The sequence below is a fragment of the Muscardinus avellanarius genome (assembly GCF_963383645.1).
Source record: "Muscardinus avellanarius genome assembly, chromosome: 20".
Lineage (NCBI taxonomy): Eukaryota > Metazoa > Chordata > Mammalia > Rodentia > Gliridae > Muscardinus > Muscardinus avellanarius.
Window position 1 is genome coordinate 11,169,996 of NC_137806.1, and position 208,079 is coordinate 11,378,074.

At 46.6% G+C, this 208,079-nt stretch overlaps 1 protein-coding gene across 1 annotated transcript; it reads right to left on the reverse strand.

The window, feature by feature from the left end:
* Positions 1-16,586: 16,586 nt before the first annotated feature.
* On the reverse strand, positions 16,587-170,050 carry NRP1 (neuropilin 1; the record flags this gene model as incomplete). Its single annotated transcript, XM_080717195.1, has 18 exons — positions 16,587-16,879; positions 19,199-19,249; positions 22,022-22,118; positions 22,599-22,870; positions 29,095-29,232; positions 34,450-34,509; positions 40,850-40,954; positions 46,311-46,455; positions 51,705-52,036; positions 57,317-57,461; positions 61,247-61,402; positions 89,989-90,155; positions 92,967-93,122; positions 100,702-100,929; positions 103,511-103,689; positions 166,214-166,388; positions 169,705-169,785; positions 169,990-170,050. The coding sequence occupies 18 exons, from the start codon at positions 170,048-170,050 to the stop codon at positions 16,587-16,589; spliced, it is 2,841 nt and encodes a 946-aa protein (XP_080573321.1).
* Positions 170,051-208,079: the final 38,029 nt, after the last annotated feature.

The following is a 208,079-nucleotide window of genomic DNA, read 5'->3' on the forward strand; positions in this document are numbered from 1 at the left end:
TTGCCATCAATATTTAACTAGAGGATTAATGTTCAGAGGAGGCGCTTCGGAGAATACAAAGGTGACCGGAGAGGCAGAAATGGCTCAATTATATCACTGGCACGCAAGAGCGGGAGGGAAGGGTGGCTTGCACTGCTGGGCCTCGGATCACGAACACAGTGACTAAACAAGAAGACGATGATGAGCGTTAGCTTCAGACTCATTAGCACAGAAAGTGTGGAGAGCAAGGGGCAGGGGCAGCTGGAAATTCTGGTCCAGAAATTTGCCCAAGATTTCTTTACATCTGAATCCCCCTAATCAACATTGCTGTAAGGCTTTTTTTTTCCCCAGATCTGGGGATGAAACCCAGGGGCATTCTACCTCCGAGCTACACCCCTTGCTCTATTTTCTTATTCTTTATTTTGAAACAGGGTCTCACTAAGTTGCGGAGGGCCTCACTAAGTAGCCGAGGCTGTCCGCGAACCACAATCCTTCAGTCTCAGCCTCCCGAATGCTGGGATTACAAGTGTGGGCCACCACGCCCAGCTTGGCCTTGAACTTCTGATCCTCCTGTCTCAGCCTCCCTACTAGGATCCCAGGCCTGTGCCACCACGCCTGGCTCCTCTCCAACACTTTGCCTGCTCTTCCTTCAAGTTCAGAAGGAGTTGGCCAGCAGCTGGTTTTCTGAGACTCTTTGTACTTGGAAGATAAAAAGACCTTATAGCATCGTCTAGAGAGTGGACTCTCCCACATGCTGGGGGACTCTACAAGATTGGCTAACACCGTGAGCCCTACAATGTATGTACTTACATGCATACAAACACACATATATACATGTACCCATATATATGTGGTGTTTGTGACTGTGTGCGTGTGTAAGAGAGAAGCTAGATGATAGATAGATAGATAGATAGATAGATAGATAGATAATAGGGGATAGATAATGGGGTCTGAACCTAGGAGCACTCTATCTCTGAGTTACACCTTCAGCTCTTTTTATTTTTTTATTCTGAAACAGAATCTTGCCAAGTTCCTGAGGGCCTCACTGAATTGCTAAGGCTGACCTTGAACCTGTGACTCCCCCATCTCAGCCTCCAACTCCTGGGATTACAGGCAGGTGCCGCCAGCCTTGGCGTGATTCCGGGAACTTCGAGGACCACTTCTCTGTGAGTTCATAGTGCAAGATTCCTGGGCCCCCACAGAAATGCTGTTCTCTGTCGTGTGATTCTGTGTCACCAACAACTCCTCCTGGACTTGTACAGAAAGGGATGATTAGTCTTTAAGACAGAGTTCAGTGCAACAGCCGATCTCACAATGGAAGTAAATTCAGGGCCAGGTTTTCTGGAAGGTGATACTATTCTTCCTCTGCGGTCTCTTTTTGGGGTGCGTGGACTTGGTAATGCAGTGACCACCTTCAGCTTTATTTATTCCAAAAGGAATCATAGCACCTAAACAATACTGTTATAAAATGAGTTTAAAGCCGGGCGTGGTGGTGCACGCTTGTAATCCTAGTACTTGGGAGGCCGAGACAGGAGGATTGCGGGTTTGCGGCCAGCCTTAGCTATTTAGTGAGGCCCTCTGCAACTTAGTGAGACCTGTTTCAAAATAAAGAATAAAAAACATAGGGCTGGGGGTGTAGCTCAGAGTTAGAATATCCCTGGGTTTTATCCCTGCTACCTCAAAAAAAAAAAAAAAAAAAAGAAAGAAAGAAAGAAAGGAAGAAAGGGGAAAAAAATGAGGTGTTTATTTCTTTTGTTTTGTTTTGGTGGTACTGGGGTTCCTGGAAGCCCTTCTACCTCTGGGCTACACTCCCAGACCTGTTTTATATTTTATTTGGAAACAGGGTCTCTTAAGCCAGTGTGGCTGGCTTTGAACCTGCGCGATCCTCCTATCTCCGCCTCCCAAGTGCGGGGATTACAAGCGTGCGCCACCACGCCCGGCATGAAAAAATGAGTTTGAAGAGTAAGCAAAAGCCACACACACACACACACACACACACACACACACACACACACACACACACAGGCGAGCCATACAGCCGTGAAAACGTTCACAGGCATGAATAGGGTTTACACTTTCTAATTTCAAGGTTAGTACATCAATCCCTTCTCTGACGGTGGGAGACGCGTCTGGGAGAAATCTCTCAGAGTAAGCTGCAGGGACGGCATGCTTTCAGGGGGAATTAGAGGATGGCCTCTCTAGGGTGGCTTGTTTACATTCACCTGGAAGTGAGCGCAGTCTGCTGTGGTTAAGAGTGGAGCGGCCGCTCTGCCCGCCACACGTTCCCTGGGTCTTGGTAGCTGCCTCCTGGACCTGGCTTTAAAGCAGAGGCTGGGAGCCTTAGAAGGAGGCTGTCCTGTGAGAGAGAGCAGGAGGCCGGTACAGACAATTCCTGCAGGGGAGAGAAAGTGAGGCCGACGAAGGGGCCACGGCAGCCAATAATTTGCCCACAACAAGCATCAGGCCAGAACACGGCAGAGCTGGTCACAGCTCTGAAAAAGAGCAGGAAGTTTTCGTTTGGGGCCTGGGAAGTCAGGAAGAGAGGGCATGAGGGTCCCCGGTAGGACCCCAGACTACATCCTGCCTCCGTCTGCGCTGGGCTGAACATCTGCCACCTTCATTTCGTTCCTTGTGCCTCTGGTTCACACTTTCCAAGTAGTGACGAGGACAAAACCCAACTCGCAGGCTCGTGGCGAGGATCAGGCAGCGCCTACACCGGACGCTTAGAAGAGCAGCGAGCACGTGGAGGTCCTTAAGTGCCAGTGGCGTCAGTAACACTAAATAAATACCAACTCTTAGCTGGGCGTGGGGAAAGGTTTATTAGGCTTATGGTTTCAGAAGTGCAGTCCATAGTCGGCTCACTCCAAGGCAGACATGGCACAGCATGGCAGAGGAAAACGGAACAACTTATGGAGTCCAGGAGGGGAGGGAGGGAGAGAAGAGAGGAGAGGGTGGGGGGAGAGAGAGAGGGGGGGTGGGGAGAGAGCAGGAGAGAAAGAAGAGAAGAGAAGAGAAGAGAAGAGAAGAGAAGAGAAGAGAAGAGAAGAGAAGAGGAGGGGGGGAAGAAGGAGGAGGAGGAGGAAGGAAAGGAAGAAGGGAGGAGGAGAAAGGGGGGCAGGAGGAAGAGGAACAGGAGGAAGAGGAGGAAGAGGAGGAGGAGGAGGAGGAGGAGGAGGAGGAGGAGGAGGAGGAGGAGGAGAGAGAAGTGGCCAGGAACAGATATCTCCAGTGAGCTTCCTTCTCCTCTAACCACACCTGACTGGCCTACATCACTGCCCAGCAGGCCCATGCAAATCTCCAGTCCTAGCAGATATACTTGTGTTTTCTCCTAAACCTACATGCGTCCCTATCAAACTACTAGCAAAGTTATCTTTCTAATCAACCCAAGTAATTCTTCTGCCAACCTGAGTAATTTCAAGTGCATCTCCTCTGGAAGAGATGAAAGCATCCTTTGGGAGTGGCTCAAGATCGGCTCCTTGGATTCTGTTTTTACATCAAGGGAGATTTTGGTACCAGAGGGGACCCCATGGCCTGCCCAGCATCATGCATGTAATAGAATCAGAATTTGTGCTGACCTCTTCTGACTTCAAGTTAGAATTTTTTAAGAAAAGAAAGTATTGTGAAATTTTTGAGTGTTTTAGGCATCGTGTCAGTTTAATTTTTACAACCAGTCTTTGATTCATATAGTATTATCTTCATTTTTTACAGATGAGTTAGCTGAGGGTCAGCAAAGTTAAGAGATGTGAACAAGATTACACAGTGAGTAAGCAATTATATTTGCATTTATCTCTGGGGTTGCTACGTTTTGAATCTTCCTCTTGTCACTCATATTTCCCAAACAAATCTACATTTCCTTGAAGGCGCCACCCAGATCTTACATACCTCTTTTTCTTTTTTTTCAGTACTGAGGACGGAACCCAGGGGCATTCTATCTCCGAGCTATACTCCCAGCCCTATTTTTTATTCTTTATTTTTAAACAGGGTCTTACTAACTTGCAAAGAGCCTCACTAAGTAGCTGAAGCTGACCGCAAACCTGTGATCCTCCTGTCTCAGCCTCCCAAGTACTAGGATTACAAGTGTGCACCACCACACCCAACTTTTACATATCTCTCGGTACAATATAAAACCTTGTGCAGTGAGCTGCTTAATGAATAAACACAAAAAGAAGGAAGGAAGAAGGGACAAAGGGAGGGAAAGGAGAAATTAATTATTTAGGTCTCCCGAGGCCAAGTCTTTGTCTTTTCCACCGACACCCAACAGCATCTTGAGTATTATTGATCAGAACAAATGCAAATTCCAGGCCTCCACTGAATTATCCTGATGCGTTTCTGGTTTCTGGCCTTCTTTTGTATGAAGAGATCCGGACATATTGATTTTAAATGATCTGTGTTGATGTGCAGGTTAGCATGGATTCGGAAGAGTTAATGCAAAGTCTAATGAAAAAAATAAAACTTACCTCCCCGGCTCAGAGAAAAGTGAGAAAATTTAGAAAAAGGATGTGTGCAGGGCACGCGCGGGATGCCAACGGCCAGCCGGGCCAGTCCGGGTCGGGGTAAACACGAGAAATTTCACATCATCTTATTTCACTTATTTTGTTTATTTCAAAGCTGAACTTGAATATCTCTAAGAGCTACAACACTCTGTTTAAACAACAGATCGTTGGGTTTGTAGCTTTTTTCCCTTATGGCTTCTGCCCAGCTTACTGCTCAGAAAGGGCCTGCGAGGCTGGAGGGCAGGTCTGACCCTGCTTGGCAGAGTGTGACCCTGGAGCTCAGCGGACGGGGCCTCAGGTGCCTGCGACCCGGCCGGGCAAATGGGCTCCTCTGCGTGTGGAGGGCATTTGCCCTGCAAGTCCACAGCAGAACCACCTTGTCCTCATGGAGGGACATCCTGGGTAGACGCTGGCTCCATCTCCCTGACTCCTGGGACTCGCCCTGGCTCCCAAGGTAACCAGGCGATTTCCCTGTCGGCGTGGCCCTGTGTTGGAGCTACTCCACAGACAGCTTCTGCTCACTTCAACGGGAATTCAGAGCGCGATGGGAGTGTGGATTTAATAATATTTATATTGAGCCAGTCATGGTGATACCTGTCTGTAAGCCCAGAACTTGGGAGGCTGAGACAGGAGGATCAAAGGTTTGTGGACAGACTTGGCAACATAGTGAGACCCTGTTTCAAAATAAAGAATAAAAAAAACAGGGCTGAGGGTATAGCTCATAGGTAAAATGCTTCTGGGTTCAAGTTCTGCCAAAACTTGAAATTGAATATATATATGAGCCAGGCATGGTGGTGCACTTTTGTAATTCCAGTACCTAGGAGGCTGAGACAGGAGAACAGGAGGATCATAGGTTTGAGACCAGTTTCAGCAACTTAATGAGACCCTATTTCAAAAAATAAATAATGAATAAAACAGCTCAGAGGTAGAATGCCTCCAGGGTCAATTCCCAGTACCAAAAATAGTATTTGTACTTATTACTTAATAATAATAATATTTCCTTTCCAAAGGTCACGAGGCCCTTGACTGCACGGCGCTTTGCAGTCAGATCCACTGGGACTGAACTCAGGGCAATTCTACCTTTGACCTACACCCCACTATTCTATTCTTTATTTTGAAACAGCGCCTCACTCAGGCTGACTTTGAACCTGTGATCCTCCTGTCTCAGCCTCTCAAGTACTGGAATTACAAGTGTGTGCCACCATGCCTGGCTGCCGCAGCCTCCTCCTCCTCCTCCTCCTCCTCCTCCTCTTCCTCCTCTTCCTCCTCCTCTTCTTCTTTTTCTTGTTTTAGTACTGAGCATCGAACCTGGGGGCATTGTTCCTCTGATCTACACACTGAGCCCCTATTTCATTTTGAAACAGGGTCTTGCTGAGTTGCTGCGGGCTTGCATATTGCCAAGGCGGGCCTCGAGCCTGCCATCCCCCTGTCTCATCCTCCCCAGCTCTGGGATCGCGGGCGGCAGCACAGCGCCTGGCTCTGTGGGGCCTGTTTCAGAAATGAGGATACAGGCGATTGGGTTTTGATGGCCACGCACCCTCCGGTTTGCAAGGTCTCTTCGTTCTCTTGGTGCTCTCTTCTGGGGTCTAAATTCTCTTACGCCAGCATGTTCCTGGCCTCCCCCTCTGCAAAATTCCTTATGGACCAAAGTTCCGCTGTCTAAGAGCCACACCACGCTTTTGTGGCAACGAGTGGAACCTGGATCGCGCCAGGACCCAGTGGCCGCCAGCGTTCTGATTGGCCGTGCGATTCTGCTTAGGAATGCAAGTGCCAGGAAGAGCTGACACGTACATTTAAATTCCTAAAAAGGCTTTTAGTTACTTTAAACACAGAGTCGACTTATTTAGGAAGTAATACACCTTCATTTCATTTTTAAAAATATCCTTTTAATTTTTCCATCCTCGGGGCATGAGCAAGTTTAGGCAGGTGGGACCAGGAGCTCTTAATCTTTCTTAGGTCCTGCTGCTCGGGTACCCAGAACCCAGAGGCGTTTTCTGGGGAGGAGAGGGGAGATTAAACCCAATGCAGCCCTCTTCATTTGGAAGCAAGGTCTCTCCAAGGTGATGACGGTCTTGCTAAGTAGCTGAGGCTAGCCTCACGCTGTGATCCTTCTCTCTCAGCCTCACAAGTACTGGGATTACAGCTGTGCACCGGCATGCCGGCCAGAGACCTGTCTTCCATTTTCAGTCTGAGAGAACTTCAATCCTGTCGTTCTCTGAGTCTTTTTCCTTTTCCCACCCATCGTGAGGCACTTAACATTGATTTTTCAATGGATTGATGTTCTTAGGGAGTTGACTTCAGCGGCTTGTCGTCTAGCAAAATTGCCGGAGGATTGCAGAGATGGCAGCCTGCTTAGCTAGAGGGAAAGTGTAGGATGAGACAGATGCCCACACTGTTCTATCCGTGTGATATCAGTTCCTTTCTTGAATTACTATACATTTTTAAAAGTACAAAAATACGATTAAAAAACCATCAATGCTCCTGTTATTAAAGCAGTCAAAAAATAACATAGGTTAATTGACTGATAGGGGAATACGTTATTTGTATAAATGAGATTACATTATATATGCGATTTGAATGAAAAAGCGTTTACTCGATGATAATAGGGAATAAGCTAAAGGGAAGGAAATGTTGGACTTTAAAAATGTTTCTTTACACTTAGCAGTATTAGTTACTAAAAGATCACTATGTATAATAAGGAAGATTAGGAAACATTTTCATTTTGTCTTCAAAATTTTATTTTTTTGTGGTACTGGGGATGGAACCCTTCTACCTTCGGCCTACACTCCCAGATCTATTTTTATATTTTTTATTTGGAAACAGGGTCTCTTAAGCCAGCGCGGCTGGCTTCGAACCTGCGCGATCCTCCTGTCTCCGCCTTCCAAGCGTGGGGATTACAAGCGTGCGCCACCACGCCCGGCTTGTCTTCAAAATTTTAAAGAGTAAAGGTCATTGGTGGCACATGCCTGTAATCTCAATATTTTGGAGACTGAGACAGGAGAACAGCAAGTTCAAGGCCAGCCTCAGCAACTTGGCCGGCTCACAGCCACTTAGCAGAATATGTTTAAAAATAAAAAAAAAATTAAGAAGGGCTGGGGATGTAGCTTGGAGGTGTAATGCTCCTGGGTTCAATCCTCGGGGTGGAGGGAAAAAGAAGAAATGGGTGTTCTAACAAAAAGCAACATAGACTGAGTCCTTGTTCTGCAAAAAAGAGCATTTCAAAGGAGAGGACATTAGCCATCCCATCTCTAACCTCATTCTCCCCAAATCCTGAGTGTGCACACACACGCACACGTGCGCACACACACACGCGCACACACACGTGCACACGCGCGCGCACACACACGTGCACACACACGTGCACATGCACACATGTACACACACGTGCGCACACATGTGTGCACACGTGCACACGCACACACGTGCGCACACATGCACACGCACACACATGCACACACACTATTATTTTTACATTATGCGTATTTATCACGTTCATATTCTGCAATGCAAATTGGATTTTCTGTAGGTTAGGATTTCTCCTCTTACCATCTCCTCTTCCCCATTCTTGGCTTCCTAATTTTCCAGGCATCTCCGAGTTGTCTACACTTGATTGTCTGGTAGTTCTTTCAGTAGCAGCTCATGAATACTGTAGCCCTTGACTTTCCTTCTGTTTCTGTTTTTTACTAATGTCTGCCTGATTCCTGTGTTTTTGAATGGCATCCTACATCGGCAGGTTTTCCTGGTCTTACACTTTCTTTCCCTTGACTGTATAGACTCCATTCCACTTGGATGGAGTGATTCTCAGAGAGACGGAGGCTCGGCTGACTTTTCTTTCCGTCTTTATTAGTAACTTTCCTTTAATGGTCGGCCGTCTGAAACATTCTGTTAGTTCAACAGCTTAGGTAGCGAATCCAGCTCAGTGCTGAACAATCCTCTGAAGCACAGGCCTCTTCAGTCTGAAGACTCAGTCTCATACTCAACAAGATTTTCTTGTATTACATCTTTCCAATACCTTCCTTCCTTGGGTAAGTTCTTTAATCCAGAGACACAAGCAGAACACCTTCATCTTGATTTGCTTCTTTCTTTCATCGACGTGAATGCCAATAAAAATTCCCTCTTACACTCCTTCTCTCCATTGTCTTCTGTTATCAGAATTATCTCAAACCTTTCCTCTCATGTCGGCAATTCTAATTTCAGCACTCTTTTGCTTGTCTTTAAGTTGTTTATCAAACTGCAGTAATGTTATTCTGTTTCTAAAGTTTGTCTATCCTGTTATTTTATGTCTAATTTTAAGATTTTGTTTGTTCTATTCATGTTCTATAAATAACACCATGGAATTGTGAGTCGGCCCCATTTGTTTCTTGATTTATGTTTTCTTCTTGACCGTGTTGTTTTTTATCTGATGTCTTCTTTTTGCTGTTATGTCTGCTTGGGGCCAAGATACTTTTTTTTTAAATCTTGTTTATGCTTGGACCGCTCTGCCTGGATGCAGAAGAGGTTATTCTCTACTCTCTTCCTGCCGGGTCTGACTTATGGTGTAAGAAAATTAGAAAGGGCAGAAGTATGGTCATCTTGTTCGGCGTGCGGTCTCTGTTAGGCGATCTAAGCTCAGTTCCGCTTCTCAGATTGTGTTGAATGTTAAATATCCAATCAGCTGTTAGATGTGGCACTGGCGTAGCTACGAGGGACGGAAGAGTAGTGAGTTAAGTGACTTAGAGGATCATATTTTCCACGTTAGCAACTGTTTGAGCACCAGCTGTTTGAAGCAGCCTGGGTTAGCAGCTTCCTGGTGTCAGGGAGCTTGAATTCCTCTATCTGGTTGATTGTCAACCTTTCTACGAAACATCCCAGTGTTACCACAGTGCCGGGCTCCTCTTGACACACCCATGACAGCCTGTGAAAAGGGACAAGAAAGGAAAGGGGAGAGCTTTCATTTATTTCCTTTTTTGGTTCTGGGGATGGAACCAACTTTCTCTAGTTGGGGGGGGGATGGGCTGCTGTGGGATTGTGGCGATTTCGCGCTTGATCAATTCTGGTGGTGAGGACGTTGCTAGGCAACAGGGAGGCAAGTGCTCCACAGGGCTACATCCCCTGCCTGAGGTTGTTTTCTAAAGACACGAACCTGAGCGTCAGGCACCACTTCTCCTATGTGGCTGGCTGGGACACAGTCACAGCTCTCTATCAGCAGCTGGGGGGGTCGGGATACGTCGTCGTTCCCCTGGCAGGTCATGTGTGCAGGTGAAACTTGGGGATTATTAAAGGAAGAATTGGAAATTATTAACGGATTAAACCAGAGAGCCAGGTGGCTGTAACCTCACCGGCTTTCTCCTCCCCTCCTGGAGAGCTGTCGTTCTTACTCAGAGCGGGAGAACCCTTGAGCTCAAGTTGGGCTCCCCCAATGGGAGAGTTTCATGGTTTCCTCTTCTCCATCACCAGTTTTTCCAGTAATTTTTTGCTCCTCTCTGGACTGAAGAGGAGAAAGAGGAGGAGGAGGATGTGCTATGAGTTAGTGTAACTCAAGCTGCAGTGCAGTGACAAGGATGCTTGGGGTTCCTTTGACTCCCCTGTGTGTCCCTGTAAGGAGCCAGATCAGGTGACACAGCAGGGTGGCCTCAATCCATCTTTGTAGATCAGAAGCAGGGTCGAAGCTAATTGTTTGGAGACCTTTCCATACTCCTCAGACAGTACCCCTCAGGGAGATGTCTGCTACCCCCACCCCTGCCCTGGGGGGAGCTCAGTGGTGTCCCCAAGTCTGTCCCTAGCATCGGCATGGCACAGTGCCAGCCTCATATGCCATTTCCTACAAGGTACCAGAAAGCTCGTCTTCCCATTGCTGCTGGGAGATGGACACCATGAGACCATGCGGGGTCACACTTAGTGAATCCCGTGTGCTGAGGATGCCTCTATGCTAAGGGATAAGAAAAGGAGAAATGTAGGCAGGAGGCAGCGGGGCTGTGGAGGGGCTGAGTGTTGGCAGAGGTGTGATCCCCTTAGAGAGAAATTCCAGAGCCAGCGAGGTGTGAAAGAAACTTTTTAAAGAGCAAACCCCCAACAATTTAACCCTCTAAGTCCTTGCTCCAGACAAAGGACCTCCGGTAGGTTAAACCTGCCCCCAAGACTTTGTCTCCTGAGTTCTCGTTTCTGCCTAGTCTGCCTGGCTGTTCACCACTGCACCTTATTCAGTAAATAGTCGTCACTTCCTATGTGCCAGGGACTCTGTTCCACAGGCTCCTCCTGCCTTGGGTACTGCCACAGGCTAACTGGACGAACATTGCTGTCTTCTTGGAGTGTGCGTTCTATTGCAAATTACGAAGAGTAAATAGTTCTTTTACTATTACGGGTAGTAAAAGAATCAAGTAAAGTATAGAACATACTAAAGGATGATGCATTCTTTGGAAAGAAATAAAATCGGGAGTAGCGATGGGAAGTGATGTGGTCAGGGCCAGGGCCCTGGATATCGCTCGAGTTCTTAGGCTTTGGCCAATCCGTGGCCAGACATATTTCCTGTCTCCCATTTAGAGAGCTGAGATGCACAGGGGTTTTAAAAAGTGTACTAAGTACTGCTAAAATCACCAAATACTAAGTGATTAATATTATGGGAAATTAAAGTGGAAGTACATAAGCCTGTAGGAGAAGCGTAAACGTTCACTCCTGAGACCCAACGCCTGCCCTATTGCACATGTGACGGCTCAGATTCCTTCTCTGAACCCGATGTTCTGTAATAACGCCGCAGGCTCTGGGCCCAGGCGCCTCGATTCCAGCTTCCCGACTTAGCTCCATGTGGAAACAACATTTAGGAAACGGAGGAGTCCTCCAGCTCTCCCTGGCATAGAGGCCAAAAGCCCCACGATGGGGTAAGAGCAACAGGAGGTACCTGGCTGGTTTCTTGCACCATTTCTTGGACTAGTACTGGCCCGCAGAGGTTTCGGGACTCACAGTAGAATTTGTTTGCACCTTTGATTTGCACTTTTGTCGAGAGTCTGGGTGGGTTTGTCTCCTGCTCTGCTCAGGACAGCAATAATAAAGAAAAAAGCAACAAACAAACAAACAACAACAACAACAAAAAACAAACAAACAAGCCGAGGATGTGGTGCATGACTGTAATTCCTGCACTTGGGATATTGAGACCCAGGATGACTGCTGGTTTAAGGTCAGCCTCAACAACTTAGGGAGACTCTCTTTCAAAATAAAAAATCAAAGGGTTTGGGATGTAGGTCGGTGGTAGAACACCCCTAGTTCAGTCCCCAGTAAACACACACACACACACACACACACACACACACACACACACACACACACAAAGGATGCCGAGAAAAAGAAGATCTTATATACCTTATAAATTAGTTCAGCACTATGGAAATTAGTATGGAGATTCCTCAAAACACCAAAGATGAAACTACCATATGATCCAGGTATTTAACCAAATAACTGAAGTCAGGACGCTATAGCGTTATATGCATTCCTGTGTTGATAGTAGCAAATGGACAAGTTATGGTGCCAAACTAGGTGTTTATCAATAAATGACTGGTTTCAGAAAATGTATACACAGAGCCGGGCGTGGTGGCACACACTTGTAATCCCCACGCTTGGGCGGCAGAGAAAGGAGGACTGCACAGATTCCTCAGCTACTGAGTGAGGCTCTCAGCAACTTAATGAGACCCTGTTTCCAAATAAAGTATAAATTAGGTCTGGGAGTGTCGCCCGGAGGTAGAAAGCCCCTGGGTTCCATCCCCAGTACCACACACACACAAAAAAAATGTGTACACATACACAATGAGATTGCACTGGCCATAAAGAATAAAGTAATCTCATTTTCAGAAAAAGAGATACGAGTGTAGAGTACTGCTTTCAGCAAAATAAGCCAGATGCAGAAAGACAAGTGTCAGAAGTTTTCTCTGATATGTGAAATCTAGAAGAAAAAGGCTGAAAACAGAAAGTAAACTGTTGTGGCAGAGGAAGAGAATGGGGGAGAGAGGAGGGAAGACAAGAGGAGGCGCTGGAGAGTAAAACTGATCAATTGCATTCTATGCATCTGGAAATATGCCACGGTGAAACCCACTACTCTGCATAATTCACGGGCACCCATAGGGACTACACCTTCATGGGTTGATCCACTAACTTTCATTCGGGAGTATCTTTGTTATCACAGCACATCCCCGCTTAACCTAACTAATATCAGGCCAGCTCGTGAGTGGGCTCATGGCACCACACATTCCCAAGCATTTCTACCGAGGGCACTTGGCAAGTTCATTTCCCCGGCTGTCGAGACCCAGTGGAGGAGCTGCGAGAATGGTCAACGTTGCAGCGGGCAGATCTGGGTTCAGATCTTAGGAATGGCCCTTGCTGGCGAGCTGTGCGATGTTAGTTACAGTTCTTGGCTTCTCAGAGTCTCAGTTTTTGTTTCCCCAAATCATAAAGTAACTTAAAGGATTAATTGAAGTATATAGTAAAATCAGATACATAGTAAACTTCAGAAAATTATAATAGTCGTGACGCTGAGGAGTCTAGAGACGTATGCAAGTCTCTGGACATTTTTACCCTAAGCCAGAGGTGATGTTGGTCGATGGTCCTCAGCATCACTCAGAAGGCACAGCTGGATTAGTTCTGGTAGACTATGTTTTCTGGAAACATCTTTGAATGGGAGTAGAGTGTTCAGGAGAGTGATTATCTGATTTTATCTCTAGCACTGACTCTTCTCTGAGCAGAGAGACCTACCTAAAATTTTTCTTATCAAGGGACATTTTCTATACTCCATTAAATCCTGAGGGATGCCCAAAGTGTCCAGAGAAAAGTGGAAAGCAGAGACAACACTAATTCATTGTGAAGCGCCGTCTGGAGCAGCCCACTTCTCAGAGTCCCTGGGTTTTTTTGGGAGAGGGTTTATTCTACAGCTAGAGGAGGAGGTGTTGGTCTGTGGGTAGTGGGGACTGGGCTGGGACCAGCTTTCTGTAATAAGCCTTCTAAAGGGCCCTCCCCAGCATGCTTTAGCCCGACGTTTCTTTATTATTATTAATTTTGGTCCCAGATGGAATAGATATTTTCCCAAGAATCACCAAATAGCCCATCCTAATGCCATGTTCAATTTTCCTCTTGATCTAAATTTAGCATGGGTAGATGTGTAATCAGTCATGTTTATTACCTTTTTTTCTGTGATACCAATACTTAACCAACAACTGCTTGTGACTATCACAAAGCCAACTTTGCCAAGTAACATACAGAACACCGGCCACACAATTTGGGACGGGAACATTTCCGCTTATAAGGTGGAATTCTCTATTCTTTATCCTGACAGCATCCACTTTGGTTTCGTATTCTATTTTCAGGAAATGTCTCCTTAATCTTCACTTACTATTAGGATAATTTTAAAAGAGAACATCAAAGAATCTTAGAGTTCCTGGACGGTAGGATAACACCAACTTCTTTAATGAGAGCAGAGCTAATAGAATAAAAGCCATCAGGTTTGGGATATTTTATGAAAATGTTTAATTCAACTGTTTCTTTGGAATGTAGTAGTCATAGTTTGGAATTTACGTTACAGTTCAGTTTTATGTGGTTTTTATGCTACTCAGAGTCTGAGAATACAAATGTCATTTAAAGTTAAGGCTTCGCTGTTCATTTCGAAACAATTTACAAGTGTCATATTGTCATAGAAAATAAAAATTTCTGTAAAAAAAATTTGCACAAAATTTCATGATGGTACAAAACATGAAGCGATAATATACCAGTAAAATGAAAGCATTTTACTACAGAAAGTTTTATAGATCTCAATAAAGAAAAAAATATGTTACTTTACACCTTTAAAAATTACGAAACAATCTAAAACAATATAAACTGAACATTTTGTAACACTGCCTTTACAAATTAATAACTTTATAAACATATAATTTTTAAATATATTTATCAGTGCAAGATACTTTAAAATTTAAAGTTGCAGTATCATTTTTCCTTGGCTGAGGACAACTTTTAAAAGTCTGTTGCCTTAAGAACAAAAGCAAGTCTCACTGAATGCCCCCCTTCTGGTATGGTTATAACAACGGGACAAATGCCTCCAGGGACAAAAAAAACTGTTCTTCATTCTCTGTGATCAATACTTTCCTGGAACCAAGAGCGATTCTCAATCCCATTAAACCAAGATGAATGGACCGGCCAGTCCAAGATGCAAATGTGTCTCCCAAGGAAGCCGTGCGCGCGAGGCCCACAGCATCGCAGGAAGGACACGGCGCTGGGGATTCGCACCCTCAGCAGCGGGGCGTGGGGAAACACACCACTGTGGATTAACTGAGATATTTACTTCCCTGTGCTGTGTGGATCTTAGGGCTTGCCAGATCCAGGCAAAGTTCTTCTTCAGGACTTTTGGATGTTTCTAGAAGCATTCATTCAGGTCCAGGTTTTCAGGGTTGCTGTGGATTGAATTTTTATCATATATCTGTTTTGTGTGTTTTGACTTTATGTTCCCCCCATCCTTTTATCTTAAAAATACTTCCCCCCCAGATGCCAGGATTTACAGTTTCTTTCTTAAATTAGCTGTTTTTCTTTCTGCTTCCTTTGACTGACTCAGCGTCAAAACACGAAGACAAGAAGGTTTTCAGTTGTTATTTTTGCATGCTGGCATGTAAAAGTTTTTTTTTATTTTATTTTATTTTTTTTTTAGATGTTTGGAAGACTCTATTTGGTCTTTTCTTTGGGTCTCACTTGAAAACCAATTACTATTTCTTCCTCCCAAGTATTAGTGTTTCCATTGGGCCCAGACGTTTCTCTAGAACACCGTTCTGATCAGAACAGCCAGGATAAAATGGCTGAAGGAAAAAAGATACTGTCACTTTCACCAGTTAACGAGAAAACCAAAGTTAGACTTTGGAGGGCAAAGTTAGGAATTTCCCTTATTGATTTACTTTCAAACGCAAAGTCTAGTGAAACAGTTTGCCATCCCCAGCAGGTTAAAGCTGCAAGTTTCTCATCTGGACAACGGCAAATGCTTAAATTCTAAGAAGAAGAAGGAAAAAAAAGCAAAAGGCTGAGAGAAAGAGGAGAGAAAGCGCCAAGAGTTTACATTTGAAAATACATTCCATATGAAAGGACTTATGATAAGAGCATATTGTGGCTTTATACAAAAGGGTCAAGAGACACGGACTTGGGCCACAGAAGAAGCAGAATGATTAAGCCACGCGGCCAATTCGTGCAGAGCCCCGCCCTTCCCGGGGGCTGACGTCTCACACGCTAAAATATACTTTCTTCTTGGTCAGTAGGTCACCAGGTTGGATCCAGGAGCAGGGCTTTCACCAGTGACACACGGAGGGGTCGTTAATGGAACACAAGAAACCGGTACAAACAAAAAGGCACTTGGGAGGAGCTGGAGTAGCCGGTGCAAGGAGCCCGGGTCGGCGGCGGAACGCCCCGGAGTCAGCAGAGCTCGGCCACGGCACGGTCTTCCTGTCCGGAGTTCACAAGCACGAGATTGAATACAACACTGGAAACATCAAGAAAATTTGACGGTATTGCTTCGTAAACAGAGCTGACTCACTATATTGGTACTGAGGCTACAGTCCTTGTAAAAGAAAACATCCTAATCCTTTTTTTCTTTCTTTTTTTTTCTTTTTTTTTTTTTTTGCCTATGCACGACTCGGGCATTTACATACAACAGCTTGAGGAGTCCGCCGAAACACGGCCCCGCTGATAAATTCTGGGCACTGGGTGTGTCCGTGGAAAAGGGCCTTACTTACTGGTTACACTTGGCGCCAGTGTCTTGGATTTACAGTTTCCAAAAAGAATCCATTGAAGGAAGAGAGAGAGAGAAAGAGAGAGAGAGAGAGAGAGAGAGAGAGAGAGAGAGAGAGAATGGGAGAAGGGGGTGTGGGAACGAATCAAGTCCATCACACTTGGTATCAACACCAGCATCTGATTATTCAAACTGAACCGACAGGGGTGGCCAGCCGTCCACACTTCCGAGGGTGAACAGAGCGCCGGCTCCTGTCTGTTGGCCACACTCGTCGAAGCTCCTGAGAAAAAAGCTTGGCTCGGGTCAGCGAGGGCACTCCCGAGCCCGTTACAGCGAAAGACAGTTCCCCAAACCGGTTCCCCAGTCAGTCCTCCGGCTCCACCTCGGCCCGCCGCCCCTCACGCCTCCGAGGAGTACGGATTCTGTGTGCTCAGCTTGTCCTTTTTCAACTTCACGCCGTCCACCAGTTCGAAGTTGTAGTTCTCCAGGGCTGACAAGTTCCTCTCCGACATGGCGTTATGCCAGCAGGCGCAGTAGAGCACCACCCCGCACACGGCGCCCAGCAGCACCCCCAGCGCGCTCATGGCGATGATGGTGATGAGGATGGGGTCCAGGGTCTTCAGCACGTTGCCGGGCTTCTTGGAGATGTTCTTGTCGCCTTCTCCCTCGCCTTCGTAGCCTGGTGTGCTCCCTAAGGATGGAGACCAAAGCGGCTGAGTGAGCCGTGGGGCTGGACCAGAAACAGACAAGGTCACGGGCTGCGGTACTGGCTGCCACTGACATCTGGGGGCTGGGGGTGCCGAGGCAGCCGGGGAGCTCCATGTTGGGAAGGGACCCATTTGGCACCCACCAGGAGGGAGGCTGGTGTTCTGCTAATCTAATTCACAAAGCCCGAGGCCTCCGGCGGCGCTAGATGGATCTGTGCTCAGAGCCCTCGGCCAGACTTACACTTGGCAAATTACTCAGTTCCACAATTTTGGGGGGGTGTTGGGCGGGCGGGGGAGAACTAAAGATTCCCTGCGCATGTGCCTGATCCCCAAAACAGGCACAGGAAAAATTTCGTTCCACATTTCTACACCATGGTGGCAGGCCTAGCACCCCGCTCAATTTATACACATAGCAAGTCGTCAGACTGAATGAGTTGCCGGGCGTAGTGGTGCACGCTTGTAACCCCAGCATTTGGGAGGCTGAGATGGGAGGATGACGGTTCACGGACAGCCTCAGCTACATAGTGAGGCCCTTTGCAACCCAGTGCGACCCTGTTTCGAAAAAAAGAGTAAAAAATAAGGCTAGGGGTGTAGCTTGGAGTTAGAATGCCCCTGGGTCCAATCCCCAGTACTACAAAAAAAAATAATAATAATAGTAATAAAGTAAAATCAAACAAGTTGCCCCAGGTCGGCAGTGGTTCCCTGAAGAGGGGGAGATCTTTCAGGACAGGGGAGCGCTTGCGCCTGGCGTGCAGAAAGGGTCTTGTGGCTTGAGTCAAGACGCCATATCTGAGGTTGAGTAAGAGCCTCTGCAACCCTGCCAGCTTTGCTGGAGACCGTCCTGGCTGAGTCCCGGGGGACGGGTTTTCTTTAGAGTGGAACAGGAGAAACGATTAGCACGAGAGCTCTGAGCCTAACTACCTGCGCCCAGAATGGGGCTCGGCGTTCCCACGCCACACGTGTGGTGTCCACTTAATGACGCTCTGATCAGCAAAGACGCCAATCAGCGGAAACTAAAAATACGAGACCCAAGTCCCTAAACAGGGCCGCGAGCCTTAGGGGCTTATTCATGTTCTCTCCCGTGATGAACTGTTGTTTTGAAACGACTTCTGATAAAGCTGACGTCTCTGTGTGGACTGGTAGTGTGTTCCAGTTTCCAAGAGCAGAGCGCCATGTTTGTCGGCAGGCTCCTGTCTGGCTGTCGAGGACCACGTTTCTAAGGGGGACGGAGGGTGAACGCTGAGCATCTGGGTGCAGGGCTGCCCACAGCGACTGTGTTACTGGGGTGTGTGTCCAGCCACCCCCCATGGCGGATGCGGGAGGGACAGAAACGCCAGGGAGTAAGATGACAGCCCGCCGAGCTTAACTCTGACCAAAGGTCTTGCATCTGCCCACAAAGCAGTGATGAAGGAGAAGCCTGTTTCGGAGTTAACCAGTCTGAGTCCTGACCAGCTGTATCACTTAAGGTTCAGTTTCACTCTGTAAAATGCTAATAAAAGCTGGGCGTGGTGGCGCGCACTTGTCATCCCAGCCTTTGTGAGGCTGAGACCGAAGGATTGTGGTTCGCGGACAGCCTCAGCTACTTAGTGAGGCCCTTTGGAACTCAGTGAAACCCTGTTTCAAAAAAATAAAAAAGAGACTAAAAAATAGGGCGGGGGTATAGCTCAGAGGTACAATGCCCCTGGGTTCCATCCCCAGTACCTCAAAAAATGGCAATAAATAGGCCCCACCGAGCTACTGGGGGGTCTGAAAGGGACAGTGCATGTCAGGTGCTTGGAGCACAGTACCTCCTCAGTAAATACTCCTCAACATTGTCCTCATGAAACCAGGCTTCCAGTCGGGGCAGTGGGGTGACTGACTGACAGAGAAATCGGGCTCGGGTCTCCTGAAGATCCTACCTGGACATCAGCTGGGCATAAGAAATTGGGCTGGTTTTCAGGTACTTTATGAAAAGTCTCACTAGTTACCCATTTTCGTAAATATAAAAGGAGCGTGCCACCCTTTATTATCCGCAGCAGCAGAGCCGTGGCAGGGCAGGTCCTGGGGAGCCGGGGCCCCAGGCTGCACCACCTGCAAGGCTACCCCATGGCGGAGGCTCCCGGGGTCCACCGGCCGCTCAGGAGGGCCTGTGACAGGGCTGACCCACAGCATGGCCCCGGGGCCCCAGGGCTCCAGGCACGGGTGTTTCTATCTTTTCACAGTGCTTTGATACACCAGTGGACTAGAGAAAAAGTTTTCTTCAAAAACACAATGAAATCCGTAAGAAAAATACACGAGAAAATTAGTCTGGAAAACACGTTTACCTGTTTCATCGATTTTAATTTCTGTGTTCTTTTTATCCAGGTCTTCCGGTTCTGCAAGTCAAACAAAATTGGAAAGATATTTGAACTGTCGACAAAAAACAATGTATGCAAACCAAATAGACCAGATGTTCAGACACGCACGCGTGCACACACACGGGCTGCACACACATGCATGCTCCTGTGGGCCTTCCTTTGGAGTTTCTAGTGCAATTGAAACCCACTAATGGGCCTCTGGGCAGCAGGGGGCCCGGATGAGATGACCGGGGATTTGGTGATAGGAAGGTGCAATTCCTTTGAGGGGTGTCGCCTGGAAACCCCCAGCAGCACAGCTGTTAGCAGACTATGTTGTTTCAGAAGAGAAGGAAGACAGAAAGAGGTGGTGTTGGCATCTGGAACGTGGGGGAGCTCTGCTGATTGGGAACAGAAGTAGGGTGTATCTACGGCTACCAGGCAGTGATTCGTAGACGTCTCTTTCCTAAGTTTGGTGTGTGCTAAATGGGCTTTCCAAATAGCGTGACAGCTCGTTGAGGCAAGAGACGGTATCCTGCACATTCAAAAAGTAAGCAGAGTGTGATGGTGTACACCTGTAAACTTGGGAGGCTGAGATAGGAGGACTGCAGGTTCAAGGCCAGCGTCAGCAACTTAGTGAGACCATTAGCAACTTAGACGCTGTTTAAAAATTAAAACTTAATAAGGGCTAGAGTTGAAGCTTGAGGGTAGAATGCTCCTGGGTTTCAATCTTCAGTACCAAAAATAAAATAAAATAAGTAAATAACATTCTATGGGGGAAGTTCATCCCCAAGATCTTTTATGATGTCCAGTGCTGGAAGGGGGCGTTTCAAGCTGCTCTACCTCAGGACTTGGAATAATGCCCAGCACACAGTAGGTGCTCTTAGCAGCCTTTGTTGCGCAGATGAATGAGTAGTAAGTAGTTGATACTCTTAGCGCACCCATGGCTAGATGTTCAGGAATGCATATTTGTTTTGTTTTGTTTTGTTTTGTTTTTTTGTGGTACTGGGGGTGGAACCTAGAGGCTTTCTATCTCCGGGTTATACTCCGAAACCCATTTTATATTTTATTTGAAAACAGTGTCTCACTAAGTTGCTGAGAGCCTCACTAAGTAGCTGAGGCTGGCTTCGAACCTGTGTGAGCCTCCTGTCTCAAGCGCGGGGATTACAAGCGTGCGCTACCACGCCCGGCTTCAGGAATGCATATCTGATGAATAATTATATTTGTCAACAGTTTTGTGTGTGTGTGGTGCTGGGGATTGAATCCAGGGGCATTCTACCTCTAAGCTACACCCCCAGCTCTATTTTATATTCTTTATTTTGAAACAGGGTCTCACTAAGTTGCAGAGAGCTTCATTAAGTAGCTGAGGCTGGCCTCAAACCCAGATCCTCCTTTTTCAGCCTCTCAAGTACTGGGATTACAAGTGTGAGCCACCACGCCCGGCTATTTGTCAACTTTCTACTGGTGCGGCGACAGCAATAAAGTGTTACAATGGAGGTCCAGCTGTGGCCTTCTGAGGACCATGCCTGCCCACACCAACAGCTGAGTGGGAGGATCCCAGGGAAGAAGGCTCACAGAGTCAAGCTATGTTCACTGGTAGCACTGGCCAGGCTGCTTTCCATATAGTACATGCTCATTTAAAGCCCGTGACCCGAATTGTATTTCGCTCTTTCAGCTTGTGGAGTTCCCTTCGCCATCCCCCCAAATCCCGACCACTGCTTTCCTCTTGGAGTGGGGCAGCCATGGTATCGCTTCCACTGCTAATCTACACGAAATGCACATTTTTTTGCAGGATAGACTTGGGCACACGTCATCTGTAAAGTAGCTACATCTGAAAGAGGAAGCTGTAGCGTTTTTGTGAAGATCGGCTAAGGAGTGTGACATTTAAGAGATTTTTCCCCATAGAATGAAAAATATACTTTTATTCACTGTTCTTTTTTTCCACCCAATTTCTTCAATTGACCCTATCAAATTATTGCCACTTTCGGGATTATGCATATTCAATATATTGTATAATAAAAGCTTTGTAAGTTGCAGAAATGACCAAAACCCCATTACAGCCAACAGGCCTCCTTTGTCTTAAATTTGCCCAATAGGCTGATTCCATTTCATTATAATTAACATCCTGTTATATAATGATATATAACAAAAGTTTAAGTGTAGCAAATGGAGCTTAAGACTAATTACTGTGCCATTATATTGCCATTAGCAATGCTATTTGTAATTATATATCAAGAACTAGGGAATATGAATTGGTTTTCCATGTCAGATTTTATCCATATAGTCCCAGGCCCATCAAGACCGACTCTGAGCTAGGAGGCAGAGTGTCTGAATCCCAGCCCTCCTTTAAGTCGCTTTGGCCCTCTTTAGAGTCAGAAACATCTACTTATTTGCAATAAAGCAAAGGATGTTGGTTTCTGTGATTCATCAACAATGAGATCTTAATTAAATTCGCTGTGATCAGAATTTGCGAAGGCCTGCTGTTTTGCTTATGCACTCAGATATTTGGAATTATCCAGATGTCTAAGCTTTTCACTTTGGTCAAAATGTTTTGGTATGCCATATATAGCTTGCAAGCTGAGCCTTTCTGTTTTGCGACGATGTTTGGATTCCACATTATTTATGAAGTTTTGAAGCTACCCGTTAGTAAGAGGGTAGCTTAAGATAAAATGGCCGGATATTATGCCTACGGCCCAGGGTGTGCGTCTCATTCAATGTGCCTTGAGCTCACAGCGAAATGTAGGGTCTACATGAGCAAGAAAAACACCACCATGGCGCGTTCCCCATTGGCCCCTGTGCCAAGCTCATACGTACTTGAACAGTCCTCTTGTGAGATGTGGTTATTGATGCTAATATCGTCCACAGCAATCCCTCCGAGGTTCCCTCTGCCCATCTCGCCTTCAAAAATCACCTAGCAAAATGAGATCATTTCCACAGTAGTTAGATGCTCTTGGCGCAGAGCAGTGTTTACGAGTGCTCTTCCAGCCGAAGCCGAGGCACATAAATTAAATTCGTGAGACGTCGCATAACCCACACTCAGCTCATCACTCCCTATCACCTGCCTGCGGAGGCAGAGAACTTGTCCTCCTACTCTATTTCCACGATACAAACTTTAAGGTGGGGGGAAAAAAGCAGCAAATAAAAGGAACAGTGTCTTGGGACAGCTCAGAAAGAGGAGACAAAGAAGCGCGCTCTTTTTAGCAAACTCGTTCTATCCCTATAATCTTGAAGGTCGTGAAAGTAGCTACGGAGATGGTGGCCACAGCAGAGAGAGCTCAGATCTGGGTAAGACTCGAAAAGACTCTTGGGAGAATCCCTGCCTCTCCTTTGCATCCCTTTCCTAAGAGTGCGCCGGAAGCCAGGGCCTTTTCCAGCCTAGAAGGCGCCTTACCTGATAAAGTTTCAGAGACTTGTGGAGCAAGACACGGCCTTCCTTCCAGCTGTCTCCTTGGTGCCCGATGGCCATCCAGACCAGCTGGTCATACTCTTCGGGCTTCTGGTAGCGCAGCTTGACCCTCAGCGTGCCCACGTGGGAGCCGGACATGTGGTACCAGAAGGTCATGCAGTGCGCGGAGCTCTGGGAATAGACCACGGGGCTCACCAGGCGGGCCACTTTGCCCTTCTGACTTTCGTCAGCTTGGGAATAGATGAAGTTTCCATCTCCTGCTGTGACAAAGCACTGTGTTAGGGAGAGTGCCACGGACGGGGCCCCCTGGTCTCTTTGAAGTGCCACCAGTCAAAAGTTCTCTCCAGAGCTGAGCCTCAAGTAGGAGAAAGAAAACGCCCAAGAAAGCTTCAGGGCTATAGGCACCCCAGGTTCTCCTGCGAGCCTCTGGCCTCTAGTCAGCTCCTGCCTCTCTGGGACCCAAATACCTGACAAGAACTTAGAGAAGAAAAGGTTTATTCTTTTTTTGTGTATTGCACCGGGGCATTCTACCTCCGAGATACACCCCAGCCCTATTTTTTATTCTTTATTTTGAAACAGGGTCTCACTGAGTTGCAAGGGCCTCACTAGGTAGCTGAGGCTGTCCTCAAATTGTGATCCTCCTGTCTCAGCCTCCTGAATGCTGGGATTACAAGCGTGCAAAAGGTTTATTCTTAGCTCAAGGATTTCGAAGTTCAGTTCGTGGTTGGCCAGCTCCAAGGCAGAAACATCATGGCGGGAGGGTGTGGCGAAGGGAAAATGCTCAGGGAAGCCAGAATGTGAGGGGGAAGGGAGCAGGGACAGCTAGCGGGCCAAGCCACGCCCCCAGTGACCCGCCTCCCCGGCCACGCCCCCTGCCTACCATGCAAATGATTAATCCATCCAGGGCTCCTCTACCAGGGAGACTGGAGCCCTGACTGAGCATTGCTGCGTGGCCAACCCACGAGCTTTCTCATCTTGGAACCCCGTCCCTCTGTGGGTCGACATCTGATGGAGGAGGCTGCAAAGCAGCCGCCAGGTGGGATCCTGGCCGTGGGGAATGAGCTGTCATCTAGACACTGGCCCGGACTCGAGGTGGCCTTGGTACCACTGCGGGCAGGTTGGAGGCACAGTCTCTACCCAGACTTCTTAGTGTGTGACTCTAAGAAAATCTAGCTTGCTGCCGCTTTAAGAGGGCTTGGGCGACACCCATGTGGACACTGACATTGAACTGCCTAGTTTAATGCTCCTGGTCATCCTCTGAGCAGGATTTCTGGTTGTTTAATGAACCTTTGGTCACTACAGTTGACAATTATAAAGCTGCAAATTTCCCAAATATTCTATACTTTTTTTTGGTACTGTGGATTGAAACTAGGGGTAGTCTACCATGAAGTCACACCCTCAGTCCTTTTTTAGTTAAAAAAAAAAAAAAGTTTTTTTTTTTTTTTTGGCAGTACTGGGGATAGAACCCAGGGACATTCCACCTCTGAGCTACACCCCGGCCCTATTTTTTATTCTTTATTTTGAAATAGGGTCTCACTGAGTTGCAAAGGGTCTCACTAAGTAGCTGAGGCTGTCTGTGAACCATGATCCTCCGGTCTCAGCCTCCTGAATGCTGGAATTACAAGCGTGCACCACCATGCCCTGCTAGTTTTAAATTTTGAAACAAGCTTGTGCTAAGTTGTTGAGGGTCTGAGTAAGTTGCCGAGGCTTACTCAAACTTTCGATCCTCCTGTCTCTGCCTCCCAAGTGCGGGGATCACAGGCGGGCACCACCACCCAGTAGGAGTCTTTATTTTTTTCTCTTAGACTTCAATGTATTTGTCCTCAGTCTGCAGCAATGGCCTATGACTTCCTTAAACACACCGAAAGCCTCAACTGCCTGTCCAGCTTCTATCTGATGTGCATCGAATCCAAAGAGGAGCAAGGTTGCGTTTTTGAGGCTCATTAGAATGTGCGCCTCTGGCAACGTCAAGGCTCACAGAGTCTCGGGGCTTGGCTCTTGGCTTGGCTTTTAATTACCCCCCTGGGAACATTTTCTCCTGCCACCGCCTGGTCAAAACACACGACTCAGGGCTCACCGTTTGCTCTGCAAATAGAAGGCCGCGGTCTCAAGCCTCGTCTGATGTAAGAGTGCCTGGTGCTTGGGCCTCTTGGGCAGCGGGATCTCTTGTCTGCCCAGGAAGCTATATGCACCTGCAGGGTGCTCCCTACTGTGCGCAGCAGTCGCCTGTTTTGAGGGTGTCCGGGGGGAGTGGACACCTTGCAATAGCCTGTTTTGAGGGTGTCTGGGGGGAAGTGGACGTTAGCTGGCCACTTTCTTCCCTTGCCTGGCTGCCTCCATGCACTCCTCCCAGAACCCTCTTCTTAAGACCGATGGGGGTATGAGAAAAGCTAGTGCCAAGCTCCAGCAGTACGTATGCCAGGGGAGGACGTCCCTCTAATTCTCTGCCCTGTGGAGTGTCCCCTGGGTCCCAGCGGACTCAGTCACTCCTGAGGTTTCCTTTGTTGAGCTATTTTACCAAGCCGTGGCCACCTGCCTGTGGGACTGTGTAGTGAGACAAGGGGCGGGTCACTCCACCTGGATGGGTGGGAAGAACACACCTGCCCGTCTCAGCACCCCCCGTCCTCAGTCCTATAGAAATCACTAAGGTTGGCAAAGTTGCAGAGGAAACACGTTTGTGGAGCCTACTTATGAGTCTATTTGTTAATATTTGCTTAGGCCGGCCAGGGAACAGGTGGCAGAGGAAGGAAAGAACAGATACAATTAGAAAACGAAGGACCAAGAAGCGCCTCCTCTCTGCTCTGCTCCATCGAAATAAAATTCCATTTTATTTACTCATAGTACTGAAGACGGGACTCAGGGGCATTCTACCTCTGAGCCACATCCCTGCCCTATTAAGTTTTTATTTTGAAGCAGGGTCTCGCTAAGTTGCTAAGGCTGGCCTTGAACCTGGGATCCTGGTCTCGGCCTCCCAAGTGGTGGGATTGCGGGCGTGCACGGCGCCCGCTCTCTGTGGTCCTTTAACAACAATCTGATGTCACTCCCCTGCTGGAAGCCCTTCAGCGGCCTTCTGCTGCCTTCCGCCCATCCCAACTTCTCACCAGCACCGATGCCCAGGCAGCTTCAGTCCAAACCTCCTTGTGCACACCTGCTTTGCCTTGCCAACCTCCAAGGCAGGACCTCTTTGATTTCCTTTTCTGGTTCTGGGGCTTGAACCCGGGGCGTTCTACCTCTGAGCTACACCCCAGCCTTTTGTTTCACTTTTTTATTTTGACACGGGGTCTAGCTAAGTTACTGTGCATTGGCCTTGGACCTGTAATTCTCCTGCCTCGGCCCCAAGTCCTGGGGTGACAGGCTGAGATGGTACCTCCTTCTCTGACCCCTCTTGGGGCTTTCTGCCTTCGCTGCTCCCCTTCCGTGGGCAGGGGGAAGGTGAGTCATTAGGGATGAATTCACGCATGGACTCCCACTTCTTAGACACCACACCCCAGACGGGAGTGAAGCTGAAGGACCCGGAAAGGTGGTAGTAGCATTGGGTGCAATGTGGGGGCATCGAATAAAAATAAGGGCCCAGTGGAAGTGTCCAGAAGGGTGCTGAGTAAGATTTTTTGAAAAGAGCTGACAAGCCAATTAATTTGGAGACCATGGTCGGACACGGGGTGATATGGTAGGCTGCATGTCGTACTTTTCCATTTTATAGAGGGACTTGAACGTCGGTAGATTTGGACATCTGTGGGTCCTAGGATCACTGCCCCGTGAGTTCAGGGGGACCCATGACCGAATCTGCATAGAGCCAGTACACGGGCCCACTCCCCGTCTGCCACGTGAGAAAGCCACGCAGGTAACTCTTGTGTAATGAACCAGGGGATCAGGCTCACTTTGGGAACTCTTCTGTAAGGAAGTACCTGGTTTTGTTTTTAGAGGTCAAATACAGAAAACCAGGTGGAAATCCTTTAAGTTCAGCACTGGGCGTTTTACCTACCTAAGTAGTAAAAATTAAAAGCAAAACAAAAACAAAAACAGAAACAAAAACCGAGCCAGGTGTGGTGGCACACATGTGGCTTGTAATCCCAGCCTTCGGGAGGCTGAGACAGGAGGATCGCGGTACGTGGCCAGCCTCAGCTACTTAGTGAGGTCCTTTGCAACCCAGTGGGACCCTGTTTCAAAATAAAGAATAAAAAATCGGGCTGGGGGCCTAGCTCGGAGGTAGAATGCCCCTGGGTTCCATCCCCAGCACTGCAAAAACAAACAAAACAACCCCCCCCCAAAACCCCAAAAAACTCACAATGTCTAATTTGCAAAGTTCCAAGCAATATTATTTAAGAAGCCACTTGTCATTCTGTGTCCACCGCGTGGGAGCGAGCTGTCTGTACGGCTCTTTTTATCTAGATTCTTTCCCTTCCCTTAACAAGTCCCGCCTTTCAGACACCAGGCTGGCCGTTCGCTCTCAGATGACTGCATGTCTCGGGCTGCAGGAGCCTCTTCTCCTCAGAGCAGACCCAGCAAGTAAGTGCGGGTGGCCAGAGCACAGAGGCACCGAGGCCTCAGGACTCCCAGCTGCCGGCCGAGGCCAGCCCTCCTCCCATCCATCCGACCCATCCGCCAGCCTGGAGCGCACTGGTGTTTCCCTTTCGGGGGTTTTATCACAGTGCTGGGCCAGGAACCCTGTCTTCATTTCTTCAATTAGCACGTCCCTTCTGCCAGCCTTTTAGCTTCTCGTCTCTGGCTACCGCAGCTTTTAACCTCCTCTGCATGTCAGATCCTGCCGAGCGATTTCCCTTCACTTTGCATCAATTTGCCCGCCATTACTGCCTTCGTTTCGGCTAATTGCATTTAGTTAATTTCATGCCATTTACATGTACAGTGCCACTGACAGTCAAAGTATTTTAAGTTTTCTAAAGCTGCTTGTCTTGAGGCTCAATGGAAAGTGTCTCTGCATTGAAGGAGCCCAAGTTCATCCAATTTCCCTGTCATTCCCACAAGCTGGCCCTGGTGCAAGGAGGCCTGTCCAACCTGTCACTGCACAAATAAAATGTGAGCTGAGCAGAGAAACTGAACAGGCGTGGAGGAGCGCCCTCTGCTCGGCCGTGGCCACGGCACAGAGCGCTCAGCACTGTCCACGGCCCACGGGTACCCTCGGGGAGCCAAAGCTGAGTGTGCAGCCTTCTGCATCACGGAGTCCAGCAAGGGTGTGGGGCTGGGTGTGCATGTGCATGCATGTATGTGTGCATGTCGGTGTGCTTGTGTGCGCACATATGCACGCACGCGTGTGCATGTGTGTACTTGTGCATGTGTGTACACGTGTGTGCGTTGTGTACTTGTATGTGCAAGTGTCTCGTGTGTGCATGTGTGTGCTTGTATATGTGCATGCATGTGTGCTTGTGTGTGCATGTGTGTGCTTATGTATGCACGTGTATGCATACGTGTGCATGTGTATGTGTGTGTGTGCTTATGTATGTGTGTGCTTGTATGTGCATGCGTATGCATACATGTGCTTACGTATGTGTTTGCCTGTGTGTATGTATGTGCATGCGTGTGCTTGTGTATGTGTGTGCACATGTGTGTGCTTGTGCATGTTTGCGTGCTTGTGTGTGCTCTTGTGTCTGCATGTGTGTGCCCTTGTGTATGTGCATGTGTGTGTGTGGACACGTGGCTTTCTGCAGACACTGCTGGTTCTTTAGAGGGGACCCCAAGGGCAGTGATGAAATGGCTGGAAGAGAGACAGGCCGTGAGTGGGTAACGGAGGTCGCGGGTGCTGGGCTCCCTCTGCCCCACTCCTTCTTCCCTGGCCAGTTCATCTTAGGAGAGAGAGTAGGCAGGAGGTGGGGTGGGGCTGGGGGCGCTTCCCCCTACTTTGTTCTACCTTGACTTCAGGGGCACAGAGAGCAAGCGTTAGGCCTTTTGTTTCTTTGGCCATAGTATCAAAGCAGTGACGCAGTGCACGCCTCGGTGTGAATTAATGGAGCCAGAGAGAAGGTTCCTAGGATGTGGTCTCACTGTTGAGCAGGACTGTGGACCTGTGCTCTTCATTACTGTTTCTTTTGCTACATTGTGTATGTTTAAAATTGTCCTTAATAAAAGAGCTGGGCATGATGGTATATGTCTGTCCTCCCAGTACTTGGGAGGTTGAGACAGGAGGGCCGCAGGTTCAAGGCCAGCCTCAGCAACCCAGCCAGACTCCGCAGCAACCTAATGTGACCTTGTTAAAAAAAAACAAACCCTCAACAACAACAACAACAACCAACAACAACAACAACAACCAACAACAGAGCTGGGGTAAAGCTCAGATGTACAACGGCCCTAGGTTCAATCCCCAATACAAAAAAAAGTATGAAATGGGAATAAGTCTCCAACGTGGACTTGGGCCAGCTTGCTCTTCTTCTGGGAGGCTGACAGGTGGCCAAAGCCAGCTTCTCTCCAGACAATGAAAGCATGAAGAAATGTGGCGAGCATCCTCCGCCGCCGCCCCGTGGCCCCTCACCTGTGTGGTCCTGGATGGGTCCTGTCTTGCTGGTGAGGACTCTCCATCTGAGCTGCACCTGACTGTCGTGCTCCCAGTGACAGAAGGTCTTGTGAAAGCCCCAGCCAAACTCGCAGTTGAAACCGTAGGTGGGAAACTCTTCAGGGGTGGGAGGGACAACAGAGACAGAGGAAGAAGGCGATTTTAATCACATGGGGTCACAAAGGCCTTTCATAACGTGCATGAACGGCATGATTTTTGTAACTTCAAGTCTGTTGGGAAATTCTGGAAAAGCAGCAAGATCCGGGATGATCAACAAACCACTTGGTGCATGGAGACGTCGAAGTGTTTGCGAAATCACATTTGGTATTATTATGATTTTTTAATCTAGCTTTAAAAAGATTATGGACTGCCTGTCAGATTGGGCTTACATAAAATTCCCAGGAAGGCAGCTTTCCGAGGCACATATATTACATCTGCAGCATTTCTGTTATTTCCAGGATATTTAATGTGAAAGCGACTCTGTTTCTGGGGATGAGTCATTTGTACTGATAGCCATCACTGAAGAGAATCTTATTAGAGGTTGACCTGTGAACCTCAACAGTTTAGAGACGGGGTTCAGCCCGGGGGCCTCTTGATTCTCGCCAGGGCTGATGCATGGGAGGTCTTGGGTCAGGGTAGAAATCTCTTAAGCATTTTTTCTAGACTTTTTCCTCCTGCTTTCCAACAGGTCAATTAACTTAAGAATAAGTTTCTGCTTTTTTTAAGTGAATTTCTACATTTGCATATAAATTGTTCGCTCCACTTTAAACCCCAATGCAAGGTCATGTAAGCCAAAGCACATTAAAATAGCCACCTATTTTAATATATTTTTTGAAAGCTTTAAAAGGTTCCGTTAGAAGCTAAAAAAAAAAAAAAAGCGTGAAGAGAATTGCAGAATGAAGTGGTCTTTGTGTCCTGGGGCCTCTGAGGGAGGGGCTCGCTAGCTATGGGTGGGTGTTAAGACTTACGGCCTTATTTTTTTTTCAATCCCCCTTTTGAAAGGCAGTTGACTTTTTTTTTTTTTTTTGGTACTGAGGATGGAACCCAGGGGCATTCAACCTCCAAGTTACACCCCCAGCTCTATTTTTTATTCTATATTTTGAAACAGGGTTTCACTGAGTTGCAGAGGGCCTCATTAAGTAGCTGAGGCTGTCCCCGAACCACAATCCTCCTGTTTCAGCCTCCCGAATGCTGGGATTACAAGTGTGGCCACCATGCCGGGCTAGGAGGTTGAAAAAAAAATGAAATCATTGATACCCATAATTTGTTTTTGATAAAAGTAAGTTTAACAATACTATAAATTATATATATACACACACACACACACACACACACACACACACACACATATGTACATATGTATAAATGGGGGTTCATGGAGAGTATGTTCTACCTTGGAGCTACACTCCAGCCCTTTTGATTTTGCAACAAGGTCTCACTAAGTTGCTGAGGCTGCCCTTGAACCCCTGATCCTGTCTCAGCCTCGTAAATACTGGGATCACAGGTGCGCACCACTGCACCCGGCAGCAGTAAAAATAATCCTAGAGATGAAATTCTCCTGTTTCTTCGGTCTCACTCCTCCCCACAAATACAGCGGAGCACCGGGCGTTGATCCTCTCAGGTAGGAGGGCCTTTGCTTCTCTTGGGTTTAGGCATTCCACAAGATGGCAGTATTGAAACAGACAGAGGTAAGGGGCCTGATCAACTGAACTTAAGCCTCAAAAAAATGGCTATGTACAATAAAGGAAGCCTGCTATTATGTGCGGCCTTGGGGTCAGGCTGAGACCAGATCTCCCTTTGAGCGCGTCTTTAACTTGCCTGAGTGGTTAACACAAAATACCTCACTTTCTCCTCGGAGCCTGGTTTCCCAGCCCCTTGCCTGGCTTTAACAATGGCTCGGGGAATTTTTTTTTTTTTCTGTAGTACTGGGGATTGAATCTAGGGGTGTTCTACCTCCAATCTGCACCCCTAGCTCTAGTTTTTATTCTTTTTATTTTGAAACAGGGTCTCACTAAGTTGCGGAGGGCCTCACTCAGTAGACGAGGCTGGCCACAGACCTGCGATCCTCCTGTCTCAGCCTCCCGAGTGCTGGGATTACGTGTGCGCCCCCGCGCCCGGCTGGCTGGGGGAGATTTAATGTAACAATGTATTGGATAGATAAGGAGGATTTACTCAGCATCTGGGTTTCCAGCGAACTCTTCCAGGCGCTAGTCCACCTTTGGAAGGAAACTACCCTATGACTAGTCAAATCTGAGCCAGGTAGAGCTTCCTAATAACCATACAGCCTCCTAATGTGTAGACAAGCCGTGTGAAAAAGCAAAGCGGTGGATTTCCCAAGAGCGTGCTGGTTTAGTAGCAATGAGGCTGTGTTGAATACCGTAGTCATTGGAGAGGTGTCTTTCATGTTAGTTTATCGTGACCATGAGCCAGGTCTTGGCACGGCACGAGAGCTCTCTCCAATAAACCTCCATGGTGGGGCGGGTAGCATTATGGAGAAGAAACATCAGTGCAAAGGGCCTGAATGTTTGGGCTCAGATGTCGCCGTCCATACCCAGGAAGGCACTCTCGCACAATCTCGTGCTAGAAATTGCCAAGACCAGAAAATGATACTGTGTGACGTTTTGATTTTTCTCCTGAGAGGTACTTTAAGGAGGCCAGTACCTGCAGGAGGGTAGGGAACCAACATGGCGCACAGATTTCTCGTTCTGTCTGCCTTGACAATACATAAAACTTCCTCTGTAGCACAGAGAAACCATATCATCTGCTGTTTTCAGAACCACTATTCTGATGGTATGAAGAATCTGAACATGGCTATTTTTTTGTAATGATCTAAGCCAGGGGTTGGCTTTACCCGAAAAGATGGTCCTGGGGATTTTGCTCCCCGCGGAGCGTCTTGAGCGGCCTGGCCCATCTTGTGAATCTACCTAGCAGAATGGCTATAACTTTTGGTATCTATTGCTTCTTTACCTACTTGCCTCAGTCCTGTATCGCTCAGCCATCTCGAAATGTCCTCAAGTCAATGAGTTTGGTGGGCGAGGGTCACGGAGCGCTGTGCTCGCAATTCAAGCCCGGGTAGGAAGACAATTCAACGCACCCAACGCTCATGAACATTTATAGAAAGAAAAAAGAAATCCAGAGAAGGAGAAAGAGAAAAGGCCAGAAGGAGAGGAGAGAATGTGGGGGGAAGAAAGAAACCAAAAGGCAAAAAGACGCGGGAAATAAACACAGGGACTGTTGACCTCTACGTTTTCAAAATATTACCCGGGCCCCGTAGCTGCACACGGCCCTCATTAAATCCAATGGGAATAATCTGGTCAAATCCCTTCTCGACTCTTAAAAATAGCAGGAAACACTATTCTGGACTTAAAATAAATTTACAGCCTCTGAGAGCGACTGCCAGCCGCGCAGGCTGAGCCCGCCTCTCGCCGCTGATCCTGAGCGCCGTGTGTCTACGCACGAGGACTGAATTTCTAGACCTGGGACGCACACCTCCTGGGCACACTCACTGCTGACTGCTGGCCGGGCCTTCTGGTCCCCCTGCGCGGAGGCTTGTGCGCAGGAGTTGGCACAGAGTACGCCATCCTATGTGGGCAGCCGGCGTCATGCACCTGCCGACAATCCGGTGGGGTTGTACTGAGGATAGAACCTAGGGGCTTTTCTACCTCTGGGTTATACTCTCAAACCTATTTTGCACTTTATTTGGAAACAGGGTCTCATTAAGTTGCTGAAAGCCTCACTAAGTAGCTGAGGCTGGCTTTGAACCCTGTCTCAGCCTCCCAAGCGCGGGGATTACAAGTGTGTGCCACCACGCCCGGCAAGCAGAGCCACTTCAGAGTGGCTTTAATGTCCGCTCTGGCAAGAAAAGAAACTAGACTAGCAGTTAATGTGCGTGACATGCCAGGGCTCTGTTCAGTCGCCTGTCTCTCTTTCTGGTCCCAGAAGCCATCGAAAGCCCACTGAATCACCATCCTCCCAGCCAGGCATGGTGGCGCACACTTGTAATCTTAGTACTTGGGAGGCTGAGATGGGAGGATCGTGTTTCTCAGACAGCTTTGGCTACTCACTGAGGCCCTTTGCAACTCAGTGAGACCCTGTTTCCAAATAAAGAATAAAAAATAGTGTCGCTCGGAGGTCGAATGTCCTTCCTGGGTTCTATCCCCAGTACCGCAAAAAAGAAAAGAAAAGAAAAAAAATTAAAATTACCATTCTTTCTCCCCAGCAAAGTATGCCTGGGGTAGAGAAGCTTCTGCAAAGGCAGGAAGCCAGCGGCAGGCAGGGCTGCCCTTCTGAGATCTCTCCGGCTGCCCAGCCATCCCCGAAGGCCGCATTTCCTAACTTGAAATGATTCTCTGCTCAGCCTCCCAGGACTTCTGCAGGAATTTTGTCACCCTGAGCTCACCCCAGGAAGCTGGGGGTTAAGCCCAACGGGAAGAGAAGCTTCTTTGCTGTTTAATCAGGCCAAGAGTGCCAACGTCTTTTAAGGAAGCATACTAATTAGAACGCTCCTTTCTCCTTTCTGCCTGGCTGGGGGGTGTCAGACTGTTGAGGAACATTGATACACACCACACGCCCCATTAATAAATGACTATGCAGGCCAAGGCTGCCTGCGTCTCAATAAAGGAAACGCAGAAAGCTGGCGAGCTGACCTGTTCACCTCGCTCTAATGATTAACTTTAAAGTATTTAAAACCTCTGATTGCTTATACAGACCATTTCCCCCATGTGTGCCTGTGGGGGAGGAATGTCCCAGAATACTAAAACAAAACAAAGGGCTCCAGGAAGATCCCTGTGGAAAGAAACAGGCTGGTCTTGGACAAAGAGCTGCCGCTAGCGCTTGAGGAGCCTTAGACTGCTCTAGAACACGCTCTGACAAAGCCTGGTCGCCTGGACCAGGGCACACCCCTGGGATTTTTTTCTTTTTATAAACTCTGATCCTCAGAACTGACAAACTACAAACTTTGCCCGCCTCCAGTTTGCAGGATTGCGATGTAGAGAAATAGTCGGGTTGCTGGCGGAGAGATTTCCTTCTCCTGTGAGTTTGCAAACACGGCTCAAGTCCTAGCTGAGCTGGGTTTAAACAGAGTATGTTGCTCGGGGCTTCGGCTCAGAGCTGGGAGTGTCACCATTTGGCAATTAGTGATGGAGCGGAAACCCTCACGTGAATGAAAGGACACGGCATCTACAGCTCAGGCCCGGAGCCCAGGTGCCCCGTGGCACCTGTTTCTAGGACTTGCGGGGAAACCAAAGACAGAGGGCACAGCCATCCCATCGGCTATTTGGGAGCCCACAGGGAGGGGCGGATGGAAGCCACTATGTTTTATCTCTCGTTCGATACCTGATTGTATGGTGCTGTCTATGATGGTTGGCTTCTCCGTGGTCAGCACGGTGGTACCGCCTAAAAAACAAAAGCAGTAAAGCACAAACTGAAGAAAATGGAGGAGTTTGAAGTCCTGTTGCATGCTTATATACATCTATTAAAGGCAAACATTTTCCAGAGGAAAGCCTTCCTCTAATGCCAGCTTAACAAGGATTCAAATAACATTACTTTTCACTCAACACATTTGTGTTTCAAAAATATTTCACTGAGATGGGCGTGGCGGGGGCACACTTGTAATCTTAGTACTTGGGAGGCTGAGAAAGGAGGATCGAAGGTCTGAGGACAGCCTCAAGAAGAAGTGAGACTCTCATCAACCAAGTGAGACCCTGTTTTAAAATAAAAATAAAACAGACCCGGGGGTGTAACTTGGAGGTAGAATGCCTCTGAGATCAATCCTCAGTACCAAAAAAAAAAGTTTATTTATTTATTTACTTGTTCAGTTACTTGGCCAGATCCTCAGCAACTTAGCAAGACTCTGTCTCAAAATTAAAAATAAAAAGGGTTACGGGTGTAGATTAGTGGTAGAACATCCTTGGGTTCAATTCCCAGTATCATAAAAAATTTTGCTAAATCAACAAATTAACATTGTATACATTGTTATAGCTACAAATCAACATTGTACGGCTATACATTATGTTTACAGTGTATAACATGATGTTTTGATATACACACATATTTCTATATACCTTGTGGAATGGCTAACTCAGGCTAATTAACATAGGTATTACCACACATACCTATCATTCTTCTGTGGTGAAACATAAATTCTACTATCCTAGCAATTTCCAAGTATGTAACATATACTAACACACTTTTTTTGGCGCTATGGATCGGACCCAGGGGTATTCATTCGACCTCTGAGTTTCACCCTGAGGCCTTGTTTTTTATTGTGAATTTTGAAACAGGGCCTCTCTACGTTGCTGAGGCCCGCTCCGACCCGTGATCCTCCCGTCTCAGCCCCCAGGTCCTGGGATGCCAGGCGTGGACACTGCCCGGACGCCCGCACTTCTTTTTAAGGTACAAGAAACCAGGGTACCTTAAAAAGTACCTTAAAAAGAAGGCACAAGAGCCTCACGCTGAGACTGTGTTCCTGCGGCGTTCACTGACTCCAGGACTGAGCCGGGCACACGCCGCAGCCGGGAGACCTGAGGGCCTCGGGACGTCCTCCGAGGCTGGCCATTACACTTGCCCTAACCTTGCAAGCGTGACACAGTTCCCAGTTCCCAAGCTTCCAGACGCCCAAGGCCGGTCCCCTCAACCCAATCAGAAACCAGAGGTTTCAAGTGGCCAGCGGTGGCTCCCCTTTTCCCCTCCGTCCTTTTCTGCGGCTACAGCTGTTTATTTTTCCCAAGGACAAATATTCTACCCAGTGTGTGGTTTGGCGCCATGATAGGAGGCGGTGGGGAAGGAAGACAGGGGATGGGTAAACCTTTCTTCCCAGGCCCAGGGAACCAGAGACTTGAGCAAATCCTGCCCTGAGCGTCTGTGCCCCTGCAGACAGTTTGGGGCAGTTCTGGAATGCCTGACCAGGGGACGGGACGCTGACTCACGAGATCTAACTTTATTTAAGTTCTCTCATAATCATGGTACTTCTGGGTGTGTGTGTGTGTGTGTGTGTGTGTGTGTGTGTGTGTGTGTACTTTTTGGTAGCTCCAGGGGGGTTCTACCTCTGAGCTACCTCCCTAGCCCTTTTTTATTTATTTTTAAATTGTTATTTATTTATTTTGGGTACTGGGACTTGAACCCATGCGGCATGCTGCCACTGAGCACACTCCCATCCCTATTTTATTTCTTTATTTTGAGACAGGCTTTTGCTAAGTTTCAGAAGGGCTCGCTAAGTTGCTGAGGATGGCCACAAACCTTCGATCCTCTGGTCTCAGCCTCCCAAATACTGGGATTACAGGCATGCATCACTGTGCCTGATTAAAACATGTTTGTTTTGTGGTACTGGGAATGAAACCCAGGGGCACTACACCTCTGAGCTACATCCTCAACCCTATTTTTTATTCTTTAGTTTGAAACAGAATCTTGCTAGGCTGATGAGAGTCTTATATCTAGCTGAGGCTGTCCTAGAACCTGCGATCCTCCCATCTCAGCCTAAGTACTGAGATTACAAGCGTGTACCATCACGCCTGGTTCTTGGAAGTAGTGCTCTTCAACTTGGCCAACCATAAGAGTGACCTGGATTGCTTGTTTAAATTGCAGTTTCTGAGCCAGTAGTGGTGGCGCATGCTTGTAATCCCAACATTCAGGAGGCTGAGAAAGGAGGATTCGGGTTCGCGGACAGTCTCAGCTACTTAGTGAGGCCCTTTGCAACTCAGTGAGACCCTGTTTTAAAATAAAGAATAAAAAATAGAAAAATAGGGTAGGGGTATAGCTTGGAGGTAGAATGCCTCTAGGTTCCATCTCCAGTACTGCAAATAAATAAATAAATTTCAGTCTCTTCTCCGTTCACCACCCACCTTCCCCACAACAGACTGTCTAGGAGAAACACTTGAAATCTGTCTTTTTCAGAGCTTCCTAGATTTGTCTTATCGGCCATTAAATTTGGGAAAAGAGTGGTTTGCTTTTTTATTGCTGAGATGCTTAAGGAAGCTGTTGTTTTTAAGTGTAAAAGCCAAGCAGATTGTAGCAGAAGTAACCCGTCTTTTATCTCCATACACTAATGCAGGGTAAGGGCTAGACGGGCCCAAGACTCATCAGGAGTTGTGGAGATAACTAAGATACCATAATTGCGCACCCTGCAAGAGTAACATTCAGTGAAGACTTGGAATGATCTTTACTCTGGCCAGGACTATCCTGGGGCATCCACGGATCAGAATTCACGTTATATACTGATATCATGGATCAGAGAGCCCTCAACCGTGCTCCCGGAGTGCGCTGGGGATCTCTGAGCTAATCAACCGCAGCACCCAGCCAGAGCAGCGCAGCTCTCCGGGTAAGAACGAGGCACAGGCGGTCACACACGTGTGTGGCCTCGACAAGCCAGCCACTAAGAAGGGATTATATATATTATGGGTTAAGAAGGTGAATCTGTAATGGCAGTCTTGGAGGAAGGCCAGAACACATTAGCATTCCGTTCCCAGCGGTCTTGGAGGACAAAGATTCAAGGTGAGAATTCACTTTTTATATCTGATATGCATTATCAGTTTTGTTAGAGTTTGGGAGCCAAATTCCACTGTTGGGTACACAAGGGGCTCCGATGTGGCCTAGTGTGTTATCTAATGACTTCAAAGGCATTTGCAAATGAGTAACTCACCTTGGCCAGCCAGGCAGGCAGGGAGAGCAAAAGCTCAGTCCTGTACACCAGGCTCAGCTCACCCCGAATTCAGCGCTGCTCAGAAGGAACCTACAATTTGTTCTCCCCCGATATGCAAAGAGGTCATCCCAAGAGAGGAAATTGAACAGATACCACTGTGCCCAGGACCTGCACACCATCAGAGACTACCGACCCGCTTCCTGGATCCCACCCATTCGGCTAAAGCAGGGCTGCTCTTGGTCTGGTTTTATTACACGAAACATCCCACATCTCCAGCCCTGGCAGCAATGCCTGTGACCATGAGTTTCAAGGACACAGCGGGGTGTGTGAGCAGAGGAGGCGCATCTTTAAGATGTAAAGAGGGACTTGGGTTAGGTGAGGTTTCGCTCCTTAAGAACAACTGCATATGAGCACAGCTTTTTCCAGAAAAGAATAATGCGCAATTTTTTTTATGGTGGAACTGGGGTTCCTGGAAACCCTTCTACCTCGGGGCTACACTCCCAGGCCTATTTTATACTTTTTATTTGGAAACAGGGTCTCTTAAGCCTGCGTGACTGGCTTTGAAACTGCGCAATCCTCCTGTCTCCGCCTCCCAAGCGTGGGGATTACAAGCGCGCCACCACGCCTGGCTATAATGCGTAATTCCATCGAGCAAAATATGTTGTTAGAAATGAAAAAACTGACCTTAATGTGTTAATGAACACGAATCATAAGAATATCTCTTAAAATCACGTGTGTGTGTGTGTGGTATTAGGGATGAACCTAGAAGCATTCTCTCTCTGAGCCATATCCCAAGCCCTATTTTATTTTTTTAAATTTTTAATCATGGTATTACTAAATTGATGAATGTCTCACTAAATTGCTGAGGTTGTCCTTGACCCTGCACCCTCCTGTCTCCGCCTCTCACGTACTGGGATTGCAGGTGTGTACCAACATGCCTGCCACACTCATCTCATCTTGGTAGGGTGTGGGGTGGGCATGATCAACATCCTCAGAGGTTCTTAATGTTTTTGTGTTATTTATAGAACTGTTGAGGCAGATGTACTGGCCTGAGAAAATAACTTCTTTCTTTTTAAGTGGGAACATGTTAAAATTTAGGAATTTTTTTCTCTCTCTACTCGAAAAGCAGTTCTAAACACTGTAGGTAAGGCAAAACCCTATATTTGTAAAAGGGCTGGCAGTGTTCCCACTCTAAATGACCCATTTTCTGCGGTTTGTGTCTACGCCATACATGATTAGCTCCAGGCTAACGTACTTGCCCTATTTCATTCAAAGGCTTCGGTTTCAAATGATTCAGTCATGAACTAATGAGAGAGAGAGAGAGAGAGAGAGAGAGAGAGAGAGAGAGAGAGAGAGAGAGGTTTGTTCTGGTATGAATACTAAATCGGAGGCTTTTTTCTAATCAATATTAACTAAGTACTTTAGGGTTTATAAAGAAAGGAACCCGTTCCACAGAATGGCAATTGGGAAGGGTAGACTGTGGGGCTGCAATCACTCGTCTTTATGAAAAATTTCACTCTGTATGTGTGATGGGGTCACAAAATCCTGCCGCCTGAGGCCGAGCTTGTGGTAGGCAGCCCCGGGAAGGTTCAGTAGGACCTGGTTCTGCTTTTTTTTTTTTTTTTTTTTTTTCAGCTGTAGGGTTTTCAACTTCAACTAGGCATCTTACATAGAAAATGCCTTTGCGTTAACTACTTTTGGTGGCCCGTGGTTACTTCTATGTAAGATTTTCATTCAAAAACCCATATGTAATGCTTATTGGTTACATGAATGTAAGCGATGATCTTGGCCATTTGGAGGGCACAGTTTCAGGAGGTGGGATTAAGACGTCATGGGTTCATAGCATACTAAATTTCTAGGTTAGGCTTTTTTTTTAACCCTTTATTCCATCCCAGTGTGGAACTCTCACTCCTTCACAGGAGAGCTTTGGAAGTCACGGAAATGAACTGTGGGCCATTTCCTGCTAGATTTTGCACAAACACATTAGCCAATCACGTGGCTCCGGTAGGAGTCACAGGGTGACTAGCACCTGCAGTCTCGCCCACGGCAATTCATTATGTGGGCGCTCGGAGTCCCTTTGGGTGAAATGCGGGCTTGCATCCCCGGGCTCATGTTTAATCTAAAATGAGAGTCAGATGCTCTGTGAAACTGTATTTTGACCCACGGACCAGCAAAGGTCCCAGGACACCTTTGGCATCAGTAGGGTGAAAATCCCCGCACGCTGACGAGTTTCCAGATGCTACAGCCCCACGTCCTCCTTGCTGGTATTTCCTTTGCCATTCCAAGTGGAGGAGAAGGTCACTCTCTTATTTGTAGGGTCCTAGGTGATTTGGGAGCAATCCTAGATTAATTAACGAGGCACTAGCCACATCATCTCAGATCTACTTGCTAGTGAGTGAGTGGTGATGTAATTAGGAGTCTTGGCGCACGCCACCTCGGATCTGGTTGCTAGTCCCTGGTTCCCTGGAGCACCAACAACTATTTGTGCCTTCATGGATTTTAATAAAAATTTAACTTACAAAATCCTGACTTAAAAAAGTCACATTTCAAATATAAGCCTAATGAAATCAATTCAGCAGATAAAGTCTCCACTCAAAAACTTGTGGCCTCCTGCGGGAAGACAAATGGTGTTGGCTACGAAGGGGTGGAGGCTGTTGTGCTGAGAGGTAGCAGGATGGAACTCAAGGGCATTCTACCTCCGAGCTCCACCCCAGTCCTAAGTTTTATTCTTTATTTTGAAACAGGGTTTCACTGATTGCAAAGGGCCTCACTAAGTAGCTGAGGCTGTCCATGAACAGCGATCCTCCTGTCTCAGCCTCCCAAATGCTGGGATTACAAGTGTGCATCACTACGCCTCATGAGAAATTATTCAATTAAGAGAATCCTGAACTTTGGCCCGAAGAAGGGCTCAGACTTTGCCCCCATGGCCCTGGCTGCTAGGAACAAGTTGTGAGTTGGATGGCAGGAGGAAAGGGAGATGCGGGTGGTGCTGCAGCCTCTAGGCCCCTGCCCTCCCCCGCCCGCCCCAGGAGGCGCTGTAGTCAGCTGCAGACAGGACTGGCTGAATGGCAGAGCGATGGGATGAGGATGGTTCTGCACCTGTGAGCTGGAGGTCATCACCTGTTCCGCTGTGGCAGTTGGCTTGGTCGTCGTCACACTCATCCACTGGGTTCCCCTGGGGGGTGGTCGGTCCAGCTGTGGGCTCTGCAATGAGACCCAAAGGTTACACCTCACTCCGCACAACCTAGTCTCCAGGTCTGGCGCCGAGTGGGCGCAGCCTCTGCAGAAGGCTCCAAGCTGCTGCAAGACACGCCAGGTGGCCCGGGCCTCTTTCAAGGGGCCCAACATACTGGGATTTTGCAGAACACAGGCGAGACTGGGTCGCTTTGGTACTGGTGCATATCTGCTGAGCAGAGCTGGCGCCTTAGCGCTTTTTTTTCTTTTCTTTTTTTTTTTTTTGCGGGTCTGGGGATGGAACCCAGGGGCATTCCACCTCCGAGCCACACCCCCTGCCCTATTTTTTATTCTTTATTTTGAAACCAGGTCTCACTGTGCTGCAGAGGGCCTTACTAAATAGCTGAGGCTGGCCGCGAACCGTGATCCTCCGGTCTCAGCCTCCCGAATGCTGGGATGACAAGCGTGCGCCCCATGCCCGGCTGCCTTAGCGCTTTTGACACACTGTTCTCTCCACAAACTCCCCCTCCCCAGAAAAGCTGGCTGCTAATTCACGGACCCCGGAGTAGAGAACTTTTGGTGGTAGAGATTTTGCTGGAACTGTTTTTCACTTCATTTACATGGCGCTGGGGAATTCACGCACCATGAATTCTTTTGTGTTCTGAGTATTGGCTGAGTTTGCTCAGTTTATATTATAATTTTTCTCCAAAAGAGACCATCAGTAGGACCATATTGACTTTTCTTTCTTTTGGTCCTGAACCCAGGAGGCATTTTACCTCTGAGCTACACCCCTAGCTCTATTTATTCAATTTTTTGGTATTGGTGATTGAACCCAGGGGTACTCTACCTCAGAGCTACACCTCTAGCCTTTTAAATTAATTAACTTATCCATTTATTTTTTGGTACTGGGGGTTGAACTCATGGGCACTGTACCTACAAGGTATAACCCCAGCCATATATATAACATATATAATATATATGTATATGTTTACATACATATATACACATTTTACACATATATAAATACACATAAACATATATAAATATATAATATATACATATATTAGTGCTGGGGATTGAACCCAGGGGCATTCTATCTATGAGTTATATCTCCAGCCCTATTTATTTATTTACTTATTTATTTCGTGGTACTGAGGATGGAACCCAGGGGCCTTCTACCTCTAAGCTACATTCCCAGACCTATGTTTATATTTTATTTGGAAACAGGGTCTCACTAAGTTGCTGAGAGCCTCACTAAGTAGCTGAGGCTGGCTTCGAACCTGCGCGATCCTCCTGTCTCAGCCTCCTGATTACTGAAATTGCGATAGTGTGAGAGTATGTCGCCATGCTGGGCTCCCCTTCCTTCCTTCCTTCTTTCCTTCCTTCCTTCCTTCCTTCCTTCCTTCCTTCCTTCCTTCCTTTCTTTCTTTCTTTCTTTCTTTCTTTCTTTCTTTCTTTCTTTCTTTTTTCGCAATACTGGGGATGGAACCCAGGGGCATCCTACCTTCAAGCTACACCCCCAGCCCCATTTTTTATTCTTTGCTTTGAAACAGGGTCTCACTGAGTAGCTGAGACTGGCCGTGATCTGTGACCTCCTGTCTCAGCCTCCCAAATGCTGGGATTACAAGCGTGCCACACCACGCCGGCTCACGTACTTTTGTTAGAGCGATTCCGATTCCGTTCCATCTAAGCAGCCTATGGCCCTGGGAGGCCTTGCCAGCACAGGTGTGTGAGTGGCGCTGTCTCAGATATCCCCAGGTCACAGTACCTGTGCTCCCGGGGGGTTGCATTCCGCTCTTGGTAGGTATTCCCTGTATCTTTGAATTCACAGTGGAAAGGGAGCCAACATTAATCAAGGAGGGCTTTTGAAGTCCTTTCAATTTAGCTCAGGTTACTTTTTCTTCCAGCCTGCTACTCATTTTGGCAACCTGCTTAGTGTTCTACAGTGTGGGGCATGGCGCGTCCCTAAGGAGGCCTGAGATAAGGGACAGTCCTCTGGAGGTCTGAGAACCTCAGGAGAAGCTGGGAGCCGGGCCTCGGCGCCGCCAGCTGCTGGCCCTTAGGAAGATGCCCGGAATGGCTGCTTCTCAGGAAAGGCCTGACGCTGCTTGTTTCTGCACTTCTGGACCCAGCAGAGTTATGGCCGGTGCAGAAGCATCGCCAAGTGTCAACTTCCTCAACTGACCCAGGACACACCAATAATAACCGAGAAATCACCACCTACGGGTAACGCGCCATCGAGGCCTGTAGCCCGGCCTTTGTAAGGTGCTCCCACGTGTGCCCCAGGCCCTACTGATGGCCGTCCCTGATCAGCAGACCATCCGGCAAGCCGCATCCCGTCTTTCCTGACCTGTCCTCGATGGTGTGATACTTCTAATATCCTAAGCTCCTTCCTTTCGCTCACTTTTCTGCCTTTCTAGGGATGTTTATAAAGGAGAAGTTCCAGCTGGGTGGGATGGTACATGCCTGCAATCCCAATGCTTGGGAGGCTGAGACAGGAGGATCACAGGTGAGAGGCCAGCCTCAGCAACTGAATGAGATCCTGTTTCAAAATAACAAATGAAGCCAGGTGTGGTGGCGCACACTTGTAATCCCCGTGCTTGGGAAGCAGAGACAGGAGGATTGTGCAGGTTCGAAGCCAGTCACGCTGGCTTAAAAGACCCTATTTCCAAATAAAAATAAGTATAAAATAGGTCTGGGAGTGTAGCCTGGAGGTAGAAGGGTTTCCAGGAACCCCAGTACCACCAAAAAAAAAAAAAAGCCAACAACAACAAACCCCCTCCCTCCAAAAAAAGGGCTAGAGGTGTAGCTTGGAGGTAGAAGGCCACTGGGTTCAATCCCCAGCACCAAAATAAACAAATAAATAAATAGTTCCATATTGGCGGTTGTCCAGGTAACACCTAGATTAAACTGCAAAAAGTAGGAAGTAGATGATTTTGTGCCCCAATGTCCCTGTTTTAAAATACTTTCTCTTCTACAAGGTCTCCATTTCCTCAAAGCCAAGTGCTAGATCAAAACAGGAAGGAGGCTGCTGGAAAGCTGACTTGGGACCTCAAAACCTCTCTGCACATGCCTTTAGACGTCCCCCATAGAGCAAGACACGTCGTGACTAGTCAGTGAGGCCTGCTACTGGGTTTAAGTACTCCCTCCCACCCACCAGGGCTAAACAGCTTTGCTGTGACCGCCCAGCTTCCTTACTCTTGTAAGCGGTTGGAAAAGTCTACAGGCAAATCTGTCCACCGCGATGTCCACTACGCTCCCCCGAGCTGACACTGGCGAACCAGCACAGCTCAGAGTACTCAGCACCCACCTACCATGCCTCCCGAATCAGGCCCGCTTCTGACTCGGCCAGAGACCCACCTCGCAGCACCACCTCTGGCTTTCGGGTGACCGCGGTTCTCGGAGCCTGGAGTGAGTGTCTGCGGTTGGTTCAACCCACCCAGACCTTCCTTTTCTTGATATCTTTGCCAAAGCCCTGGTACATGGTCGTTCTTGGTCTGTCTACACAGTGGGTGGATTATTCAAGGTCTGGGGCCTGGCTACAGATAAAGACACCCACCCCATCTGGAATGTGAGGCCCTGGCCTACTGTTAAGTAAACACATGGGACGTGGCAGTGGGTTTTTCAGTAGCATAGTGACCGCACTTAAGACTCTGCAGTGCAGAAGGCAAGTTTTATGTATTTAATGTGCTCAGGTACATAATTATGTTTGGAAGCTCAAAACACATATCATTTTGAAAACCCAAGAAGGCGATATTAAAAGGTGTTCTTGGAAACCACCGCAAGCATACGCTCGATTGATTAACATCTGGGTACCAACAATGGCCATTCTTTGAGCTAACTGGAGAGAAACCTCCACGGAGACAGGAAGGCTGGTGTTAGGTTACTCATTATGCCCAAATCTAAGGCAGATGGGGATTCCAGTGCACAAAAGCAGTAAATAGTACAGTAACCAGCTTCAAACATCCGTCTCCTTCCTTACATAGGAGGAGGGCGCAGGTCCGAGGTCAGCCTGTGCGCCGAATCTGTCCTTGGCGTGACCTTCACGCGGTAAGGTTAGCTTAGGCAGTGACACTCTGGAACAGGGCCCACCACGCCGTCACGCGCATTCTCTTGAGCAAATCTTTGTCTCCTTGTGGCGGCCTAGGCAATTCATCCCAGATTTGCCTTGATGTGATTTTTTCAAATGCTGCTTTCTGGCAACATGTGGCAGTAGTCACTGAACACAGAGACTTGGCTCTGTCACAGACCTCTTAAATGAACACTATTTTAAAAGTCAAAGGAAGCTGGGTGCAGTGGTGTGCACCCGGAATCCCAGTACTTAGGAGGCTGGGACGGGAGGATTGAAAGTTTGGGGCCAGCCTGGGCAATGTAGTGAGGCCCCATCTCAAAATGATCAATAAAAGGGGTGAGGGTGTAGCTCAGAGGTAGAGGGCCCTGAGCTCAATTCCAGGTCCACCAAATATAAAAATAAGAATAATTAAAAACTCAAAGGAATTGGTGGGTGCCAGGGATCGGGAGAGAAACTGTAATGGGTAGCGGGTTTTACTTTGTAGTTACAGAAGTATTTTGAAACTTGAATGGTGTGGAGGGTGTATGAGAAAATTACCAAGGTGCCAAATGCCACCGAGTCGGCCACTTTAATTAACAAATTAATTAATTCACTCATTCATTTATTTTGTTGTTCTAGGAATTGAACCTAGGGGCGTTTTACCTCGGAGCTACATCCTTGGCCCTATTTTATTTTAAAACAGGGTTTCACTAAGTTGCTGAGCCTGACCACAAACCTGCAATCCTCCTGTCTCAACCTCCCAAGTACTGGGATTCCCAGAGGACATCCCACATCCAGCTCAGTTCTTCACTTTAAAATACCGAACGCTGTGTTATGAGAATTTCACCTCTAAAATTCTTTGAAAAAGTCAAGCCACGCACACAATCCTACGGAATCTGAGAAGAGTTATGGGGATGGTAAGATAAAAGTAGAATTGTCAGTGGCGTACAGCTGTAACCCCAGTACCTGGGGGGCGGAGACACGAGTAGCCCAGGTTCAAGGATTCTAAGTATGGGCTACGGGCTACTTCATCGGACCCTGACTCAGAATAAAAAATAAAAACGGCTGGGGATGTAGCTCTAAGCAGAGCAGCCCTGGGTTCAACCTCCAGGCCCATCAAGAAAAGAAAGAAAAAAAAAATGCAGGAGAGTAGGATTCCGAACGCGCCCCCTGGTATGTCTAGGATTCTGAGCGGCCCTGACTGGCGGCCACAGAGACGCGGGGTCCCTTGGGGGCAACGGTGGAGACTTGAAAGAAAGAGCGCCATCGGAGGCAGAAACGGCCCAAAGGGCAATGTACAAAGGAGGAACCGGAAGGGACTCTGCATCGACTCACCTTCCATTTCGCAGCCCAGCAGCTCCATTCTGAGCCCCAGCCCGCCGTGCGTGGCTCTCTCCGGGTAGATCCTGATGAAGCGCGTGGTCAGAGGCGGGAAGGTGCGCAGCTCGGGCGTATCGTAGTTGTTGTTGCCCTCGAAAGACTGCGGAGCATAACCACCGGTCAGTAAGGGAGGAGTGAGGCCTCCTTCCGCTCTCTCCCCTCTGCAAGGACCGTAAGACTGTCCCTCTGGCTGCATAGGGTTCCGTTATGGGGTCTGGGAAATGAACGGGCAGTAGCTGGGTTTCAGGGGAAGAGGCGTATCGATTTAGGACAGGCACGGAGGTAAATGTAAGGAAAGCATCTACAGCCGGGCGTGGCGGTGCACACCTATGATTCCAGGACTTGAGAGGCTGAGGCAGGAGGATCTCAGGTTCCTGGCTAGCCTAATTAATTAGCAAAGTTAAAGAAAGGGCTGGGGATGTAGCTTGGAGGTAGAATGTCCTTGGGTTCAATCCCCAGTTCAAACAAAATCAAACGAGACAAACCACAAGTATCCGAATGCCCGTGAGATCTAGATGGTTATATATCCTCTTAGGGGCACGGGTGGGAGAGTGACTTAGAAGATGGCAAAGCACTTGGGGGCGCCAACGGCTTCTGGGCGGAGCCAGGGACCCCACATGTGGCCTCCTTCTGGGTGGGGTGCTGACCTCCCGCCTCCTCTTCTGTGACGCCACCTTCTCTTCCCTGGCTGATGGAGTTCCTTCAGGCTCATGTCACCTGAAGTCTTTGGAAGGATGTCTCTTTGGACAGACAAGGGATTCCGAGAAAAGCCCTGCTTGCATTTTCTGCACCCCAAGTCCCCCGAGTCTAAAATCCACAGCGGCGTATTTGGGGGGCGTGTCCTTCCTTGAGATTCTTAACAGGTCAGAGAAATAGGCTTTGTTCCACTTCTTGGTAAATGGCGGGCATTTCTTTCATAAAGGGGAAAGGCAAGAAGAAATTTCCGTGGAGTGACAGATGTCACCTCTCAGCGCCCTGGCGGTACACAGCCACGCGCAGAGCTTTTAATGAGACATGCCTTTTCAGCGCCGTGCTGACAAGCCTGGGAGAAGTGACACTTTCATCACTTTCTCGAGGTGGTGGAAGAACATTCAGGAAGAGAACCTGCCATTTTTCAGAGCCGATAATAGATACGACACTTCCAGTAAATATTACAGTTGCATTGGCTTAAGTGAGAAAGCCGGAGTTGTGCTGAAATGGGGTTCTTGGGGGACAGGAGGAATTAAATTCCTGAAGTAGGAGACAGCACATTTTCAAAAATTTTTAAATTTAGTTTTATTTTTGCAGCGCTGGGGATGAAACTCAGGTCTTGGTGCCTGCCGGACACGTGCTCTACCACTGAGCTACATGCCCCCGGGCGCAGAGATAATCAGACCAACAGAGGGCCAAGGCTCTTTATTCAAGAACTTGCGTAATTCTAACCCACTGAAATTCCCAGGAAGTATTTAGGAAGAAACGCCAGTCGGAGTCATTCACAGATGAAAAATCTCAACTCAGGAAATGTACCCGGTCCTGACTTTGGGAACGTTCTGACTCCTGGCTGTCTTACAGTGTGCGTTGACACCTCCTTGGAAGCCTAAACGTCTCTAACTCAAAGCCACGGTGACCCTTTCCAGACTCAGGACCACTCTTGGCCAGTGTCACTGCGGGATTATTTTATTTTGTTGGTTACACTGACCGGAAGGTCAGGACCCTCAGGGTGAATGGTACGAAAGGGAAGCGGTGATGGGACCTGTTCTCCTTGTCAAGAAGGAGATGAACGTCCTGATTGACTCTTCTCCCAACATCGCTCCTAATTCCACTGGGAATGGGAGGAGGGAGGGGAGCCTAGAAAAATAAAACTATCTTAGCATTGGGAATGGCCCTTTATACATCAAACAGTGTCTGAAGCTTTCAGTATAAGGTACTGTTCCAAGTGCTTAAATACACTAACTCGCTGGGCGTAGGGGCACACACCTGTAATCCCAGTTCTTGAGAGGCTATGCAGGAGGATCGGAGGTTCGAGGCCAGCCTCAGCAACTTAGCAAGACCCTGTTTCAAAACAAACAAAAACAAAAAACCAAGCCAGGCCGGTGGCGCACACTTGTAGTCCCAGCACTTCACGTATTATGGAAGCAATCAGTGGCCAACTGAGAAGAATATTCGCCATCGAAATCCGTATGAACCGGGGCTCGTTTTGATAGCAGAGACCTGTGCATGAGCCTCCATTGCGATCTTTGAGAATCGTGTGTGCGAAGGTGGCGGCTTCGTTTCGTCTTCCTGTTCCTGAGAAGTCCAGTTCTTTCAACGGCTCAGGGTAGCTTACCTGTCGTGTTCCGTTTGCGGGCAGGCGTGGAGAGAGGTCGTGGAGGGTTTCAGGCCCACCAAAACCCTCTTCACTTCACGGAACAGTACTAACTCACTTTTATGTAAAAGGTACTTGGGATCTTAGGTAGGAAACCGCCATTGGTACAACTGAATGAAGTGTGTTTTAAATATCTTTCTTTAAAACATTTGCTCCTCTGAAATTGACCCAAATCCTTTTTTCTTTCTTTCCTTCCTTCTTTTCTCTCACTTTCTTTTTTGGTACGGGGGATTGAGCCTAAGAGCATTCTACCTCCGAGCTACATCTCCAGCCCTATTTTCTATTTTTATTTTGAAACAGGGTCTTGCTAAGTTGCAAAGGCTGGCCTCGAACCCCTGCTCCTCCTGTCTCAGCCTCCCAAGCACTGGGATTACAAGCCTGTGCCGCCATGGCCGGCTTACCAGTTTCCTGTCTCGGGGATTTGCTTTGGAAGGAGCCACAGGTTAGGAACCACAGATTAGGTTCCACATGAGCCACTGACAATCTCTCATGGTTTCCGGTTTCTTAAGAAGACAAATCAGGACAGCTACTTTATGACGACAACCCAGTGCGGTCAAGCAATCTGTGTCATTTTGCTGGAGTAGAAACCCGCGCGCTGGCTCGCTGGGGCCTCTCTGCTCCTGAAGCTCCACGGCTGGTCGCTTTCGGCTGACCCGCAGCCGCGCGGGGCAGATAACACGCAGGGAGTGCGTGATGCCGCCTATCAAAAGCACATGGCGGTCTTTCCCCTGCCTCGCCAGACTCTAGTGATGAAGAGCCTGCCACACGGCGCCCTGCGCGCTGACAGCAGCCGGGGAAGCTGCCCATCCTCCCCACATCCGCGCTCCTGCTCAAGCCGCAGCGCACCCGCTCTGCGGAGAGGATCCGCTTAGACGGGCCAGGGCCGACAGGTGGGCAGAACCGGGACAGAGAAATGGACATGAGGAAGCGGGTAGCTTCACGTGGGTAAACAGAATGCTGGGAAACCACCAGCTAGCTGGGTGTGTAATCCTAGCGTTTGAGAGGTGGAGACTGGACGACAGCCTCAGCTACTTAGTGAGGCCCTTGCAACTCAGTGACACCCATGTTTAAAAATAAATAATCCTAAACCGGGCGTGGTGACGCACGCTAGTAATCCAAGCCTTTGGGAGGCTGAGACAGGAGGATTGCGGTTCACGGACAGCCTCTGCTACTTTGTGAGGCCCTTTGCAACTCAGTGAGACCCTGTTAAAAAAAATAAAAAGACTAAAAAATAGGGTTGGGGTGTAGTCCAGAGGTACAATGCCCCCGGGTTCCAACCCCAGTATCACAAACAAACAAACAAAACCATAGGCTAACAGGACGGGGCGAGGTTCTTAGGATTCTGTGGGCCTGGATTCTGCTGGTGCCCAGCAGCTTGGGGCTGACCTGCAGCCTGGGGGACAGGGGCTCCTAGGGCTCCATCTGGAGGGAGTGAACCGGGGCTCCCCGGGTTCTGTTTCCTGCCAGTGATGCCCATGGCCGAGTTACTAAACTCAGCCACGCTCCCACACTCACAGAGTTGGAGCTGGGGGAGTATTCCCTCCAGAGAGGGAACGTCTTCTTTGCCAGGAGGAGGAGGCCCTGGCCAGGCAGCCTGGAGAGGCTGAGGCCAAAGGCCAGCTGTGTTGGTGTGAGAAGCACCCTCAGCCCCCAGGACTCTGGGTTGAACAGGAAGCTCAGCCCTGGCTCTCTGGGGGCTGACCCTTATTTTAATCCTCAACTCGCTTCCGGGCCACCCAGCAGGTTGCTGGGGATCCTTTCCAAGTTGGGGTGGTGTGCTCAGGAAACACAAACACATGTGACCATTAGCCTAAGAGAACTGAATTACCAAAGCACGTCTGCTCCCTTAGGAAATTATACCGTGTGTGTTTCATGAGTGTTGGAAAATTTTTGTGTTGAGATTCTCATCTGTTTTCACTGGATTATCTAGAGTCAGCTGTGTTATAAAAGGCTCCAAATGCGTTAATAAACATGCATAGGCATCATTCACAATCGCTAGAAGATGGAAGCAATCCGAGTGTCTGTCGGTGGATGAATGGGTAAACCAAAGGTGGTGTGCACATACAGTGGAGTATTATTTAGCCATCAAAAGGAATGGGCTTCTGACACACAGTCTGATGTGGATGAACCTTGAGGACATTATGCTTGGTGAAACGCACTTGCCACAGAGACAAGTACCTCATGGTTCATTGTTATGAGGCTCCCAGAGTGGCCAAATTCAGAGAAATAGAAACTAGAATAGTGGTTGCTGGGGACCAGGGAAAGGGGAAAGCGGGGTGTTGTCATTTAGTGGGTACAGGGCCTCTGCTTTGCAATATGACAAAGTTCTAGAATCTGGCTGCACAACGATACCAGGATACTGGGGGACACTGAACTGCCCACTTAAAAAGGTTAAGATGGTAAATTTCATATTCCGTGTGTTTTATCACAATTAAAAAGCTATGGGAAAGCCGGGCGTGGTGGCGCACGCTTGTAACCCCAGCATTCTGGAGGCTGAGACAGGAGAACTGAGGCTCATAAACAGCCTCACATACTCAGCTGCAACGCAGTGAGACCCTGTTTCAAAATAAAGAATAAAAAAATAGGGCTGGGGGTGTAGCTCGGAGGTAGAACATCTCTGAGTTCTATCCCCAGGACCACAAAAAATAAAAATAAAAATAAAAAAACGTTTTAGGAAGGGGGCTGTGAGTGTAGCTCAGTGGTGGAATGCTTGCCCAGCATGCGTGGGGCCCTGCGTTCAATCCCCGGCACCGCACAAATATTAAGTAAAGGACTAATTAATTGAAAACAAAATCCTTAGGCCCGGGGTAGACGGGAGAAGAGGGAGCGAGGTTTACATGGCAGAGCCCAGAGCCCGGGGCTCTTGTTAATCTAGGTTCCCTAACCCCAGGACCCCATCTCCTGTCGGGGCGTCCAGCTGTCTCCTCCAGGGCAGGGAAGAGACCTCACGCTTCTCCCCACATCCACCTCAGAGCCCTCCTCCGTCCTCCCCGGCCGGGCCTCACCTTGGGCTTGCGCTTGGCCTCGTCCATCAGCATCCGCCAGTCTGAGCCGTTGCTGCTGTGCCCGACCTTGAACTTCCTCATGAACACCTTGTTGTCCCGGTGCTTGCCGCCCTGGATCACGAGCCCCCGCACCACCTTCTCGGCGCCCAGGTCCACCTGCAGCCACTCGTTGACGTAGGGGTGGGGCGCGGGCGGCAGCGCCCAGCCCGAGCGGCTGGTCACCAGGCGGGCGTTCTCGGGCATCCAGTTTCTGTCTCCCTGGTTGGAGGCTGTGATCTGAGAGTCGGAAATAAGGCCGGACACCATGCCCAGCATTCCAGAGCACGGGTAATCTAGGAGGCAGGATGAAGAGAGCACAGTCATTTTCTGGGCGATTTCACGCCTAGACAGAATACAAAACCTACTCAGTAAAGGCAGTGTCCTGTACCCCTGCTGTAACATTTTCTTTCTTTTTTTTTTTTAAATCGTTCTGGGACTGGGGATTGAACCCAGGGGTGTTCTACTTCCAGGCTGCACTCCCCGCCTTTTATTTTATTTTTTATTTTTTATTTTTTGCAGTACTGGGGATGGAACCCAGGGGCGTTCTACCTCCGAGCTACACCTTCGGTCCTATATTTTAGTCTTTTTATATTTTGAAACAGGGTCTCACTGAGTTGTGAAGGGCCTCGCTAAGTAGCTGAACCATGATCCTCCAGTTTCTGCCTCCCGAATGCCAGGATTACAAGCGTGCGCCACCACATCCTTTTTGACATTGAAACAGGGTCCTACCAAATTGCTGAGGCTGGCCTCTAACTGGGGATCTTCCTGTCTCAGCCTCTCAAGTACTGGGGTTAGAGGCGTGTGCCACTATGCCTGACTTTTGTATAATATTTTTAACCTCTCTTTTGTTTTACATTCAACTAGAACCTCTACCCCCTAAACCTTTCTCTTCTCTCTTGCCGTTTTCCCTCTCCACATTTACATCCTGGTGAAGGCAATCTTTAATAAGAACACACCTGTCTTTTTTTCTTTCTTTCTTTCTTTTTTCTTTCTTTCTTTCTCTAAGTTAGATGTTAAACTACTGAGGGTCCAGTCTCTTTAGTATTCAGCAGCTATTCCCTAACAGTGGAGAAGCGCTCCCCTAAAAGAAACCCACAGTTCATGATGAATTGGAGGCATGTAAAAAAGTACCCAATGGCAAGAAAGTTGCTAAATCAGAGGTAAAAAGACGATAGCGCGGATGCCCAGGTAGAGAAAGAGCTGGATGTGCGGAGTGAGGAGGGAGCAGGCGGGAGGCGGTGTTCGGCTGGAGTGTCCTTCGGGTACACCAGGGATGTGCATGCGGGCTCCCTCGCTCAGCCCCCTGCGCCCTGTGCAGAGGAGCCCATCCTCTCCTCGTGACGCTGCAGTCCAACTTGGGGGCAGCCAGCAGTCAGTGGGTACAGGGAGGCAGCAAGCAGTTAGTGGATACAGGGATGTAGCCAGCAGTTAATGGGTATAGGGAAGCAGCCAGCAGTCAGTGGGTATAGGGAGGCAGCCAGCAGTTAGTGAGTACAGGGGGGCAGCAAGCAGTTAGTTGGTATAGGGTGGCAGTCAGCAGTTAGTGGGTACAAGGGGGGCTCTGCAGTTAGTGGGTATAGAGATTCAGTTCTGGGTGGTCAGAAGTTCCAGAAAGGACAGGTAATGGTTATACAACCCTTGTACTCATGCATAACCATGACTATACTTAACACAATGAATTGTACACTTAAAAATGGTTAAAGTGAGCCAGGTATGGTAGGTATGCCTGTCATTCCAGTTCCTGAGAGGCTGAGACAGGAGGATGGCAGTTTTGAGACCAGCCTCATCACCTTAGCAAGCCCCTCAGCAACTTTCAAACTCTGTTTGAAAATTTAAAAATAACATAAAAGGGGTGGGGGGTATAGCTTGAAATTAGAGTGCCTGTGTGTTCAACCTCCAGTACAAAAAAATATGGTTAAAGTAGCAAATTTTATACTTATATTCTATTTTACCACAATAATAAAAAAGAGATCTTTAAAAACATTAACCATGGCTCACCATTGCTTCTAGGAAAACATTAAAAGTCCCTATCAGAGTTTGAAGACCCGCATTTTGGTTTGCCCTTTCGTATCTGATTTTACCTAATTACTGACCATATATCCCAATTGATTCTTTTCTTATATACTACAGATAGGAGCTCCTCCATTCCCTTTCCTTCTGTTGACAGTGGTGTATTCTGCCCAAACTTTATATTCCAGCTTAAGACTCATCGTGAACAATCTCATCTTTATTCCGAGGCGCCCTTCTCTGAAATCTGACGGCAGGTACAGTCCTCAGCCCAGATCAGCAGGAAAACACTCTGCGATGCCTTTAGACTGATATCTGCAGCCAGAGTAGAAGATTCTGGAACCGCATGGCAGACCTCGGGTCTCCCGCATCGACCCAAGCGACTTCTGAGTACAGAGGATCCATCATTGATTAATCGGCTGGTGACCAACACTTGAGTTCTCCTCCTTTTAAAATCACACATCCCAGCCAGGCATGGCAGCACTCGCCTGTAATCCCAGTACTTGGGAGGCTGAGACAGGAGGAGCACAGGTTTAAGGCCAGCCTCAACAACTTAGCAAGACTCTAAGTCAAAGCTGGGTATGGTACAACTGTTCTTTTATTTAATCCTCATTACAGCTACTTCAAGGTTAACCTTACTGACCAGGATTTGGAGACTGAAAAGACAAGGTGTCTTGCTCAGGGCCAGAAGGTCACTACGCTGACAGTCCTGAGCTGGCCCGGATACGAGTGCACCATTCTGTCCTTGTGACCAGCAGTAGCGCATGTGGACCTCTCTGATGACCCGCCCAGACCACTTCCCTTGAGATTAGAGCTACTTTACTAGAAAGAAAATAGTTAATTTATACTAGAGGTCATGATAATAGATTAGTGCTATGAGCCTAAAACCGATACCTTATTAAAAAAAAAATAACGTAGCTATTTAAAATAATTTGCCAAGCATGGTGGTGCCTGCTTGTAATCCCAGCACTGGGGAGGCGGAGACCAGAGGATCAGCCTCCGCTATTTAAAGAAGCCCTTCGTAACTCAGTGAGACCCTGTTTCAAAAATAAAAGGAATAAAAAATAGGGCTGGGGGTGTAGCTCGGAGGTAGAATGCCGTTGGGTTCCATCCCCAGTACCGCAAAAAAAAAAAAAAATAATAATAATAAATGCAAAATGTGAATATATCAGAATACTGTAGACCTCTATGTTTAAATAACGAGGTCCCTTAATTATTTGCTTTACTCCAATAAATTATTTGTCTTCTTTGCTCACATTCTTAAAATTACCTCTTGGGAAACCCTTGTAAAAATTAAAAAGGACAATTTGAGTTCAAATAAATATTTTATTTAACTAAAACGATGTGCATAAATCTTTAAGAGCCCGGGAATTCGGGGTTCAGAGTTCAGCTTGACATATTTGAAGTCTTTATGTGGTTTACTTCATTTTTTTTTTTTTAAATATAATGAGAAGAGATAAGGTTCTGGAGAACTAGGCCAGAAATTTCCACCCAAACCTCGAGTTCCCTTGTTCCTGAAAATTTATGGGGAGTCTCTTGAATGTCTGATGCTCTGCCAGGATCTAGAACTTTCTGTCTTTTAGGTCCTAAGACAACAAACAAGGCTGTCCTGACGTGAGAAGTAAACCTCGGCTGTGAAATCCTTGCTTGGTTTTTCTTTTTTCAAAATGCACACCACCGGGAATGAGCGCAGCGCTCCCCAGCCTGCCCTCAGGCTGCTTGGAATCTCATGCTCCATGTTAGAGTGAGTTTTCCCCCTCCAAAGTCAGTATTTTCCTTCTTTAATCACGTGAGCCGGCTGTGGTGGCGCAGGCTTGAAATCCCAGCATTCGGGAGGCTGAGACCGGAGGATGGCGGTTTGCGGACAGCCTCAGCTACTTAGTGAGGCCCTCTGCAACTCAGTGAGCCCCTGTTTCAAAATAAAGAATAAAAAATAGGGCTGGGGGTGTCGCTCGGAGGTAGGATGTCCGTGGGTTCCATCCCCAATAACGCAAAAAAAAAAAAATTATGTGATGAAAATCAACAGAAAAACGGCTTGGCAAGGCCGTGCCTTCCCGACGTCCGCTCACAGCGGTGGAGGCCGCGGCCGGGGCAGCTTGGCTTTGAACTGCTTGCGGTGGTGCCGTCTGCGACTCTGCTCAGCTTTGAGGCTCACGGTGAGGGTTTCGATTGGTCGTGGTTTGGAGGTTGCTGCTAGTTTTTTTTTAACGAACACTTTGTGATGTATTTACTTAAGCAGATAGGAGTTTGAATGTGACTGCTCCATGCACCAGGAGAGAAGAACAGGAAATATAATAAATGCCGGGCAGCTCCTAGGGCTCCCCCTGCGCCCCGGAGCGGCGGACCACGCTGGCACTCGCAGCTGTCCCGACCTGGCCTACTTCTTCAGCTCTCTGCCATCCGGGGCTGCACGCCAGGACTCTGCCATCCAGGACAGCTCTCAAATGGGAGCAACCCATCAGCTTGTTTCACGTTTAATAGGGACTTTTTTTTTTTTTTTTGGTGGTACCGTGGGTGGAACCCAGGGGCTTTTTACCTCCGGGCTATACTCCCAGACCTATTTTATACTTTATTTGGAAACAGGGTCTCACTAAGTTGCCGAGAGCCTCACTAAGTAGCTGAGGCTGGCTTCGAACCTGCATGATCCTCCTGTCTCAGCCTCCCAAGCGCGGGGATTACAAGCGTGCGTCACCACCCGGCTGCTAACAGGGACTTTTAAAGTCGTGTTGAAGTTTGAAGAAGCAAAGTGAAAAACTAGAAACATTTCCGAGTGGACCTCTGATTTTAGTCTATTCTTTAAATAGCCGCAACAACAAACATCAGAGAAAGCCTGAGAGAGGGTGGTCTGCATGTTACTGAGAAAAGGGGGAATTCTCCTAAGTTGAACTCCTTAACTGCAGCTATAAAGTTACCTGTGGGTTTCAAAAAGAGATGCGGGGTGTGGTGGCACACGCCTGTAATCCCAGAAGGTGGGAGGATGGGTCTAAGCAACCTAAGGAGACTCTCGGCAACTTAGTAAGACCCTGTTTCAAAACGAAAAAGAAAATAAGTAAAAAGGACTGGAGGTGTAGCTCCAACGTAGAATGTCCCTGTTTTCAATTCCCAGTGCAAATAATAAATAAAATAAAATAGAAATCCAGCGGTGTGCATTTCATGGATTAGTCATCCACAGTAAACCTACTAAGGACCGTCCAGGTCCAGGGTACTGCGCCCCTAGCAACCAGACATGGAGGCAAAGTCCTGTCTTCACGGAGCTTCTCTTCCCACGGAAAAGGTAAACAGATTTGTACCACCTGCCAGGCTGTGCCGAACACTTCTGTCCACTCTTCTACTTAGCATCATAAGTGGCCCGTGGGGTATACAGCACTAAGACAACTTTTCAGCTAAGCCTTTGGCATTAAGCATATTGTCCAAAGAAAATAGGCTCGCGAGCAGTAAGGTAGGATTGAATTCAGATTTGTACAAATGCAAAGTGCACGCGCTTAGCGGCCTAGCGGGAAGGGCTGCTCCATCGCCTCCCGCCTCCCCGGTCTGCGTCGGTCAGCCCGGCGCCCAGCCCCGCGCACCTGTTATCCTGCAGCCGTACACTTCAAACCTCATGGAGATGCCGGTTTCCCAGGACACGGGTTTGATCCGGACGAATCGCGTTATCAGCGGTTTGGGGAAAATTCCAAACACAACATCAGTGGGGTTGGTGTTTCCCTGAAAGATCTAAACAAGAAGGGCAGGGGTGTTTTTTTTTTTTTTATCACAGACATTTTCTATTCAAAATGAATCTGGCCAAAGTTACTTAGGATTTCAGCCTTCTCTATTAAAGCTGAAACAGCGTTGATAACTTGTCTGGTTGTTTTTTTCAGGTGGTGGTAATCAGAAAGAATCATGTGCAATACAGAAATGTCGCATCTATTCAATTTTCTGAGAGGCTACAGCCTCTAAAAGTACTTACGAGGAGGACATTTATTAAAGGACATATGTTATTATCTTAAAAAGTAGGATGTTATTAACTTTATCAGAGAACCGGCAGGACCCTGCAGACAGTTCCTGGGAACTCTGACTATTTTATTGTCCCAGGGGCCCCTAAAAAAAAAAAAAAAAGATTTTTGAGTTCAGCACAGGGTCTGGCTATTTGAAATTCTAGGGAATGTCCCCAGCTCCAACATGAAGTCAGGTGGCGCCCTCTCTCCCAACTGTCCCTTGATGAGAGATCTTATCCCAGCCATGAATTAATGACTTTAATCCTCTTGGGTTATTGGCAAAATTATGTTTTAGTGGTCAAAGTCAAAGCTGAGTTATAAGTGATTTTTAACGAAAAATCAGCTTTCCCCAAGCTTCTCTTTCTAGTTCTCAAGACAAGTCATTTTACTCTAAGAAAGAGGAGGTGTACGACTGCAAACATAAAGGATTCGGTTTCTCTGGAGTCTGCGTCGGGGTGGCTGCTTCTGGGCGAGGAGCTATGTATGGCAGGGTGGTCGAGATCTCTGAGGGATGGAGACTGCAGTCATGGAACATTCTGGCAAAATCACCTTTGGGTGTAAACAAAAGTCTCCGCTGCCTTATATAATTACTTGGTGGTGAGGGGCTGAGACCAGGGGTGTTCACCTCTGAACTTCACCCGCAGCTCCTTTCTGTTTTGAAACAGGGTCTTGCTTAGTTGCTGAGGGGCCCTCTAAGTGGCTGAGGCTGGTCTCGAACCTGTGACCTTCCTGTCTCTGCCTGGCTTCTGCTTCTTTACGTTGTCGTCAGTGCCGTGCTTGGGAGGCCAGTGCCATTTCTGAGATTTGTGCGTGGAACACTGTGTTTTCTAGGCACCCTCTGGGTGACAGAGCTGGAGTGCCATGGACCGCCCAGGCCAGCAGCCGCCTTCTAGGTACATCCAGGGAGAAGAACGCGGGTCCCGAGTTTGCTCCTCTCCTTGGGAAAGGCCTTGGGAAAGGCAGGCTGCTGTTGTTGCTTCATGTAAGTGGGCGCCCGACTAGAAGGGGGGAACGTCTCACGGGGTTGGTTCCTAGCCTGGTCCCGCTCTGGAGACAATTTAATATCAGAAATTATCCTAGCCCGTGATGGTCTTCAGATGTCTATCTTACTCAGCATCCCTTGCTGGGACACAATCTGTGTGTGAGCAGTTTTTTACATATCTATTTTCTATTTTTAAAAAAATACACATTGTAGCCAGGCGTGGTGGCACACACTTGTAATCCCTGCACTTGGGAGGTGGAGACAGGAGGATGGCGCAGGTCCGAAGCCAGCTGTGCTGGCTTGAGAGACTCTGTTTCCAAATAAAAAATATATAAAAATAGGTCTGTGAGTGTAATCTGGAAGTAGAAGGGTTTCCAGGAACCCCAGTACCACACACACACACACACACACACACACACACACACACACACAAATACACATTGTAGGCTGGGCACGGTGGCGCAGGCCAGGAGGGGCGTGGGAAGCGATCGTGGACTCTGGCTGGAGGGTTTCATGTCTTGAAGCTCGGGGAAGCCCTGGGCCAGGCAGCAAGCCTCCATCTCTGCGGAGCCCTGCCGTATTCTTCCTCCAGCCTGAAGGCCCTTCTGTGTGCCAAGGGGCTCCTAGTGCAAGCGTGCACATTTGGGGACCCTCTCCCAAGATCCGCTCACACTGGCAGCCCCTTCTGGGCCGTGCAAATGGTCTGCATGCAGCGGTGAGGAGGCTGGCCGGCGAGGCCGAGGCCGGAGGGCCGCGGTCACTGTGGCCCTCTTCTCTCTTTGCTTTGTGAACACCTCCCTAGCCTTCTTGGGTTTTTGTTTATTTACAACTAAAGCAGGCCTTCGCAAGTTCGACTCTAAAATCAGAAGGTGAAACGTGGGGCTGCCAGGTGTGCGGGTGCACTCTGTCGCCCCACCACTTGGGAGGCTGAGACGGAAGGATCACAGGTTCCAGGCCAGACTTGGCAGTTCAGAGAGACCCTTGGCAACCCAGAGAGATAAGAAAAAAGGAAAAGGGCTGCAGGTACAGCTCAGAGGGAGGATGTGTGACCCCGGGACAAGCTCCCGTCCCTGTGGGAGATTTAAAGCTCCAGTATAAGAGAAAGAAGAAAAGACAGACAGGAAGAAGAAAAGACAGACAGAAAGAAGCAAAAAAAGAAAGAAAAGTGGAAGGAAAAAGGAAAGAAAGAAAGAAAGAAAATGGAAGGAAGGAAGAAAGAAAGGAAAAGGAACCTGGGGTAAAAAATGGATTCACTTAATTTGCATATGAGAGGGCTTTCTCCACCAGAGGGAGGAGGTCCCACCAGGGGTGGGCGTGGACAGGCCCTGAACTGCCCACAGCATCCGCCTCTGCAGAGCCGCTGTCCGCTCTGTTTCCATCCTGCTCCGTCAAGTGACACAGGAGCCTTTGGCCACCAATCCCTAATCGCTCACCCAAGGGATTGATGGTTTTCCTCTCACTTTGCGCGGAAAGGCATCTCTCAGCGCCACACCCAGAAGGAGGCCTCGGCAAGCGTGGCAACTGCCTCTTTCCCACAAACCCAAGTTACTCGGATCCTTGCTCCGATCCCTGGAGCAATTGATCCCTATCAATTCCCTGGGTTTTCTTTGGCCTCCAGGATAAGTGTTTTAATTTTGGAGAAACGGGACTTTCAAAAATCTCTTTATTAGTAAATCAGAGCACGTGGGACTTCAAATAAACAGAAAGACTCAGAAAAGCACTCTAGTTCTGAAAGAAGGAGGACAGATTGCCTGGGATGCGGCGTGGTCTGAGTGTGGGGCTGACAGCTTAAGAAGGAGGCCTGCGACCTGATAAGCTCAGGGAATGCACGGAAATGCCTTTAGTTCTATCAGTTCCTAATAAAGCAGCCGAAGGCACCTGTAAATTAGGTTGAGAGCCACTGTGGGTAACAGGAGAGGTGTTTGCTAAAACCGGCCCGTTCACCAGGCATGGCTGTGCACGCGTGTAATCCCAGCATTCGGGAGGCTGAGACAGGAGGATCGCGGTTTGCGGACAGCCTCAGCTACTTAGTGAGGCTCTTTGCAATTCAGTGAGACCCTGTTTCAAAATAAAGAATAAAAAATTAGGGCTGGGGTTGGAACTTGGAGGTAGAATACCCCTGGGTTCCATCCCTAGTACCGAAAAAAAAAAAAAAAAAAAAAAAAACCATTAGAAAGAGAGAACAAGGAGAAGTCGCTAAGTCACTACCTCACAAAACTCCCGAGGTTCCAGAGGACAGACAGAGCCTCTGCTGGGCAGCGTCTCCCGTCCCTGTGGGAGATTTAAAGTGACTCTAAAGTCTGTTGTTTAATTTGCCTGGTATCGACTTTTCTTGGAAACATCTGTATAATTTCCTCTTGGCTTCTGGATCTGAGAACATGAGACCCCTCGGTCAGATTTAAACCTCTAATTGCACTTTTCATTTTAAATCAATTCAAACATAAACCAGGCCGGACAGAAAGTTTCCAAACAAACAAGTAAAAACCGATCATCCATTTAAGAGACAGAATTGCTCACGGGGCGCGGGCGGCCAAACTCACCACAGGTTTATTTCCCTCTTTTATGGTGATCCAGTCTTCCCCGTTGGAGCTGATGTCTATTCTGTAAGTCTTGACGTAGTATTTCTTCTTGGTTTCCTTTGAAATGGCACCTTGTGTCCCAACGGCGGTGACAAAGCGCAGGAGACCCAGGTCCACCTACAAGAGAATTGCGAAGTGTGGTCATCTGGCGCACCCTCACGCTGCGGCCGCACGTCGTGGCTCTCAGCCAGCAGGACCCTCCAGGGCCTAATCCATCATCTCCCAACCCAAGCCTCCTCCAGAGAGCCCGAGGCAGCCACTGGCCCAGGAGAAAACAGAGACCTTTCTTCCTGCTACAACCCAGATCCCTCGATCCCTGGTGCAGAGGAGAAAACCGGGTCCAATATCTGACATTATATTTTATTTCTGAGGCTGGGCTCAAACCTGTGGTCCTCTTGTCTCAGACTCTCAAATGCTGGGAGTATAGGTGAACACCATGCCCAGGTCCATGCTATTATACCTTGTATGACATTACGCATACTTTCCAAAGAGCACATCATTTTACAAACATAAATCAAGACAAACAAAATAAATAAATACACCCGTCGGTTACTGGAGGGGTCAGCAGGATGCGGTTTCCTGGCTGCCTTCAGTAATAAAATGCAGATCATAGCAAGACAGCCTGGAAACCCAAGGGTGCTTTGGTGTGGAGACGGGCTGTAGGTGTGGGATCTGGAGGGATGGAGCGGAGGAGAATGCAATGGAGCGTCGTGTTTAACTTTAAATTCCTTCCTTCCCTGGGTCTTCCCATGGCCTGGCTCCAGAGGCTCGGCTTGGGAGGCGGGGGGGATTCCTGAACATCCTCACGCTTGCTCAGGTGTGCTGTCTCTATTCAGCACCTGCCCGGGCTCCCGAGCTCCTGCTGGCGGGCTTCCAAGGGAGGCCTTCAACTCTACAGCCTTATCTTACCGCCCTGAAGGGCGGGCCGCATGGATGCAAGAGTAGGGCCAATTGTTTCTTGGCCATGGCTCCCCTCCATTGACCCGGGGCCTCTCTTCAGGCCCCCAAGAGACTGGCCAATCAGTGAGCATCGACTGCAACGTCTGAAGCTATGAGCCAATCAAACCTTCTTCTCCATAAGGTGATTGTCTCTGGTATTTGTTATAGTAACAGGAAGCTGGCTGACACAAATTGGATGAGCTTTTCAAATCTGGCTGACTTTAATTTCTTTTTCTTTTTTTCCTTTTTTTTTTTTTGCGGGTCTGGGGATGGAACCCAAGGGCATTTGACCTCTGAGCTGCACCCCCTGCCCTAATTTTTATTCTTTATTTTGAAACAGGGTCTCACTGAGTTGCGAAGGGCCTCGCTAAGTAGCTGAGGCTGTCCGCGAACCGCGATTCTCCGGTCTCAGCCTCCCAAATGCTGGGATCTCAAGTGCGCACCACCACGCCCAGCTTAATTTCTTTTTCATATGCCTAACAGAGGTTTCCAGTAGAGTCAAAGTTTTTTTTCTTTAACTTTTCTTACTTTGATCCTTAATAATTAAATGTAAGCACCTCAAAATAATTGACCTTATTTTCACCATTAACTACAACCTTAAAATAACTAATCTTATTTTCATAATTAATAGCTAAATAGAATCTAAAATAAAACTCATAATAAAATTATCGGTTTCTCTATACTAGAAATACTTTCAAATTATTATTAATACACTTACTTATTCCTATAACATTGTTTCCCTCTATTATTATGGGTAGAATTTTATCAAAAGAAACAAAATGTGTTTAAAGACACAAGATACAAATACATGGTAAATATTTTTAAGGAACACAGAAAGTAATCACACAATACAACCAGTTAGCAGGATAGAACACCTCGAGAGGAAATTTATCATTAAGAGGCAACAGAAAGCCATTTCCCCGAACACATTAACAGCAGCAAAGTAAAACCTCCACCCACCCAACTTCCGAATCTTGCTTTCCAGTTGCTACTTGACAACCCAATGTTCAGAAAACAGTATTTCAATTAACCCTCCCGTGCCTACAGGCAATGAACACCTAAGGGACTTCCATGTCTTGCACGCCCTGCCTCATGAACAACAGCTAGTGTTCTTCACGAATTGCTTTTTTTTCTGCAGCACCTCTGAGTAGTTAAGTGAAGAAGTTGCCAGTTTGTTTCAGAACTGAATCAGAGCTACAGGCGGGAAAAACAGCACATGGGAGCCAGTGTGAAGCCCCACGATTCTCCAGTGGTACAGTTCCTCTGGAAAGGATGGGGTACCATCCAATGCACAGCAGTCTATTTCCTTTCCCTGATTTTAAAGATGTGAAGTTATGCTTCTATCAGTTTTAAGAGAAAAAGAAACTTGCTTTTAGTCAGCATGAATATTTTATGCTAGTCATGGTGGATATTTTAAATTTAATTTAACAAACATTTACCCAACGCATTTTTTTTAAATCTGGGGCTTATATTTGTGAACTAAAATTTTTATTTTTTTCCCCAAAATGAACCATGGTACTTTGCATGGATATTTTAAACGTTCCATCCCCGTTTTGTATACATTTTAAAAAGAGGAGGTGGCCGATGGTTGTTGGATGTATTAAGTAAAAATATAAGACAGATGGTTAAATTCAAATTTCATTTAGAACAAACTCCAAACCATTTTAACTTAATTATGTCCCATGCTATATTTGAGGCGCACGTACACTAACAGCCAATGTATTGCTTACTTCATATTCAACGTTGACCAGGTGTTCTGAATGTCATCTGACCATCTAAATCTCACTAGATTCCAGGCAAGTCCAAGATTTTAAGTTGCCCCAGAAGCTCTGATTTCCTGATGTCGCAATCTGAGAGTTGGCGGCACCTGGCCCTCAGCTAGGGTGAAACCCAGCAGTTTCCAGCTCTCCAAATGCTCTCAGAACAGAGTCCCCTGCAGGCTGTCCACTGAGCCGTGCCCAGCGCCACATTCACTGTTAAGCTCAAGAGTCCTTCAAGTTCTGAAGACCAAGAGAGCATGAAGCAGAGCTGTGTAAATAAACCCTTCCTGTCACACTTACGGATGGCCCTTCACTTTGGAATGATTAAATCCCCAGGAGCACACAATTGTGCTTGAGTTCATTTGGAATGACTCTAGAACTTTATCCTCCCCTGCCCCCCGCTGTCCTTTCTCCATTTGTATAATTTCTTAGTATAATTTTGTCACAGAGTTTAGTTACTAGTTACGAAATAAGTTAACTGGTGACCAACTAGAAGAATCCCAGGCATAAGAAATGGCTAATTTTGTTTTGCTTTTTTGGTACTAGGAGTTGAACCCAGTGGCGTTCTACCTCTGAGCTATACACACAGCCCAATTTTTTTTTTTTTTTTTAATTTTGAAACAGGTTCTTGCTAAGTTGCTGAGGGTCTACCTAAGTGGCCAAGGCTGGCCTTGAACCTGCGATCCTCCTGTCTCAGCCTCTAAAGTACTGGGATTACAGATGTGGACTTCTGTGCCCACCTAGGAAACAGCTAGTTTAGAATAGCACAATGGACAGAAATTAGGTACTACTCAACACAGGAAAATGTCCAAGACCCCCAGATACAAAGGCCCATAAAAACATATGCATGAATAACTTGTAAAAAAAAAAGAAAGAAAGAAAGAAAGAAAGGGAAGATATTTTCTTTTCTCAACAGCAGTGAAACGCATAGCTACCTCCCCTGTAATTGCACTGAATTTCCTGTGGGGCTTTAAAACTCTGCAGATGCTTTTATTCGCCACACTGGGACACTTGGAATTTCTTTTCATTTTTCTTCCCAACATTACTGCCGCTGGGGTTAGTAAAGATGGATGGTCGACCCCACAAAACGATTAGGGCTGGGGCCTAAACCAGCCCCAATAAAAATGGGCCGGTGTCCAGAGCTCTGAGGAGGCAAGGCTTTCCCAGCACTGTGTTTTCTCTGGCCAACACCTGCCCAGCTCTTCCCAGAGCAGAGGCCTCTGGCACCCTTAGGTGCCTGTGGAAGTGGGGAGGAGGGAGACGGTCCTGTCTCATGAGCACCACCGCCGGCACCGAGGCCCCGTCCAGAGCCAGTGGCTGGGCGTTTGCATTTGATGAGTTCCAGAAAAAGACCTCTCCTTTGCCACTTTGGTGTAAAGACTGTTTTGAGCTGTAGGCAACTGAGAATTAACAAGTGTGAGAGTCGTTCCTGGCCCTCCCTCTTCTGCCTAAAGCAGGGCATGTGTTTCCATCCTGGACCAGGAGGAGAGTGACCCTCATCCTTACAGACAGATGATTAGCATGATCAAACCTTACTAAAATGACTCTCTCTCCCTGTTAGCTAGTTCCCTTGTTATACAAACTAGCCACTTTCCCATGATTTACAGACAGAATCAGAAGCCAAGCACCCTTTCTTTGGTCAAGTTACCACTCCGCGGTTTACTGCCCTTTGTTAAAGCAGTATATCGGCCCCCCAGCCCCACTGCTTCTTGGGGCTTTTACTCCTTTGCTATGAAACCCCAGTGGCACAAAATAACAAATTATGCTTTTTCTCTTGTTTATCTATCTTTCTTCAGTTTAATTTGCATGCCCAGGTTCTTACTCTAAATGGATACGGGGACAGCATTTTAATTTCCTTGCAAACTTCTCTCACAGGGATAGCTTCCTCTGCTAATCAAGACAGAGGCCTCAGTCTCACTTTTTAAAACCTCTCTAGCCACATTTACCCTCTTCCAACTGTATTATTTGGTTACATTAAAATGTCCGTAACTCCTAGCCGGGCGTGGTGGCGCACACTTGTAATCTCAGCGTTTGGGAGGCTGAGACAGGAGGATCGCGGTTCGTAGACAGCTTCTGGTACTTAGTGAGGCCCTTTGCATCTCAGTGAGACTGTGTTTCAAAATAAAGAATAAAAATTAGAGCTGGGGGTGTCACTTAGAGGTAGAATGGCCCTGGGTTCCATTCTCAGTACTGAAAAAAAAATATATATATATATATATATATATGTATTTCCTAACAGATTAGCCTTTTCTATCTGTGTGTCTTGATGTTCTTTTGATGTAAAAAAAACTTTCACTCTTTTTGACTACAAATGACTTTTTCCTCTTTGGGGCCAGTTAGGCTATACGTCCCTTTCCCAGGCTGGTTAGTGCCTGGCTCCCATCTTTATTACCAAGTTCATTAAATAGAATATTCCTGCTCTATCTCCTTCTACATACCTCTGATTTCTCTCACAAAGGTGTGTTTTTCTACGTAGTAAAGTATAGATTATGGAAGAAAATAAACCTCCCGAGACCACCACTGAGATATACCCCCTGTCGATCGTCTCCCAGAGTCTTTCCCGATTCAGCATCTATGCATACTGGTACATTTTGCTATTAGAGAAACAAGGCCGTGTAACCTCTGCGCTCCACAACCTGCTCTTGTCTTTAGCTTTCTGGATATGTTCTGTACCAACAATATTTTTCTACCTCTTCACTGTTATCAGGGTCATGGCATTTCACCCTGCAGCTGGCCCGGCGGGATCTGTTTAGCCAGTCTGCTGACTTGGTGTCAACCATGTTGACTTTTTTTTTTTTTTTTTGGTGGTACTGGGGTTCCTGGAAGCCCTTCTACCTCCGGGCTACACTCCCAGACCTATTTTTACATTTTTATTTGGAAACAGGGTCTCTTAAGCCAGCATGCGCGGCTGGCTTCAAACCTGTGCGATCCTCCTGTCTCTGCCTCCCAAGCGTGGGGATTACAAGCGTGCGCCAACACGCCCGGTTAACCATGTTGACATTTGATCAGTGGACGGTATTGCTCATCTGCCAAGTTCTGAGTTCGGTAGTTAGGACTCACAGAGCAGAAAAAGTGTGAGAAGCACCACACACAGCTGCAGTAAAGGGTGGTACACACGAAGACTTGTGTGGCCCAGGGAAGAGCTGAGCCATCTACCAGAGAATCAGAGGAAGGAGCCTGGAGATGTTTCACAGCTGATTGTTGTGGTTTTTTTTTTTTTTTTTTTTTGCGGGTCTGGGGATGGAACCAAAAACATTCGACCTCCAAGCTATACCCCCTGCCCTATTTTTTATTCTTTATTTTGAAACAGGGTCTCACTGAGTTGCGGAGGGCCTCACTAAGTAGTATCTGAGGCTGTCCACGAACCGCGATCCTTCGGTTTCAGCCTCCCGAATGCTGGGATGAAAAGCGTGCACCACCACGCCTGGCTGATTTTTAAAACTAAAATGTGTACCAAAGGACGCAGAGTAAGAGCTTGTAAGTGGACATAAAGGGAGAGAATGTTCCAGAAAGGAGGAGCAGGAGAGCAGAGGTGAGCAGGAAGAAAGGAAAGCGTGAATCAAAAGATGCCCAACAGCCCTCCAGGTTTTCCTCACTGCTGTGGGCTTTATTTGTCAAGAAATGTGCTGGTCCATGCGCTCTGCTCCTCCTGAAGCTGAAGTGATCAGAAGTCAAGAAAACCATTCAGAACCCACCCCCGGCCAAGACAAATGGCTGGAGACACAGATTCAGCCCCAGCGCAGTATCGCACGATGCCGGCCCTCCGTGTTCTAGAATGTTTGTGGTACCAAGCAATACCTCCTTTCTTCCCATAAGAACCCAGACCACAGCCATCGCCATAATTAAGTATTCTGCTTCCTCTAAACCCAAATTGGCTCTGCCTCACTTACCATTTTTGGATTTTGAAAGAATATCATTGCTTCTTGGCTGTCTTATTTTTCATTAGAAGATTGATGGGATTTCACACCTGAGCTGGAGGACGCCTGTCTAACATGGGTGATGGGTGGGGGACCCCAAGGGGTGTGGAAATGGGGGTGGTCCCCGTGTGACTGAGCACCAAATGCAGTCACCCCAGTTCTTGGCTGTGTCCCTCTGGGTGTGCGACCCACAGCAACATCCGGTGTAGGGAGGTCACCTTACAGAAGTTGGTCAAACTCCTGCATCCAAGTGAGCTCTTCCTGGGTTTGATTACATGGTGCCATCAGGAGAAGTGACACCCTGTTTCCAATACTGAAATAAAAATTGGAACAAAGTGGAATGTCCACTCACATCTTACTTCCCTGCATCCCCCACACAAGGAGAAGGCATTGTTATCAGACACAGAGGAGAAAGCTTTTCATTGTGGGTGGGGAGAAGAGGACCTCGGTAGAAGGAAGCAGTTATCCTCGTCTGATTCGGGGGAGGGGGGTAGGACGTGGAGATGTAGCGGGTCCCGCGTGGCGAGGACCTTCCATGGCTCCAGCTCCTGACCGATGCCCCTGACGCGCTCTTTTTTCATGAGATGTCTCTGGGAACAATCCGCACGCTCTTTATGGCTGTGGCATTGTCTTAGAAATGGCAGGAAACACATTCCCCACACAGACAAGCGAGGAGCAGCCTGCGTTTTTTACTGGGAATCACTTGGGGTAAAGGAGCACGTTTTGCAATAAATCTCTGCAAACTGCTGGTTCAACAGCAGCATGCAGCCTTTGAGCCATGAAACAAATATCATCGCGTCCTATAATAATATATAAGCAGCTACTGGTAATGTCATAATGCAGAAAGCCTCATTTCTGAAATGAAAATCTGTCTTGCTCAATAAAACACTGCCCACAGTGCGAGCATTAGCAGAGAACGGTTTGCCAGCCCCAACACTCCCGGGACGGTTTAGCAGAGGGCCCTGAAAAAATAAAGGACAAAGGACCAAGGTCTGATTAAAAACAGGAAAATATTTTTTTGGTGGGGGGGCATGCCAGGGTTTCCTCAGAGCATCTTTGATGATTCCAGGAGCTGTTTAATTCATCTCTTGACACTAAAAGCTAAAGAAAATATTTTTAAGCAGTTGTCTCATTTCCTTAGATAAAACATGTTTTTTTTTTCTTTTTTTTTTTTTTGACAGAACCTGAGTACCAGTGCTACTCCAGGATGTGTGGGCTGAACTCGGGCACCTAGCCTTTGTGTTCTGAAAATCAAGATCTTGGACCTACAGTGACTAATCAGAATAGAACCCAGGATGGTTCCTGTCAATCAGAACCCCATCACAATGTATAATTACATGCACCAATTCAAGTATATTTTAAGCCGGGCGTGGTGGCACAGGATTGTAACCCCCGCACTAGGGAGGCTGAGACAGGAGGATCGCGCAGGTTCGAAGCCAGCCAGCTGGCTTAAGAGACCGTTTCCAAATAAAAATATAAAAAACAGGTGTCTGGGAGTGTAGCCCAGAGGCAGAAGAGTTTCCAGGAACCCCAGTACCACCAAAAAACAAAGCCCAACGTGGTGGTACACGTCTATAATCCCAGTATTTGGGAGGCTGAGACAGGAGGATCGCACAAGTTCAAAGCCAGCCTCAGCTACTTAGTGAGGCTCTCAGCAACTTAGTGAGACCCTGTTTCCAAATAAAATATAAAAAAGGTCTGGGAGTATAGCCTGGAGGTAGAAAGCCTCTGGGTTCCACCCCCAGTACCACACAAAAAAAGTATATTTTATTTTATTTTATTTTTTGTTTTTTTTTTTTTGTTTTTTGGGGTTTTTTTTGCAGGTCTGGGGATGGAACCCTGGGGCATTCGACCTCCGAGCTACACCCCCTGTCCTATTTTTTATTCTTTATTTTGAAACTGGGTCTCACTGAGTTGCAGAGGGCCTCACTAAGTAGCTGAGGCTGTCTGCGAACCGCGATCCTCCAGGTCTCAGCCTCCCGAATGCTGGGATTACAAGCGTGCGCCACCACAGCTGGCAAAAAAGTATATTTTATACTTTTTGCAACCAGCATAGAGTTAGTAACATAATTCTCTTTCTTTCTATGTATTTTGGAATTATTAGCATGTTATATAAAAATACTGATAACCAAGTTTACTTTTACTGATATAAAATTCTCAGGATAACCTTGATGTGGTAGGTGTTTTATTAAGAGCTAAATTTATAGACATTAGTTGTTTGATTTCCACACTAATCATATGAGGACAGTTTTATGAGCAAATAAACGGAGGAACACAGCGATACGGGTGGCTTGTCCAGGGCCACGTGATACACCAGTGGTTCACCCAGGAGTCATGTCCCAGCTCAGAGCACGCATGCGCGGCTACCTCCAGGCTGCCCCCAATTTATATTTTCAAAACCATAGTTATTGAAAAAGTAGTTGAGAATTTTTTAGTCAATAATAATTAAGTTCATTAGCTCGTCTTTTTAAAAATTAAATATTTTGTACAGTTTTGGGAGCATGAAACCATTTCTGACTACTTTGTTTTTCAGTGTAAAATTTATACTGGCTACTGGAAGGTACAACTTTGCAAATGATTATAGTCTTGAAAAAAAAAAAAAACCAGTGTTTATGGATCGTTTTTAGCAAAAGATAATGAAGAAACATTTAAAAATCCTTGTAAGGAATGAAAATACCCAAACCCAAGAAAAGTGTAAGTGTGAGAGGCTCTCATTAATTTTCTTTTCTGATCTTAATTGCCTGAATTAATCCTCTTTCTCCACAGTTAAATGAAATAAAAGCATTTTTCCTGGTAGAAACATGTGACTGGCTGCCACAAAAACTTTGCTGATAGTAAAACAATTTGAAGTGAATGGATAGATGAATTTTCCTACCAGAAAACTTGAGCCGGCCAGTTAGAATAATATTAGATAAGGCTGTTAGGACTCAGAGCCTGGGGGGTGAGGAATGGTTTTCCCCATTCCACGGGGATTAGAGCAGAAGAACAGCCAGAGCCCGCCCTAGCAACTTAGCGAGGCCTTCATAACTTAGACCCCATTTAAAAATAAAAAGTCAAAAGGGCCAGGGTGGTAGAATACACTTGAGTTCAGTGCCCAGTACCAATGAAAGAAAGAAAAAAGATGGGGGTGGGGAGGAGGGAAGGAAAGAAAAAAGGAAAAGAGAAGAATATAAAAAGAAAAGCGTGTCCTCCAACGAAGGCAGGCCTTTGCTCTTCTTGGCAGATAAAAAGAGACAATGGTCCTGTGGGTTCCGGGGCATCTGGAAATAAGGCACATTTTCCCTTTCTCGTGGTAATTTCTTTTGCATAAATCAGAAGCAACAAATTAAAAAGGAAATATTTAATTTTGACATGTTCTCTGGAGTTCCATCAGGTTCTGTTTCAACAGTGAAATCTGCCGTCGTCATTAATACTGACTGGAAACAAGGGAGCTCCAGGTTAGTACTCTGGCTTCTCATCTGGACATGTTTCTAGAATCCAGCTACTCCCATCACACCAAGATGGAGCGTACCAAGATCAAGGTCAGAGGAGAAAACAGCTGCCCCAGGACGGAGGCTCGGCTGTGGGCCGCGTGGCCTCGGTGTGATGGACACGGGGCCAGGCTTTGAATGGCTTCTGGTTGAGAACAGGGCACAGGACCACAACAGCCAATCAGAAAAGCCAATTTCCTGAAAAACCTTTAACATAAATATGGAAAGGAAGTTTTTGTGTATTCTTTCTTTTCTTTCTTCTTTGTGGTACTGGGGATGAACCCAGGGGCTTACTCTACCATTAAGCTACACTCCCAGGCCTTTTTACCTAGTTACTTGTTATCTGGAAGCAGGGTCTCTCTAAGTTGCTCTCTAAGAGGCTGGCCTTGAACTTGTTACCATCCCATCTCAGCCTCCCATGATTGGGATTATAGGCCGGCGCCAGTGCACCGGCCTTCACATATAACAATCGACACCTAAGGGTTTGTGTTTCCTTTGTATTTTCTAGAACAGACAGAACTATTGTGCTGGAGGGTGGTTATATGTAACAATAATGTACTGTGTATTTTAAAAAACCAGAAGAAAGGATTTTGAATGTTTTCACCACAAAGAAGTAATGTTCAAGGAACTAGATTATGATAACCCCGATCTAAACAGCACACACTGTGCGTACCAGAGCACTACGCAGTACCCCGTTAATATTAATATATGCCATCTTTACATTTTTCTTCTTCTTCTTTTTTTTTTTTTTTGGTGGTACTGGGGTTCCTGGAAGCCCTTCTACCTCCGGGCTACACTCCCAGACCTATTTTTACATTTTTATTTGGAAACAGGGTCACCTAAGCCAGCGCGCTCGGCTGGCTTCAAACCTGCGCGATCCTCCTGTCTCTGCCTCCCAAGTGCGGGGATTACAAGCGTGTTCCACCACGCCTGGCCCATCTTTATGTTTTTCTATGTCAGTTAAACATAGGTTTAAATTTTAAGCAGTGCCCAAGTGATTTCTCTCTCTCTCTCTCTCTCCCTCTCTCTTTTTCTCTCTCTCTTTATTTCTTTTTGGTCCCAGGGGCAGAACCCAGGGGCATTCTACCTCTGAGCTACACCCCCAGCCCAAGTTTATTCCTTATTTTTGAAACCAGGTCTCACTGAGTTGCAAAGGGCCTCACTAAGTAGCTGAGGCTGTCTGCAAACTGTGATCCTCCTGTCTCAGCCTCCAGAATGCTGGAATTACAAGTGTGCGTCATCACGCCTGGCTCCAAGTGAAACTTCTTGATGGAGGAAAGGGAGTCTGAAAACTGTCCCAGCTGGACGCACGTGCTCACTGAGCACGGAGGTCACAGGCTGCTGAGTCCTGCCCTGCTCTAACTCCATCCCATCTTACTGTATACATGTGGTGCCCCAACTAAGAAAGGGCTGGGAGCTACACCGAGGGGTCCAGTGCTGCTGGCATACCAGACCCCAGAGAGGCACCGCATCCCAAGCTCCAGCACCACGCTCCCGCCCGGCTGTGCTCCCGCCAAGGCCCAAAGGCGCATTATGGCGCATGGGTCCGGCTGGCCTTCTGACAGCCGCTCTCTAACCCCGAAGTGGAATTCATTCTGTCTGCAGACCCCACTCTGTGGCTACGATACTGATCATCATCATTGCTGTTGTGATTATTAGGAAAAGGACAGGTGTGGATTAAAACATTTAGCCCATTAAATTCAACGCAGGTTCATGCACACCGTGAACAGGCCTGTACGGCGGTAATGATGTGATCACACCCCGGCGCCGCTCTGCAGAGCCAGGAGGCGCTATGGGGCGCGGGGAAAGGGGTTACTCCTGGGAAAAGAGAGAGGGGGCTTTCCAGGGAAAAGGCCGTTTGCCCCATTCACACTGGACCTCGGAGGATGGGTCAGACTTGGCTGAGGGCGTAGCCAGATGGAGGAGCTACAGGCAGAAGGGATGAGGGACGGCCCACCCAAGTGCCTGCCGCCCCAGGTATTTGACACCGGGAATATTTTCCTTCTATCTCATGCCTCTTGGCAAAGTTCTTTGGCAGAGTGAGGGTGAGTGCCCTTCTCCCCCCCACCCCCACCTTACATGTGCGTGAATTCACACACACACACACACACACACACACACACACACACACACACACCTTCCTGTAACCCATGGGGTGCTAGGCTGGCAACATGAGACAAGGGCGTCTTTGTCATGATCCCACTGCGCGATCAGGCCGGTCGCACGCCTTCTGGGGCCGCTCCTGGCAATCTCCTTTCCTAGGAACGAGCTGCCTGGGTCCAGGGATTTCTGTCTTGGGCCTTGGGCAGCGCCGCAGCTCTGTGTTACACCCACACTGGGAGCAAGCCACTGCCAGAGGTGGCCTGAGAGCCCTGCGGGGCTTCTGCAGAGCCTCCTGCCACCGTTGAGATCACACCATTGGGCAGGCACTCATAAATCCTGTTGGTAAAACTGGAACTTAGCACAAACACTACAGAGAGCAGGACAAAAGTTCCTTCAAAGACTGGAAATGGGACCTCCTCATGCCCTGGCGATTCCACTCGCTGGCATCTTTCCAAAGGAACTTAAGTGAGAAAACTACAGCGATACACGGGTGCCCGTGTCATAGCAGCACAGTTCACGGCAGCCAAATTATGGACGAACCTAGGTATCCGTCAGCAGGTGAATGGAACCAAGAAAATGCGGTAGATACACACGATACAGTTTACTCGGACATAAAGAACGAAATCACGTCATTTGCAGGAAAATGAATGGAATTAGAGGATATTGTGCTTAGTGAGAGCGGCCCGTCTCAGAAAGTCAAGGGGCCTGTGTTTTCTCTCATATGAGGACACTACAGAGAAAACGGAGCACAAAGGAGACTTTTTAGATGAGTGAGAAAGAAACCAGTAGAATGAGCCGGGCGCGGTGGGCACGCTCGTCATCCCCGCGCTCGGGAGGCGGGGCCAGGAGGATCGCGCAGGTTCGAAGCCAGCCTCCCTGGCTTAAGAGACTCTGTTTCCAAATAAAAATATAAAAAATAGCTCTGGGAGTGTAGCCCAGAGGTAGAAAGGTTTCCAGGAAAGAGGACTGAGGAAGGGAGCCCGTTCAAATAGTGCGGGTGCGAATATGGAGGCATGACTAGCAACCTCACTAACGCGTACGGGAGGGAAGCCAAGCGCCGTGCTCACGGGTCTCTTATCACTGAACGGCGCTTAGTGTATAACTGCAATGTACCAGGGCACGTATGAAACATCGCACGATGGGCATCGCTGACATTTAAGGAGAGGGCGGTGGTGGCAGGTGGCAAGCGTGAGTTTGGAACGGTGGGTATTTGTGTTTATAAATTCACCCATGGCAGAGGCGGCAGTGACCAGTAACTATTCTTTTCTAGTCATTTACCACACATCGGCAGGCGTAAGGGAGGGAGCGTGACAACATTCTGGACCTTGAGTCAGGGAGGGAAAAATCAAATAAAGGCTAACTTCCACAGGGCGTGGTAACGTTCACCTCTAATCTCAGTACTTGAGAGGCCAAGACAGGAGGATCACAGGTTCCAGGCCAGCCTTAGCAACTTAGCCGGATCCTGTTTTGAAATAAAAATAAAAGTTGGGGCTGTATCTCAGAGGTATCATGCCTCTGGGTTCAATCCCCAGGACCAATAAATAAACCAATAAATAAATAAATTTTAATGTACAGTAAGTAGAGTGCATTAACTGTGCTCAGCACATTCAGGTACTATAGGGAGACCCTATGGGGAGGCAGACAGCTCCTGATGGCCACACAGCACAGGCCCCAGAAGCAGCTCTGCAGCCCTGAGTGATGCGGAGGGTGTCAAGTTAGCTAGCTAGCCGCTCCAAGGGTTAGTTTCCGCTTCCCACCAATGCAAAGCCAAGGCTTAGCCCCCCAAGTTACTTCTATGGTTGCCACGAGGGTCACAGGATGCCTCTGAGCACACCCTAACCACACACTGCAACTGAGTATTTTCTTCCTTTTAGATATTCGGGAAATTGCAACGTGCGGTACCTAGATTACAATTCCCCTGAAGGAGGGACGAGGTTTTCCGCGTCACACTTTCAATCCACCCAGCTCACATACCCTAACCCTCCACAGACGCTCCGTGAATGTTTGCTGGGTTTAAATTCAATGCTGTGTGAAGTCCAGAACCGCTGGCAAGATCGGTGACTCCCTCTCCCAAACAAAAGCCAACCGCCTGCCATTAAAGTCCTCATTAAGGTGTCTGGGCAGCTCCCCGGCACCCTTAAGCCAGGAATGTGATTATTCTTATCCTGGTATTTCTTACTGCAAATATTATAACTCGTCATAAACGTTCCAGTTCTTTTGAAAAGGCCACCACTTAAAAGTAGTCCAGGTCCACCCTGTGTGAAGTACTCCTTTTTATTTATTTTTAAAATGAACTCCCGTTAACTTAGTAAGCGGCTCCCTCCTGGAAGTTCCCCCAAAGCCAGCAGGCATTAAATATATATTTTTTACTCTATCCTAGTCCAAAAGACCTCACTCCAAGGTCTTCTCCACCTTCCTGTTTTAGAGCTAAGCTACTTACTTCCAAGCATGACGTCTATAGGATGTTTACGGACTAGATGTTTGTGTAGCTGGGATCTTAGACTTCTTCCATAGTCTTCCTGTATCTTTATTTATTTATGTATTTATTTGTTTTGGGTACTGGGGATTGAACCCAGGGGTGTTCTACTTCTAAGCTATGCCCTCAGCCCTATTTTATGATTTCATTTTGAAATAGGTTCTCGCTAAGTTGCTGAGGCCGACCTCAAACCTGCAATCCTCCTGTCTCAGCCTCTCAAGTGCTGGGGTTACAGGCGTGCGCCACCGTGCCCGGCCCCCTTCCTATAATTTAAAAGTAGTGACAACATCAAATCTCACTGTGTCACAATCAGTGATTTCACATGATTCACAGGTGATGTTTATGAAGTGTTGGAATTATAATTTCCTGTGGCCAGAAACTTTGTGACCCTTGGAGGGCTTTGCATTTCTCTGTCTCTTGGTGTCAGAGAAAGAGCCCCAGTCTTCAGCCTTCTGGGAGAGGCACTGGGGTGACTCTGCCATCAGCCAAAGAGCCATGATACCTTTCCAAGGTGCAGTGATGGACAGATAAACATCCTTCCCGTCTCTTGGCAGTTTCAAGAGATTTTCACACCTAAAATACAAAGAATTAAACCGCGTGCAGTAGGAAGGTATCTTTCTCTTTCAAACTTTTCCTCCTTTACTCACCAAGCTTTGTGCACACTGTTGGGACGATTCCTAATGACTCAGGAGAACACACGTTAGTGCTCAGCGTCTCTTCCAGCCCAAATAAATGACTTGTTGATTAGTTGTTTTCGGTAAGTCATGCCTTTAAATTTTTTTCCTCCTCCTAAAAATCTGGTTTGAAAAATAAACACCAGGGCGAATTTCTGGAAGCTAAAGACTTGCAGATGGGGGTGATGGTCTAAATCAGTCATTTGGCCGTAAACGCTGACAGCCCCTGGTCCACGGCTTGCTGTACGCTGCTGGGGAAGCTAGGTGGGCCTCCCTTGGTAATGAGAGTTTCAGGTGTTGATGTCAAACATGGAAATGCACGCGTCCAAACCCTCCTCTGCGTGGCTTCGAAACCCTGCAAGGGGCTGATGGGATTACTGAGATGAAAGGCAGCCACTGCCCAGGGTACCACGAATGTTACCCTGGAGGCGAGAGAGAAGACAGAGCAGGCTGCTGGCTGCACATGGTTGTCAGGTACACCGTTAAGTCTCTGAAGGGATGCCAGTCATTCCTGAGAACGCATGAAATGGGCTTCTGCAGTTTCATATTTGGTCAACCGCGTTTTCCCGGATGGAACTTCAGCATGCGTCTGGGAACTGCATACGGATTCACTTTCGTTGTTGTTGTTTGAAAACCATTTAAAAAGAGGGTGGGTGGGGGGGAATGCATTCTCCAATATTACTCTCTGAAAGAATCATCTGTAATTAGAATGCAAAATTGATGATCTATTGTTTTGAACCAGGCAAAGGACAGTGTTGGGAAGGTGAAAGACGAAAATCCGGCTAGGAATTCCACGGATGGAGATGTGGAACGAAAACAAGGAGTGTCCCTCAGTAAAGAAGGAAGAGACAGCGCAGGGCAGCGGTGTGTCCTCTAAAGACCGCGTGTCGCCTCTGCCAGGCCAGTTATCAGCCAGTATACAGAAGTGCAAATGTCTTCATGTTTGCGGGGGGAGGGGGGAGCCCCCGTACTAATTTCGTGCATTTCAGCCTGGGTCCCACAGCGGGAGGAAAGTGTCCCCATGCCGGCCTTCTGAGCACGGGGCGCAGGCACACGCCACACTGCACGCAGCTCGCCATTCCCCGGAGCGCGGCCTGAAGTCCTTCACAGATCGGAAGCTGCGTCTCTCAGTGACCTGCTGGAGCGACTCTTATCACAGGGCTGGACGCATCGGTTTCAACCACAGGCTGGGCGGTGACGGGGGAGACGGCTGTTGGGGAGGGGGCTACGCGGCTGCAGGTGTGTGGGGGCTTCTTGGTAGAAGGGAGCTGAGGCTTCCGTCAGAAAATGCGAGAAAAGGCCTTCTTTCTGCGTAGCTTGCGGGTTTGGGCAGCAATGGCCATCCTCACTTGGGGATGCAAAGTCGAGGATTAAAGACATCGCTGGGCCTCGTTTGGATACTACTGCCCGGATTTAGAAGGGAATGGAAAAAAAGTCGTTCTTAATCTGTTTGGATTCCTTTTGATAAAAAGATTTTAATTAAGATGACTCCTGTAGGAAATCATACCAACTTGAAATCTAGAGATTTTAAAGAAAGATAAGTAGATAAACAGATGTTGATATAAACTCTCTGGAAAGCAGCAACGTACCCCACTATCGGAAATGGATTATCATGCCGCTGCAGTCGGCAACTGGAGCTGAATTTCCACAGCCCCAGGTGTAAGCCCAGGTGTCCTTCTCCTTGTCCCGCTCCCTGGAAGACTCAGGGTGTGTCCAGAGAGAGGACATGAAAGGTGTTTTCTATGTTTTTCTGAATAACCCAGACTCGTGTTTATTAGGGTTTCATTTTAGATATTTTTGGATCCTTTTTACAAAAGTATTGGCTGATTCTTCTTTCTATGGAAAATACTTCTTAGACAAAGTCTTTCATCTTGGTATTGGAGCCTTCTAAATAAATAATGGCATCCTTCTAAAAGCATGAACTTTTGGGAAACATCTGTTACAACGAAAGAAATGATATAATGTACGTGCTACAAAATGTTGCTGACGGAGAATAGCAATGACTAGTTTGGACTTTTGAACGGCAGAAATATCTGCTAAAATCTGGCATACTACATCATCATTTTGTTAAGATTGGGAACTTCAAGAAAGTCAGCTTCTGAGCAGGCTGTGGTGGCACGCGCCTAGTAGTAGTCGGGAGGCTGAGATAGGAGGGTCATAGGTTTGAGACCAGCCTCAGCAACTTAGCAAGACCTAGTTTCAAAATAAAAGAGTTGGCATGTTGCTCAGAGTGTAGAACACCTGGGTTCAATCTCCAGGAATAAAAGGAAAATGAAGTTATTTTTATTCTCCCCATAAGTTAGTTCTGTGTGCCTCCTAAAATATTAAAAGTCATGGATATTTCTCATTTCAAATGACTTTCCGATTTCTCTTTTATTATCGTCTGCATTTCTCACTGGATATCTGAGGTCTCATCTCTAGATACTCAGACTGAGGCCTTATCAGATTTCTGTCTCCTGTAGCCCATGGCCTATGCACCTGCCTGGGTCTCAGTCTTCTCTCTCTTCTGAGACGGGCTCTAAGGTAACCGGGTTAAGCCCAGGGAAACCCATCAAACCTAGCAGCATAAGTCAACTGTAATGCTTTTCTCCAGAAACTGGGTCTCAGGTGCTGTCTTCCTCCTTCATTTTTCTGGGTAGTATTATGCTTTATTAAATGCTCAGAGTTGAAGGTGTTATTTGTCTTTTAGAGACAGGAAAAAAAAAAAGACTGGCTATTGGCAGGACTTTAAGTTGTGGGCAGTCTGTCATGGCGGGTAAGTCCCTGCCTTCCAGATATTTCCTTCCAAGATTGGAGAGCCATGAAAGATGAACTGTCTGGGCTTTTTCTTATCTCCCCCCGTGGGCTGCAGTTCCAAGCACACCAGCACAAAAGAAGCAAGGCGAACAGGTCCCACTGAGTGAGGTTTCAATGGGAAATCCTCAGATAAGCTTCCTGGTGAAGCCAACCCAAACAATTACTTGATCTAAGAGGAAAGAAAACCTTCTTAATGGAAAAAAATGTGCCTTGTACTGTCTTACATGATTATCAATAGTATTTCAAATGAATCCCAGCTACGCTCCATATATTTGTATTTTTATCTTAGGCAAGCTCAGGGCGCTGGCTTGATAGAGTGCATTTATTTTTAATAGAATCATGGAATCTTAAATGCTTGAAAGGGCCCGAGAAGCTGTCTCATCCAATCACCCACCCCTGAAGAACTCCCTCAACCGTTCTCTCAAGCTTGCTACAAGAAGAAAGGAGCTTTGTTGTTGCTGTTGTTAAATCCATAGAGTGTAGTCGAAAGTTTAAAACATTAGACTTGCAAGAAAAAGAAGCCTTGGGTAGAATTAAGACCTCATCCTCCTGCAGGAAGGCAATTAAGACACAAGCCTAGTTGCATTTTTAACCCCTCGAAGCCAAGAGACCTGAGAAACCATTCACAAGGTGCCCCACAAGGACACATGTGATTCCTCTGAGTCCTAACAAGTACAGTTAGTCTCAAACGCTTACTCTGTCCAATAGCTGAAATGTCAACGCTTTCTACACTCCATTGCTATTGGGACCGATAGAACATTTTACAATTTAAGTCACCTTCCTCTTCTTATTTGAACCTAGAATCCAATGAGATTAGGTGACCAAGGGAGAGAGAGAGAAGGGCAGAGAAATAAAAGTATGTGTGCGTGCATGTGTGCGCGCACACTAACGTGTGTGCATGTGTGTGTATATGTGGCGTACCCATGTGTGTGTGCACGAGTGCCCGGGTGGGTGTCTGCCTCATTTCAGGTCAGCATCCTAAATGTTCCTTCGATGTGGGTCACAACTGCGTTTGGCTGCGGCGCCTTCAAGGGTCCATTAAACGACACCTCTCTGAGGACACCGCGCCCTCGCTCGCCCAGGGGCCCTGGAATGCCCAGGCACACAGCTCTCTCGCCAACCAGAAAAGGTGGCTGCGGCTCATCTAGAAATTCCAAACTACGCCTTCTGCCAATCCTGAAGAACACACTTCTATACACGTTTTGACTTCGGGGTTTTCAAACTACAATATGAAAGTTATCGAAAGCTTAGGGTGGGTATGTTACGTTACATGCTGTGTGAATGTGGCCACCGGTCCTAAATGTGAACATTAATGCACTCTGTAAAAGACACAATTATTACCACTGGGACAGAAATCAACAAGCCCTACCAAAGGAATTTCTTAAACTGCTATCATAAAATCTGCTCATGTTATGGATTTCATTAACATTTTACTCCCCAAGGAATCCCAATTGTATAATAACAGAAGTTCTTTAAATTTTAAATACCACAGACAGGAACAGACTTTCACCTAAAACAGATGTAAAGCCGTTAGCCCTGCCTTCTGATTGGCCCACGGTTATGAAACTGCCTGGTAATTGATAGCTCTTAAAGTGTTGTTGTTTAGGTTACAGCAATGGAAACGATATTATTTTTCCCATGAAAAGATAAGTTAATAAGCAATAGACAGGCTTTTCAACCACAGTTCCTTGCTTTGACTACGTTTGAAGTTAAGAAAAAACAACAGCAATAAATCTTTTTTTAAACTTTTTATTTTTTTATATTTTGGTACTGGGGATTGAACCCTGGGCCATTTTACCTCTGGGCTACACTCCCTATTTTTATTTTATTTTTTTGTTTTTGTTTCTGAAATAGGGTCATACTAGATTGCTCAGAGTCTCCCTATGAGGCTGAGGCTGTCCTCAAACCTGTGATCCTCTCATCTCAGCCTCCCAAGTACTGGGGTTACAGGAATGCACCACCACACCTGGTTAACCACAAACCTTTGCTCTGTATAGCGCATGAAAATTAAAATCGGGTATACAAGGGCGAGCGGCACAAACCGTGCCTCCGGGGCAGAGCTGGCTTCAGTCTTATTTTGCATCAGTCTTGTCAATGATGACTTGCAACCTTATCCTTGTGTTTCTTTTTCTTATACCCACCCTTATCTCTGTGCATGATTGTGCAGTTGTCTAAAATAACATCTGTATTTATTTAGCTAAAAACAGTTCGCAGCTAAAAGCTAAGAATAGCTAAGCTTAAGATAAATAAGCAGGGAGGTTCATCAGCAATTTTCCTGCATAAGGTAAACAAATACATCTGTATTTTTGGAAAACAAAAGAACTATGGTTCTGTTCAAATAACAGCCACAAAGTGTCTGTAAGAAAAAATTAAAAAAAAATTTAGCCAAGCACCATGTTGCTTCTTCATTCAAAAGGCTGACCAGTCTGAGTATTTCAAACAAGACTTGACAGGACTTGAACACTATCCCAGTAGTGGTTTCCAATAGAAGCTGACTCCCCCTACCAGTAGAGGACATCACAAATACAAATGTAGGGGGCTGGAGCATTCCTGGTGGTTCTAATGAGTCGGTATTTGTGTGGCTGGGCACACACGAGCTCTTGGTTTCTATTGGGCGGAGGCCAGGATTCTGCCATACATTCTACAATACATAGGACAGTCCCTACAACTGAAAACTACTCAGCCGCAGTTGTGAGCACTGTCCAGACCACGCAGCTACTCCAGGCGGTCTGAGCGTTTGTTAAAATTGCAGTGGTTGCTCAACTTCACAGACATCACCCACCAATCAGCAAGGAAGCAGCGGGAGGCTGGGATGCAAGCCTGTTCGCTGGCCTTCAGGAAGCCCCCTCAAAACGGACCTCAATACACTTCCTGCATCTTGCTAACAATTTAACAAGAGCAAGGGCCTTAGGACCCCAGTCCCAGTTCTGTCATATATTTGCAATGTGGTCTTGCAAATCATGTACTTTCTGAACCTATGCAAGCTGAGGGACTCAGACAATACAATATCTCACCCATGTGTGGTCATACACTAAAAAGTTGAGATACCCTAGGAAGAAAAGAGATTTCCTTTATAATAAAACTATGAATGTCAGTTCCAAATAGATACCATAGGAGAAACCGACCCCCACAAATCTCTGCCAGAATCTAACTAGGGATGTCCATTCCAAATAGTCAAGGGTATAATAATAAAGTAGAACTGTAAGCCAAGGACATGGTCATGCTACACAGATCATTTGTTTTCCAGTGCGATTCCATCTAAACAGTTGTAGTTCTCACAATACTGTCTTCAAGTGTTCTACATTTCCTTTAGGGCATGTTGACATGAAATACTAAATGGTAAACTTAGTTGACTGGCCTTTAAAACTGAATTAAGTGGTAAGCTTGACCAAATAATTAAAATCATCTTGGCGATGTCTACACAATAAAACAAGTGTTTAAATAATCCAAATAATTATTTTGTCAAGGGCTTCTGTTTTCCCCAAATCACGTCCTCCTTAAAAATACCCAAGAGAGAAGCTGAGACAGGAGGATCATCGCAAGTTTGAGTCCATTCTCAGTAAGCTAGTGAGACTTTCAGTAACTTAGCGAGATCTTATTTCAAAATAAAAATAACAGGGGCGGGGGGTATAGCTCAGAGGTAGAATTCCCTAGGTCCAATCTCTAGCACAAAACAAAAATTACGCCAAAACTCTGAAATTAATCCATTCCTGTATTTTCTTTCGAATAGCTTTCTGTCCTGCGAAAAGCCAGTGTCCCCCAGGAGAGCATGTGAGGAGCAGGAGATGGAAGTTTCAGGAACTTTGACTCCTGAGTGGACACACGGGTATCAGAGCTGTCGTGTGCTAAGGAGTCAAGGAGGAAGTAGGAATCAATGCAGAATCCAGATAAGAAAACCAAAGACTGACCTTGGAAAAAAATTTAAGGCAAATTATGTACCTTCCAAGTGAACATCTTATCTGAAACAGCATGTCAGCATGCTGATATTTATTGCAATAAACACACACACACACACACACACACACACACACACACACACCCCACCTGGAAATACACATTCAATCTAACAGCTGTATTTTCCCTAAATTTGCCAACACTATATATTACTTGCATCTTTTCACATTTGGGTAATCCAGTGAGCTATTTCTGTCAGTTCTCCAGTTACAGATTTATAAAGTATCATTTTATTGTAATTTCAGCAATTTACTAATGATCTGAATGAGTTAATGCACCCCCTAAGTGTCTGGTTTATAAACACAGAGTGTTTACAATCAGGGTAACCTGACTTTATATACATTCCCGATTAGTCAATTTAGCAGATGGAACTGATTTTGAATACAGTATTGGCGATTATAAACCTGCTGGAAACTGGCAATTTTGTGAAAAATTGAAAGCTGTTTTGCAGGAGATACCTGCACCACACCAAACATCAGAGAACAAAAGATTTGTGAAGAAAATATAGAAGGAAAGGAAACAGCAGATGAAACTCTTTAAAATAAATGACATTGTATAGCCTTAACACAAATTATTTCATTTTCTACTTTCAATTTGGGGAAACTCTAAAGATTGAAAACGAGGTTTTCAGGTAAAAGACTCTTCTCATTTACTCAACTTTCCCCACCTAAACGATGATTTATAAAGCAAAACCAAACGTTAACAATGGTGTTTGGCAGAGGAAAGAATTCCAAAGATTTCTGAGTGATTTCATTCCGTGGGGCTCTGGCTCCTTCTTATCTCAGGACAGCAGGTCCGGCCTAGGAACTATCTTTGACCTTCAGTCTCCCCGAGTCGTACCTGACAAGTGAGATTTGGGGTCACGACAGAACCACTTTAGAAGTTGCTGGTAGCAACAACCCCCAACTGTGGATGGGGGTTTTGGGGGGAGTCTATGGGTACTTAAGCTTGAAGGGACCCCAGGGCCATACGTAGGACCCTGAGGATCAGGCCAGAATCCTGTTTGAGTTCAGAATCTGGAATCCCTGAGGCTGATAGAACTTGCTAGGCTTTGTCATCTTTCTGAGTGGCTGGCACTTTCTCTGGGTGTCATCAGACCTCCATCTTAAGAGCTCGCGGTGAGAAGTCCAAGCAGAACGTGCAAGGCGTTTAGGCAAGAGGTGAGCTCCTCCCCAGGGGCTGGGTCAGCCCCGGCCGCGAGTGGTTGACCAGCTGTCAGCGTCTGGAGTTCTCATTCAGAGCCTCCCGACTGATTGCACAAGCATCCGGAAGGAAGTGCACGTCAATTGTGTGAGCCTGAGATTTCGCACTAGTTCTCTCTCTTCCTGATGTCGGAGCTCCGGTGAACCGTTGTAACCTCTGCGGCCTCGGTGGGCTCACACGAAGGTGGGGAGAAGGGTGGTCTCAGGTCTCGCTTTCCAAGGCTGAAAGTGGATGGTGCTTTTGAAAAGCTGCTTTTATACAAGAGAGCGCTGTACAAAACCAATCTAGAACATGTCTCATGATGAGTTCTACGATCCACACAGGACCCCGAAGTCGACTTTGATTTGGCCAGCTTCATGTCCTGAATATACAAGGAGCACACTCACTTGACACTACTGCGCCGGGGTGTGAACACAACTGTGCGTGTGTCACACATGTGTGTTTTGATTCCCTTCAGCCTCTCTCCCTACCCACTAGGGGCTTTTGCCACTGGTGTCTGCTTTCAAAGGTCCTCTGCGGAGAAAACTTGGGAGGTTTTGGTGTCGTCTGAGAAAAACACGGCAAGCCACAGAAAAAACGTGCAAGGAAGCTTCCTCCGTGGCTCCTCGCTCTTGGAACCCCCCTTCTCCTCACCTCAGAATGCACGTCTGTTCTAGAAAACTTCGATGGAAAGAAAAGTGCTTCTGCCTTGGGGTCTTGCTGCTGTGCCCTTTACAACCACAGACTGGAGTTCTCTGTCTTCCAGCAGATAATCCGTAACCGAATTAATGGACCAACCCAAACAGGATGTGCCTAAGAAATCAACTGCTCTCTGCTCCCCCGAAAGAAGTGGAGGCATAAATAATCCCCAACAACAACAACAAAATTTACCCGGCAGAAGACAATGGCCCTGGATTCAGAGAAGAGTAGGGTTTCTGTTTCAGATTTGCTTTGCCAGAAAATTCCATTTCTCAAGTCACTGAAGAGTTGGGTGTGGTGATCGATTCGTCCCTCGTGCCATTTTTATTTCGCTGGATCAACAAAGTTCACATCCCACCCAGGCATCTCGTGTCTCTGGTCGCATGCGTGTGTGTGTGTGTGTGTGTGTGTGTGTGTGTGTGTGTGTCTTGGCATTTTAATCAGGAAAAAGTCACAGTTGTTTGTAGGAAAGCCTCCCAAGAGCTTTAATTAAAGCTGGAAGGATAAATCTGTTTACAGTGTGGTGAACACTATCATTAATAAAACACTGGAATAATTAACGAATTGGATTCTGCTTTGTCTGTGAAGGGCTTCATTTAGGGCTATGAGAACACGTCTCCTGAACATAGAGGATGCCGTGAGCTTAGAGGTCAGAGAAGAGAGCAGCAGAGCGCCTCTACTTCTTTCTGAGATTCACAGTATCTCAGACTGCCAGGACTTGGATGGAGTAAAGACTACATCATCTTTAATCTTACAGGAAAAGAAACTCAGTTTCAGGGAGTGTAAAGGCACAGGCTGAAATGTCGTGCTTGAAATGTAGGAATTTTTATTGCACCATTTCTTTGCTCTGGATCCTTAATTACTAAGTTAAGCAGCTCTTGGACAGACAATGCAGAAAGGGATCGTCTGTGTGTGGGGGACGGGGTGGGGGCAATTTTCACAGCTGATTAGTTCTGTCCATTGACAAGTAGGAGTTTTTGAGCTGCTGGGGATGTGTCCTGGCCTTTTGGGCAGGATGTGGCCATTTGCAAACCTTCAGATTGGGACTTCCCTTCAAGTCCCCTTGCTAGCTGCTGGCTTCTGGGCTTGTTTTGAAGCTCCCTGGCAGCCAGCGGCTCTCACAGGAAGCAGCGGCGTGGACGTCCACATCCATGGCTGAGGATGCACTGTTATTTTATGTCACTCAGTAATTTCCTCAAGAAGACAATGGGAGCCAAGACTGTTCCTGTCTTAAAGGAAACTCAGCTTCCAACGTTGCCTTATTAATTTAACACATGCAAATATTTGCCCTGGCTGTTGCTACAGCAACGTGTTTTGTGGGGGCATACTCCATGCAACCTGAGAAAGGGCTGAGAAAGAAAACAAATGTCATTTACATACTTATGTGCATAAAAATAGAAATGTAGTGTGCTTGGCGCTCCTGTGATTAGAGGAACCTGCCTCTTGCCCTCCATCTGAATTACGCCATACTTGTTGGTTAATTTATAAAACCTTCACCCAAGGAAAACAACCAGCCAACTACTTCCAAGGAGCTTCAGAAAAACTGGAAACACACGAAATTATTCATAATTAGTGATCGGTGCGTGATAACGGCCTCCCACCATGTACAGAGACACAATGAGCATACAAATGGAGCCACTGAGCTCAGAAGGAGGAAAGAATGTCATCACAAGGTGAACTGGAGCTGGGCTTCTGTGACAGTCCCCTCGCTAAGCCCCGAGGAGCCGGGTCCCTGCAGTCTGGATTTATTTTTTAAATTCTTAAATTTTTAAAAAATTTTTATGTGGATCATATTGACAATGGGACATATTCAGACTGTGCTTGGCACCCTCTCTCCCCTGCAGCCCCTTCGCTCTCCCAACAGTGAGTGTCCAGGCTGACCATGCTGTATTCCTACTTTTACACATATTCGGATGTAGCTCCTCCATTAATCAACCTCAGCCTTCTTCCTCTCCTCTCCTTCCATTCTGGCTTTGCTGAGGCTTCTGCTCCATTGTCTGGAGTCCCTCTGGTGTCCCTAATACTCCCTAGTTTGGGCATATTAGAGACAACATATGTCCCTTCTCTTTCTGTGCTTGGCTGGTCTCATTAACATAATGCTCTCCAGGTCTTTCCATCTTCTTGTGAATGGCATGATTTTGTTCTTCTTTACAGCTGAGTAGAATTCCACTGTGTGTGTTTCCCATAATTTTGCCATCCATTCCTCTGTTGATGGAGACCTGGGCTGGTTCCATATTTTGGCTGTGGAACCAATCTAGGTCTCCTGGACTTAGAAACAGCACCCAGCTGATCTTGGCATGAGCCTTCGCGGCTCTGGGAAAAGTATGGAGGGAGGGACTGAAAGTTCATGAGCTACCCTTGAGTTTCAAGAGTAGAAATGAAGCCAAGTGTAGTGGTATATATCTGTGATTCTGGTACTTGGGAGGCTGAGACAGGAGGATTGCAGGTTCAAGACCAGCCTCAGCAACTTATCGAGATTTTCAGCAGCAACCTAGAGAGAACCAATTTCTTTCTTTCTTTCTTTCTTTCTTTCTTTCTTTCTTTCTTTCTTTCTTTCTTTCTTTCTTCTTCTTCCTCCTTCCTTCCTTTTTTCCCTTCCTTCTTTTTCTTCCTTCCTTCCTTTTTTTTTTTTTTTTTGCAGTACTGGGGGTGGAACCCAGTGGCATTCTGCCTCTGAGCTACACCTCCGGCCCTATTTATTCTTTATTTTGAAACAGGGCCCCACTGAGTTGCAAGAGGCTGGGGGTGTAGCTCAGAGGTCCACGAACCGTGATCCTCTTGTCTCAGCCTCCCAAATGCTGGGATTACAAGCGTACAGCACTACACCCGGCTGAGCGGCCCTCTTTCAAAACAAACAAATAAACAAAAACTTACAAAAGGGTTGGGGGTGTAGCTCAAAGGTAGGATGCCCCTGGTTCGATTCCCCAGGACTACAAAACAACAACAACAACAACAACAACAACAAAATAGGCAAAGGAGCTGGCTTGTGTAGGCTGTCTTCTCTGTGGGTCTCAGTGACAGCCACAGTTCAGAGACTGGGGCTCCCCAGCCTGGCTCCTGGTGTTAGAACATGGGGAGCCTTCGGCTGGCCCAGGAATGGAGCTACATGAGCTCTTAAGAAGTAAGTCTTCAGTCTTGGGGCTGGGTCGCCTCACTTCTCCTGAGCACTCTCTCTACCTGGCAGAGGTTGAAAGATTCAAGACGTTCTCTCTGCAGCCATCTGAAATTGTGCCCAGCTCCGAAGCCTGCTGTAAAGTCCGGCCCGTCCACACATGCTTTCTGAAAGTGCATTACTGCCCACGTTTCTACAGACAGAGAAGTGCCTCACACGCAGGAATTGCTGGAGTTGCAGATTCGGGACTCTTGCGAGACCACCGGCCCCACATTATTGAGCGTTCTCTGCATTACCAAGAATAGGACTACATTACTATGCAAACATGCTGAGCCCTGCAAAATCGAAGCTGTCCTCTGGAGCCACATCTGTCAGTCACCGGGACGGCTCGTCGGTGTGGGCCTAGAGGAACAAGTTACCCAGAGCTGTTCAGACAGAGGCAAATTTGTTTCTTCCTCTGGCTCAATCTACAGTGAGATTCAGCAATCCTGGGTAGAGCCTCATCTTTTCTCGTCCTCTCCCACTTCTCAGTGTTACTCAGAGGTTAGCGTGAGTTCAGTCCTTCGTAATAGGCCCTTTCACTTTAAGTATATGTTAAACTAATATTGACCTTTCCAAAGTAAAACAAAATCTGGTATTTGTGCTCAGATGACTGAAACAGCAAGAGAGGTGGAAAGGAGGAGATAAATCATCTTGGGTTTTTCCTTGCTTAGAAACTCTCTCTGGGAATTAGTCATTTTTATATATCTGGCAATGAATATAAGACGGCTTTGGCTATTCTCCTGGATAGGAAACCTGGATCCTTCAGCAAACACCCTTTTGCATAATTTGCCCACAGTTTAACCCAAAGACCCAGATATGGATGTTTCTGTCAACGGGGGAAGAATTCAAGAACGTGGGCATCAGGCCTTGGGTTGGGCAAGAGCGGCATGGGGCTTGGCGACGGGATTATGTTGAATGAGACTGCTGGAAAGAGAGCCTGGGGGAGGCAAGGATGAGAGGGACCTTGGCATGCAGAGTATGGCGGGGAAGGGAACGCCGCAGCGAAGTCAGAAAAACAGAGGCCGCGTCGCCAATGAAGACACACAGGCGCACACTTCACGCACACGCACGGACGCACAGTCAACAGCGACCAGAGCCCTCGGGCAGCCGCCCTCACGGCCTGCGCCACACAGAACTCGGTGACAAACACACCCGGCCTTCCAGAGCCTTCTTCTGCTCTGCACATACGCAAGACTGGACGCTTAGAAACAGTGCTCGCGGAGATACACAGTCCATAAGGAGGATTCCTGTATTTCTTCAAGGAAATCAGAATATGTCAAAGTAGAAAGCCTGTGTGTAGTCACTAGGAAAAATCCGATCTTTATCAAAGCGAGCCATCTGTACTCAAGTGCTGGGAAGGCAGTGCACGAGGACCCGGGAAGAGGCGTGGGATTCAGGGGGTTGTCTGAGCCTCTCCCCACGATGGTGTGGTGCCTGATCATCCCAAGGGGTTACAGGTGCCCGGGCCCCCGTCCCTCCTCATCTGAGGCCATCATGAGGCACTGCTTCCATCCAACAACCTTTGTAGATGACCCAGACCTTCTCGAACCCAGGCCGGGCCAGCTCTCACGCCACATACCTGTACCCACTCTCGGTAGGAATCTTCCCCGGGGGTCCACCCATTCTCTGGGTAGTTCAGGCGGGAGCGCTCTGCAGACCAGTTGGTGCTGTACTGGGAAGAAGCCGTGATTTGGTCGGAATGGATCTCTCCTGACTCCATGCCCAGAGCTTCCATACATTTGAAATCTGGAGGAGAAAATGGGACCCAACGTTACCAAACAGAGGTAACCCAAAGGCATATTTTTCTTTGCAATCTGGTAAACTAACGAGTTCGTTTGCACAACATCTCACAAAAGATGGCAGCCAGGGGCTCACCGGATATAGCACGGGTACTTGTGGTTTCATGGCGTTATTTATTTATTTATTTATTTATTTATTTATTTATTTTGGTGGTACTGGGGTTCCTGGAAGCCCTTCTACCCCTCCAGCTATGCTCCCAGACCTATTTTATACTTTTTTAAAATTTGGAAACAGGGTCTCTTAAGACAGTGTGCTGGCTTCGAACCTGCGCGATCCTCCTGTCTCCGCCTCCCAAGCGTGGGGATTACAAGCGTGCGCCACCACACCGGCTTCATGGTGTGATTTAAAAATTAGGCTATAGGGGTGGGGATGTAGCTCAGCGGTAGAGTGTTTGCCTAACATGCACAAAACCCTGGGTTAAATCCCTAGCACTACATAAAAATAAAAAGAATAAAAAGAAGGATACAGACATCATCACAGCAATCAATAGTTTTCCCAAGTAGGCCTAGGGTAACAAATATTTGAGATTCATTAGGAAATGGTGGAAATGCCAATGAATTTTCAAAGTTAAATAGTGTGTCTACCTGTCATATGAGTATACACCAAAAATTGTATTAAAATAATATAATAAACAATTATATATCTATTATCATCCCAGAGAGATGGAAATGATTAAATTAAAATTTTAAGATATGGGAAATAATAAAAAATAAATAGCAGGACCCCAGAGTGGTGGTGCACGCTTATACTATCCCAGCATTTGGGAGGCTGAGACAGGAGGATCGCGGTTTGTGGCGGACAGCCTCAGTTACTTAGGCCCTTTGTAACTCAGTGTGACCTATTTCAAAATAAATCATAAAAAATAGGGCTGGGGGTGTAGCTGGGAGGTAGAATGCCCCAGGTTTCAATCCCTAACACCACAAAAAAGTATTATTTCCTCTAATATCTAATAAGACTAAACCCAGACTGTTTATTTACAGCCCATACTCAGTGGATAACAGATCTTGACTTTCACATTCCCTGTAATTGATACTCAGGCTACCTCTCCCTGACCTCCTCTGTCCTCAGGTCCCCCAATCCTGGATTGGTTGTGATTAGGAGTACCCTTAGTTTATTTGGCTAAAACCAAAAGTATGCACTAGGACTAAACCGCAGAACCACACAGCCCAAAGAGCAGCACGGTTTTATACGATGCTCATAGCAATGGCTGTGAATCATCAGAACTTGCCTCCCATTAGGCCTAGCATATTTGATGATATTGGGGTGAGGAATATGTTTTAGGAAAATATTAATCCCAAAGTGAAAAGACAAGGGGAAAAAAAAAAAAACTTGCCTTGAGGATTAAATGGAAGCTTCTCAGCCATTAAGCAAACCTCATTTTTGTCATCTGGACCTTAAGTGTCCCCCAAAGGTTCATATATTACAAGCTTGGTCCCAGGGTGGTGCTTTTGTGAGGTGGTGGAGCCTTTAAGAGGTACGGCCTATGGGGAGGTCTTTAGGTCACTTGGGGTGTGGCCTCGAGGGGGATTATGGGATTGCCGCCTGCCTCTTCATTCCCCTCTCTTCCTCTCCCACCATGATGTGTTGCGGTACCACAGGTTCAGAAGAACCAGGCTAACTGATCATGCACTGAAATCTCCAACTGTGAGCCAAAATCAATCAATCTGTCTCTCTGTCTCTGTCTCTGTCGCTCTTTCTCTCTTGGTACTGAGGTTTGAACCCAGGAACATTCTACCTCAGAGCCACCCACTTTTTCTTTATATGTTGATTATCTCTGGCATTTGTTACAGTAAAGAAAGCACTCAACTTTCCAAAGTTCCACATTTTCTGATTTTCCTATCCTGACAGATGAGGTTTTAGAACATAAAAGTGTTAACAAAAATTAAGATGTGCTTCTTAGCTGGGCAAGATGGTGCACACCTATAATCCCAGTACTTGGGAAGATGGGACAGGAGGATCGCATGTTCAAGGCCAACCTCAGCAACTTAGGCCCTCAGCAACCTAGGGAGCTTCTACTTCAAGATAAAAAATTAAGCCGGGCGTGGTGGCGCATGCTTGTAATCCCCACGCTTGGGAGGCAGAGACAGGAGGATCGTGCAGGTTCGAAGCTAGCTCTGCACGCTGGCTTAGGAGACCCTGTTTCCAAATAAAAATGCAAAAATAGGTCTGGGAGTGTAGCCCGGAGGAAGAAGGGCTTCCAGGAACCCCAGTACCACCAAAAAAAAAAAAAAAAAAAAAAAAAAAAAAAAAAAAGGGCTGGGGGTGTAGCTTGGAAGTAGAATGCCCCTGGGTTCAATCATAGGTATTAAACCAAACCAAACCAAGCAAAACCAAACCAAACATGCTTCTTTTATATAAATATTGCTGGGTGAACCAGGTAAAAATGAAAATACACTGCCTTTCTCAGCATCCCCCACACCCAAACCACGGTGCCTTCTCTGCTCTGGGTACCGGCTCTGCAATCAGCTGAGTCTCAGCGTGTTATACAGCCAGGGGCCGAGGGGAGGGTTCTGGTCATATTTTATTGTTTGGGGCATTATTTTATTATTTCCCACTTCCTCCCATAATTTCAGAGGCCCATTCACAATTGTATGGAGAAAGCACACCAGCTAGATTTATCCTATGGATATTCATAAGAGAATAGCAAACACTTAGCACCCACAAAACGTTTCCTCAAGAGTTTCACGTGGCCGCAGGTGCACGAGGAGGAATATGAGATGTTTGCCACCAGGCTTTGTACGATGAATAAATACTGACCTTCTGCAGTGCTGCTCTGCAAGACGCTGTAGTTTGCTGAGAACCCTTCCTTTGCGATTGCACTGTCAGTATAAAACACCATGGACAAGATGCCCGATGAGGAACGGATCCGACCTGGGGTTTTCTGTCCACAGTAACGCCCGATGTGAGGACCAACTGAGAGGCAGAAAGAGAGAAACATCAGAGCATCTTTTCTTCTCCCATAGATGCAAAATAACCATTTGCAAACATGTGTCCCAGCAGAACCCAGAAGCCTATTCTAACCCAATGCCAGTCCTCACTAGTTAATTGGTTTGCAGTGAACATATTGGATCTGGTTTGCGGAGAGGATTTTAAAGTATACTCAGAAGGGCAGTAACCGGCAGAACCGCATTCCCCAGCGAGCCAGATTGTTTTCGGGAACAGAATCGAAACGCTTGCTTCAGTTGCAAAGAACGAGCTTTGGGCTGTTGCGTGGCACGTGGGCATTTTCTCCGCAGCCCCTGCCAAAGGACTCCAGCCAGGCCGGGCTCACTGAGTCATCTCAGCACTACCTGTCCTAATTTCTCCTGTCCTCGGACGCCATCCTGGGGAAGCAGAGTGGGGTCTGGAAAGGGCTGGCGAACCCCAACTTTCTTCCTTCATGCCCTTTTTGGCCCTGGATTCCACATCGTGAACTGGACAAAGGGGAAGGGTGCTGACCTTCTACTCAGTCTGAAAACTAATATGTGACTATAAGTACTTTAAAAATGAGGGAGGACCGATGCCAGCAGGGTATAGGTACTAGCAAGTTACCGTCCAAATGAATGGAAATTAGTTTATCTGACTCCTGTCTTAATTCTTTATCTTCCAAGTCAAAGAGAAGTGATTGGATTGCTTTGTGTCTGGTGGCCAAGAAATGGCCCGAGGCAGCCACTGATTACAAACGGAAAATAAATAAATAAATAAATAAATAAATAACTAGCTAGCATACTGGGGCCAGCAAACAGCGAGAATGCTGTGTTCAAGTCAAATAGTTGGCCGCCCCTTTGCTGAAATGCTTCAGCTGAGCCTTAGTAATGAGCAGTCATCAGTTGTTTTATGGCTAATAAATAATGCAGAAGGCCCATGCACTTGAGGAATCTTTCCATATCTGTGTCCTGATAAACTGCAAGACCAAAAAAAAAAAAAAAATTAAAAGAGTCCCTTTCTCTGTAATTTTTTTATTGCACATATGGTAAAAATGCACCAGATGGTTTGGACTTAGAAGGACAATCTGGTATGGACTGTTTTCCCCTCCCCGAAACCCATGGTTCTGTGCATTTCAACCAAGAATTATTGCTTCATTTCATTTAAGGAAGGACCTTCCCCAAGGGAACACGCCTTCAAGGGGACGTGGTTCTGAGGCCTGTGAATGTGACTGGGGTGCAGAAGGCAGCTGATATGAGCTCGGAGATGTTTCACGAGGGACCGCAAAAGCAAAGCCCGTAAGAACTGATGTCCCTGGGGCCCCGGCTCCAGCTGGGTCTCAGTAGGCAGCTGATCTGAGCACCTTGCTTTGCAGAATGCAGAGATCCTCGGCTAATAAGTTTTCAGCTTGGGAATCCCTCAAAACAAACAAAAAAATTACGACAGCACACTGAAGCCGTCCGTATGTCTGAGTTTATGAAAAATGGGTTCCTTTGAATACCTGAGAATGCCTCTTTGTGTTCAGAATCATTGATTTGACTGAATTCTGAGATTTTTCTATTTCATCCCCCCCCTCCCCCCCGGTAGCCAATGCCTTCTGTGGGTGCAAACTGCCTCGTCATGAAGAAAACCAGACGGCTGACCCAGCAAGCAGACAGATGCAGAGGCCCTAAGGGCATCACAGGGTCACGGCCAAGCGCTTTGCATGGTGGGAAATCAGGCTTCCTGGTTGGCAGGAGAGAGCGTCTCAGAAGACCAAACTCTTAGCGGCTTTGGCTTCTTTTTAGCTTCATCTCAGCCTTGAATTCTCCCACAGATGCCAGTTCTTTGACGGGTTTTCTTATTCCGTTTTGTGTATATGTATATACTTTAGTTGGTGCGTTGCAATGGTAAGTCATAGTGAGATTCCAAGCGACGCCTTCAGACATGGGCCCAGCACTTGCTGTATTTCCCTGCAGGTCCCACCCTCCGCTCCTCTTGAGCCGTGTTAACGCCTCTGGCAGTGACTTCTCACAGGGCATAGCGCTATCGGAACCGGTTCTTTCATCAAGTTTCTTTTTCCTTTGCCCTCCCCCCAATGCCTCCCGCTATTCTCCGGGTCTCTCTCCTCGTGAGTCCAAAGGAGAATCTAAGAGCCTTGGCTTCCCGAGACTTTCCGATCTCACTTGGCATTGTCATCTCTAGCAGCATCTGTCTTCCTGCAAATGGCATAGCTTTGGTCTTCTTCATGGTCGAGTCAAATTCCATTGTGCGTCTACACTGCATTTCCGACATCCGTTCATCTGATGATGGACACCTGGGTTGGTTCCGTAACTTGGCTCTTGTGAACCGTGCTGCTGTGAACACGGGGATGCGTGCATCACCACGGTATTCTAACTGTAATCTTCCTTCTGGACTCGGCCCCCTTTCCCTTCCCCGCAGAACTCCATGTTGCTCATATCGTTTGCAGAAAAGTATCCTGCCACAGCCAAAAGCTCAGGTCTCTCCTTCCTCAGACAGCATCTCATTTCTGGCTGTCATTATAAATGGGAGGCTTAGACATTGGTCCTCCTTCACATCTTTACCTCATTGAAATTCCATTCCTGTACGTTCATGATCTTTGCCTTCAGTTTGTGGGCAAAGTCTTCCAGCCCTAATCCTTGGGGTCATTGTCTGACCACCGCACCACTGACCTTCTCAAGAATACTGCAGGGGGAATTCTGGCGGCTGATCCTCCCCCTCCAGGATCACCCAGTTCTTTCGGGGAGGGGAGAAGGGGAGTCTCTTTGAAAGAGGAAACAGAAGAGATCTTGTCTGATGCAGGCTCATAATTTAGAAAGTCTCCATGACTCACTGGTTTATAATGTTTAAGACATGCTGGGTGAGTCTGCCTCTGTGTCCTTTAGAATGTTGCCCCCGGACAGCAGCATGCTTCTGTCTTTCGGAGCCCTCAAGATAAGAGAGTGAAAGGCTTTTGCCACGATAATACAAAGAGGTATTGAATTTTCCTGAACGGCGGAGACCTCAGCCTCGCCAGTTAATGCAATATTGATCTGAACCGGCGTGGGTGAAGTTCTCTCGGGGCTCACGCCTTGTCCATCTGCGTTTATGTGAACACAGCTCTTGGGTTTCCTCTTTCTGTTACTGAAGTCCCAAAGGCCGAGGAGATGAGGGGGAGGATGTCACAAAAACCCACAGGGTAACTAAAAAGAGAATTATTAGGGAATCGGGGCACGCGAGATGGGCCACCCTATCACTTGGGGGGAGAAGAGGCTGTCTGTCATTATCGTATCTTGCCAGGTGTAAACGTAATGTATTTTTGATGTTTAAAAGATATCCCGTGGTGGACAATGGTGAGGGCACTTTTAAAAAAAATTTTTCTCATTTGGTTTTGAAAAAAATTGCAGTCCTCCTTCAGCACCAAGAGAGTTTGGCTGTCTAGTTCCTTTTATGTGAAAAACGAAAAAAGAAATGGCTGAGTGTAAAGAGGTCCTCTTAAAATCTAGTATCTGCCAGGCGTGGTGGTGCACGCTTGTAATTCCAGCATTTGGGAGGCCCGAGACAGGAGGATCGCAGTTCGAGGCCAGCCTCAGCTACTTAATGAGGCCTTCTGCAACTCAGGGAGAACTTGTTTCAAAATAAAAAATTTAAAAAAAATAGGGCTGGGGTGTAGCTCAGAGGTAGAATGTCCCTGGGTTCCATCCCCAGTACCGCAAAAAAAAAAAAAAAAAAAAAAAAAATAGAGATGCAGCATCTTAGCCAGACACGGTGGCATACGCCTCTAATTCTGGCACTCAGGAGGCTAAGGCAGGAGGTTCGCAGACTCAAGGCCAGCCTCAGCAACTTAATGATATTCTGTTTCTAAATAAAAACTGGAAAGACCAGGGTGTAGCCTGAAGTAGAATGGCCCGGGGTCCAATCCCAGTACCAAAAGAAAAAAAAAATGCGTGGCGTCTTAAGTTAATAAAAAATGGAGCTGGGCATGGTGGTGGCGCATGCCTATAATCCCCAGTTCTTGGGAGGCTGAGGGAGGAGGATCACGAGTACAAGGACAGCCTCCGCAATGTAGTAAGACTCTCAGCGATCTAGAGACGCTGCTTCAAAACAAAAAAATTAAAGGGACTGGAGGTATAGCGCCGAGGTACAATTTCTCCGGGTTCAGCCATTTCAAAGGTACAACACAGGCCCTCCATACTTGACTTAAATTAATAGTTCTTTTGGTAAAAAAGTACTAAAGTACTTTAAGTCCTTCTAGAGTACTAAAATTAAACCTTGTAACTTATCCTGCAGTGTAACGTGTCTGGTATTTATATCTATCCCTGTGGTATTTATTTATTTATTTGTTGTTTTGGTGGTACTGGGGTTCCTGGAAGCCCTTCTACCTCCGGGCTACACTCCCAGACCTATTTTATACTTTTTATTTGGGAACAGGGTCTCCTAAGCCAGCGAGGCTGGCTTCGAACCTGCTCTATCCTCCTGGCTCCGCCTCCCAAACGCGGGGATGACAAGCGTGCCCACCACGCCCGGCCCTATCCCTGTGGTCTTAGATAGTTCACTCAAATATAAAAGTAAATGGCAAAATACAACAACACTCGTTCCAGCTTATACACGACTCCTGCATCAGGTGGTTGATGCTTTCTGGAATACAGGGGACAGGGCCGCTCCAGCCCCTTCTCCCAGGGTGGGAGGGGGCTGGCTTCCTCTGCTCCCACGTGGTGTGAGCTAAGAATCCGCCTCTAGCTTCCTCCTCCTGGGAAAGCGCTGTAACAGGGCAGGGCGCTTGGCTCGCCTCTCCGGCCACTTGTAAACCCCACCAGAGCTTCTGCAGCTGCTCTGGAGAATCCACAGAGCTTCAAAGAGCCTGACAAATGGAGACACACAGTTCTCCAGAATCGCGAGTACCGGAGTCATCTTGCTCAAAGTCAATTTGAATCAATGATGGCTTTCAATTACTTAGTCATTTACTTCAATGTTTATGATAAAATGCAACATAAAATCACTTGGTGCTTAAAAGCCTTCAGCGCCTTCTGGTTGTTGTGTTTGGAAAAAGATATCAAGGACCCAAAGCAGTGCTGTTGGCGGAGGAAGTGCGTGAGTTGAACTATGGCAAGAATATTTCCAGCGCCGTGGACCGTGAAATGCAGGAAGACACACAACTCTCTTTTCGCCTAAAACAGAGGGAGCTGTCAGCTGGCGTGGACTGGACAAGGCCAGGTAAACACTCACAGATACGCACGCACTTCCACGTCCGTTTTATCTGGAAGCCAGTCAGACATCCCATAGTTCAGCACATGGCGAATCTCAAGGCTGATCATTCTTATGATTAAATGTTTCCCGCTTCAACTCAGTGATTTTCTAGAGCCAGAAAATGACTACTTTGAAAAACCCTTGACACTAATAACAATGGGCTTCTTTCTGAAAGTGTTCTAAATAAGTTGGTTGATTGGACCTCCTCTTCAGATGCTAATTTAAGGGAGAGTTCTAGGAGGGAGGGCTGTAAGTTGGGGTCATGAACAAATAAACCCATTATTAAATGTTCCAACCAGTGTTACAATATCATTATAATATTTTTCCCTAATTATTGGATTGAATACTTGGAAATCAACCAGCCCCACGTCTGGAAAAATCTCTCATTATTTAATGAAGTTTGTTTTGCCAGTATCATCATAACCCTACTTATATAATAAAAAAGCAAAGAAGATATTAAACTAATATGAACGCACTCATTCACTCCAAAGACAATTTAAGAATTCTATAAAACCAGTTTAAAAAAAATGCTATTCACAGGTAAAGTTTCTGATGATCCTAATACCATTTCAAAGATAAGGACAAACTTCACGTCCATCTTGCTCTCTATACAAGCCATTCAGCTCATCTTTCCTCCAGGCAGATTTCACGTTCATTGCGCTTTATTTACAATTTATCCAGCTAGTCTTTCCTCCAACTTGAGGGTGATGTCCGACCGTTTCGTGGATGGCACACCTCTCCCACCGCATGACCACGAACGGTGTCCAGCTTGGCCCTTCTGGTCTGCGCAGGGCGTGTTCCCTGGAGAAACCTCCATATTCGACCAGACTAAACACGCGAGCAGCAACGCAGCTGCAGCAAATTAGCTGATATTATCTCCTTCTGCTCAGAATTCGGCTGTGTGTTTTTGTTATTCACTTTCTAATTTGCTAGAACTGAATGGAAAACTTTCATGTACAAGTCCGCGTGGCTCGAACTCTGCTCCAGCATCACTTTCTTAGGACCGCTCAACCTGACCGCCCTCCTTCCAGGGGCAGCCCCCGCCCGGCCTCTCCCCTTCCGGTTTCTCTTATTTGTTTATTCATGGCTCTTGTCATTTTCCAGCAGTTCATTCACATAATTAATTTATTCGTGGTATACACTGTTTAGTACCTGACTCCTTCTGCCGGAATAGAAATTCCACAAGGACAGTGCCTTTGGCAGCTTGCTTACTGCGTGGCTTGGCGAGTACCTAGTCAGTATGTGGTAGGTGCTTAATAAAGATTCTTGTGTGTGGGGGGGATTAATTCAGATGGTAGGAACAATAAATATAAGTGATATATTAAGGTGAATTACATTGCCAAAGATAAAAATTCCTTAGAGGGCAAAGAGGAAACCTGTCTAAATTAGGAATGCCCAAATAATCTTTCTAAATTTTTAAAATAATTAGAAAGTACTTAACCTCCCTGGCCCTCAATCTTTCCCTTCCTCCTTCCCTCCCTTCCTTTCTTCTTTCTTTCCTTTTCTCCCCCTTTCCCTCCTTTTCTTCCTACTCTTTTGGGGGATGGAAGATTGAACCCAGGGACATTCTACTTCCCAGCTCCACTCCCAGTCCTTTTTACTTTTAATTTTGAAACAGGATCTCACTAAGTTTCTGGGGCTGGCCTGGAACTTGCAATCCTCCTGTCTTTGTTTCCCAAGTATTGAGATCACAGGTGTGTGGAGCCTGGCCTTAATTTGTATATTTAAAAATAAGTGGCTTAGCTGGACGTGGTGGCACACACCTGTAATCCCAGCATTTGGGAGGCTGAGACAGGAGGATCCGGGTTCACGGCCAGCCTCAGCTACTTAGAGAGGCCCTTTGCAACTCAGTAAGACCTTGTTTCAAAATAAAGAATAAAAAATAGGGCTGGGAGAGTAGCACAGAGGTAGAATGCCCCTGGGTTCCATCCCCAGTACTGCAATAAATAAATAAATAAATAAATAAATAAATAATTGGTTTGATTGAAGCAATCTCTTAAGATCTCAGTTTCTGACAGGAGGGCAGATCAGTAGAAGGAGTGAAATAATCCAGTCAGGAAAAGTAGGCATTGATCTCAAGTCTATCACAAGCACAGCTACAGACCTTGCACAGTCTTGCATGCCTCAGCTTCTTACCTATAACATGAAGGAACTGGACGAGCTCATTGCTAGGTCTTCCTGGGCTCAGACCCTTCAATCCTGGCTCAGCAGAGACCTGCCATTTTAGCCTGCTTTCCTGGGCCTTTGGAACCTTTTATTTTTTTGAAGATGGATGTGTCATGAGACTTGTAAACGGGTCTCCCGCACCCTCCCCCAGACCCCTCTCTTTTGGGGGACACCCCCCTCTCATTCTCTTTCTTACCCTCAGGAAATCCATCCCAGATTTCGAGGCGGTCATATCGACAGAACATCCCGCCGGGAGGATTCGGGTCAGCCTCCAGATCAAAGCTTTCAAACTCTAGGAGAATCTCGGACATCTTTGGCGCAAAGATAATGTACGTGCATTCCAGGCTGTTGGGGTATTTTTCGGGGAACCCGGGGGATTTGATCAGTCCGCTCGGTGCTGTGTAGTTCTGGGAACATTCAGGACCTGTGAGTTAAAGGGAGAACAAAAGAGTAGAGTGAAATTCCCAACAGGTTCACCGAGAACCAGCCCGGCCAAAGACAGGATATTATTTCCAATAAAAGCACATCGTTCTAATCACTGTCCTAATCGTGCTCTGCTAAGGCTCGTCCTCTTGGTGGACGGTCTGGGCCGGGTATGCCAAACTCGTGATTTACCGTGGCCTTCGCTCTCCGTCTGCCTGCTGCTGGTGCGGGAGGGAGAAGGCAGGAACCGAAAGGCACGGTGGGCCAGTGAATGAGGAACCCACAGGAATCTCGACAGAGCCCCAGAGAAATAATTATAGCCCCTTCAAGCTTAAATCTTTAAATCTTCAGGCTGACAGCCCTTTACTGGTGAAATAGAGCATTGAAGGCGCGGGAGAGAACTCGGCGAAGGGAGTTAGGGTTTCAGATTCCTGCACCAGCGCTCGGCAACTACCAGATGTGACCTCTGCCTCTTTGACAAACTGAACGTGAAAGGTAATTCGTACGTGTGCCCGGGTGAGGGACTCATGCCGAGGGGTGTTGACACAGGTGTGCTGGTAACATGTGGCCGTCGGCGAGGGTACGATAAACCGTGATTACTGGCCACGGATGCTGGGAGTCAGTCACCTGATATCAACGGCGACAAGCTAACCTTCCCCCAAGTACCAGGTACAGCCCCCTCAGCCGCTGTAAAGCGGCTTGTGAATGGGAGTGTGCAAGGGGCACGTAGATGTTTATAAGGTGTCATTCTAACGACTGGCCGGTGCTGTTGTGACTTCACAACCTGTGGTGGTTTCTGATTGGAAATGAGGAAGGGCAGACAGCTTGGACTGCAGCTCCTCAGGCTCCTGGTACCCGGTGCTGAGCAGGGCAGGCATGCCCACCCAACTGAATGGCATCTGCCTAGGGGACCCGAGCGCATCACGCCTGTCTCGTGATCACTACCACTCCGGGGTCTCCAAATCGCTCCACCCAAAGCTCTCTGTGAATCAGAGATGATTGGTCCCTTTCGCATCCCGCAGCCAGAGGCAGCTCATCGGGCCTCCATGAGCTCGCACTGAACTCCAGGGCTCTGCACTCAGCAGCTGTCCGAGCTGTCCCTTTCTCTCAGTGCATCTGGCAGCCTACTGAAGAAACAAAGCAACCCCTCTCCCCGCACATGCATTAGCTCTCCAGGGCTCTGCAGAGGCAGAAGGAAGGAACTCTTGAGATGGGCCCAGGGAATCCAGCCTGCAGAGGTCTGACTTGTTGAAAATTCCAGCATTTGGGAGGCTGAGACAGGAGGATCACGGTTCGCGGCTAGCCTCAGCTATTTAGTGAGGTCTTTTGCAACTCAGTGAGCCCTGTTTCAAAATAAAGAATTAAAAAATAGGGCCGGGGATGTCTACTGCTGAGGCTGGTCTCCACAGACAGAGACCTCCAAGTGGGCCCAAAGAAACCTTTCTTCTTTTCAAGTGGATTTATCTCAAGTATTTTGTTTCAGTAGTGAAAGATAAACGAACACCTGGGTGGTGTGTTCAAGTCGGGGAACTTATGATTGTCAGATTCTTTCCTACGCCTCGGTATACCCCTGCAACAGAAGGTTAGTCAGCTCTGGGATTAGAGAGAGTAGCTGATGTTTTATTTTTGGTGAATGCCACTTAAAACATGGCTGCTTGGCTCCTCTGAGAGGTTCTTTACCTAACCATCCTCCTGTTAGTAGAAAGCTTCTTCTCCCTGGAGTGATGGGGGATACAGAGCTTTGCTTTACCTGGGAACTAGCAGTTCTTAATTTCGCAGTAAAATAAAAGGAATAGGAGGTACCTGGCTTTAAGGTAAAAGGGACTAAAACAGTTTTCACACATACACTAATCAAATTTTAAGAGTAGATAAGTTGTTGTTGTTGTTGTTGTTGTTATTATTATTATTATTATTAATTATTTTGGTGGTACTGGGGTTCCTGGAAACCCTTCTACCTCTGGGCTACACTCCCAGACCTATTTTATACTTTTTTAAAAAATTTGGAAACAGGGTCTCTTAAGCCAGCGCGGCTGGCTTCTAACCTGGGTGATCCTCCTGTCTCCGCCTCCCAAACATGGGGATTACAAGCGTGCGCCACCACACCCGGCTGATAAAACTTATTTTTAAAGAAGCACAATAAAAATAAAACCTCTTCTGAGAGTTTGATGGGGTACATTCCTTAGAAGAACTGTCCAACACATTGGAGTGGTGCAGTTTTGATTTTTGAACTTTTTTTGTTCAATTTTAAACATATTTTACAGTTTTTTGTTTGTTTGTTTGTTTTTTGGTGGTATTGGGGGTGGAACTCAGAGGTTTTCTACCTCCGGGCTTTACTCTCAGCCCTATTTTATATTTTATTTGGAAACAGGTTCTCACTAAGTCGCTGAGAGCCAATTTTAAACAAAATTTTCCATAAACTGAGCAATTTTCCCTTTATTTAAAGTATTTCCCAACATTTTTGTAAGTGGAAAATATAGTGCTTTATAGAAGGATACAGGCATCGCCCCCCCCCCATCGTCTTTGGTGAAATCCACGTGTGTTAAATAATTGTCAGGTAATAGCCTGTTCCACGAGTTACTCACCTCTCTTGAAAATTTCATAACGGATGGAGAATCCTGCCCCGTGTGTCTCATAGTCCGAAACAAATTTGATAAAAAGAAAGGGCCCTGTAGACACCACAGGAGAGGGCGCAATCTTTCCACAAAACTTTCCCCACGGACGTCCCTTTTCATCTCCATCGATAACCTCCACGTAGTCATACCTGGAGCAGAAACAGGGACGGGATGTTAGTTTGGCAAGCGAAGCCTTTTCAATATAACAGTAATTTGGAAAGTAACATTATCCAGCAGGGTCTGTTAAGAAAACAACAACAACAACCAAACAACAACAAAAAACAACACAAAAAAAGCGACTGCATTTGCCACTATGTTGCATAGAGGAGGAAAAATCCAGCAAATGAAATAATTAGAATGGATCACATCCTGTCTCTCTACATCATCTGGTAACAGGATTATTAAGAAGAATGGTTTCCATTATGCTTGCAGACAATGTCAGTTAAAGTAACCAATTAACAAGAGAAAGAGAAATCTCAGGACCACAGTTCTCTCTCCCTGGATCGTGTTCCTTTGTCTGTGGGCGTGGGGGTGTCAATACAGAATGCTATGCATTCTTTTCAAACTGTGAAGTTCTTTTATGAATTCAAAATGTCTCCTTAGGCAGAGCGCTCCATGAACGACCCTGGGATTTCTGAGAGTGCCCCCTTAAACATATGGCCACAGAATAATAAACAGATTCCTCACTATTTAACTCAGTTCTGCCTAACTCCAGACTGGTGAGAAACAACTCTTAGTAGCTCATTCAATGGTTAAGACGCCTCTTAAGCTAAGCTCGATCCTAGCACACGATTTAGCGGCGAGAAAAGTTGATTTAAAAATAAAAAGTCCAAGATGATGGAGGTATACACGCCCACATCACTAAGATGTAGGACTTCAGTGCGCCCATAAGAAATTAAAAAATACATATAAATTAATTAAATATTTATCTCCCCCCAAATAAAAATAAATAAAAATAGAAATGGAAAGTAACTTTGTTTATACCCACCAGTCTGAATCTTTCAAGGAACTTTGTCAGAAAAAGAAATAAGGACCCATTTGAAATGACCAAGGTGATGTGATTTATTTAAAATTCAGACTTAACAATGATCTATCAAAGAGATGAAAGATGAAGTGACCATAAAATACGACTCCAAAGATTACACGGAGGTTTTATTTATTTATTTATTTATTTATTTTTGGTGGTACTGGGGTTCCTGGAAACCCATCTACCTCCGGGCTACTCTCCCAGACCTATTTTATACTTTTTATTTGGAAACAGGGTGTCTTAAGCCAGCGTGGCTGGCTTCGAACCAGCGTGATCCTCCTGTCTCTGCCTCCCAAGCGCGGGGATTACAAGCGTGCGCCAGCACGCCCAGCCCAACTTATTTATATTTAAAGGGTAGACACCTGTCATGGCTACACTGCTGTCCCTGAGGGAAATTAGAGGGTTTCTGAGTATTTGGGGTCACATATTTCTTAGATCTTTCTCTTTTCTTTCTCTGTGTTTACCAAGTTACCAAGGAGCCAGAGGATCTGACTTATCTTCATTTCTCTCCTAAAACGGACATAAAAACATTACAGTCCATTCATTTCAAACCTTTTATTCCTGTGTTTACCTTGGTTCAAAAGTCCTGGGATACATTAATTTCAGGCATAACAGAAATATGGCAGTCACATAAACTATATCTTGCAATTTAAAAAAAATCAGAGGAGGGTGTACATTTCCACAATGACCAACGTCGTCTCTAACAAGCCCCTTTCAAACTGCCCTGGACATGGTACTTCTGTTTACACACGGCCTCAGGAGACAAGGACAGAGATGATTTCACTGGCCAGAGTGGACAGCTTAAGGCTCTCTAAGTTAAAAATGACATTACCTCATCCGTTAAACTCGTGTGCCAGCTCTGTGTATATGGAGAAGAAAATAAAGCTGACATTGATGGAACAGAGCATTAACATATGAGAATTATTGTCTAAACTGCGTTTCCTCTGTTACCTCTGATCTTCCCAGTCCTCCCACTCCAGAGCCCTAACCTCCACAGCTCCCCTGCGCACAGACAGCTCCGCAAAGACACAGAGGAGCTGTACTTGTAAAGATGCTTTGCATTTAAAAGCAGACAAAGGGGGAGAGAGAGGAAGAGGAGGAGACGCAGAAAGCTTTACAGTCAAAACCCTGACCAGCTTTTACAGTCAACTGCAAGCAGCTGCGGCACAGAACACCATCTCTGGGTTCATTAAAGCCTCCCAGGCTGGCGTTTGGGAAGCACCGCCTTTATCTCTACAGCTTCATTGATGAGACAGGTCTGCACACTTAGCCCTCGCTTCCCCACAATCTGACTGCGATGTGAACTGTTGACTGTGTTTGGTCTGGCAAACCCTGGATCCAGCTTTGCTATCTAGGCTTTTTACTTGAATCCTGACACCGTGTGAATACTAAGTGGCCGAATCCTGAATCCCGGGTACCTGTGGCCCTGCAGCTCAGACAAGAGATGGGCTGGGCATCCCCGAGAAGGAAGAGCATCTCTGCGAGGAGAATGTTCTCCCAGGTATTAGGGAGCCTGGCCCAGTGCAGCGCCAGTGCAAAGCAAGCAGAAAAGAGCTAGTATTTCAATTCACATCTCCTCCTCGTAGTAAATATGAGGCTCTCCTCTTGGAAACAGTCAAAGCTATTTTTAAAAGTGTGTGTGTGAGGGGAGTGGGGGAGGGATTAGAATCCCTTCCCAGCAAGAGATAAGTCATTGCATAGTTAAGTGCCAATTTGAGCAAACTGAATTATTCAGGGATACCGCAGTCACATTTGTAAACTGGAGGCTCTCTCTCCTTTTAGCGCTTCCCTCCAAAGCACCGTCCAATCAGGCCCCAAAGAGCACTGCAGACAGTAGCTGCTGTAAATATTCAGGAGGGCGAGCTCCGCACAAGTTGCAGAGGGTGGCACTGCCAAAGAAGTTAAGGAAGCAGCTTGCCTCTCCCTCTGGATCTGACGCCAGCACAAGCTTTCCCTGCCAGGAATGCGGCCAGCGTGCCAGCATCCCTCCCCAGAGACCAAACGCGTTGCCACGGCAACGCACCCAGCCAGCTTGGCCCAAGGCCCAGGATCTTGAGTTTGCAAATCTCCATCCCCCTCGGCCCGCTGGCTGGCGGCAGGTTACCCCGTTGCTGCTGCTGCCAGGGCGGCAAACCAGCATCGCTCGGAGCATCAGGCTCTCCAGCGGTGGTGACGGCGGAGACACAGGCCAAAGCTAAGGCATCTGTCTGGACTGTCTGGGGACTGCCAGGCAGCAGTGGCCAGAGAACTGGGAACTGCAGGCAAGAGAGCTAAACCACAGAACTAAAAGCCCGGGCTCCAAAGTCTCTTTCCCTCTGGGTCCCATGAATGCTCTAGGGATGAGAGAGTAGTCGAATCCTGGTTCAAAGAAACACACTTCTGTATGGGGTCTAGGCACGGGGCCTCTTCCTGTCCCCTCTCACAGTACTGGTGTAGATCAGTAGTCCTTCCTTCCTAAGGAAGGACCCTGGGCTTTCATCATGGTGGAGATGTGAATTTTTAAAATATTCAGAAGGAGCCAGGCATGGTGGCGCTTGTAATCCCAGTAATCGGGAGGCTGAGACAGGAGGATCCGGATTTGCGGTCAACTTCAGCTACTTAATGAGGCCCTCTGCAACTTAGTGAGGCCATGTTTCAAAATAAAGAAAAGAAAGAAAAGAAAATATCAGGCTGGAGATTTAGCTCAGAGGTAATACGCCCTGGGTTCAATCCCCAGTATCACAAATTAAATATATATATATATATATATATATATATATATATATATATATATATATATATATAAAATATTGAGAAGGTGCAGGGTATGGTGGTACATGCTCGTAATCCCAGTACTTGGGAGGCTGAGGCAAGGAGGATCGCAGGCTGGAGGCCAGCTTTAGCAACCTAGTGAGGTCCTCAGCAAACTAGCAATAACTTATTATTTTTTAAAAAGGAAGGGGTGCTTGGGATATAGCTCAGAAGTAGAAAGCCCCTGGGTTCAATCCCTAGTGCTAAAAATAAATAAAATGTTCAGAAGGCAACCAGCCCCCCTCCTGTAGACAGCCTCCCATTCCCCAAGTCTTCGGCCTTTAGCTTCTCCACGGTGAAGTAGGTGTACACTTTTTGAAAAGCAACTCAAGGATCTTCTTGAGAGGAGAAGGTACCTGTACCATTTCCTGGTTAAGATGAGTGATACGTGTGTAGCCTATCTCTTCCTTCCTTCCTTCCTTCCTTCCTTCCTTCCTTCCTTCCTTCCTTCCTTTTCTCCTCCTCCTCTTCTTCTTCTTCTTCTTCTTCTTCTTCTTCTTCTTCTTCTTCTTCTTCTTCTTCTTCTTCTTCTTCTTCTCCTCCTCCTCCTCCTCCTCTTCCTCCTCCTCCTTCTCCTTCCCCTTCTCCTCCTTCTTCTTCCCCTCCTTCTTCCCCTTCCCCTTCTCCTTCTCCTTCTCTTTCTTCTTTTTTTTTGTGTGTGTGGTACTTGGGATGGAACCCAGGGGCATTCTACCTCCGAGCCACACCTTCAGCCCTATTTTTTATTCTTTATTTAGAAACAAGTTTCACTGAGTCGCAGAGGGCCTCACTAAGTAGCTGAGGCTGGACGCAAACCATGATCCTCCTGCCTCAGCCTCCTGAATGCTGGATTACACACCTGTGCCACCATGCTAGGCTTGCAGGGTAGACCTTGCATGCGCGTCTCTGGCTTTGGAATCTGATCTCCTTAAGCCATAGGGTCTCGGTTCAACTTATTACCCACCCTGCCGGGCGAGGTCTACTTGCTGGCACCCGCCCCATTTTACATCCTAATAGGACTCTCAAGTCCGGTCTCCTATAAGAGTGAGAAAAGAATAAGAATTTCCTTCTAAGAATTCTTGAAAGGATTATCTACTCAGAGATTATGAAAGTGTGAATTAGGGTTTCCGGAAATGGCCAAGGGTAAACGAGAAATAGATTTAGCCACCAAAGAGCTGTTCAGGCACCTAGAAGGTAAGCAGTGCTGGAAAGAGGAATGCCGCTTGCCTCAAATCGGGTTTTTCCTTTCAAGTACAAATGACCAGACTCTCTATGGTAAGAAAGAAACCTGGCCAGGGTGCTGCCTGACAGTGAGCTACTGTACCCAGCCCCACGAGGCTTGTGGGAATCCGCAAATGATTAGGAAAGGGGCCTTTTAGGCAGCACTATCTTTTAAACCTCCATTCAAGAGGATCTTATCCCCACGGCACACGTACATCCATAACAGAGAAACCCGATACTCGACATCCTACACCAGAGTGGAAAACCGTGTTGGCGAACATAATTTTCACCTGCAAAAACGTGTTTCTGTGGATTTCTAGTTTGTTTTGCATGGGCCTAGAATAACCAGCCCCACCGAACAACCTGCAAGCAAGAGTTAGCTGAGCCGCTGAGGAAGATCTTGGCATTCCCCCTGAGTACTAGAAAGAAGACCGGGGAACAAAATTCACCGAGCGGGGGGAGGAACCGGCTTGCTGCATGTGCGCTTCAGCGACTTGATATGAGGGTTCACGCGCAACAGTTCTGGTTTGCCTGGAATGGTCTCATTAAGATGCATGAAAAACCGTGGAATGGTCACGGCCTCTTGTTTAGCCAACACGTTGTTTACAAATCTATTCTAAAAAGACAACGAGGAGTAATATCAAACACACACATATTCACATCGTGGAATATTATGTAATCATTTAAAAGCATGTTTGTTCCACAAGTCTTTTTTATAATATTGGGAAAATGCATTTTTTTTGTTGTTGTTTGATTTTTTTGTGTGTGTGTGTGTGTGGTACTGGGGAATGGAACCCAGGGGCCTCTCCCTCCGGGCTACACTCCCAGTCCTATATTTTATATTTTATTTGGAAACAGGGTCTCTTAAAGCCAGCGAGGCTGGCTTTGAACCTGCGTGATCCTCCTGTCTCTGCCTTCCAAGCGCAGGGATTACAAGCGTGTGCCACCACACCTGGCAAAAAATGCATATTTAATAAGTGTAAAATCAGAACATAAGCCTCTACATGCAGTATAGTCATCATTTCTTATTCGTGTAGAAAAGGAGCTGGAGGAAAGCATATCCAGCTCTTAGAAAGTGGTCATCTGGGGTTTACGTTACATTTTCTTTTTCATTTTTCAAAAATGTTAATTAACTAATTAATTTTTTGCAGTACTGGGATAGAACCAGGGGCATTCTACCTCTGAACGACACCTGCAGACCCATTTTTTATTCTTTACTTTGAAACAGGGTCTCACTAAGTTGCAAAGGGCCTCACTAAGTAGCTGAGACTGTCCGCGAACCACGATCCTCTGGTCTCAGCCTCCGGAATGCCGGGATTACAAGTGTGCGCCACCACGCCCGGCTCTTCAAAATTTTTCAAAATTTTTACACTGGGTGGATGTTTTGAACTTCTCTTATGGACACTTTGTAATTGTCCCTGACATGAGCTTCACAGCGATCTGTTCATAGATGCGCATAACATGATTTGGGTTATTTCCTTCCCTGTACACTCTCCTTCACCTCCCCTTCCTCCCTCACCCCCTTCACTACTCTACTCTACTGGCCCCTTTTTATTTCCCAAGTGTTTCGTGTGTGTGTGTGTGTGTGTGTGTGTGTGTGTGTGTGTGTTACTGGGGATTTAACCCAGGGCATTCTGTTTTGAGCTACATTCCCAACCTTTTTGTTGTTGGTATTTTGAAACAGGGTCTTGCTAGGTTGCTGAGAGTGTCGCTAAGTGCTGAGGCTGGTCTAGAACCTGCGATTGTCCTGTCTTAGCCTCCCAGGTACTGGGAGGATAGGTGTGTGCCTCCACCCCTGGCCAAGTGTTTCTCTATAATCTGATGAGTTATTTTGAAAAGCACTAACAGGCTGGGTATGGTGGTGCACACTGGTAATCCCAGCCTCTGTATGTACATATATGTGTGTATGAATATGTATATATCTGTATTATATATGTGTGTATATATGCATTATGTATGTGAGTGTGTGTGTGTATATATATATGCAGTCCTGGAGGTGGAACCCAGGGGTGTTCTACCTCTGAACTACACTCCCATTCCTATTTTTTATTCTTTATTTTGAAACAGGGTCTCATGAAGTTGTGGAAGGCCTCGCCAAGTAGCTAAGGCTGGTCAAGTACCTGCAATCCTTCTTTCTCAGCGTCGCAAGTACTGGGATTATAAGCAGGCACTATCATGCCTGTCTTGTTTCTACATGTACAAAATAATTTTTTAAAGTCAGACATTTTGTCATGTATTTAATTAATCAATTCTCTTTCTCCTCTCTCTTCTCTCTCTCTTTCCCTTCTTTTCTTTCTCTCTCCCTCCCTCCCTCCCTCCCTCACATCTATCTGCCTTTCTATACATACATTATAACCAGGACTGTGGGACATTAATCATTGATTCGAGTCTCATTTCTGCTTGTTAGGACACTCGTTTTTTTCTCTCTCCCAGCAATCCTTTCAACAAACCCCTTCAATTCCAACTTTCCGGCCAGTCAGTTGTAAGCGGTCAGGTGTTTCTGTACCAGGTGCTCTGCGTCAACCCGGCCTGTCCTGCCGGGCAGCCACCGCCCCCCACTGACAGCCCTGGAGGTGGTGGTTCTCCCAACAGTGTCTACACTTCCCTCCACAGGGCTCCTTGATCTCTGACCCCCGACCTCAGGCTCCCCTGAGTGGCCTGGGGGACGTAGGGCCCTGCTGTCTGCACAGTCCCAGATACGCAGAGGCCATGTGGAGTCCAGGGTCGATCTGCAGGGCCGCCTGGACCCCAGGCACCCAGGCTGGGGGCCCCGGCGCTCAAGGTCCCAGGCGGCCTTGCCCTCATCAGCGCCCCTCCCTAGACTCCAGTCGAGCCGTCGCCTCGCCCTGGCCTCACTGATTATACGTGGGAGGCCAGCCCGCCCTCTCTCCTGAAACAAACGACTGCAGAAACTTGTGTTAGGTCATTTTGTGGTGTCACCGGTCTCAGAAGCCACAGTGTCACTCTTGGAGCTTGTCTGTTGGTTTCCAGGTAATTCTTATCCAAGAAATTATGACATTGGCTGAGTGTGGTGGCAAAGGCCTGTAATCTCAGTAACTTGGGAGGCTGGGGCAGGAGGATCACAAGTTCAAGGCCAGTCTCTGCCACTTAGCAACTCAGCAAGATCCTGTCCCAAAATAAAACTAAAACAGGGCAGGGAGTGTAGCTCAGGGGTAGAATGACCCTGGGTTTGATCTCCAGTATCCCCCCCAAAGAAATTTCAATATCATACGGTCCCTCTAATATTACTCTCATAGTGTGGTCCCTCTAGGAAGTTTAGGAAAGTTTCCACATGGACCATCCTCACATGGCTAGTTCTTTATTAATCAAAGCACAGTGAAGCTCACGAACTGATTTCACACACTAAGACTGTAATCTGCACGTTTTCAATGCCCCAGAGTCATAATAATGGCTGTCTATAATTTCATCGCTGCTATAGAACCCCGATGACTTTTGCGTCACATAATCGCACATCAGGCGCGTGCGTGAACAGTCCCAGGAAGTAAGGCACCGGAGCCGAGCAAGTTAAGAACTTCAGGCAGAGTTCACCGGGTAAAACTAAAAGAGGTCTTCATGGCGTGAGGGACTGTGAGGCCGACCGTGGCCACAGCTGGGCAAGAAGGAACGAAATCAAGGCAAGAAACCCCCAACGGGCAGGCAGCATGGTGGCTCATGCCTGTAATCCCAGTGCTTGGGGGCCAAGACTGGAGGATCACAGGTTTGAGGCCAGCCTTGGCAGCTTAGTGAAAACCCGTTTTGAAATTTAAAAAATAAAAATTAAAAGGGCTGGGGTTAACTCAGAGGTAGAATGCCCCCTGGGTTCAAGCCTCAGTACCAAAAAAAAAAAAAAAAAAAAAAAAAAAACCTACATAGCAGCTAATAACCTATTATAGACAGCATCAGACTTTTGACACTGCAAGCTAATAATTGTGGGTTGTTTTAAGCCACTAAGTCGGATCATCTGTTCCTCCACAATAGGAAAAAGAATAAGCCAGGTGTGGCGGCACGCACTTGTAGTCACAGTACTTAGGAAGCTGAGACAGGAGGATTGCAGGTTCAAGGCCAGCCATAGCAACTTAGCAAGGCTCGGTGAGAACTTGTTTCAAAATAAGAAGTAAAAAGGGCTGGGGATATAGCTCAGAGGTAGAGTGCCCCTGGATTCAATCCCTAGTTAAAAAAATGATAATAACTTAATTCAAAAATAAATATACATGGTGTAGCCGCACGTGATGGTGACACTTGGAGGCTGAGATAGGAGGATCCCAGGTTGGAAGCCAGCCGCAGCAACTCAGCAAGGCCCTGTTTCCAAATAAGAAATAAAATTGGGCTCGGGGTAAAGCTTGGAGGTAGAATGCCTCTGGTTTCAATCCCCAGTACCCCAGTACCCCCCCACACACAGACATGGTGTAAAATAGTGGTCAAAATATACAATTTTAATAGGAAATATTCAGAGTTTAAATTTCTTGTTTCTGCAGAATTTCGCTTCACAATGAAGATTTATTAACAAGTAAGTTTTAAAAAAGAACAAAAACCTTCACATGGGAAAACATTTCTCTGATCAAACTCAGATTATAAGGCCCAAATATATACTTAAATAGAAGGGGAAGAACATCTCCCTAAAAACCACGGCACCCCAGAAGTTACGGGTCTTCCAGTGTTGGCCTCGCAAAGTTCAGTATTTATAGAAAATCCGCATGCCTTTAATTACCACGAACCCAGTTCCCAGGGAAAGCGGGCCATCTGGGAGGTATTAAGATCATTTACAACCTGCTCACCTCCCTAGTCCTTGGAACATTTTTACTTTTTGCCAACTTTCCACTGTTCTCCAGGAACAGAATAATCGTAACTTTGATAGGTTGTCTCAAGTTGGGTTTATGTAGCAGCTCAAGCCATCAAGAAGGCAGAGAGGGACAGTTTGGACGCTTACTTCCTTCTTACTTTCTTTAAAACTCGAAGGATTTTTTGCTTTGTGTGTTTGTTTTTCCTAGAGAGAACATTCTCTTCTGCCTGTCCCTCTTAGCGCAGCCCTCCACAGTGATTTTGTGGTGTTGTTAAGTCTCTTCTCACATGGTCCAGTGGGGCAGTTAAGAACTAAGTTCCGGTCCCCATTTTGAAGCCCAGGAACCCTTTCTGCACTTTGATCGAAAGGGAACTTTCTCTGCCAAGAGCTGCCACGCTGGAGTGTGGATCTCAGAAGTGCTCTCAAGGCCCGTGTGCTGAGGGCTCGTCTCCTGTGGGTGCGTCTGGGTGGCAGTGGAGCCTTGAAAGGCGTGGCCAGGCAGGAGGTCTTTAGGCTATTGGAGTCGCGCCCGCAGGGATAGTGGGTCCCCGGATCTCCCCTCTTTTCTCTTTCACTTCACTGACATGAAGTAAACCGTGTTTCCCAGTCGCCTCCCTCTCCCGCCACGATGTGCCACCCCTTGTAGGCCCAAAGTCAGGGCCAGGCACTCACGAAGTAAAATCTCTAAAGCCACGAGCCCAAACCTTTCCTCTTTTTAAGTTTGCTACTGCAGGTATTTGTTATAGTGACAGAAAACTGATGAGCAGCCACCATCTCCGACGCCCCACAGAGTGTCAGGGGGGCATTGAGCGACGGAGGGGCCACTTGCCTGACATCAAGAGGGAGAATTAGCCGAAGCTGGATGACTGCGGCCTGGGAGACTTCTTCCTCATACTCTGTCACTGAGCACCAGGGAGCCCCGGGCAGGCCACCTAACTAGCCTCTGCAAGTCTAATGTACACATCTGTAAAATGGAGAGGATCATAATTAACTTGCAGAAGACTGAACACTATATTGAATGACCTTTGTGGGGCTTGAAGTTCCCTTTCCAGATGAGGTCTATAGAGAAGGAAAGAAATAACTACATAGAAACCTGAGTGGATCGAGATTCCTTGGTTTTACAAACATACCCTACTCAGCTCAAAACAGGTTGTAGTTTACTTAGTCCAGGGAAATTAGCTATTGTTATCTTCCAGAGAAAACTCTCCATTCTAGGTGACTGCCTCTCAGAATATGACCTCAACTTGCTTTTCTGAATAATTCTCTCTGAAATGATAACGTGACTGCCAGAAATCTGTCAATTATAGCCACAGTCGAATTGAGGTAAAGAAAGCGATAGATATATACCAGAAGATGGGCTTTTTGAAAATCACTAATCCTAAGTGTTCCCATTCACGTAGCCAGGCTTCATGGTCTCCGCTGCGTCAGCTCTGCGAGTGTGCCAGGCCGAATTTGCTCACAAAGCTTCCTTACTTGACACAGGACAACTTCCAGTTCTGAAAAGGCAGAAACTTGGGCTTCCAGATCACAAAAGCATAATCCTTGGGTTTTCTTTCGAATTTCTGCTGCAGCCTATAGAGCCTACTGTGCTAATTTTAAGAGCATAAAAAAGTCTTTCTGATTAATTAGTCATTATTCAGTGGGGATCTAGGGAGTTTGCTAATCAGAGCTGCAGGAACTAAAGTTGGCAAACATGTGTTGTCTTCAGGCTCCCCATACCCTGCCCCCAAGTAAGTAGTTAGAACCTTTCAGCACAAAGCAAGTGAGGGTATTCTTTCTGCCTTGGGGAAGTTCTTCACCATGCAAGGACCAGCCATTTTTGCTGGAAAAGTACAAAACAAAAACTGCACAAGAAAAATGGGTCTGCTGAACAGAGCAGCTGCTTCTGGCTTTGAGTGGCACCAGTTGTTAAAAAAAAAAAAAAAGAAGAAGAAGGTCACGTTGCATCTTAAGGGGGGCAGCGGGCCATGGCCCAGGTCAAAGTTGTGCCATCCTCCCCAGTGGGCCGTTCCCTGGTTTAAAGTACAAGCCACGGAGCTAAACACCAGCCAGAAGCAGGATCCTAGACCTGTGGTCAGGCACTTGGATGCCTGAAAGTAATGCACAGGAGAAAAACAGACCTTGTCACAGAGAGATTTTCTTTTTTTTTTACTCTAATGTTTATTGGAAGCGGCGCACTGTTCCCTGTAAATCACCTGTGGAGTCGCAAGCTCCCATGCTTGGAGTATTTGCTCTTCTATATCAGTATTTGAAACTCTGTGCTCTTAGACCGTGACTGTGTCAGTTGTAGGCTTCTGGGTCCTCAGCTGTCTAGTTACCGCCCTGGCTAATATTCTGTATAGTCCCCAAATTGTATATATACTCTAAATTCACTCATGATACAGTGAATAACTTATATAATAATAAGTGTCTTTGTGAAAATATACTTCAAACACCAACTAGAGTTCCTCCCTCCCCATCCTCTTCTTTTGGTCCTGGAGGTTGAACCCAGGGGCATCCTACCTCTCAGCTATACTTCCAGCCTTTTTAATTTTAAAACCAGGTTTAAATTCCCTAAGTTTGCAAGGCTGGCCTTGAACCTGCAGTCCTCCTGAGTCAGCCTCCCAAGTGCTGGGATTACGAGCTTATGCCACCGTGCCTGGTTTAAAGCCTTTTTCTATATGACAACATGCAAGCTGGCTGAAAACCCAGTATTTAGAGAATCGCGAGTTATTGTTTAACCACCAGTTTACTGGTTTATTGGATTTTTTTCCTTTTTACTGACTTGCCCTTCAGACTGAGTAATTAATTGGTGCACAGCCAGACTTTAGCTATCTCTGTCTCAGGAACAAGCTCATGGAGAGAGTAAAGGATTTTAATGACCTAGGTGGCCCCATGATTTATTTGGCCCTGAAGGAGGAATTGTATGTTTAGAAGGAAGGTAAGCAGTAGTCTTCAACATTACTTGTAGCCTACAAGCAGGGTCGCTGTTGTAGCTTAGTTTAGCCATATGACCACATGACAGATCACCAGTTGAAATGGGCGCTGTGATTCCATCAAGGGCTCAACTCTCCCAGAATGACACAGAACCCATCCTGCCAGCACACCTGCTCTTTAGTCCCAAGACAGCTTTACAATGAGCTTCGTAGAAAGGAAAAGGGAAACTTAACACTAAAAAAAATAACCCAATCAAGAGATGGGCGATAGAACTAAATAGACACTTCACAAAAGAATAAAATCGAATAGACAATAAGTTTATGAAAAAACATTCAACATCATGAGCCATCCGGGAGATGCAAATAGAAGCTACACTGAGATCCCATCCAACCTCAATCAGTATGACAATCATCGAGAAGTCAGACAACAATAAATGCTGGTGAAGATGTGGGGCAGAGGAACTCTTCGACACTCTTGGTGGGGTTGGTGCAGCCGCTATGGAGATCAGTGTGGAGATTCCTCAGAAAGCCACCATAGGATCCAGCTGTACCACTCCTAGGTATCTTTCCAAAGGGACTGAGATTAGAATATTACAAGGAATACATGCATACCCATGTTTATAGCAGCACAATTCACAGTTACCAAATTATGGAACCAACCTAGCTGCCCATCAACAGACGAATGGATTAAAAAATTATGGGAAATACAATAGAATTCTACTCAGCAACAAAGATGAACACAGTGATGTCATTTGCAGGCAAATGGAAGGACCTGGAGACCATTATGTTAAGTGAGATGAACCCGACAGATAGCGAAGGGTCATATGTGTTCTCTCCTAAGCAGAATCTAAGGAGCAACTGGAATAAAAATGGCCTTTAGGTAATGGTGGAGAACCCACAGGGGAGCGATGGAGGGGTCTAGTGGGGTGGAGAATCAATGACAGAAACACGTCCATTGACACGTGTGCATATGTGACATTGCTGGTGCCCCTCCCCATATCCTGTATGGGGAAGGGGAGGGAGTGGGTGCATCCTGGGGGGCTCGCCACCCACGTGCTATGGGCATGCATGTCTATTGCTCGGAACTACAGTAATGGTTTGAGATTGCAATGCACCCATAAAGGTATATTTAAAAGGAAGGAAGGAAGGAAGGAAGCAGGCGAGAAGCCGGGCGTGGGGGTTGAGACAGGAGGATGGTGGCTCATGGCCAGCCTCAGCTACTTAATGAAGCCCTCTGCAAGTTAGTGAGACCCTGTTAAAAAAATAAAAAATAAAAAATTGAGCTAGGGGTGTAGCTCAAAGGTAGAATGCCCCGGGTTCAATCTCCAGCATAAGAAGGAAGGGAGGGAGGGAGGGAGGGAGGGAGGGAAGGAAGGAAGGAAGGAAGGAAGGAAGGAAGGAAGGAAGGAAGGAAGGAAGGAAGGGTAAACTGGGCATTTCCCACTGCACTTTTCCCCCAGCCAAGGCAAGCTGGAGGAAGAGATAAAACTCCCCATCACTTTGAAGGCTTACCTGTGAAAGACAGGTGGGAAAGGAGAGGAAGCCTCGGCCGCACCCTCTCCACTTTGGTAATCTACAGTGGAAGGGGAGTTTTGTTTTTTTTAATGAAAACCAGGTTATACAAAATGATGTAATGTTTTCTCTGTATTTAAGCAAACTGATTTCTTTGAACTCTTTATGTAGAGGGTTAACATCGATTGCATCTCAACTGTGATTAATGTTTACTAAGAGAATTGGCAATTAGATAAAATAACAGAGAAATAAGAATAAACCAGCTTTGCAGCATTTTAGTTACTTTAGTTTTTGAATTTTTTTTGGGGGGGGGAATAAGCCCTTACTTATAAATAGACAGGGGAAAAAAAGGTCTTTTGGGGAAATTCCTTCCATGGAAATTTTTTTAAAGACTGTAGGCTCTTGAAATTGCAATATTACTTAAAAAAATTTTTTTTTTGGTGGTACTGAGAATGGAACCCAGGGGTATTCAACCTCTGAGCTACACCCTCAGCCCTATTTTATTCTTTTTACTTTGAAACAGGGTCTTACTACATTGCAGAAGGCCTAAGTTGCTGAGGCTGGCCATGAATCTGTGATCCTCCCGTCTTAGCCTCCCAAGTACTGGATTATAAGCATGCGCCACCGCGCCCGGCTGCAATATTACTTTAAATATACGGCATATTTCAGATTATTCACTGGCTCTGGCTCCTTTTTAGTTTAGTTACAGTGGACCGTGTGATCACATTATCATGTTCCTACTTTCTAATCTGTTGTGTTTACTTCTTTTCTTCCTTAATAGGAAGTCAAAATAATATAGATCTTGATTTCCTAAAATGTGCTCCCCAGAATACTAGTCTTATAAAGTGCCTATGAATGATATTTTAACCCCAAATAAGGAAATTCTGCCTATAATATTCCTTTTGTGAAGAGTCACAACTTATATCAGCAGGTTCAAGGCCATGAGAAGTCCCCCGGCTATGCACCTCGCTTGAGCTCGGTCCAAGGCCACATCAACCAGTCTCGCTGACCATGGGCAGTTTATTCCCAGCCTCCAATGGGGTCTGTGCTCACCATGAAGTACTTGTCACTAAGTGGCTATTTTGAAAAGTTGCTTTGCACAAGCAATTGATGGGCAATAAGAAATAAAAACTCCAAAGCGGAAGTCGACTTAGTGAAGGATCAATTTGAGAAGACAGAGATAAATTTGGCAACCTAATTCCTTCTTCTGTTCTGCTTTGAATGTTAGGAATTTCATTTGAATTTGAGCTTTGAGAAAGTGTTTTAGCAACTGTTTCTGGCTAAACAAGTTGGAGGCTAATCCCTGAGACTGCCTATGCTTGGTAAAATGGCTCAGTGTGGCCAAGGAAAGCCCTTCCCTCTGACTCCTCTCATTTGTCTCTCTGGGAGCAGAATTTGAGAAGGCTTTGGTGCCGCTACGCAGTTAGGCGACCAACATTTCACTGCGGGAAGAAATAGTAGGCCGATATTGCATTTGTAGATGAGAAAACTGAAGGCCAGGACACTTTACAAGATTGGAACCGTATTTCAAATCCAGGTAATAGAGGGATCAGAAATTCCTGCTGTATTCTTATGAAAGACCAACCCTTACTGCTCATCTTTGGGAGACAATGAGAAGTGTTTGTGGGCATCCGGGTCCATTTCTAATTTGAGTTTACTACCAAGAGACTGTCGAACCTTGTTCCAAAACCTACAGGAAGCGGAAATAGCCCAGAGTCCAGAAACACAGGGACCAGAAACTCATCCCCTCCTGGAAGGCCGGGGAGTTATTCCAGGTCTTCCTGACTTTGTCCTGATCTGTTGTTTCAATAAGTATTTCTTCAGTAGTTAATGTAGCTTCCATCCCTTCGCCCTGGGACCAGATTTAATTCCTCTTCCATATGATAGTTTTTTTTATTAGCCTCTAAATTTTTATTTCCCCTGATGAGTCCATTTTGGTATTGGGAGAAAAGAAAAATTTAAAAAACAAGTTTATTAAACAGACACCTAAAATAAACAGTTATACACATAGATAAGTAAAGGAGTCCTCCTATAATTGGTCAAAGGTTGTCAAGGTATGGTTATTTTATCAAGAGACAGATGGTGGACACTTTAATCAGTATGGATATCCAGGTGGGATAGAGCATGCCTGGTGTACTTGGGAGGCTGAGAAGGAAGATCAAAGGTTTGAAGCCAGCCTCGGCACCTTAACAAGACCTTCAACAATTTAGCAAGACCCTGTTTCAAAAATAAAAAGAATAAGGGCTAGAGGATGTAGCTCAGAGGTAGAATGCCCTGGGTTCAATCCCCAATACCAAAGCAAACAAAAAAATGGTGTGTGTGTGTGTGTGTGTGTGTGTGTGTGTGTGTGTTTCAAAGGCTCTGTCATCTGGGCTGAGAATCTGCCATGAAGGGCAGGATGGATGGTTAGAATTCCACTCTGCTCTTGATTCTAAACCCTCTGTGATTTCCTTCTCTTCTCCCTCCAGCCTACACCCTTCAGCCTTTACCTTTCTTGCTGATTTGGAAGGAGACATTGTAGAGATGGACCTCTGTCGCAGGGATGAGGATGTTCCCATCATTCATTGCACTGAAAACCTAGGGAGTGCAGAGGTGCTAAGCAGAAGATGGGCTTGGTCCAGGTCTACCGTAGATGAGCCCCAGAACCAGACAGCCAAAGAAATGCCTGCTGACAGTGTAACATCATTATTTTCCATGTCTATTTTGAGACCTAGCTTTCTGATGCCAGAGAAAGAATTTAACTTATTCTGCGGATTTTTCTTTTACGAAGTTATCATGCCAGCCAAGAACTCCAAATTCTGGACAGAGAACATTCCTATTTTTGTAACTCTGATTTTTGTGTTGAGTTTTCTCTCGCTCCTTCTCTCATTATGCCACTGTGGAATTCACGCCAAGTCCTGTAGTCCCGGAACATCTCTTTGCATCTAATATAGTAAGATTATTGCTGTATAGTAAATGTCATTGATTCAGGATACTTTTCTTAATGATTCAGAGTGTAATAATCCTCTGTTCCAGACTTAAGCAAAATAACCATTTCCATTAATTAAACCCACACATAAACTTTATCATTTTTTTAAACCTTAAAATAGGCTTTTGTAAATTTAGAAGCTGTATGGCCTTCATATCAATGACTTACTAGAAAATTTCCCCTCATTATTTGGTGACAAATATACACTCTTAGAAATGCAGGTTAACAGTTCAAAGGCTGCCAAGCAGAAGTAATGCTGGATTTGGCAGTCATTAAAAATAATAACTTCAACTTGATGTTTTTCTAATTCTTCTCCTTTAAAATCCAATGCCGTCAAAAATACTTTCTCCTTAATGTGTGGCAGACATGTTAAATGCAGGCTGAGCAAATGTAAGGACTGTAAAATATCGATCCCACTGATGGAACGTCTGGACAAATGGAAGAAGTTCCATTAGCAAAAGCCCGGAGTTTTCTCCCATTATGCTTTGCAAGAGGAAAACATTCTTGGCACGTGTGACTCGATACGTAAGTTTTGGTAGAGAAACAGAAGTAGTAGCTTATATTTTTTTGTAGCACTCTTCTGAAACGTCCAGAGAGCTTTCTGCTGGCTGTAATTTTATAAGCTTGAAGAGACTGGTCAGGTAGTGTATTGTTCCCCAGGAAAATGACCTCCTCCTTGCTACATTGTGGGTGGATTTTGTAAGCTGATTGGCTTCCGGGGCGATTCTTTACAGAACTGACCAGTGAACTGGCCAATTAAATCTTAAGTCCTGAGTTTTTCAGCGTTTCACACCGGGGCTGGTATGGATGAATGGCAGCTATGGTGGTGGTGAGCTGACTCCTCATCCTGGGGTCTGCGCTGCCCAACCCCCAGTGACTAGGAAATGAGGGTCCAGCGTGGGCGCTGCGGAGTTAAAGCAACTAGATTTGTGCCAGTCAAGGATCACCTGAGGATATTCATCCAGCGACACGTCTTCATGGTCTCCTGGGCCGGCTCTGCTGATTCATGACCTGAGGACCGTCTCCTGCAGGGCATAAGCCCAGCGAGCAACACACAGCAGTTTCTTCTTACTCTAGCCTGGGCTTTCACAAGATGGAACTTAAATAATCTGGTTAACATGAACTTGGATGACAGGTTTTTTTTTTTTTTATTTGTGCATTGTAGTCATACATCTTAATGGGTGCAAGATGGCAGAGGCACACACGCACACATCGCTCATTTAACCCTTCCTCAATTCCCTCCCCTTAAAAAAGCAAAAAAGGAAAAAAGAAAGATAAAATATGGATCCGGGTAGATAAGCAGCAGAGTCAAAAGGGTAATTTGGAGCCAGGCATGGTGGCACATGCTTGTAATCCCAGTACTTGGGAGGCTGAAACAGAAGGGTCTCAGGTCCTCGGCCAGATTCCACTACTTAGTGAGGCCCTCTGTAACTTAGTGAGACCCTGTTTCAAAATAAAGAATTAAAAAATATAGAGCTGGGGGTATAGCTTGAAGGTAGAATGCCCCTGGGTTTGAACCCTAGTACCACACACACATACAAAAAGAAGGGTGATTTGGAGGGCAAATGGAGGGCCAGGTATTAGCTGAAGTTTTCATCGTATCTTATCTATATTTTTAATTGGTCAATTGTAGTGAGATTCGAACTGATAAATAAATACACATATCACATGATGCGTTTCCCTCCTAACCCCACCTGGCTGCCCCTTTTCCCTTCCTATGAATGTTGTGAGTTTGGCAAGGATACCTTCATGAAGGGTTTGCATTCTAAAGAGCAGACATAATGGCCCTGACCACTCTCCACAGGCCACAGGGCCTCTGTCCTCGGTCCTTCAGTCCTTCCCAGTAACCTTCAGGTAGAATGAGTTCTGAGGAAACCAGGCAGCTGTCCTGGTACCCTCAACCACGTATCACCGCGGGAGATCTTTCCGGCATGTCTTACCCTCAACCACTTTCAAATTCTCTCCATTCAAACTTGCAGAAGCCTGAGTCAGACTGCAGGATCCAAGCACTTAGTCACCCTCACACACACACACACACACACACACACACACACACACACACACACACAATTCAAGTGTTTGAATTCAAGTGCGTTTGGTAGATGCAGCAGATCACCTCCCGGTGACATCACAGTCACCCTAGTCGTATAACCACACTCTGCTGTCCACACAAGCACAGAATTCCTTATCAGTGCGTTTCGCAGCCCCTGGCTGTCATTCAGAGGTACACGAATATATACATTTTCCCAGTGTTGCACTGGGATTAGTGTGTGTGTGTGTGTGTGTGTGTGTGTGTGTGTGTGTGTGTGTGTTACTGGGGATTGACCTCAGGGTCATTCTATCCCTGAGCTATATACCCAGCCATACTTCATTTATTTATTTATTTTTATTTTGAAACAGGGTCTTCTAAGTTGCTGAGGCCCTTGCTAAGTTGCTGAGGCCTCAGCCTCCCAAGCATTACAGGCATGCGCCACTACGCTCAGCTTGGAATTAAGTTTAAGGTGTTAGTAGGCTTTATTTCTGTTCTTGGTAAAATTTGTACTTCTTGTAAGTACAGACTTTCTTTGTATTCATTGTTCTGAGAATCAGAAACAACACTGTTACCCTGGAAATGAATTTATGCTTATTGAAAAAATCAATCTATGAGAAAAACTAGAACAAACATTCCTAAAACCCAGGCAGTCAAACGCCTTCATATTTGTGTTTTTTTAAAAACATTTAAACAAACTCTTCTGAATTGTTAGTGATTCTGAAAGAGAACTCTTGAGACCTGCAGAACTTTCCTTTCCTTTCTCTCCTTCTTTTCTTCTTTCTTTCTTTCATCTCTTCCTTTTCTACAAATCACATAAATCACTTTTGGGAAAACTCAAGGCACACATTATGTGTTGCTTTCGTTCCAATTACTTTAAAACCTTGTTAATATAGCCATTGTGGCAAAACCACTCGTCAGAAGGGCTCTCCCAATACTTCGGGGCATAGGCGCAGCAAGGCGCTCTGGGATTGAGGTCCTGAAAACCCATTAGTGATAATAAGTATTACGTCTACAAGTCCCCGGGGCGCTATGTCAATCCTAGCTGCTTCGGTTCCACAGGTGGAATGATGGGTCTAATGAGGTCCGGGGCCTCCTGGTTTCTGCTTAGAAAATAAAATGTTTAGATCTCAACTTTCCTGCCAATTCCTGGTAGAATTCAAGATGAGGGTGACAGTCAAGTGTAATTGGATGGAGAACGCAATTCATTATCTTTTATAGAACCTGGGTCCACACAGGAGTCTGAATCTAACTGACGCTAGATGCATGTTACAGACATACGAATGGTAAATTTCGCCTAATGAAGCTGCTAATTATTCCCCCTTAGTGCTCTCTCCTTGAGTTATCTCTCTCCTCTCCGTCCTCAATTAAGTGACAAGCTGCAAATCATTTTTCTTTGCCGCATCTTTATCTCTCAAAGTCTCTTTTCCTTTCATTCTATCTCTTTTCTTTTGTCGGGGGGAGGCTACTGGGGTTCAATTGTGGGAACAGCCTACTTCCAAGCTACACCCCCAGCCCTTTCTATTTTTTAGCTTGAAACAGGGCCTTACAAAGTTGCCGAGGCTGGCCTTATACCTACAGTCTTCTCTACCTCAGCCTCCCAAGTACCAGGATTATAAGCGTGCACCACCCTGCCTGGCTTATCCTCTTTCGTTAGTGCTTAGAAATCAAAATAAACCACCATTTAGACTTAAGGTCAGTGTTTATGAAAGCCAATATTTTAAGACTGACTTCTGCTCCCTCATTTCAATTTCAAATTCTTACCCATAGGGCCTTTCATCTCCCAACCAAACCCAAAGCTGAAGGAGATTGCTGCATCTTCTCTACTCACCTGCATCTCATGTACAGCTTACGAGTTTTAGTCTTCTGTTTTTCATTTTTTGTTGTATTTATCTTTTATCAAATGGATGAAAACTTCAGTACTGCATCACAAACTTAAGTTCTATAATGCCGATGTGGAATGTGTCTGTATATACATTTATTTGTGCATGTCTGACGTAAATACAAAAGGTCACAATCTTATCTACTTAAGAAAGGTTATTTACAAAATAAAAAGATGAATCTGGGCATGGTGGCACACGCTTGTAATCCCAGTACTTGGGAGGCTGAGAAAGGAGGATCACAGCCTCGCAGCTAGCCTCAGCTATGTAGTGAGACCCTGCTTCAAAATAAAAAATAAAAAAATAGGGCTGCGGATGTAGCTCGGAGGTAGACTATCCCTGGGTTCAATCCTCAGTACCACAAAATAAAAAGATCCCAAATTTGGACTAGTTTTCACAAACTGCTGCCCCTTGGAGTTTCTTTGGGGTGGCCCTGTGGCTCAGAGGTTTTCTTATCCATCCGGGCCACCAAGCACGAGGTGCTGACCGACTCCTGTTAATCTAAACCACAGGGCTGACGGGTGATCTATTCCAGTCGTCAGATGATTAGCCCTCCTCATCCGGTCACAACCCTGCCTGTCAGTAACTTGCACCTAAACTCTTGCAGAAAAGGTAGGGAGATGCAAGCACATTGCTTTTAAAGCCAAATTCCATGCGGAGAGGGAAGTTCTGGATTCTGTGTCCTGCTTCTGCAAGGGGTCCGATTTCCGGTTTTTGTTACATTCATTTCCTATCAGTCAATAGTAGTTTAAAACCATGTCATAAGTCTCTGCGGCTGGTGCATGCTTCAATTATCTCTGATTAGGACTTCAAGATTCACAAACAAGATACCAGAGTCGCTCCTATTTACCAGAAAATGCTATTGAAACAAATTGGAATTCAATTTCAGAACAGACTGCAATAACCCGTCAAACAGCCGGGACCAGGGAAGCTGGCCTGGGGCGTGCCGGGCATTGTTGAGGGCAAGACCGCATCTCACCTAATAATTTAAACATGGTCTGTGGTCTGACATTTTTAATGCTCTCTTGATCTCTTTCTTCTGGCTTCCTGCGTTTTGTGCCACGGTGGGGTGCAGTGCATAGTAGTTATGGATTAAATACCAAGCCTCATTCTGCCAATAGCACTTGTAGGGAAAGAAAAATGACTGGCTACTTTTATAAATAGTCACGCCGTAGGTGTCCACAGAAAGCAACCTTTATTCGGGGCTTTTAAAAACTGCCTACATTTTAGATGCAAACCAATCCATAAAACTAGCAAGCTCAAATATTCGGCTAGTACCTGGGCATTAAGTCTCCTGCACCCCGGGAGGCCCAGCTGACATTTTTATCGGCACAAATTAGAGTCCCAGGTTTAACGCATCCAACACAGTCCTAACAATTAATTTAACCTATACCATCCCAGGCTGTTCAGCCCACGGTCCGCATTTCCTTTGTAACGGTGCACTTGGGTTAAACTAGAGGTTCAGGAATCGTTTGCTCCATGCAGCTTAACGCGCAGAGACAGGCCCACACACTACAGGTCCTTACAACCGGCTGTCTGCATAATAAAAATGTGGTGCTTCAGCATGGAAGGACAAGTACCCCATGATCTCACTGGTGTGGAACCTAAATGCTGGACTCAGGTATGCTTAGTGGCAGAGTGCTTGCTCCAGGCCCGGCTTCATCCCCAGGACAAAACAATGGGGCTGGCTTCCTTCCTCCCTCCTCTCTCCTCTCCTCTCCTCTCTCTTTTTTCCTTCTTTTTTCTTTCTTTCTTTCTTGCTTATACTAGGGATTAAATCCAGCTTATTCTGCCTCAGAGCTACATGCTCATCCTTTTTGAGTTTTATTTTAGAACAGGGACTCACTTCGTTGCTGGGGTCTTGCCGAGGCTGACTCTGAACCTGTGACCCTCCTGTCTCACTCTGAGTACAACTGTGGTCACCAGAAACCAGGGAGGGCGGGGTGGGGAGAGGTTGATCAAAGGGCACTTCGCTATACTCCGGTGGAAGTAAGCTCGTCTGTTTCCTCACAGCAGGGTGATCATAGATAATAATGTACTGTACATTTTTAAAATCTAGAAGAAAGAATTTTGCAAGCTTTCATCACAAAGAAATGAGAAGTATTTGAGACAGATATGTTTAACCTGCGTTAAATATTGCCCAAGATATACAGATACCAAAACATTACAAGGTGCCCCATCAATATATATTTGTGTGTGTGTGTGTGTGTGTGTGTGTGTGTGTGTGTGTGTTACTCAGGGCATTCTACTTCTGAGCTACACCCTATTTTTTGTTCTTTATTTTTTTGAAACAGAGTCTCGTATGTGCCACCATGCCCGGCAATATGTATGATGTTTATGTATCAGTTAAAATATTAAAATAAATCAATGAATAATTATTTAAATAAAGTAAAGATGGGGCCTTCTTACGTCCCTGTGGACTTACAACTTGCACAGCCACACAGAAGACTGGCTCTTCCTCCTTCCTAACACACAGCCTTTCACAATCGGGGCGTGAACAATGACCTTTCCTCAAGATTCACCCCAAGCCAACACAGAGAGGTCACTGACGCCTGCGAGACGCCCTCTTCAGTCCACGTCACTACTGAACACCACCGCGTGGGAGCTGATGTCTCCAAGTTCTGTGGGCTTTGCTATCCCAAGGGTAAAATCAACGTTTCCTTCGGTACAAGATGTTGGTCCCTCTCCGGTTTTTATGTGTGCGTGTGTGCAGACTGATCCCAGCTGCTCTCGTGAGCTCTCAGGACAGGAGCCCCTGTAGTCTTGTGTAGCACTTGGCTCCTTTTACATGTTGTTCCTCGTTATGGAACTGGTGTTTTTACAGATTAATGCTCCAGCCAAGCCTACGTCTAATGACTGTGCAGAGACACAAAGGGGCCAGGAGAACAAGGACCTGAAGACTAACGAGGAAAGAAAGAACTGAGAGGCCGTTTTTGTGAGACCCCGAAGCGTTTGCCTTGTGCAGACAAACCCAGGACAGAGCCCATCTCGATTCTGCGTCTGAGCCGTAAGGACAGCATTGCCCAGGGGCCGTTTCTGCAGAGCTGTCGCCGCAGCCAGCCCGCGAACGCGGTGCTCCGTCAGCGGGCAGAAGGCTCTGATGGGTAACTGGGCAGGGACCAGTGCGGCAGAGTTAGTTCTACACCGGCCTCTGTGGCTGCAGCAGGTGACCAATGTCGGCACCGCCTGGCTCTCTGGGCCTTCGATTCCCCATTTGCAACCTGAGGGGATTGTCCCAGAAGACCACCGGGTGCCTTCCCATGAACATGGCGCCGTGACTAAGAGAAGTCCCTTTGTCCTCTGGCTTCAGCGTGGTCTCTCCTCATCGCCTGGCTTCTCACCGGCCCTGACGCTTTGGGCAGTGGATCTCGAGCAGGACATTCTTCCAGGGTCCGGCAGTTCACGAAGAATGGCCAAATGTGATATTCTCATCTCAATGATTATCCTTTAAACACAGCAGTGGAAACCCATCCTACGACCCCTAGATCAGCGCCATCTTAGGCAGGATGCCCTGTGGCTTCCTGGCCATGCGTGTGTTTGAGTTTAGGATTCAGGGTCAGACACGTGGAGGCCAAAGAGAAGTTTGCATCATCTGAAGAACGGTTTCCCAAGTGTTCAAACAAACCAGAGGTGAGGGGTGAATCATCACTTGGAAATAAAGGAGTAACAAAAAATGAAGCTCAGAGAAATAGTTCCAGGTGTCCCTCACCACAGCCAAGTCTTTGGGAAACTAAGAAGCAGTCATTCCTCAGTAGGAACCTCAGACATAACCAAAGAGACTTCTTCCCCAATATTATATTTTGGGGATATATCATTATGTCAGTTGGGCTATCAGTGGCTAAAATGAACTTAAAAATAAATTTTAAACCAGCCAAAAGCAACAATAATGGCCAACAGGGTGGTCCATTCTCGTGGAACCCAAGGAGATTAAATGAACAACAATAAAGTTGTGAGCTAGGCATGGTGACACACACCTGTAATCCCAGTGCTTGGGAGGCTGACACTGGAGGGCTGCACATTTGAGACCAGCCTCAGCAACTGAGGGAGGTGCTCAGCAACTTGGCAAGATTCTGTTTCAAAATAATAAAATAAGCCCGGGCGTGGTGGCGCACGCTTGTAATCCCTGCGCTTGGGAGGCAGAGGCAGGAGGATCGAGGCCAGCCGCGCTGGCTTAAGAGACCCTGTTTCAAAAATACAGAAAATAGGTCTGGGAGTGTAGCCCAGAGGTAGAAGGGCTTCCAGGAACCCCAGTACCACCAAAAAACAACAACAACAACAACAACAACAACAACAACAACAACAACAAAATAATAATAAAATAGGGCTGGGGGTGTAGCTCAGAGGTAGAATACCCTTGGGTTTAATTCCCAGCACTAAAGGCAACAACAACAACAACTGATAATAATATTAAAGTTGTCAAATAACACATATCTGCTCCTACAGAATGCGGTCATTCATCCTGCCAAACTAATGTTGTTATAGGATTGAGATTGATGTTTATATTGGGACTAGCGTGCAGATTTACTTTATGAGAACAGTAAGAACAAATAAGGCAAGTGAATTACACACACACACACACACACACACACACACACACACACTATAATTTCTACCCCTAAAGTCTCTGGGAAATGCCTTCCTTTAAAGGAGGTTGTAGGGTTGTACATTCTTAAATTGGACCAGCCTCTTTTCTCAGCTTTATCAGCCTTTCAGTGAGAACAAGAAGCAGTCAGAGAGCGAAGGTCTGTGTGAAGCCGGCTGCCTCCGCCCGCTGACCTCTGCAAACAAGTTTGATTGTTCTGCAACTCCATGATCTCCTTTCTTCGAGTTACTCTAATTGCACTTAGGAAAAAACCTCTTTTCATCTTAATCCAGCTCCTCACATCCAAGCCGGCCCTGAGCCTCTGAGTCCTTAGCATCGACTTGTTCTTCAATGAGGAAAAGACTAGACGCTGCGGGACCCTTGCAGGGGGTCTGGATGCAGACAGAGCCTTGGAGGGTGGATCCCAGGCAGGCTTCCCCTGGTGGAGCCCGAGGCCCTGTGATCTTGGAGTTTAAAGGTGGCAAGGGTACCGGTGATTGACAGCCAAGCTGAAGGGCTTCCTGCTTGGGATGGTTGAGGCAGGAGCCTCAAGAGGTACTGGGCCGTCAGCCGCAGAATGGGTTACATTTTAGTCTCTTCATTGGGTACTGGGGATGGAACCCAGGGGCATCCTACCTCCGAGTTACACACCCAGACCAGACCATTAAATTCTTTGTTGTGAAACGGAGTCTCGCTAAGTTGCCGAGAGCCTCTCCAAGTTGCTGAGGCTGGCTAGCCTTGAACCTGCGATCCTTCTGTCTCAGCCTGCATTTTGGTCTTAATAATCCAATTTAAACAAAAGGACCTCTTTCCCTCAGCACTGCAAATACCCTACAAAACGATTATAAGTCATCACTTGGAAGCCAACTCAGGCTGTGATACAAACCCGAACTCTGAACATGAATTTCTCTTCTTGATACCGTGTAGTTTATGGAGAATTTCATGAGGCCAGAGACCGTGATCCGGTGAGGAGCAGCGTGTGTCTAAAGAGTCAGTATTTCATTCTTAACTCAGGAGTTAAAGATGCTTCCTCTAAGGATGCTCCTAGGAGCCGTTTACTAATTTAGATCAAATGGAAGGATTCCGAAACATCGCTGGGGCCTCTGCAAACTTCACTTCTCCCTTTCTGTGTCCTGTGCTCAGAGCACATCTTGTTCTAAGGCATCAACTCTCCCTTCAAACCCGTTGTGGCTAAAACAATTTACTGCTTTTAGCCCCTTGGTGATGTCCAGGGACTCCCGAAGTCAGGTGCCATATGTCCTAAGAGCCCATCCGAGGAAGGGAATCACACTCCTACGTGCTGGTCTATTAAAAAGAAAAAACCTTGGAGATCTTGGCACGGTGGCACACGCCTGTGATCCTAGTACTTGGGCAGCTGATCCAAGACGATTCAGGTTCAAGGCCAGGCTTGGCAATTTAGCAAAGACCCTCAGCAGGTTTATAAGACCCTATTTCAAAATAAAAATAAAGAAAGGTTCAGGGAGGTCCTAGCTCAGAGGTAGAATGTTCCTGTGTTCAATCCCTAGTTCCGAGAGAGAGAGAGAGAGAGAGAGAGAGAGAGAGAGAGAGAGAGAGAGAGAGAGGAAGGAAGAAGGAAAAGAAGGAAGAAGGAAGGATGGAGATAAAGAGAAAAAAGAAGGAAATAAAGAAGAGAGAAGGGAAGGGAAGAGAAGAGAAGAGTCCCTGGGCTTATCTTTGAAACACGAGCGCCAGGATCTCTGTTGATAATACACTCGTCAACTCAGTTCACAGGCAGCACTGTTATCCTGTTCATCTCGCTCTGTTTGGCAGGCATTCGCACACATTTGTACGAAGCCAAGCAGGTTTTCCAGAGCTTGGGTTCCTCTGGGAGCATCCTGGCAGGTGTTGGAAGGGAACTTCCCAGAGAGAACAGTTCTTCTCAGCACCGGCTGGTCACGCACCAGGAGCAGCGTGTGCGAGTCACGCTAGCCCTCTTGCTGCCCTGGGTGACCGGGGACTCCCCGCCGGGCAGTCGAAGCTGCAGGAGGCCTGTGCCGTCTCTGCTTGCTGCCCAGGCTGAATGAAGGCTGGCTGGACACACAGCAGCCTCTGGCCCAGGCTTCGCAGGCACCCAGCACCCTGATTTTCCCCACTCCACGTCCTAACCCTCTCAAGGACTTGTAATCTCCATCCGGGTGGCGGGATCTGGGTCCGCAGGTGGCGTGGCCTCGGTCTCAGAAGGACCTGCCTGGGACCTCACATTCCGCCACAAGGAGTCCTGTATTCTTAAGTAGATCTTTAATTTTGTTATTCATGATTTCTTGCAAAATGAGGACGGACGATCGTATCTTGCAGTGAGCTTGCGAGGATTAAAGATTCTATTTACACATGTACCACCAGACACACTGTAGGCACCATACGAGTTGGGGCTGTGTGCTATTCTGGGTCGAGACAGGCATGCTGCCAGGGTATAAATTCCACATCCTTCCCTCTAATCAAAATTCGCCCATGCCAAAGTCTTACTACTACTACTACCACCACTGCTACTGTCTACTCATTGAACAGTTGAGCCAAGAACTTTCCTAAGCAGTTAGTGTGTTTTTCTTCTTTTTTTGATACTGGGGAATTGAACACAGGGGCATTCTACCTCTGAGCTACACCCCCAGGATGTTTTAATTTTATTTTGAAACGGGGTCATGCTAAGTGGCTGGGCTTCTCTCTAACTTTCTGAGGCTGTCCTCAAACCTGTGATCCTCCCACCTCAGCCGCCCGAGGATTAGGATTATAGGCACGCACTACCTCGTCCAACTCAGGCACGTGTGTGGCATAATCTCATTTTTATACTTTAATAACGCCGCAAGCTAGATACCACTTTTAGCTCTGCTATACAGTTGGGAGAAATTAAGCTTTAAGAGGTCACATTGGCCCAGATCACAGAGGAAGTGGCTAACCATGGCTTGAGGCTCTGAAGCCACAACACACCCTTTCTAGGGAATGAGCCACACCTGCCCCTCCCTCCCTACTCATCCTTTGGGGCTGCCTTTCCTCCACCGAGCAGGGGTGGACAGCGTTGGGCTGCTGAAACAGAGGCTCCACATCTGTTCTGCTCACAGAACTGCATCTGATGCTTGCCTGAGCACCAGCCCAGGATCTCAGTTCCCGCAAGCTGTCCAAGGCAGAGCCAGTTCTAGGCATATCTAAAAAATAATCAGTTGCTGAGAGCAATCGATTCCTAGGTGTGTGCCTTGTTTGTTGAGAATCATCTTTGGAGCCCAATTGTCTTGAAAGAAGTTGTAGAATCTCGGGGGAATCCCAGGCCATCCCTTCTTCCTCCTCCAAACTCTGGGTTATTAAAGGCTCCTGCTTTTCTTAGACAGAAGGCTATTGCTAGTTTGGGTTTGGCGGTAGTGGATCCTTTAAGGGGTGGGGCTAGTTGGCCACCAAGTGAGCAGTTTTGTTTCTGCTGTGACCTACTGCCTCTGAACAGACCCCAAACAACCAGGGTCAATGGTGCATGGAATGAAACCTTCAGAACTGGGAACCAAGATAAACCTTTTGTCTTCATAATTTGATTGCTTCAGGCATTTGTTACAGTAATGGAAAGCTGACCAACACATGCCTCCCACAAGCAGATGCTGCATCCAGCTTTTGGAGTATGTACGCAGTGGGGATTTCATGCAGACTAGACTCCTTTCCATGGTGTGGCTTCCCCAGTCTCTCCCCACGTGAGCGGATCCAAGTCCACAGCAGGAAGGCATGAAAAAGAACATTACTGCTGTATCATTTGAGTAGGAAACAGACTCCGTACCTTTCTCCTGTGGGTTACTCCTGCAGCTGGGATAAGTGGAGTGTTCAGGGGTGTGTGTATAGGGTGCCCTAAAGTTGGAAAGTTAGAAAGCCTTTTGTTTATCTCCTGTGTCCCAAGACTGCATTCAGGACTGTCCCTCCAGCCTGAAGTTTAGGAGGTAGGGCGACAAGGCCGACCTTTGGAGTGGGATTTTCATAAAATAAATAAAGTGGGTGACAGTGTATAAAAGTTACAAACCTCTTTGGAATGCCATATGTAGCAACTTGTAAACGGTCCATAAATATCACCTGCTGGGTGCAAGTCAAGCACGCTGATGTGGAATTCTGTACTAACGGGTTTTCTGCAACACTGAGCCATCTGGTAAGGACAATTTGTTTTCTAGTTGGCATGGGTCTACAATTATAAAGCATGTTACTACTAACTTCTGAGTGGAAACAGATCATCAGGGTTCGCCCTGGAGCATGGATGGAGCTAGGGGGTGGATCAGCCATTCCCAGGAAGTGGGAGAGGAGGAGGTATCAGGAGAAAGACTAAGAAATCAGAGGGGAGGAGCTCAGTGGTGGAGCACAGCCGTGGCATGCAAAGTGCCCTGGGTTCAATCTCCAGAGCTGAAAAGAGAAAAGGAAATCGAGGTATTTTGTGAAGATACCTATTTCACAAGTGAGATTTGTGTAGTATGTACACACACACACACACACACACACACACACATAATTTTAGAGAACAATTGTTCCTTTCATAGTGCTAGCTAATTTTTTGAGCCATTATTTTTTTAAAAAAAGGTTTGCAAACATCTGTATCATTCTTGGGGATTAAGAGTAGATGTTAGGCATGGTGGTGCATGCTTGAAATCCCAGTACTTGGGAAGTTAAGATAGAAGGTTCACAGGTTTAAGACCCTGTTTCAAAATAAAAAATAAAAAATGGCTGGGGAAGTAGCTTGGAGGTAGAGGGCCCCTAAATTCAATCCTAGTACCACAAAAATGAAATAAAATAAAAAGAGTAAAAAAGCATACCGAATAGCAGCTTCACTTTTATACCTCCTCGTAATTTCAGCCTCCTAGTTATTAGTTCTAGATCAGCCAACTGAGGGTAGCAAGGCTTTTCCCTGGGTTTTATTTCTCATTAAAAAAAAAAAAAAAGCAAGCCAGAAAGAGAAATAACTAAAATCTCGATTGCTTTTTCCTCTAAATAGGCCTAGCACTGAGTCTATTCTTAGAAAGAAATTCTTCCGATTTCTCCAGAATAGACGATAACGCGGCATGGGACGGTGACCAAGGAAGAGGAGCTGAGCTGGTGGCTCCCTTTCAGCAGCAGCGGGAAAGCCCCAAGGTTTAAGGCCACCCTGCCGCCTGCCCAGCCCAGACCTCCCATCCTCCTCCTGATCAAGAACTCCTCTCCAGCGGGGCGGCTTCCCGTGCTCTGGATTCCTATGTTAGGCCATTTCCATCTTGGTCTCATCCTGTTTGGCCTCTTTGCATAAAAGCTAAGGAGCCCAGCCACAGCCTGCCCGGGCTTTTCAAAGCTAGAAGTCTATGGTAAACAGGAAAGATTTCCTCTGAGCCTGCGGGCCCTTCCTTGATCAAAAGATGGCCCGCAGATACTGGCCCCCACCCAGTTGCCCACAGTCAGCACTTTCCAGGTCAGACGCTCTCTAGGAGGGCACGCTACCAGGCGTCCACGTCAGGGGTGCGAGCATCTCCCCGGGCTCAGCAGGATCCCAGGGACGACACAGGAGGATAGACTGCAGCTCTGTCAACGAGAAGGCCGTGTCTGGAGACACAGACGGCCTCCCAGTTCAGTCCAGGCCAGCGCCCTCCTGGTTAACTTTGTGTGTGTGTGTGTGTGTGTGTGTGTGTGTGTGTGTGTGTATAGGGGGAGTGGATCAGTCAGACTCAGTTCAGAGCCTGAGAGGGGGATAGCTTCGCTGCAGCACAAGGACCCTGAAGTTTGGATTTAAGACAGCAAGTGACCCTCAGTAACAACAAGCCCTGGCTTTATCCCTGTGGTTAATAAGTGGCCTGGTTTTGAGAAAAGGGAGCATAGTTGTCAATGATTTATCCGTTGGAGACACGAGTCCTTATAAAGTGTGGGTTACGTCTGACTTTCAGGTCAACTTTGCTGTGACACAAGCTCATATTTTCAAAGCTGGGTGCACGTGTGTCCAAGGCCACTACTCTTCCTCTTGCAATCATTAGAACTAGCAAAGTCAGGGAGATCCGCCCTCTGCCAGCTGATGCCTGGCCTCGCCTTCTAGTTGGTGACACCTGTCCAGCGAGCAGCAAGTGAGAGCCCGCAAGGCTTACCCCGCATCTTCTTTCTAAGTTGGGCAAATAGATCAAAGCAAAACAAACACATTTGAAAAAGACCTTTCCTATATCAATGTTATCTAGGAAACCCTTTTTTTTTTTAAGTAAAAGGTGTGCTTTGAATTATTATTTTTTTTTTCCAGTGCTAGAGATGGAGCCCAGGGCTTTATGTCTGCTAGGCAAGCATCTACACTGAGCAACCCTCCAGTCCTAAATCCTCGTACACTCAGTAACCGGCACCACTCAGGGGCACTCAGGGGCTGTCTCCTTCATGGGTTTATCCCATTACTGGGATGAACTGTCTCCTAAGCTAGGGCACAATTTTAAATCCCAGGGAATACAGTCTAGTTATTTTGTCTTCTCTGACCCAGCCCCATGGGTGTTAGCAGGCCGGTAATGGTTTCTGGGTTAACCTCTACCTTGGTTCATGGTTGATTGGCAAGATCAGGGCCTTCTGGGATCATAATAGGAAGGCGAGATGATGCGATGAACACCTGGCTGGCTGTGCGGATGTTTGCTTTCAGGGTTTCTAAGTCAGAGGTTGGTGGTTAATGAGAAGAAAATACGTGTTGAGATCTTCTTGGCCCACACAACCAACCTGAGTACCAATTCAGAAAACCTTTAATTTACCCTTCTGTTACAGCAGATCCATGTAAGCTGTGATGTATCTATTTACAAGTCCTTCCTCCCCATGACCACAGCCCCTTCAGGACGGTGCACAGGCCCCATCCATCTGTCTACGCCTAGTACCCACTGAGGTACTATGTGCATGTAAATATTCATTTTAAACATTCAAATAATATTGCCAGGATGATAAGAAAGAAAAAATGCAGATCCTAATTTTTCTAAATCTTGAGAGGCTGTTTCCTTCAAGATGTAAATGGGGGGTTATTTTAATAATCAATTCAAGATATAAAATGGAGGTTCTATCAGCAATCAATCCTGTGATTGTATTCATCACAGGAGGGAGCAAGTCTTTTCTGCATGGTACTTAGCTGTTCTTGGGAAATAACTAAACGTAATTTGATTAACACGTAAACACAGGCCCAACAGTTGAAAATAACCGAAACGCATTATGGTAATTAGTTTAGGAGTTGACCCAAGACATGTTCTCATTAAGATTCTATTTTGGGTTTTTATTCCCTTCACTTTGACTGATTTTCTTTTCTCTGTTTGCGTGGAGGCCCTTGCCCCCAGAAACACTGTTATCAGCATCGCATGAAGTAGAAGAAGCAAAGGCAACCGGGGAGAAAGCAGACACCCTCGGAGAGATCCTGGGTGATTCACCCTCCTGAGTCCTCCACCCGCCTCTCTCCTGGCTGGATGAGCCCTCATGGCGGGAGGGCTCCACCGACTCATGGATCACCAGGCATTTCTCACGGGCCCCTCTTCTCCTCGCTCCCAGGGGCCCCAGAACCCCAGAGCACAATGGCTCCCCAGCAGCGCTCCCAATGGCATAATCCAATTCAAACTTGGCCTTGAGAGACGCTGTATTTCACTACCCACTTGGGGAATGAGACACATCTGCTCACATCTAAACGGAGGGCCCCGTGGTTGGCACTCGGCACTCTGTCCTTGGCCATCGGCGGCTCCATTTCCACCCAGGTCTGAGTCTCCATAGCACGGCAGGGTACTGCTCTCAGCTGCTTTCCTGAGGAAGACTCACTGATTTTTCAAAGTGATCCATCATCACATAGAAACAGAGTCTTGGCCATTAAACAAACACTGGGTGTAAGCCATGAAACCCCCAATCAAAAGCATCCACACAACTCCACCGGCCTCAGGGGGTGCGAGTGAGCAGGAGCCATGTCTCTGCAGTGGAAGGATGATTTCTGGAGGACTGTGAGCTCCGGGATGGCCCGCTCTGCCCACCAGCGCCCAGATCTGAGCCGGGGCCCTTCAGCGCTGCGGAATCAGAACAGGGAGGCTGGCCGGTAGCTCACTCCTGAAGACGGGCAGACATAGACTTAGGTGGAAAACAACTACTGGCATGGGCGGCCCTGTATTTGGACAGTATTTGTACCTAATTTGGACAGTATTTGTACATAATCGACTAAAACCACTTAAGATAAACTTGCCTCTTTCAAGTGAAAATAGTTCAAGAAAGAACCTAGACATCCCAGAGAAATTGCCTTTTATGGAAGCGGGAAGGTCTGTCTTGGTGTCTTAGGGCTACAGTTTCTATGTCTGGTCCTTCTTCCACCTTACAGAGGAAGCTGTAAGTCTGCGGGGGACCAGCTGCTAATCGCCGCCCCACGCTCTCATTCAACCCACTGGCTGCACAAGTTCCTTGCTGTCCAAACTCCAGTTTCTCCAACCTCAGACTACAGAGGTCAGCGTACAAATCCAGGATTATCATTTCTACTAGCTGCCAAACTGTAGGTGTGTGTTTATAAAAGTCTATACATTAAAAAAATGTTTATGATGCCCAAAAGCTTATGACAATGTGAATGCAATTTGAGGACTCTTAGTAAAAAAAAAAAAAAAAAAAAAAAAGTATTTCTGACCAGAACTCTAACTCCAGCTGTGTGTGTGCAGGGAAATTGTTGTTTATATTAATTTGCAAAGGTTAAACCCATTTCCCCCCAAACCTTTGTTGCATGGGCCAGCCCGCCAACACACTTCTATTATTGGCAGAGAGCTGCCTACATCCAACCCACATCGTCTCTCCAGTACAAATAAAACAAAAGAGACCCAGCATAAAGTCCACCGCTGGGCTCAGATGTGGGGCTCGCCCCGGCAGCAGCCTTTGCATCCTGGGGTCGGAGGGCGCGTGCACATGTGCGCATGCGTACACACCTATTTTATGAGCCAGGGGTCATTGAAACCAATTCTTCTCTGCCTCTATTTTGGCATAAAGAGTCTGAATTCAGAGCTCCCTCAGAAGCAGCACAGGAGTGGGGGGCGGGAGGCAGGCAACCGCTAACCCACAAAATAATATGGTAAAACATATTTTTATGCCTGGGGTCGGTTCACACATTTCCTTGACAGATAATTGCCAATTATGGACACCACAGTGGCATTATCGAGGAAATTATGCTTGGTTAATTTCCTTTGTGTTCTGCGGGTTTGTTAAAGATAATCCAGGAACACCATGGCTGCTCCACAAAGGGCCAGCTAAGGAAAAGCAATTGTATGTGGGACAGCCGGGGAAGCAGCCCTTCTGGGGAGCTTCCCTGGGAGCGAAGTTTTGTGGGTTTTTTCCCCCCTCTGACTTCAACGTTTGTTTTCCTAGGAATTGTATAGAAATGCTGGAGTTAAGGAGCGAGTGAGGTTTGACTAGACCAATATTGGGAGGTTCGTTTGCACACGCGGTGAATGGATGAGGCCGCTTCTGTGGGGGTTGGAGCGAATGTCTCCAGAAAGCGCCCTGAGCACAGGCTGGGGCCGAGCTCCAGCCGCCTGGCAGAGGCCAACAGAAGCTGGACTTTAGAGACGTCGCCACTCCACTTGGAGCGAAACAACAGGCTGATTCATGGCTTCCTTGCTGAGCTTCCAAATCGCTTTGCAACAGAGGTAGATTTACTCTCTGTCCTACATAAAACTGGCATCCTGGACCCACAGCCTCAACTCTTCACAAAGGCGCATTGCAAAGCCCGTCTCCCAATTCTCAGCGCTCACAAAATCGGACATTTTCACCAAACAGCAGAAGTTTCCATTAAGACGGAGGTCAGCAAATCAAAGCCCTTCTGTGCGTTATTTGTAAATAAAGTTTTATTGGAACACAGACACGCTCATGTATTCGCCTGTTGTCTGTGGCTGCTCTCACATTATAATAGAGGAGTTAAGCTCTTGTAGTAGAGACATCTTGCCAGAAAGGCCTAAAATAGTTCCAGTCTGGCTTGTTTCAGAAAGTGTGCGGGGCCGGGCGTGGTGGCGCACGCACGCTTGTAATCCCAGCATTCGGGAGGCTGAGACGGGAGGACTGCGGTTTGCGGACAGCCTCAGCCACTTAGTGAGGCCCCTCGCAACTCAGTGAGACCCGGTTTCTAAACAAAGAATAAAAAATAGGGCAGGGGGTGTAGCTCGGAGGTCAAATGCCCCTGGGTTCCATCCCCAGACACACACACACACACACACACACACACACACACACACACACACACACGTGCGTGCTGATTCCTGATTTACTGTATCAATTTATGTCATAAAAATCTTATTGATTTCTCTGGAAATGCAGATGAGATGTTTTGGGGGGTATACTGAAAACTGAACCCAGAGGCATTTTACCTTTTGAGCTACACCCTCAGCCCCATTTTATTTTATTTTATTTATTTTGAAACAAGGTCTCACTAAGTTGCTGAGACTGGCTCCAACTTGTAATCCTTCTGTCTCAGCCTCCTAAGAACTGGAATTACAGACACACACCACAGGGCCTGGCTCTAAATGTAGTTTTACTACAAATCTCATCAACCTCTCCTACTCACCATGATTTATCCTCTAAAGCAAATTAGTACTATGTGTCAGGAGTCTTAATCCTGTCCTGCTCTTTGGTTGAAAAACCATACTTCTAGAGATTTCTCCTAAAGAAATTCCAAAACACATATAAAACAATGTATACAGCTGTTCATTTCATTAATATTGAAAATTATTTATACTTTTAAATAATTGAAGGCATTCTAAATGCCCTAAGAAATCTGAATAAAAATTACTCTTTTGAAGTTGGGCATGGTGGCAGCTTGTAATCCCCGCACTTGGGAGGCTGAGACAGGAGGATTGCACAGGTTCGAAGCCAGCCTCAGCTACTTAGTGAGGCTCTCAACAGCTTAGTGAGACCCTGTTTCCAAATAAAGTATAAAATAGGTCTGGGAGTATAGCCCAGAGGTAGAAGGCCTCTGGGTTCCACACGCAGTACCACCAAAAAAAAAAAAAAAAAAAAAAAAAAAATTACTCTTTTGAAAAGAAAATGTGATTTGCAAAAGACATGTTAAAAAATATTTAAGAGCCCAATATAATGATTAAATGCAATTTTAAGAAACAATGGTAGGGTAAAAGCTGTCTACTGAAGGAATAAGTTCTATTTGTTAAATATATACTCATTTCTAAATGCAAAGCACACTGAAAACAGCTAAGCACCAAAATATAGATAGTTGTGACCTTTGAGCAGTAGGATTATGGGCGATTTATTTTCTTGTCTTTTTCAAATATTTATGCAAAGGAAACATAGGTAAAATAGTTCTATTATCACATCTGTGCAAATACAGTGTGTGTACACATCTCCATGAAATTCTCACCATGCAAAATGTGGGAAAGCACAGAGAAATTTTTACTTGGAACGAAATGATAATAATTTAAAAGATTTCTTTATATACTTTGAGCTTTGAAAAAAGTGATTCTATAGGATCCATACTTTAGACTTTTTAAAATTTATTTATTTTTGGTGGTACTGGGGATGGAACCCAGGGGCTTTCTACCTCTGGGCTTTACTCCCAGACCTATTTTATATTTTATTTGGAAACAGAGCTTCACTAAGTAGCTGAGACTGGCTTCTAACCTGTGTGATCCTCCTGTCTCAGCCTCCAAGTGCTGGGATTATAAGCATGCGCCACCACACCCAGCTTAGACTTTTTAATTAATTTATTTATTTTTAATTTTATTTTTAAAATTTTTAAAATAATTTTGGTCTGTTTTATTTTTATTTTTATTCTTTATATTTCCTCTTTATTTTATTTATTTTTTATTTTTTAAAAATATTTTATGCAACATAAATGGCATACATTTAAACTATACTTGGTGTCCTCCCCCCACCCCCGGCCCCTGTTTTCCCTTCCCCCCTCCCACCAATGATTGTCCCGGGTAACCATGCCATATTCATAATTTTACACATATTCGGATGTAGACCCTCATTAATCAAGTTCAGTCTTCCTCCTCCCCTATCTTTCCATTCAAGCTTTGATGGTATTTCCCCTCCATTACCTAGAGTAGCACTGGTATTCTCTACGTTCCCTAGTTTGGGCATATTAGAGGGAACATATGTACCTTCTCCTGTGCTTGGCTGATCTCACTTAATATAATGCTCTCCAGGACTTTCCATCTTCTTGCAAATGATATGATTTTGTTCTTCTTTATGGCTGAGTAGAATTCCATTGTGTGTCTTTCCCAGAGTTTTGCAATCCATTCATCTCTTCGGAGCCTGCCGAGGGGTTAGGCCGGTACTGGGGCCAGCGAGGCCGGGATCGGAGCCTGCCGAGGGGTTAGGCTGGTGCTGGGGCCAATTGCCGGCATCGGAGCCTTCTGTGAGGCAAGGCCGTCATTGAGGCCTCCGAGGCCGGGATTGGAGCCTGCCGAGGGGTTAGGCCGGTGCTGGGGTCAGCAAGGCCGGGATCGAAGCCTGCCGTGAGGCAAGGCCGGTGCTGGGGCGTCCGAGGCTGGGATTAGAGCCTGCTGAGGGGTTAGGCTGGTGCCGGGGCCACTGGCCAGCATCGGAGCCTTCCGTGAGGCAAGGCCGCATTTGCGGCCTCTGAGGCCGGGATCAGAGCCTCCTGAGGGGTTAGGCCGGTGCTGGGGCCAGCAAGGCCGGGATCGGAGCCTGCTGTGAGGCAAGGCTGGTGCTGGGGCGTCTGGGGCCGGAATCGGAGCCTGCTGAGGGGTTAGGCCGGTGCCAGGGCCAGCGAGGCCGGGATCAGAGCATACTATGAGGCAAGGCTGGTGCTGGGGCCTCTGAGGCTGGGATCAGAGCCTGCTGAGGGGTTCGTCCGGTGCTGGGGCCACTAGCCGGCATCAGAGCCTTCCATGAGGCAAGGTCACTATTGCAGCCTCTGAGGCCGGGATCGGAGCCTGCTGAGGGGTTAGGCTGGTGCTGAGACCAACAGCCAGCATCGGAGCCTTCCATGAGGCAAGGCCATTATTGAGGCTTCCGAGGCCGGGATCGGAGCCTGCCGAGGGGTTAGGCAGGTGCTGGGGCCTCCGAGGCCGGGATCAGAGCCTGCTGAGGGGTTAGGCCGGTGCTGGGGTCAGCAAGGCCGGGATCAGAGCCTGCCATGAGGCAAGGCCGTGCTGGGGCCTCCGAAGCCGGGATCAGAGCCTGCTGAGGGGTTAGGCCGGAGCTGGGGCCACTGGCCGGCATCAGAGCCTTCCGTGAGGCAAGGCCGCTACTGAGGCCTCCGAGGCCTGGATCGGAGCCTGCCGAGGGGTTAGTCCGATGCCGGGGCCATCGGCTAACATCGGAGCCTGCTGTGAGGAAGGCTGGAGCTGGGGCCTCTGAGGCCGGGATGGGAGCCAGCTGAGGGGTTAGGCTGGTGTCAGGGCCAGTGAGGCCAGAACTGGGGCCTCCCATGAGGCAAGGCCGCTGTTTGAGCCAGCGAGGTCTGGATCAGTCCACCGGGTAGCCAGGCCACAACTGGGGCCGTCAAGAGTGAAATCGGTATTTGCAACACAGCATGCACAGAGAAATATCGCAGAAAATTAAAACCAGATGCTTCCCCTAATCAGCAATAACTAGGAGGAAAGGGGCAACAGGAAGTGGTCGAGCTATAGCAAGGGCCCTATAGTGAAGCAATTAAGGTGACCAATCAGAGGGTATGGAATAGGGGAGGATGAAGCCTCTTTAAAAAACAGGAGGTACATAAACATATGTATCAAAGTTAATCACCAAACAAGCATGGGATCGAGGGAGGGGGAGGGAATGGGATGGGGACTGGATGAGGGCTAATTGGATGATGTGTGCTTGTATATCCTCTCAAGTCTTATATTCCAATGTGATGTATGATTACAATGCGCCAATAAAAATAAATTTAAAAATATATATTTTATTGAACATAAATGGTATACATTTAAACTATACTTGGTGTCCTCCCCCCACCCAGCCCCTGTTTTCCCTTACCCCCTCCCACCAATGATTGTCCCGGGTAACCATGCCATATTCATAATTTTACACATATTCGGATGTAGACCCTCATTAATCAAGTTCAGTCTTCCTCCTCCCCTATCTTTCCATTCAAGCTTTGATGGTATTTCTCCTCCATTACCTGGAGTAGCACTGGTATTCTCTACGTTCCTTAGTTTGGGCATATTAGAGGGAACATATGTACCTTCTCCTTCTGTGCTTGGCTAATCTCACTTAATATAATACTCTCCAGGACTTTCCATCTTCTTGCAAATGATATGATTTTGTTCTTTTTTATGACTGAGTAGAATTCCATTGTGTGTCTTTCCCAGAGTTTTGCAATCAATTCATCTGTTGATGGTGATCTGGGTTGGTTCCATATTTTGTCTATTACGAATTGTGCTGCTATGAACATAGGTATGCATATGTTGCTGTAGTTCTCTGAATTCAACCCCTTTGGAAATATACCCAGGAGTGGTATAGCTGGATGGTATGGTGGATCTATTCCTAGCTTTCTTAGGAATCTCCACACAGATCTCCATAGTGGCTGAACTAGTTTGCACTCCCACCAACAGTGTAAAAGAGTTCCTCTTTCCCCACATCCTCGCCAGCATTTGTTGTTATTTTATTTCTTTATCCTTGTCACTCTGACTGGGGTTAGATGGAATCTCAGTGTAGTTTTGATTTGCATCTCCCTGATGGCCAGTGATGAAGAACATCTTTTCATGTATCTATTGGCCCTTTGTATCTCTTCTTTTGTGAAGTGTCTATTTAGTTCATTTGCCCATTTCTTGATTGGGTTGTTTGTTTCACCAAAGTAGAGTCTTTTGAGCTCCTTGTATATTCTGGATATTAGCCCCCTATCAGAATGGTGGCTGGTAAAGATCCTTTCCCATTCTGTAGGCTTCCTCTTTAGGTTATTGATAGTTTCCTTTGATGAGAAGAAACTTCTTAGTTTGATGCTATCCCACTTGTTAATTCTTGCTTTAATTTCCTGAGCTTTGGAGGTTTTGTTAAGAAAGTTACTGCTTGTGCCAATATGTTGTAGTGTTGAACCTATGTTCTCCTCTACTAACTTCACAGTCTCAGGTCTAATTTCTAAGTCTTTGATCCATCTTGAGTTGATTCCTGTGAATGGTGAGATATAGAGGCAAGAATTTCCTCTAAAGTCAGGAACAAGACAAGGATGCCCACTATCACCACTCCTTTTCAATATAGTCCTTGAGACTCTTACTGCAGCAATCAGACAAGAGAAGGAAATCAAAGGAATTCATATAGGAAGAGAGGAATTAAAATTATCCTTATTCGCAGACGACATGATCCTTTATCTGGAAGACCCAAAGAACTCAACCAAAAGACTTCTGAAGCTGATTGACAAATTCAGCAAAGTCGCAGGATACAAAATCAACCTAAAGAAATCAGTGGCTTTCCTTTACGTCAACAATGAATCCACAATGAAAGAAACAAAGAAAACAATTCCATTCACTATAACCTCAAAACCAATAAAATACCTAGGAATAAACCTAACCCAAGATGTAAAAGACCTCTACAACAAAAACTATAAAACATTAGACTTTTTTAAAATAAAGAAATTAACCCAAAAGTTGTCATTGGACTTAGATAACAATTCTAAAATGTATTTTCCATAATTCCATACTTAAGAAAAATCACTGCCTTTCTATTTTGCTTGCAATCGCATTTGCTCTGAATGAAGCCCTCTACCATTCTGGAATTAGCCTACTTCCAAGTCGGCCACTTCTGCACGTGGTTTAGCAAAGGCAAGCTTGAGACACCTGCACTGCCCTTATCTTTTTCTCAAGTTCCTGGAAGGAAACTGACCTATGAGGCCCTGTCTTTCCAAGCACTTCTCTCCCATGTACTGCAAATAGCCGCTGCTAATGAATCAAAGGTATTGCATGATATCAAACATATTTACCCTTAACAGGTTTGGCAAATCAATTCTAGTTTTCTTCTTTCCCTAAGATTAAATGGTGCAATATAGATTCTATCCCTGGTCCATTCTTCCCTCTCTCCTTGAGCATTCCTATTTATTTTTGGTTTTTCTGCTGTTAGTTGCCTTCATGGAGTGAGCAGGGGCTTTTAGTGGGAGAAAAATGAATATGTACTAGGAAAATAAAGCATTCTACTATGCGATGCCATATATATATGCATCACCCGCTCCCCCGGCATTGAAGATTGGACCCAGGACCTCAACCGCTGAACTACGCCTCCAGCACTTTATTTTAGTCATGGAACAGTCCCCAGATCTACACGGCTGGCTGTTCCCAGCTTCTCACTCTAGCTCTAACACTTCAAAGCATCTCAAAGTGTCTGAAATAAACCTGCCTTGCTTGTTTACTGTATATGTGGCTGGTACCACTGTCCTTTCAGACCCGAAGACAGAGACATCTCTACAGTCACAACATCCCAGTCTCTGTGTCTCCTCTGTCTTTATTTTATTCTAAATAAAGCTCTCTACTCATTCATTTAATTAATGTCGATTGAATAACTGTTGTGTTGGGGACCCTGACTGGCGATATGAGGAAGACAAGATTCCTCATCTCTTTATCCTTGCGCCACTCAAAGAGTCAGGACATAACGACCAAGACCATAAACAGACTCCAAGCAGTGACATCTGAGTGTTCAGTCCCCTGCTATGAGATGAGGGCCTTCACCCTGAAGAGAAGCCATGCTGTAGGCTTGGTGGGGGGTGACAAGGGTCAACTTAGATCTACACTCACAGACGGAGAAGACCAGAACCAAAGTGAGCGTCACAAGCACACGCTGGTCCAGTTTTCAGGGTTCAGGGACAGAATGAACCTGGGAAGAGGTCGGAGCCCAGCGGAGGGCTGGGACCCCAGCGAGGTCACACCCAGAGAGCACCTCAGCCAAGACGCCCTGGGCCAGAAGTCCCTTATCTGTGTCTTGTTTAATGTGAGACCCAGGATGCTAGCGGGCCCACCTTGATGCCTGAGAATCAGAAAGGGGAGGGTGTGGACAGAACACAGAGGACAGATCCAGAATGAGGAACAGAAACAGCAAGAGGGTGAGGAAGGACGTCGGTTGTATTTACCGCTCAGCCACCAAACAGCGATCAGCGCTTCCTACGTGGTCAAGAAATATTTGTTGAATAAATGAATGATTGAATGAATGAATGAGTGGGCAGCAATTAAAGTTCTCGGAGGAAGAATTCTGGTCACGCAAGAAACAACATTTGGGGAAACTGCCTAACCTCCTCCAACTTGCAAGTGCGAGCGTGCGTTCTGAATTTATTACCACATATATTTTCTTGCTCCACGGATGTTGTGATGTATGTGTAACACTGAACTCCTGTTCAGCATCAACCTCAGGGTTTGTATAATATTCAGGACATGAACCAAGTCTTGAAACAACACTGATAAGAAACATGAGCGGTTTAAATCTCAAGGTTAGTCTCCGGAAAGATGGAATAACAAAAATAATGGGGGTTGGCAGTTCAAATTCTTTTTTTATCCCGGTGTTTGGAAATACTAGACGTTTCCAATGAATGTGGGAATACGCTAAATAACATTCGATGTTTGTCCGCTGTTGATCATTCGCTTTAATGAAAGTCTGGCTCAGGGGGAGACAGGAATGATTAATATGGTCTTGCATTTCAGGAATCCTAGAGCCTTTTGCACCTTGAAAGACTTGCGGTTATGTTTCTTCAACCAAGTTTCCTATCTTTAGTACAATCAGTAATAGGAATCTTTGATTTTGATGGTAATACATCTACGTTCAAATCGCTCAGGAGTGCCTAGCCCGGTGCTTAGGAATGTACAGGGATTTTGTTTTTGTTTTTGGTGGGCTGAGGATTGAGCCCAGGGCCTGACCACATGCAAGCACAATACCCCTGAGCTACAATCCCAGCCTGATGTAAGTTTTATACACATCTTTGTCCTTGTTTGGCCTTTGGAAGGTGGCTTTATCTTTATACATTTTGGTTATCTCTTTTTGTGTGTGTGTGTGTGGCACCGGGGATTGAATCCAGAGGCATTCTACCTCTGACCTAAATTGCCAGCCCGGTTTTATTTCTTATTTAGAAACAGGGTCTCACTAAGATGCGGAGGCTGGCTTCAAACCTGCAATCCTCCTATCTCAGCCTCCCGAGTCCTGAGATTATAAGAGGGCGCCACCATGCCCAGCTCTCTCATTTTAAAATGAATCTGGTACAAATAAACAATTTCCTAAGGATGTATGAATTAACCAGTGGTTATAAAGAACTCTGAAATGATAATGTGCTATCAATGCTAAGTCAAATTATGAAATTGCACCTTTGCAAAAATGCTACTGTGGGAATAAATGATCTGAACATTGTATTTACAGTGTGATTTGCCTCTGAGATAGAATATTCATAATGGGCCTCAGCAGGCAACAACAAAGTCCCATCTTATCTCCTGTCGATAGACCACAATTTCAGAAAATTATTTTTACAATGGCATCTGAATAAGCTCCTTAATTCGAGGCTGTTTTACAAATAGACGCGTGGCTTATTACATAGCCCAGGCTGCCTTGGAGATGCGACAGTGCGGTGGGATTCATTAACGAAATCCCTGTTGTCATTCCTTTGTATTTTTTCAATGTAATTTCTATTTTTTACAATCTAATTTCAATGTTTTGTTGAACAAAAAGATAATGGAAGCGCTACTTTTGTGTGAGTGATCAAACTCGAGTTTGGGTTAATACTTAGGTTATCAACTGCATATTACGTTAAATTACATCTCAAATACAGTGTCTTCTTCAAGACCAAACTACTCATTCCTGTGTAGAACTGCCGCTGACTGAAAATGTTAGATTTCACAACAGCAGGAGAAGTAAAGTAAAGTCCATGTTCCCTATTCTTCTAAAGGACTGATTAGAGATAACATATCTGAGCATGGGTCAGATTAAGGTCTATGGTACCCAGCACAAGCCTGTACTCTCAGGATTTGGGAGGTTGAGTCAGGAGAATAGCAGGTTCGAGGCCATTATCAGCAACTTGATGAGGCCCTCAACAACTTAGGAAGGCCCTATTTAAAAAAAAAAATTAAAAAGGGCTGCGGGTATAGCTCAGAGGTATAATTCCCCTTGGTTCAATCCTCAGGACTAAAATTAAAGAAACTATTAAGATCTAGGTGACAAAACAGACCATTTTTTTGAACAGATGTTTTTTGCCAAAATAGACTCTAAAACATCTGATACAATTTAGGTGTAGAAAACTGACATAAGATATGTGTTCAAAGCTGAAAAATTCAGCTTTGACAAGATTTAGAGCATAAGCTTCAGATGGAACCAAGGTGATATTGATGCCTGAAGGAATCAAACATTTAAAATTCCATAAATAAAAATTTAGTGATTTTTAAATATTTTGCCTAATATTTTGCATAAATATTTTGCCTCTTTACACTGTAAAAAAAAATATATATATATATATCTCCAAGCAAAAGAAGAATAGGACAAGGACAGGTAGGTCAAAGGCTACTAAGTCACAGTTAGTACCTGTCCTCCCAGTACTTGGGAGGCCGAGACAGGAGGATTGCCGGTGTAAGGCCAGCCTCACAACTTGCTGATGCCCTCAGCAGCTTAGTGAGACTCCATTTCAAAACAAAACATGAAGAGGGCTAGGGTAGCATGGAGGTAGAATGGACCTGGCTTCCACCCCAGTTTATAAAAAGAAATTCAGGATTACAGTTAGGAGTAAGAAATCCTGTTACGCTGTGGCACAGTCGGGTGACTCTAGGTAACGGTTTTGTGCTGCATATTTGGAAAAGATTCTCAGTGTGTACCTTAAATAAACGATAAGTGTCCGGAGATGGACATGGTTGCCATGCTTCAAAGATTATACATGTGTTTTACATGGAGCCAAACATCACATGGTGCCCGTTATTATGAATAAGTTGTATAGTTGTATATATCAGTTAAAAGTGGTAAGTCGAAACGAAAAACAGGAAGGCAGTAGACGACCAGATAGAAAAAGCAGGTATAAAGTAGCAGGTTAGCCGGGCATGGTTCGCGTGCCTGTGATCCCAGCACCTGGGAGGCTAAGGCAGGAGGATCGCAGGTTCAAGGCCAGCCTCAGAAACTTAGCGAGATGAGACCATCAGCAACTTAATGAGAACTTAAAAATAATAATAATAATAATAAAATAGGGCTAGACATATACCTTGGAGGTAGAACCTCCCTGGGTGCAGCCTTTAGTACCAAAAAATAAAAAGGAATTAAATAAAATTAAAATTAAAAAATAAAGTAGCAGCTCAGATATAGGAAAAAAGAAAGAAAAGGCAGGTGTATACTTGGGACATGGGCTGGGTAGGTGCTTTCAAAGGCAGAGCAGACCCAGGGGTCAGGACCAGCTTTGATCATCAGCAAAGACATCTGTGGAATATGCTATATGTACAGGTTGCTAAAGTCAGCTGCCTCGCCCCAGGCTTGGGAGGTAGGAGGATGCAGGGAACAGAAGTAGCCTTGGGGGCAACTGGGTGACACTGGAAAAATAAGGGAGTGCTGGGTAGTATTTTATTTTTCTGAAAAGGCACAGCAAGCCATTAATTTGGGGATCTGTGTAACTATGGCAACCGGGTGCTCTTGGAGAAACAGAGTCTTCTTTCTATTGGAGCCCGGGGGGCTTAGCGCACACTCCCACTCCTCGTATTCCTCAGATGAGAACACAGAGGCCCAGAGGGAAGGGCCACCTGGGCCATGGCTGACGGAGGCCGGCGGGTCACAGGGCGCATCGGCCACCTGCCCCCGCGAGGGCCGCACCGTGTTAACCAAGCAAGGTCCTCACGAGAGCTGCGAGTGTGGTCCACAGAGAGATGGCGGACATAGGGCAGAGTGGGGCCAGGTGAGCCCAGGGGCTACTGGGTCTGGCTTCTGCCTCCTGCCCCGGCTAATCTTTGATCTCCATGGAAATACGGGAGCTTGGCATCTTAGTCATTCCAAACTGTTTGCACCCACACAGGGGTATGAGAGTGGGGATGCGCTATTCATTGGCTAGTGTTAGACTAGATGGATGGCAGAAAGCTTTGGAACTAGCCTAGAAGTTTAAGTGTGAGATAAACCAGAGGCAACAAGGAAGGAAGACAACCTTGCAGGCGGCGATGGCTCGCGCCTCCAATCCCAGTACTTGGGAGTAGGACGGGAGGATCGCAGGTTCCAGGACAGCCTCTGCCACTTAGTGAGACCCTCAACAACATAGCTGGACCCTGTTTATAATAATAATAAAAAAAGAGAGAGAGCTGGAGGTGTAGCTCAGAGGTAGAATGCCTCTGGGTTCAATCCTTAGAGAAAGAAAGAAAGAAAGAAAGAAAGAAAGAAAGAAAGAAAGAAAGAAAGGAAGAAAGAAAGAAAGAAAGAGAAAGTCCTCACTCTAGTGGCCGGGTTACTCTCTGTCCTAGGTCTATCCTGAGCACAGGCAGGCAGGCAGGCTCGCTCTGGTGGCTGGTTCCTTGCTCTCCTGGGTGTGATCTCACATGGTCTAATTCTTTGCTCTTCCTCCAGGGCTGGCGCCACCCACTGTACCACCCGACCTTACAAAATGCTTAGGAAACACGGCCAGGGAGGGAGAGGCATGGAGAGCCTGGAGGAGGATGAACGCTTGCCACAGCCCGCTGGGCAAGCTTGCTCCCGCTCCTCGGGGGCAGCATCTGTCCCAGGACGGACTGACCAGCACTCTACACCAGGGTGCAGGAGACCTCGTGCACGGAGGGGCCGCGGCTGCACGCACACTGGTCTTCATCTCCAGGCCGCCGAGCTCACAGGGCCCGCCCGAGGTTGCCAGCTGGAGTGCGGAAGGGCCTCTCAATTACTTGTGTTAAATTTACGTAAGGTGGTTTGGACGGGAGCCAGATATGAATGTACAATAGACAGAAGTTTGCATCATTGTCACACGGCGTCCCAAGGGCGGCGGGGCTGGGCTGTCAGAGAGCGCTGGCCAGCCTCATGGTCCTGCGCCTCAGGCCTCTGCCTCCAAACCAGTGTGGAGAGGATCGGAGACAGAACGCAGAGCGGCGGTCGAGCAGGACCGCTGCATCTTCTTGGAGACTTAGCTAAAGTTCCTCCTATGTCGACTCTCAGAAGCAGAGGCTCTTAGAGGGAATGCAAGTCTGCCTTTCCTACCCAGGAAAGCGCAGAGCTGCACTTGTCAACAAGTGTGAGTTTTGATAGTCTGATCAAATTAGAACTTGAGCCGGGCGTGGTGGCGCTTGTAATCCCAGCCTTTGGGAGGCTGAGACAGGAGGATCATGGTTCAAGGCCAGCCTCAGCTACTAGTAAGTGAGCCCCTTTGCAACTCAGTGAGACCCTGTTTCAAAATAAAGAATAAAAACGTAGGGCTGGGGGTGTAGCTTGGAGGTAGAATGCCCCTGGGTTCCACCCCCAGTACTGAAAATTTAATTAGTTAATTAATTAAAACTTGATTCAAAGAGATCCGACTTGATGCCCCTGCCCTAGGGGACAAACTGGAGAAGATGCCGTGATACTAACTGGTCACCTACTATAGCAAAGCAGGGCTATGGCCATGCCGGCTCCAAGAGCTACGTATGACACAGTGTGGAGGAACGGGAGAAGGGAATTTATAATTATAATGAAAAACGGAATATCAGAAGGGACAGGAATATCACATAAATGTGATTTGGAAGAGTATCAGAAGGCAGAGGAAAAAAGAGTCCATTTAATTGGGTCATCACAAGTGGCTTTATGAAGCCGGGAGTGGTGGTGCACACCTGTAATCCCAATAGTTGGGAGGCTGAGACAGGAGGATCGCAGGTTTTAAGGCCAGCCTCAGCAACTTAGCGAGAAACCGTTTCAAAATTAAACAAGATTTGTGAAGAAAATATTTCTAACGGAAGAGGACAGCGGATAGAGTGGGATGTTTTAACAGGGAGACACGGTGCGTGTAGGGTGAGCGTTCTCAGCTTTGGCAGGAGGCTTCCGGAAGCAGGAGTGAGTGTGAAGAGCCACAGGTTGTCATGTGATTCCAGAGGAAATAAGGTGTGATTCCAGAGAGACAGGTGGGAACTCCACCAAGGAGAAGCCAGGAGAACGAGGGCGAGCCCCAACGTCCCCAAGCAGAGGGCAGGCGGGAAGAAAGCCCTGTTTAGACACCACTGCGGTGGCACCAGGGACAGGGTCAAAGCGTGTAAATTCAGATGGTAGCAGCAGACGTATGATAGGAAAGGCAGAGAAACATAGCAGATATGTGCCCGGTGTCCTGGTGCACACCTGTAATGCCAGCACTTGGGAGGGTGAGACGGGAGGATCCCAAATTTGAGGCCACTGTCAGCAACTTAGCAAGGCCCTATTTCATATAAATGAATGAATGAATAAATGAATGAATGAATAAATAAATAAGCAAGCAAGCCTGGAGTGTATCTAGAGGGAGAATGAAAAAAAGTAATTATGTAATTTAGAGGCTTTAAAATGCCAAGATTTGGGGGACAAAACAGATATTTGGATAGGAAGAAAACGAAGGGATTTGCACGGGAAGGGAGAGAGTTTGATCTTTCATTTGTAGAAATGGTCGGTCACGTAGGTCGTCATGTCATGGAAAGTATTCAGAACGCTGAGTCCCACAATTAGGTCAGATCTTGAGCAGGCAAGAAATTTGAGTGTTATCTGAGTCAAGCGGCTAAGACCAGGAAGGTTAGTCCAGGAGGCGGGATTCAGGGCAAAGGTAAAACTTTGCAAACGCCAAATGCCGGTGCTTTGGTGTTGGAGCAAACACAGAAGCAACAGAGGGAAGCCGGTGGGAGGGGAGAGAAAGGCAGGCTGGTACCGAGGCTCCGGGAGGCGGTGCTCTGGTCCTGGGGGAGGCTCCGCGTGTATAACGTGTTGGCAAAGGAGGAAACTAGGACCCGACAATGGCCAGTGGTTCAAAGCACTGGACGGATAAACGGAGCCGGGCATGGTGCGCACGCCTGCAATCCCAGTACCCAGAGGCTGATACGGAAGGATCACAGGTTCAAGGCCAGCCTCAGCAACTTTGCAAGACCTTCAGCAACTTAGTGAGACCCTGTTTCAAAATAAATAATGACAACAATAAAAATAGTAATGACAATAATACTAGGGCTGGGGTGTAACTCAGAGGTAGAATGTCCTGAGTCAATCCCTAGTACCATATACATACACACAAAAAAAAAAAAAAGAAAGAAAGAAGAGGAAGAAGATGAAGGAGGAGGAGAGGGAGGAGGAAGACAGTAATAAATGGATAGAATGAATAGCTGGGACCAGGGGTGGATGCCTCTAATATCAGCTACCTGGGAGTCTGAGGCAGGAGGATGGGAGTCTGAGGCCAGCCTGGGAACACACACACCTGGCTCAAAACAAGACAGGCGGGGGATGATGCTTGAGCCAACAGGTCCGATCTCCAGAGGAAGGATTTGAACCATAAGGTCTGGAGTCACCGCCTCTAATGCCCCGGGGTGGGAACAGGAGAGGGCAGAAGAGAGAGAGGGGGGTGGAGAAAACTGTCTGAAGGGTAGCAGCCCAAGGAGGCCCTCTTTTACTCCTGAGCAGGAAAGTCCTACAGAATCCGTTTGACCCGTGCAGGCCTGTAATGCTCCCGCAAGAGGACAGCAAATCCCTTCTGCGGGACGGCACGGCCACATCTGGAGCCGTTTCAAAGGACGGCGGAGCCGAGAGTCCTTTGGAAGGCCGGAGAAGTAATTCATGTCATACAAGGACACGCACAAGGGTGAGGCTGGGAGAAGGGACTGAAATAGAAGCCACTCCTCTGTCCCGATGCCAGGGTCCTTCCTGCAGACGTGCTCCTGGCCGCTGCGCTGGGGACTGCCTCCACGGGGAAGTCGGCCCCAACTAGAAGTGGGGAAAGAGTCAGTAGCGCTGGAAGACCTGGGGCCACCGCAGAGAAGGAGAAGGGGCCCTATGGGATGGATGAGCCGCGCGAGCCCTCTACCTTCCCAGTCTCCTTCCCCTGCGAATCCAGACTCCAGAACCCACGCATGTCCTCTTTCTTGGATATGATGCAGTTCTTGATGGAACTGGTGAGGAAAAGCTGACCTCCCCTTAAAATAAGCACTGTGCCACTGGCTACTGAACCACTGGCTGCTTTACTTTCTGCATGTGATGTGCATGTCTATAAGCTCTCAGTACACATGTGTACACATACACACACACACACACACACACACACACACACACACGGTACTGGGAATTGAAACCAGGTGCATTCTACTGCTGAGCTAGAATACCCCCAAACCCTATTTTAGTTTGAAGCAGAGTCCAGCTAAATTACCACATGCTGGCCTTGAACCTGTGATCCTCCGGTCTCAACCTTCTAAGTAGGAAAATCGTAATTTTTTTTAAAGGCCATTCATGCTAATACCATTAAGTTTACGATGCTGAGATAGCATCTTCCAGGAGCCTTTCCAGGAACCCCACCCACCTCAATTTTTAGAAGACCGTGATTAGAACAGAGTCAACTTCCAACAAGAACATTCAGAAATTCTTGCTGGCTGAACACCCGCTGAGCTTTTGATGCTATCTCCACCGTGGCTACGCACGGGCGCTTGGGAAATATGTGTGTCTCTCCTTGAGGATGCCGGTGTCGTTGCTGTTTACAGAGTGGACTCATTTTGAGGAGCAAGCCCAGCGGATGCGCTTCCTGGCCTATCGTACCTCAGCTTTATTTAGCATGTTTGTCTTAAATATAAAAGACAAGTCCACCTGTATCATGCTGTCATGCTGTGTTACAGAAATGGTGGACAGAGAGCTGGGCTGCTCCAGATAGCGCAGGGTAAGAGGGTGTAAACTGTCTAGCAGGTGGCCCTCAAGCCGGACCTCAAGCTGGCCAAGCTGGCCATTAGCGCTTCTCCCTGAGCTGCACCGTTGACTGTCTGTCCCATGGCCACGCCATTCAGATAATTGCTACCCGGCCCATATGACCTGTCTCCTGTCTCACAGATGGGACCGAGCGACAGAGGTGCAATTATAACCCTGTCCCTCCTGCGCACCAGAACCCTTTTGCACGGGGAGCTGCAAACACAGTCCCTGGTGGCCAGGAATCCCAGCTCACGTTAATGAAGTGTAGGCACACCAGGTTCCATGCCAGGGATGCAGGGACAGTGGGAGGGAGAGGCCAACGGGGCACCCTGGAGGACTGCTGCCACCAAGCCTAATTACTACCTAGTAATGGCCCCAGCATCCTGTACAACTGGCACTGGGACAAAGGAGAAGAAATAGGCAAAACTGTCCCAGAAAAAGAGGAAATTCCGAGCAGTGCCCAAATCCCTCGAATTCTCAGCCCAGTGTCGCTTCTCAATGACCTGTGAAAGTGTGGGCTGTCGTCTGCGGAAGGCAAGAAGGTGCTGGCTAAAATCCGGGGGTATAAGGGTTTTGGAAAAGCCAGGCTGGCTGTGCCCAATCTCCGAGTTCCGTGCGGCCACCAGGAAGCGTGTCCGCTGGGCTTGTTCCTCATGGTGTGAGCTCATGGCACACGCCATGCTGGGCTCTGGCTAGACCACTCGTGGTGATCACCCAGGCACCTGGGGCTCAGGGTGCCATGATTCAGGCTCCAGTGTCTGTGACCATCTGGGCTAGAGTGGGCTGGAGCTGGCCAGGTTCCTGGATGCAGAAATACAGCCACCACCCCTCACCTCTAGGTCCAGGAAGTGGTCACCATAAGCCCTTCTTGAAAGAACACCACTCGGACCGACCGGCTACTCAAGTATTTGCCGACGTTGCTCCTCCTGCCCCGCCTCAGTCAGCTCTGCCGGTCTCTGCTCTACGTCCTCCTGGAAGCCTCAGAATCTGCTCCAAGAGATACTATGGGTTATCTTGTTAATTGTATTTCATCTTTTTTGATATTAGAGGTTGAATCCAGAGACCATTCTATCTCTGAGCTACACCCTTAGCCCCTTTTATTTTTTATTTTGAAACAAGGTCTCACTGAGTTGCAGAGGGCTTTACTAACTGGCTGAGGCTGGCCTCAAACCTGTAATCCTCCTGTCTTAGAATCCCAAGTACTGAGATTACAAGCATGTTCCACCACACCTAGTTTTAATCTATTTTTTTTTATAGAAGAGGTTGAATCCAAGGTCATTTTATCTCTGAGCTACCCCCTTGTCCTTTTTATTTTTTATTTTGAAACAGAGTTGCTGAGGAATTTGCGATCCTCTTGTCTCAGCCTCCTGAGTAGCAGGATGACAGTTGGTGTGCCACTGTGCCCAGCAAAATACTATGCTTTATTCCCCTTATCTTCATAGGCCAGATTTCCACCTCAACAGAAGGGCCAGCTGGTCACCTGAGTTGCCCTCCTGCCTACTGTATGCAAAGCTGTCTGCTGGACGGTAGAGGTAAAGAGAGAGGCCGCGTGGCTTCTGCCTTTGTGGGCTCACCCTCCAGTGCTGCAGCGCACACTCACCAGTCGGGTTAGAGATGGGCGCTGGACCAGAAGTGCAAATACAGCTCGATGGGAGAGGGCCGCACCACCAAACTCGCTCTTGTTAATTTTACCAGTTGCCATTTCCCCAAAGAGCGGGTCAGTCTAGAAATTCTAATTTTCATCTAATCATCTTTTCTGTAACCATATTTAACAAAAACTGTCCACATTCCCAGTTTATTCAAGCACAGACAAGCAAATAGGAACCAGGATTTTATTTGCTAATATTTTTTTGTCATACTAGGGGTTGAACCCAGAAGCATTGTACCTCTGAGCTACACCCCATCCATATTTTTTATTTTTATTTTGAAACAGGGTCTCACTAGGTTGATGAGAGTTTCCCTACTCAATGTGGCTGTCCTTGGACTTCCAATCCCCCTGTCTCAGCCTCCCAAGTATGGGAATTATAGGTCTGTGCCTCCATGCCTGGCTGGACCGAGGTTTTAAAAGGTGTTGGTGCACACCTGTAATCCCAGATAGTTGGGAGGCTGAGGCAGGAGGATAGCAAGGGTGAAGTCAGTCTGAGCAACTTAGCAAGACTCTATCTCAAAATAAAATTTTAAAAAGTTCTGGGGGTATAGCTTAGTGGCAGAGCGCTTGGCCAGCATGTAACAGGCCTTGGGCAAATGCTCATTACTTAAAAAAAAAAGTAAAACACATCTAATTTAGCCAGAAATTACAACATCTAAAAACAACATAATTCCTTTTTTTTTTGGGGGGGGGTGGTACTAGAGAATTGAACCCAGGAGCATTCTACCTCTGAGCTACACCCCCAGCACTATTTAATTTTTTATTTTGAAACAAGGTCTCACTCAGTTACAGAGAGTCTCAGTAAGTTGCTGAGGCCGGCCTCAAACTTGCAATCCTCCTGTCTCTGCCTTCCAAGTACCAGGATTACCGGCATGTGCCACCACGCCGGGCTAAAAACAACATGACTCTTTATCAGACCCAGTGAGCCCAAGTGCTACCAAGTGTGCAGAACTTGTGTGGACATTTTATCTTTGTATTTGAGAGTTTCAGGCTTTAATCATTTTAAGTTTCTTCTTTTCAGACTAAAATTTCTGACCACATCTGAAGGCATTCCGGGCTATTTCTCCAATGCTTGTTTCTTACATAATAACGGCTCTAGTCTAGGCAGCCATTGGTTGGCGAGTCAGACCAGGGCTTGGCGTCGTGACCACGCCGACCGGCCTCTGCCATTGCTGTTGTTGGCTGCATTCTTAGGAAACTGTAAGAACTTGAATAACGAGACATTTAGCATCCTCTTTCCGGCCGGGACTGGAAGCTATCTTGGTGACATACCAGGCTCTTACAGAAGCCCCAGGTAATCACCTCCAACCTGGCCTGCTGCTTGTACAAAGTATCTGCCCAGATAAAAACAAAATACTTCGGAGCATCTGTTTTTCCTCAAAAAGCACTCCTGTGTCTCCCACAGGAGCTCAGCACTGGAGAAGATAGTGTCCCTTAACCCTTGCAGAACCACAGAAACAATACTGGTATCCAAATCTTGCCCCATGGGGAGCAAAAGGAGACCCACACTCTTCCTGACATTTGCCCAAGATTAAGAAAATGAGCAGCTCTTAAAAGGGAATCCACCTTCTTCCTCTGGGCCTGGGACTAGGACCAACACAGCTGGCATCTCACGGCCTTTCGACCGATTGTGTTAATCTAGCCATGTGCTGCCCGCGTTGCCAGACTGCAAATAAATATTGTATTTATCTCCGCTGTGTGCCGTCCAGCTCCGTCAACCAGAGGGACCAGCGTTCAGAGATCTCTGCACTGTGATTTCCATTCCCAGGTTTTGATTGCGTGGAAATTTACCAGCTGGCCGGGTGTCTGTGCGCACACACGGGCTTACTCAATCTGGACCAGAAGTTGAGGTCTAAGTGGCCCTTTCTCAGAACTAGCTGGGTTATATTTAAACCTTCATGTGAATCAGTTCATGGAAGAAAATAGTCACTTGCATTAATAAATAAGCTGCCAGCCAGGTGTCTGATGACAGGATGTTTAGCACTTGATGGGGACACTCATTTTGCCTCTTCTTGGGACTTGGTTACCAGTCCTGATGGATAGATACTACGACTGCCCTCGGTTACGTGTACTGAGCCTTCCCCAAAGGGCGCGCAGCATCTGGGCCTGTGCTTCCCGCTGGGGCAGGTCAGCAGGTGTGCACACACCCAGCTTCCCGCTGGACAGGAGCTGAGGCCACCGGATCAACTCGGAAGTGCCTGCACCCCACACTCACAAATCGTTTTTATTTCAACTAATCTTCTCCTTTAGTCTCTCACAAAAGTTGCTTCTTTTTATTATTTACTTTTAGACTTTTATTGGTGTATCACAAGTACACCTCAATGAGATCCCAGGCAATACAGCGTGTCTGCACACGGCATCTGCTGGACCGCCCTCTGCAGCCGGCCTGCACCCTCCTCCCCCATGCCACTGGCCCCTCTCCTCATTCTCCTGAACGTCCTTTCATTTCTTATTTCCCCACTTATGAGAGAAAACATTTGGCCCTTGACTGGACTTTCTGAGGCTGGCCGGCCTCACTTCAATAAAATCCTCTAGTTTGATCTATTTTTCTGCAAATGACGTAATTTTGTTCTTCTTTATGGCTGAATAAAGTTCCATCGTGTGTATAGACCACCTTTTCTTTATCCATGTATCTGTCGACAGATGCCTAGGTTGGTCCCGTAATTTGGCTGTTATGACTTGTGTCATAATAAACACGAGTTTATTGCATATGCATAAGTATCAATATAGCATTCTGATTTTAAGTCTTTTTTTTTTTTTTTTGGTGGTGCTGGGGTTCCTGGAAACCCTTCTGCTTTCGGGCTACACTCCCAGACCTATTTTTTTTTTAATATTTTTATTTGGAAACAGGGTCCCTTAAGCCAGCGAGGCTGGCTTCGAACCAGCGCGATCCTCCCATCTCTGCTTCCCAAGCGCTGATTTTAATTCTTATGGAAAATACTGAGCAGGAGTAGAGTTGGGTCATATGGTGGTTCATCCATCCTAGTCTTTTTTCTTTTTTGCTACTGGGGATTGAATACAAGTGAATTCTACTTCTGAGCTACACTTCCAGCCCTATTTTATCTTTTTGCTCTTGAAACAGGTCTCACTAAGTTGCTGACGGTCTTGCTAAGATCACCCTGAACCTTTGATCCTCTTATCTCAGCCTCCCAAGTACTGAGATTACAGGAATTCCTAGTCTTGAGAAATCTCATGCTGATCTCATAGCGGTTGTACTAACTTATCATCCCAAGGATGGAAAACAGTTCTGTCTTTTAAATGGCCGAAGTTCCTAACACAGGAATGCCCTGCCGTGTTCATAATTCATCATGCTCAAGTGTGACTGCTTATTCCAAGGCATAATAAGGAAAATTAATTTTTTATTAAATACATGGGGTTCTGTTCAAATTATATCAGTGTTAATGGGGAAAAAAAAAGTACCAAAGGAAGAAGTGGATAATTATCTGTCCCAGTAGTAGCCAGGCATGCTATGGGTGGTAAAGACAGCACTGGCTGGTTCTACTGGGAAAGGGGCTACTCTGAGCTGCCCGATGGCTTTCTAATTGAATCGAGTTCTGATTCAATAGTGAAACCCAGGAAAGAAAAGACGCAGACGCATAAAAGCGAGGGCTTTTTTTCTGAATTTAGCCTGCATAGAAAGCAGACTGGGAACTTTGGGTCTCTTTTACCAGGACTGTGTACATGACACAAAAGTGTTTCCACAGGAGTCCCCTCAAGAAATCAGAGGATGCTTCAGCGAGACTCTGCCTTTTATTAGAAGAGGGACGTTCGTGTTGTTCTAGCTCTGCTCCAAAACGTTTCACCGTCTCAATTCAGAGCATAGGGCATAGAGACTTTTAAGGCCACAGTTAATTTTGCCCGGTTTTGAAACCTATAAAAACGGAATCACAAGAGTTGGGTAAGCAGTTCCCTTGAGGACAAAGGTTAGTGGCTCAAGTAAACAACAGCGGCTTCTGGAAGCTGCAAATGTTCGCTTCTAGGTCGGGATCATGTGTTTTTGCAAACTTGCAAGACTTTATCAACGTGTGCACTTAGTTTGTGTGGGTTTCTAAATTTATATTATACTTTAATTAAAAAAAAGTATATGTACTTGTACATTTCCTGTAGAAAATGGAGAAACACTTGGGCCTAAAATACCCTCTGTTCTCCATAAAACAAATACTTTAAGTGATTCTCTGTAAGGCACTTGCCTTTGACACAGAAGCCAAAAAACTCAAGGAGACAGATAAAAAAGCCTTTTAAAGACAATGTTTGAAAAAAAAACAAAAGTAGTACAAAACAGAAAAAGCAAACAAGTCCATGCTGATCAAAAGGGGGAGAGGAAAGATCCAGCGGAAAATAGTACTCAAGGAAACAAAAAAATGAAATTTATGTTTCCAAAATAGCCAATAAGTGACTACGTGACCATTGTAAAATTAGATTTGCAGAAACAATCAGATTTGAGAAGCTAATGGTGGGTTAATTTTCATTAACAGTGAATTAATTTTAATTCAAAGAGTTTTAGTCCACGAAAATGAGATTAGCAGAATTTTAAGGTTGCAATAATTTAGGTAAGTTTAAAAGTGGCATTAAAGAAACAGCTGCGTTATTTATTTCAACAAAATTCCAACACTTGACTATCCCCTCCGTGTAATTATCATTTCTCCGTGATTACATTTTATGTGAAGTTACAAGAGTGCCATCTTCCTTTCGATGCACTGAGTCAGGAAACACAGGCCTCTTATGGGTTCCACAAAAAAGAGATTATAAATCTAAATTATAGACAGAAAAGCATCTCTGCTATGCTAGGAAACGGCACTGTCAAAGCAGGTATTGAAATCAGGGTCTCGTCAGTAAAAATAAAAGCCGACACCACTGTTGGGGCTTCTCCCCCAACACTACCTTTGGAGAGCTTTAGTGTGGCGCTTCGCCGTCATTTTCTTAATGCTTTTAACCCAATGTCTGTGAGATTTTTATTGCTCCCCGGCTGAGGCCATGTGATCCGAGTGTAACCACGCACCTCTCTACTCAGCAGCATCTGTCACAAACCATTATGAATGATCTCACTGAGAGTCTGCATTGCTGGGGAACCGTAAAAGTTTCATAAATTCTAACTACTGTATCAATGACATTCTTGTTTATTGTATAGATATAAAGTTTTACGATATTCGACTTGTCCGCCTCACCGCTGAGGAAACCTGAGGGAAGTTAAGATCTAACAACGTCAACGTAAAGACCGTCGGCCATTTACAACACACCGTTCACTTTCTGCTTATGACTTTGCGGAGTTTTCTCGTTTCACCAGTGCGGAACTTTGCTGGTGCAAAGTAGAGAAGACATCATTCCGTTCCTTTTCTCAACGCCTGGACCTTCACATGCTCTGCCGTCTTCTACATCAACGTGATGCTGTCTAGCTAGAAACCCTGGCCCTCTTCCCGCCCGATAGACGTTTGTTGTACTCTGCTACTGACTGATTGACTTATACCACACCTGATTCAATGAGACTGACTTACACGATGCCTTGTTCAAGAAAAGAACTGGAGGAGTTAGATTACCAGGGCTGTGCTGCTTACTGACAATGAACCCGACTCCATGCTGGTATCAACACAGATTCTGCATTTGAAAGCAATCAGAGACGACTTACACATTTATTTTCCCTTAAGGAAATATATCTCCCCCCTTAGTTGCCATTGTGAAACTAAATAGTCGCTTTGTAAAATATGGTCCATAGTTTATATACAATCAGGATGGGTTTTAATGCCCTCCGCATGCTAAGCTCTGACTGTATACCCCTTATAGTTAAAGACCACACAATGATAATTTTTACGTAGTTATAAACAAAACAGTAAAAAATTTCAATAAAAAGATTTTCCTGCCAGAACTATCTGGCTGGCCTATTTAATTATGCACCCATGCTCTATATGCTAGGAAAGAAAATCTCTTACTTGAACTTCAAGAATGTTTCTCAATAAGCAATGGTGCTAAGAAATTGATTTCTCATGGTGAAAGCTGACTATAAATCCTGACAATTCCAAGGGAAAATGCAGCGCATATTATTATGACAATCATCCCATTATCGGATCAATATATTTAGTTTGACGTGTGTTGAGTTTCTTATTTTCAAATGTTCCGACAACAGTCGAGTTGTTAAAGATATCATAATAATGATAACTTATTTCATGGAGCGTGTTTCTCTTTTTCAAAGGACTCTGGGATAGGCTACTTCACTGTAATTGATGAGTATCCCGAGGCCATCTACACAAGTAGCCTTTGCTGCCACTGGGTGTAGATTTTGTTGTAGCAGGGGAAAACACGAAATATTTCAAATAAGATGAACAGCTTGTTCTTCGTGGGAATAATAACTGAAGACTTACCCACTCTCTGCCAGTGGTTTGCTGAATCTAGCTTTGTGCTATTCCATATCTCCTTTTGTAAACCGCCTACTATACACTAAAAACCAACACCAATAAAAACAACAGCAGCAGCAAAAACCCAAATGGCAGAAAACACAGCTATGTTTTGGGGCGTCTAAAACTTTGGAGTCTATAAACTTATTCTTTAAAGAGCTTCTGGTAGTTTCCACTTTTCTAGGGAATTTTCATCACCTATAGATTTTAAAGCTGTGATTCTTCTCACAGCTTTCTCATAGAAGGAGGTCAGAGTTGAGGCACATTATTAGAATCTCAACTGCAACCCTCAGGTGCCCAGGCGTTGTATGCATCAGCCTGGAAAGACCGCGGAAGGTAAGGCTCACGCTGGCCTTCCTATGTCCTTTCGGAATTTTTCACTGATAAGATCAGAGAGCAACACTTCAAAATATGGTGCAGAGCCGGGCGTGGTGGGCACGCTTGTCATCCCTGAGCTTGGGAGGTGGAGACAGGAGGATCGCACAGGTTCAAAGCCAGCCGCGTTGGCTTAAGAGACCCTGTTTCCAAAAATAAAAAAGTATAAAATAGGTCTGGGAGTGTAGCCCTGAGGTAGAAGGGCTTCCAGGAACTCCAGTACCACCAAATACATACATACATATATATATATATATATATATATATATATATATATATATATATATATATTGCGCAGAGATGTTTTCCATGAGCAGAATCTCTACTGATGTCCTCAGGCTGCGTATGTGAGACTTTCCTCGCAGGCCAGGAGGAGGTCCTTCACAGGGAACAAGTCTCAGTGCAACAATTAAGAAGCCACACCAATCTACAGCAAAAAAAGCCACACTCCTTACCTTCATGACTGCTAGAGAAACAACCTTCTTGGCTCTATTACTTTCTCCAATATCATGATGAGATCATTAAAATAGCCTTTCTATAAGTTACCATCATCCTTTCTCCTATAATCTTCTAAAAAGGTGTCCTCCGATCCACTGTCCCTTGCCATTCTATAATGATTTCAGGCTTGCAATGCACCAGATACTATCGTATGCACCAGAGTCCCCTCGTCCCCTGGCAGCAGGCCTACTGTCTCCTCCTCCTGTGGTGGGCTGGACCTGTCTGTCTTCTTCTTCAGTGATGTGCCGGGCCTGGTTTGCAGCGGCTTTGCAAGACTGTGCCTGGTGATACCCCATGGAGGGTCCCACCCTGGCTCCGGGAGAAGTATTTACCCCATGGAAATGAGCAAACAATATGATCAGGACCTCTCCTGCCCCCCCCAGGGGGGCTGCTTATTAAACATTTATCAGCACAATGAGCGTGCTAAGAACGAGGGACTGCGCTCAGTTCCTCACTCTGTGCTGCATGCGCATGGTCACCATTTCCTGATCAGGAGCTGGTAAATGTGAGCTTACTGAAATCTAACAGCAGCTTGTTTTGGGAATAATGTTCTTATCTGATTGCATTTTCCCAGAGAGCCTTAAAATAATCTCCTCTAAGACTACAAGCCTTATCAAAAAGCAAAAATAGATAAATTAATTAAAATAGAAGACACATTTCTAGGCTGTCTAGGTGGTTGATATTGTAAAGTCTCCCACAAAATTATCTGCCAGCACTGGGGGTGTGGCTCAGTCACAGAGTACTTGCCCCGCATGCGTGAGGCCCTGGGTTGAATCCCCAGCACTACAGGAAAATACAAATGAGAGAGGAAAACAGAATAAAGAAAGACACCATAGGCTTTCTTGTTTGCTAGCAGCGGCTGCAACACTCTGTTAATGGCAATTTCCACTCAAAATTAAAAAGTCAATACCAGGCCCGAAGCATTTCTCAATCACAGAATAAAGACTGCATTGAAATCAGCGTGATTTTTATTGCACTGTAAACAGATGCTGATTATTTAGAAGCTGGTCAGCGTTTACGGACTTGCACGCTTCTCAAGGCACCAAATGTGGCATGCGCTGATGACCTTTTTCTCTTGACCCGGAAAGCCAGCTTCCGCCAGCCCAACAGGCTGCTGGGTACTTCCCGCAGGTGGAATATCTTCTACTGTGCTGTTATTTCCTCAAAGGCCATGGAAAGAGAGTTTGTGCCAACCGGCGGGTTGCTGGGCACTTGGCACAAGTGGTAACATCTCATACTACCCTATTCCTCCCTGAAAGACCATGGGAAGACAATTTCCTCCAACGCAACAGGTTGCTGGGTACTTTCTCCAGGTAGCAATATCTCATTCTATTCTGTTCTTTCTTAAGAGGGGTGTGTACAAATAAAATATCTTTAATACTGATCATGTCTGCTTAAATAACATTTATGTCTAGTGGAAGCAGCAGCCTATCTAATCCTACCAAACCGACTCATCTCAGAACTTTCAAAAGTTGATCGGTCCCTGGGAAATACTTCAGAACTGAGATTTAAAGACACTGTTCTCCTTTGGTATAAATACGAGCTTCCTAAAAGATGAATATTCAGATTCAAGTCTCCAGAGGCCACACCACGTGGCGCAGCGTCAGGATGGGATTCTGTGGACAAGACTTAAACAGATTCAAGCTGCTGGATATCGGAAAAGACGAGAGAATGTGGGTACGAGTGGGCTGCTACACACGCTGCTAAAACACCAATTGCCACACTGCGGAAAGCTACAGTACACACCAGAATCTTCAAGTATAGTAAGAAGATTTAACTTAAGTCTCTATAGTAGAATTTCTTCATGATAGTTAAATATGACATACAGCGTCATAAATAGGACCCGAGAAGACTAGGGCAGGCAGGTGGAAACCGTGTACATTTGAGCGCCCATTGTGTTATTTATATCAGAACAATAGTTTTCCAGCATTTTTCATAGACATCTTTCAAACTGTGTTCAAAGCCTCATCTAATTCAGCCTAGATACGTTATTTTTATTCAGTGACAATCCACTCTCTTCCATGTCAAGCTCAGTAAGATACATAGAGTTCTTAAATCCCAAAATGTGCCACAGGTTTGTTTGAAAAATATCCAAGCTCGCCACCTGTGGATATTGTATCTGTGGCCGAAGCTATCTCCTAAAAATGCAAGCCACAGTCTGGCTTTCTAGTCTCTCAAGCCTTTTCCAGACAGAAAAGAACCACAACACACACACGCTTCTTCAAGTCTTTCCAAAACCAAAAGTGTTAACAGGAAACAGCAAGAGAGATTACTTGGGTAAATATCACTGTCCTAGTCTGAAGGACTCAGAAACCCTGGAACCCCTCCTGCCAGCTTCGGCTCCCCGCGGGCAAGCGTGACCGCTAGATGGTGCTGTGGCGCCCTGTTCAAATAGGGACTTACTTGCAGTCTCTGTCTTCCAAATCGAAGTGAGGGTTGAAGTTGATCATAATTCTCTGGTGTGGATCCGGCGCTTGAATCAGCCATTCACATTTTTCGCTCGGGTGATAAGAATTAGGATAACCGGGAGATGTAAGATACCCGGGGCTTTCGATTTTTATATTACCACCACATTTATCTGTAATTAAAAAACAACAACATTTTAGCAGAGCTTTCCCTAACAACCAGCTAGGTAATTTAGCTTTAAATACGCGTGATCAATTAATTAGTAAACATCTCATAACATTCGGGGACCTCCCCGAGGTCTCCACAAATCTCTCAGGTGGTCCTTTTTTATCTCAGGGAGGTTGGCTAGGGCGGAAAGCAGATCAAGACTAGCAAAGACTTCCCACCTCCAAAGTTCTTGCCCAAGAAAAAGGTCTCCTAGCATTAAAAACATTAAATCCCCTCAGTTGATGTTAACACGGTCCCCTGGGAGCTTCTGCTAGACTTAATTATCCCCCAAGAAGTGTAATCACATTAAGTAGCACGTTCTAAGTGGAAGGCGGGTAAAAGATGTGTTCGACCCTTCGTGTCGCTTTTTGATGATAAGTCTGGTCCCTGTCATTGATCAGCAGGGATTGTCTTCCAAGACTTTGATTGGCTTAAAGCCAACCCGGTTTTGTTGTTGTTGTTGTTTTATCTGCCCATAATTCCAAGTGATTTGGAGCTATCTCTGCTCTCTCGATCCCAATCAAGAGAACAAAGTATAGTTGGTGAAGCAGAAATAATTCTGCTTTACCTCTCTAAGCTGCTCAGGCCTGGAGACCAGATCAAAGCACTGGGGCAGAAAGAAAAATAAATAGCCACATGGCATTCATTCTAATTACCTAAATGTTGGAGCAGAAAAGCCCTACCACGCTGAGGTCTGGGCAATCCATGGGATGTGGGCCTCTTTCTCACATTCTAGAAGAGGTGAGCTGACTAGTTTTGAGCCCATATGTCAAAAGACCCAGATGCTCCAGAGATGCACTGAGGGTCAGAGACCAGTCTCTAGGCTGCGGTCTCGTCCCTATGCACTTCCGCTGTGGCCTGTTATGGTAGAATCCATTCTGGAGAGTCTCGGCCCTGAAATGCTACCACATTTATGGATGCTTAATCTTAAGCAATAAAATATTTGGTGCACAAACTCTGTAAGAGGAACAGGTAGGAAAAGAGGAAGATATATAAGCCTATCAATCACAAATATTCAGTAATGGTATATATAGATTTTCATATTGCATCTAATACATTCCCTGTGGAAGGAGAATGGCATTCTTTGCTCTCAGCATGAATTTATAAATCTACAGAATTTTATTACAGGAAAACCAGGTCACATGGAAACGAAAGATAAAGTGCACATCAAAAATGCATAAAGCAACATGCATTACAGAAGGCATTTCCCATAAATTAAAAAGAAGACAATATAAATTATATTGTTTTCTTCAATTGCTAGATGTTCCTGACTTCGCTTTGCTACACTGGGGGGTAGTCTTAGGCTGGTGTCCTTGGCCTTGGCTTTTAAAAAGCTTCGGGTTTGCCAAGAAGAAATGGTGTTGCAACTGGCATTCGGAATCTCAGCTAATGATCACCCTGGACTCTGATATGTGATTCTTCAGAGACTCATGCATTATTTTAAATGTGCAGAAAACTTGGGAAGTGAGCCCTGTCTCATTAAGTCTCCTTCAGCTCTGTGCAAACATCGTGTAGTGTCTGGCATCTGGGAGAAGAGTGAAATAAAACAGCGCTGGCTCGAGTCACTCTCAGAGCCACTTCAGAAGACGTTTTGGTGGGCTGGGTACCACACCAGAGCTCTTTAATCTGTGACTTCTGAGAAAGTGACAGTGTAACGAGTCAGTGTGGACGGCTAGACTCGCTGGCTCTGTGAGATCTCTCTCACAGTTGATTAAGAAAGAGCAGTTTCTAATGACTCTGGACCATTAGTGCTAAATAAGGTTAATGAATTAATTTAGTAGACACTGGGACTCGACTTCATGAGGGCTGCTGGCTTTACCCAGGCTTTTACTGACTCTGGTCAGTTCAAGTGGAGACCAGGGTTTTAGCTGGGCAGGCTCACCACCGAAGCCCTGATTCCCAGCATTCCCCAGATATCTGCTAAGGAAATTAAGAAGTGTGTGTGTGTGTGTGTGTGTGTGTGTGCATTCGTGGAGTTCAGAACCCAAAATCTGAACGCTTTTTTTGTTCTTACTTTCAAATCTGTCCCGTGGTCACCCCCACTAGGAATTTAATCTCCGGACTTGTGAAGGACATAGCGGGGATCACTGTCATTTCTAAAGTCTAACCTTTGGAGCGCTGTCAGTTGGAAGAGTGTGTTACTCTGGCCTGCCAGCTTATGCAGACGCCACCAACTCAAGTCCATTAATAAATTGAACTGCATATTCACAACGTTTTTAGTGTTTTGCTTCCCTGCCAGCTTGCAGGAAGATGCCCCTGGCTCTGATTCATTAATAAATTAAGCTCCATCCACATTCACAATTTTTTTTTTTTTTGCATAGCTTTTAGAGCACTACTTGGTTACCTGTTGGGGAGATTACCTAATGCTTAACTCACACAAACCCCAAAAAGCACATTGGAGAGATTAACCCCATCCTGAAGATTTAAATTCCTCTTTGTATGCGCTCCTCCACTTGTAGCCTCTTATTAAAACAATATACCACAGTCGGTAATGGATGTTCTGTGCTCTAATTACTTTGATTGAAATCTAAGCCAGACAAAAGTAAATATTTGGTCATTAGCTAATAATAATTGCTGAAGATTTACTGTAAAGATATTTTAAGCTCTTGCTCTCAACTACTCTAAAGTGTCAGCTAAAGGTGCCTGCCACCGGCCCACATCTTAAAACGCATGATTTAGGTGACGCGCAGGTACTGTTACACCCAGCACCGGCTTTCATTGAGTTAACCGCGCGCGGTTTCACGAGCCGCGTGGTGGTAGCTGCAGCTGGGCTGGGGCCTTAGCGATACCCCGGTGCCTTCCGCGGTCTAGATCAGATTCCGCTATTGACAACCAGGTCGCTCTCATACTCCGGAGCGATCGCGGGCGACTTACAAAGGCCTGGAGTGCGTTCCAGCCGCGGAGGCGACAGCCCGCCAACTCGGGCGGCCTCTGGCCGGAGGAGGCAGTTCAGGGAGGCTGCAGGAGGCAGTTCTCCTGGAAAAGCGCTCATTAACTCCCAACAACCTTCAATTTTTTTTAAAAGAGTCTCATCTAATTGCCTTGGGGAGGAAACGTTATTAAGATAATTGGCGCTGATCGGGGAAGGTAGGCTGCTCTGCCCGGCGACCCAGGCAGGAGAAAACCCCAGGCCAGCCCAGCAACTTGGGGAGGCGCCGAGCCCTGAAGTCCTCCCGCCCCGACCCATCTCCTGCCTCCGCTTCTCCTCCCAGACAAGTTTCCTCCCCCGGCCGCCGCCGCCCAGCCCGCGCCCGGCCGCTGCCCGGCTGGCGGTCACTTACCGCTGCGGAAGGCGCCGGCCCCGGCCAGGGCCAGGGCGAGGGCGAGCGCGGCGCGCGGCAGCTCCATCCCGCTCCGCGGAGCTGCGGGCGGCGAGGACGCGGCGGGGAGGGTCCGAGCCGGCGAGGACGCGGCGGGGAGGTCCGGGCGGGGGGTCCGCGGGGCTCGGGTCGCGGCGGGGGGGTCCGCGGAGCTCGGGGCTCGGGGCGCGCGGGCGGCGAGGCTCTGCCGCGATCCGGGGGCGCTCCTCTTTTTGTGTCTCAACTCGCCCGCATCCTGTCATTTACCTCCGGCTTCCTCTCGCTTTCCCCAAGCGAGTTCCTCTTCCAGGAGCCACTGCCGGGCCATGTCTCAAGAAAAAGGAGAGCGAGGAAAAACTGGGAGGGGGAGGAGCGAGAGAGGTAGGGCGACACACCAAAGCCAATTTCCAGAAAGAAAAAAAATAAATAAATAAATTTAAAAAAAACCACCCGGCGCGTATCTGGACCGGTCGGAGCCGCGGCGCTGGCGCCCGGGGGAGGCCCGGGGTGTCTGCGGGGCGAGCGGCGGCGATGGACTGGCGGGCGGGAGAGCGCGGAGTTTCACCAACTGCGCCCGCCCCCCACCCCGCCGCCGCGCCCCCTCCTCCCGGAGCCCATCCCTCGCTCCCCCCGCGCCCCCAGGGCTCCCGGCGGCGGCCTGACAGCGCCCTGGGAGGAACAAGTTTCCCTCCGCGAGCTGGCCGGGCTGGCTGCCTGCGTCTCCCCAGGCCCCGCGGGCGCCCAGGGGTCGCCCAGCCGGTGCCAGCCCCGGCCAGCGGGCCCAGGACCCCCGGGTGCAGCCCGGCAGGGGGGAGGGAGGAGCCGGCGGGCGTGCGGCTTGGAGTGAGTGCCCGGGAGGTGGCGGCGGCTATCGCGGCACCTTCAGGTCCCCGGGGCCGGGCGGCCGCGGCGGCGAGGGGCTCGGGCGGCCCCGGTCACTCCCCACCGCGCCAGGCGGCCCGAGACCCCCGCCCCCGAGCCGCTCGGGGCCCGGATCGCGGCGCCCAAAGCAGAAAGCCCGGCTAGGAAAGGGCGGCGAGGGCCGGCAGCCCGGCTGCCACCTTCTGCCACGCCGGGCAGCCGGGCGGGCGACGCGGGCTGCAGCCCCACTCGGACCCCCGCCCGCACCCGAGGCCCCGGCGCCTCCGCGCGCCGCGGGGGCCCTGTCCCCGAGCCCTGGGGCTCCCCGCTCCGGGTCAGAGGCGGGGAGATGGCGCCCCTTCCAGCTAGGGGGCAGCCTCGGCCAGACTCCGCTCTGCCTGGTCGCGGAGCCCAGATGCTCCAAAGGGTTTGGAAACTAGGGGTCCGGGGGCCGGTTTCTGCGCATCCCGGGGGAGGGCGAAGCTTGGCGACCTTCGCAGGACCCCGCAGTGCCAGCTCTGGGCCACAGGCAGTTGTGCGTGCAGCCCCGAGCCCCTGGCCACCCACCCGCCACCGCGGGCGGGTCCCCAGCGCTGCCTCCGGAGCCCCCAAGTCCGCCCTCGAGGGCTTTCCGAGGACTGGGGCCGGGGTCCGAGCCTGTCCGGATGGCAGAGACGGCTCAGGCCACAAACAGGTCGCGGCCACCGAGCAGGGCCAGGCGCGGACCGGCCCTAAGAGCTCGTGGGAAGGTGAAGGGGTCACAAGCCTCCTGGGACCTGGGGTGGACAGACGCGCGGCGCGAGCGCAGAGCCTGAGCCCGGCCGGGCGCCCGGGGCTGGCCAGGGAGGCTTGGGAGTGAGTGTTAGCCAGGACAGAGGTGTTGGCGGAGGAGCCGGGTCGGGCCGGGAGACAGGGCGCCCGCGGCGTGGACTGCTGGACGGGGCGCCCCTGCGGGGTGCGGGGTGCGGGGTGCGGGGTGCAGCCCCGGCGCCCCTCGCCCCGGCCAGGCCTCCTCGCCCTCCAGCCGCGCCCGGAGCCGCGGGGCTGGACACCCAGCTCTCCATCCCGCCCAGGCCCCCGCCCTCGGCCTCCGCGCGCGCCCGCCGCGGCCTCCCACCCTTGGGGCTGGAAACCCAAAGGCGGAAGGCAAATAAACGCCTGGGCGGAGCGGAAGGGGCACCCCGCGCCCCCTGCGGGCTGCGGGTGAGGCGAGGCGGGCGCCAGCCGCGCCCAGCGCAGACCCCGGGAGGGCAGCGCGCGGCCGGAGAGCCAGGCGCCCGGTGGCCGCCGGCACGGTCCCCAGCCCCGCCCGAGCAGCCCCGCCAGCTCCTGCTGCGCTGGGGCCGAGCGCATCGCGGCTTCGGGGTGACCCCGAGCGCCCCCAGCCTGGACTCTCGGAGGCGCGGGAGCCTCTGGGGACCTGGCAGGCGGGCAGGGATGGGGACCTTGGGGGGGGGGGGCGACCGTGCCGGCGGCCAGGGCGTCCTGGAGTCGCGCACACCCGCCGGCTTCCGATAGGGGACCGCGCCAAGCTCCCTCCCAAGCCCGCTGTGACCCCGCTGCGCCCGGGCGGGGTGAGCGAGGGGACACGCGCGGGAGACTGGAGCGGTGGTGTTTTTAGAAAATTGAGGCCAATCTCTCTTCCGCTTTCCCTGCTGCGTGTGCATTTCCCAGCCTGGACCTGCAAATAGAGCCTCGGATCGCGCACCCCGGGACACCCCACCCTGCCCTCCGAGTTCCTCTCCAGAGCTGGGCTGGGTCTCTGAGCAGAGACCCCTGTCCTTTAGGCGCACCGGCTGAGCATTTCTGCCGGGCTTTCTTCAGCCTCCTAAGGCATGCACCCTGCACTCCGGGGCACATCTATTCAAGTTCTGAATGTTCTGGTCTTGGCTTATCTGTGGCTGGCCTCGACGCCTTGGTTTCTGGGCTCAGGACTGGGTAATGGAGCCCTACCGCACTGATTGATAATTGCGGGCTAGAGCGTTGAATACAGAGCAAATTGTCCTCACTAACAACCTCTTTCTTTGCTGCTGGATTCCTCTAAGTGATGAAAAGGGTCCGTTTTTTATTTTTGCAGTTCCCGGCAGGCAGGCAAGGGACTGGGGCTGCCTCTGTATGAGAATGAGTGATAGACCAAAGAAGTATCTGGCAGTGTTCCGGGTTGATTTTATTTTGGTCTCATGAACACATCACTCTGATATCCAAATCCCCTGTGTTAGAGAGGGCCCAGTTTTACCGGGGGAAGATGAATTGAAGGTGCTCCGGGAATGGGGGCAGAGGCCCTTAGTGGTCAAGGCGGCCTCCTCGACTCCAGCTCTGGGCCTACTGAAGGCACCCAGTGCAGGGCTGACATCACTGCCCATGATGAGACTAGACTTGGGTGGGCACGGGGTAAATTATTTTTTCCTTAAGCTCTCTTCAAATTGATAGAAATTCAAAGGAACCCAAGAGCGCTGCTCAATGTAATCTCAGGACTTGAGAGGCGGAGGCAGGAGGATTGCGTGTCAGAGGCCAGCCTGAGTAACTTGGCATGACCTTGTTTTAAAACAAAGAAACAAAAACTGAAAAGGGGGGGGCATGGAGTATAGCTTGGAGGTAGAACACTCCCTGAATTAGTAGCTTGGAGGTAGAATGCCCCCTGAATTCAATCCCAATACTAAAAGAGAAAGGTGGGTTTGTTTTTTTTTTTAAATAAGATATCACTCCCAAGGGGCCATTTGCGTGAACCACTAACTTCCTCAAAGATTGATGCGATTTGGAGATTCGTGGTCCAAACTGTGTCCAATATGGTCAAATTTTGTGTAGTAAACATCAAACTCCTGGGTATGGTCAAACTCAGGCTTTTCAGAGAAGCAACAAAGCGACACATTTTTAGCAGGCATGAAGCAATATTTAAAAGCAAGACTGGAAGGAGTAAAATTGGGAAAGTGTTTGAGAATGGGAGTTTAACTGTTACTAAAACAGTTCTCTTAAGAATGGCAGTTCTGCTAAATGCAACTCTGTAAAATGTAGCTGTTAAATTATAACTCTGTAATGCCAAAGGTATCTTTGGGGGGGGGGTCTCATAAGTGTCTTCCTAATTTGTATTGGCAGAGGAGGGAAAAAATAAATAAGTGAATCTTTGGTATTGGATTCTTTGTGCTTAGCCACTTAAAACTTTGCTTTGAGGAAACAGAAGCACGTGGGCCGAGCGGTTACCAGGAACCGTTCCCATGGGGCGAGGGAGGAGAGAATGGGCTGGGCTGCAAGGCCCTAAGAAGTCCGTGGAAGGCCAAGAAGCAGAAACTGTGTTGGACGATGATTTCCACGGGGTGTCCACTGGACACCAGCCCTAGAAGGCAGAGATGTGAAGGGGCTGGTCTTGTGTTCGCTTCTCCACAGGGTATCTTGAACACCCTTAGCACTGATGACTAGGGCATGTTAGACTGACGCATGGGAAAGATAGTCAGGGTATGAATAAGGAGACGGCAAGAAGGAGGTAATCTAGTGCCCAGATGCACAAAAGCAGGCGCTCCACACAGGGCGTGGCTCCACGGGAGGGGAAGAGGAGCTGCTGGCTGTGACTCCCAGCCGGCTTGTTTCGGTTGGAGGCAGTTTCTCTCTCCTGTCTTCCATTTTCTCAGTGAAGTACACCATGGGGGTAAGGATAAAAACAGGAGAGATGTTGAAGGTCTCCGGAAATGCAGATTGAAGTTTAAGACCGGGCTGACCAGAGAAGCTCTTCTTGTTGTTTCGATAATTTTCTAAGACAAAAATCTGAACATGGAGCACATTTTGCATACAACACGTCTTCCTTGAAGAGCCGCTTGGCTAGTTTCCTAAGAAATTCACCAAAAATGTGCTCACCTCGTAGCCAAGAGGTGCTACTAATTGTGGGTACTGTGAGGTCTGGCCATGAGGTCAGGCCAGAGATGAATTGACAACAAAGAAGAAAAGAAAAGAAAATCACCCCTGACCACTGCCCTGAGCTGACCTGGCTGCTTCCACACCAACCAGCGGCCACACCACTACCCCTGTATCCCCCTTCCTTGTCCCAGAAAATGTCCCTACCCTTTAAGAAAGGGGGCGTTCTGACTCTTGTGGGCTCTCTCTCCTATCACATGCCTCTTAGGTTTTATTCCTAAATAAAGGCCATTCCCTGCTGTCGGGCCGTGTTTTCTTTGCTCCCATATACCCCAACACTAATAATAGTTGTGGTATTCGTTCAGCTTTAGTGATTCAAAGTAGGCATCCAGTGACTGCCTTCTTTTAGGCAAGACGTCTTTCTGACCATTATTTACAACAAATTAAGGCTGTGCAGGGAAATTGTCCCTCCACCTAATTCTCGCAAGGGTCGTATCTTCCCTTTCTTTCACATTCTCTTTGTCCTTTATCTTTCTGAAGATGGCCAAAGGAGAACTTAAAAGTTCCCTACGCTGGGCGTGGTGGCACATGCTTGTAATCCCCGTGCTTGGGAGGCAGAGACAGGAGGATCGCTCAGGTTTGAAGCCAGCCGCGTTGGCTTAAAAGACCCTATTTCCACAAAAAAAAGTATAAAAATAGGTCTGGGAGTGTAGCCCATGAGAGTGTAGCCAGAGGCAGAAGGGCTTCCAGGAACCCCAATACCACCAAAAAAAAAAAAAAAAAGTTCCCTGCACGGCCTACGCAGTGTTAGGGTTGGCATCTGGAACATACCCCCACAGGCTCATGTGTTAGACAACGCAGTAATGCTCAGAGGTAAAAAGATGAGTCATGAGGGCTTGGACCTCTTTCATGGGTTCTTCCATCTCAGGGACTGATCATTTGAATGGATTTCTGGGTGCCAAGTATAGGCTGATATGGCCAGGGCTGGAGGTCACTGGAGACATGACCTTGGGACTATATTTCTCCATGGTCCCTCCCTCTCTCTACCTGGCTGTTGTGAGCTGAGCAACTTTCTTCCATCCTGCCCTACCACCATGACCTTCTGCCTCACCTCAGTCCTAGAGCGATGGAGCTGCTGACCATGGACCGAGACTTTCGACACGACACCATGAGCCCAATACAAACATTTCTTTCCCTACATTGTTCCTGTTGGGTATCTTGGGCACAGCAATGCAAAGCTGACCAACTCAGCCAGACATCCATGTGCTTATTTGTCTAGATAAGTCATGTAGAGTCTAACTAAAGCATTTCTTCCGTTTTGCAAAGTCTAGATTCAACATCAAGATCACACATGGTTTCGTAGATACCTATTTCAGCCCTGGATTGTTCAGTCAGATAAGGTGGTGAGATCACTGGTGGTGAGATCACTTGTTCTTTTCAACAAAACTTTTCCCTTCATTTTATCATGTTAAACCACCAGATTGTCACAGTGCTTTGCCTCCTATGCAAAGGAGATGAATTAATGTTTGTTGGTTGTTTATTCAGCCACAAAATGCACCGCCTCTATGGACTCAGTCCAAAAGCGTATGAGACACGAGGAAGTCACAGGGAACCAAACAGGAACTTCTATATTTTAAGAAGTTTCCTTTTTGGAACTTTTGTGCTTTAAGAAGCCTTCCGCCTACGAATCCAACAGGTTACCTTTTGGAAAGTACAATTCCTCAAATGGAAGGAACCCTCCAGCAGAGACGTTACACAGTGATGTAAACAGCCAGGAAAATGTTCGGCAGAAAAGACACTCTGCACGCTCTCTTCTTGATTTTTTTCCAGTATATATTTTCGTTGCAGAAACTGAAAAGAACAGAAATGGGAACGCTGAGGCAGCAGAATTGTCACCTGCCCGGGAACAAGGCAAAGTGTATCAGTCTGCACGATGAATGTAGAGGGAAACAGAGGCCGCCACCGGCTTCGCGAATTAGACCGTGTGTTCTCAGGATGCACAGCCGGCGTGGGGGTCACCAGCCTCACCAGCCTCCGTGTCTCCCCTGACGCCACAGGCGGGTAAACCGCGGCACGCTGAGAGCTCCAGTGTGGCACAGCTATGTAGTATGCTGTAGCAGGATACCGTATGGGAAATGGGTGTTTGGAATTTGAGTCTCATTTTAGTTTGCATTTTTGTTGCTGTCATCCAAATGTCAGATGAGCACAACTTAGAGGAAGAAAAGTTTATTTTTCTTGTGGGTGGGGAGAGTTTACTGGGGGCTGAACCAAGGGGCATGCTACCTCCAAGCTACACCCTAGTCCACCCACTCACTCCTCTTCCTTCCTTCCTTCCTTCCTTCCTTCCTTCCTTCCTTCCTTCCTTCCTTCCTTCCTCCTTCCTTCCTTCTTCTCTTTTCTTTTTCTTCCTTTCCATCCACCCTTTCTTTCTTTCCTTCTGTCTTTCTTTTTTTCATTCTTTCTTTATCTCAATTTCCTTCTTTCTAATAGGATCTCACTAAGTTACTAAAGCTGGCCCGGAACTTGCAATCCTCCTGTCTCAGCCCTCTTAAGTACTGGGATTACAGGCATGTGCCTCCTCACCTGTCAAAAATGGTTTATTTTAGGTTTGATGATTTCAGAGGTCAGCTCATGACTACCCTGCTTCTAGGCAGGAATGGCTGTTGGCAGGTCTTTAGGACATAGAGGAGCAGGAGGAAAAACTACCTTCAGCTCATGGTGGCCAGGAAGGGAGAGAGAGAGAAGAAGGAGGAGGAGGAGGATAAAGGAGGAGAAGAAGGAGGGAAAAGGGGAGAGAAGGAGAGAGAAGAGGAGAGGAAAAGGAGGAGGAGGAGAAGGAGAAGGAGGAGGAGGAGGAGAGATGGAGAGACGAGATACAGATGCAGTCCCCAAGCCCGTGTCCCCAGTTGTCCATCCCCTCTAGCCACGCTCCACCTCCTCTGAACCTGGCTACATTGGCCATCCATGAAGTTTGGGAGACATTTTAAATCCAAACCATAACAGAACTGTATCTTAAAGTAGGTGAAATTTAAACTATATAATAGCCCAGGCGTGGTGGCGCACGCTTGTAATCCCAGCATTCGGGAGGCTGAGACAGGTGGATCACAGTTTGCAGACAGTCTCAGCTACTTAGTGAGCCCCTTTGCAACTCAGTAAGACCCTGTTCCAAAATAAAGGATAAAAAATAGGGCTGGGGGTGTATCTCAGAGGTAGAATGCCCCTGGGTTCCATCTCTCATACCACACACACAAAAATAAATAAAAAATAAAACTATATAATAAAATAAGGCTAAATAACACAATTGGCTTATCCTCTAGAAAATTTGCAGGGATTCCCATTAATTTGTATTTTTGAGGTCAAATAGCATCTTTAAAGTCATACAGTACTATTTTTGTCAAGTTGGTGTGCAGAGGCACAGTCCCCACTCTGGCTCTCTTCTGAATTTATAAACCCCTTTGGGATTTCACAGATTTCGTATTTATGCAGAGGCATAGACTAGATGTAGCCAAAAGTACTCAAATCTAACTCAAGCAAATTTACTCAAACATGCTCAAATGTAATATTGTCTGCCAACACACACTCTGGTCTCCTTGATTTTCAAGATTCTTTGGACCTTAGTGTGAGAATATCTGCTTTAGATTTCAAAACAGTTGTCCATCTCAGGTCGATCGACCCCTAAGATACTTATGTATTTGGTATTCATCTGATCATGTCCCATGAACCTCTTTTATTACATAGATACGACAAAGCAACTTTCACATCTCATTTAAGAGGGAGTATCTCATAAATTCCAGGATACCTGAGTGAGTGGTCATCGGGGTTGGCTGGGTACATATCAAGAAAGACAGCAGAGAAGAGCTTAAATAGTAGAGGGATTTAATAGTCACGCTGGGGAATCAATGGAGGAGTAGATCTGGCTTCGTGTAGGCTGGGGCCAGAGGCAAGGTTGATGCCAGTCAGTACATATCACCTGCTTCCCCCCAAAAGCACCCCGGGTGGTAGAGTGTGGTAATGACAGTTCCCTGCTTACCTGACTTTCAAGGTCACGGTTACAGAGGAAGGACTGGGGGCCAGGGGGCCTGCCGTCTCCTCTAACAAATGCGATTATCTTTAATAAAATTCTGATTTGCTCCAGCTCAGTTATGGATCCTGTGCCCACCAACAGACTCTTGAGTTGTTATCAGCTACCCAGGCTGTGGAACTGAGGCCTTGTGCTAGACAGAGTGCCGGGAGGCAGCCAAGGGAAAAACAAAATCTGGAGTCTCTTATCAGAAGAGAGGCGAGGGGTGCCAAGCTTACAGTGGACAAAGGTGTCCACAATCCAAAGCCACCCCCTTCATAACCACTGGTTGCTTTCAGATGAGAACAGAAATGTAAAAATTTTCAGGGAGTAGGCATCTTTAGACTCCCGATGTGAAGTTCACCACATGGCTGCAGCTGTCATAAAAGCAAAGACTTGGAATGATCTGTTTTTCTGCAAGTCTTGTGTGATATATTTTCTTGGGATACATTAAAACTCTTAGAATTGAAGAATTACTTGACTGTAATGGGGTATCTTTGACATAGGCCTCACTGCCCTGTGGTACCAGTTTATTCTTTTGAAAACTGTGACCTATTCTGAAAAAAAATTTAAACACATGCTTAAATGGGGATAGAAACAATACCGGAGAGCCCCCCTGGATCTAAAAGCAAGTGGCAGAAAGCACAACCAAGTTTCAGAGCACTGTGCTGAAAGTCCAGCTCCGGCCCTCTTTCCACTTTCCCTGCAATGTGGGCCATGTTGCTTTGTCGTGGTTTCCTCTGATTTGATCTTGAGGAGTGTCTCTGGAGAATATCTATCAGCTCAAGCCCTGCCCTGGTAGGGCTCCAGAAGAGACGATCATGGAGTACATCTCTATCCCGTTGGACAACTTAACGACTCGTGATCTGTTCCTCTCACAGGAAACTTGTTTACACTGGCAAGTGCTCTTGTGGCTCTTGTCCAGTCTGAGTTCAGTGTATTTTCACCAAGACAGCTGCCCTCTAGCATGACCTTGACCAGGAAAAATCTTTGGTTCCCAAGTATCAGATGCGACGTGACACAGGGTTTACTTGTTATGGTTCTCTATAGACCGGCCCCTTGAAGAGCCCATAAATTGGTGTTTGGAGTTGATATAATTGAGCCTTAAAGGTTGCAAACCCAGCAGTGGATAAACCCATTGTCATGGGTTTATCTGGGTGGTGGCTGGAGGGGTGGTCCCTGGGTGTGGCATCGAGGACTATCCGTGGTTCCTCCTCCCCTGTTTGGCCTCTAGCTTCCGGCCCCCATGATGTGAGAAGCACAGCCCAGTGCTGTCTCTCTCTCTCACACTCTCTGCTGCCATGTTGTGAGATCTGCGGTCTCCAGCCTCACATGGACTGAGCCCAAAACTTAACAAAATAATTTTTCCTTCCTCTAAATTACATAGTTAATATTTTAGGTTATGGCTGCAAGAATACTGACCAGAGCACCCCTCAATAAAATACAGGTGTTCCTCCCTCATAGGCCCAGAGAACAGAGGCAGCATGGCCCCGCAGGGCCAGCAGGGTGGGGAGCTGTCAGGGATGCAGTTGCCTCCAGGGAGCGGGGAGCAAGAGAAAGGCTTGGGGCTTGAGGCCAAAGCCTGTGTTGGGGTCCAGGCATTACACCAGTAGCTTTCCCACAAGGAGTTCTGATTGGTGGGTTAGAGTCGGCAGGCGCGGGTCCATGAAGGTCCTCTGAGACAAAGAGGGGGAGACTGTGGTATATCTATGCAGTGCATTTAGGGTGTGGGGATCTCGGGGGCAGTTAAATAGGTCATGTTTAGCTGTTCCACTGGGAGGTGGTCACCCGGAGGTGGGTGCCTTATGTAGATCTCTGGATTTCCACCTTGAGGCACTGGGAAGAGGCAGAGCACTAGCAACTGAGTCCAGGGAAATTAACTCAGACCTGCCTCTCAGATAAGAAACCAACTTCTGTCCAAAGTGGGTGCTGAAGCAATACCTCCTTCTGCTGGGCTTTCAGTGTTTTCCTCTGTAAAAGCTGGATGTTGTGTGGAGTGATCATTCAGGACCTCTTCAGATGCAAAATGGAATGATTCCATGTGTTTATGAGCAGTTTTAAAAAATCAGCAGCAAGCCTGGGGTGGTGGCGCACACCTGTAATCCCAGGACTTGGGAGGCTGAGACGGGAGGATCACAGGCTCGCAGCCAGCCTCAGCAACTTAGTGAGGTTCTCTACAATTTAGTGAGATCCTGTTTCAAAAATAAAAATTAAACTAGAACTGAGGGTGTAGCTTGGAGGTAGTGTGACCCTAGTTCAATCCAGTGCATGCGCACACATATGTACACACACACACACACACACACACACACACACACACACACACACACACAGTCAACATCAGTGTGGGTTTGCACCAGCCAGTGCTGCAGGAGGCCATGAATGTGTGAGGGGCACCTGTTCAGGGCCTCGGGGTGCCCTCCCTGATGCTGCTGCTTCTGCGCATCTGGTATTTGGAACCTTCTTAGTGTATTTTATTTCTTAGTTGTCATGTTGCTAACAGAGACCCGGGAGCTCTGCATTGAACATAAAGACCATGTCTATCTGTGCAGAGTTACAGCTTCCCAAATAAAGGCACTATTAGAGGAGGGATGGCATGGCCAAGAACAAAACAAAAACAAAACAAAGAAACCACAGAACCCGGGGAGGCACCTCTGCCCAGACACTTCCCCTATGGCTTGGATGTGGGGTGTCCCCCAGAAAAGCTCCTGTGCTGGTGAGATGCAACAGTATTCAGAGGTGAAGAAGGGAATTGGCGCTTTAATCCCAACAGTGGATTAACCTATTGATGATGTATTGATCATTCTAATGGGTGTGCTGGGTGGTAACTGTAGGCTGGTAGTGTGCCATAGAAGGAGAGAGGTGACTGAACCTGTGGGCCTGGGGACTCTCCCTCTGTCTGTCTCTCCCCTTCTTGTTTTGAGCTGAGCGTATTTCTTCCACCACGCCCCGCTCCCATGACATTTCTGCCTTGAAGCCAGTCACCCGTGGACTAAGTCTCTGAAATTATGAGCCAAATACACCTTTCCTCTTCTAAGTGGTTCTTATCAGGAATTTTGGTCACAGTGATACAAAAGTTGACCAATCCATCTTCTTTGATTCCTTTGAAGTATAAGACAGGTCAGCATTCCGCTTCAGCTGAGAACAGGAGAATTTATTTCAAGGTAGATCTTGGGATGTTAACTATATCAACAATCTGAGAAGAGATGGGTCAAGCATGGTGGTCCTCTTTGTTTCTCTGACCGTGTGCTGTTGTGCTGCTGAGGACATCCTGTCTTCCTGGATAGCTTTGTCAGTGGACAAAGAATGTAGCCCAGTCAAAAATTCCTCTCCTTCGTTCCCAGGGTTCCCGAGAGGAGCAGGGCCTGGGCCTTGCTGGTGCTAGGTCAAGTGAAGACAAATCACCCCAGTCTGACGGTGGGCATCCTTTTATGTTATCGCTAGCTCTGGCAGCAGAGGTGTATTATTTTTTTCAGAGTATTTTTCAGACCAATCGAGCTTAATTGCCAACTTGCTCATGAGGTTGGTAGCTCTACATGGAGAATGTGATGTTTTTGATAGAGAAGGCCTCTGGGCCACTTTTGATTCTTCATAGGGATATTGGATGGGCTCATACTGGTTGAGGCTACAGCAAACATTCTCAATATTAAGTCCAGGAGGTGGGTTTTGTTGCTAACATAAAAATATTCCTGAACCACATGCTGATCCGGCACACGGGGGGATCTGAGCAGAGCTTCTTCATCTATCCAACAAAAGAGAGATTTGCTGCAATTCGGGCAAGCATATCCCTTAGTAAGAGCTGTCCTTGGAAAACAATATAAATAAAATAAAGTTGTATAAAAGCTCCCAAACATCCCACCTTTCCCCCTGAGACTGTAATGACTATTCTGGTTTTAAAATCTCTTTTCTTATTCTCTCTGTGTTTTCCCATTTCATTCTCCCTGGGAGTAACTCTGTAAAATAAGGCCGTGGAAAATGGGTAATGAGGAAATCGTTCCCCTAATTGAAGGTCACATCTACAAAGGTCCAGGCAGGTGTACTTTGCTGATGGAAAAATCCCCCAGAGTGACATCCTGCCGCCCTCACATAGGCTCTCTGTTATAATGTGCAGACCCTGGTCCCTTGTCCCACCTATGGTGTTGGCTTCTCTAATCTCACAATTTCCATTCCTGATGGCACCCCGCACTTGATGGGGAAAAGGAAGACCCCCCGAGAGCTTCTGTAATTAAGCACAAACGTTCTGCAGTGTTTAAGTCAAAGCCAAATGGCTGCCAAATCCTTGGGTGTTGCGTTCTCGTGTTCCAAACAACCTTTAATGTGTCCCTTTCAATTCCAGCCAGACTAGTACTGAGTCTTGGCCTTGTGATTTTCTGTTTCTTTCTGTTCCCCTCCCCTCCTGTCCCTTAGTCCTTTCCTTTTAAAAGGAGGACTGTGAGAATGTTTTCGTTGGTTTGCTTGCTTTTCTCTTCTCTTTGATGGTTGGCGAGTGCCGTGTGGACATAGTTTTTGACCTAAAGCAGAGAGGATCTTCAAAATATAAAGGCTACTATACTTTCAATAATTCCATTTCCTAAGCCTTTGGAGGATTCTGGGATTGGTTAGCTGCAATCTAAGCATTTTATAGGGGTTCCCATGACGGCATTATTAGCTAGTAGGCTATCATGTAAAAGCCGCCTTTTTTTTTTTTTTTGCAAATAGGCTTTTTTTTTATAGCTATGACAATTAAATATACATTCTCAATATTTTAGTTTCTCTTGTCTCCCCAGTGGAATAGTTTCAATTCTGTAATTTGAGCTCTTGCTGCTTATTTTGGGAGATTATCATTATGCGTGGGCCCTAGCCTAGAAATGGGTAATACCCTAGGTATCTAGTCCAAAAATAGTTGATTAGGATTCTACACGGCTTCCTACAGAAAGGATGTCATAAAGCACGACCACAGGGCAATCTCCAAGACAGTCTGCATTCCCGCAGAGCCAAACCTTCCTTATGAGCACCAATGTTGCTATGACATTGGGCGTGGGTGTTTTTAAGAAGGCAAGACCGGTATGTCAACAAGGATCTGATAGGAGGAAGGCTAGAGAAATCCAGGCTTTGGCACCTGGCTGGCTCTCCTGGGATTGCAAGGAAGCATATTCTAGGCAATGGGCTCGAAAGGGGCAGCTCAACTGGGGGCCTGTGGGTCTGCAGGTGCACAGCTCCTGGAAGGGGGACTAACAGCAGAGTACATTATTTGAAGAGGGCCATGGCTGGAGTGTCTCAGTGGGGCCAGGATGGCGCTGTGGCTGGAGGAGGGATGCTTCTAAGAAGCGATTGCTTCCAATTTGTACATGATTTATTTGAAAGTTGAGGCCTGTCTTGTTCAGTGAGGGCAAAATTATGACTTTAGAATCAACCCCATTTCACTATTAACAAGATCATTTGATGGTTTCAAAGAATTGACTCTTACCATTTTTCTCTTGAAACCAGGGCATACGTTTCTCTTTTCTTCAAATTGTGTTTTCATGTTTTTGCCATTGGATAAAGATGTGATGTACAATAAACTATTTTTAAACTGTCAAGAGTAGATTTCGAGGGTTATTATCATTATTCTATCTTCTTCCCTTCACAACTCAAGAATATATTTTTGCGATTTCAGCTAGCCTTAAAGAATAGAACAGCAATGTGTCTGAGCAGAAAGTCCATTGCCAAGTGACCTCCATAGTATTTGCTTCAAAATTATTATAGTGTGCTACTTATATAATAGCAAATTGCCATTGTTTGGAGGCAAAAATGGTCATTTCAAAGTCCTTTCAACACTCCAGTAGATATTTAAGAACCATTACCCCCTATCCTGCTATAATTTTCCAGATGTCTTCTTAGTCCTGACAGTTGCTTAGTAAAATCTTTATGATGGCTTAGCTTGCCTTGTCTTCGAATGCTGTAGTCTAGAAATATTTAGACAGCTTGCTGTTATGTCTGCTCCATCTTGGGGAGCGTCAGATGGACCAGCTCCTCTCCCCAACACCAACTTCACATTTCTTATATGTCGAGGATGGAGTTAGAAGGCCTGGATAACATGATCAATAAGCCATTTTGCGATTCACTCAGAACTTCATTTTATCTCCCTCTCTCTTTTAAACAACCTTTCAAATCAGAGATCCTGGCATAGCACTTCCAACTGTGCCACGGGAGGACATAAGGATGTTGGTGCTTTTTCCTGTCTATTTTTGTTCCCTACCAAATCAGAGCGCCAGGAGGGAGCTTGAGCCTTAGGACTCATCAATCTGTTCTCTTGCCTTCATGCTCAACATCACAGAGAGGAGATAATCGACCCTGGTCTAAAAAGCTCACCAGTAGAAGACATTTCAAAACCAACCAACAACTATTTGTCCTTTCTCTGTACATGGAAAAATCTTGAAAGAACATGGAAACCTACACTACATTATCCATACTTCCAAGAATCCTGCATTCCATTTGGACAGAATAGACACATGCACACACACAGACCTGCGCACAGACTCCCAAGTTCGGAGGTCTTGAAGGTCTCGTGTCTTGGCCACCGCAAGTATGTACTCTTGACATCTCTGCTGTTTGACCTTATCATGCATCACTGGGGAATTCTAATTGCAAACAAATTCTTCCCAGTTCTAGATTCTAAAATCTCTTAGGCATGGTCTCTGGAGATTAACCGATTATTCCAGAGATAGGCGGCATACGGATTTTTATTAACAGGGCAGCCTCAAACAAGTTACTTGAATGGTTTTTGCTTTTTGATTTTATATGTGCAAATTAGAAAAAATAGCATTTGTGCTGTAGAGTTGGGAGAACCACACACTGAATTTTCAGAAGGGCGCGTGCATGACGAGGCTGCGTCACGTCACGTGTTTTTGTCCAACAGTCGTTCACACATCATGACCTCAAAGCCCTCCACCCCTCGCCTCCTCTGGCTTATTCGTTTCCAGGTGAAATGTCACAATCTGTGTGACCAGTGATGTAACAACTGAGCTATTGATCACAGAATAGAGTTTCATAAAGGACTCAGCCTCTTTCATGTCACCTTTACACTAAATATGGTGCGAATTTAAAAAAAAAAAAGAAGAGTGGCCCCATTATTCTGTTATAAATATACCAAGTTTGCAAGAGTATTTCAGCTAAAAAGGTGAACGACCGAAGGTCTTCCATGTAGTGTGAAATAAAGGCCCATCAGCACCTCTCTTGTCCTCTCATGAGGAGCAGTAGGCCGAGCAGCTCCGCAGGGGTGCGGCAAGAGCCAGCAGCTGAAAAGGGGACAGAGGAAAGGAAGCTGATCCCCCAAGGAAAAGAGTGTCCAGGCGGCGGGGGAGCAGCTGAGGCCGTCATCCTTGGGGACACTCAGGAAGATTCTGCCCCAGTGACGGGCGGTGTCGGGAGGTCAAGGGGCATGGCGTCCATCTCAAGAGGTCATCGAGGTCAGATAACAGGGCCTGCAAGTCTGGTCTATCAGCCATGTTTCCAAATCTTACGTTTGCCCTGGATTTTACTTTCCACTTTGAGCCCATGACGGGGTCACCACTTCTGTGTGCTTTCCCTACTGTGTGAAGTCCTGGCATCAGCCGATTGTCCCCCACCCCACCGCGGACACATTCAGTTCCATCCTGCTTCAGTGTGGTGAGCGTGAGTGTGCGTACACACTTGTGCACGTGCACAGTGCCGCGGTCTTGTTTCATTGGAGATTGCTCTCTTCAGCAGCGCCCCTCTGGTTGCACGTAGGATCAGATAATGACCTTGGAATCTGAAAACTGGAAAAATTATCTCAATTTGCTGATGCGAAAACGAGGTCCAGAGATGTTTCTAAAGGCCATTTAGGAATCCGGCTTAGGTCCAGGGGCCTGATAAATACCAAATATCAGCTATAGAAAGGCCCGGAAAAGCAGAGTGCGTTTCAGTAGGAAGCGGACCCTTCCTGGATGTAAGGGGATTGACTTGGCCGAGTTTGCTTCTGTTTCTAGGGGAGAAGGAATTATGGCAAGTGTCAGCAAAGTACTGGGAGCATAATTGTGTAAGATTTGTTCAGTGATAATGAGTAGATAAGAGAGATATTCCTGTAAGAGAATAAGAAATTGTAGCTGGCATAAAAGGGTCATTAAGGCCAAAAAAAAAAAAAAAAAAGGATTTTGTACTTTATCCTATAAGCAATGAGGAATAACCTAGGGTTCTTTTAATAGGAAAGTAGCGTGTTTAGTAGAGTTTCAGAAAATGTATATTATGTCGTTAAATGGAATTAATTGTGTAATATAAAGAGAGACACAGGAAGACTTCATGGTGCCTGGGAAATTGTCTAAGAATGAGGGAGACTAATATTCTCTTCAGGAATTGTTTTTTATTCGGAGCCAATACATAAGACATAGAGAAAAAAAATTCAGAAAGGCATTTCGCCTTGTTTTTTAAGTGTCTATAAAAGGAATGTGGTGGGTTTTATTTTTTTCCCCTAAATATGTTTTGACCTTCTTTCTGCTTAAAGCACAGCTGGTCCTTTCTGGTTTCCCAGACGTTCTTTTTTTCTTTTTCCTGGTTCTCTTTCCAACCGTGTTATTGAGCTCGCCCCTTTCTTTTATTTCCATGCGATGCTGCACACCGTGGTCCCTATAATCCCTCTTTCCCGGCCTCTCTACACCTTCCTGGTTGCACCTGGCAGTGTCCTGGGCTTCAGCCCACACCTGCTCCCTGCGATTCCTCAACTCCGTTCTGATCTCGCAACTGAACTTCAGACCCATACTTTCATCTGGATGGGCCACGGTTGATTCAGTCCCCGGGGGTGCAGATAACGCCCTCCCCATCTTCCACCCATCAGCCCTGGCTCTTCTCCGGGGCCTCTTCGTCTCGCTTACAATTGCTAGCAAAACCGAGTCCGAGTTGGGAACTTTCCTGCTGCCTCCCCTGTTCCCCTAACCTCTTCTCCCTCCACCTCCGAGCGCCTCATTCCATCAGTATCTACGACACTGGCTCTTTGGAATCCTTTCACGGTTTCTCCTGTGTGTCCTTCGTGGTGCGCTGTGTAGTCCTCTGGAATTACTCCGTTCCAGCTCTCCCCTAGGGAGTGCCCTCTTCTTATAGGAACCCCATATGGGGCCTCTGTGGCTGGCTCACAAGTCAACCTCTTTATTCTTTAAGCTCAGCTAAATGATCGTGTCCATCCCTGAAAAGTCTTCCAAGATCCCTTGGCGGGGATTGATCCGCACCCTTTCTGCACCCCTTTTTTGGGTAAACTTTCCTTCTTCCTGGCATTCTGGGAACACCTCGCTTTTGCCTTTTCTCTGAGCCTGCAGAATCTTCGAGAAGAGAGGCCTTATCTTAGTCATCTCTGTACCCTAGGGCCTCACAAGCGGCCATATCCAAGAAATAAGGGAAAGGGTCAGGCACGATGGCGTAGGTCAGGAATTTCAGCTACTCCAGAGGCTGAAGCAGGAGGATCACAAGTTTGAGGCCAGCCTTTGCAATTTAGTAAAACCCTGTCTCACAACAACAACAACAGTAACAACAACACAATAACAACAAACACACAACAAACGGTTCTAGGGATGTAACTAGGTGGTACTGAAATAAGACAGAAGAAACAAAAATAAAAGAAGCATGCAGAAAGGAGACTTAACAGGAGCATAAGGGAACGATCATTTCAATTATGAAAGTCTCGTGTTAATGTTCTCCACACTTTCACTTCCTACGCCAGCTCCCTCCCAGGCCCAGCACTCTCCCAGGCCCAGCACTCCCGAATTCCTGTGAAATCTGTACATCTTGGTTAACCGAAAACCTTAATCACCTTGTGAGCTTTTAACCCTCCTGATGAGTAGTTCAAGAAAGACAGATACGTATCTCGAGAAACCTACAATTATCGAGCATTATCTATTGATCAGACAGTGGAAACTACGTCAAGATTCCAAGAGGTGATCTGATCAGACTGATCACAGACCATATCCACCCAGCGCCGTTTTCCTTGGAGGAGGATCCAGGATCCCCACAATGTTTCTTACTCCAGAGATGACCCACTTTCTCCCTTGGCAATTGTTTAGCAAACTCTTACTTTTCTAAAGAAATCGTAGTGCCCTGCTGATGCGTGCTGAAATTCTTTTTAATCTTGGGAGCACACGTCTAGACTCGGGAGACTGAGACAGGAGGATCACAGGTTCACAGCCAGTCTCAGCAACTTAGATCCTGTTTCAAAATAAAAAATAAAGTCGGGTGTGGTGGCGCACACTTGTAATCCCAGCATTCGTGAGGCTGAGACAGGAGGATGACGGTTCGCGGACAGCCTCAGCTACTTAGTGAGACCCTCTGCAACTCATTGAGACCCTGTTTCAAAGTAAAGAATAAAAAATAGGGCTGGGGGTGTAGCTTAGAGGTAGAATGCCCCTGGGTTCCATCCCCAGTACCTCAAAATAAAATAAAATAAAATAAAATAATTAAAAAAAAATAAAGCAGGGATGGGGGTGTGGCTTGGAGACAGAATGCCCCTGGATTCAATTCTCAGTAATCAAGGTAAAGGAGAACTTGCTGGTCCTGGGAGCCTCTCTGGAGAGGTCTCTGCTTTCATGACATCATCTCTTGATACCTGATGTGGGACCACTGAGGCAAGGACCTTGCTAAGTCTACTGGAATGTTCTTTTCTACCTTGGCTTATGCTGACTTCTTCAGCATAAGCCTCTTATACAGAATACAGAAGCTTTCCCTTGGCCTCCTTCACATTCAAGACTGAGAAGCAGAGCTCCGTCTTCCTTAATCGCCAAGGCTCCCCTCTTTGGGCAGCTGGCCACCTCCCGAAGCCATGGGGGCTCAGAGGGCAGTGAGGCTGGCGCCGTCCTTGGGATCCCGTGAGTGGTCCTCTTTAAAGACCCTCTTTCCTCCTGCACTGCAGTCGCAGGCTTTTCTGTAAGCTCCTCCGCTGTCTGCCTTAGGGTTTTGCTTGCTAAGGCCTTCTCTCTCTCTTGAGTTAGAGTGTAAACTGCTCCTGAGTTACCTTCCAGGCCCCTGTAGACCAAAGATTAAAAAAAAAAAAAAAGCTCCTTTTTCTTTCTAGCAGTTTAGGATGTTTTTCTTTCCCTTCACTTCCTCCCCCTTTCTTCTTTCCCTCATTCCTTCCCTTCCTCCCTCTGTCTTTGGCCAAAGCCCACTTCTCCCTTAGAAAATGAATGTTTGTTCATAAAAGCACCAAAGATAGGAAAGACTTTTAGGCCAACACACCGGCCGCTGCTGGGTCAGAGGGAACTAAAACCAGTCATCAGGAAGATGCACCCGAGGGGACCAGTACCCTGGAGCAACCCCCACTTAGTCAAAGGTGGGGTTCACCCGAGACACGGTTGGAGGGGGCAGGCTGGGATGTGAGAATCAGGGGAGCTACCTCTGGTGACCGCCACAGTCAGACCTGACAGATACACTCTTCAGGTCCATCTCGTAGCTCCTTAAGCTTCTCTGGTGAGAAGATCTGAGGATGGCCGAGGCTCAGGGGTGCGTGCCTGTGATCCCAGCACGTGGGAGGCAGACACGAGAGGATCGCGGGTTCCAGGCCAGCCTCGCAACTTAGCAAGGTCCTGAAGGTGAAGCTTGTCTTCCTCACTTCCTCGTGTCAGCTGCCCCTGTGCAGTCTTGTGACTCATGCTCCAGTTAAACCAGCCTGTCCTGTCCACCCGCTCCCAGCTAGGACGTAGCCTCAGACCTTCACTCTAACTAAATCACGTTAATTTTCACCTTCTCCGGACTCAGCATTTGGAAAAGTAAGTTATCCCAATCTTGATCATTTCTTTAATAGATATAACCCTAAAGAGAGGTGTCCTTTTCTTTCTCTGAACCCTTGTTTTAATCTAAATTAAATACACCCCCTGCTGACATTCATAGATCCGTGGCTCCACCTCCGAGAGCAGTAATGTTGGGACTTGGAGACGGGACTCGGGGGAGTCAGCCTTCCTTGGCCATGAGATGAGGAGTCCTCCCCAACCACTCTGTTGAACTCTGCCTAATCTTGTTCTAACCAGGAATGCCTCCGAATCCTCCAAAAATCTGCAAAGTCTTTGCATTATTGGAATCATACAATTATAAGTTCCTGTGTATGTGTGTAGGTGTGTGTGTTGGTACTAGGGATTGAACCTGGGGCCATTCTACCTTTGCGCTGTACTCCTAGCCTTATTTTATTTTAAAACTGGACCTCACCAAGCTGCTGAGGGTCTAACTAAATTGCTGGTGCAGGCCTCAAACTTGGGATTCTACCGTCTCAGTTTCCCAGGTACTAGGATTACAGGTGTGTGCCACCATGCCCGGCATAAAATTGTAAGTTCTTAAGTGCGTCTAAACACCTAATAGTTTAGATTTTATTTTATTCTATTTTATTTTGCAGCGCTGGGATGAAACCCAGGGGGCATTCTACCTCTAAGCGACACCCCCAGCCATATTTTTTTCTATTCTTTATTTTGAAACAGGGCCTCACTAAGTAGCTGAGGCTGTCTGCAGACTGTAATCCTCCTGTGTCAGCCTTTCAAATTCTGGGATTACAAGCATGTGCCACCACGCCCGCCTGTATATTAAAAAAAAAAAAATTCTTTTCTTTTTCTTGGGGACTCAGGGCACTGGTAAGGCACCTTGGAAACAGGACTTGGTAGAGAACCCTCTTTAGTGCTACTGGAGACACGGGACCAGGCGTCACTTGAATTTGGACGCATCCCACGGGGCGTGAGCACAGTGCATTGACCGTACGCCATAGACAAGAGTCTGATTCCAGTGGGGCGGAGCGGTGGACGATAACAGAAGTCACAAAGGATCCTGGGAAGCTTTCCTTTTCTGTTTTTCTTCTCAGAATAACCTAAGAACAGCCATTTTAAAGCACACACATTGCAAGTTCATGGGTAATGCAGTATCCTGTTCCTGGGAACTCACTCCTTGTGCGCGCATTAACTGACTGGTATTGTTTTAAGGCAGATGACTTAAAGAGAAAGGGGAACGACTGCTTTCTGTAATGTATCTTGGCCTCAGTCTATAAACAGAAGGAAAAATGGACCAAGATCTGACTGTCCCTAGTCCTGCCCCCCTTTCTGTACTGATCGAACCCAGGGGCGCTCTACCTCCCAGCTACACACCCAGCTCTGTTGTATTTTTGAAACAGGGTCTTGCTAAATTGCTGAGGCTGGCCTCAAACCTGTCATCCTCTTGTCTTGGCCTCCCTAGTACTGGGATTACAGGCAGGAGCCAGCACACCTGGCTCCTCCTTGGCTTTTCTTTAAAAACCAGTTCTTCAAGTGCTATTGCTTTGAAGGATTATCAAGGCTGATCTCAAACCCCTTTGGCATGGGGCTTGCTCACTGTACCATGCAAGAGACACAGGCTTTCTCTCAGAAAGCGAGAATCCTAACTCTCCTGGTCCCTGGCTGTGAGCTCCAGTACCTGGAAAAAGGAGCTGTAAAATATTTGTGTCCTGTTTATTTTTATGTGTGTTGTATACGTGTGTATTCTCTACCTGTATATGTGTATTGTCTGTATGGTACTAAAATTGGCTTAGAGGTAAATGAGTGCTCGTAAATAGCTTTAGTTCACATGACTTAAATAGATCTTTAACAAAAAGGTTAATTTAAGATTTTCAACAAAATAAAAGGCGTGTGTGTGTGTGTGTGTGTGTGTGTGTGTGTGTGTGCACTTGCATGTTGTGTGTGTGTTGGGGGGGCAGTTCCTAGGATTCAACCCAGAGGCATACTACCTCTGAACTGTACCCTCGGCCCCTTTTTAATTTTTAATTTTGAAACAGGGTCTCATTAGGTTGTGAGGGTCTTACTAAGTTACTGCGATTGTCCTCAAACCTGCAATTCCCAATTCTCCTGCCTTAGCCTCCTAATTACTGAGATTACAGGACCATACCTCCACACTTGGCAAAAGATATCTTTAAAATTATTAACATATTTTCCCCCAGGTTGTTAGCCTACCAGGATCATATCTGTCTGTTTCTGTTAGATGTTTAAAATATAATGTCAACTGTTTTTATAAATTTTTATGGGCAAAGGTAACAGCTTAAAATGTTAGCATGTGTAACTATGCTTGTTTAATATCTTGTTTTCATGGTAATTTAATATGGGTAAATTAAAAAATATAAATGGGACAAGCATTTATAAATATGTTTAAAAAGTCTGAGTTGTGAGCCGGGCGTGGTGGCGCACGCCTGTAATCCCAGCACTTGGGAGGCTGACACAGGAGGATTGCACAGGTTCGAAGCCAGCCTCAGCTACTTAATGAGGCTCTCGGCAACTTAGTGAGACCCTGTTTCCAAATAAAATATAAAATATGTCTGAGAGTGTAGCCCCTGAGTTCCATCTCCAGTGTGATAAAAAGAAAAAGAAAAAAACTTTGAGTTGTTTATAATTAAGTTAAAATACTTAAACATCAACTGATAAATATTAATTCAAATATCTTGGCTTCTTAAAACCTTAAAAAAGATAACATATCTGAGTCTATCAAGTGTGTTTGAATATATAAGAAACAGTTTAAGATTGCCTTTTTTGGGACCTTCACTAACAATATGATTACTAATATTAAATCTAATTATGTAATCTAATATGTAAAAGGTACAAAAAATTTATAGCTTTATTTGAGGGAGATACTGGGCATTCAGCCCAGGGGCATTCTACCTATGAGCTACACTTCCAACACCTTTTTATTTTTTTTTAAACAGGGCCCCATTAAGTTGCTGCGGGCCTTGCTGAGTTGCTGAGGCTGGCCTTCTGTCTCAACCTCCCAATGACTGGAATTATAGGCCTTCACCACCACACCTGACTTGAGTTTTGATGAGAAACTGTAAAAAACATAAAATATTTTATCCTATTGAAAAGAAGGAATAATTTGCTAAATTTAAAAAATGTTAAGGATTGTTTCAAAATGAGAGTTAAAAATAATAGGGCAAAAGGAAACCCAATAAATAAAAGGACATAAAATTTTTGTACAAAGTTTATAGACATGAGAAAGTGTTTTGGTAAAGAAAGTTAAAAGGGAAAAGGAAATGGTTTTAGGTGAGAAAGAATTTTGTATGGTAATATTTTTTTAACATAAAATGACTGGATTGTTCCAAGATAGAACAGAGATAGGACAAAGGTTAAGGATGTAAATAAGTTGTGGAATTTTCAAGTCAGGCACAGAATCTTGTGTACGTGTGATTAAGTTGACGATACCTTAAAAGGTCAAGTAAAGGGCTTGCTCAGATAAAATTTTAACTCACTGTTATAAAACCAGAGTCTAATTTCTGTTTTTAAAACAATAAGGTTTTTCTGCTCTTCGTAGCGTTTACAAAGAACTGGCTTAAAGAACAAAGATTTTGTGTTTTATCAGGAAGGTAATCTCTTGTGTTTGCTGTCTTTGTTAGGCCTTTGATTACTTAGAAAACCGAGTCTTGGGCCAGCTGTGGTGGTGCACGGTTCTGATCCCAATACTTGGGAGGCTGAGACAGGAGGATCACAGATTCAAGATCAGCCTCAGCTACTTCATGAAGTCTCTGCAACTTATTGAGACCCTGTTTTATAATAAAGAATAAAAAATAGGGCTGGAGGTTTAGCTCAGATGTAGAATGGGCCTAGGTTCAATCCCCAATACTGCCCCCACCAAAAAAAAAAAAAAAGAAAAGAAAAAAAGAAAACCCAGTCTTAGCAAAGTCAGGGTTTTATTTAAATATCTGCTTTATAGCTTTTGAAATGATTACTTTCTAACTCTCATTAAGTGAACAACCATTACGTTGGGTTACTATCATATATTCTATATATTCATAATTAGGGATTTATCTACATCTGAAGGCTAAATGGGCTGTGTCTGGGCTTGTCTATGCATTGTGTGAAAACTTGTAGAGTTAAAGGTTTTTAAGTGTAATACATACAAAGTTATGAATAAAAGCTATCTTTTATATATTATATCTGGACCTTAAACATATAAAATGGTCAGTGAGACTTTTGAAATTTCTGCTGTATGTATTCAGTACCATTCAGGTGTAAAAAAACAGTCTCTGCCACTTAAGACCTAGCTTATGTCTGTTTGCTTTGACTAAATAAATGTTTTATTACTGTGTGAATGAGATGGAGTTGTACATCAGGTAATGAGTCTATTTCTGGTCATAACACTGTTTCCTAAGCTTGTAAAAGGTCTAAAGCTATTCTTTGATTTTTGCAATGTTGTCGACCTAAACAGACCTGTAATGATAATTATCTTACCAAGACATGGATTCTAAACTTCACTGCAAAAATAAAAGATGACTTATTACATAAAGTACTTCTGTATAACTATGATGCTAATTATTATGGGTTTCTCTGCATTAAATACATTTGTGTTTCTCATAGCTATAAGCCATCTCTAATGCAAAGCTTAAAAAAGACACTTTACCAATCTGGTATTCTTCAAACTAAAAGTATGAGTAATGATATCCTTTTTCAGGATTTGAGGAGTTATAGGCCTGGGTGAGAGAACTGGATTGATGGGTGAAGACATGAGATTTTTATATTAAAGTTATATTTCCCATTTTCCTTTATATTTCCTTTTTACCTATTTATTTTTTCTTTTCTACCTCACCCCCTACCACCAAAACCTTCAATTCCTTAATTGAAGCTGTTGAAAGATGAGGAACCGTCTTCTGTGACTGCTTCAAGCTGACAAGGGGCGACGACCCTGCTGATCCGGGGATTGAAAGTCTCATCCTGGTTGATCATAAAGGAGCGAGAGACCAGCCCCATCTGTTGGGAGGAGCTGGAATTCTTGCATTTCCATCCTCTTAACATGGAATTGTGGTCACCTGAAAGATAGTAATGTTATCAAGAGTCAAAGACTGACCCAGGGAGTATGATCCTAGCAAGCAAAGGTGTATGTGTGTGCGTGTGTGCGTGTGTGCGTGTGTGCGTGTGTGCGTGTGCGTGTGCGTGTGTGTGTGTGCGTGTGCGTGTGTGTGTGTGTGTGTGTGTGTGTGTGTGTTACTGAGGTTTGAACCCAGGGACATTCTACTTCCAAGCTGTACCTCCCAGTCCTTTTTTATATTTTTGTTTTGAAACAGGGTCTCCCTACATTTCTAAAGGCCTCGGAAGGTCACTGAGGCTGCTCTCGAACCTACGATCCTCCTGTCTCAGTCCCCTAAGTGCGTTACAATGGAAGTAAAGTCCTTAAGAGTGGCAAGAGCCAGGTGAGGTCAAGCAGGCAAGCTTTAACATTAGCACGTTGCGCATATGAATTGTTTTATAGTAGCTCCAAAGGGCTTGGCGATGAAGGGGGAAGGATTAGGTGTGCCAAGGGAAAGCAGATTCATAACCAAGGAATGATCCCTGACAGCAGTTCTCATGGCCAAGTGTTAGAATCACACGAGAGTGAAAAGAACAACATTCCTAGTGCATAACACATAGGGAAACGTAGCTAAATAGGTTTTTATTATTTACTTATTTATTTTGTGGAACTGGGGATGGAACCCAGGGGCATCCTCCAGCTACACCCCGAGTCCTATTTTTTATTCTTTATTTTGAAACAAGGTCTCACTAAGTTGCAGAGGACCTCACTAGGAAGCTGAGCTCTCTGTGAACCATGATCCTCCTGTCTCAGCCTCCCAAATGCTGGGAGCACCATGCCCGGCTTCGGTTTTCATTTTTTGAAAGGACGCGTACAGCTCACATTAAAAAGGATTTGCATTTTCTTTTCTGCAGTGTCACATGGTTCTGGATCTGCGAAACTTCGAGAGGGGCCGGCTTCATTTTATAACATCTTATAAGGACTCGGTTGGAGAGGAGTTCTGGGAGTCAGTGCCAAATCCTCTTTGTCCTGTGAGTCTAGAAGCAGCAGTATCGTTATAGATTATAAAGCAGAATATAGGAAAAAGCTAAAGTCAGAAGACAGCTAAGTAAACGATGGAGGGAGCCTTTTAAATGGCCCCGTGAGTTTGGCTTCCTTTTACCCCAGTACTAGTACACTGTCTCTAGTTGCCATTCTTGACCCAAGCATCACCATTTTCCTTTAAAAGAGGATCTGGGAATCCTAGAACACGTTCCTCACTCTGACTTGGCCTGCATTCTCCCTTGCATGTGTATACCTTGTTTCCCACATAAATCTTTTTTGCTGACAGGTGTTCAAATTCTGTCAAGGACCTTCCTGGTTGTGAGCTCAGTCCCCCACCCTGTCAGGAGACTCCTTGACACCCTTTTCCAGAGATCTTTTCTCTAATGACAGTACTGAGGTCGATCCCAGCACCACAGAAGAAGGAAAGGAAGGAAGGAAGGAAGGAAGGAAGAAAGAAAAGAAAGGAAAAAAGAAAGAAAGGATAGAAGGAAGGAAACGATTTACATGAGAACTATTTCCTTTCTGATATTATTTAAATGTTTGGAACACCCGGGAGGAGCGCTGATTTATAATGAGCATTTACTTTGCGCCATATATTGAATGTGGTTTACAAATTCTCTCATTTGACCCTCGTGGGGACTTAATAAGATTAGTGTTATTGTCCCCACTTACATATGAGCTAAATGAAGTTCAGAGAATCTGAGTCGCTAGCACACTCATTTATAAATTCCAGGTCTTAGAATTCAAGGAAAATTAGGACAAGCACGCAAATTAACTCGATGTTGCCCTAAAGCCATAGAGAGATTTAATGGCTCAGAAGAATGTAAAGTGGCTGAAGTTTGATGGGAGAGCTATCGAAATGCCATGCATGTTCTTATCCCAGATCCCTTCAATGGCATTGTTTGTGGCATACTAACTAACTCAATTTCAGTTCTTCAGGCTTGTGTCAAAGAGCCTTTCTCTTCTTCCCTCCTATTACGCCTCTCCTTTCCAGCTGCACGCAACTCTGGACATACGTATCTTTCTGCCTTCATATCTCCATTCACTCTCTCCCACCTGGAGTGTGCATTGTCAAGAACATACTGGCAAAGCTAATTTGCTTACTTAGCCTTATCATAATTGAATATATGATTTGCTTCAGCTTTTGGAAAACAAAAACTCTTGAAATGCATACTTTTCTGTTTGTTTTCTGGTGCTGGGGATTGAACCCAGGCCTCACTTGTGCTACGCACCTGCTCTCCAACCGAGCTACACCGAGCCTGAAAAAAACTAAACTCTTAGGGGACCATCATTGAAAATGCTGGCTCTTTGGGAGCCCAAGAACCTGAAGCTGTAAAAGATCCCTTAAAGAAAGACATAATTCAGTAAATTGAAAATAATAAAGATAGGCTGATACTTTCAAAGACTCCTTGAAAACGTGGCCATAACATAAAGATACAGAGAGTTGTTTTTTTGGTGTTCTTTCTTTTTATTTTTAATTGGTATTGGACATTGAATTCAGGGGCATTCTATCTTTGATCTATATCCCTAACCCTTTTTAATTTTATTTCTTTAAACTTTTGAAACAGTGTCTTGCTTAATTGCTGAGGGTGGCCCCAAACTTCTAATCTTCCTGTCTTAGCCTCCCAAGGACTGGGATTACAGGTCTGCACCGCCATGCCTGCTGCCCACCTTTCTCTATCTCCCTCTCTCTTCTTTCTTTCTTTCTTTCTTTCTTTCTTTCTTTCTTTCTTTCTTTCTTTCTTTCTTTCTTTCTCTCGTCCTCCTCGTCCTCCTCGTCCTCCTCGTCCTCCTCCTCGTCCTTCTTCTTCTCCTTCCTCTCTCTCTCTCTCTCTCTCTCTCTCTCTCTCTCTCTCCCTTCATCCTATCCAAAGGAATCACTCTGAACAAACTTCCTACACCATTGGCCTCTCAATCTAAACTTTCTCTGGACTGATTCTTTTACTTACCCCTTAGTACACAGCTTAGTGAGCAATCGTCCTGGCCTTGGCAGAGAATCAGCTGGTCCGTTCATCTGCCTGCTGGCTGGGATCCAGGATTAGCCCCAACTCTGCTCCCTCCTCCAGTGTCCACCGGGCTCTGGGCTGGCATGTTTGGCACAGTGCTTACACAGTCGCACAATGGAGCATGGAGTGCATTTCCCAGCATATTCAACTCTCTGGGTGGTGACTGATTCACTGACTCAGGGCAGAGGTGAGAGAGAATGTCTAAGAACGATAGGGTCCCAGCTGTTGAGTGGACCCTCCCTACAGACGTGAGGCAGAGGACCGGCTGACCTCAGAGAACTTCGGAGCTGTTGTTCTGGGGCAAGATGTCCCTCCCGCCCCCAGAAGCTAGCCTGCATCTGTTCACGCTTTTCCACAGCAGGTGGTGTGCAAATCTCAGGAAGTGGGACTTTATTCCTCTGGATGAGCCGTGATGCACGTGTGGCACTCAAAGAAAGGCGCCTTAGAACGGTGCCTATTGTCTGAACATTAAGGGTGTCTTCCTCAGGGAGGGTATGATATATCTCAGTGGAGAAAAGGAGGAAAGAGGAGAAAATTGAAAGACAAAAATTGAATGCCAGGGAGGAAGCAGCTGGTGGACTCAGTCACCTCGCTGAACTGGGAGGAGCAGCACACGATCCTCCGTAACACCACCAGGCTTGGGCTTGAGGCAATTTTTTACCCAGACATCGGTAGCTTTAGCATATGGCCTATTATAAGATCTGCGTGACCCGAGTTCTTGTAGATATAAAAATATAGCCATACTTGTATAATAATAGGGGTTTTCACTGGGCTTAGTGGCGCACACCTGTAATGCCGGTACCTGGGGTGTGAGACAGGAGGATCGCAGTGGGAGGCTAGAGCGCAGTAACTGAGTGAGACCCTGACTCAAAATAAAGATAAAATCGGGCTGGAGATGTAGCTCAGATTTAGAATGTCCCTGGGTTTAATCCCCAGTACTCCTGCCAAAAAACATCTACAACAACAAAATGAATGGCTCGGGGATGGTGGGGGATGGTAGTCCCAGTCTACCTGCAACCTTCAAATTCAGACCACTACACCTTTATTTATCTACTCACTTATTTACGTATTCATTTACTTATTGGCCACTCACTTGAGACCAAACTTGACCAAGTCGGGTTTTCCCTACCCTCTTTCTTCCTCCTTTTAACTCTCTCCTAATCCCTTCCAATACCCTAAAGGTCTCTTTAAATATTATGTAAAATTTCTTATGTTATCTACTTTTTCTCTAGCAGAGGGACTTGACCTGACCTATTGTGAGCCTACTACTAATCTTTATTTATCCCACTTGGCGTGAAAATTCATGACGCTGCTACAGGAATAGCAATGTGTTTGATTGGAAGGAGAGACCTGAATCTCTCTGGAGTGTTCTGTGATGGAAGGCACGGGCCCCATATTTCTTTTGTGCGATTGAAACATTCTGAATAGTGGGTGCATGTGGCCAAAGTGGCTCCGAATAACTGCTTATGTCCTCTAGTGCAAGACATGACTTTGAAAACATCTCTCGAACTTCCGTACCCTAGTCCCCACCACCAGCAAGTCCTAAATGAAGGAAGATCTTCCCTGCGAAGAGCTCAAATCTATGAACCTCTTTTTTTGTCCTATTCTCTCCAATTTCCAAACCCAAGACACCCCAGTCACTTGCTCCGTGCTCTTTCCCTGCCTTCCTCCTCCATCCTCGCCGGGTGTAACGCCATCCCTCTTCTAACCAAGGCTTTCACCGAGACAGATGAACGGCGTTGGGATAAGTCACCTGCTTATGATGACTGGCTTCACTTAGCTGAAAAACCACAATCTCTCCTGGATGTGAGCGTGATTTCTACTCTATTTCCCTGATGGAAAAACATGATTTTATCATTGCTTTGCAATTATATATCCTAGTGAGCTTCAGCGTGAGGATGGCGTGCACGCACTCAGCTCTCGCGACATTTCCCTCACGGCCTCCTTGCCCACACATGCTAGAGAGATGGGTGGCGGTACCGTCACATACTGCCTGCCATAGTATCGTTTGAACTGTTTGCTTCCTCGATCCTCCGTCCCTCTTGCCCTCCCTAACTCCTTCCACCGATAATTTCCACTAGTCTACAGATCTTTCTCTACACTATTGAAAGTCCCTGTGTTTCCTATTTTCTCTCTATCTTCTGCCTATGAGACAAACGGCCTCTGACCCTCAGAAACTGGCTAATCTCACTTTGTACCACATTCTCCAGCTCTACCCCCTTTTCCTCTGAATGACACAGATTTGCTCTTCTTTATGGCTGAGTAAAGTTCCATTGTGTGTCTGCACCACATTTTCTTTATTCATGCATCTGTTGACAGACACCCGTGTTGGTTCCATAATTTGGTTATTGTAAATTATGCTGCCATGAACATGAATATGTATGTGTTGCTGTAGCATTCTGACTTTAATTACTTTGGAAAGATACCTAGGAAGGGTTCCATGTTGGTTCCAATTCTAGTGTTTTGAGGCATCTCCAGACTGATCGCATAGTGGCTGTACTAATTTACAGTCCCAAGAATGGCATGTGAGTCCCTTTCTCCACATCCTCACCAGCATTTATTACTGTCTATGTGCTTGATGACTGCCATTCTAACTGGAGTTGGATAGAATTTCAGTGGAGTTTTGATTTGCATCTCCCTGATTGTTAGTGATTTTGAAAATGTTTTTATATATTTGTTGACCATTTGTACTTTTTCTTTTTTCTTTTTTTTTTTTTTTTTTTGCAGGTCTGGGGATGGAACCCAGGGGCATTCAACCTCTGAGCTACACCCCCTGCCCTATTTTTTATTCTTTATTTTTTTTTCTTTATTTTGAAACCAGGTTTCACTGAGTTGCAGAGGGCCTCACTAAGTAGCTGAGGCTGTCCGCGAACCGCGATCCTCCAGGTCTCAGCCTCTTGAATGCTGGGATTACAAGCGTGAGCCACCATGCCCGGGTACTTTTTCTTTTGAGACATTTCTATTTAGTTTAATTGCCTATCTTTTGATTGGGTTATTTTGTTTTTGCAGTGTTTCTTCTTCTTCTCCTTCTCCTTCTCCTTCTTCTTCTTCTTCTTCTTCTTCTTATTATTATTATTATTATTATTATTATTATTTTGTGTGTGATAATGGGGATTGAACCCATTAGTATTCTACCTCCATGCTACACCTCCAGAATTTTTAATTTTAATTTTAAATTTTGAAACAGGGTCTCATTAAGTTGCCAAGGGCCTCACTAAATTGTTGAGGCTGGCCTTGAACCTGCAATCTTCCTGTTTCAGCCTCCCAAGTACTAGGATTACAGGTGTGCTCCGCCGTGCCCGACTGAGTTATTTATGTATTCTCACTATTGGTCACAAAGAGTTACATATTCCCCTGGTTTTTTCATGTTTATACTGTCTTGTAAAATGTCTCTATTTAATTATCTATCTCGCTCAGCTGATTCAACACATATTTCATTGAAAAAATATAAAGAGAAAGCGAAAAAGTTTCATTCATACTACAGATGTATTAATTCTTTCTCCCCCCCCCCAACCTGCTATCATCCTTTCCCCATTCTCCCGGTCTCTCTCGTGTTTTTCTGAAGCCCTTTCTGGTTCCTATCTTCTCTCTAGCTTCCACACATATAAGAGAAACATATGGCCCTTGACTTTCTGAGACTGGCTGATCTCATTTCATAGAATATTCTCGTATTTCTACCCATTTTCCTACAAATAGATGAGTTGGTTCTTAATGGCTGAGTGAAATTCCATTGTGTGCTCGCCCCACTTTTTCTTCATCCATTCATCCGTGGATGGACGCCTGGGCTGGTTCCATCACTAGGGTACTGTGGATTGTGTTGCTATAAACATGGTCTGCGGGTATCACTATAGACCTCTCGTTTCCGTCACAACACAAATCAGACCAGCCCGTGTCAGCATCTCTCCCTCTATTTTCTTTCTTTCTCTCCAATTCCACGAGGCCTTGGCTACCGCCATACACTGACAGGACTGGTGTGTAGACCTCCGCTGACCTGCACGTGGCCACAGGCAGTGGTCACAGTCGTCTCATCCTGACCATTCCATTGTCCCCAGCGATACCTTTCTTCTGCAGAACATTTTCCTTTTGTTAGCTTCTGTGACAACATGATCTTCTATTTTTCACGACCTTTTTGTTAATTTCTTCTTACATCCTTGCCCCCTGGCTAACTTCCATACGTCGGGGTGTCCCGGGGTTCAGTTCTGTCTCCTTTGGTCTGCCTTATTTTACCAAAGAACCTATCAAATCCCCTAGTGAGGGATAAGACTCGCAGCCTTAGATAACTCCCCACCATGGCACTGAGCTCTGAATGCACAGAGTCATCTGTCAGTAAGCGCCGATGGTGACAGATACCAGTGTCCACGGAGGACTGGCACCCAAATCCCAGGCTGTTCTAGTCCTTTCTTTACAATGGCACCCTCTTGGCATATTATCTATGTACATCTTCCCGTCTACTTTCAACTGTCTCTAGATGACGTATAACACTCAACGCAGCATACATGCTGTGTCAATCCCTGTTATCCTTTAGAGGGAAGAACAAGTTGATGCATGTTCAACGCAGGTATCCATGGCTGGTGTTGGCATTACTCGAAGGATAAACGAGGCCAGTAATACTCGAGCAAGTGCTGGAGAGAGACAGGCGCCGGGGAATGGCGGAGGCTGCTGCAGGCCGGACCGACACGCGACTTAGATAGATTTGATCATGCTCCCAGGCAGCAAATTCACATTGCACTTTCTGCAGCTATTTTTTTTAACTTCTGGATTTGAGTATTTTTATTTGCCAAACTCTTAAGCCCAGATACTTTAAAAATTTTCCTTAAGGCAGCGTTCAGGAGGCTGAGACAGGAGGATCGTGGTTTGTGGCCAGCCTCGACTACATAGTGAGCTCCTTTGCAACTCAGTGACACCCTGTTTCAAAATAAAGAATAAAAATAAGGCTGGGAGTGTAGTCAGAGGTAGAATGCTCTTGTGTTCTATTCTGAGTACTGCCAAAAAAAAAAAATCTTTCTTAAGGATATCTACCAAAGAAACTCAAATCTACAGAATGAAAATCATGACGTTTTGTTTTCTACATGTAGAAGAGTATTATATTACTTACCAACTCTTCTGTTTATAATTGTTCCCACATCTATTACCCTTTCCCTCCACAAACCTGTCCTAGCACAGTTCCATTCAAGAACCATCCAGCTATACTCACCCAAGAGTCGGTTGCAGAAAGCAATCTATTTTGGACATAAAATTAAGTAATTTTGGAAAATTAACTTTTAATTTGTCATTCGCACTCTTCTATGAAAAAAGCTCCCTCTTTTTCTCTCAGTTAATTCCTCGATATCTCCATGCAATCTTCTTTACATGTTTCCTGGTAATTCATTACTCTTTTCTGTTTTTGATCGGTGCGTTGTAGCCATGCATCTTAGTGGGGTGCAAGATGGGAGAGGCAGACACGCACACATTTCTGAGGCTTTCCAGATGGCTTCTACGTGTCGAGTCAGTGATGAGGCTTGTTGAATCTGGATGCCAAGCCCGGGAGGTGACAGGATCGATCTCAGTTAGCTCAGCCTCCACTCATACACTAGTCGGCGTCTTGGGCTGAGCACTCACACACAGGCCTCTTGAAGTTCTCTAGACTCTCCACCTTAACCAACAGCAGGCGCCTCCACCAGCCCACTCTTCCGGACAAACTAATCCCTCGTTCTCCTGATTGCCAAAGAGAACCCATCAGCGGTTCCTACGTCTCCAGGTCTGAGACAGATCTGATCCCATTCCCTGCTCTCAGGTTCCCTAAAACAGCCCCTCTGGCTCTCCTTCACCTCTGGAGTGACATCTTGCAAGCCTTCCTGCGTACACGCTTGTGTTTCTATAACCCACTTTCTACCTAGCAGCTGTGACAGTATTTGAGCACGTACACCTGTATCTCTTTCTTGTTAACAGTCTGGTTGCCAGCCAGGTGTGGTGGCGCACACCTGAAATCCCAGTAATCGGAAGGCAGAGAGCAGCTTCAGCAACTTAGTGAGACCCTCACCAAAACCGTGTTTCAAAACAAAAAAATAAAAAAACAACTGGGGGGGGTGTGGCTCAGAGATAGATGCCCCTGGGTTCCATCCCTAGCATTACCAGCTGCTCATTCCTCAAGTTTTAGCTCAGAAATTATTTTCTCAAGACTCCCTGACACCCCCTCGTGCTCATCCCGGTCCCAAAGCTGACTTGTTTTTAGCACACAGAGTCGTGGCATCCTGTACACACGTAGCCTGTCAGGATCGCACGGGATTCGTTCATCTTTAATGCCACCTCTCTTTCTAGAATATGTTTCTACAGCTGGTATCGTGGCAAATGGCTCTTGGGCCAGATTGTCTTGGCTCCAAATCCTGGTTCCATTTCTTTCTCAGTTGTACGAATTTCAGCAGATAATTCTGATGTTCTCAATGCAAGGTTGAGGTAATTATGGTACCTACCATATAGGTGTAAGAGTTTTATAATTTTTTTTTTTTTTTGGTACTGGGAATGGAACCCAGAGGTCTTTGACCTCTAGGCTACACTCCCAGCCCTATTTTATATTTTATTTGGAAACAGGGTCTCACTAAGTTGTTGAGAGCCTCAGTAAGTAGCTGAGGCTGGCTTCAAATCTGTACAGTCCTCCTGTCTCAGCCTCCCAAGTACTGGAATTACAAGTGTGTGCCACCACGCCCGGCTAGAGTTTTGTAATTTTTTATTTAAAATTTTCTTTTTTGGAGGGTATTGGAGATTAAATCCAGGGGCATTCCACCTCCAAGCTACACTCAGTCTTTTTTATTTTTTTACTTTGAAACAGGGTCTTACTACATTTCTGAGTATCCTGCAAAGTTGCTGAGGCTGGCCTCAATTCTATGGTCCTTGTGTCTCAGCCTTCCAAATACGGGGAGTACAGGTGTGCAGCACCATGCCTGGCTCGTCTTGAGGTTTAAATGAGTAAGTAAATGTAAAGTCTTTAGTACAGTGCTGAGCAGATGATAAATACTCAGCACAGCATCCTGGCATGTCGGCATTGTCAGGAGGGTCGTCGGGCTTAGGTCTGGCATCCTTCACTGTCACCCATCCAATAAGCACTTGCTTATGTATTATATTTGTATGTAAACAAGTATATAAGCAAATATTTACAAGTATATATATATATATATATATATATATATATATATATATATATATAACAAGTATAATAAACAATATAAATAAGCCGGGCGTGGTGGCGCACGCTTGTAATCCCTGCGCTTGAGGGGTCCTGCGGTCCGTCACCTTTGCCCTCTGGGTCTGGCCCAGGGGTGGTGCTGAGCCTGTCACCTGCCTGCCTACCTCACAGCAGACAGCGTGGGAGTCTGGGGAACAGGAACAGCTGGAAGGGGCCCCAGCCTGCACCTGCAGGACAGGCAGGGTTCCAGCTAAAGAGCTTGGAGGATGGATGGGGAGGGCGGCGGAGGTAATCCAGGAAAGAAAGACAAAGGCCGGTGCTGGGAACACACAGGGCCATGGCAGAGCCGCTGTCACCATGCAGTTATAGAGTTGGCCACAGCAGTGGCCCCAGGGAACTGTCAGGGCAGCGCCTCATCCCATCTCTTTGGGACACCCTGAATCGGAGTGTTGGCAACCCGTGTCTCCCCAAGCTCTCCAGCTGACTCCAGGCGCTCAGGTCCGTCAGTCTGTGTTCTGTGCTCTTGCTGGTGATACCTGAACACCCAGAACCACCAAAGGTGTCCTGGGGGTCGCGAGGGCGCAATCCGAGCGCCCCCACCCAGTCAGCAGGCCCGGAAGAACACAGCACAACTCTTGCTTGACGGACACCTCCGTTTCAACCTGTATGGTTTTTAATTGATTAAACACACACACACACACACACACACACACACACACACACACACACACATATTGAGGCTGGAAAAGGAGAGCTCTGTTTTAACACAGAATGTAAAGGGCACTAACATTTACCTTAGAAGTGATTGGGAAGCAAATGTTAATAAAATTTCTGTAAGATTTAGCTCAAGGAAATTTTCATCAGATCCCTAAGTCAGATAATGAAGTTTTTATAAAGCTTATCAAGATGTCTCAGATGCTTAAGAAATAAGCAGAAAAAGAGAAAATGCATAGCACTAATCAGCCAGGCGTGGTGCCACACGTCTTATATTTGGGAGGCTGAGATGAGAGGATGACAGGTTTTGAGGCCAGCCTCAGTAACTTTGCAAGACCCTGTTTCAAAATACAAAATAAAATAGGGCTGGGGGTGTAGAATGTCCCTTGGCTCCATCCCCAGTAACACACATATTGTGTGTGTGTGTGTGGGGGGGCTGTCATGTAAAAAAACATGGTATTTGGCAAGTGCTCAGAAAATAACAGCCTGAAAAGCCCTTGCACACCGTCGTCAGTAAGCACCAATTATAAAAACGCATCCATTGATTGTTTCAATTTAAAAATGTGGGAGTTCTAAATATCAGCTGCTCAAGTCATCAAATCCTGATGATGTCACGTGCAATTAAAGCTTAATCTACTCCCAAACCATGTACAGGATCATCTTGAATTTATTACGGAACCATCCTTTTTTCTTACATAATTTAAGTAAATCAAACAGCATGTGTCACATACAAAATGGGGAAAAGCTCAACCTTTTGAGACATAAACCGGATATTATGAAAGATTAAGTAAATTTTATAATATGGCCTTTAATAATACATTAATCTAAATTTTAAAAAGCCTTTTAAATTTAAAATGATTTTAATGTATAACATGAAGAAAACGGTACTGGGGATTGAACCCAGGGATGTTCTACTTCTGAGCTATACCCCCAAACTTTTTTATTTTTTCTTTTGAAACAGGGTTGAGGGAGGCTTTCTTTAAAAAAAAAATAATTTAAATTAACACGTATTAGCAGGGCATGGTGGAGCACGCTTGTAATCCTAGCATTCAGGAAGCTGAGACAGGAGGACCGTGGATTACGGATGCCTCAGCTACTTGGCGAGGCCCTTCACAACTCATTGAGACCCTGTTTTAAAGATAAAAAGACTAAATAATATAAGGCTGGGGGTGTAGCTCGGAGGTACATGCCCTTGGGTTCCATCCCCAGTATTGCAAAATAAAAGTAAGATAAAATAAAAATAATTTAAATTAACGTGCACTAGTTGTACTAATGGTACCTACCGATGGGTCTGGGGTGATGTCCCACCATGTGTACACGGCGGTGCTGACCACCTGAGGGCAGTTAGCATTTCCATCTCCTATCATTTCTCACGTTTGGAGCCTTCGAGCTCCCTCTTCTAGATCTTTGCAACACGCAGCTGGTCGTGTGGACTGCAGTCTTCCTGCGGTGCTAAGGGACCTGAGAACTGGCTTCCTCTGTCTAATGGTGTTTGGTACCTTACCCACTCAACCTCCCCCGATTCTTCCTCCCGCTCCACCCTTCCCAGCCTGTCGGAATACCATTCTGCACACAGGTTGACTTTATTTTTAACTTCCTATGAGAAGGAACATGTGGTATTTGTCTTTCTGCCATGCCGGGCTTATTTCATTTCACATAATTTCTTTCCACAATTCCATCTATTGTATTGCAAGTGATAGGACGCCATTCTTCTTGACGGCCGAATAATATTTCATCACTGTTTCTTCACCCACTTACCCTAAGTGTCGCCTGGACACGTAGGTTGTGTCTGCGTCTTGGGACTCGTGAACGGTGCTGCGGTAAACAGGAGAGCAGCCATCTCTCCGGTGTGCTGATTTCGTTTTCTTTGGATGTAAACCCAGGCGTGGGATCGCTTGATCATATGGTAGATCTATTTTTGGCTCAGTTTAGTTTTTTTTGA